Source organism: Gymnodraco acuticeps, unplaced genomic scaffold (assembly GCF_902827175.1).
Source record: "Gymnodraco acuticeps unplaced genomic scaffold, fGymAcu1.1, whole genome shotgun sequence".
Classification (NCBI taxonomy): Eukaryota; Metazoa; Chordata; class Actinopteri; order Perciformes; family Bathydraconidae; genus Gymnodraco; species Gymnodraco acuticeps.
In genome coordinates, this window is record NW_022989942.1 from 1,225,570 (window position 1) to 1,481,583 (window position 256,014).

A 256,014-nucleotide genomic window follows, 5' to 3' on the forward strand; every position below is an offset into this window, starting at 1 on the left:
GAATAATAACAGTGTTACCCACTATGACTTCCACAGCAGGACAAAACGTCCATACTTTTGCATTGGAAATAATGGCCTTGCTCTGCATAATACCAGGCTTGACTGTTGCGTGAAATAAATTCAAGGCAGCTTGCCAAAAAAGATGAAAACATAAATGGTTCTAACATTCAAAAACAACTGCTGCTTTTTATTTTTTTGGACAGAGCAGAGCAACAAATCACAGAAAACACATTGAGGCCATGTAATACAAAACGTAGGGTTAGGGTTATAATTTAAATTTGGTTTTGATATGCAAGTTGCCAATCCTCAATTTGCTTTTTAAAATGTAATACTTCCCATATTTGTTATATTTTTTCATTACCTTTAGATTTAAAAACGAGCCAGATCTCATATCTTATGGATGATACCGTGCGTTCCGCCCAAACCTCTGCTTTAGGGGTTAATGGCTTTGAGCAGTATCAGACACCAGGCGTGTTAGTGGAGGCACAGCACCGGGCGTGGTGGCATGAATTCATCAAGATGTGCCTGACAGAAAGAGGTTAAGAGAGAGAACAGGAGATGCTTTATGAAATGTGTATTTAATGTGCGTGTATGTCTCTTGAAAAGTGAGTCATCTTCACACGACCTCACCAACACAAATCTGTCTTCCCTCTCCTCCCCCAACAACCCCTCGGATGAATAATTGACTCTCTCTTTTTACCGACACTGGTCTGCTGGTGTGAGGCGTTTTGCTCTCCGGACTCCATCCTGGAGATGAGACAGCGAGATTCTTTCTCTTCCCTCTCCCGCCCTGTTCCGTTCTCTTGTTTTCATTCGCCCCTATCTTTTCCTCACAGAACTCTCAGCAGGAAAACGATGAATAGTGAGCATTTTTATTTTATTTTTTTTAAAGAAGTGAATGGTTATCTATTATTGAGCAGCAGCAGCAGCAGCAGCAGCTATCTCCATCTACTCGGCTGCTGAAATAAATATGACAGAGCTCTGGAGAGATTTGCACAGATCTGAACTGAGCCCACTTGTGCTCTCCAGTTACATATTTACCAGAAAAGCCAAGTAAAACCCAGAAAGACAGATGCTCAAAGCAACTAGTACAGTTATTTTTTTGTTGGTAACGCAACATTACAAAAGATGAAAATATAGACATCTTTGAACTCTCTCACGTCAGCTTTTAGGTTGCTTTGCTGCCCTTTTTAAGATGCTGTTACATTATTTAGCATGAACCTCCAGGCATTTTAACGCCTCTTTTTCACATGTCCAGCTAACACCCTCAATGTTTTTTATTTAATGCCTTAATTCACCTGATTAGCCTCCAGCATGCATGCCTGCCCCTTACTAGTCAATTACCGTAGTATATACACTCTCCAGTGAACACTTACTCCTTGTCTGATTAACTGTATATTTCCCTCCTTGCTATAGCCTTCTAGCCTATTTCCTTGTGTTGCCTGCTTTGGTTAATTTGTACCACTTTCTCAGTTCCCTTTTTACATTTGTTTTTTCTATTCTGTAAAATCGCTGTTGACTACCATGAGAGTCTCAATTAAGATGGTTTTATCCTCTTAGTACATGCTGTCCCTTTACTCTGCTTCTAAGCTCTGTTGCTTTAGTTTACACCTTTTTAAAGGACTACATTAAAATATGATTTTGCAGCTTTGGCTTTTCATAAAAACACCTCTGACTGGTTCATGAGACAACCTTGTTCAGGCACAGCCCGCCCAGAGTAGCAAGTTGTTGGGGTGCTACTATTGCAGGTGAAAAGCCAGTCAGGATCACTCCCTTGTGGAGTTGCCATCTGTAAAGTACACACACAGGATCAGGAATAGATTCAGGCATTGTGGGACTTGGCAGTGGAAATGCTAGATCAAGAAATGTTACTTCTCTTGGCATCCAAGGCTGGAACTGATGTTTGAGTTTGAGCCTCAGCAGTACAGGAGTTAGAATTGCTCAATCAGTGTTGGCCAAGAGTCAAATCACTGAAGATAGATCCAAATATACAGACTGTTCTGCACTCTGGCTTAGAGTAATGGTATTGTATTTGTATTGGCTGACATCATTTCCACTGTTCATAGCATCATGGATTTGATAATTGACAACATTTAAATATTGCTTACTGTACATATTTTATATTCTACACTGAACAAAAATATAAACGCAACACTTTTGTTTTTGCTCCCATTTTTCATGAGATGAACTCAAAGATCTAAAACATTTTCTATAAACACAAAATAACCATTTCTCTCAAATATTGTTCACAAATCTGAAAAGATCTGTGATAGTGAGCACTTCTCCTTTGCCGAGATAATCCATTGCACAGATTATTGCACAGGTATGCCTTAGGCTGGCCACAATAAAAGGCCACTCTGAAACGTGCAGTTTTGCTTTATTGGGGGGGTCCGAAAACCAGTCAGTATCTGGTGTGAGGGGTAGGGGTAGGTGCTCACTATCACAGATTTTTTCAGATTTGTGAACAATATTTGAGAGAAATGGTTATTTTGTGTATATAGAAAATGTTTTAGATCTTTGAGTTCATCTCATGAAAAATGGGAGCAAAAACAAAAGTGTTGCATTTATATTTTTGTTCAGTGTATAATTTATTGCATTCCATTTCGATGTAAATTACTGCTTCATTTTATTGCTATCTTACTATATTTGTATTACAGTGTTCTTAATATAGTTCGCTATCTGTGTACCCTTTTAGATTTTTGTTTTTTATTTGTATGTATGCACCACGACACCTAGTCAAATTCCTCGTACGTGTGAACCTACCTGGCAATAAACCCGTTTCTGATTCTGATGATGTCTAAATAAAAGGAATAATGATGATAACAAGAAGTTGGGTTTTATGTTGTATACATTTATGAATAGGGTTTATTACTTGGGATACAATTAGAACATCAACAGTGAAGTAAGCCACGGTCAGAGGAAGACTCTCCCATAAAAATACCCTTATCAGAACCACTAGGGACCTTTCCTTTTAAATAATTTGGGATGTTCAAGAACTTGCATCTGTATCCATGAAAGTAGTTAGTTTTAAAGTCCTATCTCATAGCCCTTGTATCCCCTCACAGCCCAGCACCCATGCTGTCTGACTTGACATGATGACAGTGAGCTGATGTCATACTGATGCCAAACAACAAAATAAGTTACCATAGCTATGCGGATGACACACAAATTTACATAACAATTTCACCAGGAGACTATGCTCCAATTCAAACACTGAGTAAGTGCATTGAACAAATTAATGACTGGATGTGTCAGAACTTTCTCCAATTAAACAAAGATAAAACTGAGGTAATGGTTTTTGGAGCCAAGTCAGAACGTATAAAAGTTAGCGCTGAGCTTCAGTCTGCAATGTTCAAAATAACAGATAGAGCCAGAAATCTAGGTGTAGTCATGGACTCTTACCTGCGTTTCAACAGTCACATTAAAACAGTTACTAAATCAGGCTACTATCACCTAAATAATATATCTAGGAAAAACTTGTCCATGCTTTTATCTTCAGTAGACTGAACTACTGTAATGGTGTCTTCACAGGTCTCACTAAAAAATATATTAGAAAGCTGCAGCTGATTCAGAACGCCGCTGCTCGAGTCCTCACTAACACTAAGAAAGTGGATCACATCACTCCTGTTCTGAAGTCTTTACACTGGCTTCCTGTGTGTCAAAGAATAGATTTCAAAATACTGCTGCTGGTTTATAAAGCACTGAATGGTTTAGGCCCAAAATACATTTCTGACCTCCTGCTAAATTATGAACCATCCAGATCTCTCAGGTCTTCAGGGACTGGTCAGCTTTCTGTCCACAGAGTCAGAACTAAACACGGTAAAGCAGCGTTCAGTTATTATGCTCCAAATATCTGGAACAAACTCCCAGAAACCTGCAGGTCCGCTGCAACTCTGACTACTTTTAAATCCAGGCTGAAGACTTTTCTTTTTGTCGCTGCTTTTAATTGAACTATTTACATCTTAAACTGCACTGTAACTTTTATCCATGTATTTTTTCTTTTAATGTTTCTTTTATTATCTTTTCTTTTTAATGACTGATTTTAAATGCCATTTTCTTAATGTCTTTCGTTTTTTGTAAAGCACTTTGAATTGCCTTGTGTTGAAAGGTGCTATATAAATAAACTTGCCTTGCCTTGCCATACGGGAAGCAGTGGCTCACCTTCAATGTTGGAATATTTTATTTGCCGAGTACATTTTAAAATTCTTAAACTCAGTGCCAGGATTCATCATCCCTGTGAGCTTTGTCAAAGTCTGACCTTCAGTGATACAAGTGATCATGACTGAGGTAAAGATTACGACCTTTAATTATTGCGCCCTCATTAGGCTAATCATTTAATGTGTAATGAATGGAGGATATGCATAGCAAGTGTAATGTCAACAGATTGCAAGTGTTGGGGTCTTATAAAGTTAGTAAAATCACTCTTTAAATACAACCTCAACCCAGGCTGTCATCTGTATTTTTAACCTGGAAAAGAGTGGTAAAAATGTGACTCTAGCTTTCATCTAAATCTCAACCAACGACAGCATAAAGCAACCCTTTCAAACGTATGTATGTACAATGCATTATGAGGCTCTGTGGAGCGTGTTAAACGATCAAGGAAATTCCAGGAACAACGAAAACAGTGCCATAAATGTCTGTTCAGAGTGGCACTCAACCCCAGCAGGGAGTAAACACCTTGTTAAAAACAACGGAGGTTTTATGGCATTCCTGCCTTTTGAACTGTGAACTGCGTCATGTGACATCAATCACTCCTGACCTCAACATGTCACAACTACAGTCCAGTGAGGCAGAGCAGGGTCAGATAACTTTACTGAGGGTACAGTAGATGGGAGAAGAGTTTGAACTGGTTTTAAATCAATTAAAATATCATCCTTTTCATGTTAAGTTATGCAGGTTTTCTCCAGAAGCACAGTGTATCCTTGTAAAGTCAAAAGATGCTCAGAAATGAATTATTTTACATAAGTGACACAATGTGTTCCACTGGAAGCAATTGTGGCCACAGATAACCAACCCGGTATCACGGCAAGACGTGAACATGTGACGATTTACCATGCTGGGAGACGTGAAGATGTCACAGTTTCATCCCTTCAAACGTGACAGTTACACGGTATTGTTAACATGACCCAACCAGTGGAGAAATACCCGGAAATGCCAGGCAAATGCTGCCCCGACGGTCGGTTGTTATTGTCAATATTAAGATAATAATGATTTATTTTTTAATAGTCACACTCGATTTTGCCGATTTTCTAATTGCCCCAGCTGGTCGACACCTCTTTTAGCAGAAACAAAGGCTACATTAATGTATGTTTGTGGAATTAACGGACGTGACGTTGTGCGATTGCGTTGCCAGGCAACAGCTTCGGTTCATGTTAATTTACAAACTCTTCAACTAGAACCGTAGTTATATTTAAAAACATTTTAGAAGGCCTCCCGAAATACTTTAATGTAAATTAAAATGTAAATGTGAAGGAATATGTGTATAACAAAATACACCGGTCATAAGCAATACCGGAAACAGACGTAGGCAAGATACTCAGCTCGGTGATTGGATGGTTTAGCCGCAATGCACGCTGGGAAATGGGGTTTATGCGATGTGAAATCCGAAAACATTTTTATGAAATATAAAATAATACTTTATTCCGAGTGTGCTTGCTTTTCTCTTTGAAAGTCATCACATAACGGCATTGTAATACACGGTTCGGCTGCATTAAATATTACATATCTGCCGTAGTTCTCTATTTATAGAGCCCTGATGAGAAGACTTCTAGACAAACAGGAAGAACTGCCGCCAACACTGAAAACGTGACGTGGATCTTAAATATATAAGCAATTAAACAAAATCTTACATTTATTTTCACACAATGCGACCTTGCAGTATCAACACTAATTCGGCTGACTTTTATATTTGATCCAATTGGTAGATAGGCTGTATTTACACCATAAAGGTGCACAGCTGATATAAAGGGACACCTAGTGGTTAAAGCATGTTATTGAATTTCATTATTTTATTATTAGATATTAATAGGATCCCTATAAAAGTATATTCATTACTCGTTATTCTCTACTAATAGTTAATTAAAGACTGTATATAATGACTATTTTGAACATCCCTTTCAAGATTTCAAGATTTTCTAAGGTTTATTGACATATCATATTATACAAAACTATGGTGTAGTTATGCAATGAATGAAAACCTTGGGTCGCATGTTCCTCAACAGTGCATTACAAGACATCTATCAATATGTGTGTATACCTCCACCATTAAACTGTCATATTCTGCACATTTCTTATACTATCTACATACATCTTATAAGAGTATAATACTGTATAATATCAGTTAAAATAAGTGCTTAAACATAGCAATGTTAACTATGTTTAAGCACTTATTTGAACTGATATTATAAATAGAAAATCTTGAAATCTTGAAAGGGATGTGCAAAATAGCATTTGCTTGGCATTTCCGGGTATTTCTCCACTGGTTGGGCCATGTTAACAATACCGTCTAATTGTCATGTTTGAAGGGACGAAATCGTGACATCTTCACGTCTCCCAGCATGGTAAATCGTCACATGTTTACGTCTTGTCGTGATACCGGGTTGCAGATAACATAGGCCTTCATTACAAAGCTTGACAAGGACATAGTGTTGACAGTGTTACAAAACCTGTACGTTTTTCTCGATTGTTTCTCGTTTAATTAATAGCTTTCAATTGACGTCACAGCCCTTTAGATGCAATAGGGCTATATCTCTACTGTCTTCCTTCTGTTCCAATTCATTTCCAACTCTTGTTTGGTTGAAATTCCTTTATTTCTTTCACTTAGCATTGTTTAACAAGATAGCTAATGCTCATCATTGCTTTGATGTTGAACAATTTCTGTTCTTGAACATACCAAACAAGATCAAGAAGTCCAGACAACTGTCTGTACAATAAATAGCTTTTCATCTTGGCAGCAATAGCCTATACGGGGATAGATTCACCATAAGATGTACTGTTAGTTAGTTAAATATTGTGGAACTACACCCCCAACAGGGTTTTAGATGTTTTTAATGATTGAAGTACTGCAGCAGGTGCTCTTAATGAGTGACAGGTGCCTCCAACCCGCAGTTTGTTTATATAAGCTTCCTTTGTTTTTCTCTATTTGTGTTGTGTTTTAAAAAGGTGAACATTTGACAGGCTTGTGGGGAAGCTGTATTAAGTTCCCAGCGTTAGCCTTCAACATTACTTTGTCTTCCAAGTCTCTGTGCAAATCACTTTCTATTTATTTATTTTATTTTTTTCTCTCTGGCCTTCTAGGCTTCTCTTATCAAAAATAACTTTTATCCAAGACCTTTTCCCTCTCTAACCTCTCAAGGTTTTATTAGAGGGAAACGGTTTGTAGAGTGGCTTAGACAGGCCGGGGAGTGTTACGATTCGTAGACACAGCGTACCTCACTATCTCTCATCAATTTCCAACTAAGGCTCCAGTGGCGACCTTGTTCCCTGAGTGTGCCTCGCACCTATGTTTCTTACTCTCTTACTTGCTACCCTTTGCCCTCAACCTATTATAAGGGAGTGCTTGTTCTTCCGTCTCTCTGTCTGTGTCTGTGTATTCTCTTGTTCCGATTAACCCAGCCACATTTTTTCTTGTTTTGTGTCTATATCTACGCCGGGATCCGGAGTCGAGGCTGATCTTCTTGCTGTGGTCCTGTGTCCTGGATCCTCTATCCTGAGTTCTGGATTAAGTCGTGGACTTCGGGTCGTGGCTGAACCTGTCTCTGCGGTCCTGCCTGTGTCTCGTCATGCTGCCTCCCTGATGGCTTCCACAGGATTGTAGTTGACATCTTCGTAGATTCATCTTCTTATTACAGACACATGCATTTCCTAACATTTGGACTACCTATGCTGTAAATAGGTCCGTCCTGGAAGAGGGATCCCTCCTCTGTTGCTCTCCCTGAGGTTTCTCCCATTTTTCCCCCTTAAACTGTGGGTTTTCTCTGGAAGTTTTTCCTTGTACGATGTGAGGGTCTAAGGACAGAGGGTGTCGTTTTTTCTCATACTGATATTCTGAACAATCTGTGCTGTTGTATTTGCTGTAAAGTGTCTCTACTGTAGGCTATTTTTATTATATGTACAGCACTTTGGCTCGTCCAAAAATCGTTTATAAATGTGTTATATAAATAAAACTCGATTTGATTTGATTTGATTCTAAACTGTTAATACAGCCTGCTGCGTGTTTGGTCTTGTGAGAGCAACAACACAAAGTTTGGAAACAGATTCTGAAAGCTGAAAATCCCATGTTAATAACGTGCATATCTTCTATAACTAAACCACCTTTCATCACAACTTCACTTTAACAACAGCACAGCAGTGAACCCAGTTCGGGGTCCTTCAGACTCAAAAGTTCACTATTAATGAATTCAGAAAGTATCGTCGTGCATTTTGACTAAACTCATTGTGCGACCAGATCCAGTTTAAATGAACACAAAAAATGTCATGGGACTTCGTCTGAGCATCTTCATTTGAGAATTGAAACATGACTTTGATGCTCAACTCGTTCAACTTTATCTGAACCTAATATCCCCTTAAGTCTTGCCTGAAGTTGATTCAGAGGTTAAATAGTGAATGTGTAAATTACCTGCCGGCTTTATTCTGTTTTGCATCTTTTGTTGAGAGATTTCACTGCACTAAGATTTCATTTAGTATTTAAATTGTAGATCTACTTTCCTTACAGATTGGTAAGATACTTTTGGTAGGCTATTTATTTTTAGTGAGCAAGATTACATAAGTGTCTAAGGTCAAAAATATCCCTATTCTATCCCTGCTCTGTCTGCATTTTTACACTTCCCTCTTCCTCTTCAGTCCTCTCCATCTTTTCCTTCCTCCCACCTCATCCCCCCTTTAACATCCTCTCTCCCCTCTGTTTCCTGCTTCCCATTGTTCTTTTCTTCCCTCAAACCTCTGAAGTTTAAATTTAGCCAGTGATTCTTCTAGAGGGATAAGTACGAGTGTTGCTTACTGAGGCCGCCCTCAGTGTTTGTAGGAAGTAGTTCAGTCTAATCTTGTTTTTCACGGTGTCTTCTGTTGACAATAAAGGAACAGGATGGAACTAAACACTGCTTTAAAACCAAGTCCTTACACTGATACAGTCCAAGTTCAAAGAGACTGTTTGACCACTCAAGGTTTGATAACAAGACAAAACAATTAATAAGAATGTGAAAGATACATTTCTTTGCTTTTGTGTATATTTCAATATTTCCTGTTGTATAATTGGCACATCAATACATTATTTAAATGTTACCAAAACCCAACCCTTTATTTCCTGCTAGCATGTAGGTTTGCAGTATCTATGCAAATGTTTTCAGTATGTGTGTTTAGAAATGTTCAATGATGTGATGTTTTCAAAGCTAAACAGCTAAACAATTAACTGCAATGTGGCTTGCCATAAACAAGGTCACAGTTGTATGTATTGTGCGATTTTCCTATTTAAAGAAAGTGTAAACGGTATACATTTCTGTTTTTGATGTGGAAATCACTATACTGATAAATCACCTGGGTACAAGTTCAATATTTGTGCCAAATTCCAAAAATGTGTGATTTCTTTTTTTGTATTAACAGAATATTTAAAGCTCTTAAATCATCTTTTCCATGTAGAAAAACAAACAATCATAAGCCATGGCTTTGGAGATGTTGTTGGTAATTCATTGTCATGATAACTTCCAAAAAAAGACTTCTGAGAGATACAAGGTTTCTGTACTGCAGCAGCAGCATGAAGAAGCCCCCGAACATGAGATCACACCGGGGTCTGAGTCAGTCAGCCTCCCTCATTGTCCCCACAGAACAGCAACAATAACAGCAGCAAGTGGGAGGCATTGTGAGCCAAGATAACAGGAGTGTGTCCAAATCACTCTCTCTCACACACACACACACACACACACACACACACACACACACACACACACACACACACACACACACACACACACACACAGCTTGCACTTAGCCAGCCTCAGTATCCAGGACTGCACCTACATGTTGATTTGATGAGTTGACCATAAGAAGGAGAGAGAGGGAGGGGGAGACACATTTGGTATTGCCATAGCAACGATGGACTGTAGAGAAATCTTGTTCTCGTTTTTAATCTCTTTTTAAATCGCGTGTGTGTCAGGGAAATTCTGAGTATGAGAATGCATCTTTAAAGCTATTGCTTTATAGCTCTTTCCACACCTTCTCTTCATCACACACTCTCTCTCTCTCACTCACACACACACCCTCTTTACTCCTACCTCTTTTGCCAGCCTCTGTGCGCTGGCCTCTGTGCGCTGGCCTTGTCTTCCTCTCAGCACAACAGCACATTTCAGAATAGCAATCAGCCAGCCTCATTTCGCCCTGTCTCCTTGTGTAGAATAAAAAACATGGGCTCTCAAGTCAAAGGCTTCTCCCTGAGGACTTCTGGCTCTCCCTTCAGAGAGTAAATCACATATGTAAGTAGTTGATCTGTTTTGTTGCAACTCGGCTGGTGAAAAGTCAAGATTAAAAACAAAACGGCACACACGGCAAAGTAAGTTCAACTTGAATAACGGCCTATTGAAATCCAATTTGCATCCTTTGTTGCTTTCATATCCTCTTCACTCCTACTCACTCTCGTATCTCCATATTTTCTCTCTGTTTCCCATTTTTCAGTAAATATTGTCAAGTAATCTCGTTATTGTACAAATCTGAATTCCGGTCTCTTCTTGCAGCGATTGAAAAAGCCTACAGTTTTGCTGTTATGAGCATCATTGTAACTTGTTGAGTAGTTTGTACTACATGAGAAAGGAGTCAGTGTTTGCCTCTGGTTGACAAAAGAATAAAACGACCAAAATATGATTTAGGAAAATTCAAAAATAGAAGTGATGCATATTTTAGCAGGCTTTTCTGCATATTTCTCCCTTTGTGTGTGTCTGAGTTGCAGGATTGTTGCATCATATTAGAGTTCATCCCAGCTCTTTGCTCAGACTGACTCACGCTCAGCGGGGCTCAGAAGGTTACGTTTAATTACGATCGGTTTTAGATGACTGATTAAGTAGCCTACCTGCTTAACTCTTCAGACAGCGCAGGATGACTGTGTTCAGCCGTCATCATCTTTCACTGAATCTCTGTCAGATTTGTGCCTTTTGGCAGCCTGGTTGATCTGTGGCTTTCCTTCTCTTATTTCTCTTCTTCCTTTTTGGAACAAAGTGTCTTTTCATGCCGTCTCTGTGTTGACGAGGCCAGAGCTGAGCTGCCTTGTTAATATTTCACGTGGTTATAAGCCAGAGCAGACGCCTGGTTTTTCTCCCAAAAGGGATGTCTTTTCTCCTCGTTTCACCTCCGGCATCAAATCTCCATACTAACCAGCCCAGACGAGGGCTTGACTAGAGACACACTGATTGTGGCAGCGTGGGCCCCCGTTGTTTTCTTCAGCCCTGTGCTACACTTCATTGCCATGCGACATGACAAAGACTTTGACAATTAGCTGCCAGAGAATCAAAGTTCTCCTTGGCAACAAAAATAAGGAACAAGGCTGTGGAGGAAACATAGCTGTCACTTCAAAAACAGAGGACGGAAATAAGACTGTTACTGTGGACAAGAGGTTGCCCGGCACGAGTTTCCAGATGTTATTCATGTAAAAAATGTATTCATTTTTTATGTTTATTTTATTATCTTAGTTAGCATCTAAAAAAGCATATGTACGTTTGCTGTACCTCTTTAAAAGCAAGAACATTATGGTTTTATCAGAAATGACTCATTTCTGCTGAGTGACTGAAGGGTTGTGTCTGTGTTTGATTGACAGCCAACGGGGCACACTCAATCCCAGCAGGGGAGCAGGAGACAAGTAAATACATTCTCAGAATACGATGTTTACAAGCCATTGACAGTGGTTTTTTAGCAGTGATATTTAGACTTAAAGACCACATACATAAAGAACAAGGTTTTAATTTACCTAGATTGAGAACCACTGCTTTTTTATTAATAGAAAAACAGGAAACAAAACCTTTTATTAATATTATTATTATGAATATTATTGTTGAATATATATATATATACATATTAATATGAACATTTTTGTTGAATATATATATATATATTGTTATGAATATTGATAAATACTGTATTTTAACAATACGGTATTCTGTTTTTCTTATTTGTTTTTTTGATTCCCTTTGAAATAAAGATTGAAATGAACCTTTGAAGTGTCTCTCTTTTTGTTTCTGATCTTTTCTCAGATAACAAACTTAGACATGTGATTTACAGGTCAGATCTGTATGTTACGGAAGAAAACCTAATATTAGTTGACTACTGTTGCACATGCAGCTTTTCACTGCATTATCACACAGTTGCCAAATCCCAACCCAACCCAACAGCAGCGTGAATCCTGCATGCCTGGTTGCCAGACTTGATTTATGCCAGAATCCTCACAGGTTTCCTTTGTCCTGGTCCAGGTGTTGACACCAGCCTGAGTGCTCCTCAGATGAAGTGTACTCTCCAACATCTTAGCCCAATCCGGCAGCCATATATGGGCAAGAGCTGGCAAACATTTGGGCTTCTAATGCCAGAACAAAGATGAGCCCAACATTCAGCTGATAACATTTTGAGAGAAGACTGGAAGCCTCTATCTGACGCTGCATTTGAGATTGTTTTTTCCATTTTACCAGAGATGTACTTATTGCTTTATGACACATCAGGAACAGACGGTGCTCCTCCACATCATAACTAATGCTTCAGAGATTCTCACAAAAGCAGATTGGAATGAAAGACAGATGAACAATCCCCCTTCTGGCTCTTTATCCTCTTCAGTAAAGCATTCGTCTGACGAGGCATCATCTTCTTTATTGTGAGGAAATGTTGTTTCACATTAAAAAGATTTAAGGTTTATTGGTTTTTAGGAAATATGGTCTTCGTTTAGAGAAACATTAGCAGTGACGGCGTTACGGTTGCCAGGCTCAGATTACCATTCATCTCGACGATGGTGTCATTTGTTCAAAAATAATTATACAGTTTAACAACGACTGATGTTTAAATTGCACCTCCATTTTTATAGTGGAGGCCTCCATCATGAAGCAATGTCATGATACTGTCATGAAGCTCTGGTAACCTCTCCTTAGAGTGTGTGGAATAAAGGATTCAACAAAGCAATGCGCTAGGAAAACTAGATCTCATATAATAAAGACAGTTATTCTTAATTCTGTTCTTCCAGCAGTATAATGAAGGCTCCAGGGATATAGTGTCCTCATGGGGTTGAATACAGGGTCAAAGGTTATAGGCTACAAAACAGCCAGCTTATCCCCATAATCATCTCACTTTGCTATTTATGATCTCTGGGATGGGTTTGATGGAGGGTTATGCTTCGAAGGTTTTGTATTGTCATGAGCCTACTATTTTTGTCTAAAATAACCAAATAATAACAGAAATGTGGTTCTAAAACCACCTCAGATAATGGAAGCATTCATTAAACAGTGTGATCATTTACTCCAAAGAAAGGTTAGCAATGTAAGCTAGCTGGCTTAATACCTACGAAACATTTAGAGACCCAGTTCGTCACACGCATCTCTGCTTGTCTAGCAGACATCTCTCAGTGGATGTCTGCTCATCACCTCAAGCTCAACCTTGACAAGACTGAACTGCTTTTCCTTCTGGGAAAAGATTGTCCCACTCTTGACCTGACAATCAACATTGGCACCTCTGTTGTTTCCCCGACTCAGACTGCAAGGAATCTGGGTGTGACCCTAGATAACAACCTGTCCTTCACTGCAAACATCGCTGCTACAACCCGTTGCTGCAGATACACGCTTTACAACATCAGGAAGATACGTCCCCAGCTGACCCAGAAAGCGACGGAGGTTCTGGTCCAGGCTCTCGTCATCTCACGCCTAGACTACTGCAACTCCCTCCTGGCTGGTCTACCTGCATGTGCCATCCGACCTCTGCAGCTCATCCAGAATGCAGCGGCTCGTCTGGTCTTCAACCTTTCTAAATTCTCCCACACCACGCCGCTCCTCCGCTCCCTTCACTAGCTTCCAGTAACTGCTCCACTTCAAGACACTGGTACTTGTGTACCATGCTGCGAATGGATCTGGCCCTTCCTACATCCAGGACATGGTTAAACTGTACACCCCAGCATCTGCACTCCGCTCTGCATCAACCAAACAGCTCGCTGCGCCCGCACTGCGAGGGGGACCCAAGTTCCCATCAGCAAAAACACGTGGGTTTGCTATCCTGGCTCCAAAATGGTGGAGTGAGCTCCCCATTGAAATCAGGACAGCAGATAGCTTACACACCTTCCGGCGCAGACTGAGAACTCATCTCTTTCGACTCCACTTCGAGCGATAGAATTACTAACAAATAATTACTAACAAAGCACTTATATGACTGGTGTAGCGGCCAAAATCATATAGAAATAAAACAGATAATTAACTTAAAATAATACAGCCGCTGAGGCACTAGTTAGCAGATCTTACGCAGGTCAATGATCATCCAAGTCCAGACAAGAACCTCCATTTGTGCATTTTATTCCAATAATAAACTACAATGAACAGGTTTCCTATCCCTTTTCCTTAAGCCTTTCCTATGGCTTTCCTATGGCTTTCCTTTTGCTGGCTTGTAACACCCTGGTAAAAAACCATTTGCCTACTAGTGCTCTGGCTCCCACCACACCTGTCTCCAATATATACAATTACACCAGGTGCTCTAATCACAGTGCCCAAAACATGCCTTCAAAATAAAAGCATAGAAACTACTTTAACTTATGAGACTAACTAAGAATACATTTACAATAAACACTATAAAACGGCAAGAAAATAAATGTTAAACTATTAAATAATATAAAGAGATATATAGCTCCAACAACTGGCTTATCTAAAGCCAGTTGAGTAGCACTTTAAATGTTTTGGCTCTATGAAACCTGATGTACTTATATGATTCTGTTTTCTTCAAGGTTGTATCTTCATGGTCGAATGCACTTATTGTAAGGATAAAAAACGTCAGTTAAATGTAATGTAATGTAATTTAAATTTGCCAAGCAGCCCATCAACCACATTAGTAGGCTTGGATTGTTCAAAATAATTAATTTTACACATTACTGTACCTTGAAGTTTTTAGACCAGAACTAACTACTAGCTGCAACTAACTACGATACAAAAACAATGCTGCTTCTTTATAAAGCGTTAAGCTACAAACATATACACATCTTAAATCTGCCACCCTTGATCACCCTGCATATTGTAGGTGGTGCAAGAACAGAAAAACATGGAACTATAATGAGATTAGAATGTACATTTGACTGTGTGTCGTGGTCATTTGACTAGTTTATGACACTATATGAGTAAAATGAGTTAGCTCATTACAATGGTCACACTTTTGTGCAATGGCAACGGTAAACATGAAAATGGCCGCCACACTGGTCATCCTGATTTGTTGATCTTCCTGCCACGATCGGTCAATTCCTTTAATACTGATTATATATTTGTTCTGTTCAGGAAACTTATTTTGATGTAAATGACCATCTTATCTTATTCTATTTCATGGACTCAACACACACCCACAAAGCAATAAATGCTCCAATGATTTGATAACGTTACTCTGATTAATACACTGTTAGTTGTGAACACACACATTAACCTCTGCTGAAATAATCAGCTGTCTCCAGAACATATGGCAGAGATATATGTAGATTTGTGTAGGATTTATGGCAGTCATTTAGGGAGTGGTTTACACTAGCAAGAGACGGGGAGGAAAAGCATGGCTGATGAAAAATGGTCTGTCAATCTGTCTGCCCCGGTAGAATCTCAAGCCCAGGAATCTGAGGGTAAAAATTAAATAGTATGTGACATGTGAAATATTTAAGTAGTGAAATATTCAGCTCTGTCTGTCCTCATTATCTGTCTCTCTCTGTCTGCTACTCTCTTTTGTCTCACTTTCTACCTTTCTTTCCACTGACTGCTCTCGTCATCTCTCTGCCCTCCCAGTCTCTCTTTGTCTCGCTCTATCTCTCTCGATGCTGCGGGGAGTTATTCAGCTTCAAATTAGTCACAGTTTTCACAATGAAAGAGGAAAGAGAAGGATCGAAAGGAGAGAGTAAAAGGGCAGTACATTACATTACATGTTAGTCGCTTTTATCCAAAGCGACTTACATACTCAATACTGTGGACAATCCCCACAGGAGCAATTTGGGGTGAAGTGTCTTGCCCAGGGACACAACGACATGCTGACTGCAGTGGGGTTTGAACCTGTGACCCCCTGATCCCAACACCTACACACAACCCACTGTGCCACACGCCTCCTCCGGATCCTGTACCCATCCGTACCTTTTCTTTCTGATGACTAAGAGTTATATTTTTCAGATTTATGAAGATAAGGAGTGAAGTAGACAAACAACATATACGTAATTGGGAAAAAGAGTTGTGAAAGTCACCACAACTCAGCAAACTGCACCTCTGGGAAATACTGTAAAGGTGGTGTGAAGCACCATATAAAAATCTTAACAGCTCATCGGCTCATGGAAGTGTTTTAATGGAACAAGCTTAGCTCAGCCGGCCCTCCTTGTAAACATGAAGAAGGCTGTGAATAGCAGGAAAACCTAGTTTATTTAACTGAAGGTGGAGAGTTTTATATCAGTTGTATCATAATTTGTCAGGCAGAGAGATGGAAAGATTGGTAGCACAAACTATGAAGTTATAATCCAGGATAAAGAAACGTCTTCAAATCAAAGTGAACAGAACCGGCAGTGTGGTGCACTTGGTCTGTTAGGAATTGGCAAGCCATGCACAGTTTGATAATCAGGACCGGAATTCTCTAAGGAAGTCTTCATAAAGGTTATCTGCAGAGGTGGGAAGTAGTGGAGTACAAATACTTCATTACTGTACTTAAGTACGTTTTTCTGGTATCATACTTTACTCCACTACGACTTTTTACTTTTACTTCTTACATTTTTAACACAAATACCTGTACTTTCTACTTCTTACATTTTCAAAACAGGCTGGTTCCTTTAGTTTTAATCTGTGTTCAGCTTTATTATTATTTAGAGTCCTTGCGTGCCTATTGATTTGAACACGATCCATGTATCCATCACTTCCCGGTCTTCTCTAAAGAAGAGGGACCAATGAAAACGTTATCATGTTGCCGTTGTTCAGCATGGAAACATTCATTAGCTAACAATTACATTATTGTTCTATTAATATAAAGGGAGGTCAGTTACTCTTTAAAACAGATGGTAGTTATGGGTCATTTTTACTGAAGTACATTTCGAAGCCCTCTTTACTTTTACTTGAGTAAAGAAGTTTGGTCAGTACTTCTACTTTTACCAGAGTATTTTTAAACACGAGTATCTGTACTTCTACTTGAGTAAAGGATGTGTGTACTTTTGCCATCTCTGGTTATCTGTCTGCAGTTCTTATAAAGTAATATAAAAAACTGAATTCCTCAATAACAGTACTACTAATAGACTACAAATATAACCACATTTTAAATATGCATTCATAATACTGCTGTGTTCGTTCAATGATTAATTGTTAGTTCAATTTAAATTACATTTTCAAAACTCCATTCCTTTTGACAATTCAGTGCCAACACATCTCAGCTGGACTCTGTGTCCATCAGGTTTGACTCACTGCGCTATTGTTACAGTCTTAATACTCAGGAACATGTATGGCATTAGAACTGACAACCCCCTGCTGCCTGCCCTTGTCAGCAGGGTGGGAATTTCACGACGGCCACGACGGCCATGGCCGTCGTTGCCCCGCACTTTGGCCGTGATGCCCTGTGAAAAAAAATCCAATTCACGGCCAAAGTGGCCTTGGTGCCCCTGTCAAAAGTTCCAGTGTAAACAACGCTCGTAAAGTCATACTAGTGCGCGCAGTAGGATAGTCCCGGGCGATGCCTGTGCCCTGTGGATCAGAGCGATTGCTCTGCTGTGATTGTTCCGTCAGAAATGCCTGTAGGGGCCCGACAGCCTGCTCCTCAGCCGCGGGAGCAAGACAAGCACAGGTAAGCAAGCGGACCAAGCTGTTTTGATATGATTTAACTGAAGTATGTGGTAGTATTTGAAAGGACTTAACATTTACGTGTTTATAGAAAGTACTATTGATAGGTAATTACCATTGTATTAGCCTATTTAAAGTCGACTCGTTACATTTTGTCATGAAAACTAGCGATAGCTAGCTAGTTTGGATAGCGCTAACGTCTTCCCTTCAAGGGGTCTACATCTAGTGTTGCTTCTACAAGCTAGCAGATAGCTGTCACCTTTGAATCTAGTATTTTTCTTGCTAAGCGGTTTTGATATAATACATGACTGACTTATGTGGTTTATGGCTGAACTTAACGTATACGTTAAAGAAACACTATTGCTATTCAGCCATTTGTAAAACGACTGGTGTTGACGTTAGTGCTACACTTTTCAGTCATGTTGATTGACCAGCGTAATTTAACCAAACGGCCTTTGTGCCCTTGAAAAAAATGTGAACGGGAAGGCCAAATGGCCTTGCCCCTAAAATGACGAAATTCCAAGCCTGCTTGTCAGACTTCATCATTTTAGTCACAGGCGCAGCAATTTTGCCAAAACCTGCTTCCAGTGTGAGGTTTTCAGATACATTCATGGGAACTTCTTTTTTTGATAATCTATCTGTACTAATTGGCATAAAGTGAGATGAATGTCAGTGATCAGATCTGAAGTCACGGTGCGGGGAGAAGGGTGCTGTCTGTGGTGCTGATCAGACCCTGCCGCCTGTGGTGTGACAGCAACGCTTGACTTCCTTTACCCAGGCAGTGCCCTCACAAAAAAGCCTGATTTCAACACCTTCTGCAAGCTTTTTAGCTGATGTAATTAAATGTGTCATCTCTTTCCTCTCAGGGTGAGCCCCATCCCACTCTCTAACACACAAAGGCTGTGCCTGCCAGCCTGACAGACAGTGACTCCACATCCGGAGTTAATTCAAAAGCTTGCTCCTGAACGAGATGAAAGATTGTATTTGTGCCAGTGACTCAAACCGATTCCCTCAACGCTGTGACAGTTGATGCACCGTAGATTCTTTGTTGCAGGATTTTCAGTAGGAAACAAGATTTGTTCCGCGAGTTTAAGCTAACCAGAAAGAAAAGGAAGGTGTCTGAAACTTTTCGGGGAGACAAACGTTTGAGTCTGTGTGAGGCACACACCCTCACACAGACTCTCAGAAAGAAATACCTCCCTTCCATCCTCTGCTTCACATGCCATGTGCCCACACACACAATCACTCCCACACACAAAATAACACAGACAGAATAATAAAAATACCTCTACACTCATGCTGAGATGAGGGCTTGCAAGTGGAAAATAATGACATCTATTGGGAGTCAAGCATCCTTCTGCATAGAAGTTGATAAATACTTGAATTGTGCATATTGGATTGCATCATTTCTACCAGTCTTTTTAAGTTCATTCAGTGTGTGTCTGGCTCTAAGAGTTGCTGCTGTGGAAATTAACAATTGATGTCTCTGTGTCACCTGTGGCACCTGATGAGCTGCCTGGTAGAGGCATTTCTTGGCTTAGGAATCCAGTGCTGCTTGTGTTATGCCAGTTTTCTGAGTCATGCTCTACAAAAGAAAAATGGTGTCTGCCGAATGTTAATGCAGCTATCTGAATATACTGAAAAGTAACTCTATAAAAAAGCAATCCAGGCGTCGGGCATATTTTTTTAATTTGATAAATTGTGCTTTTCATTACATCACTGAGTCTTCTCTCCTACTTGTGCCTCCACAACACCGAGCAAAAAATAATCCCTACTGCAACGTAAAGATAAGGATTCACCGCACGCCAGGGGATAATCTCCTGATTCTGTGTTGTGCAGCAGCGGGGTGTGCAGTACAGGTAGCAAGCCGTAGTCATTTAAAAGTCCCATTACCTGGCAAGTAGAGAGCCTTAGTACTGAAGAATTTTCCAAATGATTGCACCTAAGAGAGGCAGGGGTTACCAACAACAGTGCAACAGCAGATTGCTCTTTTCCCTACGTGAGTCATTACGACGTTTGGAGGCAGAAACAGATTAGAGGAGCGAGTTGGACAGGTTATATTTGAACGTGTGCTTATTCCAACTGGTTAGGCAGAGAAAAAACGAGCTGCTGTGTAGACATAGAAGTAAAATGCATCTCATGTTTGGAAAACATTGGCCTACTGTTCTGGTAATCAATTGCTTAAAGATACTACCATCAGACGAGTTCATTCATTTTTTGAATTTTCTTTTGTTTGTATTTTTGCCTTTGTTTGAAAGGGTAAAGACAGATCTTAGAAAAAACGGAGGAGATGAGTTGGTGACATGCAACAAGAGTCTTAGGGGGGAAATTGGAGCCATTCAATTGTGGCAATACCCTGTAACCAGTAGCAAAAGCACTCAATCCTTCTTGACCTTGGAAACGGCAGTTGAGCAAATGATTTACCAGCATGGTCCATTGATTAGCTGTTGTCTTTTCATCACGTTAAACGACCCTCATCATCAGATGCACTTTTCCTGTTGTCATGCAGTTGTAAGCCTTAAATGTTGTTTTTTTAGCACATTTCAGAACGAAACACGAATCTTTATATCTACATTTCAATGGCAAACATCACCTGAGAACAGCTATGGCATGGAGTTTGTTTTATCAACTATTACCAATGTGTTTATCGACAGGGATGCAATAGAATATCATTATTTTTTGCCAATGTCACAATACTGCAAGAGACAGGGTGAGACAATGTGTGAAGTTTTAAATCTTGCTTTTTGTTTGACCATTTTGTTTTTTTCTACACCATAATACAGTCACTATGGAATTGTCACGATCGATATGGCTCAATCTCCTAAAGTTCTTGTTCAAACATGTTCGTCGTGTACAGCATATCAGATAACTATTCCAGTCCTTTGACAAAGCAGCAATGCAGATGTTTAGGGCAAATACATTGTAGGCATAAAAGGTGAACCTGACTCAACTTTTGCCACATTGCATTTTCAACTTTGCAACTTCAACCAAGGAGAAGATGTAGTGTTCAATCATGTCCTTGCAAGAACTTCTTCCTGACTGATTACTTTGTGGCATAAACACTGTATTTCCACTTCACCTCATGATTGTCACACCACGAGATAAACTGATTAGGGCATTGGTAACTGTCCTGTGTATTATAAACTAGGGTTTTGTTGCCAGATGAGCGTTTAAACTGATCTGTTACTGTTAATGGGACTTCCTGGATTGTAAGTGGGTGCTTAACACAACACATCTCAAAATAGGATACAGAGTATGCACTAAAACATGATGCTAAGCTGGAGTTTAAATCACGGAACTTAGAAAATGTTCAATCAATGCTTTGACATCGAAGTCAATGAGAGATGCAGCCATTCACCAAGCATCCAATCAGTTCAGTCCTGTAGCCTTTCAAATCAAAGAAGTAGAGAACTGGGACACTTTGAATGGTTGTAATCAGCTTCTCGTCCATTTTTTACCCACATTGTTCATGAAGCAACACCACAGTGATGTTGGTACAAAAAGAGGTGAGGATTTGATTGGTTGTTGACATCCAATTGGTTCAGAGACATTCCTTTTTCGCCGATTTTTTGTCTCTTGACAAGTTTGTGTGTCATCCAAACAATGTCCAAGTTTGCTTTCTCGGCTCTGAAGGAAATGAATTGTTTTTTAGTGACTTCGTATGGGGAGGAATATAATGGATGTTTTTACAGCAGTAAAATGGCAGCAAGTGTGTGTGGGGTGAAAACTATAAAATGGAGAGCCATAAGACCCAGACAATGAATTAACTTAACAAATGAAGCAAAAAAAAAAGAACAAAACAAGCAAAAACATTTGTCACTTGGTCTTTATGCCTATGCTATGTGTACACTCATCACTCCTAATCAGGCTATTAGTCAGCCTTTACTATTCCATTAAGTGTTTTCAAACCTTGTTAATGTCCCAATGAGAGTATTTGGGTGTGTTTGGGAGTAGCAGGGTACAGACTGTGCTCTCAGCAGAGAAGAGTGGAACTGAATGTTAAAATGACTAAATGCTAAATGCCAGCTGAATAATGAGAAACTGTCTGAAGCTGTCAGAGGCAGCCGGGCCAAATGCTCCAGTTTGATTAAGACACCCATCATCTGTCTTCCACAAACAGAAAACAGACTGCGCTCTAAAAAGGTCAAGTTTTCAGAAAGTGTAAAATGTTTGTTCATTACGCTGGTGACATCTGCATTTCACAAAGTATTCTGATGTGTTTAGCATGTCGATGTTTGCTGAAGTAAGTATGTGTGTGAGTGCTGCTCTGAATATTAAACTGCCTCATTATACACATGACAATCAAAATGAGTTTCCTTTCATATACTCTAGTTCTCAGACAAACTGCAGGGGTTCTATGAAGGTTTTATCAAAGTCACCAGACTCTTTCTTATTTTTCCAAACTATGACCCCAACAGTCAGTGTCAGTGTGAAATACTGATGTTAAAAATGTTCCTTTTTCAGAATTAGGTCCCGGTTGATTTAGCTACAACTGTGATACCTGCATAATTCAGGACTCTTCTTCTTCTCTTGCTTTGTTGGCGGATTGCTGAATTGTCATTTTCACCCTACTATTGGTCCAAAATTCCTTGAACCACAGGGTTAACCTGTTCTAGAATTACTTTTCTGTCGTGATTTGTGATGGTTTTGGTAAGCACAGACAAATGATGTCGTCACTTCGGTATGAGTCGTTTAAGAGGAGATTGATAAACATTTGAAACTGCTTTTGCCTCCTCTTGTTGTGAAGTCTCTCTCGTCTACATACCAATGCTTTGCTCCACCAACTGATTTTGATTGTCGATAAGATAGATTTCTACATAAAGTCATCTTAGTTGTGATCAAGGGCTTTATAGATCAATGACACTGAACTTGAACGAGGGATGTTCTGCTTTGTTACAGTTCTGTTTATTCTGTATTTTCTCGATACCACTGCTTTGTTTATCCTCTGACTTTAACAGCAGTTCAGTCCAGTTCTGTAACATCCATGATGACGATAAAAAAACATTACCCAATGTTATTCTTTGATCTTTTTAGTTTGATTTCATTTTTAACAGAAAACATTTTGGTTTATAATCAGATGATTCTCATCTCAGTAACCCAGCGGCAGACCCCCGCCCTGGTAGGCAGCAGCCCCTCTTATCAAAGTTGTGGGAGGTTCTTTGATTTAGAAGAAAACACAGCGTCAGTAATGATGTTCTCGGTGGAGCACCCCCTCCGGAGTGATTGCGGGCCATGTTTGTTGATGTTGTTTAGATGAATCAATCTCACCGCTGAATAGTGTGGACTCCTGCTGCCACTGTTCAGCATTCAAATTATCTTCCAGTCAATTAGTCACAAAAGTTGGCAAGAAAAACTGATTCGGAGAAAGTTGTATTACTTTTGATAATGACCTAAATATGTTATTTCAAATAAGTCACATGTAATCTGTGACCAAAAAGTCCCCACAGCGGACAGATCAAGCTCCTCCACTGTTTTGCAGAGAATTAGAGTTTGCATTTAATTTTAGACTTGGTTATTTTGGGGGATTTGAACACACACACTTTCACACCCCCTTACATATCTCCCTCACATACTAAAGAGTGTAGAAAAACCTCATTAAGATCAAAGACATGGTTCTCTTAATTACTCTGTCGCTGCAGCCCCAACCTGCCCTATCACACACACACACACACACACACACACACACACACACACACACACACACACCACACACACACACACACACACACACACACACACACACACACACAGGAAAGTAATTCGACTCTGTTTATTTTTAACTGGGAGCACTGTTTCTGAGGGTGTTTACACTTTTAACCTTATATCAATATTATTCTAGATATAAAGCTGTTTTGTTAGATTGGCGTATAACCTAAACGTCAATCCTAGGTGGCAATGGAAGTAACTAAGTAAATCAAATACTGTACCCATTCATAATTTATAGCAACATGTGACTAACTTTATTTACTACATGCAACTTTACTACAGTTTAGTAATCTGTTGAAACGCTTCCAGAAAAAAGGTCTGGAAAAGTCCAACCAAGTCTAAAGGTGACAAAAAAACAGTAAAATATGGACCTGTAGCTCTCTAGGCCATGCTTTATTACTCAATAATTGACATAACAATATTGTATTAAGCAGCTAAAGAGGTTATCTCTGAAGACAGGCCTTCTTTGATTTATTTGTTAGTTTGCTGATGTTATTAGTACTTTCACTTCTGATACTTTACGTAAATGCAGTAAATAGAATTATTTAATTATATTAAAGAAGGTTTTTTTAATGAATTTGTAATGAGGTATTTTATAGTATTGACCTTTTGCTTTTACACATTTAATGTTAATTAAAAAGCCCTCATTCCTGCTGTGTTAATTTGCCTTACTATTTTCCTGCAATGCAAGATAAACGGGGGATTAAAAAACACACACACTAGAAAAAAAACAAATCTACATATTGGGTTCCAAAACTTGTTGGGGATCACATTAATGCATCCCCAGAGAAAGAAAAAGTAATTTGGTTGAGCTTAGTTGTTTAGTAAAAGTGTTTGGCTCAATGAAACCTCCAGAACAAGACGTGAATAGTGATGTGTGAAATAGTAACAACTGACTTTGACTTTTCTGTACTTCTTTGACTCAACTGCGAATTTGGCTCACCTGCAAATCATTTGTAAGGCACCTTTGCATGTGTGTGTGTGTTATGGTGAGTGAAGCAAGCAGGACCCAAATGCAGATAACGCTGAAAAATGCCTTTATTTCAAGGATAAATAAAAATAAGTTGGACAAAACAGAACTCTCACCGGTGAACTCATTCACAAATAAAAGACGAACCAACACTAAACACAGGACGAGACCAGACTAAATACAGGGAGGGGTAATCACAAGACGAGAAACAGCCGGGCAGGGGAGGAGAACACAAGGGCGACAGGTGAACACAATCAGACAATTAGACATACCAGGGAAACTAACGACAGGGGAAAAACACAGGAAGAAGGACCAGACAATACACAAGGAGGAAAATACCCATAACCAGACATACAAAACTACAAACGTGACAAATCATAAGAATCCTGACAGTGTGGGTGTGCGTGCATGTGTGTAAATCTTCTCTTTTCACATCAAAATATTTTGATATGAAATACAATTCTGCCGTGCTACTGGGAGGGGGAATCGTGTTAGATCAGGTCTTTTCACACATGAGAAGTGTGAATCGAGTCATGTCAACTGTCTTCCCAGATGACTTGTGCCTGACGACAATATGGGCTATAAGCCTGTTTTCACTTTTTCATAAAAGCCTCAGTAACCTAAAAGATGTAAATCTGATTATGGGGTATCAAAAAACAGTCCCTGAACACCAAAACGACAATGTGCTCTTTGTTCCTGCCAACAAAGGGCTATATCTCTTTTTCCTTCGCCAACCCTGTGTGTGTGTGTGTGTGTGTGTGTGTGTGTGTGTGTGTGTGTGTTGTGTGTGTGTTGTGTGGTGTGTGTGTGTGTGTGTGTGTGTGTGTGTGTGTGTGTGTGTGTGTGTGTGTACGTGTGCGTGCGTGCGTGCACGTGCGTGCGTGTGTGTTAGAGTGTGTTAGTGTGGCATGTAGATGGCACACCTGCCACTTCAAAGCTCTAGCCAGATGTGGAAGCACAGGGACCGGCTACACAGGGACCCACAGTGGGAGGTGACCACACAGTTCACTAGCATTATTCGCACATGATTATACATGCAGAAACACAATGGCTGGAGCTCATTAAAATGCTGGAAATCAGGCACCAGCCCTGTGTCTTTACATGGTGTCACACTTTGAAGGTACAACCCGCAGCAGCCATTTTGCCTCCATTTGTTTTAAAATGCTCGGGACATTTTAAAACAAAAACAAATGTTAAGTGGTTTGTAAATGTTTTTGAATCAGTTGGAGCAAGTGTTTTATTGCTTGTAAACACTTATCTTAGCTCAGGATGTGTCCCAGCTGCCTTCAAACATGCCGTGGTTAAGCCACTACTTAAAAAGAAAAATCTCGATCCCTCCATTCTCGCAAATTTCAGGCCCATCTCCCAGCTACCCTTTTTATCTAAAGCCTTGGAGCGAGTAGTCTACGCCCAGTTGCAGTCATTTTTAACCACGCATGGTATCCATGAAAAATTTCAGTCTGGTTTTAAACCTATGCATAGCACTGAAACAGCCCTTTTAAGAGTTTTTAATGATCTGCTCTTAGCCGCCGATTCAGGCAGCCCAGCTGTTTTGGTGCTGTTAGATTTAACTGCTGCCTTTGACACTGTGGATCATAGTATCCTGTTGTCACGGCTTGAACAGTCCGCAGGCATTACAGGCTCTGCTCTTGCATGGTTCAGGTCTTATTTGACGGACCGTAGCTTCTCAGTGCAGTTAGGTGTCTTCTCCTCTGCCAAAGCCCCTCTTACCTGTGGGGTTCCCCAAGGCTCGATTCTGGGCCCCATCCTTTTTCTATTGTACATACTGCCCCTAGGTTAAATTCTTACAAAACATAATATCCCCTTCCATTGTTACGCTGATGATGTACAGATCTATCTGCCTCTCAATCAAAATGCCAACTCATTACAGCAGTTGAAGGACTGCTTAACAGAGATTAAATCCTGGCTGAGCCAAAACTTCCTCACCCTTAATGAGAGTAAGACCGAGGTCCGAGGTCATCTTTTTTGGACCCCAATCAACAGTCTCCCCGGTTGATATTCTGGGCTCCCTCAATAACAATATCTTCCCCTCTGTTATGAACCTTGGAGTGACCTTCAACAGCTCCTTTAAATTTGATAAACAGATTAAGCACTGTAGTCAAGACCTGCTTTTTCAAAATACGACTATTGGCTAAGACCAAGTCGTTTTTATCTTTTAAAGACCTAGAAAGGGTTATTAATGCCTTTGTTACCTCGAGACTGGATTACTGCAACGCTCTGTATGTGGGTATGGACCAGGCCTCAATTAGACGCCTCCAGCTAGTTCAGAATGCAGCTGCACATCTTCTTACTGGCCATAAAAAGCGCGACCATATCACCCCCAATTCTGGCTTCATTGCACTGGCTTCCAGTTCAACACATCCTCACTCCCAGGTCGGCCTATGTTGACGTTATGTCAAGTCCCGTCGGCTTTTTCCAACGCAAGGGGGGGGGGCCTTAGCGTCCATTTTCAACACAAGGGGGGGGGGGGGGCCCTTAGCGTCCATTTTCAGCTTTCCGGGATGTCCATATGCTTCTATGAACGCTCATGGAAGCACGGCGTTCGTTTGTGTCGGCTGCCCTTAAAGGCAATGTGAGTGTCCATTCTCATTGGATAACGGAGAATTGTACAACCGGAAGTAAGTATTCCCCTTACTGTCGATTGATTTTACAGTGATATCTGCACTACTCATCGACTAAAAAACACCAGATTATCCTGGTTAATTACACAACATTGATTGGTTTAAATTGTGTGCAATGCTTTTGTATTTTTCCCCTTCGATTCGGAGAAACAAATATTTTTTCGGAGTAAAGGATGGCAGAAGACACTACACTACCCAGAATCCCCAGCTATCGTTTGGACCCGTTTGCGGTGGACCCGTTCAAATCCAGTTTTGGACAGTCTCCCATTTCAAGTGCTGTTCGAGGCTCGGCGTAACCCTCGGAGCACACTCTCCAATCACAGAGCTTGAGGACTATCACGGGGTTTGTCAAACAGAGCACATGGTGTAGTCCAAACGATAGCTGGGGATTCTGGGTAGTGTAGTGTCTTCTGCCATCCTTTACTCCGAAAAAATATTTGTTTCTCCGAATCGAAGGGGAAAAATACAAAAGCATTGCACACAATTTAAACCAATCAATGTTGTGTAATTAACAAGGATAATCTGGTGTTTTTAAGTCGATGAGTAGTGCAGATATCACTGTGAAATCAATCGACAGTAAGGGGAATACTTACTTCCGGGTGTACAATTCTCCGTTATCCAATGAGAATGGACGCTCACATTGCCTTTAAGGGCAGTCGACACAAACGAACGCCGTGCTTCCATGAGCGTCCATAGAAGCATATGGACATCCCGGAAAGCTGAAAATGGACGCTAAGGGCCCCCCCCCTTGCGTTAAAAATGGACGCTAAGGCCCCCCCCCTTGCGTTGGAAAAAGCCGACAGGGGACTTGACATAACGTCAACATAGGCCGACCTGGGAGTGAGGATGTGTTGTCCAGTTCGGTTCAGAATAGATTTTAAACTCCTTTTATTGTTTTTAAAGCCCTAAATGGGCTGGCTCCTGCCTATATAGCCGAACTCCTCCATCGCTACACCCCAGGCAGAGCCTTAAGGTCGGCTGATCAGCTGTTGTTGATAGTGCCTAAGACCAGGCTTAAAACCCGAGGGCATCGAGCTTTCGCAGCGGCTGGCCCTAGGCTCTGGAATACTTTGCACCTCCATGTGAGGTCGGCCCAGACCCTGGGGTTTTTTAAATCAACACTTAAAACTCACTTTTTCTGTTTGGCTTTTGTTTAATTATCTATTTATTCATTTATTTAGTTATTTATTTAGTTCTTTATTTTAATATTTATAACATAACATAGGATTTCATAAAGTATTTTTAAAATAGTTTATACATTATTCAAATATAGGAGTAGTAGATAGGATTACTTAAAATATGGTACCTTATATTTCATATTTTTTCCCTTTAGACCCTTGCGGTTTATTCTTAAAATCCTTACCCTTACACACCCCCCATTTTCCCTCTGCTGGTCTATGGCCTTGTAGAGGGTAACGGGGTACAGAGTCGCTTAGATAAGCGAGGGAGTGCATCTGACGAAGAGATAGGTTGTTGTGCTCCCTATCTCTGTTTCTTATCCTATATCTAATAGAACTGCTCGGGTCTTGATAGATTGAGTGGGGAAGTTCATGAGATCTTAGAGGGTTATCAAGAATAACTTTTATCCAATTACCTTTTCCCTCTCTGTCTGTGTCTGTGTATTCTCTTGTTCCGATTAACCCAGCCAAATCTTTTTTCTTGTTTTGTATCTATATCTACGCCGGGAACCGGAGTCGAGGCTGATCCTCTTGCTGTAGTCCTGTGTCTTGGATCCTCTATCCTGAGTTCTGGATTAAGTCGTGGACTTCGGGTCGTGGCTGAACCTGTCTCTGCGGTCCTGCCTTGGGTCTCGTCATGCTGCTTCCCTCATGGCTTCCACAGGATTGTAGCTGACATCCTCGTGGATTCATCTTCTTATTACAGACACATGCATTTCGTAACATTCCTAACATATCCTAACATATGCTGTAAAATGTATTATCTCTTCGATTTACACACGGCATCTATTGCACGTCTGTCCGTCCTGGGAGAGGGATCCCTCCTCTGTTGCTCTCCCTGAGGTTTCTCCCATTTTTTCCCCTTAAACTGTGGGTTTTCTCTGGAAGTTTTTCCTTGTACGATGTGAGGGTCTAAGGATAGAGGGTGTCGTTTTTCTCATACTGATATTCTGAACAATCTGTGCTGTTGTATTTGCTGTAAAGTGTCTCTACTGTAGGCTATTTTTATTTTATGTACAGCACTTTGGCTCGACCAAAAATCGTTTATAAATGTGCTAAAAAATAAAACTTGATTTGATTTAATTTGATTTCTGGCAGGGTCAAAGATACATATTGTGTAATGTGTGATTTTCTTTGTTTCTGCTTTTTGGAGAAAGTTTAAAGAAATTAAAGTGATATTTCACATAGTTTTCTATAGGTCAACCTCTGGCCTCTTGTAGTCAGAGGACATTTCTTGCATTCATTTTCAAAACCCAAACGAAACATTCTATTTCACATTTTTCGCGAATTGTCTTTATCCAGCTTAGCAAGGTTGTATTTATTTGTATCAGACTACTTTAAGTGACTTAATTTAACACCTTGAACGTGCATACAATTGTTGAATCAAGGTACAGACTCCTCAAATTAAAATGTAAATCAGCTGATGACCATAACCATAACCAATATGTTTCCTAAATAACTGAGACTTTTGTATTTATTGAAAGAGAAGTCAACTTCAGCCATGGATGCCAATATCTGGTGTGCATGTCCAACACACAAATGTCATCTCATAATTAAGGCTGCTATGTCGATAAAAAATACATTTTCAACACTTGGTAATTAGGTAATTATCACGCGATGAACTGAAATAGGTACATTGAAACAGTCTACTGCTTCTTTTGTGTGCCATTTTTTTATTGGCTTTATTTTTGTTTCCTCTTATAGTGATACATCCAGCTAGCTCCCTTTTCCATGCAGGCTTTAAGCAAAGGGAGGCTCATCCCTGAACCAGAATCATGTTACATGGCAGAGTTGATTAGGATTACCCTGCTCACCCTAAGGACCTGCTCACTTCTGCCTGCTTGCCACAGTCACGTATGCCTTTTTAATACCACAACACCGCTTCCCATTTCAGGGTTGATAAAGCTGTAGAACTATTCCTATCAGGAGCCACTGGTGTGTGTGTGTGTGTGTGTGTGTGTGTGTGTGTGTGTGTGTGTGTGTGTGTGTGTGTGTGTGTGTGTGTGTGTGTGTGTGTGTGTGTGTGTATAGTGCATGGAGTGTGTTTTCTTATCAATAAATGCTTAATATCATTGGCAAAGGGCACAACTCTCCATTTCCTCTCCTACAGTATTAAAATGTTGAAACACCTATGATTAAAATGTTGAAGTGACTACATCATTATGTCTCCTGCATGCCACTCGTGTGCACCCAGACTTGGGACAACCACTATCGTGATACCATGGCAGGTGTTCACACACACCTTAAAATGGATTTCATGTTTGGCTCTGAAATGCGATGTGCAAATGCTACTCAAAAATGTGAATGTGTCCTATATATGTGGAGATTGTGTGTATGAACTTGGGCATTTTAATGGATATGTATATCAGCCCCATTTAGTCTAAAACACGGTTTTAATATTACACACATGCCATGCTTTATAACCCTGTCAGGCTGAGGGTCTTATCCATTAAAGTGAAGAGAATCAGACAGGTAGAAAACTGGAGAGAGGAGAATGACATGTAACACACACACGCACAATTTCACTCCAATAACTTCATGCGCCCACAGTGCATCAAATTTGAATGGTACATTTTAATTTCAAAATATCAATTTGGCTGGCATTGCATTGTGTTCCAATTAACATAAAAATGACTTTTGCAAAGTTTTGAGGAATTCTACTATATAGACATGCACTTTTGTGACATTTCGAAAAATTTGCAATTTTTAGTCTAATTGCCAAAAGGTTGACCTGGAAATGTTGAGTACAGTGAACTTTTATACAGTAACATGTTCTATAGGGTTATCAAAGTAAAAGTTGTTTGTTTGCCCTTTGGGCAACTTGGGCATTTCTCAGAATTCAACTTTCAAGATTCTCCATTCATTTGTCCTATAGACAAAATTAATGGAGCTCAATGGGACATGTTCACGTTACCCTGAGTTTTGTGCAGCAGTGATGGATGTCGGACACACATATAAAGTTTAATTTACTTTATTGTTAAACACAAGGGGCGATACTGACACACTTAAAAGAACAAACCCTAACTAAACTTCAAACTTAATTGCTCAGTCTGTGCCAGAGTCCGCTCCACTGAGCAACATCACCAGGGAGAAAGAGAGAGGAAATGGAACCTGAACTCTGAACCTAGCCTGTGCGTCTCCCCCCAGATATGTCTCCCCACCCGCCACCCAAGAGTAACCGTCCTATCGCAAGCTTGCGATTAGCTTGCGTTTGCAGCGGCGAAGGTTTGGCTGTTGGCTGCGGTCATGTTCAACTGCCTGCAGCACATTCTGCAGGTGCTGCTCCTTCCTGGCCACTGCGACAAAGTCGGACGTGAGCTTGACGCCACGCTCGGCACAGTCATTGACTACTGGCTTCCGGTAACTGCTAGAATCCACTTCAAGACACTGGTACTTGCTTACCATGCTGCGAATGGATCTGGCCCTTCCTACATCCAGGACATGGTTAAACTGTATACCCCAGCACGTGCACTACGCTCTGCATCAGCCAAACGACTCGTTGCGCCCTCGCTGCGAGGGGGACCCAAATTCCCATCGGCGAAAACACGTGGGTTTGCTGTCCTGGCTCCAAGATGGTGGAATGAGCTCCCCATTGACATCAGGACGGCAGATAGCTTGCACATCTTCCGGCGCAAACTGAAAACTCATCTCTTTCGACTCCACTTCGAGCGTTAGAACTATTAACGAAGCACTTTTATACTAATAAAGGACTGGCTTACCTAAAGCCAGTTGAGTAGCACTTGAAATGTTTGGCTCTATGAAACCTGATGTACTTATATGATTCTGTTTTCTTCAAGGTTGTGTCTTCCTGGTCGAATGTACTTATTGTAAGTCGCTTTGGATAAAAGCGTCAGCTAAATGCAATGTAATGTAATGTAATTGACCACGTTCATTGCACATACATTGACCTCACTTTTTTTTAACGCAACATTGGTCGCCCATTCCTTCACATCGAGAGACATAAATTCTGGATCAATGTGCAGCTGGTGCATCCCAAACCAGCAATCCTTATTGGCGAGATCATCCAAGCTGGTGGTTGGCAAGAGGGTGGGGAACTTTGGCTTGCCAAAGCCAGTGCCAAAGCGCTGCTCAGGGATGTGCATGGGGAGATCAGCGGGCTTGTGCTCCAAGATCGCACTGGCAAGTGCACCTTGTAGCCAGTGACACAACACTTGGTCGGCTAAGGATGTCATGTGGAATGAAGACGTTTGTTCCAGTCTTCTTACGCTTGTGGGATGGTTCGCCCTCAGATGTTGGACAGACTGTGTTAGTATCCTCCTCTGACTCCTCATCACTCTCCGACACCAAGCTGGACATTGCCGTAATCTCCTCCAGCTCCTTTTCACAGAGGGACTGCCTGGCTGCTGCAGCAGCTTGACGCTCCTCTCGCCGCTTCACCTTGAGCTGCAGCTTTTTGTCCAATACACCAAATGTGGCCACTCTGTCGGTCTTCATGCTGGCCAAGAAAGCTAGGACTTCTGGGTTATCAATCAGCTTTTCAACATTTGGAGGCCACAGCGGAAATGTGGCATCAAGTCTGCACTCCATTTTCTCCAATTGTTTCGCTGTAGTCTCACTGGAGCGCTTGGCCTGGGAGATTTTCCGCAGCTTGTTGTTAGCATTGACTAAGTTTACCATCTTGTGGCAGGCACGCTTGTCGCTCACCATTGGGATGTTGGCTTTCTTGTAAAACCTAACCCTAACCTGCTCCAGGACACCCTTGGTTGCCTCGAACTGCGACAACGCTCCGTTTGCACCAGGTTTCTTGGCAAGCATGCAGCGTAAGATCTGACGACCAGTTGGCAGTTTGGCGCCGGTGATGATGCCATCCTCACTGGTGATGATGCCATCCTCACTGGTGATGCTTGGGCCCAGACCAAAGACCAGGCTGCGACTGCTAGTCTGGCAGGGACCAGTTGGTGAGGGCAGCATCTTAGGAGAGCTGGATCCTGGGGTGGGTTGTGTTGTGCAGTGCCTGAGAATGAAAAGGACACAAGCTCAAGGATAGTGTTTAAAATCACATCTCTTAGCATACTTAATATCACTCAATTATGATAAACCATGCAGTATTTTAGCTGTACATCGTCCAACTTCATCATTACAATGATAACTTACTCTTACATCACTACAAGAGTAGCTAGCTGTGCTTGCAAATATACCTATCTTTAAAATGTTAATTTAATACAAGGACAAGAATAGAGTTTAAAATAATATCTTGTCATACTTAATATCACTAAATTATGATAAACCATGCTTGCATAAGCCTCAAATTGTAGCTGTACATAGTCTAACTTCAACATAACTTACCGTTACTACCAGAGTAGCTAGCTGTGCTCGCAAATATACTTATATTTAAAATGTTAATTTACTGTAACAACTACAATGCTACTCTCAATAAACATGAGTCATCAATACTCTGAATATGACATTGTCCACTCTAGAATAGCTGCTACTGTTGATGTTAAGCTTAATAGCTTAGCTAACATAGATAGCTAACTGTGGTTAGCAAACTATTGCTAGCTAACGTTAGCTAGATGTAATGAGCACCAAATACCTATAAATATGACTTAAGTATACAAAGACACAACTACAGATATGACAGTAATATACCCAACACAAAAACAGAAAGATCACCTCAGTTTTCTTGAACTGCAGTCTTGTTTACCTCAGATCTCCCTGGCGCCCATTGAGCACTGTTTACCACTTTATCCAACAAAAACAGATGTGCGGTGGCACCCCTAAATCATCATGTATTGGAATAATATTTTGCATGTGTTGTTTCTACATATATTGGAACACTTTTAGCACCCAGCCATATCAAAATTCAAGAATTGTGTTTTTTGATGCACCCCACACACACACACACACACACACACACACACACACACACACACACACACAATCAGTCATGCACACATGTGCTGACACACTATCATGTTTCAGTCATTCTCTGGTTTGCATTTCCTGGGGTTGCTGTCTTTGCATGGGCTTTTCACACTTCCTCAAGAAAAATAGATCTGATGGACAGAGAGAGAGAGTGTGTGCAATCAGGCAGATAGTTATTCAGAGGCAGACAAGCAAAGTGGTAATCAGTCAGACTGTGTGGGTGTGGTGTCAGGCCCTGAATTTTTTATTGACCCTAACCAGCAGTCTTCATTCAAACATCTAACCAGGATCAGTGCAGCTGAAGTTAAGGGAAGCGGAAATTAAAATGAAGACAGTGAGTGGTCTTGAACACCAGTGACATGTTGGAAGTTATAACTTTAAAACAGGAAGTCATTTTCTCATCATGATATAACTTTTTAGTTTCTCTTTAGTATAAATACAATTGATGACATAATGATATAAAGAGCAACTTCACCATCTGACAAGTTTGATGTCCTAATGTGGTTTAACTTCTCATCCTGCTGTGGTGACGTCAATGGATACTCTAGTCTGGGGTGTCTTCATTTACTATTGGCTAGGTTACAGGGGCACACCCAGGCAGAGTGACACTTTTCTATTTCCACACCCTGTAAGAGAGGGAAATAGGTAAAGCGCATGTGTTTCAATCAATGTGCATCACGAAATATAAAGAATGTGTGAACCAAAAAGTGTGTTCCTTTGAGTTACTCTTAAAGTGAACATTTTCACTTTTTCATTTTTTTGTGTCATTACTGTCCAGTGACGTGCGGTGAGGTTCATGGCTGGTGAGGCACTGACCCTTTCAGAGTCAGATTTACAAATATTATATTTTGACCTTAATCAAAATATTCTGTTATTTTCAAAAGCTTTTTTAGTCTGATGCTTCGATTCATTTTAAACAGACCGTTCAACAAAAGGATACCCAAAATCTAAATATTGGATTGTCCCATTTTCATTACAATTGTGGTCTTACCTTGACTTGAAGATGAAGTCCATGCTATATCCTTCTGGACAACAATCTCTATTAATTTTTTGTAAAAGTCCTCCTTATCTTCCTGTAGTTTCAAAAGTCTAGTTTGTTGTTTGCGTCTACCGTCTCTGCGTAGAATAACAGTAGCAACAAGAACCGGTGGGCTCACGTGCGCCCCCTTCAGTGCGGCAGAGGTTATGGCTGCCTCCCCTGGTGCTTTTTTCATTGCCGTTGTATGATGAGACCAGCGAGCCTAAATATCATATATACGTGAAATAAGTTATTTAGAGACGAGGATGGCGAGGATAAATGTAATAAAGGGATCTACAAACATTACATTGGTGACATACAGTGAGATGGTAACACAGCATGCGCTTAGTGCCCGCTTTCCAGCCAGTTTCTGTGGGGTGACCATAGACTGTATAATATATATAAAGGGGGTGACGCATTCTGAGGTGAGGCAGAGCCATGGGCAGAGCTCATCTGTGCCTCATCACCTTACCACACAGTAACTGGCTTGAGTGCGCTCACAAAATAAGTGCCCGCGCTAAATTAGTGCCCGCGCTCCAGCCAGTTTCTGTGGGGTGACCATAGACTGTATATATAAAGGGGGTGACGCATTCTGAGGTGAGGCAGAGCCATGGGCAGAGCTCATCTGTGCCTCATCACCTTACCACACAGTAACTGGCTTGAGCGCGCTCACAAAATAAGTGCCCGCGCTAAATTAGTGCCTGCGCTCCAGCCAGTTACTGTGGGCTTACGTGAGGCAGAAGCATGGGCAGAACACGTCCCTGCCTCACTTCTCATCGCACCCCGTAGTTGTAGTGGAGCTCGGCAAATTTGCTGATTTTGACTATAAAAAGCGATTGGAATCATACAGAAATCACATTTACAACACAGATCAGTGGAGTTCATGTTATTATTATTACTATTTAGTTTTTCTTTAGTTTATTTTTCCATTACATTGGAGTCTCTGCCTCCCCTGACTGCACGTCGCTGTTACTGTCAAGTCTTACATTTGATTTAAAATGCCAAATATCTCAAATCACAGTTTTTGCCTCATGGGGCTCCGTACAATCACTGTTCATTGCTGATTAGTCCTCTGATTGTTTCAGACAATTTGAAATGTAAAATATATCACTTCTTTAACAGGTTTAGATTTTATTACAAGAGCCATCTTAGACATCAAATCTTGGAAAATAATATTTAAAGGCTTTTATGAACCTGGTTCAATTAAATCACTGTTGTGCAATTATAATCAGCGACGTGCAGTCAGGGCCTCACCTGTCATACTCCAATGTAACGGAAAAACAACTAAAGAAAAACGAAATAGTAATAATAATAATAACATGTCTCCACTGATCTGTGTTGTAAGTGTGATTTATGTATGATTCCAATCGCTTTTTATAGTCAAAATCAGCATATTGGCCGAGCTCCGCTACAACTCCTACATGGGAGCGATGAGGAGTGAGGCAGGGACGAGCTCTGCCTCACGTAAGCCCACAGTAACTGGCTGGAGCGCGGGCACTTATTTTGTGAGCGCGCTCAAGCCAGTTACTGTGAGGTAAAATGAGGCACAGATAAGCTCTGCCTCACCTCAGAATGCGTCACCCCACAGAAACTGGCTGGAAAGCGGGTGTCAGTACCAGATATGTTCGGGCTACCAGATATGTTCGGGTGTATTTCCGTCGCATCCGTCATCCGTCATATCCGTCATATACTCACCTCCCTCTGCTCCCAGCGCTCTGCTGCCACACACCGGCCGTCTGCGGAACTGCAGCCGGAGGAACTCGGGACAGCTTGTTATGTGTGGGGTGCTATGGTGGGGTCCCATGTACTTGTGCACATAAATAATGTTTCTAATTATTTACAATTAAAAAAAAAAATATTCTGCGTTACTTTAGCCAACACTTTTATAAGGCCACTAGATTAGATAATTACGAAATGTGTAGATAGAATACATATATTTCAGGTTGTTATTTTGTCATTATGTTTAATGTTTTATTTACCTTTTAGTATTTTTATATAGTAGGCTATCTGAACTTTGGAGAGGAGTTGGGAGACACACGACACATCAAATCACATCTACAGATCAAGGCGAAGCGAATGGAAGTACTCCCATACTCTATATACTAGCGTGAAAATGTTTGTGAAAACGTGTGCAAAGTCTTCGAAAATTCTAAAAATAAGCTCATATTTGAATTCCCCATAAAAAAACACATCATTCAGTAAAAACAACTGATCATCTACTCTCTGAGACGATTCCAGGGATGTCTGGCTTGAGTTTCGACCACCAGGGAAAGTGGACAAAAGTGCCCGAGATCAGCCTCTTAATTTACCCAGGGCCTAGTGCTCAGTTTTGGGCATGAAAATTCAGGAAACTCCCCTGAGTATTTTATTAAATATCTGAAATTTGGAGAGGAGTTGGGGGACACACGACACATCAAATCACATCTACAGATCAAGACGAAGCTATTGGAAGTACTCCTAGCGTGTGAAAATGTTTATGAAAAACGTGTGCAAAGTCTCCGAAAACGGAGCAGTGGCTGTGATGCTAGCTTTGCGGCTAGCGGTTAGTTGTTATTGTTTGAAGTTGTTGCTATGGAAACAACATGACTGAGAAAAAATTAATATCTTCTACATATAATAACGGACAAAGTAAAGAATGAAGTGTAGGCTATGCCTGTTTGAAGTTGTTGCTAAGGAAACAACATGACGGAGAAAAAGTATAATCTTCTACATATAATAACGGACAAAGTAAAGAATGAAGTGTCGGCTATGTTTAAATGTTCGGAATTTGACCGTGATGGCCCTCTTGAGTTGCCGTAAAATATGACGAATATGACGGATGACGGATGCGACGGAAATACACCCGAACATATCTGGTATCCCGAACATCTGGTACTGACACCGGCCCTCAGCGCATGCCTGCACCATCTCACTGTAGGTCACCAATGTAATGTTTGTAGATCCCTTTATTACATTTATCCTCGCCATCCATAGACTCTAAAGAACTTATTTCACGTATATATGATATTTAGGCCCGCTGGTCTCATCATACAACGGCAATGAAAAAAGCACCAGGGGAGGCAGCCATAACCTCTGGCGAACTGAAGGGGGCGCACGTGAGCCCACAGGTTCTTGTTGCTACTGTTATTCTACGCAGAGGCAAACAACAAGCTAGACTTTTGAAACTAGAGGAAGATAAGGAGGACTTTTACAAAAATGTAATGGAGATTGTTGTCCAGAAGGATAGCATGGACTTCATCTTCAAGTCAAGGTAAGACCACAATTGTAATGAAAATGGGATCTTACTAAGAAAGAACAATCCAATATTTAGATTTTGGGTATGCTTTTGTTGAACAGTCTGTTTAAAATGAATCGAAGCATCAGACTAAAAAAGCTTTTGAAAATAACCGAACATTTCGATTAAGGTCAAAATATAATATTTGTAAATCTGACTCTGAAAGAGTCAGTGCCTCACCAGCCATGAACCTCACCGCACGTCACTGAATTATATATAACATCAAAACTGGATTTCTTTAATGAATGTGTAACAGGATATTACACCAACAGTCTTCAGCACAGGAGAATGCTGCTGCAAGACGCACAAACATAATGAGAGCCGAATAAAATATTTAATATTTGGTGGACATTAAAAAGAGAGAAAAAAAGGCTAAGTGATTTTCTAAGACTGGGCTGAGACTAAGGTGGATAGCAGTGAGATTAAAAGATTACTCCAGAGTAAGTGAAAGCAAAAGATAATTGAAATGGCGTGCTGCCAAGTACATCCCAAGTCTGTGGTATCAGATCAGCGGTTTGTTGACAGAATAGACACAGGTCCTGTTTATACTCTACCCCCTCAAACGTAATGCCATACATATTTGGATTCAAACGGAAGACATATTTTTTATGAGATGCTTAAATGTCCTTTTAATGTGTGAAAGCTTTTTAAAACATCCCACCCCGAAACTAGTGTTAATTTCGTCAGCTATTTTTTTATTTAGTTTTAGTCTTAGTCCTGTGTTACATTTTCTTTTTAGTCACCTTCATCCTGTTTTTATTTAGTCAAGTTTTAGTCGACTAAAAGTCTGAGCATTTTAGCCTTATTTTAGTCGACTAAAACAGTAAACATTTTAGTCAAGATTTAGTCGACTAAAAGTCTGAGCATTTTAGTCTTATTTTAGTCAAAGAAAACTAATTATTTTAGTCTACTTTTTGTCAATGAAAACGGTTGAGTCTTTTTTAGTCATCAGATTATATAGAACATTTCAGTCAAACCATAGACTGTATATATAAATGGACGTAGGGTCCGTGACGTCACCCATAGGATTCTGCAGAGTTGCCGTGAAGCCCTTAGTAGGCGGAGTCGGCCACTAACGGCTCGACGGTGTCGTCAGAGTCTAACTCCCGCCTTCTCCCGCCTTCTCCAAATAAGGGCAAAGAGGCGGAGCTGAGGCGGGACAGGGCGGGACCTGCTGCCAACGAGCGTGACGTTCGAGTCGTAGCTCTAGCTAAGAAGCTAAGCTAACATGCTCTCAGTATCAATCGAATGTAAAACATGATTGATGAAAGTAGTAAATCGGTCAGATTTGACCCGAAGACAACAGGAGGGTTAATGCCATATTCACTTAGTAACGCATGAACAACTTTTACAAATATTTCTATATAGTCTGTGTTGGTAAATGTCATCTAGGTTGCACATTTCCTGCTGAAATACATGCATACCAAGTCACTGCGTGGCACTTTGGTTTTGATAAAACAGTGTAGTTCCACTATATAAACGTTACATTCATAATCAAACGAGACAATCTGCAAGATAATTAGCTATTTGGTATTATTCTTAATGCTTGTCATTCACACGTTAATAAAATAAAATAAGTACCGATACATAGCAGAATAATTGTGGCGGTGTTCAGCTTAATAAGTCTTGCTCAACATCATTTATTTAGCTAATACTACAGCGGGCTGCAGGCGAACCAAGTCCGCGTTACGATGCATTCCTTGATCTCCAGTTATAACGCCGGGACGCGCTAGCGAGCTAGCACCCTGCAGCCCCGTTAGCTTCGGCGGCGTGGACTCCGGCGGCCCACCCCTTTTAACATTTGCTCCCGTTTAGCATTATGGGCGTCATAGCCATATAGTATAAAAGTCTTACCCAAGGCTGAATCATAAACTAAACTGTATATATGTATAAAGGGTTACGTCCTTAGCTGGCTAATAAGCTACATAACAGGCTAAGCTAACAAGCACACAAACACCTGCTAACGGGGTTAACATGTATAATATTATAATTTTACTCACCGAAAAAAGCTGAAAGTAGACTTCTTGGAAGATCTGTTAGTACATTCAAGCGCACAGCACGACATTTTAATTATCTGGTATTTGTAACAATATTCCCTAACAGGCACGATCACCACGAACACAGCTAAAGGATCAAGTACAGTAACTACAACTAACTAACGTTGTAGCCTCTATGGTTGTAGCCTAGCAGATTGGACAAGTTGCTGTTAGCTGACAGTGAGGCACGTATCTGTCAATCAAAGTGACCACGCCCTAATGTATGCACAAACTTTAAGACCTAATATAAATATAAAGGGTCGCGTTAGAAAACAATTCACTCACAGATCCATAATCATGAAGGTGGAATCTAACTATATCGATAATAAAATGTATGGAGCCAGGGGTAGAAACATGTTTTTTTCTGCTGTAAAATCGGGCATTTTAACATGGGGGTCTATGGAAATTGCTCCTTTCTGCAGCCATCGCCTATCGGCCAATATATGAACTGTAGTGTGTGGCACTTCCGTATTGGCTTCCCGGCTCTACCCCACAGTTTGCCGCTTGAGTCAAACTAGTCTAGCCAAAACCAATAATTTGTCATTTTAGTATATATAAATAAATAAGATTATATCTTGTCCTTATTTGATGAAAAACACAGGTTGAATGATTAAGAATGCAGCTTTGCAGAGAGTATCTGGTCAGGTTTGTGGTGTTTTTACCTGTGTTATGGCCACATTGCTTCCCTTCTGATGAAACAATGCATTCGCTTTTTTTCTCCGCCTCATTGTAGCGAAAATGGGACCAAATATCACATCGTATCAATGTCAAAACTGAGGAAAACAAAAATAAACCCCGTGAACTTTGGAAATTACTCAATAACCAGCTTGGCTGCAGTAAAAAACTCAAAACGAGATTTTCTAACTTAAACATAAAGACAGATAACAGGCTCATCACAGACAAACTGGATGTGGCCAAGTACTTGAACATTGTTTTCACAAACATAGCCACAACACTTGTAAATAAATTACCCTCCCACTCAGGACTTTTTGGAGTAGAACACATCATGACCTACTACAAAAACCTAGGGGTACGCAAAGATGATTTCAGTCTAGCAAGGGTAACAACAGCAGAGGTACTCATTAAACTGAGCGCCCTCCAACCTAACAAGGCCACTGGCCACGACAATATCCCCTCCAAATTCCTCAGAGACACAGCAACCGCCATCTCACCAGTCATAGCTCACATAATTAACCTCTCCATAAAACAGGGAAAAGTACCCAAAGACTTCAAAATTGCAAGAGTAACCCCCCTGCACAAAAAGGGCAGCAAATTGGACCCAGGCAACTACCGCCCTGTTTCTATACTTACCTCCATCTCGAAAGTCATGGAAAAAATAGTATATGAACAGGTCGAAAAGTACCTTGCGGAAAAGAAACTAATCTATGAATTTCAATCTGGCTTTAGAACATCCCACTCCACTGACACATGCCTTCTTTATTTGAGCGACCACATCAAACAAGAGGTGGACGAGGGCAAGTACTGCGGCATGGTGATGCTGGACCTACAAAAGGCTTTCGACACTGTCAATCACCCCATTCTGATTGACAAGCTAAAAGCAATTGGTTTTGATAAACTATCGGTGAGCTGGATGCAATCCTACCTGGAGGGGAGAGAACAGATGGTGGAGGTAAACGGTACTCTGTCCCCCCCCCTCCCAGTGAGCTGTGGTGTTCCACAAGGAAGCATATTAGGTCCGTTACTGTTCCTAATTTATGTAAATGACATGTCATCAGCATGTGACTGCAACTTGTTCCTGTTCGCGGACGACTCAGCCCTGCTGGTCTCTGACAGGAACAGGTTACAGGTTGAAAAAACCCTCAGCTCCGAGCTCGGCAGAATCTGCACCTGGCTCGCCGATAATAAATTATCATTACACCTGGGTAAAACAGAGTCCATTCTCTTCGGTTCGAAACATAATCTCAGCAAATCCGACGACTTCTCAGTTGCAGTGGGCGACATTATTGTCACAAGTAAGAAGGAAATTACATACCTAGGATCTATTCTTGAGGCAAACCTCTCCTGTGACAAAATGGCATCCAATGTAATAAAAAAAGTCAATCAAAGAACTAGATTCCTATACCGGATCTCCTCTCTGGTAAACAAAAACACCCTGAAAACTCTGGCAGGAGCACTCATTCAAGGGTACTATGACTATGCTTGCACGTCATGGTACCATAGCACCTCCAAGGCGCTAAAAATAAAACTTCAAACATCGCAAAATAAACTGGTCAGACTACTGCTTGACCTTTCATCTAGAACCCACCTCACCTCTGCCCACTTTGACAACCTAGGATGGCTTAGAGTAGACGACAGAGTACAGCTACTTGCAATGGGCCTGGTCTACAAGATCCACTACACCTCTATGGTACCCATGTACATGTCAAAATTCTTCCCAAAGGTCAAGGAATACCATGATCATAACACCAGAGGGAGCTCCACAAATCATGTGAAACCCAGATTTGGCACAAAAAAGGGGGAATACACGTTTCGCAATTATGCCACATCAAGGTGGAACGCTCTTCTCACAACTGTAAAGGAAAGTAAAACTATACTTACCTTCAAAACCTCTCTTAAAGAGCACCTTCGGGGGAGAGCATTGCAAAACTGGCCCCGGTAATGGTACAAATCTCAACCTGTCGTTCAATGGACAGCTTCCCCCCCCCCATCTATGTATATACTCGCATTTTAGACTCTGTTACTAACTGTATATCTGTAGACTTGGTATGTCTTAAATGTCCGGTTAGGATGTATTAGAACGAAATCTAAAATGAAAATTGTAAACAAGCAATCTGTATGTAAAAAAACCACCTGTATGTAAATTGTAAATAAGCCATCTGTATGTCAAATATGTCTTATATGTCTTAAATGACATGATGAATTGGAAATGGGGGACCCTGATGTAAACAAGACGAAAGTCTTTCTCTGGTCTGCATCCCCTTAACAATTGTATGTTTTGAGCTGTACTGTACTGTACCCAATATACAAGCTGTTAATAAACTTTTCAATCAATCAATCAATCGTTTCTTTCTCCCAAGCAGTGGTGGCTTTAGACTTTTTCGTTGTCAGTCATTGTGACGGACAGGATCGTAACATTTCCGTCATAATCCATTATTATCCGTCGAGTGCACAATTTATCAATCACTCGCGCTGACGGGTTAACGCGAGTGCGACCACTGCTCCCAAGCCCTGTTGTTGCCATTATATTTTCTGTTAAATAAGGTTAGTTAGACCATGAGTTAGACCCGAGTCTTCCTGACAGTTTATATTGTGCCGCTGCCCGGTATAATTCAAATCTACCGCCGCGCGCAGCACAGACACACAGCTGCTGCCCTGCCGCAGCACCGGAAATTGAACTGCTGGGAGAAAAACTGACTATCAGAGATGTAACGTTATCTTTGATAATATTTCGTCTCCTCATTTTTCGTCAACGAAAGTAAAGAGAGATTTTGGCATAGTTTTTATTTAGTAAACTACATTTTCATCTCGTCACTTTTCGTCAACGATATTGCATGATGATTTCGTTACAGTTTGTTTACTGCCGTCGGTGCCGTCTCGTCATCGTCTCATTTTCGGCATGGAAAAAAAGGTCGTTGACGAACATATTTCGTCATAGTTTTAGTCAACGAAATTAACACTACCCGAAACAAAGACTACAGACGTTCAAGCGTAAGAACAGATGGACATAAAAGGGAAAAGAGGTGTAAAGTCTAGAAATACGAAAGTTAAAAAACGGTTACGCAGCGTCCACACGGCAGCGTGCGTTGAAGCTTGCCGGTGAGCTTGTCGCATATGATTTGATTGCAACGCTCCCGCAATGCAGTTCGGCAAAGCGTGACGTCACCCCATTCAAAGTGAATGGGCAGAACCAGAGCCCTAGAGATAAGAGTTACGACACTCTTTGATGTCGCCGCCAGCCGGTCACGTGGTTTATGTATGCCGGGATAGTTCAAAACGCACTTCCGTTGCAATGCTTCTCTGGCAAAAGCAGCACAAACATGGTCAAAATAGTCATAGATTAAACCAACGCTGTTATTTTTTAAAGATTGCTTTCATATTTACATGATGTGGTTACACTTTGTATGGATTGGCACTATTTATAAGTTTCGTTATTTAACGATATTTTGAGGGGAAAGTGTGGTAGCACAAGCAGGCTATGTTGCTGTCACTGCCAGGGCAGTCACGTCCGTAGTATAGTTGCGCTGCGCTGTCATGTTCTTCTATGGGACAGACAGACAGCAGCGATTGCGTTATTGAATGGTAAATATATATGAAAAAAAACACACACACCCAAGTACTTTTTCAGCTGTAATTGCATTATTGCATACTTTTTATTGACAGTTTTGCATTTGGAGAGGCAGGGTGACAACGGAAAGCTTGGTAGCCTATTACTTAGATACGTTTTACATTTTTGGAGGGAAACGTTTGTGTTCATGTTAGCATGGGTAGCATGATCATGTTAAGACTATGAATATCATTTTACCACAACAGTGGATGAACAATTGATGTGTTTGAACAAGAACAACAGGAAGAACAAAGTAAAAGGGACGAACAAATGTGTGAACAAGTATTAAGAACAGTGTATGGAAAAAGTGATGTGATGTGGGATGTGTGTTAGATCAAAACAAAGTAAAATGAATGAGAAGGAGAACAAAGAGGGTTAGGGTTCAACAGAAAAAGATTAATTCAGCCAAAAAACACAATTTTGATTAATCTAAAGTGTAAAACAATCTTCAACACAGACCAAATTAGTGCCCTTGGACAACAAAACATATGGTGGGGCAAAGAAACGATAAATTAAATTGAGAGAGTGGGAGACTAAAAATGATTACTATGATAAATATTCAAACTATTTACAAAACTATTTACAGAAGCTCCTGTTGAACCAGCAACAAAAACAGGTTTGTCAACAATAACGAGGCCACTTTGCCAGGGGGAGGTGATCCAGCGACGAGACAATAAAGCAATTCATATTAGGTTCTGTTGAGACACTACAGAATATAAAACCTTCCAAGCCATGACCTCTGCCTGAAATCAGGACCACTCAGAGGAGAATGCAGCACATCAAACTGGAGTCAGGAGTGTGAATAACACATTTTGGCCAAAACAAATAGTTGCTTACCAATACAGTGACTGAACATTGGACACAAAAAAGTGAAAAACAGAAGCATAATTGTGCGAACAACAATTGTGGGGGGGGGGGGTATAGTACAAATATTTACAAACAACTATTTACAAAAAAGCAACTATTTATAAAAAAGCAATACTATTTACAAAAAAGGGTTAGGGTAAGCAACTATTTACAAAAAAGCAATACTATTTACAAAAAAGCAATACAGAACTCTCGGGCATCCTAACCATTTTGAAAAAAACAAAAAGGTTCCTTTGTGAAAGGGACATCCTCTTCATCTGTTTCCTGGGCCCTAAAAAGCAGAGCAAGAATAGGAACAGTGGTGAATAAGGGGACAAAATACAGTTGGGAGCAGACTGAACAGAGGACATAGCAATATTTATGTTAAAATGTTTGCACAATAAATATTATGGCACTTTCGTTTATATTGCATTTTAATAGATCAGTTGTCATACCATGGTTGGATGTGCATTATTTGGATGCTCTAATCCAGGGCTATTCAATTACACATTCAGTTGGGCCAGATTTTATAACTACAAAATTCAGCTGGGCCAGACATTCAGCGGCCTGTAAAAAGCGGGTAATGACACATTTTAAACCAACACATATTACTGCGATGAAAAACATGCCATTTGTATTCATTGTTCATCTAACAAAGGTACGTCAAAAAGTGCATAAAAACACAACAAATTAGCATTAATTTAACAGAATCTGAGGCATCTCAAAGTGCATAAAAAAAAAAGTGCACAGTTGTAGCATTACATTTGTTTGCTTTAGAAGTCAAATATTCAGGTTATTTTTTTTTTAACCAGGCACATCACGAAGTGCATTTAACTGAATACAATAATAGCAGTCTTAATAAATGTTCTCACATACAAAATAAAATTGGATACATATGACACATGCACATCAAAAAGTGCATTAACAGACAGTTAAAGAGCTCCAATGTAACAAAAAGAGGTAGTAGGCCTCTAGCAATACTATTTTTTCACTTTTCAAGTAATAACAAAAAAATCATACGTTTGGTCACATTTGACCTGACACATTACTAAGTGCATTTAAACACAAAAACAACTGTCAAACCCTTCAGTGCACAAACAAGAACATAACAACATAACATATACCAAGGGATAAGGGTAACTAACATATGAATGAATACTCCACTACACGTCTACTATAGTAAACTAGGTGCTTACTATCACCTCATTTGTGATTTGTCATCGCTGACTTTCTCAATGGGAGAAGTGACATTTTTAGTTTTGAACAAGAGCAGTGATTTTTGGCTCATAGGATGCCAATGCAATCCTAGAGACATTGGTGAAGAGTGCTGTCAGTCAGGGAGCAGCGAGTGCTACTTTTTATTGAGTTAATGTGTGAAAAGCTTGATTCACATTTGTATGTTGATCCAAACATACTGAGCACACAGATCGCTACTTTCTGAATGAAGGGAACTGTTGTTTTTTGACATCACTCCAAAACTTCGCTGGCCCGTTAGTGCGCTGCTCTTGTGCCATGGTTACGGATGAATGCATGTCAATAAGTTCCAGTGTACATTTCCCCTCGTCGGTGGAGGGGACCACTTCCTTTGCTCTGGTTGATACGTCCCCCTCTATTGCAACAGTGAAGGGGTCTCTGGCAAAGCCCATCACCTCTGTGGGCAGAGCAAGTCCATCCAATCGACCGGCAAAGTTCTCTTTCAACCTCGCAATGAAATCTGTCATCACATCCGTGATTTGTGCTGGGGATGTGATGTGTTTGCGGAGCGTCGGAAAATGCAACATCCGACCCGTACTGAAGTCGGTCCAGCTTGACTTGGGCAATGACTCGCGCATCTGCTCCACAAGATCAATGACCGTTTTGTCTTTGTTTACGCTTCAGAGTTGAGAGAGACATGTTTTAGAGTTGCTATCATAGGACCAGCGTTACTAGCACCACTAGATGCACTTTCAAAAAACGTGCTGCGTTGTGGTTTCTATGCAACGCGGAGTGTTGCGTTCATGGTCTGTACTAGTGTAGGAATTTGGCCACGGGAGGCTGGGCCACTCGGGAGTTGGTTCTGGGCCGCATCTGGCCCACGGGCCGCCATTTGAATAGGCCTGCTCTAATCGATCCGAGAAGGGGTTCCGGATGTATGGCTTCCCTAAGGACATATATCAGGCTGAGGTTAAGGATTGCATCAAAGTGCATCAGGGCTGAGAGGAAGGATAAACATAAAGGGTATCTTGGCAGCAAGAGTCAGAGTAAGAAGGCAAAGAAGACCCAACAGACCTCTGCACCGAAGGTCATAACATCTAGGCCACTGCCAAACACCTTACTCGTTGCCATCGATGTACTTGGCATCTCCATTCCCGGTCCACCGTCAGCAGCCTCCAGCCTCATCTTCTTTCAGCAGTCATCACCTGCAGCCGTTGCCAGCACCAGCCTCCTCCAGCAGCAGCACCCTCCTCCAGCAGCAGCACCCTCCTTCAGCAGCAGCAGCCTCCTCCAGCAGCAGCAGCAACAGCCATATGAGGCTGACATAGGCTGAATAAAAAAAAGTGCTAATTTTTTTTTTTTAAGTGTTTATTTTGTTAAAAATAAACATTTTGGATGCATGACCATGTTTTAGGCTCATCCTTCATTCACTGCTGTAGAGTAGCCTATTCAGTAGGCTATTATTTGTTTAAGACTGAATAATACCTTTGAAGAACAATCATTAAACTAGTGTGTAGCCTATATTACAATACAAAGGAATCTATCCTAGCATGCCATGAAGCATTAAAAAGTAGCGCTAGGCTAGTTGTACAGTACAGATGAGTTAACACGGAACAGTACCAAAAAAAACAAAGTACAGTCAACATGTCACATAATGAAATGTTAGTATATCCCAAAATGCAATGAAATATTAAATGAAATATTTATCACAAACGCCACCTCATTTCTACTAGTGCTAGCAGTTAAGTCATATCATACAGAAAAAGCCGACTAAGGATGGCTGACACGGTCAGGTTTAGCGGATAAAAACCAAAATAACAATAAAAACACATAATCAATCTAAATCCTGCTTGTTAGTTACCCAGCATCATTGATATATAAGCTGCTAGCGATTCATTACTGAAATCTTACCTTCAAAGCTGACGAAGTCGCGCTAGCTAACTAGCAGGCAATGCTAGCTAAATTGGTTGTAACAACCAGGATAAAATATAGATAATTACGCTGTGCATATACAAATGAAGACCAGTATAAGCATCATAAAGGGCCTCTGATACAATATAGACAGTTGACAATTCAAAAGAGTTCGATATTTCAGCAACTTACCTCTGGAACTAATCGACGCGCCGTAATGTAAGTGAATGAGGTTCAACGCCCAAATGACAATATTTTTGAACTATTTTGATGTCCATACCCCGGAAGTAGGCGCCGCCATTTTTTACAACGGAGGTCTATGGGAGTGTCGTAACTCTTATCTCTCTAGGGCTCTGGGCAGAACCGTTGAAGCTTCAACGCACGCCGCCGTGCGGACGGGCCGTACGTCATCATGAAGCCAAACAGGGATGGTGAGCACACACACACACACACACACACACACACACACACACACACACACACACACACACACACACACACACACACACACACACACACACACACACACACACACACACACACACACACACACACACACACACACACACACACAGGCTGAGACATCCAGACTCTGTGTGCCAGGCTCTTCCTCCGGGGTGAGTTAGTGATGCTTTTAAGTGCCGACATCAAAGCGGCCTGTATGGGTGTATAAATAGGCTTTAGGGCTGAAAAAGTTTTAGTAGTCAAGAGTTTGATAACCAGCGGTTAGACAAGGTCATGCATTGACTCAGTGACTTCTCCCTAACCCCTCTCTTTCTTTTCTTACACACACACATGAAAACATATAACACACACACACAAACAGAGAAGAGTACATAGGCAGACAACAACATGCAGACAGGTTTTATATCACAAAAACCCAACACATTTGAGATAAATGAATACAGAAGCCTGCAATATAGCAAGTAGAGGTTAGGACATGCTCCAAATAGCCACAATAATACTGCCAAATAATTATCTTTCCGTGAGCAATACTGGCACTGATGTCCAGCCAAGTAGTGGGTAGCAGGTGACTGGTTGTGATACATCTTAGAGTTGACCGTGGAGGTAAAATGAGGAGTGGGCAATGCATCACGAAGGCCAGACTTTGGAGTACCACACATGGTACTTCAATCACATTCAGTGATTGAGCCAGTCTCTCTCACTGTGAGCATCATCATCCCAACTCTGGGTTTCTGTAACACACTCTGACATGACTATGCTCCCCTGTATTTCTCCCTCTCTGAGACTCAATATGATGGATCTATAATTTGATTGTCATTTACTGTGCAATGCATCTCAATTTGCACCTCGCAAAATGCTTTAAATGACAAGCAAAAAACATCAAAAGCTGCATTGCTACATTTTCTTTCTTTTTTTAACAGTGAATCAAATTACTACAGTGAAAAGTGGTCTCTGAGATTTACAAAGCCACAGAGAATATTCCTTACATTTTATATCCTCTTTAGATTATTGTTTACCATTTTATGCCGCTTTGCTTTGGAATGTAAATCAAAGAGGTCTCTGTATCCATCTGGAACGTTTCAGCAAGGACAAAGAAGCCAATTCCTAGCATATGCAGCCTTTGGATTTAAATAGAATACAGTGCAAGATAAGGACAAATTATTTAATATCATAACATGATTTAACATAATCCTCTATTATAGGTTAAACAAAAATATGTGGAAAATGTATGCATTTCCCTAACTGTGCTGCGTGTAGGGTATTTGACTCTTGAACCTAGATATGTTAAAATACATAGGTTTCAAAGATAATTACAAAACAAACCATTGCTTAAAGTTTAAATGTAAACGTTTTAGAGAGTATTGTTCTTTCTCCTCTCTTAATGAGAATACAGGCACTAACTACAGGCATACAAATCAAATAACTCCTCATACAACTAATGTTCAGTGTGGGTCCCGTGCTCATTAACTGTGGCTGCAGTGAGAGAATCTGAATACACAATGTGGAAATTAAGAGTCTAAACCTGACGACTTTAACCAAGTAAGATGACAGGGATTTGTGACCACTGCTGCAGAGAATGCCGATCAACTGTGAAAGCTTTGTTAGCTTGAGCTCCCAGCTTGACCAATTACAGTGAAATGTAATGGGTTTAGCATCAGTGTCCATGTTTTGGCCACAACACTGTAAGAAGCAGCTCCTCCAGGGGACAACAAGTTTTAAACCAATTAAATGAGGGAATTATCCCTCTTCCTACTCTCTCTCTCCATCCTTATATGTCTTTCTATTTCTATGCAGTGTGACCGATAAGATACACAAATAAATCCCGGCAGCATCTTACGAAAGAAAGAGACCGAAACAGTAAAAGGAGAAAGAGATATATACTGTAAAAGAGAAGACAAAGGCAAGGATAGTGTATGTGTGAATAAAAGAGGATGATTTCCAAAAGATAAAGGTTGGCTGCTATCCTGTAATTGTCTTCAATTCGTTCACACGTATGTGCGAGATGGACAAAGTAAAGTATGTGAACACTGATGCAGAAATACAAATCCCAGGTAGAATGTGATTAGAAAGGAAAACAGGAGAAATAGTATCGGGCTTTTCTTTTTTTCCTTAATATGCAGTGCGGCACAGAAACCATTTCATTCCCTCCCATGGCAGGGGATGATTCAGGAGAGTTCTGCCAGCCTTTCCCCCAGAAATGTGTTCTTGGCAAGGTGAGAATATCTGTGAAACAGCATTTAGACCGTGCCACATTGAAACTCTCCACTGAAAAACAATACCAATATTGAACTCCCCTGAAACACCATTAAGACCATGTCAGAGTGAAACTTTCCACTACAAGAAACTTCAATGACTCCTTTCAAAACGCTATTTAGAGCAAGTCAAACAGGAAATGTTATCTTCTCTTCTCACCCAGGGCCCATCATCAAACACGATCCTGAACAGCAGGAGCCCCAGTGGCAGCAGCCCCCATCCTATCTGGGCCTGGGCATCACTACAGCGTGGCATCTCTCCGCACTGAGAAGAAGGGGAGATTACTCTGTGCTCACATCAAAGGAGGTTTGTCTAACTTGGGTCTGGCGTTGTGCTGGTAGATGGAGTCCTTGGAGCAGCCTCGCCGTTCTTATCTCTCCCCCACAGACTCCTTCTGCTTTCTGCTGCAACACAAGTAGCTGCCGGTAACACTGACGCATGCAATCATGGCTCTGCACGGTCAAATGTGCACACAGACAAACACTGGTGCACATTATCATGTACCGAAGCACATCAACAAACTCACATACAAAAACACACACACACACAGGCAGCTCTTTTTCTTCCTCTGATATTAGCAGAATTTGTTCTGCTGAGTGAGTCTCAATCTCTCTCTCTCCCTCCTCCAGCTCCTGTTGAGCGCTGAACCTGGTTCAGTGAATATTTGAAGCGGGTAAAATGATTTATCCCTGGATCGTTGCTTTCAATACGAACCCACTACAAATTGTATGTAAAATGTTACCACTTAGTCACTTAAACCATAATTAATATGTTTAGTTATACATCACAACAAACTGTATTTACGCTAATTATTATGCCCCTCATACTACAGGATTGCTAGTTAGGGTTACACTAGTAAAACCTGAATAGTATTTTGGAGTAGAGTCTACAGATATTCTAACTGCCTCTGTGGCTGTACAGTGATTTGAGTATATTGTTGACATCAGTATGCTAAACTGTACTTGTGAGGTCAATGGGGAATTATTTTAGATTGCAGGTATTTGGTCCATGCATCTGCATTGACAACAATATCATTTAGGGTGCAACAAATACAGTACAAGTACAGGCTGTTTCTGCATCACATATGTTTAATTTTTATATCATTTCATATTATGGGTGACTGTGGGGTAGTGTGGTTGCTTCCAATCAGAAGGTTGTGGGTTTGATCCCGGCCCCTGCAGTCATCATGGTGATGTATCCTTGGGCAAGATACTCCAGATAGCATGTGTGAATGCCAGTGTGAATATTAGCTTCCTTGAGCAGATGGAACCTTGCATGGCAGCCCCCCACCTCTGTAAAAGTGCTTTAAGGAGTCATACAAATTGGATAAAGCACAATATAAATGCACTCATTTACCATGCCATTGGCGCCACTAGTAATAATCCATCATCTTTAGTTATAGAACATCTTTGCTCAAAGCATGACAAGGTGGATATTATGGGTGATCTTGTGATATGTCAAGTCAGGGGGTATGTCAAGACTCATCATCAGGGAGCTGAATGTGTTTACAAGATATTATGTTCTAATCTATACAATAGATGCTAAGGTATTTTACAAACTGATGGTAATGCCTGAGGGAAAAAGGGGGGATTACCAAAGTCATTAAATTGTATCCTGCAGGGATAATAAATAACTGAAGCAACAATCCATCTGGTTCTAGTCTGGAAAAATACCATACATGGAGTCACGCAGCTATATCTCTGGTAAAAATTATATTTTTGTATTGACTTCAAAGGTCCACAAACACGGTTTTTAAACATTCATCTACAGTAGTTTGAAAAAAAAGAAAATACTTAAGATGGAAAATGTTGAGACAAATGTATAGAGTGCTACTATGTACTCAACATTACAGACATTAATCGGTCTTGTTGTGAACAAAGGAAACAATCCGACTGCTCCAAAGGTGTGAACCCCACCCATAACACAGATTAGAGCATGGGAGCCCTGTTCAACTGTTTGCTGCTATGTATTAAGGAAATATAACAAAAACCATTGCATTCCATTGATTAGAAATTCATTCATATATTTTGTTGTGTGAATACATCATAATATTTGGAGCTAAGAGGTTAACCATTGCTTTTGAGCTAAATACAGTCAGATAAATCATCTGAATTATTTTTTGGAGGGGGCTTTTTGGGGGGAAATCAAGACAGAAAACACAAATATCGGAGGTAGAAGGTTATAATACAGCAGCAAGTCTAATGCTGAAAGTAATTAACTCGACATAAGAGAATCATTAACCCAGTTCTGTCTGGTGGACCACAAATTCTGCCAGATTTGTCTACCAGTACAGCAGACCAGACTCACAGTGACCCCTTGTGGTTATATCATTATAGTGCAGATACAACATATGACTAATTCCTTGGTCCAAGACATAGTGTAAATGGGGATTATAGCATTAACAATTTTGTTATATATTTACTACACTTAATTTTTAAGGGATAAAGCAGATCACCGTCCTCACCTAAAAATAAGAAATCCCATTTATGCATGCATTATTTTTTGTTGAAATGTGATGTTCATTGTATTTGTTTTACAGTGGTCCACAGGTTAAATAACTCACAGAGACATTCATTCACAAATAACAGTCCTCTGACATCAAATAAACTTTGTCCTTGGCATCATTTCAACATCTGTGTGCTGTTGACCAAATGCAAACAAAAGAGAACAAACTTGACTTTAAACCAGCTCAGTACTTCAGCTCCTGTCTGGAGCCACTGCCACCATGGACAAATCTATCTGCAGATTATTACTGCTATTATCCCTGCTATCTATTCAAACTCTGTGTGTGTACGGTGAGGGTTTGGATTTATCGCCCATCCAACTTGCTCCCATCCCCTGTAATGACAAAGCAGTGGAGAAGCTGTCTCGTCTGGCTGTCACTTACATCAATGAGGATCGCACTGACGGCTACAAGTTTGCCCTCAACCGCATTGCAAATGTCCACCTGCATGCTCAGGTCAGTAAAGAGGCAAATGCCCAGTGGGAGAAGCTGCCTGCTGTTGTTGTAATATTCTGTCAGCGGGTGATTTGTTCATGTTTAACAAAGGAAAGAGGGTGGAAAGGTTATTTCCCCTTCTGTTGCTGAAAATACTAAACATCCGTGTGAAGAAGGGAAGTCTCATGTTGATAGATTTAACCAACCAGCCAATTGTCATGTCAGTGGAATCCTATTTGAGAAAATGTGTGTTTTGTTGTCACAAATGACTGTGCACAGTCAAAATTCTAATCAGAAATCACCCTCTTACATTTAACAATGTGTCGACTCCCACTTTGGGGAGATGATAATTAAATTAAACTCTGCTTCCAATACCGATTGCGGTCCCCAGACCCTAGTTTGGGAACCACTGACAAACACTTGAAAAATAGCTAGTTAGTGCACCACCACGAAAGACTAAAAACAAAAATAAATATGTGGTGTTCGCTGTGAATGCATGCCATCAGAATTTGATGTACAGAATTGTATATTATGAAATCACAATCCAACTTCTTCATGCCTCATGAAAGAAGCCTTTAGGACTCAAGCAACAGTAGAAGTCCAGGTCTTTTCAGTCCAGGAGCTCTGGGACAGACTTAACACGACAGGCTTTATGAACTTCATGCTGTCAGCTGCTGAGGGCTATTGTAACCAGACTGTGGGATAAATCAGGATTCAAGAGGCTCACTTCAACTTCATGACCTGAAAAGGCTGCCATTACAAGTGCTCAAATTGTTGTAATTTGTTTTTAATACCACCACTAAAATCGTCCAAAGTGTTATAGGGAATCCCACACAGTGCCTCATAAATGGTTCCTTTAAAATATGAACACATGGAGGCACTTGACAGATTTATTAAACAATAGAACCTCTGATATAAACCCTCACGATGTGAGGGTCTAAGGACAGAGGGTGTCATATTGTCATACTGATATTCTGTACAAACTGTGAAGACCACTGAGACAAATGTAACATTTGTGATATTGGGCTATATAAATAAACATTGATTGATTGATTGATTGATTGATATATAATACAATATGTGCAAAGGTTCTATTTATTTCATAAACAGAAAGTCTGGGCCATATAACAGCATGATTGGAACATCTGAGCACACAGCAGTGTTTGTACATCCTCTCTTATTACCTGTGTTTGCATTGTGCCTGTCAGGGCCCAGCGGGCAATGTCTATTACCTGGACCTGGATGTCCTGGAGACCAAGTGTCACATAGGCAGCCCAAAACCATGGAAACGCTGTGACGTCCGACCATTCATGGACACAGTACGACACACACACACACACACACACACACTGTTGTAAGGACTGTCCCTGTAACCCACTCTGTAAATAGAGCAGTGTATATCTTGATTGTGAACAAATTCATTACCTTTCTTTTGAATTTATGGTTTAGATTTGGATTCAAGCTCATTTCAACCCGTATATTCTACATAACAATTGACTAATTTGCCTCAGGGGACTTTCTGCAGTGTAGCCCCTAATCCTTAATTTTAACACTTGAGCTGGACTAAATTTTGAACCTAATTCTAAGCTAAACCTTAACCGTAAAACCCAACTATTTTCCCACAAACAGTACATCTAAGAAGAAATACACAACATGTTCTCACTCAAGGTATACAACTTTGGTTCCTACACAAAAACAACAGAACACGCACACAAACTCAAAGTTTGACTTGGATTGTTACATGCTGTTAAATCTGTGTAAGCGGCATTAACCGGGGTCTATTGTACATGTTATATTCTATTTTCATCGTATTCCTCACAGCAAATCTCTGGAAACTGCAATACCACCATTCTGCACACACCAGAGGGATACTCCTATCTGTACAGCTACGACTGCACTCTGGTCCCAGGTATGTTAAAACTATTGTTTAGCATTATAAGGAAATTGCAAATAATATGAATTTCTCCACAGGTATTATTTGTGCAAATAATATAGCTCTGTTTGGCAGCTCATCAGAGAAGATATTTCTCTTTGAATAGACATTGTGATTAACAGGTGAAACTAATAACATTAATAATGGCTTACTGCCACAATTAGACGGAACTGTGCCTTAATTAATATAATTAGCCACACCTGTGCATTTCCCACTATGACAAATCAAATAGTTGGCCATGGAAATGTTGATTAGTTTCACCCTAGTGTCAATCGGAGATTCAATATTTATTTGTATATCACCTAAAGGCCTGGAACACCTTCCCATCTGTAGCGCTTTAATTCATTTTAATTTGTATAAGAAATCTTAACGCTGCAAGCAATTATTTCCTTAATTCCAGCTAAAATCATTTAAAACACCTGTGTGGGTGTACTTTTAAGGGCTTTATGAAATTATTAACGAGAGACTGTTTAAAAAGATAATTTATTTAATAGAGCCAGCTATTACTGAATACTGATAACCACTGCTTTTATTTAATACCTACAGTATGCATGTCTGCCTATTATATTCTACTGATAATACCTTGTTAGTTGTCATTTCAGAGCAGATATAACTATTCAATCTTTTATATGATCCCTTTCTGGTTCCTGTAGATGCCCCAGAGAAGCTCCAGCAGACCTGTCCCACCTGCCCCCTCCTGCTGCCTGCAGATAGCCCACAGGCTGTGGACGCTGCCCGGGCCACTCTGGACTCCTATAAGAGACAGTCCACAGTGGGAGCAGGGCTGGGAGTGAAGAAGATCACCCGAGCTTCAGCACAGGTACGCCTGCATCTACAGTTATTAACTCTGACTGGACACACAAAGCTGATTTCATTACACAACAATGTGTTGAATATTACGTTTATTGCGAAATGTAACCTGAGGTAAATCTCTGGGTGTACATGAGCAGATGGAAAAGTGCACCTTTGAGCTTATGTGTGCCTTTATTGCTCCACAAATAACATAATGATACAGGCTGAGGTTGCAGCGAATGACTTGGGGCACTTTAGACTTTACTGTCTTGGCGGCCTTTTGTTTGGGAAGAAAATATTAAACGTACTAGTTTACTTGGGGCGTTAGGGTCAGAAAATTGCTCAATAACTTCCCTTGGGTAAATGTTTTGGTGCTCTAAAACATAAATGATGACAATTTCTTAACATCAATCATAGTCCTTTCTGTATCTGCCTTTATATGTGTGTTTATTTGTGAAATGTGCCCTTTTCTGACCATATAACTTTTGTATTCAGGTTGTGCCAGTGAAAGCCAGCTTTGTGGAGTACATAGTCCAAGAGTGTTCAGAGGGAGTGACAGAAAGAGGCACCTGCCAGCGACTAACAGTGGAGTCTGACACAGAGGTACTCAACACAGAGGGAAAACAAGAGACTATGTCGGCACAACAAACACACTCTATTAGACAAGTCAAATGTTAAATTGGTTTAACACTGAAATAAATCACACAAAAGCTGTGGTTGCATAAGTGCAATCTTGATTGGGAGAGATGTGATTGAACAACATTGTCTGAAGAGGCTCCATTAATTAAAATAAATGGATCCCTATGCCTGACAACCTGACACTGTTATGACACAAATTAATGGTGTTCGGAAAACTTAATAATAATAGTAATAATAATAATAATAATAAACATCAATCAGCCAGTTGACTATCACTTATGCAGCTCCTGGAAGTGTTACTTGAAGACATGATTGATCCGTTTTTCTAGTTATAAAACTGACACCACTAAAAGGCTGCAGTGATTGATTATTTTATGAAAGAAGCCTGACAAGTCTTCAACTTCTTTTATTTATTTATTATTTTACAACCCCTGCTCTATCCTGTTGCTTTTGGTCTTGCTGTGACCCAGTATCATAATGAAATTGATGAAATGTCTCATCTCTTCTCTCAGACTGCAGGTTTCTGCGCAGGATCTGTGCACGGAGACATGGGCGTCCACCCTGATGTTCAGGTGTCCTGTGAGATGTTTAAAATAAAGGTACAGGAATTGTACAATCCCAATCAGAAACAAGGGTTTCACCTACAGTACAAGGATTATCCTTTGGTTTGTAGGTTAATTATCGTGAAAAATGTGTTACTCATCGTATCCCTGAAGGATTAACCCAAAGAGGTAGTGAGACCAAAATAAAAGTTACTGTTAAGATCTAAAAAACATTATATAATCATTCAAACTCCATTATTCTAAATACTGATGCCAACATATTTCTACAGTTTGTTAGAGCATTCAGTCAACATGTGGACCTATGTAAAACCTGGCTTAAAGACTACCAATATACCAAAAAAGCAGAAGTAAGGATTATTAATCACAGCTGAAAAATACATGTAGACCTAAAAAGATAATAACATATTGTTACGAAAATTCAGCAAAAATGTTACATGAAATGCCAATCACTTCACACTGTGGGGCTGCAGTTGGGTTGTAATAAGCCGCTGCCTCAATGAGATTGGATGAATGTTTTATTCTCTATTTTGTTTCAGATGTTACTAAAGCAACCTTTAAAATGATAATTCAACTCTTTCTGAACAAATGCCACTGGCCATATAATTATTCCGTCATATCTTGTGTGTTGTGTCTTCTAATATACATTTTTCTTGTGTGTGTTTAACTTACACATGAGATTCAAAATGGTATGGTTCTGAGCTATAATTACGCTGTCTTCTCACTCCTTTCTAGAGCTGTGGTTTGTAATGCAATATTGCGTGACTGGGAGTCTTTTTGCAGCCAGTGAGAGTGAGTTTGTCTAATATCAATTTGGTCTTGATCATGTCTTCTTGTTTGCAGAATGTCGATATCCTTAGACCAGTGCAGCCTCAAGGTCACGACATCCCCCAAGACCCTGAGATCCCGACCTTCCCTCCTCTGATCGAAGATCCAACATATGATCCACTGCCTATTCCCTCTGACCCCACACTGCCCCCTGCTGTTCAACCAGAACCCTTTGACCCCACACCCATTCTCCCTGTGCCCTTTGACCCTGTGCCCTTTGACCCTGTGCCCTATGACCCTCCTGTTGCCAACCCCTCTATCCTCCTTTCCTCCTCTTCAAGTGAGTCTGATGAAGATCTAGTAAACCAGCAACAGCAACCACCAGGGGCTGACCCTCTTGCCTCCTCCTCTGAAGAGATAGGAGGGCCCATAGCTATGCGACCACCCTTTAACTTCCGCTATCAGAGGCGTGACCGCAAGAAACGGCAGGCCCTAATGGAGAACACAACCTCTCACAACCCCACCTTCCTGTCTGATTTCCCCAGTGGGTCTTCTCCTTTCCGCTCCTGTCCGGGTCCTGCTCGATACACCACTGTTTGACTGGCACTGCCAGAGAAGGGGTGGAGCAGTAAACTGCTCCGATGGCTTGTAATGATTTGTGGAATGTTATCTCTTCTCCTTGGCCCCTTAAATTAACTTTCTGCTGCTAGTTTTATACATCTCAAGTGGCCAAAGCTTAAACTATATTTAAAAATAGCTTCAAATATTTGAACAATTTGAATAAATCTTTGTTTGAACCCCAGCTAACAGTCTGATAATGCTAACAAAAAAATAACATTCGTCTTGTTGTAATAGTTTCAATAATGCTCCAAGGTTGGTGTAAGATTTTACTCGACCACAACAAAGGAAAAGTCATGGTGTATTAGGATTCTTCACCACATGGCCAAAGCTTTGCCAAATAGCTTTCAGGCAACCGACAATGTGCAAAGCTCAGGGAAGCTTTAAAAGCTGCAGTTAATCAAAGTGGGCATTTGTCAACACAGAAACTGTTAGACAGAGCAAACTAACACAGAGAAGAGAAGTGAAGATGTAATAAGTCATCCTATATGTGGCTAGAGCATCCCACAGTCTAATCCTAAATAAACAAAAGAGCCCTGTGATTTTCAGAAACTGGCAATGGCAAATAGTCTACAGAGACGTATACATTCGGAGATGAAAAATGACCAAGATAGAGCAAAGCCCCCAGGTAAAAAAAGCTGCAGTCTGTCTTCATTTATAAGACAGTTGAAACTCTTTTGGAGACAGCAGAGTACACGTTTTTTTTTACAAAGGACAAGGGGTTTGAAAGATGAGTGAAAAAGTCTAAACCATCCCAAAGTGAGAGGCTGCAAGCAACGCTATGCTTGAGTTTTCATATAAACAAACACTGACGTATTAAATTGAGCGGTAACTTTTGTATTGATAAATGACCAACATTAATTACCTTGTTCCTCTCTAAATGTTGGGTTTTTCTTAGATTTCTGCACAAAATATCCAAAATGCTTTAAAAGCAGCAAAGTCAAGTAGTGAGTGACCCACTGACCGTTCCTGATTAACTGAAAGCACATATTTTGGTGTAGGACTTTGAATTTCCATTTTCCAAAGGAATAACATATTTTTAAATGTATTTAAAAAAGCAGGGCCACCTGTTTGAACAGAAGCTGTAGCTCTAATTTGACAAATCGAGTTACACAATAGGCAGCACAGAGACACTTGCTGCGACAGGGGGCGGGAGAGATCTTCAACATGTCACGTTAAAAATGGCTACTAAATTCATTCAGTCATTCCTGCATGTGGCTGTATAATTCCAGCAGTAAAGATATTAACATTTCCTATGCCCTTTAAACGCAACACTTAAAGCAAAGAGCTTATGCTTGAAGTTTACGTTTTACAGATCTGACTGGTTGATGGTTAACGCCTAAGCAGCAGATATTTGCATTTCCGACGGTACCTGAAGGCAGCATGCATGGAATCCTAATTGGAGGCAGATTTTCAGCGCGAGGAGTGGCTTCACAACTTCTGCTTCCCTGGACAGAGTTCCTCCCAGATGGACCAGTGAGTACTAGGTTAGCAAACAACTGGGCGAACAGATTAGTGAAAAGGATCTCAAGTTGGTGAAGATATTTCCACAATTTATGTTTTTGGTGTATTGGCGTTCGTCAGTTTGAGGTAGGTGACATTATTACCTGAAAAGTTTGTTGTCGTCAATCGTGTTGTCGTGCTCACTTCGCTGTTATTATCAGAAAGCAAAACGCGTTAAAACTTGCTCTTGTGTTACTGTTTTCTTGACATTTCCTGGGTTAAAACTTGTTTTTAACTTTATAATACAGTTAACGGACTGAGATACCCCTGTCAGACAGCAAGCATGTGATGGCATGCTCATAATAAACTGACTCATATCTAGCGTGTAATTTTCCAAACAGTCATCTTCACCGTGAAGAATGTGTCATCCTGAGGCTTAATTAAAAATAATAACTTGCAGGTTCCCACATTACCTTAAATAACCACACAACAACAGTTTCTCACACTTTGAGGACTCAAAAAAGGGTAGACATTTTAAATGATTACGTCTCCTTTTACAAACATTTGACTTATAATGCGTATTTCCAGAGGTGGAAGAAGTACATTATTTACGTAAAAGTACCAATACTACAGTGTAAAACTAGTAGTCAATTAAAAGTCCTGCATTCCAAAATTGTACTTTAGTAAAAGTACAAAAGTATTTGGCATTCAAATACCAGAAGTAAAAGTAGTCTTTAGCAGAAAGGCCCATTTAAGCATCATATATTTTTAATATTTTTTTTAGAATTATTGATGCATGAACTTGTTCAATTCCATTTTGCACTTGGTAAATATGGGGGTTTATTTGAATTAAATTATTTACTACTGGGTAGCTTAATCTATCAAAAATATCTTGTACTATTTTACTAGATTTATATTTTGTATTTATAATCTAAATCTGCCAAGTAAGTAGTAGCTTAATCTGTAAAATAAATGTAGTGGAGTAAAAACTACAATATTTGCCAACAGTAAAAGTAGAAAGAAGCATAATGGGAAGAGTACTCAAGTACAGCAATTTTTTACTTAAGTACAGTACTTGAGTAAATGTACTTTGTTACTTTCCAGCACTCCATATTAGAAATGCTCATTTCACTAGAAAGGCTATGATTACAGAGAAACATCACTGATGGTGTTGCAGCTCAGATTTCCATTTAACTGAGCTTGACCTCTTTTCCCACGCAGGGTTAGGGTTAGGTCTCTAATGATGGTTTCTTCAAATAAAGAGTTCTTCAAAAGAAAATATGGTTTTCACTTTAGAGAGCATCCTTTAATTGGGAAGGGATTTGTTGGGCGTATTCGTGTTGAAATGCTTATGGGTTTATTTTGAGCATATGTGACTAAATGTCTGTTTCTTAGAGCAAGGACTTCTGAAATAGCTTTTTGAAACTTACAATACGCTTAATCTGTAGTTTTCCACTCAAGTACAAAAGAAAGAATTTGGTTGTGGGGAAAAAACAGAACTTCCTTCAGGATTTAGAACGTTATGGCTCTCAAATAGACTTTACAAACCCGTGTGTTTTGGTTGTACATCTCTCATTCATGCAGGGCTGTTTTTGAATGCTAACTAATTGCTCCCATTACATTTGCAAAATGTTTACACATCATTCAATTCAGAGATTTGCAATAGATAAAGTAAGCGGATGATATTGACACTCAATTTAAATGATTTGAGATTGAATTAGAACAAATACAAATGTAAAGGGCAAGTATTTGCTACTTTTGGTCTGTACATATATTCTTCTCAGCTGCTGTTCTTTTATCCTTTAATGTTTCTTGATACCAATAAACCATCCTCCATAGCCTAATGGTTAAAAGCGCTGAAAATGAACAATTCAAATGGTTGTAAATGCAGAGGTTATCCAACTTTTGTTAACATTCCATACTGTATGTCTTTTCTTTTCAATGGAATGTTTCAGTTCAGTCCTTTTTTTCTTTACTTTGATAGCCACAGTCCATGTCTGAAACACTGTGTGAAAAAAGAATGTCAAACGTGCAGACAGGAAAACAGTGAAGCACGAGAGTGACTTTGAACAGATGTGACTGTTCCAGACATGTTGGTCGCTGTATCACAGTCGCCTGCACCCTTGGGCTTTTGATGCACAGTACGCTGTCTAAAGTTTACAGGATGGTGTAATCAACAAAAAGTCATGTGATTTATAGTGTGAAATCGCTTTAGTCAGTGGATGAGGTCGTAGGGTAATGAGCTCAGTGAAGCCAAGGGAGGCAAACATAATAATACATTTAATTTTTCGGCGCCTTTCATGACACCCAAGGACACCGTACAATTTGTTTAAAAAAAAGAAAATGCTATTAGGCAACAGAACATGATAAAAACACAAACAGGAAATCATGGAGGAGACAGTCAAGTGGATACAAATGAAACGTATAATGGGGAGCACTACAGTGAGTAGGCAGATTTGAACAGGTGGGTTTTTAATTGGGATTTGAATATGGTGATTGTGTCTGACTGTTGGATGCGCGGGGGGAGGGAGTTCCAGAGTCTGGGAGCAGTGCAGCTAAAAGCCCGAGCACCCATGGTGGCAGGTTATGTAGGGCTTTGTAAGTGAGCAGTAGGTTTTTGAAGTTGATACGGGATATAACAAGGAGCCAGTGGAGTTGGATGAGGATGGGGGAGATGTGTTCTGAGGCCTTGGTGCCGGTGATGATCCGGGCTGCAGAGTTCTGTATGATTTGTAGTTTGTTGATGAGCTTGGTGGGAATGCCCGAGAGGATGGCGTTACAGTAGTCGTTGCGGGACGTGACAAATGCATTGACCAGGACTTCAGTGTTTGATTGAGAAAGGGATGTTCAGCACAGCTCGATGCAATGGTGCGTGCAGAAAGAACCAAACAAAGCACAGCGAGTGAGCACATTATTACAAAATAAGAGATGTGAAGAGTAGATAAAAAGCGGTCTGATCAGTTGAATCTCAAGTTTCTGTTTGGACATGCTCCCGGGAGTTTGGCGTTAATAAGATGAATCCTTCCTACAGTGGTTTAAAGAGCCTGTGACACGAGTTTCCCCCATCATCCAAACCCTTCAATTTGAGTAAATATTGTCCCCTTGAAAACCGTTACTGAACTGATTTTAGATATTTGTACTTTGATAACCATTAATCTGCCCTTCAATGTTGACCATTTCCTGGATCTTCTCGGGGATTCTTCAAGTCCCGCCAAATGATGTGTGACGTCATTGCGGGCACAGCGCTCCAGCTGCACCGTTCAGGATCCCAGCATCTGCATGTAAACGCACGATGGCGCACACAGCAGCAAGCTCAGACAGCGATGACAGTTTAATGTTGAACGTGTCTGAGAGCTCATATGAGGCTGAAGGATCGGTTTATGTTGTATCTGTTAGAAGTTTAGGAATTAGGTGCGTCAATATGGGCGATCATACGGTCATGTAGCCAGTGGTGGAATGGGACTAAAAATCATCCCGGGACTCCAGCTGAGAGCGCGTTCATGTCTAATGTAGGGTTGTGCGACTATGGCAAAAATCATAATCACGATTATTTGGGTCAATAATTGATATCACGATTATTTTGACGATTATTCATTGACCATTTATTGAACTTTAAAACAAATAATATTTTACCAATAAACAAGATCAACAAATATGTTGGAGCGCACTTCCAAAACCATACTAAACATATATTAATATGATACATAAAAATAAATTAGACCAAAATAAATTAAATCAAACATGTTGCAGTGCACTGTCACAACCTACTGAAAACTCCTTAACATATAGCCAACATTTTTGGTAAAACATATTCAACATATTCCACTCAGTTAAACGTTGAAGGCTGGCCAACCGTCATGGTCCAGAAGTAACAGGAAATAAATGTTGAACTACAATTTAAGACCAAATAAAATATTTTGGCCACCATGGCAAATGCTGGTAGGGCTGCTCATGTCATCTCTTAAAGATTTTTTGCAAGAAACACCAGCCTGTTTACATGGTCTGGTTTCAGAGATGAGCGCAGGCAGGTGACGATATTGCCACCTGTACTGAAGACCCTCTCTGAAGAGGAACTTGTGGCAGTGCTGCCACATAGGACACGGGAAGAAAAAAAAAGACTCTGAACCCTTTCTTTGCCATTATATAAAAATAGTGTTGCTACAAAAGTATAAATTAGGCTTACTAATAAGACAACTCAGATCTGAAGCTACTCGGGAATCTGCTGCCAAAGTGCAATAAAAAAGACAACATTAATAGAATCAAACCCTTTTTTTGTTGCATTTTATTAGAGTATAAAAATAAATGCCTTTAAAATAGGATGCAAGCAACACTAGTTTCTTAACCTGAATTGATAATAGACTATAATCAATTTAAACAGAACAGATCTTAATGTTTGTGTGAGCCTCTCCGCTCACACAGAGTTCAAATATGGACGGAAAGAGCAGGTTCGTGTAACATAGAAATTACATGCATTATTAGCTCCAAACAAAAGTATCCACGGGTCTCCAACGTTGCCCGTGTGGCAACCTTGACAGGTCCTTTTGCCACCTTCCAGGATCCCGCCTACTGCAAAGCAGCCCAGAACCAGGTTACGACATGCTTTTATTCCGGCACTGATTACCTGATTCCGATCAGCTGTCTTGCCTCCGGCCGAGCACCTCCCTTCACTCCAGCAGCCGGCGCCCTAACCCCACCCCGCTGCCACAGTTTTCATTCTTATATTTTGTACAATAATTATCATGAATAAGTTCAAACAAACTAAAACTTACAGCTGATTAATAACGGTATCTAACTTGAGTTTTTATTATATCAAAAACCTGTTGAAATGCTACTGTTATTTTTACTGTCCCCCAAAACCGCGTCGCAGCCTCCAGGAATGCTTCTTTCACAACTTCGCCGTCTTTGAAAGACTTCATGTGTTTCTCAAGAACGTGACTGACACGATAAGATGCTCTGGTAGCAGCCTTGCTCTTGTTGTTGGGCCTGGTGAAAATGGACTGCTGTGCATTTAGCTGTCCTTTCAGGCCCCTCACCTTTTGGAGCGTAGGGCAGAATCAGGAGGGAATTCCGTCTCGTAGCGTTTGTGCACTGTTTTGGAAATGCCGCTCCTAAATTACCCTTCTTCGATAAAGCCACGCTCGCATTGCAGATGAGACAGACGGACTTTGAATTGGAATAGATACAAAAATAATCATCCTCCCACTCGGAGTGAAAATTACATATTTTTGGCTTTATTGCTTCTGCCATAATTGCGGTATTGTGTGTGTGCGGACTGTCACTCCTGTTGACACGGACAACGTCAGCGAAATAGTGCCCACTGCCCACCAGCCACGCCCCGACACATGGGGTCACGCCGGCCAATCACAAAGCTTTGATGCGTTCAAGTGCATTATTCTGGCACAGGAAGATTATGTTATAGGACATTAACGATAACACAGAATATTGTTGTTCTATTTTTAGACACATCTCGCGATCGACTGGGAATCTCCCCGCGACCCTTCTTTTTAATGAGTTGCTGCTCTTGTTCTGACATCTTCGCTTGCGCTGATCACTCACAACACATGTCACTCCGACGTGGCCGAGTGGGCTTTTAGGGAGGGGCGAAAGCGCACCCAGCAAAAATAATCGTATTTTGTCAATTATGCTGTTTTCATAATCGTCGCAAGCCATAATCGTAATCGCGATTAAAATACGATTAATTGCACAGCCCTAGTCTAATGGCGCATTTCCACTGCAGCGGGTAGCCCCGTTTAAGCGTCCTTAACCGTCCTCAAGCGGCCAGGCCAGTTTTTGGTGGCCTTTCCATATAGCCTAGTACCGGCTAGCGGGTACTTTTTCCCTCTTTTTCCGGCCCCATAAAATCGTGGTTCTATCAGACCAGGACCAGGGCTGAACTAGTGACGTCAACACTCTCGACTGCTGATTGGTCAGAGAGAATCGTCACAAGATCGCGCACAAGTTCATCCCTAGCGTCGCATATATATTTAGAAGCAAGCTTGCAGCTTTTTTTATAAACAGCATTTTTTAAACGGAGGAGCTACAAAAATGGCTACGTCTAATAAGAAAAGCACACCGTGGTCGACCGAGGAGGTGACGACGTTCCTTCATCTCATTGGGGATGATAAACATCCAGCGGGAGCTCGACGGAACAACTCGAAATATGAAGCCGATCGCCCCGCCTACACTGCGTTGCTACCCCAGGTCCTAAACTGTAATGGAAAAGCGCCACGGCCTCGGACGGCCAGCGAGGCAGCCCGAGGCCAGAGCGAGGACGCTTAGGGACGCTTAAACGGGGCTACCCCGTTGCAGTGGAAATGCGCCATAAGACACGAGTGGATCTGACTTTAATTAGGCTACATTTGACTCGAGTGTTTCGGCAACATAATGTGTTGCTTAAAATAATACTTCTGTATACAATATGTGACACTGTAAGTGTTGCACGGCCAGATACGGCTCGAGAAGCTGACTCAGATAAGGAAATATATGATATATTGTGATATTATATGATCGATGATCTGATTGATGATGTAATATGAATGATAAGTGCGACACGTCGGCGTCTTCTCTGCATACGGCAGTTTAAACTGTATTTCCTTTATCCTGTAATATGACTTGAGAGATTTAAACTCCGCACACTGAGTTGATCTCTTTTCTATAGACGCTGGAGGTGGGCAGCGTCAGGTAAAAAAAGCCCACGTAAACTGTCACCGGGGGGAGCCTCGCTGCGGGGAAACGGTGGACCTAGTGTCCCGATCGGAGTGGGAATAATAATAATAATAATCTGTGCATTTTATCCATTAAGTTCCCCAACATTGTGGTAAAAAGACACACGTTTAATCCATGTTGGTGTACTACAACTACAACAAGCATCGGTTTGTTTTCTCATCAGGAAATGCAGACCGGCACAAACAAACGATTTGTAATCATCATTCTCACGATCATTTAATCTATCATATGTTCGCCGAATTGACATGAAAGCACTAATACATGTAGTTTCATCCACTTGAGTTTACAACTACAAAAATAATCGATTTGTTTTTATATCACATCCTACGGGAGGAAATTCAGCAGCTCTCACTACCGATTTGTAATCCTAATTTAATCATCATCTTCACCACGATCATTTATGTTTATGTTCGCCGAATTGACATGAAAGCACTGACAAATATGAATATACTGTAGTCAACTTCATTAAAACGTTATTAACGTGCCTAAACTCAGTAATTCACCATTTATACGCATGACAACACACTTTGTCCGTGTTTGGCTCTCTCGCCGCACAGTGAAGCGTTCCCGCATTGACGTCACTTCCGGCTTCCCCCAAAACTTCAAAATGAGTCGAAGGAATTTCCCCGCGATGTTCGAAATTATTGATATTTAACGGAACGGTATCGCTTTTTCTTTTTTAAACTGACGGTTCGAGATGACTAGTAGCCCAATATTTCATTGCACAACAGTTGTTGGGATGCTGTCACAGGCTCTTTAAAGCCCTTGGTTAACTTTGCACTCAGTCTGCACCGTGAAAACAACCTCAATACCGCAGTGTAGCTACAAATAGTAGATGATGAACCTGTTTAAAATACTACCAGCAAAATGTCCACATGTGAAATCATTACTCTACAAATAGCTTGCTCGTATTACATCTTGAAGGAACATGAGAAAATGTTTGCCTTGAATTAATCATAATTTTTAAAATTATTGATTCGAATAAATAAGTGTGTGTGTGTGTGTGTGTGTGTGTGTGTGTGTGTGTGTGTGTGTGTGTGTGTGTGTGTGTGTGTGTGTGTGTGTGTGTGTGGTGTGTGTGTGTGTGTGTGTGTGTGTGTGTGTGTGTGTGTGTGTGTGTGTGTGTGTGTGTGTGTGTGTGTGTGTGTGTGTGTGTGTGTGTGTGTGGTGTGTGTGTGTGTGTGTGTGTGTGTGTGTGTGTGTGTGTGTGTGTGTGTGTGTGTGTGTGTGTGTGTGTGTGTTGTGTGTGTGTGTGTGTGTGTGTGTGTGGTGTGTGTGTGTGTGTGTGTGTGTGTGTGTGTGTGTGTGTGTGTGTGTGTGTGTGTGTGTGTGTGTGTGTATAAATAAATAAATCTGTTTACAGTTCTGTTTCAAATGGGTGTTGAGAGATGTATCCATAGATCTCTTCATTTTGCTGTCAAAGTGCACCAGATTGATGCATTTAACTTCAATATTTAAAAATAAATCTTCCCGGGGGAGCTTGCCCCCGGACCCACCTATAAAAATAGCACTTGACCCCTGCTTACACCTATATGCCGTGAGCTGATTATCTAGCCTTCATTGTGACAGTTGCGGGTACATTGTGTGTGTGCGTGGGGAGTGTTGCAGTAGAACATTCCACTGTAGCGACCGGTACATTAATGGGAAACCCTAAATGTTTGAGCACCCTCTATGAAACGTAAAGCTACCCCACAGCACCCCCAAAAGAAATCTCTGGCGCCGCCACTGAGCCTGACTTGTGTTGGGGGGGCCTGACTTTTTTTTTTCTCCAAAGGGGGGGCCTGACAGAAAAAGTTTGAGAACCACTGAATTAATTGAACTGGGAACTGACTTGGGATGCAGCTAATGATTGCTCTATCATTGAATATTCTATCAATGATTTTCTTGCTTTATCTTTAAATTGTTTTTAAAGATTTGTTCAAAGTCAATGAAATCTTGATCTATGAAGTTGAACCAGTTTAACAGCAAGGTTATAAGAAAAGTCCTCACTTCACTATCATTGGTTTCCTAAGATAACACACAAAGTACATTCCAGGAACTGAAACTAGGTCATCTAAGCCCTAAGGTACATTTTGCTAAGAAAATTAGCAATAAATGTTCCGTTGAACGGACAGCTTCTATTACATTCGTGGCACGTTAAACAGCTAATATTATATTCAAACTGTAAGTGTTTCCCATTCTGCGTCCGCACAAAAGCACTTGATTGATTGTGTTTGTTGAATGAATGAAATAAGATGCAACACATGGCCACGTGTGTCAGTGAGTGTTTACTCTCGCTCCCCATCTCCAGTTTCAAGATAAGAGGTGGGACAGAGATAGTATGACGGTTGAGTTCCTGCGTCGTTCAAAAGCAACCATGCATGGCAGTATTCAGCCTCTTCTAAGGACAACTCCTTCTCAGTTAGTCTCCAAATTCCTGTCAAATACCCCTTCAGCTTGGCAGTTGACAAACATCCATGATGTGGTTCAAGCTCTGGCTCTTGTTGGGACTTCCAGGATGACTGTCTTGTATGGCAGCGTTTCTCCGCACTGTGTACAGGACACGGAGCATTTACTGCATGTCCGCCAGAGGTAGGATGTGCATTTAGTGTCACATTAACCGTTGTATATCTTACTATACTTTCTGAATCTGAGATGACTGCAAACATATTTGCTTTTGTTGCTAAGTTTCTGAGTAGAATTGGACGTTTTTAGATTGTTGTGCTTCATATAGTATTATAAAATCCTAACATTGAATTGCCTATATATTTGTTTCATGATGTGTAATCACCAAAATACAGTTGTTTGAGCTACCTATATTTTTCCATTATATACAAATAAATTGCTAGTTGCAGCCTAATGGATAAAAAACGATATTATGCTATATACAGTAAATCACTATTTTTAAGACTTTGTTCTTTCTATTTTTTCTCTCTTATCATTGTTTTCAACATCCTTTACTTGATTTAATCAATATATTTACACATCTCTGTGCCAAGATGTTAGGATAGTCACAACAGTTCTAGTAATATGACACCTTGCTGGATAACTGATGAAGGATGCTGAGCAGACCACAGGAGGTCCTCTCTGACCACAATGTAAATATTTCATGACAAGATTGAAACAATTGTGAGAATATGCTTCTGAGTGCAGGCTATGTTGTCATTTTACGGTAGAGTTGACATCTATTGCATCACCCCGTTGTAATGTTTGGCACTACACACAAGCCTTGTCAAGTCTGTGTACTGTCGGCACATTTGTCTCTAAACGAATTCCACTCTGTTTCAATAACCTGCAGGCTAGTCCGTTACCTGTCTCTGGATGCTATCAGATAACTAGATACTTGCAGGTCACGCCTCAGGCACTACCGTCAATATATTTTTGGCAGTAAGAAATAACTGTTATATGTTGGGTGTGTTTCTAAAACGTTGGTGTCCAAAAAGAACTCTACTAGAGCAAGTCAACTCTGTGCTCAGAGTTACTGTTTGGGAAGCATCCTTACTGATTTATAGTAAAACAATTACACAAGCGCAGAGTTTGCGTTATTCAATATTTGCCTTTAATATACAATGGTTGCATGGCTTTTGGTCAACTGAGGTGCCGGACTTAATGTCTAATGCCTTATTGCCATTTCTACCTAGAGGACACATCAGTGGATCATTAGTTATTAAGATGTGTCCGGATTGAAAATAAATGAGTTGCTGGAAGCTTAGGAAATATCAGCTGGAATTTGCCCAAAGGAATGATGGAAATCCCAGAATGAGTAAATGATCATGCATGCAACATTTGTATGGGTTCAATAGATTCCTTCACATCCAGGCTGCCTGGGGGAGGATGACTATTTCTTTGAGTGTTGAGCAAATAGTCTTAGTGTTCTCTGAAGCCACTTAACATAATGACCAATGGCGTTTGGCCTAATTGGAAGTGACACTTACCATAAGGTGGCTTAGGGTTGCAGGTTACCGTGGCGATGGCTCGTCGTAGTGAAAAGCGACAAATGGATAAACTTAGCTAACTATTCTTTCTTTGGTCACTTCTGCTTGGTGACAACCTGTTGTTAATCTGCACTTGATTAAACAAAAGGTTTCTCGCTCAGGCACCTAATCTTTAAGGTCAATGTGAACGCTGAGCGGATTAAGTCCTTTGTTTAGCCGTTACAACCAGTCAGCAGAGCGCTACGAGGGACGGCAGCTGATTCAAGAGGGATGGATTTTCTTTTCTTTCACTGACCCTGGGACATTGTGTGCGTTATGTGTGTCCATGAAAAGGAAGAGAATGTAACGTGTGTCGTATTGAAAGAGCTGTGTGTCAGGAAACTTGAAATGTCCGCTGCGTCAAAATGTCTTCAGTGCATCAAAACGGGGAAATGCAACAGGTAGGTGGGCCTGGGCATTGGTCACATGTCACTTTGCTTTGTTGTGGTTAATGTGAGGCAACCAATTAGTATGCATTTTTAGATCGAAATAATACTAATGGCAAAAATATTCCCTAGATTTCACATTATGTTGGAATATAAAACCTGCCCATCTTAAAGGTCTAAGAGCAAACGGCACTTTTTTTTTTATTGTGTAGAGCTATAAATCATTTTTTAATATAAGTTTATGAAGTCTCTGCACCAACTCGTACTTTTGAGAGAAGGTCCCTGCTGTCAAGAAGAGATGAAACACTTCCGTCCATGCCACCAAGGTGTGTTTAAGTCATAACGCTGGTGAATGGAGATGATGAAGCTTTAAGCTAAGAAAAGCCATAGGTCAAAGCACAACGACATTGATTTGTAGTTATTTTTCTAGTTATTATTCAATCATTGAGACAGGATAATAAATACAACTCTTGCAGGCAATAAATCGCAGTTGGATTTTGCATTTTGTTGAACTTTGTTTGGGTAGTAAGTTCTCTTTAAGCACTAATACTGGGTCTCTCGGGGTGGTTTGAATGTCATCATGGGGGCAAAGTGTTCATGCAACCTGTGGAGCGCTAAATGTCTTACCCTTACTTTTTTTGACATTGGTAAATATCAGAAGACAAGCCTAAAGTCATAAACCTGTGGAGGTATTGTTTCAACACATATGCATGTCTTGCGTTTTCATGTGGTCTGCACGGAAATCCAGTTATAACTCAAAAGCCAGGTTAGAAATGCTTAGAAGAAAGTTGTGAACATCTGAATAAAGCAAAGGTTAGTTTTGTCCAAATGTACTAGCGGGATACGTTCTGCTTCGACAATTGTATCGTCAAACAGCATCAGACAAATGTAATAAAAGTAGATTCTGGATGTCCTGCGCAGCCACGCATGACTGGATTTGTTTTACAAGGGTATGATCTCATGGATTCACTCGTTTTTTTTCTTCTTTTCCTGCTGGCAGTTTGATGTTGACAAAAGCGGATGATCCTATTTCTTAGGAAGGGTGTGGAGGCTTTTAAATGTCCGTCCTTACCACAGACACGTATGACTTGACTTTGTGTTCATGGTTAAATGCAAGGCACACATTTTCATTCCAGGGTATTTTGGGTTTTTCAGGCTCACAAGAGACAGGAAGTGCTCTGTGCTAGTTTGGATTTATAGTTTGTCTGTGGCTTCACATGCCCTGGAATACTCTCTGCCTAACATTCGCTGCGTAAACGCTTCCAGAGTACACACGCTGGTACATTCACTGTGCTTCCTGAATTCAATGTATACCACTGTCTGCATGTTATCATTTTAAGACGAGACATTTCTGGGATCTAGTGTATGGTTATTTGCATTGGTGGCAATTTGAAGACAATTCATTGAGAAGTTGAGCAACAGAACATTATAAAAAATTGATAATCGTTATTTATTAGGCAAAGCTCCCAAACATTAAGCCTCTCAGATGTAAGGATTAACTGTCTTTCTTTTTCCTTTATTAATTTAAATAACTGGATTTTTGGATGGACAAAGTTATCTAAGGACATCACTTTGGTCTCAGGGAAAATAAAAAAATGTCAATGTCCTTTGTTTTGCCTCATTTAGTTTACTGATGTACCACCCAGCTGTTTGAATGTGTTGATCACATAACATTATTTGATTGCACTAAGCCCGTCTTTAAAGCCTTTGTTTACAAAATCCTTTGAGAGGTAACTTTTAGAATCCTCCTGATAAACAAAGTATTTCACCAATATCCTGACTTTGGACATAGAGTTCTCCTTCAGTTCTCATGTCCATCTCACTTCCTTACAGGATGGAGTCATCATGTCTGGACCTGGCTCTGGAAGGTGAGCGGCTGTGTAAGGCTGGGGACTATCGCGCCGGCGTGTCCTTCTTTGAGTCTGCCATCCAGGTTGGAACCGAGGACCTTCAAATACTTAGCGCCATCTACAGCCAGCTGGGAAATGCCTACTTTCACCTCCAAGAGTATAACAAAGCCCTGGAGTACCATCGGCATGACCTCACACTTACTCGGTAAACACTTTCACAACCTTAGCAAGTTTGTTTAAGACCATATCCTCCTTTAGAACTATGATCATATGGATTGGACCAGCTTGAGAAAGGCTTGTCCAGTTGCTAAGGTCGTGCTAGAGATTGTGCGTAAGGCGTGTTAGACATGGTTAAATCCACATTAGACTCTCACAATATTTCCTGAAAAAATGCTAACACTTTTTGAATCACCACTTCCTTCTCCATGATTACATATTAGACTCCGCTATATTGCTGCTTGCAGCTGTTTATTATTTTCTTGCCTCTTGTGTTTTCATACTCATACACGTCAGTAATGCACTAATATTCCAGTCTAATTATTTCCTGTTTTTCCCATTGAAATCCCAGAACAATTGGAGATGAACTCGGTGAGGCGAAAGCCAGTGGTAACCTTGGGAACACATTAAAGCTTTTAGGACGATATGATGAAGCCGTGGTTTGTTGCCAAAGACATTTGGATATCACCGGAGCCATTTATGACAAGGTGGGTTATGTTTAGGAAGCGCAACAAGAGTTATTTAGGTAAATGTGAAACATTCCTTCAGTCCCTCTTAGCAAACTGGCAATTGATGCCTATTCACTGTCTGTATTTAAAAGGTCAGTCAATGACTAAATGGCCCATTTACTTTGAATAGGATCAAGGGATTTCAAATGTGTTTTCTGTCATATCACGTAAGCCACAGAACGGTTTTGGTATGCACAATAACTGCAAATCATCGTCGTACCAACAGTTAGAATAGTTTGCCAGCACACATGCAAACAAGCGGGTCTAGTCAGTGTATTTTAAGTATATAATTACAGCACTGGTCACTATGGTTTCCGTCTCTGAAAATGTGCTGTGCGTGCTGTAGGTTGGGCAGGCTCGTGCGCTGTATAATTTCGGGAACGTCTACCACGCCAAGGGCAAGAGCATCTGCTGGACTGGAGCGGAGCCAGGAGAGTTCCCAGAGGAGGCCAGGGTAGCCCTGAGGAAAGCTGCACAGTACTACGAGTGAGTCCTTACCACTAATCAATAAATGTGTTTTGCATTTATTTTTGAAAGGTATGAGGAATGGTACAAGTGACATTATTGTTAAATTGACAATACATCTACTGCTGAGTCGCAGGTTTATTCCCCTAAAATAACAACTATTGTAGTTTGTTGTCTTATTTATGACATGGCAAACAACTGGCACAGTGCCTATAAAAAAAACAGGGCTGTTGAAAAAGTTGCATTACTAGTATTTGTATGTTCTTTAAATTACCTATATGGAGAAACAAATCTATTTGAACTGTACACTACATACAGTTTCACCTGATCATTGATGTTTTTTGAACATTCAACTTAGTGTTTGTGCATCCTACATATTTACAAAATCAATATCTGTTTTTATCTCACTAAACAAAGTAATACGCAGTTCCAAGTGAAGACAAATCTACTTTTCTTCTTCCAGACTAACATTGATATTGAATCAATCATATATCAGATCTCAGCTGGAAAAATACAAGTTATTTTAGTAAGTTTGTTGGACAGAATCCACAGTAGCATATTTATAATTTATCATCAGCCCACTGCTCTACCTTGTATCAACATATCCCCAAGTACCATGCTGAACTCCTACGTTGCTACTTTTGATACGATTGCCAGCCACATTCCTCAGATATCAAATGTAACGCATTATAAGCTGGTTGGATGCTATACCATGTAGGACAAAAATAGTTTTACTTTTTGCTTGTGCTTACAAGTTGTTTAAGTTATTCCTGTAATCAGCCTGTAGCTATACTGTAGATCTTTATAGGACTCAATGCTGCTGAGTGACATGAAGCCATGGTATTATTATAAAGTATTTATATTGTTGAGTGAGAAATTACAGTCTGGATCTTGGAAATATTATGTTGACAAAATAGTCCAGGTCAATTAACTTGGCAAATGTAATGCCATGTTTACCCCTTGTTTCATGCTCAGAAGTGCTGATACTTAAACTACGTACTAGCTCCTGAACTCACCTTAATGGGATAAGATTATATTGTCAAAGTGTATATTATAAAAAGCTTTTTCATGAAAATGTAGCGATTAGCTGCATTGCTTATACATTATGTGTCTTATAATGTTTTTTTTGCCTACCCTTGCTTTGTTTTCCATGAAGAGCAAACCTAAGTCTGGTGAAGGAGATGGGTGATCGGGCCGCTCAAGGTCGCACCCATGGTAACCTAGGTAACACTTACTATCTGCTGGGTGACTTTGAAACGGCAGCGGCTGCACATGAAAAGGTTGGTGGAACATTTGCACTTTCAATGTCTGCCACGCATCACCTGCTTCAAATTGTCTCTCTTCCCTGTGTTTAGTTTAAACCAGTTGTTTAAAAGTGTTTAAGTTAGGTCTATTTCAGTTTTTTTAAATCTACATTACATTTTTTCCGTCTTCAGTATTTCAAAGGCTTTGTTCTTCCCGATTACCTGAAAATGTTTTGTGTAAATCATGACCTCAGTAATGTGCACACTAAGGTTTGTCCTGTTTGGCAGAGGCTGCTCATCGCTAAAGAGTTTGGGGATAAGTCCGCTGAGAGGAGGGCCCACTGTAACCTTGGCAATGCTCACATTTTCCTCAGCCAGTTTGAAGTAGCCGCAGGCCATTACAAGTGAGTAAACAAATGACCTTGTGATGTCATCGTTGGACATGAAACAAGAATGATAAGGATGTGTTTCATTCACCTGATCCTGGAATGCTATTTCTTATTTGTACATAAAAGCTTAAGCTGCGGAGGAAAGGGGTTTATATTTATTTTTCTCAGAACCAGTGTTACAGTTTTGGTTATATGAAGAAAAAACAAAGTGCTTAATACAATACAGTCATTTATAAAAACCACAGATATGTTAACATGTATGTTCATTAGCAGAAGTTGATACAAGTTGTAATCTCTTACACCAGCATTTACATAAGAGAATCAGACAGGGACAGTAGCCCTTGGAAAATTGCAGCAATGAAAGAAAAGAAAGCAGCACATAACTATCATTCTCCCGCTCCCACCCAACACATTCTTTGACCGTCTCCCTCCTTTGTTTTCGCCCCCAGGAGGACTCTGCAGCTGGCCAGGCTCCTGAAGGACAAAGCAGTGGAGGCCCAGGCCTGTTACAGTTTGGGAAACACCTACACACTACTGCAGGACTATGAGAGAGCCATTGATTACCACCTCAAACATCTGGTCATTGCTCAGGACCTCAATGACAGGTAGTGGCCAAAAACAGCCATTTGTTGTCAGCTTTTTGCCAAACTGTCCTAGATCGAGGTATAATGAGCATGTATAGTTTCAATGTGGGTGGCCTCTGAACTAATTACCTACCAACATGTGTCGGTGTTACTGCCAACAGCCATGAAGCTAAAAGTGAACTGCAAAAACACTGGAAAGCAGACAAAGTCACACGGAAACAGCATTTGGGGTCCTGCAATGGGATTGATATCATAAACACATTATTCCAGCACACAGCCACATATCTTTATTAGGCAGGCCAATGGTTCACATTGTATTATAACATCAGTATATAAACATGATATTCTTCTATAGATTAAATTCAAAAGTAGCTCCTCTTTGAACAACTAGAACATTAAAAGGCCAATCACAAGATGTGTCAGCCTGAAAACTGTTTTGTTTTTTTATTTCTATTTACATATAAAACCAATAGCCTTTTCCTCTGCTCAACTCGAACAAGAAATGCCTTATTTATAATGTAGAAGTACCTCTCTATTTTTTTTGTCTTGGCAACAAATAACCATTATTTCTTGTGATATAAACCTGGTTTTGAAAATGTCTAATCAATTTCTAAATGTATTTTTAAATCATAAAGGTTTCTTTGTACTGTGGAACATAAACACAAAAGAGGACAAATATGATTCTTGAGTACCAGTTGCTGTTGTTGTGAAATGCTCATGTTATGATCCGCTTCATGTGATTGCCCTGCTCGATAGTGATGAATGCCCTTCCCCGTCTTGCGTAATGTCAGTTGAAGTTGCTCGTCCTGTTTCTCTGTTTCGCTGCAGAGTCGGTGAAGGGCGAGCGTACTGGAGTCTAGGAAATGCCCACACCGCCCTGGGGAACCACCAGCAAGCCATGTACTTTGCTGAGAAACATCTGGAAATTGCCCAAGAGGTGACTGGTGACTGTTTACTGTTTACCTTCCCCCTCTGAGTGCAATCAGGCCACAGCCCCCTCTACTGGTTGTATGGAGAGGAGCAGGGAATAATGCCTTCTTTGTATGCAGCATGTATATGTATTCATTCATTAACATGTTGTGCAAACTGAGAAGCCAGTGTGAAACTCATCCCACTCGGCAATAGTGTGTTTGTTCTGGATTGACATGCTCTCATTAAGCTTTTTATTACGTTAATCTTATTTTGCAGACTGGAGACAAAAGTGCTGAGGCGACAGCCAGGATGAACCTGTCGGACCTACGGCTGGTCGTCAGCCTGAAGTCCAACTCCAACAACCACTCCTATATCTTCCGTAACACCAACACTAACAGCTCTGCCCTGCCAGAAGGCCCTCTGAGCCTCCATACCCTACAAAGTAAATCAAAGCTTGTTGCTTTCAGGACATTTTGACAAATCGAATGTATAGCATGTAGCATACTTGTGAATCTGTGTCATTACATATTAGTAACATGAGTGCTAGAAAACAGTTAAATGATCTTAGTCACGCATTTCGAGATGATACATTTCTGATATGAACCCCCATATTTTCTGATCTTCAGAAAAAACTGCCTTCTGTTGTAATGTTTTCATTGATCAGGGCCAAGGATACACTCTTAAAAGCATGCAGGGAACCCAAATAAAACACAGAATTGTACCAACAAGGCAGGACACAATAACATTTTGAAAAATACATAAACGTAAATATAATATATGACGGATCTGAAACACTTAAAAATGTGGCTTTACTAATAGTTTATAAGGAAGGAAACACTGAATGTAAACATAACTTTTGTTGGTTTGCAAGAAATCTCCACAGGGCCCCTTTTAAAATCACTGCTTTCCTGTAGTTGCAAAAGTGCTGTATAAATATTAAAACATGGACTTATTGTTGAATTTCTTATTTTTTGTTCAGGGCTAAATTCTCTGTCAAGGATTGGAGACAGCGCAGAGAACCTGAGACTGAGTCCAACTCCTGAGAAAAATCAAACTGGGGATTCTTTTGAACATCTGGTATGTATGAAAAGGCAACAAATGCCAAGGATGTGAATAATGTAGTTTATTTTCTTAATTCAAATGAATGAATTATTTGATTTAGTCTTTTTCTGAAACCTGGCTCGTAACATTGCCCAACTGCAATCACCACTTGCTTAGCAACAGTCTTATTTTGATAATGCAAGATGAATTAAATCAGCCTCTTGCTACCACTCAGGTATGCCAAAGTAAACAGAAATGTGTGTTTCTGTCATGTAACAAAATAATGATTAATTTATATTTTCCTGTTCACCTTGCCTGCAGTGTAACATGAATCTGTCAGCAATGCTCTCTTTAACCAGTCTGTTCTTTGAATGTAAAGGATAGGGAAGAGGATGTATTCCCTGGGTCTTCCAAAAACAACTCAATCAAGGCGTATACTAAGCTCTTCCTCTTCAACCGGCTCAAAAGCAAGAAGCAGAAGAACAACAAATCCTCTCCCAAAGACCAGCATGAGAACCACACGGAGCCCTCGGCCCCTGAGCTGGACTCATCAGTGTCTCCTCAGGTATTTCTAAATGCATCAGATGGCCCTTCTCTCTTTTAAATTAATGAAATCAGTGTACAAGCTAAGCAATGATGGGTCTCCCTCAAGGAAAAGTGAAAAGTACAACCATGTGTCCTTTGAAACAGCTTCACATCCAAAGCTTTTTTGTTACACACAGTTGTGTCAAAAAACACTATGGCCTCTGTGTCCACACACAGGACTGCAACGGTTTCTGTAGAGCAGTTATATACCTTTCTCAAAACTCTTTTTGTTTTGTTTAACCTCTGAAACTATTAAACGCTGCTGTTACAGAAGCATCATTTTGTTTAGTCTTTTCCTGTATTATGTTGTTTTCATTCAAAGACTGTCAGCTATCCCGATTACCTCAATTATCGGAAGCCCCCTTTTTAAGGTTATTAACTTTCCTTTTTTTTTTTACACTGTAGCCGGGATCGCCGGACACTATTGGAGAGGATGGCTTTTTCGATCTCCTGTCTCGCTTCCAGGGCAGCAGAATGGACGACCAAAGGTGCTCGCTACTAGATGACCAGAGCGCTCTCCCTGCTCCTCCCTCTCCCTCCTCCACCCCACCTGTAGCTGAGAGGAAATGTGAGTCAGCCCCTTGTGTATATATAGGACCATTTTTCATACTCATGGAATGAATTGGAATGCATTGAATTGAATACAAAATGTTATAGTTGATAAAGGTCATTTTGTGTGTCTTTTATTCTTGACAAGTCAAATACTATATGGTGTGAATGCAGTCATCCACAAATGTGTCCCTTACATATGACATGCTGTGTAATCCTTAGTTTGGTTTGTGTCATAGAGGACCTAAAGTGATACGCCACCTACATTTGGGTAACAAACACTTTTGCTTTTAGTCTTGAAAGTTTAATGTAACCAACATGGTTTCATCTTTAACTGATCAAAGCAGCTTGGATGGTCCTTTTCTTTTTTACTTTTTGCCATCCTAAAGGTCTGTAATCGTCATGACTCCAAGATTACCACGGCCTTTATACTCCAAGTCTGTGGAGAGTCTCTCAAAAGATGTTGTTTGGAGTGTTGCTTTGAACTTCATAGAACTACTGTCTCGATCTCTTTTATTTTAAAACTTCAAATCCGAATGAAATGCTATGTAGGAGTAATTGACACCCTGTTAGTCCCTGTTACCAGCAAAGTGTAATACACTAACCTTGTTACAAATCACACTAATTGACTATCTCCGTCTTTAGCTATTTTGCAGGGCGAGACACCCTCGCAGGATCCTGGTCATTTCCTGGAGCTGCTGGCCAGCTCCCAGGCCCGTCGCCTGGACGACCAGAGAGTGAGCATGAGCCATTTTCCTGGCTTACGGCTCAGCACCTCCAACCAGCCTCTTACACCCTCCACCTTAAGCACAGATCAAGTCCCTCTACAAGGTGACCAATCACAGACCATTTGGATCTTCTCCCTCAGTAAGCCTTCTCACATCGTGACTAATACTAGTTTCTCCCCCAGCCCCCATCTCCAGTACAGATGCCCCTCACACACCCTCCCTGTACAGTCGCATCGAGGCCAGCTCTGAGCAGCCCGAGGAGGAGGATGTCTTCTTCGACATGCTGGTTAAGTGCCAGGTAAGATAAATAAATCCCGTGTATTGCTTGCTGCCCAAGCAATAGCAAATAGGCTAGGTTTTCCACATCACAGATATAGATTCCAAAAATATTCTGAATTCTTTTTTTTACATAAATGTACATATTTCTTTAGTAACCAAGGTTTATTATTATTAAGTCTGTTGTATAAACTTTAGTCTATGTTCAATTGTTTGTTTTTTTGAAAGATGTGTGTAAACAGACTTTGACAAGTCACTAGAGTTCATTAGCAATATTTAATTTTTGTATTCGAAGTGCACCACTTGAAATAGTATATTATGCATACAATTAGTTCCAGATTACATTGTTCTTTCCAGGAATCTTCTTAGAAATGATTGTAAAAATACAGACCTATACAAAATAAATGTTGACATACAGTACTATACGTCCCTTTTGGAAGTCATTAACAGTGCGAGTGTTCAATACACTTATAATAGTTATTTTTTAGTTACAGAGTGGGAAGATGTTGAAAAGGATCGTGTAGGGTTTGATTAAAGAAAGTTTACATTTTAAGAAGAACTGCAAGTACCTTTCTTGCTGCACTTTTCCACCAAATAACTACACGTTTTTACCTTCTAGATATCTCAAATACTCTATGTATTTGTACATTGTGATTACTCGGTGTGTATATCCAAGAGACTAAATTACGCTAACCAGCTGTTGTTAATTGGCTGAGGTGATACCTCTGTGGTTAATCATGCTAAACTAAAGTGCCATTGATAAGCATTAGCTAATTTAGCTGCACTGTCTCTCATGACTGTTAAGGGCTCACGACTGAACGACCAGCGGTGTTCTGCTCCCCCTCCCAAAACCAAAGGACCAACTGTTCCAGATGAAGATTTTTTCACTCTCATTCTGCGGTCCCAATCCAACAGGATGGAAGAGCAGCGGGTCCTGCCCCCCCCTGGGGTCACCCAATCCAAACCAGACTGACTCTGAGAGACATTTTTCATCTCAAATACAAGATGAAGTAGCCAAGCTTCCATTGTTTTTGTCAACAGTATTTTTTTTAACCCCAAATTTCCTGCCTTCCTGGATTGTCCTGACACAGTTGGGACTGCCTAGAGTAAAAGGGACGCTATAAGGAAGATCTCGAAACGACACAAGATAAGGTTTTCAAGCCTCATGGACTTGTTTTTAGATGAATGAAATCGTCTTTGGGTAATCTGCACCCTTTTTCTGTGGTCCGCCCTTCTGCCTGTTTTAACAAGACGTCTGCCTACTCTGGAGGCTTGCATCAAGCCACAACAGAGGGTCATGGTGGTTCCTGTTTTTTGAACTAAAAGTACTTTACCCAAGGATATAAGCCATACTGAAGAGATTTGTACTTTACGATGATAGACACAAGATGTTATATGAATCTGTCGCAGGGAAATTGGAACATTACATGTCCTGTTCTGTCCATCTGCAACTCTATTATCTACAAGTGGCACATCTCGGTTTGAATTGATCTCAGACCTCTGCAACAATCCCCCAGGATCAAATGACAGACCTTCTCTGGGGAAATAAATGCCCACATCTATTTCTCTGACTCGTGGAACCATTTATAGTATCTGCGTCTCAATATAGCTTGTCAGTCAGTCTGTCAGTTGTATATTAGAGGCTGAGAGGGTGGAGTTATTATTGCCATAAACTGAAATGGGATTTTTATTGTAATAACATTTTACTAGTGCGAGGGGAAAATAGAAGTTATATTAGCTTTTGTATTGAAACCATGGAGAAATAAAATCTCTAAAACAAATGTACGTAGCAGCTTATTTATTCAACCTTAATTCAGTGTACAACATCGGGATCATTACAAGACATGTTTAGGAAAAAACAATACCATTTTTAAGGTTTTACAATCCTCTCTTTTCAAATCTACATATCAACATGCAAAGTGTATTTACAAAGTACTCTGCATCATAAAACCAAATATAATTATTGTCTCATTCCTTTCTTTCTAACCTTCCTGTTGGGTCTTTTTAGCACTGAACATTTACTTCAAAGTTCCTTAACATTAAATAAATCACCCGAGCAAACCTGGAGAATAAAGTTTAAAAGGCATATTTAAGACTATACCATTGAACATAACAGTGTAAAGTGCCACAAGTGTTAGGTTATACTGTACAAAGCATAACCTTTTTAATAATAATTCCACATGAATCCCTACTATGCCTCTGAAGTCAGTCTTTCCTGATGCGTCTCCTGATGCTTCCTACACCTGAAAGAAAAGAGAAATCAACTTAGATCCTATTAGAGATGTTATGACCGGCAACTAGACAAAGTATTAAACAGCTTGGGCACACTGAGCTTGGATCCACAGTTTAATTATTGCTAAGGGGCGCCCTGAATGGTTTTGACCTACCTGGTGACGCAGCAGTTTAGGAAGCAGCTGTTCTCCTCCAGCCTGTACATCCCAGAGTTTGGCAGATCTTGACACACAGACATGAACTTTTGCAGCTCAGAGGTTGGGATTCCACTCAGCTGCTGTTGCTAAATGAGAAGGAACAAAGGGATAGCTAAGCAACAACTGCAGATACAACAATACTCTTCTTTGTGTAACCGGCACGCAAACAATCCTTCAAACTGTGTAGGGAGGGACATACTAAAAATGTGTTACAAATATCCAAAACGACAATAATCATTACCTTGATGGTGTCATAGGTGTCAGTGATGATTGTGATGAAAAGGCTGAGGATCATGTAGATGAAGAGCGAGACAAAGGAATAGAGGTAGACCCTGCTGAAGACCCACACCAGGCTGCTCTTCTGCTTCATGTTCTTGAAGGTGGGATACATGTCATCTCCGTTGATCAGGGAGAACAGACACTCCGACACCGTGTTTAAGGTCCGGAACTAAAACAAAACATCCAAGAGGCGTTAACATTTAACCAGTGGTAAAAGTGCTTATTATATTTTAAAGTGAAAGTATATATTCAAAACATACTAATAGTACTCGTTAAGCAGAAAGTCTCATTTTAGAAAATGTTTTATCATTGGATTATAACAATGAATGCATTATGTTGCAGCTGCTATTGGTGGAGAACATTTAAACGTATACAAATATATACTGTTGGGAAGGTTTTTAATTTAACTCCTCATTATAACATGTAATAATTATATATTGATTCATTATATTTTATATCATACATCCCAACACAGTCATTCATTAATAATACCAGCAATCAGAACCCAATTAGTTGAAAATATTTCCTAGTTTGGCATTTGCAAAAGTCCAACACACTCCTTACCTTCTCATGATACGGGCCAAGAACAACCCAGCCACAAAAACAGTAACTCAGGTAGATGATTCCAGCGCAGCAGATGAAACGGATAACATTTGGGAAAGCTGCCCTCAGTGTCAGGATGAGAATCTGAAAATATCCACAGACAATTGAAAAAGCTACACTGAAGACCAGTATATGGAAATTCACACACACAAATGTGATGTTCTGGTCCAACCGGATGTGTTGTTAGAGATACTGGTAGTTTTCTCCTCAACCATATGAAAAACAACGTGTACTGTAGCAGCATCCCCCAATTACAATTTGTTTGGAATGCTATGTTGTATTTTCCCATTATGGCATCTCTACCATAAAACAATGTTGAGTTATTGCACTACATGGGGCACTCAATACCTATATTTCATAAATACTTACATTATACTTCCTAAAGTAGCCCATGTAGCGGATGACCCCGGTCCAGACAAACATGGTGCCTATCCCAAGGAAGATGCTGCAGAGATCATAATTTGTGAGTACCTGAAGGAAAATTGCAGCTTTTAATGTCAGGATTCAATGTTCGTAGACTTTTCAATTTACTGTGACAGAAAATCCCCATTACCTTAGACTGGATCTCTAACTTAAGAATGGAGCCAACGATGGTCAGTGTGTCACTAGCAATGATCAGGATATACCAACCATTTACAAACTCCAACCTGTCTGACCACGGGACTTTTTGACCACAGCGGTTCTGGCTGTAGAGTGTGTACGCCTGGTTACAACGGAAGGAACAGAAGAAGTTATACTTTGAATTTCTGTTTCGACATTATTACTAGTTATTACTTTATTTAGGTACTGAAGTTCTTTTACTTAAGTATTTTCATGTCATGCCACTTCATACTTCTACTATAATATGGTACTTCTGTCTTCACTAAGTGTAGCAGTATATGAGATACGAGCGAACAATACTTTTATAAAGTGTTCCAATATTAGCTTAATCGAAACCCACAAAAACAGTTACATAAAATACACATTTAAGTATCAGCAGTAATATATAGTATGCCATAAAAGGTAAACAAAAGTTAGAGTACAGTATGCACTTAAAAATAAAAGCATAATATAGTATGTTTTTAAAAAAGTAACTTGTGTTTGTGAAAAAAGGCAGATAGCATGCTTTTAAAAATAATAAAAAACTAAAGAAAAGAATGTTGTATTAAGCCCTATGTGCATACATTGGCATAAGAAAGTGTGCACCAGAAATGTAGTTATAAAGTGTCCTAGTGTGCCATATGCAAAAAAGAAATAATAAGCAGATCACACTATAGACAGTATATCATTTTAGTTTTTACGTTTGAACAAAGCAAAAGATGCTATGCTTTACGATGAGTTTAATTGACTTACAAACTGCAGCTGAATCCCGTTGATGACTGAGCGCGTGCAGAGGGCGAGGGATGTGATGCACGTTATAATAATGAGGCAGTCAAACAGCACAGTCAGGTATATGTTCCTGGCAGCTGAGGGAATAGGGAACATTTTAAATGACTTTCACCTGAAAAGGACAATCTTCAAAAACAGATTTTACTAACATCAAAGTCTCAAGCTTAAAGAGCAGCCCTAATGAATCCGTCAAAACCCCGGACCTGAGCTTAAAGCAACTCAGATAATTAATTTGCACATACTAAACTCAGCTCAGCAAACTTACATGCCCCTGCCACTTTCCAGTCTCTGCATTCATTGATGTCGACATCGTTTTCCAGGTCAACCTTTATCCTGCCGCTGTGAACTTGGTTGTTGAAAGTGATCTGTTAACCAGAGACCGTGTTCAAGGGAGGTAAGACATTATTTAAATAGGTGTACATCGTTATAGTCAAACCCAGAAGCTAAACATTCACTTTCCAGGCCGACAAAGTTAACTATGTACATAGCAGGCACTGTGTGCAAACCGCTTAACTTGAGTAGTTTCATAAACTTGTTTTTAAAGACAATGCCTGACATGTGATCCATTGTGTTTACTGAGTCATGAAAACAAGTCAAGTGACTTACAATAACAGTAAAGTCGTAGCAGTCTGGAAGCTCTCGATGTCTCACCGTCTGCAGATTTATGGCCTTGAGAACAAATGTGACCTTAACAGAGAGCATCCTGAAAAAAACAGAGCAGCTATATAAACTAACGGTCTCTTTACAGCGACTATAAAATGATTTTGCCTTAAGAGAAAATACTTTCATTAAATGTTACGTGCAAACCTTTTGAAATGTAATTCAAAATGTGGAAGTGTTTCCTGCAATGATGGATTATACATCGGATAAACTTCAAAGCACTCTGTAGATACAAGCAGCAACACACAAAAAAGACAATGACAAATGAGCAACAAATAAATGTATTTAAGTATTCTGCTGGTCCAAGCATCTAATAACCATACATACTCACCAGTTTCCACATGAGCATCAATTTCAAAGGTGTCATTTCCAGGGTAGATGGTACCGTTCCTGTAGAAATCCTGACACACAGACAGGGGCGTGTAGAAATCACCTTTTTTCTCATATGCGTGATTGCCTACTGTGATGTTGGGCAGATGTCCATACTGGAAAGGAACAGTTGAAATCTCAGGTATAATAAAGTCAGGTTTGTTTACTATTGGACAGTCTTGATGTGGAAACAGAAAGGAAATGCTGCTGCGGTTTATGGTTAGATTTGTCAAGTCAAAATCTACAAAACAAAATAATATGAACAAAGTCCAAAGCAATGAAAAATGACACTTGTCATGGGAGCTTGGTAAGGTCATATAAGCAAGCAGAGTTATACAACAACGATTTACAGTAACACAAAAGGAAAATGTGTTGCATGATCAAAAATAAACTGACTGGTGTTCTAAATAAATAAGGAGAAAAAGAAAATACAGTATTTAATGACCTGTTTGATTATGTAATCAATGTGGTCATAAACGTCAACCTGTCTGTAAACAGCATATGAATCCATGCCTCCATCGGCATAATCTTTCAGGAAGAGGTGCTTGAATGCCATCAGATTTTCCTCCTTGAATGTGACAACCATCTGGTTGCTCAGCCCAAAGGACACTAACTGATGCAGGTAAAGAAGGAAATGTGTTAATCAAGCGGGTGAAACAACACAGTTAACATCTGTTCGAGTAATGAGTGAGAAAAGTTACCTGGATAGTGATGATGGCAATTTTGATGATCTGCAGTATGAGTTTCCATGGTTTTCGGCCCCGAGCGTGGTACTTCTCACAGGGGTTCATAAAGTAATATTTGATCTTCCTTCTGAGACACTCCACATTGTCCTGATCTTCCAGACACTGATGTTGGAGGTCTTCCCAGGGAGGGGGGGCATTAGTCGTGTGCACGTCATACAAGTCACTGCGGTCCTCCATATCTACAACCAATCGAATGTTGTCATTGTAATGTGAGGGGGGGATTAAAGCAAAGTTACGGATGACCTTATTCTTACACTCATGATGTTTGGAATAACAAAGTGTAGCAGTGGCACATAAACATTCAACTGTGAGTGTATAATTGTTTAGTTTTTGTGTAGAGCTGTAAAGTGTTTTATTCTGTTTTCTGTATGTATTTTTGCAGTTGATTTACATTCATAAACGAAACAACAGTGGATAGAATAGAAACAATTCCTACTAATATAACATCCAATACACTTGCCTTACACACAACGGTTGAAAACCTTTACACCATCAACAAAAACTGAACATGTAATGCTTTAAAAGTTGCATTACAGGTGTGACTGTCTTGTAACTCTGAAACTACTGCCGGGAACTGTATAGGATATTCTTCCTTTGGAGAAAATCAATAAACACGTTTACATTGGCATCACATCAATATTGCATTGTTGGCTAGTATTTCCAGTTGTTTTCTTCCGCATTCTAAATGGATTACTAACCAACAACTCTGTGAAAATTAAGGAAATTAAATGTGAGCATTGTTCAATAAGAAACAGCAGCTCACATGATACCTGTTCGACTTCCACCATTGAGGCAAGCTATTAAATATTCATTACGTTTCGTGTAATAACTCAAAGTATTCTGTCAGTGCACAAGAATGACAATTGGCCAATAGGATTCTTACCTTTAGGTCCCGCGGATTATTTAGCTGCGGTCACCTGTCGTCTGCGGCAGCGATACATATGTGTCCAAAATATCTTTGTCTAATTACAATTCATAACTTTCTTAAGTGTTTCTTCAATCAGAGAGTCATGACTAAAGTAATAACACTGGGAGGGCAAGATTTACGAAGTAAGTCTTGGGAGCAAAGTCCACTCGGACTGTTAGTTTGGCTCAGGTAACTTCTTGTGACGATGCAACGTCATTTTACTGCTGCAACCTGATTGGCTCTTTGACCTGTCAGTCGTGTACAGTTTGTTCACTCCTGTTACCCTTGGTTACCAAACAGTGCCACTGATGAGCGAGGACGATGAAAACGACTAAAGCTAACAACAGTTGATAAACAAGCGGTAAACTTTATTTATTCTTCTTTAAAACTGTGACTTAATGGAAGTTAGTCGGATTTACGTTATCGTTAACTGCTATTAGCACCGTCATTTAGTTTAAAATCTAGTTACAAACAAGCTGTGTTAACTACAGTGTATTGTAACCATTGTGAACAGTTAGCCATGCTTACATAGCTTAGCTTCCAAGTAAATGTTTCCAAATTAACATTAACTTGACTGTCCTTTTTCGTCGAAAACAGACCATGCAGACCTGTAATGTTTCACTCTGAACAGCTGAAAACATGTGTATTGTTTTATTTTGTGAAGTAGGCTGCCTACCTACCATTATATAAATTATAACACTGACACTGACGTTAAACACAACTCATTAAAGTTATATGTGCTAATTCAAACACACAACATTATGACACTGTAACGTTAAAACACAACAAATTAGTTATTGTGTACAATAAGTCAAAAACAAATTACAAATTGTGTTGTAAAACGTATTGCATTAATACATTAATTTATCCAAAAGATTCGTTTTCAAGCAGTGAATGACCAGCTGAATTTCACATAAACAATGCATTTTCAATAACTCCTTTCAGCTTGCTCATGAAAATGATGCTAAACAATTATAATAAATGTGTCTTATGTATCCCACGTTTAGTTTTTATTAAAATATATAATTTAAGATCCTTTTTTTCCAAAAGCTTTGTTTCATGTGACACAGCGACTTAATGGCATTTTCTATTTAATATGAATATTGTTATATAAAGATTCAGATGTTTTTATTTATATAAAACTATTGATTATTTTCAATAGCTTACCGCATTGTAGGACACATTCCCTTTTATATACATATTTGTATTAAAATTCAGAAGTTTTCCATTGGAAAGTTTTGTCCACCTTTGACTTAACATGAAGTGTGTATATTTTATGAAAAAAATGCCTTTGAAGATCAGTTTGGGTGATAACTGTTCACAGCAGTAGACCCTTACAAGTGCATAAACTACATTGATCAAAGATAGATGTTAGCTTCCTTCTCATATGGCTAATAAAAAAAAGAATAAATTCTCCTTTCAACCTCAAGATGTCGCCACCGCCATGAATAATGATTCTGGGCTACCCTTCATGGCAGTCTGCTCTATCTCTCTCTGTTACCTGTCTGTCAAATGACATTGTAACTCTCTGACAGATGGTCGATGAAATAGCATGTGTGTATTGATATGTTATATTTTGCAAGAAAAATACAACACTATTTTTACGAAAATGTTCTTCCTTTCATTAGCGAAGCAATACTAACAGCAAGGATGCCACCCAAGAGATCAAAAAGTGTGACAAGCAGTGCAGGCAGTAAGAAGAAAGGTGAGTGTCTGAACAATAGCAATGTTGTTAATGTGTCTAAATGCTTGCACGCTTGTCTCAGGAAGATCCAACAGAGACACAATCAATGACATGATGATCTAACGGTTTCTTCCAATTTAGGCAAGAATACTGAGTCACCTGCACAAGGGGAAAAGCTTGGTAAGACAACATTACTTTTTCACCCATCCTAAACTATATTGTAGATGACATAAAAAACAACATTTCTTATGGTTTTCTCAAAACTAAAAAAAAATGTCAGTAAAACTTGTGCCTAAACATACATTTGGCTATAGTCGGCATAGTCGACTGTCTAAAAACAAACAACATTTCGGTGAACCCTGAGGGAATCTTAACGATCTTAAATTAGGTTTTTTGAAGGTCTGGTAAATGTAACATGACCCTTATACAGGTTACTAAAGCGTTAGGCTCAATATTTAGTTTTATAAATTGCTTTTAACTTAGATTAAGTCATTTGTATTTTACTACCTTTAATTATTTAATTGGGAAGGCCCAAACAATCTGCCATTCATACCATTTATTTAGATTGGTGTTGGTTAGACTAACACTCAGAGATGTCTTTGAGGAGTGGGAAAAACTATATGCATTCTTCTGAAGTGATCTTGAGTGCATAGCCTTCGGACAAACTCTGGACTCAGCTGTGAGTCCCCATTGTAATGGTCTAGTTTACTCTCAGCATGCCTGCCTTGAAGACATGCTTTTGGTCAGATGAAGGTCACTAAGTATATATTTTTACTATAGATGAGATAATTCGCTTTTGAGGGAGTTACATGCAGGGCTATTTAGAGTCCTCAGATTCGGGTTGGCTATGTTTTGTTCATTTATTCATTGATTTCACAGATTTCCAGCATATACATCTGGCAATATAAGTGCAAGTCTGTAAGACTTCCTAAATGAACTCAACCTAAAACATTTTTCTCTAACTTTAACCTCAACCTGATCCAAACAGAAATCTCAAACCAGGTTTTAAACCTAGCCTTTATTCGTTGACCTCATGGCGACCGACTTTTGGTGGCCGACTCACACAAATGTGAATACTGAATGTGTTCACCTCTGAATAGGATACTCGAGAATATTGACAATACAACTGATATCTAATCTTATAAGCAAATAAATGCCTATATTGTTCAGGCTTTAACTCTTCTGTTTCAACAGATGTTGAAAACAATCATAAGTTCAATGTACAGTATAAATATCTTACGGTGTGAATTGAGAAAATGCTTGAGTGGATTATACAAGAGGAAAGAGGCCCGACAAATGTTACGTCTCTTCAGCGCAGCGTACAAACACGGTTTAATTGCATTCTTTAGGGTTATGGAACATTGCACATCACACTCTCTTAGTCTCACAAGCAAATATATCCCATGAATACAAATGTCATAGTTGACACATAAACTGTGTGAAATGACGGGTGTGAGTTTCCACTACAATGACTTGGCATTAGGCCTCAATGGTGTGAGTGGAAAACGTTGACACGCCCAGCTGGGAAGTGGTTACTTAAGCTGTACTTTAGCATTCCCACCGTCCCCTCAGCAACCTTGTGGAAAGACTTTGAAGAGAGAGACCGCAAGCAGGATGAAAACTATCATTATGTAGATCTCTGTTTACTTTAATGTGCCCTGGACTGAGCCTGGCCTCAGATATAAAGGAGTCGGCATACATTGTTTACTTCGAAAAACCTTTTGGGTGATAGTGCAGTGCTACGGTTTTATATAGCAACAATGAGCAGTTCATATCCTGAATCCATGCAATATTGAACTGCCTCTCACATACCAGTATACTAGATAAATACAACATAAGTCCTTCTACAAGTGTTTGGACGTTGCGTCTATTCACTAGGATTACATTTCATCCTGTGATATTGTAGGTGGGCCGCACTGCAGGGTGGGGCAGGTGAAGGATCAGAGACGTTGTGTGTTTGATCCGAAAAGTAGGGGCAAGAAACGGTGCCACAGTCCGTTGTATCACTTGATTCGTGAGATGTCTGATCTAAGTTGTGGCATCTCTACAGTTTTACTCATCCTGCTTACATCATCACAGTTTCACCAATTCTACAACCTTTATGTTTTTTTCAAGATATAACAGTAATGTACATTTGATATGCTGGACATAATCAGGAATAAACCTTTGATTTGTTTATGTTTAATCTTCTCCATTATGACACCTACAGCTGTAAACATTATTTGAACGTGATATTTGTGAGGCAGGTAAAGCCAGTGGAACAGACAGAACACCTACACTCGGCATACAACATCAAACACTACGATGCTTTTATTATTATTATTATAATTTTCAACACTTTCTAGAGCATCAAATATTCTTGCATCTAACAAAAACACTCTTTATGATTTTATATATTTTAATGAGACTTTATTCTCTTTACTGTATGTGGTAGTTATGCAGATAATTTGAATACAGATTATGTATCAATCAATTCAATCCCAAAACATGATGTGATTTAGAATATGATCTCCTGTAGTTAACCATTGTCTACCATCTCTCCTGCCGATATTGATTATGATCCCTCTCCCAAAGGTCACCCTGATGATATCCTCCCCATGGTCCTGACATCAGCCACCCAGGAGCTCTTTGGTTGCCGGGCGGATGAGGACGTCACGGGGGAGAGCCCTTACAAGCTGCTAGAAAAAGACGACATCATACAGGACCTTAAGACAAGAGCCGCAGTGTCCGATTTCAGCCCTGCGAAGCAGATTGTGCTGGTGAGACTAATCCATTGTCATACAGATTACTCAGACAATACCCAGCAGACACTGTGATGATACATAGACCCCGACGCAAGGGCTGTGGGAACAGAATACCCGAGGAACACGTTTTACCTCGTTTCCCCTGTGTTTTTGATCAAGATTAAATACATGGTGTCTACCACTCTTACTCTAAACGTTACTCAATTGAGAACAGAGAGAAAACCCAAGAGGACTCTACCATTTCATTTTTCCTTTTTTCATTTGTGCCGTTACTGTGATACAGTATGCACAAACGCAATGTATAACAATTATTTACAAAACTCTCTGTCTCTGTAAACACACCATGCCCGCAGGGAGAAGGACATCATCTTATATAACCTGCCCCTTTCTCACAATAAAATAAAAAATAGAAATAGATGGTCTGTCCTTCATATTTTCTTATTCACAGCCAATCATTACGGTATCGTAGGAAAATAAGAGAAACACAAAAACACACACAAATGACTTAGTTCCCACTAGACCGGTAAGGGGAAGAAACAAAACCAAAAAAACACCAAAACGTCACATGAACAAGGAAACGTGCAACACCCTCATCTGAGTCTTACTTGAGTAGAAGGGGAAAGCGGCGCATACTAATAATAATAATAATAATAATAAATACATAAACGTATTCACCAACCAAAGTAATGTCAGCTTTCTGATTTGGGACAGTTAATGCCTTACCTTTAGGGATGGAAGTGTTGTTCTCTCTCTCTGTATTACTGACCACAATCAATTCAAGACACCACATTGATTCATTCTAAAGAAACATTGTTGTGAAAATAGCTGCTTGTTGTGAATTCAAACTCTTCTACCTGACAGGACTACCCAGAGGATGAGCTCCTGCTGGTGTTTGACAGGGACTTCACCTATGACCAATTATTCTACCTGGTTCTGACTCCAGAAGCCAAAGACAGAATCCTCAATGTAAGCAAACTGTGGTTTAGTAACAAGGTTCACCTATTCCTTTTGTTCTTAGTAATACACTGTCTACTACTGTGTGTTTGAGAAGAGAGGTAAACTACTGACTACATGTGTTATCTTCCTTATAATGAGAATAAATGCCATAGCCATGAGTGGCGCCACTCGTTTATTTCAATCCAGTATTGTTCTGTGTCATTTACTCTCCTTTTATACTTTAGTTATGTACACTACTTTATCACTTATCGCAATGACTAATGGCTGCTATCAGCGGCGCATTTGGCCTTCCCAGCTGGCGTATTTTCAATGGTCGACTAAACTAAAAGGAATTCAATACCTACTTCCCTATCTTGCTCCAGCTCAAATATTGTTGTAGAAAGTGTGATCATGTGGGCAGATTTCACATTTAGCTATCGGCTTTTATTATAGTGTGTTACCTGTTCTTAATACTTTGTCAAATTGTCATTTTCTCTGCAGCCCCCACAGCCTGAGACACCAGAGGTTTGTGAGAATGAAGTTCATAAAACCGGAAGATCAGAACCGAAGCCATGGATATCCCTTGGTAGTGAGCAGGAAATAGATGAGGAATCTTTCAAAGAGAGCAGGGAAAAGGTACTGCACCTTTTAAAAACATTTGAAATCAGGTTTACTTTCTTACTTCCATGACACATCTCTATTGGGTTTATTTGTGTCTTCAGCTGTGGTACAAGTTCTCCAGAGTGAGGAGGAAGTTTGGCGCTCCAGTCTGTTTTTCTGAGAGTAACATTGATGCCTACATGGAGTGTGTTCCCTTCCAAGACAGCAGATTCAGAATCAAACAGATGCAGAGGGACTTCGGGATGCAGGCTGTTCCCAGAATGCAGAGCAGCAGTTCTCAGACTCAGTGGTATGCCAGAAAATCAGTACACATGAAATGGATTTGTTCTGCAGAAGGGGAAAGCACTAACAGTGTCTGCCAACACCTCAGTGTATTTAGAACATACGCTTTTAACACTGAATAAAAAGCCTTTGTGTGACATGTATTTCTCTGAAACTCATGCCTATAAGCTTTATACTCAGGTGGTTCAGATTATATAGCTGACACATTCATGAAATAGCATTAGCATTTCATGTTTTATTCTCTCTTTATTACCTTTAATAGTACCTCCACCTTCACATATTGTATCGTTATTTTTGCACACCTTACAGGAAGTTTAAGAGGAATATCTTTACTCAGTACGCGCCAAGAGAGTTAAGCGATGGAGATAAGGAGAACATCCACCAGTGTGAGAATCTGAAGCATTTCTGCAACTCCGTGACCCCCAGGTAAGATGAACTCTTCATCTTACTCTTCGAAAAATCATGGTGTCTTCTTTGTGTACAAAAATGGATAGTCACTCCAAACTCATACATTAGTGGGAGTCTAATTACCATTATGGGAGCATTACACTGTTCAAAGGAAACACCTTAACCTTCCCAGTGTAGTAGACTTTGAGTGTAGTTAACCAAACATGACCTTCCACCCTTCTCTGTGTCCTGGTAAAAGATAAGAGAACATCTGGCCCGTTAGAAACATTGTACTGTAGCTATGAAAAGATGAACGTATTTACACGTTTAGCCAATAGAAGTTTTACTTAAAATATTGTTTTGCAGAGTTTTGAAAGCCCTACAGCAGGAGGAAATCATGAATGTGTTCTTCGATGACTGGAAGGCCCTGGGGACAGCAGGTGATGATGCTGACTGGTTGGGGAAGATTTCTGAAGGTTTGATGCTCTATCAGGCCTTCACAGACCAGAAGTACACCAAGGACAAGAAGATCAGCAGCGTAAACTGGCACCCTACCATCTACGGTAAAGAGCAAACAGGGAGTGCAGTGGTCAAATGGCTTTGAATAGAAATCTTCTCACACATAAATATTGACAAAATGACTTTCCTGGCAGTTCTTACATAAAAAATAGTTTTAAATCATTGGTTTAAACAACTGATACTTTGATGGACACATTCTCCGTTTAATGTCACTGTCAATGACAAGTACAAGTATTTCAAATACCCATCCATTGTAAAAGCATTCATCTTTTTCACTCCCTGCTACTGTTGTCTGGCTGTCATCACTCAGAGAGTAAGCCTTCAGCAAGATCCACAATAATAATATCAGTGCCAAATCATGTGATCAAAACCCTGTCATCTGCCATCACAACCAATGTAGGTGCCCCTCCAGGGCTGCGTGAGTTCAGCTGTGCTCTTTACTCTCTACACTGATGATAGTCGTACCAACACACCAAATCAAGTCATCATTAAGTACTCTGATGATACTGCAATAATATCTCTGCTCAGCAACACAGACGACCCTGAGCTGCACCAACAGGCTGTAAATCAGGTGGTCGAGTGGACTGATAGCTCTTGAGATCAACACCAAGAAAACTGAGAAAATCATTTTTGGCTCACCATCTGACTCCCATAAAGTCCCCATTGTCATCCATACAGATGAGATCAAGCAGGGAGTTTCATACAAATACTTGGGTGTAATGATTGACCATCTGCTGTCATGAAGGATCACATTGGTTATCTGTGCAAAAGGACAAAACAAAGAATGTATTTTCTCCGCCGTCTTTTGGGGCGAGCAGAGAAATTCTTCTGTTGTTCTTTACATCTGTGATCATGTCTATTCTGCAGTACTGCAATACTACCTGGTACAAATGTCTGTCAGCAGCTTTAAAATCAAAACTGCTCCACCTGTTAAAGATCTGCTCAAAGATTGTTGGTCAACCCTGTCAGAGACTCTATGACTCAGCCTATCATAACAACCTAGTGAGGCTGTCCAACCACATCATCTCCGACCCAAACCATGTTCTGAACAGTGAATATGAACTGCTACCATCTGATCGGAGATACAGGGTCCCACGATTCAATAAAGTCAGACTGAAGCACTCCTTTGTGCATCAGTCAGTCCTCACAGTAAACACAGAGCTAAATCCTAGATCAAATGCACGCTGAAGACTCTTTGAGCATGTTTTCTCTCACTGATTGTGCTGTTATGTTAAATGTTTGTGTTTCATGTATTGTGTCTGGATACTTGTCTGTTGATGTTGGACATGGAGCTGCTGTGACGCAAGTCAAATTTCAGACTTGATCTAGCAAATAAAGTATTATCGTATCGTATCAGAGCAAAAACATGTTGTTCAAAAGAGAGATCAGAGTTGAGCCAATGATTTGTCAATCAGGAAGGTTAAAACATTACATTATTATGTGTTCCTCCTGCTGCTGTGTTGTTGATCTGTATGATTATTGTTTCATGTATTAGGTGTGCTAGCTGTGGCTTTGACAGAAAAAAAGAAGGAGGAGGAGGCAATGGATGAGTCCTCAGTGTTCGAAGTCAGAGCGTCTCACATTGTCTTCTATAGTTTCTCCGACCCCTCTAATCCCCAGGTATGGAAATTGTAAATGATTGTGGATAGTGAACAGGTGGAAGAATAGATTGAATAGAGCGTATTTCTATCTATCATTGATAGCTCACAAGCTAGTTCTCACCTCATGTCTGTTTGACACACTGTGATAATATATGGCAGGAAGGATCTGCTTTCTCCTGTCATTCAATCCTTTTATTTGCTTAAGCAAACATTTGAGATGCCCTATTGATTTGCCCCAGGCACTCAATCAATAAAACTGAGCTGCTTAATCACTCAAAAGTAATATGAGTTCTGCATGACGTAGCCCTTCACCTCTTCATGTGTCATGCTTTAGTTTCACCGTCTACTGGAGCAGTGATCAAAATGACAAAGGGTACTGTGTAGAATAAACTGGAGACTCCATAAGAATGATCTACATATATTAAGTTAGTGTACGGAGTGCTATTGTTAAAGGAGACCTATCATGCTATATTTGAATAATATATTGTAGGGCCATACCTATATAAGGTATATTTATACTTTTATTTTTTCAAAATACCAAACAGATCATGCATTTTAGCCTCATTTCGCTCTATTTCGCTCTCCTCCACCCTGTCTTTGCATGCGCTGCAGCTGACCACGCCCCCCTGCAAAAAAGGGGGGCGAGTTACGAGCGTCATGTTACCATGCTGTTACCATGCCACGGCAACCTCTCATTCCCCTGATTGGTGGACAGTTGGCCATATAGGCGGAGCTCCTCGTCACTGACGTCAGACTATTTTCAAATCTGTATCAGTCTGTATCAGATCCGTTGTAGCCCCGTTTTTAGAGATTTGGGTATAGAGGAAAAGAGAGAGGGTTGTGTTTTCTGACACTTGGTGAGTTCCCTGACACACCGGGGAGACATATTCGTGTATAAAAGACGTACAAAAGTGGATTTTGCATGATAGGTCCCCTTTAAGATATTTTTTAACTGCAGGAGATTCAAACCTACTGCTGGTAAATGACCTCTGTATTGCCATCCTAGCCCTCCTGGATCCTTTCCCTCTTATGCCTGATGAAATGGAATACTGTATGCACTCGGTTTTGTGGATTACAAGTTAAACTCTAAGTGGGGAGACTAGAATAAATAAATATTTGGGATGGAAAGCACCCAATACATGGAAATGTCTTCTCTGAAATATAATATTTCTGCCCTGTCCGTGGGTTTCTTTGTGTTTGCAGTTGCTGCTGGAGTGCCCAGATGACATTTATGCCTTTGAGTTCTGCCCCTCTGATCCAAATATTATCGTTGGCGGCTGCGTGAATGGCCAGGTGCTGACTCTGCTATCCATCTGTGGTTTGCTGCATCTGCTGCCTTGAAGTAGCTTTTGTAACTTGCCACTTTTCCATTTTTCATTACAAGTGCAAATTATTAAATAGACCCTCAGTCCTGACAAGCATATCCTGTACAGATCCAATGTACTGTTCCCTTGTTTTAATCAAAATATAAGCCAATGTATTGTGTTTATTTACACAAGGAATTGTATTCTGCACTTGGCTCGGATCTGCAGTTACTGATTTTGTGTTGCTGTCTCAGGTGGTGTTGTGGGACATTTCTGCTCACGTCATACACCTACAGGGAACACAGCCAGGCAAAAAGTATTCACTCAACGCTGACACATTCGTAAGTACCTATTTACTTTCTCTAATGTGCATAATGTTGATACAATAATACATGATGTTCTGTATCTGTTGGTGTACTACATGTGGTATCAGTTACTATAAGTCTATGGCTGGTGATGATGTTAGCTTTGTTTATTCAAGTGTGTGCCCTCAGTTTATCAAAGCATGCAGCAGATCTGCTGTAAAGACAGGCTGTGCTGTATGACAGAGTGAGATGATGATACGGTGACTCCTGAGTTCTCCCCTCATCCTCACTCTTTCATTAGAAGGGAATGCAGTGGCCTAATGGTCCTTTTCAAGCCAGTCCCAGCTGTCAAAACTAGTTCTGCATACGTACTAATGCCAGGAGTACATCAGAAAGCACGTTTATATCCTTACATGACCCTTCTGCTAAACGAAATCAGCTTATTAGGCCTCATAGAAGCACCACAGACAGATTGAAGTGATCAAACACCTTTTGACTAGGGACAACAACTTCCAAAACGTTTTTTCTTTTGACTAAACGTCATAATAAATGACTATTTCAAAGCTGCCCTGTTTAGATGTTTTTATGTAGAGTAATACAGATAGGTAGGGAAATAGAGAGATAATGGTACGTGACAAAAACAGGGCTCGGTTTTAACCAACAACATAGCATGGACATTAACGCTAGGCGTGTGGACACCAAATCGGAAGCCAGTTATGTCCCTTAATGACTGACCTTCACTGACATCTTCCACTCAGCTGCAGTACTTAAATAGACATATCGGCCCCTATCATCCAGCCATCATTTGCTTTGTGTTTGTTTATTGCCTCTACAGTGGAACAGCTGTCTCCATCCCTTTCCTCACTACGTCCCTCTCTGTTGCTTTACCCTCTCCCACCTCTCCCTCTATTCTCTTTGTCCTTGTTTGCTCTTCATTCCCTAAAGTCAACAGCATCAGCTCACACACTCCAGCTGTTACACAGGCCTTTCCATCTTCCACCATAGTCTGCCCACATAGAAGATAACACACAAGCAAATCAGATCACTGCGCTCCCTTGTGTTTGCAGTGTAAACAATGGCAGGTGTATCTGCTAAAATTGCTTTATGTCCATGTTGGGTGCTGTGAAAGCTGCGCTACACCAGCACCTGTTGCTAGCTTATCAGATAAACGAAGAATTACAATCCTCCTGTATAGATTTCTGTTCTGTTCACTCCATTCACATTTAACTGCATGAGCACTGCACAGTGTTACTGAAAAAAACAACCGTTGTTCCAAACTCTATGCATGTTTTAATATTATAGTGACAGTATTTAGTTTCATTTTTCCAGTTTAGACCATTTCACACTTGTAAATGTCAACATTATTAGTGTGTCCCATTTTATTTTGTGTTACAGTGAATGTGAATGATATCAGCTGACAAGAACTGAACTAGAAAGCTGTTCAATCCAGAAAATAACAATTCAGTTCAAATTGTCCAATCATAATTTGTGATGCTTACTTTCCTTTTGCACCATTTTGGTATGGCCTGACTGCTTGTCAAAGGCCTTTGCATGTACATTGAATTGTCCGAGCTCACTGTACATGCTGTGCCTTTTGTGTCTGATGTGCCACCAGGACCTCAATGACAACAAAGAGAATAAGACTCCTGTTGTGCGCTACTGTGCTGTGTCTGCATTAGAGAGCAGCCACAAAGCGCCAATTACTGATGTCCAGTGGCTGCCACCAACATTTGAGGTACGCAGAGTTGAAGCGCAGAAGGGTTGGAAGAAACAACAACTTAAAATCCAATATGCACAATACAAGATCACAAGTTATTTCTTGGGATTTTAAAACATGACTGCTGTGGGTAGGTGTTGGAACCTTCCACAGGGGTTCATTAGTATGTATTTTATGTTGATTATGAAAATATGTTTGGTGTGACTACACAGCTAAATATTCCTTTATGTTTTCCTAATCTCTAGCTTCTTTTATCATATCTTAAGCCAACATGGGGCATTGTTTCCAACACAGAAAAAGCAACTAGAGCACATTTTAATCCTTCCAACCTAAGTCTTAAATTGCTAAATAAATATTAAACACTTAGAGAACCAGGTTTGCCATTGCTCTAATGATTTCTGTATCTAGTTTTAAAATGTTGACAGAGTTTTATCTGACTAAGGCTAAAAGCCACTTGAATGCAAACAAGTGGAACAGGAGGTAAGAACATAGTGGACACAGAGGAGTATTAGGGCAGCGAAAAGACTGTGAGGCCAATCATTCAACATATGGAGGATATAATGATAGAAATGTAAAGGTTCAACAGAGGAGTATTTAAGGAGAACACTGTGGGAGAGAACTATCGTTGCTCCAATGCACCACTGCCACAACATTTAGCATATAATACAATATAATGTATTTTACTGTACAGCTAACAATGTATTGATTAACTTGCTGCAGTGACACGATGGGGTTTGGTCTGTAACCCAGCGCAAAGAAGTGCAGTAACAACACTGAAAGACAGGGCCGGCCCTGACCAATTTGCTGCCCTAGGGCGGCCGCTTACACAGTAAATTCCAATGTTAATAAAAGCACACAGAAGCTGTATATGTTTTTTGGGAGTTTGATTTATTTTAAATCAACACAAATACAAAATTAAAACCTATAATTGCACACTAAAACCATTATTTCAAAAAAATAAACCTCTTTTTACTGGGGCTGGGGCAGTTCAACTTGATTTTGGGGGGGGGGGGGGTGCGCCATAGTTTATGGGCGCTGTACACAATTATGGTGTAGTTCTGTTAGTATAAGATAATAAGATGTACTTTGTTGATCCAAAATCGGGAAATTGTGTTATCAAATTAACACATTAATTTCTAACTTTTTTTTTTTTTTTTTTTTTGGCGCCCCCTAGCATACGCCTATACTGCCTATGCCGAGGGCCGGCCCTGCTGAAAGATAATAGTTGCAGCCACATGCAACAACAATGACCTATGGTCTCACACAGATTCTCTACATTATCACAGTTCCCAGAACCTCAGCTTGAGTTTTCTTTATGAAACAATTCATGTTGGTTTCCCACTGGTGTCTGTCCCTCGTGTCTACATCATAAATCATGACAAGCACTGGCACTCGTGTGGATAAGTAAAATAAGGCAATCATCAAAGTGCCCCTGGGGTCACATTAAGCTCCCATATATCTTCTGCAACCTTTTTTCTTTCACTATAATCAGCTCTCACTAAGCCTGACAGACACTTTCTTGATTTTGCGACTCTCTTACTGATTAGGTGACCAAGTTGGGCTTACCAGTGGAGAACAAGAATAACGTATCTGTTCAGGTCGTCACCTGCTCCCCAGACTGGTAGGTAAAAGAAAATGTTCACTTTAAATGTAAGAAAATGAACACATCAAGCATATATGGAAGACCAGGTAATGTCCATAGATTTTTGTTAAAGTGGTTGAGTCCATATCAGTTAGTATTCACAGTGTGTATAAACAATAGGATTCAAGTATACTTAAATAAAGTTAATTTTTGATTTGTCTCCCTTTAAAGTGCTTTAATGTTCTGGGATGTGCGAGTGACAAAACTGTTGAGCCAGTCAGGGTCGGACAGGAAGCAGAATGCCGATCAGAAGACTTCCTACGGTGTCCCTGAGACTTTCAAACATCTGGACCGGACATGGAAGCCTCTGTTTAAGGTACTGCAGGGACGGAGGGTGCAATAAAAACATTTTTAAAATAAAGCTGAATAGACATTGAGATATGAAACCGATGAACATTGTGTCTACTAATTCTGGCAGAAATGGATTCTTCCGATATGAAATTCAATAAAGGTTAAGAATCTTGAAATCTACTGTCTTGAACATTTTATTTCAACAGTAATTCCTACTTATATATACGCTATATTTTTTAATCTATTTCCATCTGTGTTTATTTGTGTTGTTGCTAAAGCATAGTTCTTAACGTTGTTTAAAATAGTGTTTTGTCCTTGACAGTATTTTTAAAATGTCAAAAGTTGTATTGTCTCTGTCCTGTGTCAGGTTTCCCTGCCAAAGATCGATACCGGTGGAGAATACGCTCCTCTCAAGTTCAGCCTGGAACTCTACACCTGTAACGCTAATAATACAGGCAGGACCAAAGGTGAGAGACCTTTACCTTTAGGCTGTCTCTGTTACACCATCTCTCTCTACTCCTACAATCAGTCACTAATGCACATGATTCAATTACAATAATGTGTTCACCAGCTACTGTTTGGTGTCACTGTTGGATGTAACACACCCCATGACAGTGGGTTATAGCTCACTCACTCAATCACTTTCAAAAAGCATAATATTGTCCAAAAAGGACGGCTGTTTCGTCACTGTCCAAGAGTCACACTTAACTGGAACAATAATTATGATAGAATAAAATAACACATCAAAATAATATGAATATAAAAGGCTGTAATTATGACGACCTGCCTGCTATCAAACTTCAAAAGCTATTACTTTTCCTACCTCATGATGGCACACAGGTCTGCGTCTGGTTTTGTGTACTTTTATTTATTTTTTAAAACATCACATGAGAAAAAAAGTGAAGCAACAGAATTCTAAATCTCTTTGCGTTAAAAACAAGTGAGAAGACCAAACAATGACCATTACAATCCTAAATATCCTGTATCCCATACAAAACTGTGTTTTTCGCTACATATGTGAAAGGACATTTCTATTGCTTTGGTGATAGTGCTACACAGCTGCCATCAACTAAAAACAATAAGTGGCCAACAAAGCAGTACAGTGGTACACTAAAGAAAAGAAGTAATAAATAAATGTATTTTATCGAAAACAATATTTAAAATACACAAAACGATGATACATATTGCATATACTGTAAAACTAAATGCAGCAGTGCCTCCTTGACTGTGAAGCCAGTCTGCTCGGATGGCTGGGCGCAGTGATCAGCGGGGCAGGGTTCACCCAGCCCAGTGCTCTCCTTCTCTGTCTGTCTCCCCCTCCTCTCCTCCGGTTTCATAGCACTTTATTAAGTGATACTTCCAAAACAAGGCCCTCATAGTTGCGGAGCATTAGCCTCGCTGACTGTCAGCTCTTTGCAATATGCTGTTCCAGAAGATGATCGTGTGTGTCCTGGCTGGTCAAGAAGAGACCTGTCTTTGTCTGCTGAAGGTCTGCCTCCATAAACACAGCTTTGGTGGCTGCCGTTTATAGAATTCATATGTTCACTATCAGAGGCAGTACATCTGCTGCAGAGCCCTCAGGCAGTCTGTTATTACATTTTTTAATGAATGCCGGTGTGAATAATACTTAAGATGTTTGATTGATATTGATTGAGTCGACACTGTCTTCCTCTGAGCACCAAAACCAACTTTGTTCCTCACCTTTTGTCATCTCCGCTGCTCAGAGGTGGGAAGTAGATATATTCAAGTACTGTACTTAAATAAAGTTTTGAGGTACTTGTATTTCCATGTAATTCTACTTTATACTCCACTACATTTAAAAGCGAGAAAAATGTCATTTGACTCCACTACATTAATTAAACAGCTTAAGATACTTCTAAGAAATTATAGCTCTAAAAATAAGTCACAAGAATCTAATTATTTAAATATTTGACAAAAACAGTAAAATACTACTTGATGCAACAACATTATCTAGAAATGTCACATATATCAATATAATTATATACACACATAAAGGCAATTGTTCTGCACTATGATAACCTTAACTTTGTATACTTTAAGTACATTTAGCTGATAATACTTTTGTTCTTTTACTTGAGTAAGATTTTGGTTGCAGGACTGTTACTTGTATTTAAGTATTTTGACATAATGTATTGGTACTTTTACTCAAGTAAAGCATCTGAATACTTCTTCCACCTCTGCTGATGCTGTATTCACTTGCACTTACTTAAGTAGCCACTGTATAAAAGTTCCACTTGGCCCTTTAACGGGACCACAGGACTTTCCACTCTTTTCGGAGCAGCCCCTCATGGGGATTAAGCAACAGTTGAGCGGCAGTGCTCTGTGGCGAAAGTGAAACAATGTCTACATCTGTTGCTGTGCTGGATCATTTGTCTGATATCTTTACACACATCTTAACTGGGGCAAAGTGGATTTAGAAGATGTGTGATTGGGTAATCTGACCTGACCTTCAAGAGGCTGAGAGTTGATTGGGAGCGGCCTGCTGATAAGGGGGTGTGAATGGAGAGTCCTGTACTGTCCCTGAGAGACAGTTGGGCTTTTGTGGAGGAAAAAGCTTCTTCCATCCCGACCCATACTGCCTATCTCTGCCTTTCCTCCCTTCTCCCTTACTGTCCCCCTTCTCAACACAATCCTCACTTTTACCTCCACCTCCATATCCTCTCTTACCAACCCATTCACCTCAGCTGTAGCCCTCCCCATCTCTTTTGTCCTTCTGTTGTCTTGTTCATGATCAGATTACAGGGGAGGCTTCACCAATGCAGCTGCTTAATTCCTCGTTTCCTTCCTTACCCTATCAATTGTAGGTGTTTTTGTATATGTCTTGCCTTTATTGTACGAGTAAGACTCCATTTACACGGGAGCGCAAACTGACCGAATTCGTTATCAAAAAAGTCTTCCGTTCACACACGCCTTCGGCTCATTTAACGTGTCCGTTCACACGAGACCACTGGACAAGCGAGACGCTCGTAAGCGCTGGAGACGCTCGTAAGCGCTGGAGACGCTCGTAAGCGCTGGAGACGCTGTACTTTCGCCACAAAATACACCAAAAGCAACGAAGAAGACCCCCGAGCATGGTTGCCATGGTTTCCCTTCTGTTTATGCCCCGCGGCAGATTTAGCAACATGTAGTTCATGTAATTCTTCATGTCCACTTGTTGCTGATGGTTGTGGTAGAGGAGCTGTAGATGTTGCACTAACATCTGTAGCATGGTCGAGCTGTAGATTTTGCACTAACTTCTCTAAGATGTTGTAGAAATGTTGTATTCTGCAGTTTTCTACAGTGTATTGTCAACATGTTTTTCCTAATGGCTGAAGAAGGCCCATGAATGTGAAAAACATTTAAAATTATATTTTCTCTCTACCCTCCCTCGCTGACAGAGGAAGCTAATGAGAATGATGACGGCTCAAAGGTCGTCCCTGACTACAGCCAGCTCAGAGTGCCCTCGTCAAAAACACTCGCTACTCTGGAAGATTTCAATACCAGGCTCTATATTGGAACAGAGGTAAACATTCCTACCAATATAATCAGCAACAGCGAGCAGTATTTAACTTCGCTACAACAGTGAGCTGCTGGATGAGCTTTAAAACAAAGCTAAGGGAAAAAAAGGTATGCAGGTCGACCCCGTGTTGATAACATGTCACATAATGTGAATATCTTTCCTACCAGGATGGGGAGATTATTTACACCGACTGGAAACTGGTGAAGGACGACTCTGGGAGGCAGCAGAGTAAGTCAGTTTAAAGATGATTAATTATATTTATGTATGTTCATGTTGACTTATGTCTATTCTTCAAAGGAGACCAGGATGTGGTTTGTTGCACTAAAGTTGAGGTATCATCAAAGTCTTGAAAAACTATGGATTTAAAAACAATTCTGCCAAAGTTATAAAAAGAAAGATGTCGTCAGAGTAGTCATGACAGCCATGCTGAATCCGAATCAGAATCAGAATACCTTTATTAGTCCCACAGAGGGGACATTTACATTGTTACAGCGGAAAAGAGCCAAAGACAGCTTAAGGTTACCTAAGAAGCATGCATAAAAAAGTATTAAAGATAAAAACAATTATAAAAAAAGTTATACAATTTACAAAAATACACATCCTGTAACAGTTCTGAAGTCGATGAGCCAGGTATATATTGAACAGTTATTAACGGCATATATATATATATATATGGCACATAGTTGGTTGGTATTTAACAACAGGGGGTGTTACTGGTGAATGTACTCGCCCTGTACCAAGAGGACACAGATGGGTAAATGTTGCGTATTGCCCTGTTGCTCCTGTGGAAGCGTCACCCTGTCAGATATCACCCCCTACTCTTCCTCTCGCTCCTCTCTCAGGTGCTAAGCCCCTCCACTGCTTTAGAACCCATCACTGGCTGGTGAACACGGTACAGAGGTCGCCCTTCTTCAAAGACATTATTTTGACAATGGGAAGCTGGAACTTCGCCATCTGGAAGGAGGGAGTCATGGTAACAACACCTGTCGCCTCAACTACAGTAGCAGAACATTTTGCAACCAGTTAAAATCATAACCTCTTACTTGATTTAATTGGGAAAACAGGGAATCATCACTAAATATGAAAGTTATTCCAGTCTTTTAACCCATAGTATTCTTCAATCCATCACTTAAAAACATGGTTCACTGAGAACTACACCTGCACACACTAGTCTGTGTTGGATATGGTGTGTGTGTGTTACATGTTGTGATCGTGGATGTTGCCCCTCGTTTCTGCTATGTGATTGTGATGTGCTATATGTGACATGCATGTAGTAACGTGTGGATTGTATTGTTCTCTATTATCCTTTCGCCTCTATCTACTTGTCTATCATCCTTTCTTTATAACTAATGCTGTTGATGTATTGTGATTTTAAAAAGGTGTCTATTATCATCTGGCCGGGGACAACAGCTGATATTAGCAATGTTGGCTAAAGCTGCCCCATTTATCATTGTATCATTACCAGGACACTAAAAGCAAATCAACTAAATCATATCATGATGTAAAGAAAGTATACATTTTTTAAATGATAACACAACAGGTTAATTGCATTTTAAACCTACTAACTCTTGTTTTCTCCGACATCCAGGAAGGCCCCATCGTCACGTCCCCGAGCTCTGAGCAGGTGTGCACAGCTGGATGTTGGTCCCTGTCCCGGCCAGCTGTTTTCTTCATCGGGAAAGATGACGGCAGCATCGAGGTGTGGAACCTGCTGGAGAAGACCGGTGAACCTTTGCAGGTCCACGCTCACATCACTGATGCCAAGATCACCTGCATCAAACCCTGGATCGCCTCCTGTGAGTCCTCCGCCTCTTTCAACACAGGCGTTAGCATAAGTGTCAATGGGAAAATACTATTTAAACCTAAATGGCAAAGGGTGGTGAATTAAGTGCGCTGCTACAAATGCAAAACATATATAGATTTCTCCTTTTGTTGTTCCCCTGTTATTCAGAGTGCTTTACATATGACTGACAAGCTTATAAGACGGTGCAAATAAAAACAATAGAACAATTTGAGACTACTGCACATGAGAGAAAGAAATCAGAAAAAAACAATAGAAAATATTCAATTATCTTAAATACAATGACATATACAATTTGGAATATGAGGGAGTAAAACCTTTTAAACACAATCAAATAAATGAATAAATCTAATAAACAATGTGAAATCTCATAAACTCTGCTGTTCACCCCGCTATGTTGCTCAGATACAGACGGTCTCCTCCTCGATGCCGCTCTGTGTGTTACATTTATGTTTTCATAGCCTTGATAGTTTGAGCCATAGAGTTTATTGACTCTATTTCTTTTTCTTAGCCAAGCAGCACTTCCTGGCGGTGACTGACGACCTTGGGATGGTTCGTGTTTTGGAAATCCCAAAGACCCTCTACGCTCCGTTCAAGAGTGAGGTAAGACAGTCCAACCACCTCCTACTCACAGTGTGTACTCCTCGCTTTAAAAAACACTTTTAGGCGGTCTACTTCATTATTATGTTGGGATAAAAATGTACAATTGTTCAAGGCCAAAATGGAGATAACAAATCCAGCTCTGCAACATCCTGTATCAAAACAATGAATTATTATTGAGCCGACAATAGATTCAGTGAAGACATGCAGGTTCAATGGTCACCAAACTGCTGAGCTGTGCCTTTCCTTTTGTGCAGACTTTGAGTGTGAAGAAGTACTTCAAGCTGGAGGAGGACAGGTTAAAGGATTTAATGAAGAGGGATGAGCTGTGGGCGAAACAGAAGAAGGAAGCAGAGAAGCTCAAGAAGAAAATGGTGAGTTGTGATGTCTGGTTGTTTTAGTAGCCTTGAGTTCTACCTCGTGTCCCCAGCTACACCGTGACCTCACTGACAGCCGCTCTGAATGTACACTGAGCTTTCAGAGGCTTCCTCAATTCAAAGTGTATCCACAAATTCAAAGTTGATGTTGAGAGAGCTTGAGGCCATCTCTCTGTCACTCTCTTTCCCTCTCCCTCCCTCCCCTCATGTTTAATTCAGTCTGATCGTTATTTGATCCTGGGCCCCGGGGGTTAGAGACAAGTTACTGACAGTGACTGGCAGTCTGTCTGCTAACCATAGAAGATACTTGTTTTAGTGGCAAAAGGTTCTTATCTTTGACTGAGCAAAGGTGAAGATTGGTGATAATTCATCACTCACTGTTAAGGAAAGTAAAAAGAAAAACATCAAGGAAAATAAGCTGAAACATTTTGCATTATAAGACAGTATTTTGATTTTACCTCAGCTAAGGACACATTTAAAATAAATATATTATTACTCTTGTGATCAATCTAAATTGAAAGATCAATATTTTAAGTGTTTTGTGAAGCCTTTACTTTTTCACATTAAGGAAAAAGTCAATCTTTCAGGAAATGTCATTATTTGCATTCATTAATAACAAAAACAAGAATGCAAGTCAAAACCATTTAGCAAAACTCTGTTTCCAACAAGTTAGCTCGTTACTTTCTTTACATGTTCCAGCTTCAAAGACAATTACATGTCAGACCTTCTGTAGGAAGAAGTGTACTACCATTTGCTACATAGTGTTTATGACTGTAATTCTTTTCTCCAGGATCCTGTCAAGCCGGTCAAATCTCTGACAGAGAATGACGAGGAGAACATGAAGGAGTATAATGTTCACCTGGAGCAGGAGGAGAGCGTCCTGAAGGGCCTGGGCCTGTGGACCGCTCCTGCCGACATGGAAGATACATGATATCCCACGCATTTACACACATCTGCACGGACTGCATTTATACAGAAACATGGTTTATTGTTTTAATTTATATCTTCATCAAAATTGTTTACCTAAACAGATTCTTGTAATATTAAAAAGATTTGCAGTTTGTATCAGGAATGTCTTTGTCTGTATCTTTTATTCAGTTTTCAAAGTATTTGCAACCTCTACTGTACTATTTTTATTGAAATATGATCTATTTGAAAACTATGAGGGCAGTGAACATAACATCGATTCTTCCATTGACATTCAGAACCTTTTCTGGGTTGGTACTTCAGAGTCAAACATGGATTTGTTTTCCTCCACCCTTCTAAGATCTAGTTACTGGGTAATGCCATCCATTTGCCCGTTCTTCACCAACGCTCCCTGGGGAAACAGTCTGGAATATCTCAAGGATCTGACCTTGACAGGAAGTCGTTTTATGGCTCTTTAATTTCATGATTTTTATCTGTTGTTGTTGAAAACTCCTCTAGTGTAAAATTAATTTGGCACGGCTCATCTTGTGTTGTATTAAGAAGGAATTTAAAGTCACAGACCACAAACCCTTATTGCATACAGACTCATAACCTATAAATAACCCTCTACAGTTTGCGTCTTCACTCAGTCAACAGTTCACACAGCATCTATCTGAACGTGTTGCAGTGGGCCTGGCTGGATTGTAAAAGTAATAAGCAAGAAAATACCAAAAGATTCTGTAAATTATCCATTATTTTCTTAATCAGAAAACCCTGACTTGAACACATTGTTAAAGCTGCACTAGTCAGTATTTTTGACATAAACAATGGATGTAATCACTCTGTGTCAAATGGCTTATTTGGAACTACACACCCACAGAGGATTTGTATCTGACTCTGCAGCTGCCATTTAGTTTCTTTTAGCTAATATTTACATATTTTACAGGCCACTTTTTGTACAACTTCACTGTTTGGTTCAAGTCTGACCTGGCATGTTTTCCGTCACAGCAGATGGAGGTCTCTATTAACAGAATAGACAATAAGCTCTCGACACTACCGGCTCAGCAACCAGTTCCTGACGGACTCGTTTAGAAAGTGCAAATGAAAGCTGTTCTGTATCTGCTTAATATTTGCTGATATGTTCAGCATAACAACTTGAAAATATGATAGATTGTGTTGTTGCCCTTGTAACGTCATCATCTAAACACTGGTCACAGCCTTGTTAGGCTTGGCTGTTCTGACATTACAGGGTGCTGCATCTGAACGAGTGGCCATAACATTTGCAGTGGATTGCTGTTCAAATGACATTAGCTCAGCATCTGGAAACACGGTGGTGTCATTCGATTAAGTTCTCACCAAAACATTTAATTATTTTCTCTTTATTAATTCGTTTCCAACACTTCTGAGGACGCTGTTTCACTGCTGTGTGTCGCAACAACTACCTTTCCAGCCCTCTGTACTCTATTAGTTTCGCTCTGAGTCCAACTCAGGTCAAGAGCAGCTCACCAAACCTATAGGCGCTACTGACAGTCGGTGTCCTGCCAGAAAGGAGACTGGAGGGACACAGAGAGGGGGTCCATGCATAATATTGGGCAGCTGTCTATTGCCTGGTTTTCACACTGTCCGAGATGCCTCCGAAGGAAAGAGAGAGGATTGCGATAAACAACAGCAATTTAAATCGTTGAATGATGGGCGAGAGAGAAGACCAAGAAGAAGAAAAAAACAGAGCTGATTCCCCTCAAGAGAAGTGAGCTGGGGTCGACTTCAATCTGGCCATGACCCATCCACGAGGATGGTCCTGTCACGGAGCAGAGGGGTTGGAGGATGGGGAAGAATGGGCTGATGTTAGGGTGCACAGTGGCAGGCATCTATATGGCCTCTGAGGCACCAATATAAGGCCCGGGTGACAAAAGGGGCCTCTGCTCTCCAGTCGTCCCCTCCTCAACCCACTCTGGGAATTCTGTTTTGCAGTCGCTCTCTCCTCTCCGGAGCCTCTCACTTTCTCCCAGGCTGACTCAGGAATGTGCCTTCTGCAAACCAACACACACGCAGGGAGTGTCCTCACCCTCGCTGGTTAGTCATTATTGTACTGGTTGATGCAAAGAATGTTGTGCAATTGAGTAAGCTTGCATGAAACATAAACACCCGTGGCATTTGGGACTCCACAGATAAATGCAGAGAGCTTTGCAGGGTTAAGCTCCACTCACACTTCTTTAATGTTTTGGACAATGGGAAACACTACAGCAATAAACCCAGTGAACCCCCACCCCCTGGCATTAAGGGTATTCATGATGTCAGATTTTCCTCGGTTGATTTCTTTATAAGTCTAAGAGATTTCCCAAACATAATAAGATGAAAATAAATCCTTAACTAAGGGGGGTGTCTATAGCCTGCAGTCCAATTTGTATCACCAATTCTTTAAAGTGTTCAAGCCAGATCCTGGGAAACAATGTGAGCAGGTGTTGGGCAGGAAGGGCTGTACATCTGGCCTGGCGAATGAAGCCATTGCCTTGGCATTGTTCTGGTTGGCCTCTTAGCCGCTCCTGCTGGGGTGGGGTGGAGTGAGGGTCTGCTGCCTAAATCCCCCAACATGGGAGCACCCTGCACATTTCACACACAGTCAACCAAGTTGGATCACAGATTTAGACAGAAACACGCAATGTCATGCTGGAGAAGGAACAGGTGGTTGCCTCTGAGAAAAATATTGTTTAGATATGTTTCTAATTGTTGTCGTCTCCGTCAGAACAACACATGTGCATCTAGTTAGCCTCAAAAAGCATTTCCTCAGCATCTCTTTAAACTCAAAGCAGCCGCTGAGTTGCTAAAATTATTAACTTGTCAGGATATGTTTTGATCGCTGTAAACGCCGTTTTTTTTTAAAGGCTGTGGGTAGGTTTCATTAGTTGACCCTTGACCTCATAAGCGATCAGGTGACCAGGGCACTGCTGTGGAATGTTCCCTCTTGACTCCTTTTCATTTTCTAATTTCAAAGCTCTCAACAGTTTGGATTCTTGTCATTTCTACCAGCCCCGAACCAATTTACACAACTGTGTGTGTGTGTGTGTGTGTGTGTGTGTGTGTGTGTGTGTGTGTGTGTGTGTGTGTGTGTGTGTGTGTTGTGTGTTGTGTGTGTGTGTGTGTGTGTGTGTGTGTGTGTGTGTGTGTGTGTGTGTGTGTGTGTGTGTGTGTGTGTGTGTGTGTGTGTGTGTGTGTGTGTGTGTGTGTGTGTGTGTGTGTGTGTGTGTGTGTGTGTGTGTGTGTGAAAGAGAGTGTTGACATGAGTATGTCCAGTGTGCAGTCAAGAATAGAACATGTAAAAATACAGTTTCAGAAAAAAAGACTTGACTCAAAGTCGACTTACTATTTTTTTCTTTTGAGTAATGAACATTATCTCAGTGACTATTTGTTTTCTGAGAAATGATATAACATTGCGATGTGGTAAGGAGCTCAGGAAAAAAATCCAGCAAGCAGACATTTTATGAAGGTAGATATGGTGCAAAATGTGAGAGCGTGTAAAACCTGATGTGAGCACTTGCAGAAAAAAATCTGAGCTTGTGTGCATACAATATCCACGTAATAGTGAACCAAATGTACACTTGTATAAAATATCCACGTAACTGTGAACCAAATTTGAAGTCACAGAAGAAAACAAATGTTTTACAACTTGACGAATCTGCTCTGTGGCAGTATAAATCGACGAATCTGCGGTCTTGACTTTTGCTACACTTCTTGCGATAAATGTGTCGCAAAAGTAATTTTCACCTGTAGATGTGGGGGAGGGAGGGGGGTTGGAGCGAAGGGGCGAAGCTATCAGAACAACGAGGCTTGCTTGGGTCAGTCACACAGTCACAGCCACAGTCAGGTCGAACCGGATGACTGCGGGGCTAACGGTTCGTGTCGCTACCGCTGACATGGCGCGTCAATCAACGGTAAATGTTGCCCTATACTTTGAATATTATTATTGTGATTGAGGATTAAATCCGCTTTGAAGACTACCGTTTTATATCGTGCAGTTTAGCGGCAAAATCACGTCAGTTACCCAGCTAACGCTAGCTTTGTTGAGTTTATGCTAGCTAAACAAGTAGTGGTTGTAGTCTACAGCAGTAATTAATATAGTATAGCCTACTGCTTTGGCACTAACGGTTGATAACCGTTTATGAAAAAATAAAATCAATTGAACTGTACTGAAATAATGACAAGTTTTATAATTGTCTTGGGCTCCTGCTGTGTTTTTAAAGTCTTTGTAAATTATCCATGCTATTTTCTATTTAGAACGAAGACTTCAGAATCTTAAAATCCCTTCACGTTTGTTTGCAATTGTGCTAAATTCAACTCTGGAATCAAGCAAATATTAATATGTTTGCATGACATTAGTTATTTATATTTTGATATCACTTAATTATACGTTTAATACATTTAAGTCAAGCTATGGTACATGTGATGGTAGCTAGTTAGTACTCTTACCTGTGAGGCCTCCTCCAAACAGCATAATAACCAGACTGTATCATTCAATCTAAGTACCAGTTCTAGATCCTTGACTTTAGACAAACAATTCAAAAGACAAAATGTATTTAAAGACCAATCTTTATTTGAATGTGCCTCTTAACCTGAGATATTTGTTATACAGTAATAGTATTGATAATCTAAAAAAACGGAGTAACTCAACAGTTAACTTTATATTTATTATTGTCTAAAGCATTTATTATTTTCATTTTCCCAATCTCATATTCAGTGTGGACGGATTGAGACAGCGTGGTGTCCAGAGGGCTGCAGAGACTTCAGGGAGAAACCTCCGTGTGATGGACGTCCTGTCTGTTGGTTTGGAGAGGACTGAGGGTCTTTCCTCAGCGAGGAGGACCAGGCCTGATGGAGGAGCCCATGCTGGGCATAGCTGATACCAACTGCACAGGCCTAGTCTGTCACGTTATTTGACTAAATGTGTTTACTTATACATTTAATAGGTTTACACCATAGACTGTATATATAAATGGACGTAGGGTCCGTGACGTCACCCATAGGATTCTGCAGAGTTGCCGTGAAGCCCTTAGTAGGCGGAGTCGGCCACTAACGGCTCGACGGTGTCGTCAGAGTCTAACTCCCGCCTTCTCGAAATAAGGGCAAAGAGGCGGGACAGGGCGGGACCTGCTGCCAACGAGCGTGACGTTCGAGTCCTAGCTCAGGCTAAGAAGCTAAGCTAACATGCTCTCAGTATCAATCGAATGTAATACATGATTGATGAAAGTAGTAAATCGGTCAGATTTGACCCGAAGACAACAGGAGGGTTAATGCCATATTCACTTAGTAACGCATGAACAACTTTTACAAATATTTCTATATAGTCTGTGTTGGTAAATGTCATCTAGGTTGCACATTTCCTGCTGAAATACATGCATACCAAGTCACTGCGTGGCACTTTGGTTTTGATAAAACAGTGTAGTTCCACTATATAAACGTTACATTCATAATCAAACGAGACAATCTGCAAGATAATTAGCTATTTGGTATTATTCTTAATGCTTGTCATTCACACGTTAATAAAATAAAAATAAGTACCGATACATAGCAGAATAATTGTGGCGGTGTTCAGCTTAATAAGCCTTGCTCAACATCATTTATTTAGCTAATACTACAGCGGGCTGCAGGCGAACCAAGTCCGCGTTACGATGCATTCCTTGATCTCCAGTTATAACGCCGGACTCCGCCGCTGGCCGAAGCTAACGGAGCCCCAGGGTGCTAGCTACGGCCGCCGGGACGCGCTAGCGAGCTAGCACCCTGCAGCCCCGTTAGCTTCGGCGGCCCACCCCTTTTAACATTTGCTCCCGTTTAGCATTATGGGCGTCATAGCCATATAGTATAAAAGTCTTACCCAAGGCTGAATCATAAACTAAACTGTATATATGTATAAAGGGTTACGTCCTTAGCTGGCTAATAAGCTACATAACAGGCTAAGCTAACAAGCACACAAACACCTGCTAACGGGGTTAACATGTATAATATTATCATTTTACTCACCGAAAAAAGCTTAAAGTAGACTTCTTGGAAGATCTGTTAGTACATTCAAGCGCACAGCACGACATTTTAATTATCTGGTATTTGTAACAATATTCCCTAACAGGCACGATCACCACGAACACAGCTAAAGGATCAAGTACAGTAACTACAACTAACTAACGTTGTAGCCTCTATGGTTGTAGCCTAGCAGATTGGACAAGTTGCTGTTAGCTGACAGTGAGGCACGTATCTGTCAATCAAAGTGACCACGCCCTAATGTAGCACAAACTTTAAGACCTAATATAAATATAAAGGGTCGCGTTAGAAAACAATTCACTCACAGATCCATAATCATGAAGGTGGAATCTAACTATATCGATAATAAAATGTATGGAGCCAGGGGTAGAAACATGTTTTTTTCTGCTGTAAAATCAGGCATTTTAACATGGGGGTCTATGGAAATTGCTCCTTTCTGCAGCCATCGCCTATCGGCCAATATATGAACTGCAGTGTGTGGCACTTCCGTATTGGCTTCCCGGCTCTACCCCACAGTTTGCCGCTTGGTTTACACCTTCTGTCCATATGTGCTTTTTATTTAAAACATGTTTGATTAACTTTTGGTTCACATTTCAATAAATTGTATTTGCATTCCTTTTGTCCATTATTCTTACTGAAAATGTTAGATTACACATTCACATCTGACTGAAGATTGGCCCCATTTATTTGTGACGTTGCAAACTCTGCGGTACAAGGCACAAGTGATGTGAAGCTCATAAAGTGAGGCAAATAGAAATAATCAGCTGATGGAGTGTAGATGTGGAAATAGATGCATCCCATCAGCTGACTGTGTTTTTCGCCACACTTTATAAGCCTGACTATAACCACCCCTTCTCTGAGGTGCAGGCAGCGTCAGAAACAAATGATGGTCCTGATAGACTACAAAAATATTCGGTGTGCAGATCTTTGTTTTCACAATATAAGTAGTTTCTTAGTGAATGTCCTGTACTGGTCTTAAAATCTCATAACATCAGCCTTTAATGTTCCTCTTGGATGTTCTTCTTGACCCTCAGAGAAAGAGGAGATGCTGAGTCGTGTCTTTCGGGCATGTCCTTTCCTAACAAAAATGACAGGAAACATAAAACATTATTGCAGAACAAGTGTGTTATTTATGAAAGAGGTGTGTTTAGGGGCTGTTGATATAATTATTTTTTAATTGTAATCAGATTATGAATGAACAGTATGAAATTCATCAACATTGACATATATGTTATTATCAAAATAATATTTAACTGTTATCAAAACGTAGTGGAACTGTAGAAGCTTGCTCTGTTGTCTCACTGAAAGAATCACTTTTACCACGTTTTTTACAGACAATATTGAGAGATAAATAGTAGCAGTTCTCACTATGTGTTAAATAGCTTTGCCTTCAATACATTAAATTAGAAAGCTGACAAAGTCATATTGCTTGTTAACATCTAAATGTAACCTTTTGCATGGAAAAAACCCTCAACTTCACTGATGTGTAGGTGATCTAGTATTTAGTATTGTTTAATGGAATGTATATCAGTGTATTAAAGTCAATACTTCATTTATTTAAGCCAATATTTTTCTTGATTCTTTGTACAGTATGAAAAATAGAGTCTTTGTACCTGTGCTGAAGTTCACTGCTGTGAGGAGTCCAGTTCTGTCTCTCACTCTCTGGTCCAGCCTGTCTGCATCACCTGGACACCTTAAACAAACAGATATATATGTAAAGTACCATGTGTACAAACAATATAACTGATTCTCTTCTGTTGAACATGTTGGATTGTTTATTGTAACTTTGGAAGTTGGGCTACCAATGCTTACTGTTTATTTGATACCCATTTGGTAATACAATTAATAAAAACAACAAGGTTTGGGTTTGTTCTTCAGATGACTGTGACGTTAACGTGTAAGCTCAATAATGAACTCCAGCTCAACGAACCATATTGTAATATCTAAGTAATCATCTTGAAATATGACATTAATAATTGTAATATACACACATCTTATTGTGAGGTTGATTTCACATACACTACTTCGACGTTAGCTAAATAGCATGGATAATTTACAAAGGCTTTAAAAACAGCAGGAGCCCAAGACAATTATAAAACTTGTCATTATTTCAGTACAGTTCAATTGGTTTTATTTTCATAAACGGTTATCAACCGTTAGTGCCAAAGCAGTAGGCTATAATATATGAATTACTGCTGTAGACTACAACCACTACTTGTTTAGCTAGCATAAACTCAACAAAGCTAGCGTTAGCTGGCTAACTGACGTTATTTTTGCCGCTAAACTGCACGATATAAAACGGTAGTCTTCAAAACGGATTTAATCCTCAATCACAATAATAATATTCAAAGTAATACTGGGCAAGTAATGGGCAAAACTTACCGTTGATTGACGCGCCATGTCAGCGGTAGCGACACGAACCGTTAGCCCCGCAGTCATCCGGTTCGACCTGACTGTCGCTGTGACTGTGTGACTGACCCAAGCAAGCCTCGTTGTTCTGATAGCTCCGCTCCTTCGCTCCAACCCCCCTCCCTCCCCCACATCTACAGGTGAAAATTACTTTTGCGACACATTTATCGCAAGAAGTGTAGCAAAAGTCAAGACCGCAGATTCGTCGATGTATACTGCCACAGAGCAGATTCGTCAAGTTGTAAAAAAATTGTTTTCTTCTGTGACTTCAAATTTGGTTCACAGTGACGTGGATATTTTATACAAGTGTACATTTGGTTCACAGTTACGTGGATATTTTATACAAGTGTAAATGTATGCACACAAGCTCAGATTTTTTTCTGCAAGTGCTCACATCAGGTTTTACACGCTCTCGCATTTTGCACCATATCTACCTTCATAACATTTGCTTAACATTATTTCGTCAGACTGTAAAATAAGGACTCTCTAAAGAGCTTGGTGCTTTACAAATGCTGCATCTACAGTTGACTGCCACATAATAAGATAATAAGTAAACCTTGAGTCAAGATTATTTTGTCTTGTAGTATTTCCAAGGTAAGGAAATTGACTCTCATGCTTACTATAGCAACGTCTCTTCCTGTCTTTGACTACAATTTAGAAAGGCATTCTTTTGAAGTGCTGTTCTTTTGTAAAGTACTTCTTAAGCCCTAGTACAAACATATAGTCTGTTATTATTGAGGAAGGACTTCCTCACAGGCAGGGGATTCTCACTCAAGCTGTGCCAGCCAGCATAACTGACTGATGCTCCGCCACCTGATCCACATCAAAAGAAAGCCCTTCAGTGAGGAATTATTAATAACATTTTTACCAGAGGATTTCAGATTAAGGTGCACATTGGAAAGTGTATCATTTAGTATCTGGGCATAAACCCAGACCAGGATGCAGAATCTTCAGAGTAGCCTATGATCTGTCATCTGAACTATCAGTCTTTATGTCAACATACAAAAAACCCTTTAGGCTTCTATGGAAACTTTAAAATGTATTTTTTAAAATATTTTCATCTGTGAAGAGAACAGAAAAACAGACACAAAATGAAAGGTACAGTACTGTTAATCAAAGCAAAAAAATGTACTTAACATTGCTTTCATGAAGTACATTTGTCTGTAGGAGGTTCACACATAAATGCTCAGTATGAATTGCTATAACTTTTCAATTTCTTGTTGGATTTCTTTCTAGAACAAATAGTTCCACATTTGTGGACCTATTTGCTATTTAATTAGAAAATCATCAACACACTGTAGGCTATCTGTTTGTCGGCAATGAGGCCACCACCAGTTAGCTTAGCTTAGCTCAGCTCAAAGACTGGAAATAGGGAAACCGAATCAGAAATAGTCGGGCACATAATCCCTGTGTCGTTTGGACACTTCAGATTATGTATAGTTTACATAACAAGTTGTAAATGAGGTTTAGAAGTGTGAATAAGTGAATGTTGCCAGCTTTGGGTATGCTAGCTGTTAACCCTTTTCCAGTCTTTATGATTAGTTAACCATCTGCCAGTTATATTAAACATGATAGTGGTATCAATCTTTTTATTTAAATGTAGGTCTTATACGAATTAATTTAACTACAAACTATGAAAATAACCATATTTACTTGAAAGATGGAACTATTTCTTCATAAAACGTGGATATCGTCGCTAGTACTCAGCATCAAGGAGACTTCTCGAGCAGCAGGCAAACTAAGTTTTACTGCTGACAGCTGGAGAGTGCTCTGCTGACAGAAGGCAGGCGATAGCATACACTAAAATACCCACTGTGTCACTCCACTTCCTCTGCGGGGAACAAAGTTATCACCGTGCCTCATTTCAGCATGATGTTATTGGCTGGTTGGAGGGTGAATCGCTACAAAAGGTACGCCACCTGCAAGTTTATCAAACCACGGAGGCCCAAATCTTCTCATTGAGACCGACCACAGCTGCTGTCAAGGCCTCTTTTCAGTCTCACCTTTCACATTTTTCTCTCCTATCAAGCGGAGCAAACCCTCACCCTCATCCTGTCCTTGCGGTGAAAGGAGGAGGAGGGGGAGAGGTGATGAGCAGCTTACTTCTAGGAGGGATTAGCCTTATTAAAATGAAATAGTCTAGTCCTGAGTGACAGAGCAATGGAGGTGGAGGAGGGATGAGGCAGGGAGGGCGGAGGAGAGGGTCTACGGTGTGTGAGGCCCGGCCCTGCAGGATCTGAAGCACCGCTCCTCTGTGTTCTCCTTCCCTCCATTCTTCACTTCCACCTCTCACTCTCTCCTCATCTCCCCCCCCCCCCCCCCCCCCCTTTCCTCTGGTCTGCTCTCTCATCATCACCGCGGTCCAGAACAGGCGGATCTGTCAGCGGTGCGTCAAGATATCTACCCCGAGGCCCTCAGATGAGCTGCCAAGTACAGGGGCTGGACTGTAGTGGAACAAAAGACCCCCAAAAAAACACATCAGGAAAGCTGGGACCTTGGTAAAATGTGTTTAATAGCCCTCCCATTGAAGGACACTGCATCTATGGAATGTGTGCCCAGCCCAGGGTCACAGCGTAAAGTTTCCCAGCAATTACCCAGGCTTAGCTCACCATGCATGTTTATAAGGAGTGAATGGGGAGTATGCACTGCAGAACATTTACCGAGCTGAGCCTCTTAGAACACGTCCAATGAAAGACATGCAAAAGACTTGAATGTGGTTGTAATTGGTACCTAATGACATGTATACCGTGGTAATCCTTGTTATGTGCGTGAAGCCAGTATTGAATCAGAAGAGGAGAGTGCACAACATGTGCGTGTCAGGAGGAAGCTGATGAGTGGAAGCAGATGTTTTCAATTGCCAAGTTAACTAATGGAGGTCAAAAGGTCTTCAAGTGTATCAGAATTAACACAATGACAATACAGGTTTATGCTTATACACACACATGCATTTTAAATTGATATGTATTATTTTGAGACACTACACATACCTGATACTATTTCTAGGTGAAAGCTGGAGCTAAGACAGAAAACATATCTTGTTATTGAAAGTTCATTGGAAACAGTAAGGCTTATACACAGCTCAACATAAGTACTGTATGCACAGGTGACCCTTGTTTCCTTAGGATGTGATTCCTGCCGCACACTCTGTGTTGTTTGCCTTAATAGTTTTAACAAAATGAATCTTTATACATCGTTTTAGTTTGTTGTCACCAACTGCTTCACGATTTTAAATGTCTGCTTTGATGTCTCATCACTCCTTGGGTAAGGTACTCGAAGGTGTAATTGCTCCAACCTTTCGTTTTTAGGGTCACAGGTAACATGGTACCGAAAAAGAAGTCGGAAACATAGGCGGTGTGTTTTTGTGGTTGACTCGTTGACTCGCCACCATGATGCTGACTCAAAGGTCAATAGAGATTTAGGAATTATAGCAGTGTACTATGAAGCCAGATTAATTGGTTAGGAAGTTATGTTGAGACCAAAGCCAGTGTTTAAGGTGGCTCTCTTTTAAACTTTTAAAACACCAAAAGCCTCCTTTTATGAAAACAAAAGACAGGTGAAAACCACTTTTGTAGTATGTGGTATCTCGACTACAGGTTTGGGTTTTGTCAGCTAAATCAAAGAAACCCTGGCTCCTTTAAGCTTGCCTCGTAGTGAACCCCACAGGCGATGAAGGGGAGAAAAGGTCTTGTTTCACATGCAGATGGCTGTCAAGGATGTTTACCAGAAGAAACCCATATCTCCCGACACTCCCAAATTAGAAATGAACCAAAGTTTAGTTCAGTTCACTGAGTTCAGTATACTCCAGATAGACGGCTTAATATCAAGTGGCGACCCTGACTATCTAAACAGGCCCTGTTGATATTATGTCTGCCTCTGTCTTCATATGGGATTTCACTCTTGCTTTATTAGGACTGAGATAACTCCTTTGAAAGTCAAACATGGAGGAAGAACCTTTAAAATGGACACCTGACACTGAGTGGAGATATTAAAAGATTAAAATGTTGAAAAAATATATTGCAGGTTGATTGAATCCTCTTTCATCATGAAAAAAGAGCAAAAACAACTTTTCACTGACAGAGACATAATTACCTGTGTTTATAATTACATACATTGTTTAACTGTCACTTAAATATTTGGCTCCATCTCCCAACATTCCAGTCTGAGTGTTTATCAGGCAGTTTTTTCTTTACTTCAGTTGGGATATAAAACAGGGCTTGAGGGTGCAGGAAGGTAGGCGTACATTCTGTACCCTAGAGCTTCTCATACCTGTTGAAAGGAGCCATAAAAACATGATATGAACCTACAGTAGCTACATCAAACAAGACTTAAAACCATTAAGTGATGAAAGGCCCGCGGCTGCTTAAGACTTCTTAATGCTAGCTGCCAGAGATATGAATCACTTGAAGTGGAGTCTCCTGGGCGCAGTGTTCATGGTCCTGATTTTAGATCTAATTTTGGAAACATACTTAAAATAATATTTAACTGTTTCAGCACAGTGCTTTGGAGTGTACCGGTGGAACACTAGTTCTAAGTTAATTGCATATATCTCACAAGAGCTCCTGGTAATGTTTATATTTTATTTTTGGAGCCACAGTGAAAGTGCAGCCTTGGATTTTTACTGGACAGCTAAATGCAGCTGCATCCTGGGAATGTCCCTGAAGCTGGAAGTCGTTCTGGGAGATTCCCATAAGCCAACAAGGGCAATTCCCCGACTTATTTATCTGTTCTCCACTGAGGCTGGGTTACAATGCTCCCACAGCAAGGAGATGAAAAAAACACAAAATAACACAGAGTCCGGTTTCCTGAAGTTAAGGTCAGATTTTCCAAGACAATGTTTAAAATAGTTTGGGTAAATGCGGCTGCAGTGTCAAGTCATTTCAACTAAAGTGTTATGATTTCTAGGCCACATGCAGAATACCAGGTGTTTTTTTTTTTTAAAAATACTGTCATAATAGTTTTTTAAAGAATGAATTCCAGGCTTGTCAGTTGTGTGTAGGGGTGAGAAAATATCTATGGGCTCAGAACAGTCTCATAATACACACATGCACACAGAAGGATTCAAACTTGTATTTCCGGATCCATACTTGTGTTTTTCAATGCACACACAAATATATTCCGTTTCATATACATGTAAATAAAATCCAAATACAGAAAAAAGTTTTACATATGTATTTTTGATCCTCACTTATTAGTTTCCCGTTTAAATCCCCTGAACCTGCAAACACAAACCGCTTTCTGTGCACGGATCGCTTTGCATTCGTGTGTGGGTTTTTTGAGACTCCCCTGACGGTCAGCCGATTCGTACTTGTAATTGTTTCTATCTATAGCCAATCAGATGTCTCCTTCATTCTAAGCCAATCACATGAGCGCGCCCCCACGAGGGTAAGATTACTTCATATACGCATTTTGCACAGTCCGGTCAGCTCGCTAAACAGAGGGCGGAGCATCAGGTGATCATGCAGAGCAGCGTGTCTCCATCAGACTCAGCAGCTGATCTGATCTCTCTCTTTCGTCCGGTTATACTTCACTCGCGTTAATGTCCATATCGATCAGATCCAGCTCTCCTGATCGGCCTTTATAGAGAGCACCGATCAAACTATTAAGAGTGAATATCGGCCGATAATGACCGGCGGGGCTCCCCCCCGTTAACAGGTCACTGTCTAGCACTGGCTTCGTAGTGCACTGATCGATTAGGCTAAACTAACCTGTAGCTGCTCCCTCCACACTCACAACAACTTCATACAGACATAAATAAAGCAGCTGTATTCGCCATACAGGAAACACACATTTAAAACGGTTTTGCCTGCCGTTTTTGTGTACACAAGCATTCATCAATGGTTTGGAAAGTGGCGCTGTACCTTAATAATATAAAGGCTTGTATTTGCGTGCATTTCCTGTTCGGAAAGTGGCGCTGTATTGAGAGTGGAGGGTGTCCTGAGATTAGCCGGACTGCGCAAAATGCGTACATGAAGCGCTACGTCATGAACGCAAGAAATCTACCCTCGTGGGGGCGCGCTCATGTGATTGGCTTAGAATTGAGGAGACATCTGATTGGCTATAGATAGAAATAATTACAAGTACGAATCGGCTGACCGTCAGGGGAGTCTCAAAAAATCCACACACGAATGCAAAGCGATCCGTGCACAGAAAGCTGTTTGTGTTTGCAGGTCCAGGAGATTTAAACGGAAAACAAATATGTGAGGATCAAAAATACACATGTAAAACTTTTTTCTGTATTTGGATTTTATTTACATGTATATGAAACGGAATACATTTGTGTGTGCATTGAAAAACACAAGTGTGGATCCGGAAATACAAGTGTGAATCCTTTTGCGGATCATGAAATACAATTGTGAATCCTTCTGTGCGCATGTGTGTATTATGAGACTGTTCTGACCCCATAAATATCAACTGTTCTATAAAAATATACATTTCTGACTGCAAATCATGATATTTTAGTACATTTTTGCACATAAAGTATTTTCTTTGTTTAGACAGCAGAACAATCAGATCGGTGAAAGATTAGTTTGAATGGCCTTAAAATCTGTTCATTCAAGGTGATATTGTGACATAAATCTTGCGATTTTGTGGAAAATGTACTATTAATGAATTAAATAAAATGGAAATGTCTTTGAGATTAATGCTTTATTTCTTTTTTGGAAAATAACATCTTAATCAAATGATGGAATTTGTATCCGTGACAAAAAAGACCAACATTTCACATGTGAATGTAAAATAATATACTTTATTATGACCATACATTTCTCAGGATCAATACAAAGTACTTTTTTGTTTTGTTTAGTGATGCTTTTTATGTGAAATCTTCTCTCCAAAGGACAAAGATGACAAGACAGAAAGCCTCTAAAGTGTAACACAAAATTGAAATGATGCAGGTGCTTGCTGAAATATTCTCTAAAAGAGGGGTAAGACATTTGGAAGATGCGAAGACAGACAGGAAGAGTACCTAATGTGAAGCCACAGCTAAGGAGAAACTGTGTGAGTGTATGTCTTTGAGCATCATTGAGAATGATTATTCATAAAAACATAATGGATCTTTAAAGTGTCAGCAATACTAAATCATCGTCAGCATCTGAATAATTGTAAGTCTAGGTGATGTTCTCCATGTTGTATTCTATAATATAAATCAGGCCCTGTTTTTTTGTGTTGCCTAGACAGACAGATGGTTGGAAAGGAACCCTGCTGAAACTCACTTTCACCGACCGCTCACTGACAGCAGCATCCACAGCTTCACTATCAGCAGCTGGACTGTTAGCAGAGTGGAACAGTGAAAATAAAAAGGGAAACCTTGCATGAATTGTCCTTCTCTAAGCCCCATCTAATGTTTCTTTCCTTTAAACAAGTGTTAAAGGAAACACTCAGAGATATACATACATGGAAATACATGGCCTTTCATAATTGTAAATCATACAATTTGGAAGTGTTTGAAACCAAATCAGTCTGTCTTTAAGTCCTCTGGAGAAAAGCTTGACCAGTGCAGTCATCTGTCTATTGGAGGACCTGGGTGATGAACAAATGAGCGTACATTACAAAATAAGTATTTTTTTACACATAAATATCAAATACAAAGGCAGATGAGAAAGAGCCTTGTCAGTAAAGCTTTTGACCATGCAACGTTCAGTACCTTACAAAAAAAACACCAATAATCAGGAACACAGCTTAGTCCACCAGACACACAAAACAATGTCAAATATATACACAATACAATAAAAATATCACTTTTTCTGCAAGAGCACAAGTTACCATATTTTTTACAGCTAAAGTTGTACCATTAGTCCAGCACATTAAGATGTGTACAGGTAGCTTGAAGGGAGGAAAAGCAACTATTGCTACAACACTATGAGGTCATCAGAAGTATTTAAATACACCATTGAAATAGAAGCTGTAAAAATAATATACTCCGAATACATTTATATAATTATATACATATAGGTTAAATACTGATCATTCTGAATCCCTGGATTGCTGAAAACGTCCTTTGTCGATTGAGGCAGCTAGCTTAGTCGTCTGAACCTCCGCTAACAGTTTCCACTGCAGTTCTGGAAATTGTGCTTCACATTTCAGCTGTGTCTATTTCACGGTTTTGCCAATAAAAGCTGGGAGAAGCAGAAAGAAGACTGGTATGTTGAATTAAAGGAAAAGTTTAACATCTTGAGAAAATTTGCCTATTTGCTGTAGATTGATTAGCTAATCTTAGCATAGCATAAAGACTATGTGCAACACACAAATCAAATAAATATGTTCTGTTTAAATTACATTGAAGGGGTTCTGGTCACTTGTTGTTTGCTCTTTTAACTTTAGATAAAGCCTGACTAGCCATTTCCCCCTGCCTCCAGTCTTTACGCTAATCTAAAATAAGCTAAGCTTAGCTAAGGAACTTCTAGCTCCAGTTCAATACTTGGCATACACATGGGTGGTATTAAAATGATCATCCAACTCACGCAAATTGTCGAAATTGTTAAACTATTCTCTTGAGTCTGAAATGAATTTGATGCCACATGAAACACCTTTTCCGTTTTTAGTTACAGGCTTTAGTTCCAATATCTATGGTCTGTACAGCTTCCTGTGAACAGTGATTAGAGAGCTATTGACAATGTCTTGTTTTCAATTCTGACTGATGTATGTATGTGTGATGTTGTCTGAACATCTCACATAATGCAGAACGTAAATACATTTCAAGCCACATTCTTTCAAATGTATCTTTAAGAGGTGTCAATGGCGGCTGTTTCTCTGTCAACTCAGTCCACAGTCCATATATTATTTACTGCTTGAAGTTTAATGACAATTCACACTACTGCCTGCCTCATAAGTGCATTATTGTTGAACAACATTTAGGGTTTCATATCTCAATAAAAAAGCTCTCTGCTGCCTTAAAAAGTAAAATCCACCCTTAAACAGAATGATCACACCTTCCTTGTATGATCTTGGTAGACTTTACTAAACACTGTGTTTACATGCTGGAAAACAGACGGTATGAGCTAGACATTCAAGAGTTTTCCCATTCTGCACTAGAGACCATTAATGGTCAGTAAAACATCAGAATGTATTTTTGCCACGGCCAAAAGTGTAAGACGGCATGGTTTTGTTTTCTTGGCACAATATCTAATATAAGTACCTAATTAAATAACTTAGTTGGAAACACATTCTTAATAGGAATGCCTAATTCATCCCATTAGTTTCTCCAACAACTGCATAAATATTGAATTATCCAGTGTCCAAATACTGCGTCAGAACCCCGTTTTTTTGGAGGGAATCACTGGCATGTTATCGTACAAGTGAATACATTTGTCTACCAGTAACTTCATTTGAACAAATGTTGGCATTGGCTTCTAAGCGAGCATGAGTAGAGCCCCATAGTACCTAGGATAAATATGTACCAGCTTAAAACAGAATATACCGCAGCCTGTTTCAATCTAAAAAACAACTTTTCATAACATCATAGAGGTTATCCTGTTGGTTGTCAACAACTGTATTACGATCACAAGAGGGGATGCATTTTATTTCAGGGTGGATTCTCCTCTAGATGTACCACCTTCACACAATTAAGGCACCTTTTAAACCCCTGAGGGGTCAATGGGTTCTTCTAATAAGAAGAGAAGCAACAATAATAACATGGAACACAAAACCGGACTGAAACAAAACAACAACATAAAGCAAGACAGTCGACAAAAAAGTAAAATAAAAACATTACGGAATGTCTATGGGTAAGGTACAAACGCCAGAAGTGCCCCGTTGCAACTCTTCTCCTCTCATCCTTGATTGTTTTTACAGCAGCACCATGCCATCCTCTCATAGAAACCCTGTGTCTGTATCCTGAAGCAACTTGATCGGTAGAGAAGGTCTTCTCCAAACCCTGTCAGGCTTTATGAGTGTGTGTCTGTAGTAGGAGTCAGTACCCGACATTGAGCTTGTTCTTGTTGAGCTCTCTCTCCAGGTTTCCTATCAGAGTGTCGATGCTCTCCTGCAGGTCCTTCAGGTTTACTCTGTTGCTCAGCACAGGGCTGATGTCCTGGATCTTCATGTAGGCCTGATAGGTGTGCTCTTTGGGCAGGAGAGGGGGAAGGATGTGGTTGCACACCCTCTCCTCCTCATTGTCCTCTAAAGTTTGCACATTGCCTGAACTGTCACTCTCTTCTTGCGTCTCCTCCTCTTCTTTCTCATTTTCCCTGTCCTCCTTCACCTCTTGTTCTCTCTGAGGTTGCTCCTGCTCTGCAGAATCAGACTCAGGGCAGGTAACCATCTGCTCTTTATCTTCCTCTGGGTCTTCTTCAGGATTCTCCTGCTCCTCCTCAGCTGCCTCTGTATCCTCTGAGGGCACGTCATCATAGTCCGACTCTTCTCTGTTGGGAGGCAGCAGAGTTTCACAGGGGAAGTAGCTCTCGCCGCAGCGGCTCCAGTCGCCGGCGTAGCGGTTGCTAGGGCTGTCCAGGCGCCCCGGTTTGGGCCGCAGAACGCCCGCCATCTCCGCTTCAGAGAGATTCAGGACCTGGGGACGCTCTTTTCTCCGCCTGATGGGAGGCGCTGACAGCAGGTCGGATGAGGTCAGAACCACAGAGGCTGCAGGGGGCTGAGAGGAAGATCGGCCAGTTGGGTCCACAACTGGAGGGGCAGACAGGAAGAGAGACCACAGACAGTTAATCAGAGACCATTTTAACTAATATCATTAATAAAAATGGTTTGACATTAACTTTGGTTAAATTGGAGTATTCCATTCCGAAATGGACAAACAAATATGTTGCTACAGTAAGCAGCTTGTTAGCTTAACTAAGACAGGAAATTAAGACAGCTAAAGGTGATTTTGGGTGGATTTTACAAGCCTTAGAATATTTCCTAAAATGACACAATAATTTAAAAAAGGGATTTTCTTTATAAACCCCCCCTCGTGATATGTAGCCATGCAGACATTTTTACTTGCCAACTTACTTCTGACCTTTGTGTGACTTTTCATTTGGTAAAAAGTAGTTTCAGTGAAAACTTTTCAAAGTGTTGAATATCATGAATGTTGTTTATGGAGGGTTAGACTGCATCATTTTAGTTTAGAGTCATATTTTTAATCTATGCTTTGAGTTCCACAAACAAAACAAAATCTCAAAACACTGGCACCAATTATCTGCATGGCAATGTATCACAAGGGAGTAAATAAAAAAACATATTATTGCTTTCTAATTTGTGTGAACCGATTCATTAAGCGTTACAAGTCGCCCTTTGGAAACTTCATGGTGAAACTGACATTTAAAAACATGCTGTGAAACACAAGCCTTTCTGTAGCACAACCCCAGATTCGTCTGAATAAACCTGTTTTGGGTAAACAAAGACATCTGCATAATCCAGCAATAAATTCATCTTGAGTTATGGAAGCCCTGACACACACCCGGCCAACATAATCAACGCATGCCATGCTGTGCTGAAATTCAGACAAACACATGCTGAAGTCACACCACCACACTCTGTGTCTCTGATGCCATCCTTCTGTACTAGTGGTTATCAACTGTTGACTAAATCAAACTTAAAAAGTTAACTAAACTGAAACCCTGTTTGGACATCATCTGACTGTGCCATGAAAGGGAAGAGCGAGCACTCAACACAACCAGCACAGCCCGGTTACCTGTCTGTTTATCTCTGTGTACCTACACTTGTTGAAACCGCTAGCTCTCTCTTACTGGATTGGAAAGGAACAAAAAGCAAAATAGTGTTAAAAGTTATGGCTATAAGTCAGGTACAAGAGGTCCAATTTAAACAAAACGGAATGTTTTTTTGTCTGGATGGGTGTGAAAGAGTTTTGAAATATTATCTTTACAAAAACTGATGACTTCTTATGAACCATGGTGACTCTTTCATTCATCAGGAGTGGCAGATGCTGATACAGTATTTAAGTGCATCGGTTGCATGCCTTGCAACTCTCTTGAGGCTAAAGCAATTATCACCTAAAACAAACAGAAATTATCCTCCTTTAGGAGACAAGGTGTTATTTAATTTCAGACATGATTCACTGATGACAGGATTAAAGCTATTAGCTGTCAGCAGAGAAAATCAAGGCAGGAAGCAGACGGAAAATGCTACTGTTCAAATAGGCAGAAGGTGCTTTGTGTGCTGAATTTCTCTCACATACAAACCGACATTCTCCTCTTTTTTTTTCAAGATTCAAGGCTTTTATTGTCATATGTACATAGCTACAGTGTAGTTATGACAATGACATTCTTAGGTCACAGGCTTTTGTCTGTAAAACCATGTGCTCACATCTACTAACACATACAACTGGAATTCACAATGATCACACAACACCCCCTCAGCCTCTTCAGCTCATGCTCTCTCACACTACCTGTAAATAGTGTCACTAGTGTCAGTTGCCTTCGCCTAAAGACATACACACTTGAGTCCTGAGCAACAATGCCTAGGAGGCTCTGGTTTATGTGTGAGAGGCGTGAAGAGGCGGCTGGAAATATCCCATAATGATTGTGAAATGTTAGGGTGAAGTCTTAGGGGCTTAGGGCTAAGGTTAAGCCTGGAATGTAATTATAGTCCAGGCGTCCTACGCTCTGAGCCGGCGAGGCGGGCAGAGTTGGAAATGTACACTTAGGGCCTAAACAAAGGCTTGAACCTGGACTGAAGGGTTTTCAAGGTTGTTAGAGGTCATTATAGACACTCGTTGGGTGACATCAGCTGCAGACAGGAGGGCAGGACAAGTGCAGGCTTTTACTGAAGATTAAGACTATTATCTTGAGACAACTTGACCCCATTTTCCTTCCCTTATTGTCTGCGTATTTGTTCTATCCTCTAAAGAAGATGGTCCGTGTTTATTTTTTGAAGTTCAGCTTGGCTTTTGCAGTTCACACAGAGAATTGGTTCAACGTGGGAGTCTGACGATGTATTTAAATGTAGAGGCCAGACCAGACACAGAGTCAGTCCTTTTTCAGACATCAATCAGCAGATCTGTTGAAAGCTGCAGGTTACTGGAGAGAGCTCTGAGGATTTTAATTAATTTGTGTCTGTCCAACATGATGTAACAAACACTTTGAAACTATTTCTTTTGAAACATAACATGCATGTGAATCTCGGAAAAATTTCCTCGAGAAACGCTGACACAATGAGACTGACTTTACCACTTTATTCTGTAAAAAAAACTCTTACTTCCAGTTAGGATTCAGTAAGAGGGATTAGTTTTGGACTGATGACCCTGCGTATTTAAAATTGGATTCAATGGATTTTCAAACAGTCTCATCCCTAAATGTTTAAAAAATGTTTAATGACCAACAGAGTAGCACTCCGGCTCCGCCAAATACTACAGTAATAAGATGATGTCCTAATAGCAGTATGGGGAAGTCAGTAATTTCACACGGTTTTTATTTATCTTTCCAACCTATTTTATAGTATATGCTTATCAATGTTGTAATGTTTTGTTTAATCATTTCACAGTAGCTGCGACTTCAACTCCGCCACAGCATCCACTTAATGTCTCACACAGTGATGAGAGAACACAAGATTTAAAAAATGCCTAAGCCTAATGTTAAGGAATATCTTATGTGTTGCTTTCACCAATATGCGGCTCTGTTTCATCATTCTCTCTCCTGAATAACACTGCAGCCCTTTAATATCTCACAGAGAGAAGACAGCTGCAGCTGTGCAGGCAGACGGATGACCTGTGTGTGACTGAAGCTGCTGCTGGCTCCTGTCCTTGGTTGGGGATTGATCTTAAATGGGGTGCCACGCCTCAAAAGTTTGGTTTACACTGGGGCTTAGAGGCCCGGCTGTGATTGGCTCAGTAAGACGTGATGAAACGCTCTGTGGAGCCGACAGCTGGTGGCCAGTGGCTATCAGCTGTGGGGGTGCCACTGGTGGATAACCACAAGGATCAAAGCAGCCCTGTAACAGACCTCTGTAGAGCTGAACCGAAGAGCTGGAACTGATTTTATAAGACCCTTCAGCAGGGCTGGTATATAAATAGAGACTGACTGACAATATGATTTTAAGAATGTATTTCACCCCCAAAATACCTGATGCATCTGGACTTATATTGGCAAAATCACAGCATGTATTCACTGATAATGAAAAGAGAACATAAAACATCTCTCACCAGGCCAGAGCTGCAGCAGGTAATGCAGGACTTCGATGTGTTTTTTGAAGTGAAGCGCGCTGGCGAGCTCCTCGGAGTCGATGAACACTCGGTTGGTGTGGCAGGACGCCTCCTGGCGCTGGCTGAGTAGCACCGGGCCGAAACACACCGCCAGGTTCTGACATGTCATCTTGTTCACTTCCTGGCAGGACGCTACCAACTTAAGATGGTCAAGAAGCTTCTGCAGTGTTACCTGGTGCACACAAACAACAAACACAAACGGTTTTTAATAAGATTAGTTGTTTCAGAACCATAACTGTCATCAGTAGATAGACTTTTTCAAGCTAGTAAAAAGCATAATTCTGGCAAGAAATTCCAAAAGATCCATATCAAGATTAAGAATATTGAGATTTCTAAATCCCACATTTTCACAGATGGAGTTTTCTGATGTCAAGTGGATATGGCAGCATACTGCATACTGTAAACCTCACACACAAATACAGTTGCAAGAAAAAGTATGTGAACCCTTTGGATTCTCCACACATAGCGTTGTGTGTTCCTTCCAAACAACTCAACTTTGGTTTCATCTGTCCACAGAATATGTTGCCAGTAGTGCTGTGGAACATCCAGGTGCTCTTTTGCAAACTTCAAACGTGCAGCAATGTTTTTTCTGGACAGCAGTGGCTTCCTCCGTGGTGTCCTCCCATGAACTCCATTCTTGTTCAGTGTTTTACGTATCGTAGATTCGTCAACAGAGATGTTAGCATGTGCCAGAGATTTCTTTAAAGGCCCTGTCACACTGTCCCGAAATTGACACCCGATGGACACACGAATATGGAATTGTGAATTTCGCACGAAGATGGCCCCGAACCACACACGAAGGCAACATTTACATTACATTTAAGACATACAACTGCAATGAAAGTACCAAAAACAATTGTGTTACAGTACTATGATACTGTACTGATATCTTCAGACTTTGTTCTTTACTTTATCCGTCGTTATATGTAGAAAATATTACGTTTTCTCCGTAATGTTGTTTCCATAACAACAACAACTTCCTGTCAACTGTCCTTCAAAATAATATATTATATCCTTTTTAGTTTCACAGAACACAAATTGGGTTATTTACATAATATATTTATATGATTTTGTTGTGCAATAAAACAACCCGATGGACACACGATAAAGGAAATGTTCAAATTCGGCTGTGATCGTAGCAACATCGGGCCATTCGTGAGGGCATCTTAAGCCATCGTATGACCGCCGGTGGAGTTTCTCAGGCTCCGGCAGCAACTTCGTGAGCGGTGGCAAAATCTTTGGCATGCCAAAAAATTGCCGAAGGACCTTACGAAGGTTCATTTTCGTGTTGAATTCGTGTGTCAATTGTGCCCTTCGTAAGGCCATCGTTAGGGCATCTTGTTATCATCGGTGCCATCGGGCATTCGCCCCGATCAGAGTGAGGGTGAATGCACCGATGATAACACGAAGATGACACGATTTGACAAGATGCCCTCACGAGTGCCTTACGAAGTTGCTGCTCACTAAGTTGCTGCCGGAGCCTGAGAAACTCCACCGGCGGTCATACGATGGCTTAAGATGCCCTCACGAATGGCCCGATGTTGCTACGATCACAGCCGAATTTGAACATTTCCTTTATCGTGTGTCCATCGGGTGTCAATTTCGGGACAGTGTGACAGGGGCTTAAGTCTCTTGCTGACACTCTAGGTTTCTTCTTCACCTCATTGAGCATTCTGCGCTGTGCTCTTGCAGTCATCTTTACAGGACGGCCACTCCTAGGGAGAGTAGCAACAGTGCTGAACTTTCTCCATTTATAGACCATTTGTCTTACCGTGGACTGATGAACATCAAGGCTTTCAGAGATACTTTTGTAACCCTTTCCAGCTTTATGCAAGTCAACAATTCTTAATCGTAGGTCTTCTGAGAGCTCTTTTGTGCGAGGCATGGTTCACATCTGGCAATGCTTCTTAAGAATAGCAAATTCAAAACTGGTGTGTATTTTTTATAGGGCAGGGCAGCTTTAACCAACACCTCCAATCTCGTCTCATTGATTGGACTCCAGGTTGGCTGACTCCTGACTCCAATTAGCTCTTGAAGAAGTCTTTAGCTTATGGTTCACATACTTTTTCCACCCTGCACTGTGAATGTTTACATGGTGTGTTCAATAAAAACATGAAAACATAGAATTGTTTGTGTGGTATTAGTTTAAGCAGACTGTGTTTGTCTATTGTTGTGACTTAGATGAAGATCAGAACACATTTTATGACCAACTTATGCAGAAATCCAGGTAATTCCAAAGGGTTCACGTACTTTTTCTTGCAACTGTACATTTATCATTGTTTTAACTGAGAAAAGAGTTGTAGCAGTAACTTAGTTTATCCTTGGTCATCCTTAAAAAAAACTAGTTTATGGTACTGTTGTGTGTTCGCCAATGTACAATAATTGGATAGTTAGCTAAAACATTGACTTTAATGTCTGCCTAAAAAACCTTTAGTTTTCATTTTGGGTCATTCATGATTTATCTTAAAAAAGTTAAAGAACAGTGAAAAAGTGGTGAAAAAACCCCCGGTGCTGACTGGTGGACTGCATGCCACCACTATTATCCCCTGATGTAAAAGCCTACGTAATAGAAGTTAGACAGCAATGATATGTAGCATTAGGCCCATCATTATCTATGCCACAATTATCCCTTTCAAAACCACCTCAGTGACACGAGCACTCTGATGACTGTGAGAGGCAGCAGGATGTTACGGTTCCTCACCCTCTCCACGTCTGGCAGGTTTTCCAACAGGCTGACGGTGTGTTCTGTGTCGCCCGCGTCATTCTCGCAGCCCGATGGTCCTATCCGCAGAGGCCTCATTGCCATGGCTTCCATCACTGCCTCATACAGGTGCTTGGTGATCAGAGGGTATGGCAGCTCTCGCAGGTAATCCTTCAGTACTCCTGGAGAGAGGGAGGAGAAGAGTAGAGCATGAGAAAAACTGTAAGAAAGTGAAGGGTGTTAAAGGAATCAGTGGAAAGCTTTTTGCAGCACAGCAGTTTTCCCACACTTTAACTGAGAACAGCTTCACTACCTGACGAATCCCTAACAATATATCTTTAAGAAGTGCTGTCATTGAGAAATAAAAAGCTTTTATTTCCCTGTGTCTTTTAAACAGCTGAGACTGGAGCACTCTGTTGGCTGCAGAATGAGGTCCCTTTGTTTTCGCAGGTGATCCTGTGGCGTCTGCTGAGATGCCTGATTGGAGTCGGGACTGACTCGGCAGCCAAAAAGTGTCGAAGGGGGGGCCTGGGGTCTGTGATGGCCCATTCACACCTGTGACTTCAGCCTCCCGTAGTTCTGACAAAAGCTACGGGAAAACATGAAACCCATGCTGTCTGTCTGCACTAAGCCCCCGAAATATCACTGGCATGTCTTTTGATCAAAGGCAAAAAAAGGGAGGGGGGCTCTTGGCAGTATGACAGCTCTTTGTGGTGAGTGCTCTCCTTTCTCTCTGCATGGAGCGGGATCACTTTTAAGACACGGCTGGGGGCTGTGTAATCAGCAATATTGGTTGTGCTCCAAAAAGACACACAAATGCCTATAAAAAGCACCTCTGTATAATATCATCTTTTAAGACCAGAAGTGAGGTTACTATAATGATAACATTACCTGCAAGTAACCACTTTTGATGAAACAAAGGACGCACTTTATTGCTACTTGTCTGTTGTTGTCCAAATGCAACGATAAAAGAGTACAGAATTTGTTCACAAAAAAGGTGGACAGACTTTAAGTTGGCCAATTTACAATAGAGTAACGACTGTAAGCTAGTTTAAGTAAATAACCTGTGTTGTGCTGCTCCAACAAATGTGAAATACTTGTTTGAAATATATATCAATACACCCACACTGCATTCCCACAAAGTGTTTTTGTTCTGCAATGCTGCATACGCTGCTGATGCTTGAACACCTGCCAGCAGCCCAATCATGTCGTATTGGGATTCGTGAGGAACATATTGCTGCTATGCCTGCTGGTGCTGCAAAGCTTTGTGTTTCTGTCACTTAACTTATCGGCTGTTAGGTTCAACCATGCACTTTAAGCCGCCGGAATAACAGATTTCCTGTCCTTGCAGTCCGCACCTTTGGACCGTGGCGACTCTTCCCAAAGGGGTTTACGCTCCACTGAGATACCAGAGATTGCTGCTTTTGTACACCGAGCACTTGTACTAACATGTTTTGTCGTAAAATTCCATGGCTCTACTCATGTTTTGTGTATTTGACACTTTCACTCATGGCTTTTTCATTCTATTTGCATGCAATATTTGCATTGCTGAATAGCGGATTACAGTATGTTCTTCATGCAGCTTTGCTTATTTTGGTGAAATAGAATATTCAGATTCAAGAGTCATGCATATTATGAGATTACAGTTTTATGCTGTGGGTTGTTACAGTTTTTCAGCCATTCTTACTGGCTCTCTGCAAACGTGGATCTCTGGTAGAGGGAATGATTGTACATCAGCTTGAGGGATGTGAAGTTGACCTGGTTGATGATGATGTTCTTCTGCTATCAGCACCACAACATGTTTTATAGGATATTGTGTGCCCCAAAGCCATGAGCGCATTGTTAGCATACTATTTATATGCTGCATAGCCGACATGTCTTATCATCTATCATGAGAAACGTTGACTTACAACACAATGTCAGAAAGCTGTAGGAACATTTTTATGATGTAACAATTTAAAGAATAACACTATATCTGTTAAAGAAGTTAAAAAGATAACTTTATCCACATCAAGCACTATTCCGTTTGTAGAAATCAACACAGTAGTGACACAACCCCCTGAGCTTGTGAAAGGGATTAGGATGCTGTAAATAGGAGCTACTACTTTATCACTTCTACATCGCTGGATTCCTTCCCATACCCTCGAGATGGTTACCTCTTGCCTTCTATTTACAGCAAACTACAATAAGAGTCATCGTAAATCCGCTGACATCCCTTTAGGCCCAGTAAAGAAAACGCAGGGCACAATTTAACACGCTCACTTTTTTAATCCCAGTAAGTCCCTGCTTGGCTCTTTAAGGAAGTCTGAGGATTAAAGCTTTGCAGTCTATTCCTAACTGGCATTGTATGTACATCATATATTAATCTAATAAAGTGGATGGACAAGTATTTTAAAAACAAACCTTCAATTTCTGTGTTGTTGTGTATTACACCTAATTTAAATGATATCGCTACAGTTCAGTCTCAGATCAGCATTAGGTTCAGTATCTGCACAGGGGCATTCAGTGTCAACTCAACAATCTGGACAATAATCTAATTTTACATGAACTGATCCCACCTTTCATCGATTCACAATAGCACAACATATCAATAGAAGTATAAACTATTGAAATGATAGGACCTGACGTGACTTATGTCTGTCAAAAAGTGTTCCCACTACTTCTACCTTTTTATTCTCAGTCAGAATAGATCATAACTCTCATCTTGAAACAGATTTTGAAGATTACACGATCAGTCCCAGGTTATCAGGAGTCTCTTTAGATGCTTTCTATAGAAATTCTACTGGATGGATTGCCATGATGTTTGATACTCTTATGATATCTAGAATATGAATCCTATTAACTTTAATTAACCCATTACTTTTAATCAGAACCACAATCTGGTCGAAAATGTACTTGTAGTGCTTATTATCAATAGTTAGCATGCTAGTATGCTAATCTATGCTGGTGAACAATTAAATACCATGCTGTCGAGTGTTGTGACTCCTTCCCTCATGATTTCTTTGTGATTTTTATAATGAATTTAATTTGTTTTATAAATGTGCACTTTAGTATTGGGCGGTTTATGTAATTCATACAAAAATGTGTCAATAGAGATAAGCAAAAATGCAACTTTGTTACGCATCTAAAGAACTTCTTCCTCTGAACAAGAAGATCAAAACGTCCTGACACGCGCACACATGCATATATATTGTGCATTCCTGAGGCAGGCATTTGTGGCTCTAAAGAAAAACAACAACTCAAAAGCCCACCATGTTAGCCCCCCCTTCTCAGGTAAACCAACACAATGACAGCTATAAGTCAGCAGGGTCAGACTTTATCACGGCTTCAGGCAAACATGCACTTAAATCTTCATAAAGTGTCCTGCTATTCAACATGTCCCCGGTGTCCTCTGAGCCAGCTTAGCTGATCTGTGGCGACATGTTTCCATGTTTGTTTTCAGTTCTGATTCACTTCTGTTATCATATATCTTCATCGGGATTGGTATGAAATCTGGTATGAACTGGATGCGATAAGAAGGCATAAACACAAGATAAAGTTCCTCTCCTTAACTTCCTCAATCCGATAACACAGTAATGTTTTGTGAATATTCCCAGTTTCCCGTTGTCAATCTTTACTGAGATAATAATAATCTGCTTGTTTCATCGCTGGAAAACAGACTGCCTGGAAGCAAATATGGGCCATGTGTCTTCACCCTTATCTCTGCAAAGCAAGGCTTTTGTTGTTTAGTGAGTGTGCAAATAAAAAGCACAGACATACCACTGATTTGTTATTTTTTGCCTGAAATGGAAACTAAGCACAGAAGACTGACTGACCTTTGCTGTTCTGCGAGGCAGATCCTCCAGAACAACAACATCAGGATTGTTTTACAAAAGCAGAAAACATGCAATATATGACAACATGTTTACACTCTTTCCAGTGCAATCATTTAAAATGTGCTCATGTGCTTGTGTAGTCTGAATTGAGGAGAATACAGCCATTCAGGTCAATCATTAGCCTGCTATGAGTCAGTGCTAGTGTTTACTTTTGTGTCTATGCCAATGTTGTTGCCTGAGACACACACACACACACACACACACACACACACACACACACACACACACACACACACACACAACACAACACACACACACACACACACACACAACACACACACACACACACAAACACACACACACACACACAACACACACACACACACACACAACACAACACACACACACACACACACACACACACACACCACACACACACACACACACACACACACACACACACACACACACACACACACACACACACACAAGGTCATGGGCTTAGGGGTGAACAGGTGTGCTTACCCTGCAGGTGCTTCTCTTTCCTTCACACCCGAGCTGACAACAAGCACACGCTGAGCGTCTGTTCTCTCACATTTAAACTGTCGGGGCATTGGCTTTATTCCAGGTCAGATATGAACTACACATGCGAATTTCTCTGTTGTGAATATAACCGAACAGTAGCATGAGTTCTGCGATCTAAGGCAGCTCAGCAAAGAAAGAAATACAACCCCCTGATGAATTGCTTCTAAACATGAGATAAAAGCTACAGATTACAGCATCTAAAAATGTTTTGATGTAAATGCTTTTTTTCTAATCAATTCAGTCTTTCAATGTTTCAAATGTGCCACCAAACACTACAAAGCACACAATGCACTGGGGCACAGCTCTACCTTTGACCCCTTGTTCAAACAAAGTGAAAGGTCACTCCTCTTGTCAGTGCGGCAGTCAACGCCTTGCCCGGAGAACAAATGGGGGTTTGTTCTCTGTCCTGCCCCCTCCCTGCTGTCCTGCACGCCCCCACAGCACTAGGGGGGGCCAGAGGAGATGTGTGTGTGGCGGCCTTGTCCGGTGGCACGGTTACACTCTACACTGTGGTTTCTGAACTTTTCCGTGGACCCCAAAACCTCCCGGATATGAGGGAACGCCATTCCTGACTCTGGAAGCAGTGCTTATGCTACATGCTGGATCACAAATATCTATCATGACTCCCGACCTGCAGTTAAAGAAGCGTTCTGTCACCCACACAGGCCTGCAGCTCTTCGTAAAGTGGGTTCGCCTGCAGGCCCAGGGTTCAGCTAATCCCCCATGCGTGAGCCAAATACCATCTGTGTTTGTTCGGCAACAAAGGGGGCACTTGTTAATGACTTTCCATGTCTTCACTGGTGTACTGCTGAGGGGGTGGGGGGCAAAGTAGCGAAGTAGGCTATGGAAAAGACGAGTCAGGCAAGGCAAATTAAAAAGACCACAAACAAGGATCAATAACCGAGCTGTGCTGGTTTCATTTTCTGAGGATCGAGACAGTTTCCCATCATTGGATCACTTTAGAAGCTTTGTTTCCACACAAAGACCACAACAGGTTAGGCTGAGGGCTTAATTATCACTACCATGCCCTCGAAACCTTTTCCACAGTGATTCATCATGTATTTGTTTTATCCGGTTTTACTCTGCTTAAAAATGTCAACGGCACTGTTTATGTCAGAAACTAAGCTGCCTCGTAGCCCTATAGGATTTTACTGACAAACCAAAATTACCACCAAAAACTGCTAAGTGAAGCCTCTCTTACCACAACTTCCTCATGTGATATTTTGAGTAACTCAACTGTTAAAGCACAGTGTTACTAAGAATGTGTCTGTAGAGTGTACTGGACCTGGTCCAATGCAAGTTTCCACCTAAGGGAGACATGGGTAGATTGAGTGTAAATTAAAGTGATGAAGCACTTTAAATAACTCTTTATTTTAAAAGTTTTGCGAAATACAGGTTATGGTAAGAGTAGTTGAGTTACAGTAAAGATGAGGTTACCGCCAACAGCCGGTTAGCTTAGCTTAGCATAAAGACTCAAATGAAGGGAAAACAGTTTGTCACCAAAAAATATATCCAGCCGAGTATAGCTCTTTAATATGTAAAACACTTTTTGTTTAATCTTTCAAGTTGTGGTTTTAAAAGGGGTTATGTTATAGACTCACAATGATGATCTAGGATGCTTCCTTCAGTGTATCTACCTCCCATCAAGTTTACATTTTAAAGTGTCCAATATTTGGTACATCACACTACATACGGCAGCCGCTCTACAACAACACAGACTCTTTCTATGACCGCCCTCCGAAGGGTCCCATATAAACAGATTACCTAAAGAGCAGAAAGTGTATTTACTGAACACACAACACTGAAGATAATAATGGTTTTTCCACAGAATGTAGCTTGTGTTGATAGCCCCTTTCTGGTTCTTTTGAATAGATTGGGATCTGAAACAATGGAGGGCAGCGCACTGAGCATGTTTTGCAAGCTTTGGATTGAACTTTGATCTCTGGATAATCCCTTTCACTACCTCTACTTTTAAATTAGCCGTGTGACACGCCAGCCCTCTTCGCTCATCCGTTTGCTGCTCGCTCATTAGCCTCGAGTCTGACTCCGCACTGAAGAGACTCCAATTTAATCAGCTTTTACATTTTAAAGATCTAGATAATTTAATATGAGGGGACACTTCACTTCAGTTATGGATTCATATGAGAAGGCTTATTAGATTTCTTGATAACATTTGAAAATACTGGCAAGAAAAAACTGAAATCAGTTCAACCCACTGGCAAAGGTTGACCAAAAGTTTAAGGAAAGTATGTTTTAAGATTAAACCCATGATTAAATCCCAGATGGACATTTTTTGCACAAACCATAAACCCCTCAACTGCATCCCTTCCCCCTCTCCCTGTCCTCCTCCACTCACTCAGGCCCATGTGCAACTCGCTTGGTGGAGCAAATTTAGGCCGTGAGCAAAAACCAACAAGCCACGCTGGTGCTGGACCTTTTTTTCTAACCCGCTCAACTGTTAACTTTGTTTTTTGCCCTGCCATGCAAATGCACGTGGATCAAAGCAGGCATGATAGGACGACGCCTATACGGGGCCTCTTCCCAAAACCAACAGCAGCTCCTACAATGCCCAGGGGTTTCCATGGTCTTCCTCTTTTTGTGGGAGAGAGAAAAATCATGACCAAGTCCTTTTCTACAACTCGGCCCTCCCCCCTCATCTGTGGCACTGCTGGAATCATTACTCAAGCCAATGACATGGCTGTTTTTGTAAGCTGGGGCTCTGGGAGATGTAACTGCAATGTTTCCATTTTAATTTCACAGCGACAGAGCGGAAATAAGCTGCAACTCACAGGAATCTGAGTGGCATTTAAATTACTCGTTGTAAATAATACATCGAGGGACATCAAAATTGAAGCATTGCTTGTGCAGTAAAAAAAACGTTCACACTTACTCTGCCCACATAATAACTACACTGAGTACTTTCCTAAAACATACCATAGAAGGGGGGGCATGTCTCAACCACAGACCTGAAGGAGAAAGAATGACCTGAATGTACAACATGGTCTTTGTCTCTGTGTGTGTGTGTGTGTGTGTGTGTGTGTGTGTGTGTGTGTGTGTGTGTGTGTGTGTGTGTGTGTGTGTGTGTGTGTGTGTGTGTGTGTGTGGTCCCTCCCCTCAGGCACTGGCCTACACTGTTGGCTGACTGCTGGAATGCTTTTGCTACAAACAGCAGACTCACACACGCACACATGTGCTGACCTATCTGCAGTAGACACACCAGTTCAGACACATTCATTAGGACAAGGACTGGATCAATACCAAAATTCAGACTCCATTTTTTACCTGTGACGGACTATGGTGATTTGTTGTATATGAATGCACCTGCCTATTGCCTGAACAAGTTAGATGCCGCCTATCACAGCGCACTGAGATTTGTCACAAATTGTAAAGCACTTACTCATCACTGTACCCTGTATGCCAAGGCAGGTTTGCCATCACTTACTGTAAAGAGGCTCAGTCATTGGTACACGTTTATTTATAAAGCTTTGTTGGGTAAACTCCCGTATTATATCTGCTCTCTGATAACACAGAGAGTTGCAAGCAGCTATTGTCTGAGATCGCATGATGTAATATTGTTAGATGTGCCAAGAGCAAGGACTGTCTTAGGTAAGACAGCTTTTATGTGCGCAGCTCCACTTGCTTGGAAGAAGCAAGAATTGAAACTGAGCTCATTCCTCTGCATATCATTAAAGCTAGGCTAAATGAAATGCTTGTTGATACTATGGGCACTTGTAAATGTCTATAACTATGTAAATGTATCCTGTAAATATAATGTATAATGTCCTTTATTGTTTTATGTTTCATGTGGAGGTCTCCCTTGAAAAAGAGATCTATGATCTCAATGGGACCAATCTCGTTAAATAAAGGTTTGAAATGAAATGAAATGAATGTCCTCTTTCTTTTTTCATGATTTAATAAAGCCTTGATTTAAAGAAAATGCGAAATATTCACGTTTTCCAGCTTCCAAAATATGAGAATTTGCCTTTTAACATTGATGGTTGTAATAAAAAAGTTGACATGTTTTGATTTTGAGTAGTTCTTCAGGAAAAAACAACCATTTGAAAATGTAAATTTGGGCTCTGTGAAACCGTAATGGGCCAAATGATTATTCTGGGAAATAATCAGTGGTTAACCTTAAATGGAAATAGATGTTTATGTTAGGTCACCAGTTTGCTTTCATGGGAAACCTTAGAAAGAGGGACACCAGAGGGGCACCAGAGCTTTTTGGTGAGCCACCTATTTAAATGACTCATTCTTAATCATACTGAGTGTATGCGCTTATGTTCTCTGTTACCAGCGGTTCATTTACCTGTAATGACGTTAACGTCAGGATATGTGTTTTCACACAGCTCCACAGCGTAGCTGTCTCTCTCAAATGCCTCACGCAGCTCCTTCTTCACGGCTGCAGATCCACAAAGACGGTAGAGGCCCACTACCTGGAAACACACATAGACACACAAGTAGGTCAAGTAAACATTTGACAGAGAGGCAGACATGTTTTACAACCCTATTGATCAAGTCTGCACTTAGACAATGTGCTGGACAGAAGCCAAAACTACTTGCACAGAAACCACACAAGTCTCAAAACTTAAGTCCGTTAATAAGCGTTCTTGAATAACTGACAACATTGTATATATTGTATATTTAACTCTATTAGGGCTGACTTTGATGGGACATCGAAGGCCCAGCATCTTCTCTGCTTATACTGGACATTGAATGAATTTTTTGGATCTAAGTGTTTGACTTGGTTTTCCTATACAACTTAAGGTTTTTATAAATAGATTATGTCATGTGCTTTATAGGTTATACAGCCCCAAACAACCTTAGTAAAAAACAAATACAACTGACTTGAATTGACAACCAGCTGCAATCTTCTCAAAAGAGACAGAAAGGACATGTGTGTATGTTAAACATAAAGTCAGGGGTGTCGGGTACTGTAGGCTGGGGAAGGCTAAGCCTTCCCAAATATTTGTGTCACTGCATCCTGGTAAAATAAAAATATAATGTATAATGTTTGTGTCTTTGACATTAGCGCTGCTATGCAGCCACCTGTGCCCTGTACTACGAAGCCAGTTCAACAGACCCTGGATATGTTTGAGTTATCTTAACTAACCCTAACAAACGAGATCTCGCTAAGCAGTCCACGAAGCTGGTTATCAACTCGGTAAATCAAGCCAGGGTTTCTCTCTCCAGCTGAGAACGCGTTCACATGAAAGGGGCGGGGTTAGCTACATTTGACCAATCACAAACAGGGACAAGTGTACTGACAGCGCAGCGTCATACTTCATTAATGAAAAATAAACTAATATTAGACAAATATGAACTTTAATCATCCATGACTGAAACATATAATCCAGGATACAAGCCACATACACTGAACAAAAATATAAATGCAACACTTTTGGTTTTGCTCCCATTTTTCATGGGATGAACTCCCATCCCACCTCACAGGTGTGGCATATCAAGATGCTGATTAGACAGCATGATTATTGCACAGGTGTGCCTTAGACTGGCCACAATAAAAGGCCACTCTAAAATGTTCAGTTTTGCTTTATTGGGGGGGTCTGGGGGGGTCCGAAAACCAGTCAGTATCTGGTGTGACCACCATTTGCCTCACGCAGTGCAACACATCTCCTTGGCATAGAGTTGATCAGGTTGTGGATTGTGGCCTGTGGAATGTTGGTCCACTGCTCTTCAATGGCTGTGCGAAGTTGCTGGATATTGGCAGGAACTGGAACACGCTGTCGTATACGCCGATCCAGAGCATCCCAAACATGCTCAATGGGTGACATGTCCGGTGAGTATGCTGGCCATGCAAGAACTGGGATGTTTCCAGCCTCCAGGAATTGTGTACAGATCCTTGCAACATGGGGCCGTGCATTATCATGCTGCAACATGAGGTGATGGTCGTGGATGAATGGCACAACAATGGGCCTCAGGATCTCGTCACGGTATCTCTGTGCATTCACAATGCCATCAATAAAATGCACCTGTGTTCGTCGTCCATAACATACGCCTGCCCATACCATAACCCCACCACCACCATGGGCCACTCGATTCACAACATTGACATCAGAAAACCGCTCACCCACACGACGCCACACGTCTGCCATCTGCCCTGAACAGTGAAAACCGGGATTCATCCGTGAAGAGAACACCTCTCCAACGTGCCAGACGCCATCGAATGTGAGCATTTGCCCACTCAAGTCGGTTACGACCACGAACCGGAGTCAGGTCGAGACCCCGATGAGGACGACGAGCATGCAGATGAGCTTCCCTGAGACGGTTTCTGACAGTTTGTGCAGAAATTATTTGGTTATGCAAACCGATTGTTGCAGCAGCTGTCCGAGTGGCTGGTCTCAGACGATCTTGGAGGTGAACATGCTGGATGTGGAGGTCCTGTGGTTACATGTGGTCTGCGGTTGTGAGGCCGGTTGGATGTACTGCCAAATTCTCTGAAACGCCTTTGGAGACGGCTTATGGTAGAGAAATGAACATTCAATTCACGGACAACAGCTCTGGTGGACATTCCTGCTGTCAGCATGCCAATTGCACGCTCCCTCAAAACTTGCGACATCTGTGGCATTGTGCTGTGTGATAAAACTGAACATTTTAGAGTGGCCTTTTATTGTGGCCAGCCTAAGGCACACCTGTGCAATAATCATGCTGTCTAATCAGCATCTTGATATGCCACACCTGTGAGGTGGGATGGATTATCTCGGCAAAGGAGAAGTGCTCACTATCACAGATTTTTTCAGGTTTGTGAACAATATTTGAGAGAAATGGTTATTTTGTGTATATAGAAAATGTTTTAGATCTTTGAGTTCATCTCATGAAAAATGGGAGCAAAAACAAAAGTGTTTATATTTTTGTTCAGTGTAGTTGCACCTGCAAGGAGAATACAGAACAACTGGTTAAAAAATAACTACAGAGTGTTTGAAAGCGTACAACAGTTTTACGATATCACTGCCCCATCTAAGACACGAGTGGATCTGACTTTAATTACTTAATGTGTTGCTTAAAATAATAGGTCTGCATACAGTATATGTGACAATGTAAGTGTTGCACGGCCAGATACGGCTCGAGAAGCTGACTCAGATAAGGAAATAGTGTGATATTATATGATCGACGATCTGATTGATGATGTGATATCAGTGTGATATGAATGATAAGTGTGACACGTCGGCATCTTCTCTGCATACGGCAGTTTAAACTGTATTTCCTTTATCTTGTAATATGACTTGATAGATTTAAACTCCGCACACTGAGCTTTGATTGGTCAGCAGGCGGTGCTTTCGTTGAGTTGATCTCAGACGCCGGAGGCGGGCAGTGTCAGGTAAACATTTTTTATTTAGCCTTCCCAAACCTGAGCCTCACGCCGCCTATGCATAAAGTAATACTATATAGCTATGGATGAAGAAAAGTCATTAAGCGGCTGAAATATTTAGATGACATGCTTGAATGTAGAGTAACAAAGACAAAGGAGAGGAGTCAATTTTCAGCATCATGTGTCAGTTAAGCCAAAATAAGATAGATAAAACCAGATCATAATGTTGCTGCAAAAGCTTAAGTGTACTCAATACAGCAATAAAGTACATGTTATGTATACAGTTGTACAACAACTATAGCTAACGTTAGCCACCATAGCTAGTTAAGTAATGGTGTAGAGGTAACATTCCTGAGTAGATTCAAATGAGTAACTACATTTAAATCAAAATTATCATTGGGTTGTTTCTACTTTTTAAAGATGTATAGTCAGGCTTTAGCTTAACTTATTGAAAGTGAATAAAAGAAAGAATGTGGGCTGTGTTTTGCCAAAGTTCCCTCAGAGGTGTGATAAAAATGTCACATCTTTAAACTGACTGGATAAACACTGAGCGCTACTAAAAGCCCAACTGACAGCTCAGCATAAAAAAAAAGCAGTAAACCATTAACGTTTCTTTACCTACGCCTCCACAGCGTGACCTAAGGAACTCTTAACAATTTCCTCCAGACGTTGACATTTGATAGTTGAAACTTGGCACCATTGGTCTCCTTGTTATGTTGGGATTAGGCCTGACTACAGACATACCATAATTTCTCCTACATGTGTCTGTCTGGTATGTGGCATAGCAGACCAACTGGTGTGGTTGCCCCGGTAACTTGTTAAGTCAGTGGGCTGTGAATGGTGTGCAGGGTCTGCTTCCACACAAACACACACACACACACACATATACACACTGCTGGCCTTTCCGGGCTCCAGCGTAGGAGCACTATAATGTCTCCCCACCAGACCAACTGTTTGGAGCGCTCCTCGTCGTCGAGGGTGATCAGGGCTTTCTAAACCTCACACGAGAGGCAGAGAGGAGCACAGATTAGGCAGGGATTTGCCTTTGTGTGAGAGTAAACAGAAGTCACTGGGAACAATGAACAACAAGTCCATTCAGAGTCTCTCTTTGGAGGAGAGCCGAGCACAGGCGTGTACCAGCTGTTAGCAGAAAGTGAGATCGCACTTATGCACCGCGGCTCCCGGGCAACACAACAGGCAGCACCAGCCAAGACATATATGCAGAATAAGGCCGAAACAAAGACCAAACCAAACGAGTTCCCCCGATAGGAATGTGATGATCAGTGACTCTAGAAGTAGTGATGGGATCAGCTTTCTTTTGGTCTGGGATAAGCTTAAAGAGTTTATAGAGACATTAAAGGAAAGTAAGAAAAGTACATTTGACAGCATGAATGCTCTCAAGTTTTATTATTCAGTCTACTGATTGGTTGACTTACTCTAAACATGAGTGGCCTTTCTAGTCAACACTAGCAGGGTAACAATAATCAGTTCTCATATTCATGACAGAAAGTCATCCCAGCATGATTCAAGGATTGTCCACACATGTAAGTAAGCCCTCACAGGAGAGCAGACCCACAGACGTTCAGTGCACTACACAAACAGTCATTGTTACTAGTTGTAGGTCTGTACCTTATGATTGTTTTCATTATTGATTAGTCTGCCAATTAAATGTTTGATTTTGTCTGATCAGCTGTAGGAACCCACACATATTCAGTTTACTAACCCACAACACAACAATTCATAAATGTAAAACCCTTAAAAATTTATTTTCTTTACATGTTAAAACTCTTATTAGGGTTGGGGTTAAGGTACATGTACTTAACACCCCAGCCATTAGCCATTACTTTCAAATACTGTCAAAATAACTGAAAGTCTATACGTCATAAGCAGTGATGTACTACATAAGAATATTTATACATTAATACATGTGCCTCTTTGTTTTGCAGAAATAAAGTGCAATCAGGAATTATCATTTTTGAGATGGTCCAGAAGTCTGCGCTACTCTAAAATGGTGCATCTGTGTAGGCATTCACAACATGTCACAACATCGGTGTGCATCTTTAACCATCATGTATGTGAGTTAGTGATGTACCCTTTTTTATGAATGTCTCTTTTGAATGGGTACAGCGTGCTGCTGTACATACCTCCAGTCTCCGACACAGACATCATGTGCAGTCTTATCAAAACACCCACAATCATCCAGTGTCTTAAAAGCTTGGATGAGCCCTTAGGACACTCATTTCTAAGAGACTCTTAAAAGAGAGTCTCCATCTTACATCCACATAATCATTTGTAAAGGCACACCGCTGCACGTCTGGCTGTGCGTGCTTAAGTGACACAACCTGCCACTGGGATCTGGTGTCAGCCCTGTCCTAACCGCTGTCTGCCTGCAACCTGGGTGAGCCCTTACACTTGATCTCAGACTGATACTCTGTCCAAAGTCTACTCTACATCTCTCTGTTATGAGAGAAAGCAGCAAAACAGGGGGGGAGGGAGTGATTAGAAGAAAAACACTAAGAGGGACAGGAGATAAATAGTGTCAGAGACAGAGCCAGAGGGGGTAAGTGATAGTAATCGCTACACGGCAAGACAAAGCAGTGAAGGACATAAACAGAATAAATCTGAGCCTAAAAAGTATTGGTTAAGTGGGAGCTATAGCTGGCAAGCCAGGTGAGTTTGTAATACAATAACAGGGATCTTTACTTATTTTTTATTGGAATTTGAAAGGTTTTTCCTTATATTTAGGCAATTACATGATAAAATGTTTACAAAAAATCCTCAAGGGGAATTGTGAGTAAACCACAGGTGCCTTAAAGTTAGGTTACTCATGGGGCCAAGACACAACAATGCACTTAGTAGTCTCATATAGTGTTGTAATGATTAGTCGATATATAACTCTATTGATAAATAAAAGACATAATAAATTATGACAATACATCATTTATGACTTAAAACCTTCTCTGGTTCCAGCTTCTCAAATTTGCTACTTTTCTCCAGCTTTTTAACATTATTTTTAGAGATAGAGGTAATATATTTGGGTTTTGTCGCATTGGGTTCTTGGAACATGTGAGGGACAGATGTTTTAAAGATGAGCATAAGAATTGAAACAATTATGAAATCTTCCTACTTTTGGCTGGACAAAACAAGAACATTAAAGATTTCTAGAAAAACTGGATTTTCACTGTTTCCTGACATTTTATAGAACAAACCATGTTGAAGTTTGATCATCTGAATAAATGATTTAAACCAGAAGAGCACTGGAAGTGGGCCGACTTTTTCCAAGGCCAAATGCCATACCATAAACCAGATATGTTAGCAAAATTGAAAACTGCCTACTCAGTGCTTCAGATCATCAATAAAATGTTATATTAAATAAATGTTCTTCCTTTCTTCAACAAGTGTTTTGACAATCAGGAGAGTTGTTTTTATATAATTCTACTGACAAAAAACTAACGAAGTTAACCGAAAAACATAACAGGCTTTGCAGAGGTAATAAATAATCTACAGATTAGTGGAGGATGAAAACAAGCATTAGCTGGAATGCAAGTCATTCACTTCAAAAATTATAAGCAGGATAATTTTCTACTAACACCAAGGCAATGCAATGAAACCTGAACTTATTTGAATTCAGAAACAAATTATGTTCTACTTTTGAAATCAAACAAATGACTATAAGTGTGTTGCTGTGACTACTTCTGCTAGAAGCCCGGCATGCTGCACAAGTGGCCATGGGCGGGGTCTGATTTGACAGACAGGCTCCTTGTAGAGGCCTAATGTTTGTCTGTTGGCCCCAGGCACCCGCTGCCCCTGGCATGCCCCCCTACAGTGATCAGTCAGGAACAGTGGCCAGACACTTTTACTGCCGCTGTCTCAGCTCTAATTAAGAGAAACGCCGCCGCCTCTCTCTGGGCTTCAAAGAGCATGAAATGTGGAGGGGGGCGGACAAAACAAGAGATGATCACATGATCCACTCCACCAGCACGTCAGTCTCTTAACTCCGAGTCTTTCTCCTCTCTGAATAAAGGAGCCAGGCGCCCCAGGATGGCTCTGAGACATCATGAAGTGCAATACATCTTCTCTCTCCATTTTGCTCATGCCAGGAACAGGCTGCAGGGCGAGCGCCCGTCTCACAGCAGAGTGGGCTAAAAGCTATGTGTGTGCGGTAACCTCCCCCCTTTTCTCCCACACATCTTATACAAAAATGCATTATATAATTGTATATTTTCAAATCAATCCCCATCTGTATATTGCTCCGTATTGTTCCTTTCTCTGGTTTCTTTTTTTTAAGTTTTCTTTTTAATGCTGCTCAAATTGAAAATAACAAAATTGGAAGTCAGTTTGAAGGTGATTTTAATTAATTATTCCGCCATTCTCTGTGATTTTAATCAAGAAGACCACTAGCAGATTAAATGATAAATAACCGTTACTTGCTATCATTAGTGCTGAAATCAACCCTAAGGGACTGGAACCCTAACAAAACAAATGTCACAGGTATTCGATTTGTTATGAAGGAAAAACATTTAAATGTTCCCTGTTTGCACTGCAGCCTCTCAAATGTGAAGGTTTGTTGCTTTGTGTTTTATATATACATTTTGTAAACTAAATAGGATTGGGTTTGTGATGCATGCTCTGGAAATAGTAATGGGAATTTGTCACTACTTAAAGGTGGGGTAGGTAAGTTTCAGAAACCGGCTCGAGTGCACTAACATTTGAAAGTACACAGCCGAAAAGAATCCGCCCCTTCCTTCAGACTTCCTTACAGAGCACCTCCTCCAACACACATGAACGCGCGCGCACATGACGTCAGCAGACTGGTGAAAGTGGCCGCCTGTTGCTGGCGAGTCATTGAAGTACTGCTGCAATGCACGCCCAATGAGGGCACGCCCAATGAGGGCACGAGACACATTTGTGCGTGCACGAGATGGAAGGCTGACAGAGAGGGCGGCAATCCGTTTAGCCGGGCCGGCTAAACGGATTGGTCGTACTTTTTACAGTATTACGGCTTCCACAGATGCCATTTTTTTATGGATTTTTTGTCAAAGCACTTAAGATATTCATTGCTATCGGGATGTTAAGAGCATTCCATGGAATATAACAAAAAGTGTATCTCGAGCCGGTTTCTGAAACTTACTTACCCCACCTTTAATTACTTATTTTGTAGTCTAAACTATATTTTTAATATTTCAAAAATAAGTCAGACTGATATATCAAGTGAATTAAAAGCTGCAGGGTTAATCATCATCGGGAGAAACATACATTGCCAAAGTAACACCCAGTTGACTTGAAATCTTGGAAAACTAAACTCTTTTCTCAGACTCACCTGGCAGCCTCTCTTCTCGATCTCATTGATGCACATGCTTATGAGCAGCGGCACCATCAGTCCTGTGTTCTCCCTCTCCACCACCCGCCACGCCTCCACACCGAACATCTGGGGCTCTCTGTCTCCGTGTGGCCCGCCATCCAGCGAGTTCTTCCACTGGTCCATCAGGTTCAGCTTGACGTAGATCAGCCCCCGCGGCTCCAGCTTCACCGCCAGCTGGTGGCTCCGCGTTACCCGGAAAAGTGCCGGCAGAACCACCGTGCCGTGGCAACAGACGCGGTTTCGCCTCGGCATCGGCTCCCAGCTGAACACCACCAACTTCAGGTGCTGGGCGTTCTCCAGCTCGATGTTGAAGGTGTGGTCCATATCTAGGAAGGTAGTTCGGCATGTGAGAAGAGCGGTGCGTGCTTTGTTAACTGAGTCCACTTGGATGGCGCAATACACATCTCTAGAGTCAATGCGCGGAGGTTTGAGGTCCTCAGCACCGTAGAAGTGCAGGCTCATCAGTCCGGAGATGTACTGGCTGCACTTGGGTTGCTCTGTGAAGCTGTAATGGCGGAAAGCATCAATGTCCAATTCTGTGCCATTAAGTTTGGAGCTTCCACCTCCTACCTCCGTCTCCTTGCCTTTCCCGCCCTTCCCCTCCGCCGAGCTGTGCTTCCCAGATTTTGCCACCAGCTCAGGTGAGTCGCCATCACTGAGGTAACCACCTTTACTGGCGGACTTTGAGCTGCCGTTACTTTTCTTCTTGCTGAAGCTGTGCTGCGTGGACACACTGCTGTCCAGGTGGTAGCGGGAGATAACGTTACGACTGGCCTGCCCTCCCCCAGATGCAGCTAACCTGGGAGGGCCCGAGGAATGGGGGACGGCCTCCGACCCGCTCACATTGTTCCGGGGTGAATGGGCTCTGGGCTCTAAATGACTGCTTCCATTGCCGTTGTTGATGTTACTGCTGCTCGAGGTCCCCTTGATGCTGAGTTTTCGACTAAGCTCTGGAAGCTTCTTCATCTTCATGGAGATCTTCCTCACGGTGCGCGGAGACTTAATCTTGTCTGGGAAGGACCAGTTGATGGAGCTGCTCTTCTTGGCCGGGTTCGGGCTGGAGGGAGGGGAGCTGACTGCATTGGGCAGGTCAGGACCATCTACAGAGGAAAGAGAAAGACATGGATTAAAAGGAGAGCCTGGCACATTTGGATTTTCTTTGGTTGAGATGTGGTGAAAACATTTTTCAGGCTAATTCTTAGAAAGGAGAAATATTTAGAAAAAAATGTCTGCATTACTCGCAGCAACAAATGGGAACCACCAGTTCTTAAAGTTACTTTAATCCCTGGTTTGACTACACAAGCGCCCTCACTCCCATGATTACAAGAAACTGTTTAGATGTCCAGTGAAGACAGACAGGATCAGAAGATTAAAACCAAAGGCAAAGTGAGCAGGAGCCATAATTTACAGTCTTTCAGAAGAGCACTACACCTTCATGATACATCATCTAGTGATTAGGTTCACATGCAACCCAGCAATCCACTGACAGAGACAGATTCAGTAGGCGACGCTTCATAAACACTTGAGAACTATATAATACAGCTGCAGTTCATATATGTAAACCTAGACAGTGATTTAGATCATTAACAGTCTAAAAATCTAAAATTCAATTGTTCCCAAAGAGTTTCCATGAGCCCCCTTTGCTTTGAGTGGACCTCATTCAATCAAACAACAGAGACATTGAAGTGGAATGTCTTTAGCTGCAGCTCCAGGAAAAACAGCATTCAGGCTATAAGATGGAAATGTCTGTCGGGAGACACCAACTGCTTCAGGGCTGAGCTAGAGTTACTCAGTCATTATTCAAGTTGAAAAATATCCATTTGGATTGGACCTTGTAGGCAGTTCTTGCCTAACTAGATGTCTACAACAGGAAATGTCAGGGTCTAGAGTTCTACTCAGGAGTGGCAGCCATGTTTAGTCTACAGCACTGAGCTGAGTCGCCTACCCAAAGCTTTCTGGGGCGTGACAATTTATCGTATGATGTTTAAAGCTGCCATAATTCATATTTTGTATATTAACAATAAATCAAATCACCATGCGTATTGTCAAAGTTGTCACTTATATTCACAGAGAATTATCATTCTGCAGTTTCCATTGGCTCCAAAGATCTTGAGTGTCTTTCAGCTCTTTGTTTTGGTTTAAGAGACATCAAATGTATTATATTATTGTCACATATGCTGCTCTCAGTGTCATTTCTATCCTTTATAAACCAGCTTCCTACCTATGTCTACCACTGTGCCTTCCACCATTAGTATGCTCTGACTAACTGCCATAATAAAAACAAATATGGATGTACCAATGTAGCTTGTTTTTATTGCTTCAGTGCTCTGTGAAACTACCCTTTCAGTCATTTTTCACATTAAAAGAAAACATTTGGCACAGAGCCGTTTGAGTGATTAAAGTGGAATTTGTCAAATTATGGTCATCCCGCTATTTGCCCAACGGGAGGCTTGGGCCGGCCTTTAACAGAAAAGCCGCTATTTTCCACTTTCAGCGCTCTTTTAATAAGATTTCCTCAGAGGCTAACCTGCCTTTTCTTAAACTGTAGAGGGAATACCTCGCTGCATGGATCCATGGGAGATTAAGGCTGGACCACATGACTGTGCAGGGACAGTTTACCCTCCGTAAGCCTAGTGAGGAGTGCCTTTAACCCTTAGATGCACGAGTGACTGGACCCTACACTCTTCCATAAGTGGGTCTAAAAGGACCCGTATTCGAGTAATATGTGTTTTTATGCCATTGTTGTCATTTTGGTAAAGATCACTTGTATAATATTTAGTATTATATTTTGGTTCACATTAGAAATATTTTATATTTAATTTTTCACAATTTATAATTTTAGAAATTTCTTTTACATTTTGAACATATTGATGCAAAGATCTCCGCTATTATGAGACCCTCACAGTATTCCAGTCCCTTTTCAAAACTCATCTCTTCTCCTCTTGTCTACTCATAGCCCCCCCCCCCATCAACCCATGATGGTTGATCAAGTTTGATAGTCCTATACCCCTCACCCTAACCTTCCCTTATATTGTAAAGCGATTTTGAGTCCTTGAAAAGCCCTATACAAATATAATGTATTATTATTATTATTATTATTATACTGACAGGAATCAGATCTTGCTGTGTAAAATAATCTTCCTGAGAGGTGTCACTTGTGATGTAGTCTGTGTGGTCTACAGTGAATGTATTCCTGACAGCAACAGGTGATAAGAATCAAAGGTTCCCATAGGATTCCATAGAAAATGCTTGCGGGTCATTTTTGACCCACTTATGGAAGCACATTTAAAATGTGAATGGCATGATATCCAAAACATGTTTTTTGAGGAATAGCTGGAATATGAAATGAAAAAAAAATGTAATTACAAAGATACTTCAAGAAAACCACCTCACCAGGTCCAAAAAGACCCACTTATGCATCTAAGGGTTAAATATGTCCTAGATAGTAAACCCCATGCTATAACTTCTTTAAACATTTCATTTAAAGATCCTTTAATCTATGATGTTGGATTTCTCATTGCAAACACAAATGCTCATGTTGTTTTTATCAGCTAATTACTTTCTCTGAATGAACCTCAGAAACAAAAGAGTGATTCTGTAAGAGAGATAGAGAGACACACACAATGAGAGATTCAAAGTTGAAAGGAGAGAGAGTCTGACCCTGCCAACATCACCAGCTCTATGTTCAGAGGGGACCTGCTGTGCTATTCTGGGGCGAGGGCCCGCGAGTGAAAAGAGGGAGGCAGAGGAGGTGCGACAGGATGGAGAGAAGGGTAAGATGGGGGGCAGGAGCAGGGCAGGGTGTAGCCGGCAGATGGGGGACAAAGGCGCCCCTTGTCCAGGCACTCAGAGGTCTGGATGGTCGACTGGAAGGCTGGCAAGCCGGCTGGTGAATGTACAAATGAACACGGCTGTTCTCTCACATTCCTCACCAAAACATGTTTAGCCTCCTTTTCCCCCTGGCTGAGTAGCCTTCCCTGTCACAGCTTCCTGCCAATAATAGACACAGAGGCGCTCTGAGAAGGGAGAACATGGGTGGAGGTGCAAACGCCAAACAACATCTGGGTGGGGTCGTGTACACAGAGAGCCCGGTCAGGTCTGAAACAAGGTTTACAGGAGTGAAATTCCTTTTGGATGAGAAGAGTTTGACTGTTGGGTTCTTAAGCTTTCTTTACACATACTGCCTATAGATACTTAATCGCAACAAATATATGGTAAAGAAGATATTTGCTCAATAAGCTGGATTGAGTGTTTGCTATTATAGTAACACCTTGACATTCTGTACAGGACAGATACCAGTGATCATCATCACATTAACAGTATGACATTTTAAGATTCTGTAAGTAGCCACAGTTTAAACGTGTACAAATGTGTTGCTGTGAAAAAAGTTTATATATCAGGGTAATGTTATCATTAATCAACTTTCAGTGGGATTGTATTATGTTAATAGATGTTATAGCCATCATTTCACAAAGACGGTGTGGCAAAATGAATAACTCAAAGTTCATTGCATTAAACATAACTTGTATTATCTTATTGTTCAAATATTTGTATTGAGAAGAAGCATACAAGTGTAAGCAGTAGTATATATTCTTTGGGGTGGAAATCATGCTTCCCTTTTTCCAACATAGAAGACTAACATAACAGCCAGCAAGAAATAATAAGGAAGAAAAAACATAGCATGACAGGAATAGCATGATTAATGCCATACCTATTCATAGTGGGAAAGAACATACAAAAAGTATATATCTAATGAAAACATTTAAAAAGTAAATTGTGAAAAACAAAAAACAGAGTGGTGCAGATGAGCCCAGACTACCCCCCCACCCCTCCCTCCCGAGCAGTGCTGCCAAGCCATTAAAAACGATTGTTTGTGCAGTGCATTTCAGCCGACCGTCTCTCTTATAAATGAAACCATTGGACCCCACATCCTTTCGAATTCCCCCAGTCTATCTTTTAGGATATATCGAATTCTTTCTAAATGCAGAGTATCAGTCAATGCCGTAATCCAAGTTTTAAAACTGGGCACATCCTTTGATTTCCATAACAGGAGAATACGTTTCTTTGCACACAGGAGGCCATAGGACAGGAGATAAAGTTGTGCATTTTGAAGTGTGTTACATTTAACTTGTATTATCTTTAAATGATTTGTACCTTTTAGCCATACTTATTTATTAGATTGTTTATGTTCCTTGTATGTGTAAATGTACCTAGCAATAAACATGATTCTGATTCTGATACAGTGATTATCAAACGATACTGTTCCATATTAGTGCCAAGTTCACCGACCTCGTAGATCAGCATGGCTGTTGCATGCTTAATGCCTGTTGCTTCACACACATGCAGCTGTGTCCTCTGTAGCCTTTGGCCTTGTGGCAGCAGCCAGGAGAGTAACTAGACACCTCACTAGCTGAGGTTCAGGGCCAATGGTTTGACACCCAACCCTCCAGGGCCAGGTTCCTGGGTCAAAGGGCAAAAGGTCTGCATTTCTCTGGGTGACACCTGAGCTGGGGAACTGTGTCCACCCCCAACGCTTTAACGCGCAAATGCACTCACCATATTACTGTAACACAAAGAGAGAGTGGATGTAAATATGTCTGCATGCCCTCGATGACCCTGCAGCCCTCCTCAGGCATTCTGCCACCTCCTAACAAAGCACAAGAATTTATGACACTGTCGTTTAACATCGTTGACACCAGGCAGGTGCAGGAGGAGAGTTTGTGTGCGTGTGAGGGACAACCTGATCATTATCAAATATGGCTGATATTTGCACCCTACATCATGAGCCAAATGATCCCTCAATCCAATGTCAACGTTGTCAATATTAGTCAGACATTGTAGAAAGATATTAGGCGTCTTGTCTGTAACAATGTGTTTGACACACATTGACATTCTCTGATAAGCCTTGCAGGGACACAATAATCTGGTGTCCCTGATAACCCCATAAAAAACACTTACTTTACTGTGTGTGTGTGTGTCTGTACAAGCATGTCGTCCAAATGTGTGTGTTAAATGTAAAGACAGAAAGGTCCAGGGTGTGCTGACAAACAAGGGGAGTGTAAATAAACCGGTGAATGGCATACTTGTCTTGCAATTTCTTCCCTCGGTGACCGAGACCAGGCTCTGCGCTGCTTCCTCTCCTTTTGGCTCTAAATCATTCAGTGCTGGAAGGCCTTTCAGGGGCCGCGGGAGCCCGGCCGTTTCATTACAATGGGTACAAAACCCCTGCTAATATATCCAAGCATGCAGGCCTTCTCACTAGCACAACATGGCCCCCTGCCAAAGCAGCCCTCATGTAGCCTAGCTCGCCTACCACTGCAGGCATTCCTGCTCTGCTGTAACTCAGCCCACAGACTGGCAGCTAATTCTAGACGGCCTGCGGCCACAGCAGCCTCCTGCACTGCCAGGATCCAAACAACAAGGCACTAACAGCTACCTGACGAGTGTTGACGAATGACTTGTTTTATCTGAAAAAAAACAACAACAAAAAACTTTTAGGACTAAGCAGTTAATAGAGGGTTCGGAAAATACAGTTTTTTACTGTGAAATGCAATAGTAAACAAAAGTGTTTGTCAAAAGTGTTGGTTTCCATATTCAGTATAATCATGCATATCCTTACATAAGTGACTTAAAAAAGCAATTCTAGCCCACTATCCTGGGAGAAGAGTGAAAAAGAGTCTGATTTAAGCAGAAAAATGTAAGAAATTATCATGTAAGAAAACATTTATTTCCCTGGGAAAATGTACTGTATGATTATGATTTAAGGATGTTCACAAAAACATTATGGAAAGTAATTCCAGTATATTTGTGCCCCATTATTAAGAACATTTTAAGAAAATTGGGATATTATCCGGAGTCATTCTTATTGTTACCAGTATCATAGCAACATTTAATATCTTCCTATGCCTAAAAGAGATACATTGTTGGTTCAAGTCCATCACTTCTGCCTCAGGGAAAATGTTGTGGTCATTTCTTTAAACCAAATGATACATGACCAATTGAGATAGGATCATGCATTACTGAGACAAAATCCCTTACTTTTCAGTTGCCAGTTTTCTACAGCTGGTGATGAAATGAAGAACAGACCAGGAAGAAATAGCCTTTGAGAAACTATGTGACTCGAAGTTCACATCTAGTGCCAGGCTAAGGAATCTGCTCTGGTTTTGAAGTGCTTCTCTCACAATGTTGCTCCTCTGAGTTGTTGACTTCCTCCAGGCCCAACCGTGCAATCGTCAGCCGAGATTAGGTTCCAGGTTTGTGCTCAGAGGCATGAACTCTCATGTAACTTTAGCAGCCTGGGCCAATTCTCAAACGCAGCAGCCAGCGTGACCAAAACACCCCCCAGAAATAGCTCTTGATCCCATTCTGAGCACTGGCCAAGTCAGATTCCCCAAAGAGATGCTAAAGAACAAGAGATTGGGAACACACCATGCTCACAACCCCCAAAGTCCATCAATCATTATTCTCCATACAAATAGAGCATTCAGATGGACACAAAGTCAGTCAATAGGCAGCACACGAGGAGTCTGGAGTGTATCCGGTGAGGGAAAAAGAACCAGCCAGCCGAACAGAGGAGAGCTATAGTCCCAGAGAGTCATCTACATCTGCACCGCTTCATTAATTCACCAGGCGCTCTGATTCGGGCTCAATCAACGAGAGGCCTGTCAAATTTCTAGGACTGCAGATAAAGTGCTGTCTGCATGGCCTCATATTTATGTAGAGAAGATGGGACTAAAATAGTAGAGTTCAACACTGTGGGTGCACTCCCTGTATTTTGTACTGAAAGACTCTGTTAAAGCTATCATCAAAGGAAATTATTCCCAAAGAGGCGTAGGGTACATTGACAAAAATGTAGCGAGGCAACCAATGATGTGGTATCCAATAACACAGATGCTGTAAAGATATGGCTCGCTGTGATGCTAATAATAATGCTACTACCAACAAACGTATGTTTAGTGAGGCAGGTACAGCATTTCCTCTTCTGTCCTTTTGGCATTTGTCCATGAAGCATTGAAAGACTATAGCTGAGTTGTTGTAATAGGCTAAAAACAACTGGGATGCCCTTTCAGTAATAAATGGAGGTGCAATATAATTTGAATACTCATTCAGCCAAAACAATTTTAAAGCATCATTCTCATACATAACCCTTAAACCAGTGGTTCCCAAAGTGGGGGGCGCAGAGGCATGACGGGGGGGGAGCGAGAGACCAGGAGGAAAAATTGTTATTAAAAAAAAAATAAAAAAAGATTTAAAAAAAAAATAAAAGAGTCGAAAATAATATGATACAGTACTATTATGTCTGGGTCTCTGTGTTTCATTAAAGCTCGGCTCTGTGTGTGCGCACCGGTACCGGAGATCGTAGTTGTTAGCTTCTGGTGCTAGCGAGCTACGCTAACGGATATAAAGAGTTTTTTCAACAACAAAGCAGAGGAGAGTCCTCTCCTGTCAGTCTGAGAGACTCAGTGAACTAAAGGACTCTCTCAGTGTTTAGATAGTTAACTTTAGTCTAAGTTATCTCAGTGGGTCTCAAACGTTTTGGTCACCATTAATGTAAACAATTATTTCCGAGGCACACGTTTATATGATCATTATAGTTATAAAATAATAAGAGAATAAATGAAATACAGGTATGAAATACTATGACAGTAAAGAAATAATAAAGTTTATAAGGGTGATTTGTAAAATATCCATAAAGAAAAAGTAAATCTATTCACAGTTCTGTTTCATATAGGTGTTGAGAGAGGTATCCATAGATCTCTTCATTTTGCTCTCAAAGTGCACCAGATTGATGCATTTAACTTCAATATTTAAAAATCTTCCCGGGGGACCTTTCCCCCGGACCCCCCTATGTGAGGTCCACACACCACCTATAAAAATAGCACTTTACCCCTGCTTACACCTATATGCCTCGAGCCTTCATTGTAACTGTCACACTGTGTATTTGTGTGGGGAATGTTGCAGTATAAAATTCCACTGTAGCACCCGGTACATTAATGGGAAACCCTAAATGTTTGAGCACCCTCTATGAAACGTCAAGCTACCCCACAGCACCCCAAAATAAATATCTGGCGCCGCCACTGAGCCTGACTATTTGTGTTGGGGGGGCCCGACTTGTTTTTTTCTCCAAAGGGGGGGCCTGACAGAAAAAGTTTGAGAACCACTGCCTTAAATCAAGGCAGATATTTTTATTGTAATATATTTTAACAGAAGATAATAATTAATAATTAATTATGCACTCATTTTCCCTTATAGGCAGATATATAATTACAGTTTGTGAGTGGACATCAACTGTCTGGTATTTGAGTGTATATTAACTGTAACAAAGTTGTAAAGGTACATTTTATCTGACATATCAGTGGATATATAGAAAAGCTTAAATACAAATTGGTTGGTTATCACCCGTGTGTCTTTACAGCCCCATTTAACTCCTTAGCGCAGGGATGGGATACTGAATGCAGGGTGGAGGGAGCGCCCACAACACGTCTACCAAGAGAAGGAGTGCAGTGTTATTCTGCAGCCAATACAAGCTGAGTTTAAAGAAAACACGATGCACACACAGACCATTTCTGTAGGTATAGGAGGTTTCTGTCTTTAACCTTGCTACCATTCCCTTTGATTTTGCCCACTGCACCCACAACTAACACACACACAGACATCCAGCAATGAGCGTTCCCTCTTTGATGACACGTAGCCGGGCTTGTTGCTCTTTTTTGTTGCAGTGAAGTGTGGGATGGCGTCGCCAAACCCACAGGAATCAATTGCAAAGTCAACAGGCAGCAGCGAGGGAGGCAGTTCCGGAGCGGGGAGGGAGGAGAGAAAAAAACAACACCTCTGCTCCCATTTCTCATTTCACAGCTACCAGTCAGGGTACCAGTAAACCCCCACTATCACAGACCTGCTGCTCTCATTAAACAGAATCGTATAACAGCATGTTAAGGAGGCACAGGTCTTTGAATGGTAGCAAGATAGCAACATTAATTATTTCTTTTGAAAAGGTAGACAGCTCAGGGAAAATAAAAAACCCTCCTGGTAACAGAAACTCTGAACAAGATGTCTTCAATGTTAAAACTGCTGAACAATCAACTCAAGCCTCTCATCTGCTTACCAAGCATGGAAGGCTCTTATGTTACCAGTGCATTTCATATGGAGTGCAAAATAGGACTGAAACGTATCAAAAGGTGCAGGCTGAAATAGGCTTCATTTAATTAGCCTTGTGTGCTATGATTAGTGCCTTTCCTGTACCCGTACACTGAGAGCCATTCGGTACTGGTTTAATCCTAATCCTACAAGCAGAGTCTCTCAGGACGGAGAGTTTTACTGAGCCACACGTGATGTCAGAGAGAGTCAGGGGTGTGTTGGAGTCAATGAGGATCAGGCAGTTTAATCAAAAGCCTATCAAACCTGTGTTCTTGTCAGAGGCAGATTTGTTTTCGGAAGTAATAGAACACCATAAAAGATTTCAAACGTTCCACTTGGCCACATAATAAGTATTTCCTTAAATATATAGGAACAAGTCTAAACTACTTCGGATTTCAACGGTTATATTTCATGAGGAAAGGATATTTGAAAGCTTATTTCATGCCTTCATTCCCGCACTAAAACTGTGACTGTGAACACTAGAGCTAAAGTATTATATTTCGTTCAGCATACCCAAACGATTCAGCCTCGCTTTGTGCTCCTACAACTACAAATGGCTGTTGCGTGCCACAGAAAAGTGTTGTCAAAAGTTGTAATTATAGGCTCAGCTCAAGATGTGGCAATTGGTTCAAACTACCATGTTGCCACATCAGAGAGAACAAAAAGTCGGAAGTTAGAAAAAAACAGACTGAGCTTATTAAGAGACAGGGAGCCGTGTGCTGGCTGTCATCATTATGCCGTCGGTGTAGACCAGAGTTGTCAACAATTTCCAAACACAGAAGTAAATCAAAAAGTGCAGAGAGAGCACTCCAATTAATTTGAGTTAATTCTGCTTAAACATTGCTGGTTATGAATCTGTTTATTTGTATCTGCAGACACCAGAAGAGCAGCTTTAATTAGCATGCCTTCAAGGCGAGAGTTTATCAAAATAACTTTTGAAAAACCCACCAATTTACGTTTAAGTTCACAGCTCTGTCTGAGCTGCAGTCACAAGTCAATGGATATTCTTTCTTCTCAGGAATTCCTGTTGAATTCCTCCTGGCTCATGTCTCTCTGAGTTTAACTAATTAGGGACACTTATATGGAGAGATATGATTAGACAGCCCAAGCTCTTGTCTGCTCCTATCGAACAGAACAGACTGGAAGAAACTCAGCTAGGATTGCTATTTCACTCCCTTTTACCATCTTAGTACTTTTATAGGTTTAGCTGTAGTAAGCAAAAGCATAACTCGCTGTCAAATAAGTCTGTTGATCCTTTGATTGGCAAACATTTCAACTGCTGTAATTGGCGCTTAAGGTGTGCGCAACCGCAAAAATCTGCCTAAAGTGACTGGCTGAAAGACAAAACGACAGACAATGATTGGCCCTCGAGCATCGTCCAATAGAAATGTAAAGGAGAGACTGAATGGAGCTGTTGACAAAAATCAGGAAGGGAACGGAAGTTAGAACGAGCGGAGGTGTGAATGAGTCCTGTTTGTTTTTTTTGCCTTACCTGTGGTTCTGCTGGTGGAAGGCCCCCCCTCCTCCTGAGGTTTGCACGCGAGCATCTGTCTGTGCAGATGTAGTGCCTCTGTGGAATGTACAGCATTCCCCTGAACACCGTCTCCTGAAGCGCCACCAAGGCTTTCCCCGAGCGCCTCCGGCCCGGCGCCACTGCCGCCCCCAAGGTTCCTGCCGCCCTGACCCACGTCCCCCGCCCTGCTGGGCCTCCTCTGGGGCTCAGCTCTGGGGGGAACCAGCAGACGGACGGCGGATCGCTGAGACGTCTCAACTTCATCGTCCTCAGGGATTGGGTTGTACCAGATCTCGCCTTCATCGTCTGCGTCATTCTCCTCAGCCGGGTCAATGCTTCGAGGATGAGGGGACACCTTGGCCTCACCAACACTTGTCTGAATAAAAACAGAAGTTTACAGATAAACTTTGTGGAAAACAGAAAAGAAAGCATGGTACCACCTAAACTGAAACACACAACATAACTTTGTTGAAACCTAAGTCCTATTCGTAAAGAATGTTGGAAATTACATCTACTTGCTTAATGAATGGTAGTATGATGAGAATATTTCTTCAATTTTCATGTCTTTATTCTTAATAAAAATCTACTGGCAGCACCTGGTTAGCTTAGCTTAGCATAAAGACTTGAAACAATAGCAAGCAGCAAGCATGGCTCTATCCAAAGGTAACATAATCCACCTACGAGCATCTTTAAAACTCACCGATTTTAATTTTTTTGTTTGCTAAATATAAAGGGCAATTTGTTGTGTTACAAGGGTAATCATCCAACAAGTAAAACCCCCTAAAATCAGGAAAACAAATCCACATTCTTCGAAAATCCACATTCTTCTTTGGGTCTAACCTGAGGAAGGTGTAGGCGGGCCGGCCGTGATGGAGCTGCCCCTGAGGGTCTCAGGTGGTCAGGAGAGGGACTGGGGGGAGGTGGCAGCTGATTGGGGCCCTCCTCTTCAGCCCCCAGCATTCCTTGCAGCTCGTCCTTGGTGCACTGATTCTTCCCAAGGGAGCTTTGCTGCAGCCAGTTGCGTTTCTTGGAGACGGTAATTGTGGTGAGCGGTGGCCGCCATGATGATGACTCATTGGCCCTTCCCACCTCCCGGCCATTAGCACAGGGGGTTTGGACATTCTCAATGAAAGCTAAGGGTACGATGGAAAAATTAAAAAGTGTGAGAATAACAGCTTCTTGGCATAAAAAACAACTTATCATTGAGCCGAAGTCAACCAGTGGTTCTGATATATAATCTCAGACAGTTCATGTCCTATCAAGTTTAAGAACACATCTGTATCAAGAAACCACATGTGTGAAAACACAGTGGGAAGTAATTAGGTTTTATTGAGTTATCCGGAGTTATCCATGTCTCGGCCTTATTGAGTCAGTCATAAAAAATAGCCACGTCTTTGTTTTGTCTCATCGATTGTGTTAGCTTTTGTTTTATATCTTTTGGATAGACTTTCAATCCCACCACCACAGACACCCTAAGGCTCCTCCCCCCTTTTCTCCTCAGTGACTTCCCATTTCGGGATCGGAATATGTTGGCTTTCACAGAGATCACAGGGAGTAGGAGGGATTGAGCACACACATATCTTCCACCAGAGCAAAAAAAAGAACAAGAAACCACCAGCATTACAGCTGTGAAATAAAAAAGAGATGGGAGCGAGTATATGTGAGGGGTCGACGGTAAGTATAGCCCATGGCGCTATGTGCAGTGAAAAAGGGACAAATAATAGTGACGATGACGTGGTCCCTTGATACATCAAAAAAAGAGCTGACTATCTTGAAGTCTGTCAATGTATGTGAAGTATGAAGTATGTAAAGTATGTGGGTATTTTTTTTCAGATTGTAAGAATTTTTTGTTTACATCTTTACTCAAAAAGCACCTTTGCAAATAATCTGACATGCTTTTATTTTCACAAGGGATGATGAGTAGATTTGGCTAGAGAAAAACAACCTTTCAGCGTGTGTGGTGTGTGTGTGTGTGTGAGTGTGAGTGTGAGTGTGAGTGTGTGTGTGTGTGTGTGTATGTGTGTGTGTGTATGTGTGTGTGTGTGTGTGTGTGTGTGTGTGTGTGTGTGTGACGGGCAGAGTGAGGTGCTGAGTGCAGGGTCTTGCTCTAACATGTAAGCTTATGTAAAAGACTGTTTTGATCCTCTGCGGCTCCCAGACGAGCCCCTTCGCATGCTATAATGACAACTTCTCCTTTCCTCAAGGAAATGCTTTTTCAAGCACGCCAGGGTACATCCACTAAATTATAGACTTGGGAATATTTTCACTTTACAACATCGAAATCTAACAGAGGGCATCTAGTAAGGGCATGTGTTACTGTGCAATTAAAAAGTGTGAATGAGTCAGAATAAACCACAAGCTATTTTTATCGATTAATCCAGAGGGAAGGGAAGAGAGCTGAAGTTCATAAAATATCACATGGTTTCAAATTGCATAAATTGTACTCAGTCGATTGAGACTACGTTTTTTTTCAGTTTTTGTTTAGCTTGGTTGCTTTTATTGACAAAGCCCTGAACGCGGCACAGAGAGAGCAGAGGGCTCTACTGGGATTTATTTTTCCCTGGAAGTCAACCAGTCCTTCTCTCATTGCTCTCCTGTGATCTACAAGGCGACTTTATGAAGAAACTCACTGCCATCTCATATGATGTAAAATCTTACAAACACCAACTTTAGAGTTCTTCTCACCACAACAAAACACGTCTTGAACTTTTTTTTCTCTACTTGTTTTCCCCCACTTGAGAAATATGAAAGTTTGACATAAAGTGGGATGAAATGGCTTTTGTTAGGATGCCATTCCTCTGCGCTCCGATATGAGACACTGAGTTCATAGAACAGCCTTCAGTGCTAAGAACAGAAGTCACTTTTGAAGCATTCTGAATTTAAAAAAAGACAATACCAGCTTGAACTACAAGACAAAAACCATCAGTTTCCTTTTAATTTAAACAGACCGCCTGTCTGGATATAAAGCACATCTTCGCCTGCTTTACCCTTTCTGCTCTGTTTAATTTAAGAAAGGTTTCCAGCCAGAAACGTGAGCCAGCTGTGTGTTTGCATTAGCCTGGATTATGTTGTGTTTGAGGACCTGGAGCTCAGTAGCTTTAACATGTGCTGACTATTGAGTGAAACATGAAGAATGTTTCTGCTGCTATACTGAGCCGCCACATGAGTGTGTAGGAATGAACTGGAAGTTGTAATCTGCTGTGGTGGTTTGTTTTCAGCTCTTCTGGCCTTGAGTTCCTTGTTACCCTTTAAACACTGTCAAAAACTGTGTTTTACTTAAATATGTGAGAAAACCTTCAAAAAAGTACATTTTATTGTAATTGGATTTGGAATGGATTGTTTTGTTATATAAAGTAGCTTTGTAGAAGAGTTGACAAAAGAATGACTTCAAACAAATGTAGTGTAATATAATATAACTAGCATATTTTTAGCCCATAATCCTTAGTTTCTTCCCAACTCAAATCCAATCCAATCAAATAAGGGTTAACCCTAAAAACACTTAGTCACTTAGAGGCATACACACAGAGACAAACTGATGCTAAAAAATGTTAAACACTAGCTGGGGGGAAGAATGAACTACATTGTGGGAAAAAGGTAGAACAAATCTTTTTAAGACCAAGACGGATCCAAAAATTGCAGTCTCTGGATCTGGCAACGTGAGATTAAAGAGGTGAGAAGGTTGTGCATGGAGTTGTTGTCAGCATGCCATCTTCTTTAAGGGGTCTTTCATAACTGGAAGAAGAAGCGTGTCCTGACACGAGCAGCATTCCAGACCTCAGATCTAAATTCACAGCCTCACCATCGTCTCTTTACACCATCACACTCCTCCAAGGGAGAAAGCAACAGCAGGACAATGGATTGGATAATTAGTTAGTTTTGACCTTTTCACTGGTATCAAATATCAAACCATAACAAACCCAGATCATTTTCAATTCAGCATGACACAATTTCAGCCTCTGCTTTTGTCAACAACTATTATAGTGCTATATAGTAAAGTATAGGGGACTGTTTTTATAAGATGCCATGTTAGAAAGTGTTGAAATACTAAATCAAAAAGGTGTTTTTGTAGACACTTGGAGGCAAACCCACCAACGTTGTTATCACAAATGACAAGATTCCTTTTAAGGAAGTAAAAGAGGCATCTCTGGTTTTATTATTTTGTGAAAGACCGATGACGCACCTATTAAACTCATATAAACACAATGTGAAGCAAAGGAGGGGAGATATCTTCGATGCTGAGCAAAAACAGCCTGGCTCAATGTGCGCCGATGGCATGAAGATGATGTGTTCAGGGCACACACACCTCTGACCTGAAGGTAACAGATGGCTAGAGCACATAATACAAGGGTGCATGTCAGTGTGTGAATATAAAGAGAACAAGAGGGAGAGGTGTACAGGGAGGAGCGATATGGGTTTGTCTGAGGTGCTGAAAGGAATGCAAACATAAAGAGAAAAAAGTGTTTTTCCTGGTTGTACTGGTGTGAACATGTGCCACGTGAACCTGACAGTAAACCCAATTATATTCATGTCTTAATCTCCTGGATCTTCCTCTACTCTAAGACAAAACACTAGATCCACTTTCCCATAGGCTTTTCTTTCATTTCCTGAATTCCTTTTGCTCATGGAGGCTCCTCTTTTGATAAGTGTAAAACACACACCATCTAGTTTTCTCCTTCACACAGACAACACTTTGTTTTGTATACAGAGATTCAGGCTCCCCCCTTCAGAGGGAATCTTCAGCTCTGTGCCATACATTCCTGTTGACACTCATTCATATGGTAATAAGGATTCTCAGTGTAGATTTTCTTTTCAAACCAATGCAGGGGCGAGATCATCCAGGGTTGCATCACATGTCAACACTTGCATCCCGTTGAAGCGTCCTGGCAGCCTGCTAACGCTAATGCCACTTCCTCTTAAAAACGTTGGCTTGAAACCCATTATTTTATGTTGCAGCTCTTTCAGTGAATCTTCTGTCTTGTCTCATTGTTTCTGTTTGAAAAAACTGAAAGAAAATCTACATCTACAATCTTAAAAAGGCTCAAGGACACACAGTGGGACCAAATTATGTCCTGAACCGTGGCAAAGTAAGGCAAGTCATTGAAATCTCCTTCATTAAATATTTGTGCAGTAGCACCAGATATGATGATGCATCCTAAATAATGATTACAATCCAGTTTGTTGTACTGGTAATTCATCTTGAAATTCTTCGAAATTGCAGAGCAAGTAACTAGTGTTTTTCCCAAACTCTTTGCTGAACTGTCATGTGAATCATTCATCTCATAAACCATTCTCGAATGAACCCAGATGCCTCTAGTTTCTCATCCATCACCTGATCTGTCTTTACAGCCATCATCGTCCATAAATCTGTCCCAATACAGACGCACCAGACAAGAAAAAAAAAAGAAAACTCTGAGGCTCACTAATAAAGTTGCTGGCACGACAAAGATAACCAAACGCCATATCGTTCTAACATGACTTGACGGCAGGTTTATCTTACACCTGCACAGTTAATGTCTGAATACCCTGAGTAAGCAAGAATGAATGTAATCAAAATGTTGAGCAATACTACAGTGTGTGCCTGTACAAAGGCAGCTCATTGTGGAATAGCCTCCCTACTGAGATACGGGATTGTCCCACTCTCAATAGTTTTAAAGGACAACTTAAAGAATGGTTGAGCAACTAACAGACGTGTAATCACCGCTAAATGCACTTTTACACAGGGGTATCTCTTCTTGCACTTTATGTAGCACTTTTAGCTTATCTTGCACTTTATATACCATAGCTGCTACATTGTACTGCCATGTGGTAAATGCTTGTATGCTGCTCATGCTCTTTCTGTATGTCATGTATTTATTTTTGCTATGTATATAAATGTCATGTTCTTGTATGTTGTATGTGACGAGACTGCGGATGGAAATTAGCTTAAAGCTCAAATTACATTACATTGCATTTAGCTGACGCTTTTATCCAAAGCGACTTACAATAAGTGCGTTCGACCAACAAAATACAAACTTGAAGAAAACAGAATCATATAAGTACATCAGGTTTCATAGAGCAAAAACATTTCAAGTGCTACTCAACTGGCTTTAGGTAAGCCAGTCCTTTATTAGTATATAAGTGCTTTGTTAATAGTTCTATCGCTCGAAGTGGAGTCGAAAGAGATGAGTTTTCAGTCAAATCCGGCTCATTTACGCTTGTAAGTATTGTTATGTTTTAATGTGTTCATCGATGTGCACTGTCCCGGTTCAAATAAACGATTAAATGAAATGAAATGTTCCAGACAAGTTCTTTGCTTCATATTTGGTGGGTTGTTTTGTTCAACCTTTTTGGGAAATAAACATGAAGACAACCAGCAGCCAGTTAGCCTAGCACAAAGACAGGAAACTAAAGAACAACCTAGCTAGCAAGGGGTCTGTCCAAATGTAACATAATGTATCTCTGAAGCTTTCTGATTAACAAGTAATTTCTCATTTGTTTAATGTATATAAAAAATGTATTTTTGAATGGTATTGCTTAACTAAGCTAACCAGCTGCTGGCAACATCTGTGATACTGGTATCGATCTTCTTATAACAAAACAAGCTTATTTTATTTATTGTGAATGATGCCATAAAAACCTGTTTCTTAGGAGAAACAAACACCTTTTGTTTCTCCTCCTTCAAAGTAGAGGGTGTTTCTAGACATGCAAACAGGATCTTCTATCTTTCACCATAGTTTAAAAATATATATTTATAAAAGACAAGAATATCTGCCTCCCAGGAGTGAATCTCCTTCTGCTCTGTTTGTGGTGTCTATGGTTCAGTGTCAACATCAGCTTTGACTGACACACCACTCTGAGTTCAGGCTTGGCCAAGACATGATGCCTGGATACTGCCTACCTGACGGCAAGCCAATGCTCTGTGCACATCACAACAAAACTATAAATCCTCCAACAGCAACTACAAACATCCATGTGCACAATATTCCTCACCCACACACAGACATAATGGAGTGACACGCTCGACTGTGGGTGATAATCAACATGATTTGTTTTACACAGTGATGAAAGGACAAGTCAAAACAGAAATAAATTAGCTGCTGTCTAATTAAGCCAATATTTTTTGTCTTTTGACTTCATTGTGAAATTTGTTTTCCAAGAAGCTCTCAGGGGAAGGGATTATTTTTAGAAAGTCAGAAGTATATCAATATTTGCATACATTTAGAATCGAGTCATAAACTCAATGAAGAGCTTGCAGGCAAGACAAGCAATTCACTGGAGCTTTTGAGAGCTCTGGCATTTCTTTTTTTTCTTTAAATGGCTCTTTGTGAGGCGCTGAGAGGCCCACAGGGGCAAGATAAGCCCAGGGCCGACCTTAATAAATGCTTAATCGCCCTTAATTTTGTTCATTCATGGCGAGGAACTAAGTGACACAACGCAAACAAGTTAAACAACGGGAATGGCATCCTAAATATTCAATCCAGCCTCTTTAAAATGCAAGTTACCAGGGAACTGTCCAGAGCAAACGACTGGGGAGTAAGGCAACATAACAACACAACCCCCCCTACACACACACACACACACACACACACACACACACACACACACATCACACACACACACACACACACACACACACACACACACACACACACACACACACACACACACCACACACACACACACACCACACACACACACACACACACCACACACACACACACACACACACACACACACACACACACACACACACACACACACACACACACACACCACACACACACACACACACACACACACACACAGACACAGAGAATAACTGCAGTGGCTTTTCTCCTGCTTCGGATTCCTCTGGCCACAGCTGTGGAAAGGTTCAGTGACAGAGAGGGAAAAGCTTAGCAAAAGGGGGAAAATGAGAATCAAGGGAGAAAGGGACCCTGGAAACTAATATAAAGAAGAGCCACGTCTTTGTTTGAACAAAAACACATCACAGGAAAGAGTTTGAGTAGTAAAAGATGGAGCTATCATGAGCCAACAGCGGCTGGAAGTCAAACACCGAGGCCTAGGCTGAGATCACACTCTATTTCTAGCAGCACAGAACACTGACAGTCAACAACAGCCTGCGCACATGGCAGGTCATCTATTAACTCTGGAAAACACTGTCAGAACAACACTCACACTGCCATTTAAAACTACACAGATACAAAACGGTGGTAAAATAAAAACATGGTAATATGTTTTGCATCCATACAAAGCAGGTCTATTTTCATCTTCGTGCACAACAAATGTCAATACAAAGTTTTCCACACAGGCAGTTTCCGAATCCTGATTGAACTGGCAACCTGCCTTGTTTGCAGGCAACTCAGGTCAGCATGGACGAAAGGAGCAACTCGTTATAAAAGCATGCACTGCTCATAGTGACATTTTAACTAAATGTAAAATGTGACCCAATGTAGTGTAGGTTACTAAAAGGTGGTGCCTATAATCAGTTAATGAGCAATATGTGGGATAACAGAGCTTGTGGTAAGATTATTTTGTCAAGAGTGAACTTTCAGTCTCAAATTTCTAGCCGACATGGAAGAGAAGTGCTGGGTAAAATACAAGTGCTGTGGCAGAATGGTGATTGAAAGCACCAGATGAGCTTCTAAATGGACATTGTGGTAGAATAATTTCTGGGTAAGGTTTTGACCAATGCAGTCGCACACATAATCTATAACTATTTCACATTTCATTTGCGTTTTGAACCCCTAAAAAGCTGATTTGGTGTAACATGTCGCTGTAAATGGTTTCATGATACAGATGTTTTCCTATTTTTGCACTACATCACAAACACAACATCATTTGGCATTTTGTACACATCAATAGTCAAACACACAAACATAAACCAACCCACCACCAACACCACAGAAAACACCACATGAGCTACCGGAGGAGAGAGGGAGTTAGTTGTTACTGAACTACACTGTGAGTGATCCGACCAACAAACCTGATGTGCTAATAATTTAGTGTTAAAAATGCACCTAAATTAGTTTGAAGGACAGAACCCGCCACCGGTTAGAACATCTTAAAAAGGAAAGCAAAGAGGTCTGAGGTGTCTCGTCCCTTTGCTTTGCATCCAGAAGAGGAGGAGTGCAGGGTGAACCGCCACCAGACTGAGTTTACTATGAGTGGAGGAGGATGACAATAATCAGACGGGAGGAAGGAGGGTGAGAGGTCTCTGATTTAGAGGATCCACGGGGGTTGAGGCCACTCCGTGTAGCCTTCCTACCTGGCTGATGCTGTCGTGGAGACTTGACCTTGACAGATTTAACCCCTCGGTTACCAAGAGAGCAGGGTCGGTCCTGGCTTTGTCCTCCGCTGCACGGCAAAGATGAGCCCTCAATGCGTTGCTTCATCTCAGAGGACAGCAAACGGCCCTTGTGCATCCACTCCTGCATCTTGTTGACAGTGACACCGTGGCCCTTGTTGACAGAGTTGGCTCTCTGTACTCGGGCATCAGTCGGCTCCTGCTTGTTGTTGTCACCCTGATTTGTTGATACTTCGGCGTTGCTGTCTGAAGAACCCGTGAGGCTGTTGACTGAGCCGCTGCTCTCGTCATCACCGCCAGCTTCTTGTAACTCATCAATGCTGACGGCGTTGTGAAGCACCTGAGGTTCGGAGAGCTCACCTACTCCAGTTGCTCCAACCCCTTCAGCCTCTTTTGTCTCTGTGGCCCCTTTATCCCCACTGGATGTCTGGGCTTTAACACAGAGTGATGGTTGACCACATGTATACCTGATCCCTCCATCACTAACAGAGCGCAGTAACATGGGTCTTATCTTAGTCAGGGACAGGTTTACCATACTCTTACTGTTCAGCCTGGCTTTGAGGCCTGACTCAAAGTTCCCACTGAGGCAAAGCAGGAGTGAGTCAGTGTCAGACACCTGCTGTGGGCTGTGGTCGCCTCCCGATGACCAGGAGTCGCTGTCCATGTTTTTGGCGGACAACCTCGAGCACAGGCTATCCCTGGAGTGGCTACTACATGAAGAGGTGGCCTGCTGCTCAATTAAACCAACATTAATCTGCTGGACATCCAGGTTGATATCGTTCATAGCATTTATTAGAAGGTAATACGCTTCTTTCAGCTGGTTTCTAAGCCTGTCAGTTTCCTGTGCACTGTTACTGTCATCCAGCTGTCCTTTAACCTGACCAGGCCGTGGCAGCTCTGTAACCTCTGCTTTCTCACCATCACTTTTTGCTCTGATCGTTGCATAAAAGGCAGAATTTCATTATCATAATAATCATCATCTTCACTATCTAAAGGGTATCTTAGTGACGTCTCTGTGGCGCACAGGGATGCCATGTTAATGTCGCATATGTCTAACTCTGTGGGGAAAAACGTCGGGCTCTGCAGACTGCCTGCAGTCCCTCGCATGTCCCCTGCATACTCCGGCCCATAACTCTCTATATTTCTGATTACAATGTTTTCTTCTGTGCTCCTTGACATACAGTGTGTATAGTCAAGTGCTGCGCAAACTGGCAAGTCTGTCCCCAAAGTTTGGCTGTTGTCATAACTCCAGTTTGCGTTGTGTTCATTAACAGCCACTTCAGTGTCTGCCATGTGCCGGGAATATCCTCCGTCTCTATCAGCAGCAATAACCTGGGTCTCTGGCGGTTTACTGACCCCGGTATGCGGCTCTCGGCACAAAACGTAATTTGAATTGTCCCCAAACCCAATTGAGTCCCCTACGCTGCACTGCCGCGGCACCGAGACGAAGTGTTTTCTGTGGACATGCGGTCCACCAAGCGGGACCCCCGCAGATAACACGGTTTTGCCAGTGGATCTGGGTCCCTGGTGGCTCCTATCTACCTCATGTGCCCCAAACTGCGCGTTTCTTTGAAGTGAGACCCCAGGAGCTCCTCGTTAACCCGAACCCTGCCCCCGCTGCTCGGCTCCTGGGGAAGTGCGCCGGGCAACTCTGCTGCGAGACCCTCACGGACTACTACCACCCCCCCTGTTTGCACCATCGCACCGTCAACACAATTCTCGTACGTACTCATTCTCTCTGTCGTGCAATCCAGCTCTGTGAGCAAGACTACCGGGCGAGCCTCGTCGGAGTATCGCTGCGTTTGCAAAACTTTTTCTTTACCTTCTCGGCCCCCATTCGCCGCAGCAGCAGAGCCGTATCCACCGCCGACTGTCGCTCCTTTCTTGGATTTCTTCCCCCGGAGTTTCGCTAGTAAAGTCCTCCGCAGAGGATCAGCCATTCCTTTCCTTTGCCCCCAGTTTATTCCTCCAGGTTTCTTTCAGCACGCTGGCTCCAGAAGGAAAGGGCCGAGTGGGTTCTCCTCGCTCGCCGCGGTCAAAGCTCGCCGGGCGGACGGGCTCCTCTCCATTCTCCGCTGTCACCTCCGCTCTGTCGCCTCACTCAGTCCTGGCTCTCTCTGCTAAACTGCACCACCGCTCTCCCTCCCTCCCTATCTCTGCTCTACTCACACACACTTTTCCCTCATCCCCTCCCTTCCCTATTTCTCTCTCTTTCTTTCTCTCTAGCGCCTCACCTCACCTTCTCCTCATGTTTGCAGCTGAGCTCAGATAGCCTGTTTGGAATGTTTTCCTGAGCTTTGTCCAGCGACATATATTTAGAGATAATAGGCCTAATTGACAATCAAGAAAACAGTAATATAACTGAGGAGCTGAAACGATAAGGTGTTGGCTATTTAGCTTGAAACATTATTTTCTTATAATAAATGAAAAAGCTTTAGGATTACAGTTTCGCCTGTTTATTCTCCTCATTAATAAAGTTAAGGGAATTTATCATTTAAGAACTAAATGCAAGACAGTGAATACTACAGTATGATTGGTTAACTGGAGTGAGTATTTTATTAAGAGCCAACACAATGAATCAATAATCAATGAATTGATCATTCGATTAACAGATAGGCCTAATTAATCATCAGCTATTCACTTTACAAAATTAAACCTGCTGGTAAAATGAAAGTCATGTCACTCAAGTTCACACATCTGCAATTAATTAAAGAAAATGATCCCAAAAATGTACCTGCAGTCCTAACTACAACAATGGTGCAATAACTATTGAGGTATCTTACTTAATTAAAGTAAAACATAGTAGTATTTGGTAATACATGTTTTGTAATCAGGTTTATAAAGTAGAAATTAGCTAAATGTTCTTTAAGTATCAAGGTGGAACAATTTACATAATGGCCCCTTTGTCCGTTTTGTATTTAGCATTTTAACTACATTGCCAATGCATCCTATTTTAGAAACTGACTGTTAACATGAAACTTTTAATCTGAAATCTAACCGTATTTAAAATACATACAGTAGAGTCAATGGTAAAATATTTTGCTTGGATATGCAATGGAGAAGAAGTATACAGTAGCACTAAATACAAATACATTTAAGGCCAGCTGCCTTGACATTATACTGTATTTAAGTGTATATTTACATTCTGCATTTGAGGATGTTTTCCTTTTTAGTAACATAGGTAAGAAAGTGTAATCTCATTGGAACAGTATGTGATGTGTAAGGGAAAGGCGGCTCCAGCCTCTCTATTGAAATTCAACACATATTTGTCCCCGAAATGTGAATTAAATTCAGCTGTAGAGCAGTGACGCAGGACTTCAAATTACCACCTTCACTGGTAGCTGTGAGGAAGGCATTCCAGCAAACAGCAGGGAAAACGACTCGTCTCAGGGGAGAATGTGGCTCGACCCTCTGCAGAGAAACACAATGAGGAGGCTGGTGATGGCTCTGAATCTTCTCCTACCCTTTACAAATCAGTCGGATTGTGTGTGTCATAATACATTTATCTTTTCATAGTTTTATCTTCATTACTACACACCACAAAGGCAATTTTTCATATTCCAATGGCAGCCCGAACCTAAAAGCACGGCGTGCGATGTGATGGATCACTGCCGATTATCGGACTGACACTTTTATCTGAAGTGTATCTTGAGTAATCCTCTCCTCTTTGACCTTGTATCTAACCCCTGTCCCTACTCGCAGGCCCAACCCGAGACTTTAAGAGCGTCCGAGACAGCAGAGAAAGGAATGAAACATACTTCACTTGAACCTTAAGCCATTTGTTTGCGGTTGCCTCTACTTGGAATGTGCCAGGGGATGAGCTGCTGAAAAGCTGCAGTGGGTGTAAAAGTGCACATGCGCTCTCTCCCTCTCTTTAAGGCACACGTACTTACATTGAAATCTACACACACATTCCCCCCTCTCTCTTTGTGGATATGACTCCATTGTATTGCTCCAGGCAAAACTATTTCAGGTTTTTTCCAAGGTACTATATGTCTACCCATGATTGAGGGCATTTTGTTGTCAGAGCCATTCATCGACGGGGGCCCACATTCACCCTCCTTCTCCTCCACCACCACTACCCTCAGTAAAACATGATAAGCATCTGTTATTGCTCTGCAGGAGCCGTGTAGGCCCTGACGCCTCGGCCTGCCGCCCCATCTGACTGACTAGACCCTGTCTGGGCAGTTATTTACAGGTCAAAACCTGCAGGCTGCATAGTGTGTGTTTGTGTGAGAAAGAGAGAAAAGGGGAGAGCAAGGGGGAGAGGAGAGGGCGTTAGGGAAAACAGGCTATGTTCCTAAGGAAGGACACAAACCATTTTTCAACACATTCACTGCGGGGCATGAGCGATATCTTTTAGAAAAATAACATAGTGCAGTATTCATGCTGGAAATGTCTTGCATTCCTGAAAATGTGATCTTGTTGTGTGATATATCTTAGTACCTAAGGTTATACAAGCAGCCAAGGCTTGTTGATGTATGGCAAAAGGGAAAACTGTTTCGTAAGAGGGGGTGGTTTATACACCTAATTGCTGTTTTGGAGTGAAATGTTGAGATATTTTTGCTTTATTTAGTATTCGTTTGACCCATTCGGAAATAGTAGGTGAAATGACAATTTCCCAGTTTAACCTTTTGAAATTGCTCGTTTGGTTTAACCAGCAGTTTAGAACACATACATCTTTAATGTAATAACGTAGAGACTAATACAACAGCAAATATCCACTTTTGAGAAGCGATAACCAGTGTATTAACTTTAACTTTAATACATTGTTGGGAATCTAAAAAGTTGAAGATTATTTTCCAAATAATGATTCAATGATTTTAGTTAAAAACACAACAAAAAGCCACAGTTAAGTCAATGCCCAGTACACAATAATGGTGCCGGAAAAAAAACATCCACGGATGAAAATGGTCCACAACTGATGCACAATTTTTACCTATTTCAATAAAGTATACTTAAAACTGCAGTGCCAGATGTTTTAGGTCATTTTTTGCCCGCTTAAAACATTCAACTATATATTTGTGAAAGTTAAATATTTACATGCCATGCTTCGGTAGGGACCAAGATGTCTCGGATACAGGTCTTGCGGCAGTGACAGCTCACTACTTTAACATAAAACATGTAGTGAGTTAAACAGGGCAAAATAAGCACTTGTCAAGAGACTTTGCATGTTGACTCAACAGCGCAGGATATAATGAGGAAGTCTGTCCCCCTTATTTTCCCTCTAATAGTAACTTGTGCCCTTTGTGAAGGCAGTGGCAGAACATCTGCTTAGCTGGCCCCTTTTCAGATGGCTGTGACAAGTGTATGAAGAAGAAAACTGTCTGTCTGTCTGTCTGTCTGTCTGTCTGTCTGTCTGTGTGTGTGTGTGTGTGTGTGTGACACAGAGAGACAGAAAGGAAAGTAATATGTGTGTGCTCATGAGTGTGTGTTGGTATACAGGGTTCTGCAGCTGTTGGGGCTCTCCTCCTGATGGCAGCTCATTGTTCCCCCTCTCTCTGTTTCTCTCTCCCTCTGTCCCAACCGGTTTATGGGCCTTCCCTTTTCTCAATGCACACCGCAACTCAATTTATGTCCTAAGACACAAGCCTTTCTCAGGGTATAAATCAGTCTGAATGATCTCTGTGATGGTATAGTGTTGCCAAGGGCCTGCTGCTTTACGCTCCAGTCACATTATTGCCATAGCTATTCACTCATATTTGACTATTTAGAAAAAAATCTAAAGGAAAAATGCATCTTTGTCCACACCAGTGTCTTATCAAAGAAGCAGATTTGAATATGTTTTTATCAATACACATTGATGTTTAAGGGAAAAACAAGAAATCCTATTCCCCAAAAGACAGTCCTTGTCATATTCGAAAAGTTATCAAGCTATTTTGTGACAAAGTACAAACAAGTGTTATTAAGTGAATAATATGACAAAGTATTGCATTACAGTGTTTCACTGCATCTGTGTGATCATGCTAGGGACACAGATTGTAATCCATGTTCAACATTTTAATAAAAGGCCAAAGACCTGATTGGTGTCGACATCAGCAAACAGTGTTTCAGTTGGCACGAGCAAACATATGTTCTTGTCTGGAACCCAGATAAGCTCTTATCTGGGTAATATTCTATTTTGTGTTGCCAGGAACATCTGTGAGTGTTGTATAAAGGGACATGGCGAGAATAAATACCAAATATGGCATACTTAGCTGGAAGTGCTCCTCTGAAGAACTGGCAGTGATGGCTGAACTGGAAAATGATACTTCATCTATCCTTGGCATTTGTGTGATGCTGAAACTCCATTATGCCGTCCCTTTAATACTTTATTTGTTTTTGCCAGTGGGACTCATAAACTAATAAAGACACATAGTGAACGGCATTTGACTTTAACTGCAAATAGAGAAAACGAAAGCAAATCCTTCGCTTATCAAAGATGCCAGGAAGTGCTGTGAATCTTTTTCAATGCTTAACATTAAGAATGCAAATTGATAATAAATAAATAAAGAATAACAGAAATTAGATTAGATTACAGCACGTTTATATGTCTAAGGGGGTACTTTTCAAACCTTCACAGGGAAAAATGATCAACATTAGCTTAAAAATAAATGTCTATTTCCTACAGTTAGAATTATCCTATTTATTTGGTATCAATTTCATGATTAGTTGTTATCATGAATTGGACATTTGTATCAAAAAGGGTGCAATTTCTGTTTAAAGATATTAATTTTACTGCGATATACCATTGAGCAAAGCATCACATTGGAGAAGCTGTTAACAACAAATGTTTGGCATGTTTGTTTTAAAAGATAACTTAAAACGATAAATTGAGTTTTAAGACATTATTTAATCAGACGACTCATTGCTGTAACCTGGACAATTATGAATGGATTTTGATTGGTCAGGAACACATTCAGACACACAGTCATGTTATAATCGTATAGTTTTTATCTCTCATTCTTTGTGTACGTACACAACTCGCTGCACCCACTTCAACCTGATTAGGTAAACCAGAGGGAGGGATGAGATACCAGAACTCACAGATAGTATCTCCTCCATTACTGACCAGCAGCCACACCCACCCACCCACACACCCACCCACACACACACACACACACACACAACACACACACACACACACACACACACACACACACACACACACACACCACACACACACACACACACACACACACACACACACACACACACACACACACACACACACACACCACACACACACACACACACACACACACACACACACACACACACACACACACACACACACACACACACACACACACACACACACACACACACACACACACACACACAGCTTGTCTCTTGCTACTGTACTTTATCATCTCTGAGCTGCCAAAGAACGTTCTTTTCTCTGAGTGCCTTCATCATGTGAAAATATCCAAGCATGAGGGAAGGTTTTGGGCAAGTCAACAAGCCAGTCAGTGTGTAGAAACCAGCATCAGGCATGGGGTAGTGTATGCAACAAGAACAAATCCTTCAACTTTTGGCCACACACTAGAACCGTGGCTTTATCCATTGCAATTCCTGTATGTCGCTCAGCCCACCTCTTTCATCCAGAATTCTCCATGAAATCTTTTACTGACATTTTCTCTGTGGCAACCATTGGTCATACATATTGTTGGTTTTGAAGGGTCACTAAAGGGAAAGTTCTACTGACTTTGGTGGTTGAGATATTACATCAACATTCCAATTTGCCCAATAATGACATGCTAAGATGCTGCCAACATAATTTAAGGTGATGAACTTGGTAAATATGACTTGCTACTAGCATTATAGCATTTACTGTTGGAGTATTAGTATTTAGACTCAAAGTCTTGTTGTCTTTTACGATGTAAGACAAAGACTTGAGAAAGGTATTCTTCCTGCAGCACCAGACAACAGGCATAATTGAATTAACATACAAGCTGTGAAATTGTGCTGACTGTGTGAATATGTCATAAGTCAGATAGCAGCAGCTGTAGGCAGCCTGCTCAGTAAAGGTCCCTGAATGCTCAATAGCTATAATGAGGTCTTGACCTTCCAGTAAATGTGTCACTGTGATGAACGGTTAGTGTGACTGACAATATAGCTCTGACCGGACCAGGAAACACTCCTAGCCATTGAACATCTTTCCCAATTTAGTTAAGTCTCAATAGTTAAAAACCTCCAGTGGTGAACGGAATGTAAAGCCTTTATTTTTACTTAGACTTTTAGTGTTTTGCTGGCTTTTTTATACTTCAGTGATTGATGCTCTGATTGCTCAGTGTAACATAAGACCAAGATTTTCTCTATTATTAAATGAAGATAAGGTCAGCCATGTGTGACATTCAGTAGAACCCAAAACAGGCTCTGCTCTGGTAACACAATCTCTATTATACAAAGCGGCTACAGTCCAGGAATGCTGTAGATATCATATCAAAGAGAAACAATTCGAAGCCAAAAAAAAAGCCTGAATTTATGTTTTCCACATGATTCTAAGAATAGACAACTGCAAAACATGTATTTCCTGGGAAATGTCCAGCCACAAGACTGACAGCAAGGCTCTAAAAAACTGATGGGTGTGAACTCGCTGGCCATTGCTCATACAGTGAGTACGTGGAGAGGAGTTATTTTGTTGTAAATATGCCTGATAAAATCAGCCTGCTTCTGTTGTGCAGGACCATGTACGCATTTCAGGCAAGGCCAGACACATGCCTGGAGGCTGGAATCTTATCAGAGGCATATTTACCATCATATCATGACAACCCACAATGACAGATAGGTCTGGAATTCCTCTGAACTGTTGCAAAGTGGAAACTTTTGTTTTTCTCAATACTTGGAAACCATTATCTTTGCTTCAATGGTTGCAGAAATGTAAGGAATGAATTTGGGAATGTATTGACTAATAGCTGAATTCTAACATTATGGATTTAGATACTTTTCAAGACTTTGTTCTCCAGTGATTGTGATCAAAAGTTAATTTTATATAGCATTTTCTGTCCTTGTATCTAATTAGTTTAATACAAATGACTGACAGAAAAGCGCTCTTCAGTAAAATACTTTTTATTGCCTAAGTGATTTATGATGAGCAGTACAAACTATAAAAGTATCCATATACAACCTTTTACACAGAATAAGACATCTGTTGGCAGAAACAAAAGGTCCATAAAACAGTACAATGTTTCAAACATCTTCTGATACTAAACATGCGAGAGGATAAATGTCACCGGACGTCAAATGTTGTGTAATACAAGGTACATACTGGATTAAACTGTCTGTATGCATCAAGTATCTCAAGAGAACTGAGATGAGACTAACTTCCATATCGAAGATCAGAAATCCACTCCTGATGAACAGTAAAAACCGACCCTGGTGGTGCTGAATGCTCCCACAGTGTGCAGCGGACTTCAGATCAAACAGGAAGGACGCTTTCTAAATTAGCTCAAGGGCGACATCTAGTGCCCATAAGCAGGAAGAACAAGCAACATTTTAAAATGCAGTAACAGATTTACAGCCATTTGAATCACATTTTGTAAGGAAAGTCAACATATTAACACAAACAGATATTTCATATGTCAGCTGTGATTAGATATTTAACATGATACAAGAATAACACAGACCGAGTAAACAACCACAGCCGGACATCACTGCTATTTTACCTCATTAAATAAAAGCTACCAGGAGGCAAACAGCCAACAAGGCAGATTTATGTTCCTTTATGTTCAATGTGTCAGCACAGACTCAACCTTTTATTACATTTGTTGTAGTTTTGGCCTTCTTTATGATTGGTTATGATAATATGGTATGCACCAGCTTCTTTGAAAAGAGCCAGGGACACCCAACCAAGCGCAATCGATAAATCAAGTATCATTCACCCTGTTGTCTATTGGAAGTAAAGCAAAGGTGATGTCAGACTGAGATCACACCTGTCTTATCACTTGTTAGATAATGCCCTGTGCACATTGTAAAGGGTCTTGAAATACCCTTCATCCCAGTGTCTTGGAAAAGCACGGGTGGGTTAAAACCATGAGGTATGATGACCAAAACTATGAAAATAACCTCACTGTCAAACACCTGCATTTTTAAGGGAAAACCAGAAGTTCTTGATTCAAAAATATTAACCAGTGGGACTGTCATGAATTCTACTTTTTGGTGTGCTTTGAAAAGAAAACAAATATGATAATATTGCAAATGATCAACATAAAAGGTAGAATTACTTTTTATGTTAGCAGCATACCACCTACTTGAGCAACGAGCACTGTGCTAATATCTGTGAGCAGTCTCGGCTGACATAAAATATTTAAATTAGAAACAGATTCCTTGTTGCAGGAGGGTTTAGGTCTCAATCATCATTTTGCCTGAGGATCCTTTTCTCCTCCTCTACGAAATTCTTGTCAGAAGTCGCTTGTCCCTGGTCCCTCTTCCTCTTCTCCTTCTGCTTAAAGGTCTCCACTCGACGTTTCTTGGAAGACAGGCCTTGCTTGTCTGATTCATCATCTGAAGAGCGGTGATGGAGGGTTTGGGGATTTATGGAGGGGATGGATGAAGAGTGGAAAATAAGGATGTTTGAGTTACTCAACAGCACTCTATTTAAACATATCAATAGGCTCCATTTCACTGTGGGTGCAAAGTGAAGCCAATGCAAGTGTACATTTATTTTAAATTGTTCTTGTTTTGTCTGAGGATGTGTTGTGCACCTCCAGTTACCAATACAATGACATTGCCCTGGGTTTATGCCAACTCAGTCAACTTGCTTATCGCAAATGCAGTTTTATTGTAGGCTTTAATTGACAAAGGGCACTTGATACATTTACAGTTTATGCTGGATATTGCTTCATCTAAATATTCCATGTGGTATACATTAAAATGCAAAGAAACATGTTCTTATGACTGGGATGATGGTGTATCGATTTATTGATCCTCTACCCAATATCATCTCTGCAAAGTAAAAAACATCTGAACGCAACTCCTTCCAAAAGATGTAAAAGTGCTAAAACATGAGAAATGTGGCACTTTATAATGAACAGGTCTACTTTTAGTAAAAACAAGTTTCATTTAGTCCATTTAAATGCCTGAAAGAGCCCAATAATTAAATGGTTGCATCATATTGTAGTTGCTTTTTGTGAGTTTATATAAATGTGGCTGATTGTGTTAAAAGGGCACAGGATGTGCTCTCATATATTTCGCAGGCACTTGCATTGTATCATGGCAGACATTGTGTCATCAACAAATATTGCATTGCTGTCCAAATAATCAATAGGATATCATGTTATGGTGGTAGTGATTTACATCTCTACTGAGCAGGCATGCTTTAAACATGGTACTGGCCAGTTGACATTACTAAACTATCTGGCACAGTACATCTACAACTAGGATAGTAGGCTACTGTAAACCAGCTCAATTCGCTTGTTCATACTTATAAGAAAGTAAAAATGCCCTGTTGTCATTTCATACGGGACTAACCTGATTCAGAGAGTTCCTCATCGGGGGGTAAGAATCGGGCGGTGCCACCAAAAGGCTGCGGTGCATCTTCCCCATTGTCCTCGTACACATTGGACCACTTTATAGCCATGTCCATGCCTGGGGGAGGTCCCTTCTTCCTCTCTGGCTCTGAAGAGTAGCTCTCAGGAGGGGGCACAGCATTTGTCTTCCATGGCTTGAACTCTCTGGCAGGCTTCAGGTTACAATAAAAAAAGATGTACAAAACTGACTAAGGGAAAGACTCAGAACAATTCCTGAACTAGACGCCACATTTCCGATAGGTTTAAACGTTACGTAGTTACAAGCGTAAAGCCACTTAAAATATCATCAGCTCTGCCTTAGCAATGGAGTATCGACTATAGTAGTAAGACAGCTAACTAAATGATCGCTAACTAACTAGTGTTTTTACCTCTTCAGGAGCTTTGACCGTCAGACTCTCCCAGTCTATCTCCTTGTTTAGCGGGTTGTAGAGGAAGGCAGGCTTGGACACGGAGCCGAACAGCTCTTCAGGTTTGGGTAACGGAGCTCCACCGGCGGCTCGTTTAGTCCCGTGTTGTGAGGACTGTGCTCCCCCGCCATGAGCGTCTGTCCCCGGCTTCTTCTTCCGACTTTCCCCCTCCTCGTCGGAGTCGCTGCCATCGCTGCTGTCGCTCAGATCATCGTAGCTCGAAAAGAAACCCAAAGAGCCCGTCTTCTTTTCTTCTGTCATTGTGCAGGAGCTACTTGTTTTCTAATAAGTAACAACCTGTTTGTGTTATAATAAATAAAAGAGTAGTAAAAAGCTGTATGTTTATATTTGTGTCAGTAAGCTTTACTCCATTTTGAATGAGCCTCCAAAAGAGTCGTAATGTGTTTTCGCTAGTGTCGTAACGACTGTCGCAAAGCTGTTTCATTAAAGGAGCAGCCCGAGTTATTAACCAAAACCAGAGCATTAGACCACTAATGACATTGAGTCCGTACAAATATATATTTGTTAAGATGCAAATTGTTCTTTTTTTTGCAGAATTTGTAACTTCACTTGTTGCATGGCCTCCTACCGTGCTTTTATTTTTTACAAACAGCCACTTTGTATGTTTTGTCTTATTTGATTGTGTTTCTTAAACCATAGAAGAAGGCAGTGATATTACTGCACTGTACTGTACTTTGCTTTTTACCTTACTAAACCATAGATATATATAAACACTCCATTGGCCAGCAGCGCGGGTGAGTCATCTAGTGTTTATATATATCTATGTACTAAACGGCCAAAATATCTTCGAGCGAGGGGAGGGGCGAAACTGTCGGAAGTTAATTCATAACAAAAGCCCTCGTTTGCTGAAAGACACTTGATGATAGATAGCATTTCTGAGATATCTTTGGAATGACAACAGAGAGGCCTTTATGAGACAGGCTTTAATGCACTCTCAGAGCCTATTTGATAAGACTAGCTTTATAGCCTTTCCAGCAAGGTAAAGTTAGAAAGATATTCACAAACTTAAAAACAAACAAAATAAATATTACAGTTCTTGCACAACATACAAAAAAAAATCTGATTTATTTCAATATTATATTTGTTGGTAAATTGTATAGCCTACCTACAACCATGTTCATCTAAAGGCCAGCATGATCAGGTCGGGAAGTGTAACAACATTTTTGGACCACTAGAGTGCAATATAGTCACACTAATGTGCTATACCAAAAAGAAGTAAGGCACTGACAGGAACTTAAACACAATTCTGCATTGGCCTAAACATTGTCCACTCTGGTTTGCAACTATGCTTTTTTATAAAAGCAATTCCTTTAAGTAATGGCTGTAATTATTATTATTATTAATATTAAACCTTTATTTAACCAGGTGGTCCCATTGAGATCATCGATCTCTTTTTCAAGGGAGACCTGTCATTCTCTTACCTCATTAGACTGCCTTTAAATCACTAAAGGATTCAGAGTGTCTATAACTTTTTTCAGGTTACATGACCTCTTCTGTTTATTAAGAGCAGTTCAGAAAACCAAAAATATCTATCTGCTAGACTTGGAGAGGCCAGTTTTTGCCTTCCTGAACAGATCAAACACAGACTAAAAAACACAGGATAGACAGGTAAACATAAATCTAGTGTGAAAACTGCTTGTAATTTTTCTTTCCATTCTTCATTCTCTTTCTTTTTCGCTTAAAAATGATCAATGATTACCAAGGGCGCCGCTTGCCGACAGGCAAGACAGGCAACTGCTTGGGTCCCCGGACCAGAAGGGGGCCCCCAAATAAATTGGATTAAGAGTGTTGGCTGTGCGTGGTGATGAAAAGCTGGTTCGAGGGGCCCCCAGTGAATGTTTGCCTAGGGCCCCCACATTCTCTAGAATCGCCACTGATGATTACGATACAGTTGCTGCAATTAAGATGTTTTGGGAGTTTTAGGTGAATTTGAGGTCAGATCTTCACAGAGATTTACTGGAACTCCAGTCCTGACAGATCCTGGAGGTAAAAGTTAATGTGCGGGAAAAGTGTTTTACAACCTCTTGCTTGCTCTTCAGGGTGATAGCAGGACACCCCAACTAGTCACTCACAGAATATCAGTACAATCTGATGTAGAATTTCAAAATAAAAGACCTTTGAAATCTCATATACGGGCTATCATCCCTCTGTTTTTAGATAAGAATACAACAAAAACTCTCCAGTATCAAAGACTTATTTCACTCCAGGGTGATAGCAGGACACCCCAACTAGTCACTCACAGAATATCAGTACAATCTGATGTAGAATTTCAAAATAAAAGACCTTTGAAATCTCATATACGGGCTATCATCCCTCTGTTTTTAGATAAGAATACAACAAAAACTCTCCAGTATCAAAGACTTATTTCACTCCAGGGTGATAGCAGGACACCCCAACTAGTCACTCACAGAATATCAGTACAATCTGATGTAGAATGTAAAAATAAAAGACCTTTGAAATCTCATATATGGGCTATCGTCCTTCTGTTTCTAGATAAGAATAAATAAATAAATGTCGATTGTCAAAGATATATTTCACTCCAGGGTGATAGCAGCACACCCCAACTAGTCACTCAGAGAATATCAGGATAATCTGATTTAGAGTTTCAAAATAAAAGACCTTTGAAGTCTCATATGAGCTATCGTCCCGCTGTTTCTAGATAAGAATAAAACAAAAACTCTCCTGTATCAAAGACTTATTTAACTTCAGGGTGAAACTCTACATCAGATTGTCCTGATATTCTCTGAGTGACTAGACTGTTTGTCCTGCTATCACCCTGAAGTGAAATAAGTATTTGATACTGGAGAGTTTTTGTTGTATTCTTATCTAAAAACAGAGGGATGATAGCTCATATATGAGACTTCAAAGGTATTTTATTTTGAAACTCTACTTCAGATTGTCCTGATTCTCTCTGAGTGACTTGATGGGGTTTCCTGCTATCACCCTGAAGTGAAATACGTCTTTGATACTGGAGAGTTTTTGTTTTATTCTTATCTAAAAACTTTGAAAGAATGTTGAACACGGATTTGACTACACATTCTTGGAACCATCTTCCAGAGATTGTACCATGACTCCCATATCCGGTTCAGCCAAGCTGCTATTAAACATTTGAAATATTACATTTATTCACAGCTTTAGGTTTTAAGATAAATGTGTCTTAAAACAATTGAGGTTGTTAGATAATTCCACTTGTCTCACAACCGTTTCCCTTTATTTTCCTAAATTGAAACAAGACCAGATGTGTACAGTTTGGTGCACACAAATCAAGTGAAATCAACTTAATTCTGAATTATTCTTGTAACATGTCATTAGTTATACCCTTCTTTGTGTTTTCCCTCCTACTACTCCAATACATTGGCTTCTCTTGGGACACTTTGAGAAATTTTCTGAAGAATTAATGTTATCTTGTCAAGCATATTCTTTAGTGCAATGTTCTGGAAAAATAGTGTAATCCAGCAGGGAGAATGTGTTCTTTAGTTGGTACAATCAACCCTTCCTTCCTTCAGCTTTTTTCTTCTATCTCCACAGAGCTTGACCATGGTGTGAGAAATTCCCCATAGGGATGAAAAGCCACACCTCTCCAAGTCTCTGTTTAATCTAGCCATTCATAATATCTTAAATGTCTTTATTTTATCCAACAGCTTAGCAACAGGTCAGGACACATCTAAGGTAAGAATTTGAGTGGGTGGTTTACTCAGTGTTAGCCCATACACCAGTAGTACGATTTATTTTGTTTTACTTATCTACAATTACCACGAAATATTTCTATACTCATTTGAGACAAGGACATTTTTCTCAATAATCACAATGAATTGGCAGAATGCATCAGATGTTATCCTCCTGTATGCTAAATGTGCTTTTTTTGGACTGCACATTGGGTGACTGAGTATTTTGGATCTTGATTGTGGAAATCCTGTTGACGTCTAAGATAATTAAACCCACAGTTCATCTTGAGGTCGGTGAGCAACACCTGGAGAATTAAATAAGGGGTGCTGTTGTGTTGTTAAACCCAGATGGATTTTATCATTCTCTTTTCATCAGACAACAATGTAAGCTGCTATTTATCTGCATATAATTGTTTGTGATTGTAGACATTTATTACGAAATTGGTAAGGAATTCACCTTTCAATCTTTTTAGTCACAGTCTTATTCACAGATAATTTGTACTTATTAATGCAAACTAGAAGAGTTTTAAGTAGATGCAACCACTGGCTGATGCTGCTGAGGTGAACTTTGACCTGAAGCTCTATTGATGTAGCGGGATGACACAGGAGGTAGAACATTGCACTTAAAATGGTTAATGAGGAGCAAGCTGATGTCAAGATCATTGCCTGTATTCATTGGAAGTGCACATTTGTATATTTGGGGGGTTGTTTTTGTTCTTTTGAGAAGTCATGTATGGCCCACAAAAGCAATTTTGTTATATTCCACTTGATTCATGTCTGTTACACACTGGAACAGCCTGATAAAACTAATAGACTTAACAATGGCTTTTAATATTCATCATATTACATTTATAGTCTCATTTTACATGCAGCAATGCAACACACAACTATGCTACGGAAAAAAACTGTCAAAGCAACACCTGTGTAAAATAAATATTCATGCTCACATTCTCTTCCAGCATTACTTTATATATATCTGTCATCAATCCTTTTATCATTTTTTCCATCTCTTTTCCATTTGAATCCAACAGCGATATGATAAACTGGAAAATGGCAGAGGTGGAAACAACATGTGGTGTCACGAATGGTCTTTTTTTCACCCTTTTTTTTCCTCCTGAGACTCAGCTGAAGTCAAGAGGCAACATTCATGTTTAAACATGTATTTTTATATTTATACATGGTGCATGTGCATTAGCAAAATGTGCTAATGCATGTTTGCTTCACTTCAACTTCATTCTTTAATGCATGTGTTCTCTATGCATCATGTTCATCTCTCTCCCTACTTTTCCTTTGATTCCCCTTTCTTTACTCCTGTTCTCAATGTATCAAGAATGCTTCCACTGCCTCTTCATAACACACAGACACACATGCGCCATACACCACTGTGTTTTCTCTGGTCACCGAACACTTTTCAAACTTGATAGGTGGCATTCTTTGGCTCATTACATTAACTCTCGGCTCTGTTTGCACCGCGGCCTGTCTGGGCTCGTGGTTGGAGGCCGGATCTGACTGAAGTGGCAAAATGACTGAAAGTGAGAGAAAAAAAGAGAGATAAAAAAGAGACAAGTGGGTTACTGCTGGGAGAAGGTGTGGGATATCTGGGTCAAAAGGACAGTTTGGGGGTGTGAGGGGTGGGATGTTGTGTGGGCAGAGGTGGGTGTTGGGGGTGATCATCCCCATCACATGTTCCACGGTGTCCTGCGGTGTGGATGGCTGTGGACTAAGCACAAACAGCTTACTCAACCCTATGCCCTTCCTGATGCTCTCATTTGCACCGCAACCTCCCCAACATGCCCATACACCCACACTTACACACACAACTTAAGATCTCGTCTGATCTCAGAGCAGTTCATTCATACAAAAGTGAGTGGCAGGTATTTCTTTTGCCGCTCTTCAGTTTATGATGGAATGTCAGAATGATAAATGATTACTGTATGAGGTAACCACAGTGTCAGTTTTTGATTATGGGTCTTCTTTGTGTGCATGTTCAACTAAGTTAAAACATGCAGGGAAATATAGCAAACCGCAACTAACCCTCTAGGTTTAAATATGTAACATTTTAGCTGCATTCACATGTTGTCTTTTGAAAGTCGAAGTTGTGGTTCTTTGGAGGATTTTATGTTATGATGGTGGCATATGTTCCAATATGAAATAATTAATTTCAGATGATCTGTCTGCAGCCTGCGGCAGTCCATTTGACGGTAACATCTTTTTGCTATCCATTTACATTGAAAAGCTCTTATGTTCGCCTTAAAACATGTTTCTTTATTATTCTCCAGATGCTCTATAAAAGTAATGCTTAGATGTTTTCTTAAAAGCTACACTAAAAAAACAACACTTAACCATGCCTTCTTGGATTTTTGATAGTCCCTACTCAAAAGCTAACATTTGCTTTGATACTTTGTTAAATAGTTGTAAAATCCTATCTTGTCTATTCTTAACAGAGAGACACTTACACAGGACCCGAAGGGGTACACAAATAAACAGAGACAGGCCAGAGTGCTTGTATGATCTTTCGGATGAGTTTCAAGGCTGTCTGCAAAACAGATTGGTCACTGCGTGGAAAAGCCTCACTGTTCTGCACATGTCACAGAAGAATGCTTTGAGCCGAGGCCAGCAACATCCACTTTTCAAATGCATCATTCAAAGGACCCCTGTCAGTTATGTCCGCCTATCATCTACAAACAGAGTTGAAAGCCAGGTAGTATATTGCCACGCTCTATAAAATAGGATCCAAAGCAAAGAAAATGTAGCATTTCCATAACTGTGGCTAATACAGTAGCATTTATATTCTTATATCGCACATTATCTCACATTTTCAATGTGAATAAGACGATGCTTGATGCTTTTTACGACAAAACAACACTTGAAGCTAATATTTCGGAGCGAATCTTTTTTCCTGAATCTTTCAGAATCTCTTTACACAGAGGGGACACGTGTTTATGTAAAAAATACATGAACAAGTGGATTTTGCATAATAGGTGACCTTTAAGAAGTGATTGTACATATATGAATAACATGTGATATGGGATTTTCCTCTTGACAAGAGCGGACAGCTATGTTTCAGAAATCATGGGATTTCATGTGGGTTATTATATGTTTCGGGATTTGTAACTAGACAACACATTTAATAAATTACTGCTAGAGAAAAAAACAATGTAGGCTACATGCTTCAATTCACAAAAGGAATGCAAAGTCAAGTGTCCTGCAATTCAAAGGATAAGTCAAAAGAAAAAAGAAAATAGCTTTGGTGACAGTCTAACTTCTTCCCAGTTTTTCCAGTCTTTATGCTAAGCTAAGCTAATCAACAAATGTCCCTAAAAAGTAAGTGGTTGGCTATTGTTTCTTATTTATCGCACTGAAATGGATCTTCATATTTATTTTGAAATAAAAATATGTACATTTTCCAAAATGTCTAACTACTCCTCTAACAACCCAGTCTCACGGCATTTCGTGTTCACCAACACGATTTTTAATCTATTGATTCGTGTTCACCAACACGATTTGCCCCTTTTTTTTCGTGTTGCACAGCACGATTTTAAAAGCAATGTATTTCTACTGCCTGCAGCACGTCTTTTTCTCCGGTCGGGTCGAGGAAGACCGGAAGCTGTGTGGTTCATAAAAACATGTTCTTACTCAATATCAAGCCACAGTTATTGCTTTTATTTGAAATCGTATAATTTCGGACTTTTGTTGCCGTCTGTGAGGAAAATAAATGGAGCTCAGAGCCTCAGAATACGGAAATCTGTATTTTTAAATATTTGTTTCCTTCTAATTTGATATTCTTTTCAAAATAACACAATGTTATTTACTCACCAATAACACACAATTATCCTTGCTTTTATTTATTGGTTTAATTCCATAATCTCGGGCTTTTTTGGCGTCTGTCAGGAACTGAATTTCAAAATAAAAATAACCGGAAACAGACGTAGGCCTATAAGGGACATTTCGAGCATCATTGCGATTGTCAACATTTCTGAGTTTAGGATGGCCGAAGACACTACACTACCCATAATCCCCAGCTATCGTTTAGGACTACAGTCCCCGTAAGGTTACGCAGAGCGTCAAACAGCTGTGTGAAATGGAACGAAACCACGCCAGACTATCCAAAACTGGAATTGAACGCCCCCCCAGAACTACACATGCTGGCTATTGTGTTGCGCAAAATGTTCTATGGGACGTCTCTACTGAACGTTTTCGTGTTTCCCACAATTAGAAGTTGCCAGTATTAAACACATTGGTGTTATCAAATGTAAAACATATAATTAATAAATGGGTGAAAATCGCTTGTGTCCATAATGCGCAGCATTAATACCCAGACAGCTCATTGTTACTTTGTAATTCTACTACAGAGGTTAACCTGGTATTTTTACTCCATTGCATTTATTTGAGTTACTTTGCAGATTCTGATAAATTATGTGAAATATAAACAACCCTTAAATCAGACTTTAGTTACACCTGAGTAAAATTCAGGTAAGGTGATTGTCAAGTGCCAACAATCAGGAGAGATATTTGATAGTTGGTGCTTGAGAAGACTAAACATGTATCTGCAATTGACATGAATGGAAACGAGTAATAAAGTATATTCATTACTCGTTATTCTCTACTAATAGTTAATTAAAGACTGTATATTATGGCTATTTTGCACATCCCTTTCAAGATTTTCAAAGGTGTATTGACATATCATATACGGTGTAGTTATGCAATGAATGAAACACTTGGGTCACAGGTTCCTCAACAGTGCATTACAAGACATCTATCAATATGTACCTCCACCATTAAACTGTCATATTCTGCACATTTCTTTTTCTATCTACATACATAAGAGTATAATTCATATGTATAATATCAGTTAAAATAAGTGCTTTAACATAGTTAACATTGCAGGAAAGCAATATATTAGACGTTAAGTACTTTGTCAGGCTTAATATTTATCTGTAGATAGATACCCCAACGTTTTTTTCTTATTTAAAAGAAGACCTTAATCTGTTATTTAATGTTTAAATAAAGGTTAATTCGTTTTTCTGTTTTGCACCTCCTCCTATTAATATCTTTGTACATTCTGCACTAAACTGTTTTATTGTAGAGATCACTTATAGTATCTTCTTGATTTTTTATATTCTATATTTATACTTTCCCCCTATGAAAGTATGTACTCTAAATATTTTTTTAATCAAATAAAACACAATAATTCAATTCATTTTCATTTCAAACCTTTATTTAACCAGATTGGTCCCATTGAGATCATAGATCTCTTTTTCAAGGGAGACCTGCAGTAATAATAACGTGCTTTAACCAGGCGGTGCACACAAGGTACACACAGCCATAATAACTTTGTATTATTAGTGTAGGACACTTTTGTTTTCGTACAACATCTGAAAATGTGTAGTTTTATGCATGCTTTCACATAATTTTACAGCATATTGCTATACTATTTCAGACTCAGTATTTACATTCTTACATTCAAAGAAAATCAGTAATATCTTTAAAAACTACAGTCCTTTTATATCAGCTGTGCACCGTTATGGTGTAAATATAACCTATCTGTGAATTAGATCAAATGTAAAAGTCAGCAGAATTAGTGTTGACACTGCAAGGAGACGTATTGTGTGAAGAGAAATTGAAGATGTTGTTTAATTGTTGAATATATTTATGATCCACGTCAAGTATTCAGTTTCAGCGGCATTTTCTCAGTTTTTCCAAAGGTCTTCTCATCAGGGCTCTATAAATAAAGAACTACGGCAGATCTGTAATATACAATGCTGCCGAACCGTGTATTACAATGCCGTTATGTGATGACTTTCAAAGAGATAAGCAAGAGCGCTCGGAATTAAGTATTATTTTATTATTTTAAAAATGTTTCCCGGATTTCATATCATATAAACACCAAATCCCAGCATGCATTGCGGCTAAAACATCCAATAAACGAGCTTAAAACCATAGCTGAGGATCTTGGGTAATCGCTCGAAATGCCTACGTCTGTTTCCGGTTATTTTTATTTTGAGATTCAGTTCCTGACGGACGCCAAAAAAGCCCGAGATTATAGAATTAAACCAATAAATAAAAGCAAGGATAATTGTGTGTTATTGGTGAGTAAATAACAGTATGCTATTTTGAAAAGAATAACAAATTAGAAGGAAAAAAAGATTTTAAAAATACAGATTTCAGTATCCTGAGGCTCTGAGCCCCATTTATTTTCCTCACAGATGGCAACAAAAGTCCGAAATTATATGATTTCAAATAAAAGCAATAACTGTGGCTTGATATTGAGTAAGAACATGTTTTTATGAACCACACAGCTTCCGGTCTTCCTCGACCCGACCGGAGAAAAAGACGTGCTGCAGGCAGTAGAAATACATTGCTTTTAAAATCGTGCTGTGCAACACGAAAAAAAGGGGCAAATTGTGTTGGTGAACACGAATCAATAGATTAAAAATCTTGTTGGTGAACACGAAATGCCGTGAGACTGGGTTGCCTCTAAACATGACCCAATGCAACAGCCAGATATCAGCAGCATGATAGCAGCTAACAGGGTTAGCCCATACTGTTTCTTCCTGTGCCAGTCCCTGTCCTGCTGTAGGTCTGATGTGTGATGGGCCGTGTAAGAAAGGGATTGGGGGCACATTTCACACCTTGGGGGCAGCTTGGTGGGGGGCTGGCAGCAGCTTGATGAACAGAGTGCACCTGGCTGAGAGCTGAGTTCCCCCAGCTTCCCTGGTACGGACACGGTTTACAGATCAAAGCGAGGTAATCCCTGCTTCATCCAGTCACACACTCCTCCACATATGCCTTCTCCTCCTTGAAGTCCTTGTGGACCTTCACCAGACCTTGTTTCATCTTCAGGCCCCTCGCCATCTGTAGCCTGCTCTGCTGCCTTGACATCCTGCAAAGTGCTCTCTATATGAAACACACCTCAATCGGCCTCTCTCCCATGTTTGAACTGTCTGTTTCCCCTGATGCCCATGGTGAACCCTGGAGCTCTGGCTGTGGGATTTTCCGACTCATTAGCTCTGCTCAGTCAAGTGAAGAAGCCTGCAGATTCCTTCCAGCCAAGTTCATCAACCCGGCCAGTGGCTCCGACTGTGAGGTGATAGTAGAGAGGGGGTTCAAGCCATCGGACCCCGCAGCGACTTTGTTTAGTGTGAAATGAGATGAGGAGGAGGGGCACGAGGATGAGCAGAGGGCAGAAGATGGGAGTGCTAATCAAAGGCCTGTGCATGGGTTTTGATGAATTGGGATGTGGGCAGCGGGGCAGCACCACACCCTAACGCAGTGCAGCGTATTTAACGCAGCTTAGCAGTGTAGTTACGGGGGTGTTAACGCCTGTCAGTTATACGACTGCTCCTCCTGGCAGCAGGTGTCTGTTTGACCCTGGTTCTAATGTGCAGACGGTGTCCTGTTGACCTGGACTGTTTGAAGCAATACTCACAGCAAAGAAGAAGAGGGAAAGAAGGGGAACAACTTTTCACACCAGCATTCTCCAAAGGTTTACTGATGACCTTAACTCTTAAAATAATGATGGTTGCTCTCATGACATGTTCTCTGACATTTGGATTTTGTTTTTCTTCTTTTGGATGTATCTGAAAAAGCCTGCAAGGTTAGTTGGTCTGACAAATCAAGGATTTGTTTTGAGTTCATCATCATTACCTGTAATCTCCTTCCAAGCAAACTGCATACAGTATGTATATAAGTAAGTCCAATTTTGATCATTTTCATTGTTTTATTCCTTGTTCTTGTTTTGTTATTGCTGTTCTTGTGATGTTTTGTTTGTGTTCCCATGTTTCTTTTTGAAAATATATCTTAATATCAATGAGAATGCACAATTGAATATAAAATTAAATAAATACATTTTTAAAAATCCCTTAGTTTTTGCTCTCTACCAAATCCCGATGAAAATATTCGGCTCTTAAGCTGCTAAATAGTCCATTATTTTGTACATACGGAATGCTTACAGCAGCTGGAAACATGCATTGATGGGTGGTGGGAGTAACTAAAACATCACATTTGAATCCAAAACAAAGAGCTTAAAGACACCAAAACACTTTTATTTTCATTTTGGATTGTCACTAAACAAGTGAGCCCTTTCACATCACTAGTAATTTTCCAAACAAACATATTTATGAGTATAGCTTTAAGTTTTTGTTTTGTGAGTAAAAGAGTAACAATTTCTCAATACTTTTTCGACTAGAGACAACCATCAAAAATCACATGACCACAAGGAGGCCTTGTCAACTTTCCTTAAATACAGGTTGTCTTATCGTCATGGATCCTGCAAGAACGGTTTGAGTTGTTTCCGTTTTTGCTGTGAAAACTGGTAAACCTTATAAATCCAAGATAATTTATATATTTGGTGCAAGCTTTAAATATTTTAGGATCACCTTTCAAGACAACAGGGAATAACGATTTGTTATTCCAATAAAAACCCTAGGAGTTCTGATCTAAAAGTCTCATTATATTCTGAACGATTTAAAATGCTGAGTTGTATGCTTTTTATGGGGATAAGGTACTTTAGGACTGCAAGAGGACAGAGGTCAATCACACACACTTATGTTTGGTCAGGAGATTCACTCTGTTGGACATTTACAGGAAGAACTCAGAGCAGCCTGTCAGACACTCCCTGTTACGAGAAGACATGGCCCAGCTCCATGTTACTGCACAGTACAAACCTCACATGTCAGTAAACCTACTGTACTGCTGGTATGTGATGGGCTGGATGTAGGTATTTGAGCTGCTGTATTAGATTTCACACAGATTTCATGATTAAAAAACAAAGCAATGCCTTTTTCTATTCGACCAGGCAGTCCTGGAGCCTTGCTCGCTGCACTCAGATCAGACCTGAATACTAAGCTAAAAAGATTAAATCTCTTCCTCCTGATGGGAATACTTACCAGTTTCCTGCTTTGTTTTACCCATTTCTTAACTTCTGCCTCCAATGCTGTTCACAAATGTCTCCCTTATTTGTCTTGGCACCGGAGCCATTTCTGTTTGAGAAACAAGCAGGCAAACAACAGGGCTTATACAGATATAGCCCTGTGTAGGGAAGATCAAGTGTCCTTGTCTCTATGCTGTAAATACATGCAAAGGAATTAGAGTTGACAAGCAGCCGGAGTCTCTGGGATGACAGCATGGTAATTTAGCTCTGAAACACCACACAGGAAATGAAAACCTTAAGAAAAGTGTCAATGATTGTAAAAAGTGTGCCAGATTTGTTTTCAATTTGCATTTCTTAACAACTTTACAGAGACCCACCTTGTCTCATCCAAATAAAATGTAGCATTAATTTCCCTTTTTGTGGTCTGAGGTTAATAAGGTAATTGAATCCATGAATCCACCAGCAGGCACTTCACAGAACAGACACAGATAATGGCCTGATGCCTTCATCTGGTGATTCCTTTTTTTCTTTTTCTCAGGCCACAGGCTACTCATTTAGAGGAAATTGTTCACAGATCTTCTCTTGATCACTGTCTCCATTTAACAAAGAAGTTTCCATGTATTTTACTTTTGGACTTTGTTGCTGACTTCATATTGTTCTACTTTTAACTTGGACATGTTTGTATTTCTTTTCTGTGAAGAGATAAGATGTCTGAGCCCAATCATTTTGTTGACTGTAAGTGAGTGTTACTGATTTGCCAGTAATATGATTAAAGACCTCATAACTCTTAATGCTGAAAATTATCTTCCTTTTTTGTTCGTGCATTTATTTTGTTTTTCATAATTCTGCTAACCTCAGACTAAAAGGAATAGTTTTAAATAAAGTAAAACAAATATGGTTTCTCTTACACTTTCTTGCTAATAACAAGGTTTATACTCTTGAGTTGTAGATCTATACACCTGACTCGATAAAGTGTGTATCCCAAAACAATTCAATCATAGAGGACCTTTTTAAAACCAGTTTGATAAGCCGCAAAATGATTTAACTCCACCAGTCTTTTATTTTCACTTACAACACCACTAGATTTAAGTGATATAGGATAACAATTATTATTAAATACTATAAGTGTTCAGTTACTATGCAGTTTTAAAGAAGTGAGTTATCTTGGGGGACATTTATTCAGTCTCTTTGTAGACCGTGTTACATAACATATCCCCAGCTGACATAACTACAGCCTTGGCCAATTTAGTGTTTGGGTTTCCACCGAGTCCTGAGTCCAGCAGAGCCAGTCAACTCAAAACAGTCTGGAAGTCATGATGGTGATGACCTCAGGGGTATCTTTGTCTAGACTGCTTGGATAAATGTCTTGATTTCCAGGTTTGCAACAGGATATATTCCAAGATATTCATGGTGTTTTAATCAAGCACATGCACAAATATCTCTTCATAGTTCCATGTAATGGATAACATCATGATGTGAAGTGGACTACTGAACCACAAGCACTCCGCAAATGGATTTCCAATTTTGTATATTAGCAGTCTTATTGGCAAACATATTGGGGTTAGTAAAAATGTCTGGCTAGGTAGAATGTTCCAAGTCGCATTTCTAACAAATACAAGAACAATGTGCTTCTTTTAAGACTTACATTTCAACCCCAAACACATAATAAATGTCATATTAATGATGTTCTTCAGACACATGCTGTGTGGTATCCAAATCCAAGCCGATTAGTTTTTACTGCAAAAGCTGCGGATGATCATAAATATTTGGTGCTATAGTGAGTATTATTAGCAGCAACATGCCCATGTACAATTAAATAAACAGTCAGACTAACTGTTGTGTTTTTATTGGTTTTGCTTAAAACAACAGAGGTGATTATTATGCCGAATAGTCGATGCATGTTTGCAGGATATTGTTGTGGTTGATCTTTAACAGATTTGTTGACAGGAAAAATATATAGTGTTAAACTCTAATTTAAATCTCCCTTATTTTTACATTTGATAATTAATGTACATGGATAACACTTCAGAAGCTATGTATGCTTGAGAAGTACATTAATAACTGAAATGCAGTAGGACAATTTCAAAAAATGTCCTACTGGTACCGGTAACTTACATGTCTCACCTCAAAACACTGACTATCTCATTCATAATGGAACCCGAGCCAAACCTGATTCTGGTTCGGGATTCCCCGCTGGAAGTCTCTGGCTAAAGGTTATTAATAAAACATATGAATGTAGTTCTTTCAGCCAGTTAACTCACACTTCAGGAAATTCTCAATCTAATGTCCTTTTTAAATCCAAGAAGTGACCTAATACTTTTGCTCTTTTATGTCTCTGTAACACTTCTGGCAGGCTGGACACCATACACATGAGGTCATGATGAGGAAGTATTTTGCTGCAGGCCAGCCACACCAAACCTGGCTGTAGCGCTGATAGCAAACACATGAGGTAGTGGCAATCGCCCATCTGTGTCTGGAGCCTGGCTCCTTAACCTGTGGCCTGGCTGACAGGTGGCTCTGCCCCAGTGGACAGAGAGGCCCGGGCTATTTTCTGCCTCGGCAACAGTGGATGGTGACACGGGGCAGCTGACGGATAGAGACGTTTCCGCAGTTTAAACTAGTCCTGAAATGCAGGGGACAAAAGGTCCTTGCCACCCATGGAGTTCTGTTGGTTCACATGGTTGACATTTCCTGGGAAATACAAATCCCATTGGTATATTTATAACAATTGAATAAATTACTATCTTGAATGTTAAAAGTGAAGCAGCCAAAATCCTATAGAACTAAAACAGCCGCTGAGGCACTAGTTAGCGGATCTTACGCAGGGCAATGATCATCCAAGTCCAGACAAGAATCTCCATTTGTGCATTTTATTATGATCCAATACCAGGACAATGAACAGGTTTCCTATATCTCTTTTCCTGAAGCCTTTCCTATGGCTTTCCTTTGTGTGGCTTGAAACACCCTGGTAAAAAACCGTTTGCCTAATAGTGCTCTGGCTCCCACCACCCACCTGTCTCCAATATATACAATTACACCAGGTGCTCTAATCACAGTGCCCAAACATGCCTTCAAAATAAAAGCATATAAACTACTTTAACTTATGATGCTAACTAAGAATACATTTACAATAAACACTATAAACAGCAAGAAAATAAATGTTAAACCATTAAATAATATAAAGAGATATATTGCTCCAACAAAAAGTGAAGTACAAATCGCTATTGCCATGAGAAGTTAGTAGAGACAAAACTGGAGGATATCACATTTGTCAGATAAAGAAACCACAACATCCAATTAAAGCAAATGCTGCCCCTAATCTGCTGAATGTGCAACTGTTGCCATATAAACTTAAAAGGTGATATTATTTCAATGTTGTGTAAAGAGCTTGTTTCTGCTGCCTCCGTGAGGCAAAGAAGTCTGGGACACTTTGCATATGATGGTGATCTATTGATGTGGTATTTCTGCCAGATGAGAGTATATTTCAATATTCACCACATGACTGGGACGGGATAGAAAAAAGAAGTCATCAGGAACAGGAGGGAAGCGGAATCATGCATCTAAAATTATTCTCTAGCTCAGATGTTAAATACTGTCGGGTTCCTCGTGTCTTCTTCTCCTCCTTTAGGGTGTTATTTAGAAAGCCCTTAATCAGAGCAAGTCCTCTTATTTTCCTGCAGTAAATGAATGTATCCCCCCTGCTGAAACTGGGAACAATTTTCTGTGCAGTTATTTCTAATTATCAGCTGAACACATTGTTTTGTGTGTTTTCTCTCCAAAGAAACAAATAGTACATCTGTTTTACATTGTTTGTGTTTGAAGTTTGGAGTGGATGCACTTGGGGCTTTTTAAGCGCCTGCACTGCTTCAGTTTCATGCACAGGTAAGCAGAAGAATAAATGACGCTTTGAAACAGGAAGAGGAGGCCTCACATGGGATGTTCACAACTATTGAAATATAGATATTAATGATCAAAACATTCACACATGTAAAAGCCATAAAATCTGGATGTTTCCCAATGTCCTCTTTCTCCGGTTTCTCTGAGTTCTCCACTATAAAATCCTGTGCCAGAAATGGTTTTAAACATTCAGAGCACTAGTTTAATCCAAGTTGGAGTAGCAGATGTTGAGTGCATAGTAAAGGGTATTGGTTTAATAATAGCTTTCTTTTCTGACATTATCTGAACTTGTTGGCAGTTGGCACACACACTGAGCTTATGGCTAAATTGAAAATCAAAGAGACTTATGTAAAGCCAAAGAAGAAAAGCTCCATTGGCCAGTGTTTGCCTCTGTTTTCCAAACTTTGAAGAAATATAACAAAAGAGAAACATGACCCTCCATTATCATAGAGCCCCCATGCTCGAGTCTCGTGTTGTCACAGGTGTCTGCGGTAGAGCTCTTTAAGCACCTTTGCAAACATCCTAATCTCTACCTTAGAATCTGAGGGCTGATATGTGGGCAGAAAAGAGGCAATTTGTAAACTCCAGGTATGTCCTGGACTTTCAGGTATGTCCTGGAATTTCAGTTAAAAGGGGAGAGGAAATGACAATAAACCTACCCCCAAACAACCCTAAGCTAAAAGCCATAATTAAATGACGAATGGTCTACAGAGAAGGCTGGACAGGGGCTGACCTGCAGGTAAAGCGTGCCTGTGGTCGAAGCAGTGAAATATTTATGTCCCTCCTAAAAAAACTGGAAGGGCGGCAGCGAGATGGTGTGAAGTCTCCTCTGGGTTGTCACACCCATGAAAGAGGGACATGTATTGTTGAATCCTGCTGCCTCACCTGTCAATACCAAGGTTGCTGTTGTGCAGCATTTCACCTGTGTGATCATATCTGACAGTTACTCTGTGCGACAATGGACTGCAAACTGCTCTCCAAATATCTCCCCACAGTCGGTTTTTGTTTAGTGTTTGTCAATTCAAATACTTCCAAATGCTACAAAACATGTGTTTTCCACACACTGTCACAAAACCGTTTCACTGAGAACGTTTTCCTAAAGTAATAAAACCTATTTCTGTCCGTGCTGAGTAAGACTTTCCTTGTCAGCTAAGGTATGTGCATGTGTCATTCCCTGACAACAAAAGTTAACTTAAAAGGAATAGTTTGACAGTTTGGGGAATGTGCTTATTTTCTCTCTTGCCTGGAATAAATGAGTAGATTGATACCACTCTCATAGCTGTAGGCCTTCTGCAAGCCGAAATTACTTTTCCTAGGATGGTAAAGTCCTGATGCGCCCTACTCTGCCTCTGATTGGCTTGTTCTCGCTGTCTATGTTGGATAGGTTTAAAACAGATATCAAACGTTTTTTTCACAACGTGTTTGCGTCCTGTTTAACACGTAGTTAAAATATCTCCAACTTTAGGCATTAGAAGTCAGTTTGGTACAAAAAACGATCAATTAATTCTGTGCTAATTTTGCCAGATGCTGCTATGAGAGTGCAATCGATATTATAATCTAAGGAATAACTTTTCCTTAAGTGGATTACTCAAATGATCTAATCAAGAATAAGTAGCCTATTATGATTGCCTTTTTTTTTTTAATGGTAACAGTAAATGGAGGAATTATCAGGAGAGATGAAAGGATATCTGCGCCAAACACAGGATTTGGAAACATGATTTATGCTCAAGAATGAATAGGGTTCAAGATACAACGATTTTCTTTGTGGCTTTCTCTATCATGATTTTCCAACACTTCTTCCCTGCATAAAGATGATATCATCATTACTGCTGGCTTCACTTTAGGTGGAAAATGTTTGGGATCAGGCCTAAATTACCCGCAGCCTAATGGTATCACTGGAGATAAGAAAGAACATGCCTTTCAAGCCATTCTCTCAACCCTCTCGAGAAATGAAAAGGGATTTTGTATGAGGAACATTGTAGTAAGCAAGCATAAAGCCAGTCTCTGTTCCACAGCCAGCTCCTCAGAGAATTCACGCCAGACAGAGGATCAGCTCCAGAGATGAAAGTAAGGTCAAGGTGGCTTTTTTCTACTCCTCCCTAAATCAGGCTAGTCCTCTCCTCTCCTCTTCTCTATTCTCCTCTCCTCTCCTAATCCCTCTGAGACAAACAGACAGAGTTATGTTCTCCAATTCTACTCCAAGTTGGCCAGGTTTTCTGAATTAGGACACCCAGTTTAAATGCAAGCTGGATCGTGTTACCTGTGGTATGATCAGTAGTTTTGTGCCTATAAAACAGAACTTTAAATCTACCTTTTTTCACTACATCGTGCAAAACATATAAACAATGAAAGCATGCAATATTGTGTGAAAAGGTTGTCTACTTATGTAGAGAACACATTTGCAATACATAATGCTAACTCTCAATAAGAAAGCAAGTAACCAGGTTGCCCAGAATGTCTTGCTAGTACTTTAACCATGTTGTTTTAAAGTGAACTGGGTGAATTGATTCCCAATGTAATGGAGTACGGTAAGATGTAAAACTGTTTCAACAGATGAGGTGGATCGGCATGTAATGAGGATAACAATGTAATGAAGAAAAGTGTGAGCAAATCCGACTAGTGAGTTGAACACAGGAAAGTTTCCGCAAAGTACAGTCTATGTGGGAAATCTATGCATAGTAGTAATATTATTCTAAGTTTTCTTTACGAAACATTGTCACACATTTGTATTTGTCATTTGACGAAGCCTCACAGTCATCGCTCCACATTAGCTTTTCAAGTTCACACAGGACACAATCAGAGAAGCACTGACTGGTATACTTACTCTGGGTGTCAGTACCAATTTACCTTATAATGCTGCCTTGCCATCGCTCTTTAGTCATTCATCATGTTTGCAGGGCCACCGTGCTAGATGCTTACTTTTCTGTGTCTGAAAACACATGTTTTATGTATGTCTCTTAGCAAACGCTGTAGGATTTTATCTGAATTGTGTATCATCATATCCTAAAGTACCTACCAAAGAGTTAAATACTCTCTACAGTAGTGTGCATCCTCCCCTAAATTAAAGCTTGACAGCTTGCATGCCCATACAGTGGAGCCACTTCCCTTCAAATTTCCACTGAAGTTGTATCATTTGGAAGTTGCACAATCTTCCTTTTTCCCCCTCAGTGAGAAAGATGGGGAAAACCATCAGAATACTTTACTATGTAGGCCTGATTTAAAAACAGGTAATTCCAGAGCCACCAGGGAAATAAAGCAGCAAGGATGCAGGGGTTGGACATTAATTATATCCAATGTATGATGAAGAACATGTTTTCATCTGACTCAGCACATCTACTTTTCCTGTTTAAAAGTTCTTTCCAGGCAGTTTTTCTTTTCTTGAGAATATTCACTACAAGTACAGACACTGCACTGGTTCCCCAAGCAATGTTATTTAACGATGTTTCTGAAAACCATAAACAATTTTACATGAATATTAAATGTGAGTAATTCAGGATGAACAAGTGTTGTTTTGGCAGCATTTAGAAGTCCGGGGTTTTTAAAAGCTGACTAATGCGCTTGTTATTTTGGGTTTCGTAAACTCCTGCCTGACATGTCAAAACTAATCACATTTAAAAAAAAACTCTGTTAATGCTGCTAAACAATCACAAATATAAGAAAGAGTAAGAGAAAAATCTTTCTGCTGATTTTACTATAATAAATACAAATAAATACCTTATTAGTATTCTTTAATTTAAATTATGTTTTGGGATATTATTGCAATGATTCATCAACTAACCAGGCATTGTTTCAAGAGCGATACATCAAATCCATCAGGTCTGCTTACAAGGCTGCACAACGAAAATGAAAAGCCAGGCATGAGGCAACACCCCTCCCTGCAGCGTGTGTGTTCCTCCTCTGTGCCCTCTCTCCACCCCATATGGCCCGCAAAGGGACTTTCACTTTCCCTGCACGCTCCCAAACTTCCTATCAGCCCAAACTCCCCCTTTACCCTGGACTCCCCTGGCCCCTCTCTCCCTGCTTTCCCATGGTCCCTTAAGCTCTGCAAACCACTTCACTTCACTGCATGCACACACACACACACACACACACACACACACACACACACACACACACACACACACACACACACACACACACACACACACACACACACACACACACACACACACACACACACACACACACACACACACACACACACACACACACACACACACACACACACACACACACACACACACACTCTTACATGAAGCATTGTTTCAGCTATTGACTGTGCTGTATTCCACCATCTGCTAAGCACTCTCCCAGCTGTTGCCCACTCTCTCCCCACATGAAAATAACAGCCCTACGTGCTGATGACACGCACACAGGACAGAAATTACAGTGTACTTATTAGAGACAGAGGCAGGTTTAGTGTCTTTTCAGTCTGCAGGTAGAGTCAACCTCCTCGCATACACGCCAACTTTTGCTCTCGCTGAGGCTCGTTCATGGCATACACTGAGCTGTTTACCTAATGAGGCCACGCTTAACCAACTGCTGCTGTATTTTTATGGGAATAATTCACTAACAGTAGGCTCTCAAAAGCACGTTTTTATTATGTCTCCTGGCTGATTCAATTCAACATGTAATGTTATGATCTATCAATCGTAGAGCCTTCCCTTTTCCTCATCCACTTTTATTTTGTCTTTATCCAGTTCGATTGACTTTGGCTTCACTCTGGTCCTGCGAGGATTAAAGTTTCCACACACCCCACATTTACAAGCTTTTACTGCACTATTATATGTTAACCTGAAAGACAATATGCTCTCCAACCAGCACATGGTGTTTGAATTCAGGATGTCCAGTGGGAAACTCTGGAGATGAAAATCACGAGTGTGCCGGTACATGGACCTGGGAGTGGGGCCAGAGGCATCTCAAGTCCAAATCTACTACTCACAACATGCTGCCAGCAAGAGCAAAGAATAGTATTGAAGAAGAAGACTCAACTGATTGTCATTACGTAGTACAGGTACTATGTAACGAAACGGTTTCTCTGCATTTGACCCATCCTAGTGTTAGGAGCAGTGGGCTGCCATTATGTACAGCGCCCGGGGAGCCGTGTATAGGGAACGGTGCCTTGCTCAGGGACACCTCGGTAGCACATGGTCTTTCCGGGACTTGAACTGGTGACCTTCCAGTTGCCAAGCCAAATCCCTATGGACTTCGCCACCACCGCCCTCTAATAGAATAGTATGTTAAGAAGTCAAACTAGAATAGACATGTTCTCTTCATGCATTATGTAATTGTTGATCATATGGAAGGATTTTGTCTGTGCCCATATGCTGCACTGATCAGAATCTTGCCTAGCCGTTATGTACTTCTAAATCTCTGCAGTTATTGTCTGAAAACACTGATCCATTCACTATCATTCTGGCTCCAATTATTTGTAATCTAATCGGATAAATTATGAAACTTTCAGAGGAGAACACACATGTTTCAGGAGAGGGTCAGTGTGCAATCATCTGCGTCTGCCTATTCCTCAAGAGAGAAAAAGAGAGCTGATCTGATTCTGATTATTGGACAACAGTCACTCTTTGGGCTTACGGTGCACAATGGACTGATTAGTACACATCTGGACATGAGAAAAAAGAGAACATTCATCTTGAAAAGTTTCCTGTAAATCTGCGTGCATACTTGGCTGAAGTAATTTTATGGTAACAACCTTCATAGAACCTTTTTGCAGCATGATAGGCCCTACATCAATGATTACATCAAAGTTCTATCAATATGACACATGTCCGGACTCAAACTTTGTTTACAAGTTACCAAATAGCAAATGCTCTTTTACTCTACAAAAATATGGCCGATGATGGCAATATCTGTGATCTGCTACAAACTGTCTGATCATGTTATTCCTTTAATGATGTTGATTCACAGTCGGGTCGTGTCAGAGAACCAGCATTTCAACATTTTTGTTTCTGTAAGTGGAAGAAAACATCTGGCTGAAGAATTGCTATCCCAAGATGCTGGCTGATGGCAAAGCCAGCTAAAGAAAGGGAGAGACAGAGAGAGAGAGAAAGATTGTGCATCAACTGCAAAGTGCTTCCTCCTCCGTGACAACTGTCTTTGATGAAGAGGGATAGGAGAGTTTCAGCCACTGCGACAGACACACAAAGGCCTCTATAGCTTGTTTGCAGCCACAAATCAAAGAATTAACACTTTTTATTAACCTCGCTGTTTTTAGTAGCTGGCAGCCTGGCTTGAAGTTTCCATGTCACTTTGACCTCTCTTATAATACTCCTTGTTTGGGCATTGTGACAAGGAGTATTATAAGACTGTATAATAAAGACTGTTCACTGTAACTGTCCTTTCACTGTGCCAGGTTAAGAAACCCTGTTTGCTCCACCTGGGATTAGAGGCAGGAACTGCTCTGTCTCCTCTAAGTCTCCTGTTGAGCGTCCCCGTGTTCCCTAAACTGCAAACCATATGGACTTTCTCGCCGTCCAGGTTTAGCTGAGGGAGGCGACAGACATCCAGAGGAGGATGCTGGAGTATGTGGGGGAGGGCTGGGGGTCCACAGAGCTCTGTTTGTTCTAGGTTAATGGGTTAACCTTGATCGGGAAAAGTGGAAGTAGGTTAGAGCCAGTTTGTTTGGAAATATCGATGGGAAAGATAAAGAAAAAGAAACGGTGTCATTTTCAAGGAGGAAACACAGTGGTTCTTTGGTTATAGAGGAACAAAGAAGGGTTATTTCTGACGATAATCAGTGCCAGAGCAAAAAGGTTTTATGGTAAACACTGCAAGAGTTTATACATCTATTAAATCTTTGTTTGTGTAAATCTCAAAACAATGCAGCAGCTGGATTTAACGTTATATAAAAAAGTCAATCCACATGACATGCTACCTAACCTGTTAGACCTTTACATGTCATATTAAACATGCTCAGGGTTGTGCATGATTGTCTGTAGGAAATATATAATTACTTGTGTGAGTATAAGTGTAATTATTAAGAAACATAACTTTTTAACATAAGTGTTTTTTATGCTGAAGGGAGAGAGAAAAAACAGACCGGGATGCAATCGATCATTTTACACATGCTCCATGCCTCTGGCTGCAGATACTGTACTGTTGCATATTTTCACACCAAACTTGACATTCTTATTTGATTATTTTTGCATCATTTTTACAGTTTGAACCCCCTGTGATCATTAACCAATAGAGCATTGCCCAAAATACTTTCTCACTTACCTGTTGTGGCTTGTCTTCATGCCAAGTGCTTATGCGATTCAAATGAACCTGTACTGTGTCATACTACAACTCTCTCTCCTGCTGGACTGCAGAGACTGTTCACTGTATGTTTTTATGCCAAAATAAAGTGTTAAGTGTAATCTACGACTGATGGCTGGACAACAGGAACTCTTGCCATTATGCCAGAACATCAGTGCCTTGAGCTGCATCACCTGGCAGATTTGCTTGTCAGCAAACCACAAGAGGCTGCACCAGCTGATCTCTTTCATTTTTTATCTGCCATTATTTCAGTGTGTGTGTAAGTAGGACCATGTATGCACAAGCAAGTTTATTCTCCTTTGTTAAAAACTAAAAAATGTTCTCCAACCTGCTGAGTTTACAGTTTAGATGCATAGGCCTATTGTATATGAGTTAGGCTAGCCTAGCACAGTAGTCAATCTAGACAAAAGGCATCGATTAACACAAGCCATAGTCGATCTGTGATGTCACGAGCCTGTAAGAGGTGAAATCTAACACCACCAGCTGGTAGGAGTTGTGTGAATACGGGTCCCCTTGCATCGGTGCAAGTCAAGGCACATAGCAGAAACCGCCGCCTCGGGGTAAAGACGCACAGGGCTGGATCTGCTGTTGTGTTGGAGATCACTCTGAGAGAAGCAGTCGAGCTCTGACTCTGTATCGCACAGTCATTGCTGCTGTCTGACCAGCCGCTCTCCTAGCCAACTTTTTCTATGCAACTGTTGCGCGTCTCCACTTTGGATAGAAATAGCCTGATAACTGCGCGCCGGAGAGCGCAAAGGATCTGAGAAGCTCTGGTTTGAACGAGTGAGAGAGATCTCTCCTCCGGACTGCAATGCAATGAGGAAATTCTGAGTTGGCAGAACTCATCCGTCCACTCTACGCTTCCTTTGGCTGTTACCAAATGGTTAGCCGATGAGCAGGTATCCTCTTGAGTGTGATTCTGTTTTCACCCAGATCTCTGCTGCCTGGACAAATGCATACAAATGCATTTAGGAGCTCAACGGACAAGGAGTGGACACGTTTCCGCGGCAGCAACGTAAGTGAGCATTTGGTTTAATAGTATGCAGATGTTATGCTACATGTGCATATTTGCGCCTCTGAAACTGCCTCTAGAACTGCTTTTCATATAAAATGGCAACTACAGGACTTATTGCAGTTGTCGGGCATGTTTCCTGAACAGGGGCGCCAATTTACTAAACAAAGTCTCTGCAGCCAGCAATAAGGTTTTGCAACCAAAACGTGACGAGCAATACAATACATGCATGTATTTAATATTACAATCTTTATTGTCTATTATTGTTGTTTTTTATTTTAGGAATTTTCAATAAGATATCTTCGTTTTCTGTTGACTTTTCTGCAAATTCTGCACAATAATCATTCATGCCACAGTAGCCTACAGCTGCACATGTGGAAAGGTTTACTGTGTGAGCCTCTTTTTTACTCTAAGTTGATCTTGATAAATGTCTTCTTAGTCTTGGCTTTGAACTCGCCACATGAACATGCAGCCTGCGATCTCTTACATTATAATATGAATACCATGTGCTCTATTGCTGTACACCCTTCTAATTATTTGTATTTCATTCACATAGCTATGATACGCTGGAAAACAAGCACAGAAATGGGCTTGTAAGTAATAATGTCAGTGATCAATCTTTGTTATCCTGTATAATGATAAATAGGGATTAGAGAAACTGTCAGAGACTGAATATCTTACAAATTAATCAAACTATGCACTAGTGTTTAAATAGGGGAAACATCTATTTAGTGCCTTTAAACCTAAACATTCCTCATGGAAGTGTTTATTATTGACATCCTGCATGCAGGTTTTGTTGTCCTGTTACATTCAGCTGGCTCTGTGGGGCTAGAGAAATGTGCACGCCTCCACAGGTTACTCAACAGGAAATGTATTTTCTTCCATCAGAAGTGGGTCCAAGTTGTCTGTACTCAATTATGAATCCCTTCCAGATAAGAACTTAAAAAAGAGCTGTGCTAACAATGCATTATGTTGTTGCATTCGATGGAAAAGAAAGTGAACCTGAAATCCTGAGATACATTTTTTTGTGTCCTTGAGAGTGAAAATGAGAGCCTGGGTTGACAGAGAACAAGTGTGGCCTCCCTTGAATTCACTGGGAGAGTTAGTATGTATGCATCAGGGGTTGACTGGCTCCTGAGCCCCAGACAATCACCCACTGTTGCAAGAATTGCTGCCGGGGGTGGTTGGATTGTATAGCTGCAGAGACTCATAGCTACACTTGACTGAGAACATTCAGTCGGCTCAACGCTACCTGCTACTTCGCATAATGCGTTGAGGGTGCACGTTTTTCAGGAAGTGGAGAAGGGCTATACTTTAGGGTCTACACTTATGGCTTATAAAAATGCTGAGTATAGAGAATGAATTCTTAACGAAGGACTTGGTTTTTGGGGTAAATTCTTTGTTAGGAATAACTCCTTGAGACCATCTTGTTTTCAAGGGGGGCAGTAACACAATAAAAGCACAATTGGACCACACATTCAACACAAACAACAAGATAATTAGATGTTGGGAAGTGGGACAACACATTAGAATAAACACACACACACAAAATTGACCATATATATATATATATAATATATATATTTTATATGGGGATGTTATTGTTGAATTTTTGCAGGTAGAGTCCAATCCGAAGGAGCTTTTAACTTAAAAGGCCCGGTTTACATACCCACATCAGTTAGTTTTATAAGAAACCTTTTCAAACAAGTAAGTCTTATTGTCTTTGGCTGCCTTTACCACTTCCATTTTTTTATACATGATTACACACAATGACATGATGATGCATCTGTGCTCCTGTGCTATAATGACAGGTGTGTTGCTAAGGCGTTGGATACATGGTTTCTCTCTTAATAGTGAACTAAAATATAAACTTTGGAGGGTACTTTATTGAAAATAAAGCAAAATGCAAAGTAAGCTGCAGATTTGTAGATACAAATATCCATATACACACTCTTATTCCATCATGAAGATAAGAGGAACAATGTTCAAAGTTATACATTACAACTTTCCAACTTATTTTTGGCCAATACAGTCATTAGCTAAGTTGTATCCATTTCTATGGAGGGACGTGAACATTTTCTTTACTTTAAAGACATTATTTGAAAAACTCACAGGAAAGCCCATTTCAATTTACAGTTTAACCTTACAGTAAAGATTTATTTTAAGAGCTACTCTCTGTCCATTGTGAGGCCTGCTGATAGAAAAAGCACTGCAGAGGAGGAAAAATATGTCATTTTGTCAAGACTATTGTAAACTAACCATTTTATTATCATAGCTTAACATAGCTCAGTAAAACTTAGACTTTAAAACAAATTGAGAATTGTGTGGATGCTTCAGCAGTATTTTGTATCTGTAAACAAAAATAATGCATTGTGGAATCCAGGCCTGCCCACCTTCTTGCTGTTGTGTGCTCACCTTCTTCACCGGTGCCTGTGGGAATTTTGGCCTGTCTGTGTGAGTGAGTGTATTTAACCCTCCTAACATCTGCAGGTCCCCCCACAACAGGAAAGGGGCCAACTATTAAAGGCCAGTGGAAGTTTACTCAGTCCTTTATCTGCTCGCTGTCTTGTGGACTAAGTCAATATTTACTCTGGACTGCAGTGACCTCTTGACTCTAGTCACCCATCTGATTGTGCACAAACATGCACCACGCTCAACTCTTTGTCAATTAAGAAGTATCCTGACATCACATACCTATCAAAACTATATTTAGATTTATTGGATTGGATTGGATTTATGTATTTTTGTATGGGTTGCTTCAGGTAGTTTGGATATCAGATCGTAAAAGTATTTGAAGCCTTGGCCAGAGATAGGACATTAAGTGGGCAACTGAAACCTGGAAACTTGTTGAGCTATTATTTTTTTGCTCAGGGCTGTTCTTTAGACATGTGAAGAAGGCGAGTCCACTCATTGCTTCCATTATGAAGTAAGTATAAACAGAACACAGGTGTTATAGCTGTAACCCAGCCAGTAGGCTGTGGATCAGTTACTTGTTCATGTCCGGGAATGTTTTGGTCGAGATTGAGAAGCGAAGCATGCAAGAACACAACTCCTGATCAGATATTTAATTGAGAGAAATATCCCCAAGCTCTTAGCATGTGAATAATTTGTGTGTGTGCAATACTGGGTTTTTTAGGAGATATCTACTGTGTATATATTATACGTATACACTTCAGATGTCACATTTATTTACTTTCCAGTTCAATGTCTTTCCTAAGGATATTCTATAATGAGCCTCATTACAGCTCCTGAAAGCACTGCGTCAGTTCATATCTCCGAGTTATTGCCTTCCCTCTGTTTTGAATTCACTTCATTTAAAACTGTTTTTAAACTGGGCCACATGTTTGGCATGAAACTGTGGATGTAAGGAAAATGCTCCAAGGTCAATTTTCTGAATAATGACTCTATTTGTAGTACCTCCAAAGGGTTCTACACTTACTTTGGTTAAGAAGAAACAATCTTTTCAAAGTAAACAGAAGGGATTTCATGTGGCGGGTCAGTCAAGGTGAATGCCATCAGGTTTGTTTTGGTGGCCTAATATGTCCTTAATAATCTGAGAGTGTTTCCACGAAAGGCAAAGTAAAAAATATTTTTAGTTGTACATTACTTTTACCACCAAAACCAATCAACAACGTAATTTACTGGACCCGTTTCGTTTCTATTTATTCCCTCAAGAATGTAATCATTATAGAATTATTTGAGTAGATTACCAGCTTTGCATGCTTTGTTGATACTAATGGACTCCGTAAATGCCAAATTACAGAACAAAGTACTGCGGGTATCACTGCTTACAAAGACACCCCAGGACAGACATCAGTGATGAAAGTAAGAAAGTTATATCCCTTTGTTATGAGGACTGTAAACATTACTTAAGTGACATTTCTCCACTTGCCAATCCAGCTTAAGCACTTTACCTCTCCATTTGCCTCTCAGTGGTTTTCCTCAGTTGAAAGAGCCATTGTTAGGGATCCCGGCAAATTTTGAGGGGAGAAAGAAGAGATCTGTTACTGTTGGAATAATTCATTGCAGCAGGGAGTTTAAAGTTGTGATTATTTATAGTCTTGACATGACACCCACTCCCCCACATAGTGGTATTTCCCTTAGTCAACAGAGCAGTGTTTGGGGAGCTTTGTCTTGCTTTCAGCAGTCTTTCCATTAACTGCACAGGCTGGAAAGCATGTCAAAGTGTGCTGTCACTTAGACATGGATTTACCACAGGATTTCAGAAAGAGATTATGCAATTGGTGTCTCTGCATGTAAGCTATGTCTATCACAGGCTTCTTAATTCAATACAGCTAACAATCACATAAAGTTCTACTTTAGCTGAGACAGAGGGATGGTTGAATCCTTGGGTTAGTGTTGTTACGTCACTGTGGATGTGCAGAAGCGATAACCTGAGCCTGTTTGGTGGCACAGTCTCAGGGATGCCTTAAATAGCCCTGAACAGAGAGACTGTGTGACAGACAGGCAAAACAAAGGTTGTCTGAATCAGCATCAGATCACTCCAAAAGGGAATGTTAAGTGTTATATTCGTTTTTTCTTTTCTTTTTTGGGCTACTTTTAAACCATGCCAACTTTTAAGCGGAAACCAGCTACTCATTGACTTCATACATGTCAGTTTTATCGCCTTTAACAGATGAATGATTGTAATCATATATTCCCCTCGATTGCCTTTTCCGACTTGGGCAATATGTCTGTGTTCACAACAGTGGAATGTCACACCACTTTCTCGATGGGGAACAGGTGATGGGCACAGCTCATAGTGTTTGTACTTACACTCAATCATTTTCTTTTTGGTTTTCTCTTGTTGTCTTTTTATCCATCTCTTTCGTTTTCTTTCTTTGACTCTTTTCTTTGTTTGCTTGTGTCTCTTCATTTTGCTCAAGTCTGCAAGGCTGCATTTCTCTGGGAAAACAAACATGGCTGCCGTTTGTAATTTTCGTTCACATAGGGCCACACAAACACTCGTAGCCTTTTGCTGGTTTAATCTGGTCCTCAAAGGAAATGAAGGAACTATTTTTGTGAGACAGCTACCATCCATTGTAGCTATCACAGTCACATAATAATCCCTGGAGGTTAAAGGTGTGAAAGAAGCCTGTGATTGATCGCACTCTTACATAACGGCATATTAAAATAGCTGGACTACTGTCTCCTCCTGTCTTTTGTGTTATTACCACACTGTGTTGAAAGTCATCATGCTTGTTGCCAGAAGCCACAGTGTCAGCAGCTGTTACTATGTACATGCCTGCCAATGTGATTGATTTGGTTTGAATGTACACAGTATGCTTTGAAGCTGTACGCTCTTTAAAGTTATAATTATGTTTTAGGTTATAGTTGTTGGAAAAATACATGACATTGGAGTGTCTATGTTTGTATGCAAGTTTTCCCATGTTAACAAAATAGTTGTCATTGTTATTGTTGAAATTATATTTTAGTTAAGGTTTGGTTGATTGATTGATTTAGTTAATTGAGATTTGACTGATCATCAGAAGAAAACATGAGTTCATTCTCACCTGTGGTATGAACAATCTACTTTTCTAAGCCAACCATATTATTAGTATGATGGTCAAATCAAGTATAACTATTTTTAAAACACATAAGATAAAAAGTTGTGGTACAGTATGGTTTAACACTCAAAATTGCAATTGTTTTAAGGTTAGAAAGACTGCTCCATACTCTGCTTTTTAAGCATTTTAGGGCTCTGTATATTTGGAAGTGTCTGGAGGTATGATATGCATCATGAAACAAGCGCTATGATTTAGTATATTTTGATATAGTATATTATTATAGTATTTATATACTATAAGCAGATGATATTTTGTAATTTGAAAATAAACATCTGATTCAAACATCCAACATCACAGCTCTCCTTTTTTTTTGCAATTTCAGCCACTGTCTGCTACTTATCTTTGCATGAACACTATTCTAGCCCTCCGAGCTATATGGTGGGCAGTGCCCCCTAGAGGTGGGGTCAGTGAGGGTCACAGGGCTGAAGTTCCAGGAATCTATTCTGGTGAGATCAAAATATACAATGAGGGAATTATATGCTAATAATTCATTGTGTGCTTTGTACCGTTTGTTTTCCTCTTACATTTGTGTAATATAATTATAAAAGTCTAGGTGTCAATTGTAAGTGTTTGTTTTCACAACTGAGCTTATCCTATTTGTTTTGTGCATGAATGCATTTTATAAAGCTTATAATGATGCATCTTTAAAGGGTTTAAGGAATATAGACCGATGAGACAACATGCTCTTCATACGGGATTGTCCCACTCTCAATACCTTCAAAGGCCAACTCAAAGAATGATTGAGAAACAAACATCCGTGCAATCACCGCTAACTGCACTTTAATACAGGGGTATCTCCTCTCGCACTTTATGTATCTCTTGTATCTTCTCTTGCACTTTATATGTCGTTGCTGCTATATTATATTACCATGTGATAAATACTTGTGTGCTGCTCTTGCTCTTTTGCACTTTTTGCATATCATGTATTTGTTTTTGCTATGTTTGTAAAATGTCATTTTCTTAAATGTTTTATCTGAGAGACTGCGGATGGAAATTAGCTCAAAGCTAAATCTGGCATATTTACGCTTGACACATTTTGTTTTAAGTGTTCATTGATGTGCATTATCCCTGCTAAATAAACGATTAAATAAATAAGTTAGAAAAAAATCTGTTTAAAAAAACAGGCCCACTCTTTCTCTCTCTCATACTAGCTGGGGATTTTCCCTCTTTATGGTCATGCTTCCATTTACAGCATTCAGTTAGTCAATAACCAAATGTGCCTTAAGACAAAATCCATCATTGTCTGGAATCAATAAAACATGACACAAAAATTTCACCTGCATGACTTTTCACTATATTTCCAGACATAAAAATGTCAACGGTGAAAGCCTTTGTAAATAGCGAGGAGTCTGGTTGCCTTTGAGGGGCTTGCAGGATAATTTTGTTTATTTTACATGTTTAACAACAATGGATTTCAACCCAATATTGATTTGAGATGAAATCATGATTTCTTTCATTATCAGTTAATCTAAAATCAATTTGTCTGACTCATGTATTCTACAGTATAGTCTACAAAATGTATAGAAAGTCGCCTAAAAAGGCACACCAAGTGTTCCTAAAGCTTAGTAGTTTGTTTCTCCAATCAATACTCTAAAACCCAAAGGTATTCAATTTTAAATGATTTACTTAATTATGAATTATCAAAACGTTTTTATTTATAGTCATTAGAGGCATTCATTCTTCAAATTGCACGTAAGGTTATGCATTTATGGTACATTGTTTTTTTTATATCAATGAACTTTCACATTCACATTATTCCACCTACCCCTTTCCACACATTGTGCTTTTATAGTTTTTACATTTGGACCCAACATGGACAATGTGATGACATTTCTAGACTTGTTCATTAGGCCACTGCAATACTGTAACTTCACTGAACCAGACACTCCAAACAGTTCTAAATCACTGCGCAAACTAACAACGATAACACGCGAACTAGCAACGATAAAACGTAGTACCCATTAACGTAAACATGATTGAAACTAGCTGAACACATTTATCATATAATAATTCAGACTGATAAAAAACTAAATAAATTCTGAAATGTGGTGATAAATAGTTAAAAGCGCACGTGGCGGAGGAAACACCGGAAAGGGGCGTTCTTCGACTCTACACTGATTTGTCAGGTCACCCCGGAAAGATAATGTACCACATCGTCAGTAAACGTGGATGCAGTAAACCGAATGAGACCGTTCTCTTTATAAATATACGAATAAGAGCAACAATGGTTAACCAGGGTTGCCAACTTTGGGTACCTGGCTGGAGTGAGATTTTGATATCATGGGTTTAATTACACATATGCGCACTAAATGACTGCTATCGTGTCAGCAGCGGGACCTTAGCCTATATATATGATATATATATATATACAGTGTTTCCCCTACCATTGTCTTGGAGGGGCGCTGCGCCCCGCCAACGGAGCCCCGCCAGCGGAGCCCCACGCCCCGCCAGCGGAGCCCCACGCCCCCCCTGAAATTCAAGGTGTTAAAAAAAAAAGAATTTATAAAAAAAGATTATAATTTTTATAATATATATATAGAACCAAATTGCAACTAATCTATATAGTCACTTTTCACATTGAACATGTGCTCTTTTATTAAATAAACTAAACGTTTTCATTTTAAGTTGTGAGTTTAGTGTTTTTGACCCTAAGAAACACTGATGCATTAATCAATGACAATAATCCACAGCTCCTCTCTCTATTAATTAACGCACTCTCATACTCTTTGACGCTATTTTGGCCTAGTAGAACAATAAGCAGCAGACTTTTACTTTTTATAATTTCTACTGGATCTTAGACCGGCTCCCACTGCTCTGCTGTCTGCTAACGTTGTTAAGAGTGGTGGCGGCGGTGAGGGAGCGGATCGACAGCTCCCTCACCGCCCCACAACGTCCCGCCAACACGGCACCCAGACCCCACGCAGCATTCTCATCAGTTTGTCATTACTGGTGTCATTTTCTGGTTGCTAACGCCATTGTAACACATAATCACTGATGTTCCGCTGTAACGTTGGTGGACTCATCAGAACAGAGTGGGCGAGCTGACCAATCAGAGCACAGTGGGCTCATAGGGAGGGGGGGCAGGAGCTCCCACAAGCAGTTTAGGACAGAGAGTGAATACACATGAGCAGTGGCAGAGCCAGGACATTTTCAGTAGGGTGGCCAGGATGGAACCAGTGATCATTTTGGGCTGGCATTGAAATCACTATTATATGAACATAAAAATACATCTCACTAGAAAATAAGGGGTTATTTAAGGCACCTACAACACACCTCTACATTATTTGGGATTAAGTGGTGGAATAGATCAAATAATATTCAGTATATCTAACAATTTTTTCCGTATTCCCGCAGGCAAAGTATCAACGAAGCTTACATTATACAAATGTAATGCAATATACAGACTGTTTAGCTTATGGTGATCAGCAGCCCTATGAGCTCATTCTCTCAGTGTATCATCAGGAATACAGAGACACACACACATCATTTAAATAAGAGTTTTTAAATTAAATGATAAGTTAAGAATAAACATCATAAATTAAATAACAATAAACAATAGCCCTTAATCCTGTAAGACCCCCGGTTGTAATTTTACAACATTACTTGAAGCTATCCTAAAAAAGTCAGTAAATTTAATTTAATTTTTTTAAAAGACTACATTTACATAGTCAAAAGGTCCTTTTGTTCAGCCTCACAATGCTATTGGGTAGTAAATGTGTTCATAGGTCCTGCCCTCTGGCCATACACGCCAGGGATTCTGGGCCCCATGGAAAGATATCACATTGGGCCCTACCACCAGGTCCAGGCCACGCCAACCAAGCACAATTGCTGTAACCACACCTCCAGAACCCAACTGACTCATTTATGCTTTAAATAACTCTACCTGTACAGGCTTGCATCTATCTTGTAGTCCAATACTAACTGCACAATATTTACTGACACTGAGCTGTGAAAATATAACACTTACAGTATGCGGGGACAGGGCTGCTAAGTCTAGAGATGGATCTGTTGGTCCTGGCACCAGGGGGAGGGACAACTGATTTAGTATGAATAGCTGCTCAAAATGTACCTGCATTTACTAAATGTCAGCTAAAATAGGAGTGAAATTAAAACCCTGTATAGATATTAACAGTACTTAATGTCAGCTTAGTAAAAAAAAAATATAACAATTATTATTTACAATGGACTACGCGTAGCTAACAGACACATTTCCACCACTCATAGACCACACCCACCTTTTCTTTGAAAAACTGGGTGACATACTGTCGCCCTTTAGTCCCTCTCTCTTGTCTTTCTCTCCTTGCTTTTCTCTTTTGAAAGCCTGACTTTGTGAGTCGTTGAGACTAGGTAAATACTAGCATCCCTGCTCCTAACATGCTCTCACTCTCTGCTAGAAAGTGCCAGCGGTGCTGCACTGCGTTTGGAGGCAGGACCAAACCATTACATGTAAATAGAAGGGGGTGTACAGAGGCTTTGGATAATTAACTTTTGGAAGAAAATAAGTTAAATGAATTGTAAGTTTAGTGAGTACATTATCAATATAACGTCCTATTAATGTTAATTCTTGATGAATGATGAAAGGTTACTTAAACATTTTTTTCTTAATGTTCTAAAATTGTTTGGGCCCCCGTGGTGAGGGTGTTTGGGGTGGCCAATAGGGTGGCCAGGATTCAGCTGGGGTGGCAGTGGCCACTCCCAGTCACCCCCCAGCTCCGCCACTACTACAGAGATGCTGTATTGCCCCTTTCACACCAACGTGGTTCCCGTTCTAGCTCCGTGCTAGAGATTTTCTGGTTCGGAACCAGCTTTTATTTTCAGCCCCCGTTTTGTTCACACCGCCCAGAGCCCGACTGGTGCTGCTGCGTAATGACGTCACCGTTTACATCGCTGTTTTCTCCCCAACGGCGTCGGGTCGATGATCGTGTTGCTTGTAATCATACGAAGCCAGATTAAATTAAATAACTACTTCTCAACCCTTGTACTTTTCTCCAGAGTGCCGTGGTTCATTGTTTCAGCTGCATTTACCGACCGCTGCAGTGCTGCCCGCTGTTTGGCATCACAACGCTGTTGTGAAAGTTTCTCTGGTAATAAATGGGTGCTGTTATTATAGCAACCGAAGCTAAACTGACTATCTTGACTACTTGTTGCTATCCTATTGTGGCATGCCGGCACATTTTACCGGCGTATTTTTCATTATGATTCTACTTGTTGATAGTCGGACATGAGTCATGACAACCTGTGCAGCCCATGTATTGATTCCATCCAATAGCTGCTATAATACAAAACAAAACGTTTGCCTGCTCTCCACAATGATCAATGACAGCGAACGGATGGTCAAAGTAAGGTACAAATAAACAGAATCACACTAAGCCTGGTTAGTGTTGCCTGACTTTATAAAGTGTGTTTTTTTTAATAAGTGTGTGGTTGCGTTCTAGTCACTTTGCTCAGCGCTACTGTTTGTTACAACTTTCATTTGCCGTACTCGCCATAAACTGTTATTGCTCAGGTTAATCCCGCCCCTGCCCCCACCTCCGACGTAAGCGTGACGTATGCGGTTCTTGCTAGACCGACTATTTTGTGGTTTTGTATTGCAATGTGAGGGGTTTTCGGAGCTTAGAGGTGGCTCAGCTGCGGTGTGAACAGGAAAAACCGGTGCTTTTCAGGCTCTAGCTCCGAACTGGCCCTGGAACCGCGTTGGTGTGAAAGGGGCATAAAAGAAACCAATGTGATTTTGGAACATTGAACAATGTAAATATATTCTAGTAGACCTCAACAATGGAATTATGATCAGTAGAAATGGCCATGTCATGGGACCTTTTAAAATGTTTCTCTCTTCTTATCAGGCTTAGTCATACATGTAACTGTTGTGTTTATATGTGTATTTCCCAGGGTCTTTTGGAGGAAAATGTACTTATTTGTGTAGCAGAATTGTTATCAGAATTGTTTTCAATTGGCTCAACACAATATGTTTATGTGTCCCTGTAGGTGGAACTTTATCCTGCTCCTGTCAGTATGCTCAGCAGTACTCTCTGCAGAAGAAGACTACCTAGCTCAAGGTAAACAACACCCTGATGTTTTTAAACACTTCAAATTATCTCTCTGACATTTCATCCACCCATATCTACAGCCAGTTTTTTGTTACCTCATCCATGTAAGCACATTTTCAAATCTTGGGGAAATAGAACATTGGTATCAGGTTCATACTTTGCATTGGCAGATAAATGATTTAAGAATGGTGAACCCCTCACATTGCAATACAAATGTTACAGTGCATGATTCACAGTACTTGTAGACAACAACTCAAAGGTGAATTGTGAAGCCGACAATTGAGCGGCCCGACCCAGCAAGGAGGCAGAGGCAGAACGTCCAAAATACAACCCGGTGTGGGCATTTATTAAATGATCAACACAATGACACACTGCCTCAATCCTGCTGTTGTTTCCCTGAGCACAGCCTGCAGCCACCAGGATCTCACACACACTTCCAGCCAACACAGACAGGGAAACAGAGCCTAAATACCCACACACTAATCAGCACAACAAGACACAGGTGAGGGGGGAGGAGACAACACAGGGCACCAGGTGCACACAATCAGCAGTAACATGGGGAAAGGGGAACACTTTTCAAAACAAAACCGAGACAGACAACCTAAAACACAGACAGATGCACACACTACATACACTTCGCCACCAACAAAGCTACACAATCCGTAACAGAGGCCGAGATCTATGGCCCCAGAGATCACCTCCGTTACATGAATATTTACCATTTTTGTTCCATATTGAAGCAAGTTTAAAGGGACAGTTGTTCAAGCAGTTATAATCTTTCCTTACTCCCTTTCCCGTGTTAACTTTTGCCTCAACATGTCGGCTCTTGCTCTCCAGGCCACAGCGTGAATGTACTGTAGAAGCAGTCTTAAAGGGGACCTATCATGCAAAATGCACTTTTTTATGTCTTTTATACATAAATGTGTCTCGGTGTGTCGGGGAACTCACGCAGCGTCAGAAAATAAAACCCTTTCTCTTTTCCTCCGTACCCACATCTTTTAAAAACGGGGGTACAACGAGCGGATACAGATTTGCTGCCGATATTACGTATTTTCGGATGGTGGACCCACAGAGAGTTGCTATCAGAAACAATGCCTGACGTGTTTTGGACGTAATATGGTATTTGTTTACATTAGCAAGCATCGCTAACACTCAGAGCTAACTTGTACTGGAGAGAGCATGTGTTTTTAAAAAGCAGGAAATAAAAAAACTCACCTTGTGGTAAATCCGTAAAAATTATTTTATTATTATTTTATATTTATATATATATTATTTGAGTTCCATACTGTTTCAGAAATAATCCTTGATGTGGTTTAGAACAGGATGGCGTTTTATCACAGCAGAATTTAACTTTATCTCCGGTATAATTCTGATCAGGCATTAGCTCCGCCTCCTCTTTGTATTTGTTCAAGCTAAGGACCCAAGATCCGCTTTTCTCAGGGCTGGAATAGAGGGATATCATATGAGCAGTGGCGAGCCGTGACTTTTATACCTAGGCCCTGACCACCCCCCCTTCTCTCGAAAATAAATAAATAAAAGAAGAGTTATTACCAGGGGTGCACATAACTGGTACGCATGCGCGGCACAAATCTAAATTGCGTAACGTCCCTTGTGTCACTACCACAGGGTCACTACGCGCCTTTGCGTACCTCAAAACAAAACACATTTCGTCTACACGTGTTTCTTGTCAACACTCAATGGAGTAAACTACTAGACATGTCAAAAATAAACAAAGACATTAAGCAGCTACGTTGCCGTTTCGCTCCCTGCAAAGAATCTTCGGACTTTCTATGACTGATTGAACTGGAGCTGGGCGAGCCGCGCAGGACATAACCGACGGACCTGTGAGGCTTAGATCACTTGACGACAGAGTTGTTCACCGTGTGCACAGACATGGTTAACGTCGGTATGAACAACATAATTGTGCCAAGTGGAGACAGCTGATCGACAGCTGGAACACAAACCACCAAATACAAAAACATAATTCAGATCCAGTCGTCATGCCTCCACACCGGGGGGATTCCCCGTTCACTTCTTACAGTTTCTCATCAAGGGGGTGTCTCCTGTCCCCTGGTACAAACACACTGCCTGAGGAAGGCTATGTGTATTGTTTTTGTCATTAACCTTTTTCGGGCCATTTATTTATTTATTTTGGTGACGATCCGACCTCCATGCTGCTCCCCTGTTCAAACTGCATCCACCAAACAATATGATTCTCGACCTCCCCAAAATAACCAAAATCTGACACGGTGTGAGATGTCTTTTTTAGCTGTTCTGTCGTCATTTGCTGCGATCTTCTTCATAAAGTCAGCCAGAATGAATGAATGGACGTTTCTTTGACTATTTATAGGCAAATATGGGCGTTACGTGAACCCCGCAAAAGCTGCACCGCATTTCGAGTCGGTTGTGATTTATAAAGGGAAACCGGCGTAGGAAGTGCTGTACGCACTTTCCTCGCCGGTGCGCAATGTTTGGTGAATCGGAAAATTTCGGAAAATGTCTGTACCTATTTTTTGGATTTCTACTACGTAAGCAACCTTCCCACGTGAATCCTACGCACGGCGTTATAAATGAGGCCCCTGATCACAACGTTCATGCTCTGTGGTCAAGCTGCTGCAGTTTTATTTACAACAAAATTGAGTAAACACACAGTTGCAAACTTACTCAGGGTGTTAATGGAAGAGTTTGAAATCAGACAGAGGTGGAATAAGTACTCAGATCTTGTGTAGGAATAATACTCTGTTACAGTACAAGTCCTGCATTAAAAATATTACTCAAGTAAAATGAGAAAAGTATTATCGAAATGTAAGTACCAAAAGTAAAAGTAGTCATTGTGCAGAATGGTCCAATTCAGAATAATATATATGATGTGTTTTATAATGATTGATCATTAAAGTGTTTTCAAAGCTGGTAAAGGTGCAGCTAGTTTGAATGACTTTGTATACTGCAGGGTAGCTTGTGAATTTACTCCAGGTGGAACTAAAGTCTGATTTAACACTTGATTATATTTCACATCATTAATCCAGATCTGTAAAGTAACTAAAGATATTAAATACATGTAATTAAGTAATAGTACACCATATACCTCTGAACTGTAGTGGAGTAGAAGTATGTAGCATCAAAGCCAAGTAAAGTACAAATATCTCAAAATTGTACTTAAGTACAGTACTTGAATAAGTGTACTTAGTAACTTCCCACATCTGAAATCAGATATGACTTCAAGTCATGTGATAATTTCTTAGTATTTGATCCTTCCACTTGGCCTCAGGAAATGCAAGGACTTCACAGTTTTCGCAACAAGTTTTGGAGAAAGCAAATCGGAGGCTTAAAAAGAGACAGGGAGGTGCATCTTCATCATCTTCATAATCTAGCATGCAAGAAGTGTAAATAGAGGACAGTGAAGGAGACACTGAGGAGGACCACGCTTTGTGTGGGGTGAGTACCAAACGCTGTCTCCTGGGGCTTCATTTATAAAGCGATATACGCTCAAAAAATGGCGTACGCCAGTTTCTACGCAATGTTTGCGATTTATAAAATACTAACTTGACGGGAAAACGTGCGGTCCTCCGCAAACTCTAACCCATGCGTACGCACTAAGCACAAAAACGGGAGAGACGAGAAACTGCGACACCGCGTTGGCAGAAGGAAGAATGGAGAGAAATATGTGGAAATAATACCATAAATAAAATGTTACCTCTCATTTATCATATATGAAGAATTCATTTTCAAACATTGATTAAAGCCAATCTTAAAATGATAAAACAAACGCCTGTTTGCGACTCCTCAGTGCACACAAAAACATAACTTGGAGAAATAAATAAATACGGATATGTTATTTAAAACCACCTGGAATATGTTGTGTTAATGTTATGAAATGTTTTCTCATAAATGATGCGGTAAGCAGGAGGACAGAATTACGTCTAAACTGACGCCGTGTTGCATTTCTATAGGTTGTAGATACGAGCATGGTTTTATATACTATCACGTTTAATCATGTGTTATGCCGTTTGCTAAGACTTGATAAGTCGCTCGTAAAACACAGGAGGTATTCTTTCACACACAGTGACGTCACAGCTACCCACAATGCAACGCGCGCCATATATTTTTTTATAAAGACGCCATTTTTCTGGAGGTGCAAAAATCCTGGCAAGCTAATATAAACAGCTAGCTAACGTAGCCAGGCAGAGCGCACTAGGTTTTTTTTCTGAATTAACGACCGAAGAAATCGCTGCATGTCTTCGGATGACATCTCTGGACTTGAGGGGTGTGCTCTAGGTCGTTACCAGCGTGAACTAGAGCTGTGTGGGTTGTTGGATGTACAATGTATGGAATTACGACCCTCAAAAGTGGCCTTCGGTCGATTTTGGCAGCATCTACGTCTATCTTCTGGAAACACCAGGTGAATACCCCACTTGTCACAATAATATTATCATGCCAATGCATATATGTGGTATTTTAGAGTTGACTATATTGATTAAGGCAATAGACTATGATATTCTGCTTGCACCTCGTGTGAAATGGCGGATACCGGAAGTACGGTGTCGCCCTCGGCCCAAAACCCGTATGTGTGTGTGAAAGAATGGAAGCTAAGAACACCATATGTGGTAAATTGTACAGCTAATATAACACATTAGTTGTATTTCCTTTAACTGGTGGATATAGGGTTGCTGCGGGGGGGTTGAGACTCACAGGCTGCAGTGGAGAGGCTGCGCACAGCTGATCGACAGCTGGGACACAAACCACCAAATACAAACAAATAATTCAGATCCAGTCGTCATGACTCCACACCGGGGGGATTCCCCGTTCACTTCTTACAGTTTCTCATCAAGGGGGTGTCTCCTGTCCCCGGTACAAACACACTGCCTGAGGAGGGATGTGTATTGTTTTTGTCATTAACCTTTTTCGGGCCATTTATTTATTTATTTTGGTGACGATCCGACCTCCATGCTGCTCCCCTGTTCAAACTGCATCCACCAAACAATATGATTTATCTCGACCTCCCCAAAATAGCCAGAATCTGACACGGTGTGAGATGTCTTTTTTAGCTGTTCTGTCGTCATTTCCTGCGATCTTCTTCATAAAGTCAGTCAGAATGAATGAATGGGCGTTTCTTTGACTATTTATAGGCAAATATGGGCGTTACGTGAACCCCGCAAAAGCTGCACCGCATTTCGAGTCGGTTGTGATTTATAAAGGGAAACCGGCGTAGGAAGTGCTGTACGCACTTTCCTCGCCGGTGCGTAATGTTTGGTGAATCGGGAAGTGGCGGAAAATGTATGGACCTATTTTTCGGATTTCTACTACGTAAGCAACCTTCCCACGTGAATACTACACACGGCGTTATACATGAGGCCCCTGGTACTCATCTGAGTAACTCACTAAAAAAGTGATGTGCACCCCTGGTTATTACGTCACAACGTAGACTTCAGCGGAATATCAAAACAACGGCCCGGGGTGCAAAATGCATCAATGACAGCGACCCTCTACCACACAAAACAACACCATTTATATAAACACCTATCATGACATGGTACCCACAGCCAAGTAACAATTAAAAATGAATTAAGTCGGCACGGCGGCCCACATTGAAAATGACTTAGGCCTACCTTTGATGATCAAATCACTTAAACACAAAGTCCATCCTCCTGTCCTTTTGGATGAAGCACTTGATGGCGGGGTCATGCAACTGATCCTTTGCTACTCCAATGTATCATTGTAACTCAATCTTGAAAATTACTCGGTTAATAATTTCGCAACGATGTCATCACTATCACTGACATGAGCCATCATGAACGAATCTATCGAATCATGAACAAATCTATCGATTAGATTTATGATTCGAAAATTATAAAAGTAGGGTAGACATGTGGATATCATCCGGCTGAACAAAACGTGCATTTATCTAACAGGTTCGTTTTCCACAGACCTTATTTCGAGCTATTTTCCAAAATCCTATGGAGAAATCCCATTGCTTTTTTGTTGAGGGAACCCGAGCGCAGCTTTCGGGTTTTAGGATGCGTCACTGCACCACATGTATAACACACATGCATAAACTTCACAGTGTGCGGAACTTGTCATAAAGTTGGCGAAAATAAAGCCCACCCATTTAGAGGGAAGATATGATTGGTCAATTGCAGTGGCGGCTGGTGTAAAATATTTTTGGTGGGGCTATGGAAATAGGGACCAAACCATACTAGGGCGGTCCGGGGGAGACATTTTTGAGAAATGACCCCTTAAATTATGACTTCTGGTGATGTTAGAGGGGGGGGGGGGGAGGACAAATTGAGGCTTACAAATATGAGATAATCCATAATCTTCAGTGTGGTTAGTTATGAATCTTCCAAAACTGTGCAACAGTACAGTAGGCCCACACAAACTGCAGAACACTGTTGCTTTGTGAACACTCAAATGATGTAATTCCCATGTAAAATCAGGAGACTAAATACGAACTGTGTGTGTGTGTGTGTGTGTGTGTGTGTGTGTGTGTGTGTGTGTGTGTGTGTGTGTGTGTGTGTGTGTGTGTGTGTGTGTGTGTGTGTGTGTGTGTGTGTGTGTGTGTGTGTGTGTGTGTGTGTGTGTGTGTGTGTGTGTGTGTGTGTGTGTGTGTGTGTGTGTGTGTGTGTGTGTGTGTGTGTGTGTGTGATACTTGCCAACCCTCCCGATTTTCGCGGGAGACTCCCGATTTCATTGCCCTCTCCCAGTTTTCTCCTGGGGTCATATTTCTCCCGATTTCTGACAAAATCAGATTTACTCACGACTGTTCCACTCTGACTTTAATACAGCTACACCATTGTTTGGTTTTCATGGTAGCGCTTCTCTTTAGCAGTGCGCGCAACTCAAAGTTTGAGAGGGTGAGGAAGATGAAACCTGAACAAGAATCGACAACTCCACCCTCTGCTCACTCCTTTCCTGTAAAATACAGGTCCAGCCCACACATATGCTCCATGGTGCTACAGGCATTGCCCTTACAACTACAATAAGCATGTAAATGTTAATCTACAGCTCCGGCGATCCACTAGCACCGGAGTCTCCACCTGCAGACGCAGCCATCCTCGACAACTACTGTAGCCTCACCTTGGATACGAGTCCAAACAACTCACAGACACACAGGCCAGGGCGCTGACATAGCGCCCTTTGAGCATCAGGTCTGACGACGCTGATTGGCTGAAATTATGTTTCGGCGGCATAGTATACAGATAGCAACAGTCAGCTTGTTGGCTGCTGCTGCTCTGGCTGAGAGCTCCTTTCTACCGCCCGGACGAGAGAGGGTAATGATGCACGCTGCGGCCAGGCATGAAACATGTGACTTATCAGTAACTTTAGACATCGTAAAACAATTTTAAACGAGATTTTATTGTAGATTATACATTTTACTGATACCAACTATATAATATTTACCCTGTTCACTAAAAATAAAAATAAAATATATATTTATTTATTTATTTTTAATTTTTAATGACAATCAAACATGTGGGAAGAGGGGGGGCGGCGCCCCTAGCGCCCCTATGGGCCGGCCGCCACTGGTCAATTGTACTGTCATTTTACATTACTCTCTCGTTGAGTTACCCTAGCTGGCCCTCTGTGAATGGACAGCAGGACCACCAATCAGCTCCTGTCTTCACAGTAACTCGCAGAGAGGGCCAAAGGAGCTTCTTTAATTTAACCCTTCACATTCCAATAGAAACTGAACAGGCAGATTCGAAGGATTTATTTCTTTGGAAATGTTATTTTAAATACAATTAAATCAAGTTATTTTGGTAAAACTAATGAAAAATACAACTAAAAAAATATTTAAGAATAAATGACAACACATCATAGACATGTTTTTAATATATCTTTATATATCTGAGACCCATAATATATGCCTAAAAATAGCATGATAGGTGCACTTTAATAGCCTCTCAACTCTTGTTGATTCTCCAGATGCCCATCTTTTTCCTCCCAGTGCTCTCATCTGTGGTCCATCAGAGAAGGCTTGAAATATGTCACGTGCAAACATAATTTGAAGTACATGCTAAGGAGAACTCTCTGGGAAAGTACACTAATCAGTCAGACAAAGAGAGAGAGGAAATGCATCACTGTCAGGAAAACTTCACAGTGAACGCACACTGAACTTAAGGTTGACCTCACAATGAATCTTGACATATAAGATCACATCTGTACATGTATGTGCACTGTCTTGTCTACTGCCTCTTTATCAAATTGCCTCATGTGTCCCTCCCCTTATTCCGTCTTGTATCGTCTTCCCCCCCCACACATCTATAGTCTATAATCTAAAGCCCACTCCAAGCAGGATCAATCCATCAGAACGAAAAGAGGAGGAATGCACACAGAGTGCTAGAGCAGCTTGTCTTCACATATGAGACAGGTTAATTGGAATCTGGGCTGACTTTACCTGGGGCTAAGAATGTCAAGGACATCTCAGTGCACGCTTGGATCAGCGGCAGATAGATAGTCTCTCTGCGTGAGCTGCAGGACTATAAATGCTGCAAAATAACATCAAAGACGATGAACCACATGTCTTATTTCTGTTTATCAGACATTCTCCCCTTGTTTATCTGTTCCCGCCAAAGCCCTGACACAGAAGAAAGAATGCTTCTGTTTCTGTTTTCAGTGTTATATCAACCCATATATGAGAGAAAAGCTACTACGGGCCTCCACTTTTATCCAATAAGTACTCCTTCCCCTAGTAGCTTTATGAATTAGTAGCCAAATACTAACTTTTTAATCGCGTATAAAATGATGTGTCCTTAGAGATCATTCACCTGCTTCAACCCCCCCAAAATCATACTACTAAATGCCACAACTACTTTTTCTCAGTTCTAGAAATGTACAGACAGACAGACAGACAGACAGAGCCATATACCACTATTTTGTTTCTTTTGTGAGAGAACCTGATATTTAGCTTAAAGTACATTTTATTTGAATGGTGACAAACTTACGCTATTAAATGTTGATCATTCTTGTCTGGACAGTTCTTAAAATAAGGTAAATATCTGCATCAAGCATGATCCAATTGTTTGAAGTCTAAACTTGTACAACTTCAGGTTTGATTTATGCCACTGATAAAATACTTTAATTCCTGCTGCTTTCTTCTTATACAGATCTTCCTTATACGAAGTGAGCATCTGGTAGCTTGTTCAAACAATTCTCCTGTCAACATTTCAGAATTTCAGAAGTTATAGGCAATTTGATTTGATCCCCTGACCAAGGTAAAGGTCAAGTGTGTACAGACGTGCAACTTTTCTGAAATAGGCAAGTTACGGCTTTGATGCCTTTTTTATTCTTTTAGTGTTTGCAGTACAGCTGTTAAAAGTGTGAACCTTGGCTAAACAAATACTTTAAGACGATGATGCAGTTGAAAATGTTGCTCTAGAAATGCATATCAGTGATCAAGTTAGTGCATTCCGTTTCCCCTCAGCAATGAAAATCAACGAACCCCTCTTACCTCTTCGTACTCACATGATATTCATCTCAATATTCCCCTTCTCTTTTGAGAAGATGTACAGGTCAGCTTCTAAAATGACAGACACAATCCGTTATTGATTTGATGTGATTTACATTTACGATATGTATCAGCTATACTTCCCATTTTTCCCTAAAGCTATAACCGCTCATTACTTACATTCTGTATGTGATACATGTAACATGTCCTCCAACCTAGTTATAAGTCTATTGCTTTTACTCAAGCCAAAACTGCACAGACTATTCTATGTCTCCAAATCATTTTAAGTGTTTTGGCCTGGCCGACAGGGCCACACTGGCAGCCAACTTAACATAAAGTACCTGTGGGCATTAGGAAATAATGACAGGACCATTTGGAGGAAATCTGCTCTTCTCTGGTGGCAGATTGATTAAAAAAGGCTGTGTGGACTGGTTTCCTGTATCCTTGTCAGGCCCCATCCTTCTATAGTCCCTCTCCACTCATCTGGATCACAGCTGCCTTCTGGTACTTCCTACCAGAGAAAAACAGGGAGAGCTAACCAGCATCCTGGGAGACTGACCAGTTACTTATTTTCTTAGAATTTGATTAAACAAATAATTTAATGTTATGTAATGTCCCACATGTGTTTGCCTTTGTTGTATTGTATTTGTTCTCGAGCTAACAGAAGTGCCACAATATCTATAGATATTTTATAGTAATTTCAGACCACCTTATGGTTGAACTCATTTGTATGAATGCCACTTTTTAGTACCGAAACCGTTTATTCTTGTTTTGGTCAAGACGTTAAAAGTGCTGTGTCATTTTTTTGTTTGAGTTGAAATTCTTTGTGATCCAATCCTGGCCTGTTAACTTACCACTGCCTCCTCTGTCCTTTTAGGAGTGGATATCCTCTATCAACTGGGGCTTACAGCTCAAAGCAGCAGAGGCGAGAGGACAAGCCCACCATCAACTACTTACACCACTGTTCCCTCGTCTTTGAATTTTCCAGTTTCTGGATATGGGGTATTACTCGACTCAAACTCCCTCTATGAGGCTCCAGCAGGCAGTCTGTTCTCGCCTGAGATTGGCGAGGAGTTCTCTGTCGTTGTTAGCCTAAGCTCATGGCGAGCAAACAATGCTTTTCTTTTTAGTGTCAGAGATGACAGGGACAGGCTGCGATTTGGCATCCAGCTGCTGCCACGCAGAGTGGTGGTTTACACTGCTGAGAAAGCCTCCATCTACTTCAACTACAACTGGCAGGATGGGCACCAGCACCATTTTGCTGTTGGTGTACGTGCGCGCTCAGTATCCTTCTATGCAGATTGTGGGGCGGTGCAACAGCGAGAGCAGACCCTGGGGAGATCTCAGACACTGGGAGATTTTGGGGGTCTCTTCACACTTGGGAGGATGAACTCAAAAGCGGCACCATTTAATGGTCGAGTCTGCCAACTAGATATCTATCCTTCAGCCCAAGCTGCCGCGCACTACTGCAAATACCTTAAAACACAGTGCCGGCTGGCCGACACTTACAGATTGCCTTTGCCCCATCCTGGTTCAGATATTGAGGCAAATGACCGGCCTTCTGACCCCTTGAGTGTGTCTATTGTTGGAGTAGCAGCTTCCCATCATACCCCCTTAAAAGCCACGTCAACTTTAAACGTGCCACCAGGTAGTATGGTCACACAGCATCCTCAAATGGGGGATCAGAGCCACATTTCCAAATTGGATTCCCATGCCCTCTCAACCATATCCTTACCCCAGGCTGACAGCCCCACCATTGCTACTCTGAGTCGACGAGCAGTTCTGGATCTATCTGGAACTATCACCACTACCAACAATGTTTTGGAAAAAGAGAGTAGCCCTCAGGAGGACACTGTTGTCTCTGAAAACATTACAGAGGAAGAGAGCAGCTCTGGGAGCCTGCAGACTCCAGAAGCCAAACCTGGCCTGATTTCCCTAGTCAGGCAAAGTCGAGTGACGGAAGGACTCAGGAACAACTCCATCACCAGCTCCAAGGACTCTCGCTCTGGGCCCCATCAGACTCATCACCTCCTGGAGACTCATCTTAGAGCCAATGGCACCACGTTGTACCGGGAGAATCACGTTGACACATCAGAACAGCACGACCTGGACGGCAACTACGATGATGTAGACGTGGGAGAATATGATTATGGATATGAGGATCCAGAATATTTTTATGACTACGAAGATGGTTTCCGTGGCCCCAAAGGAGAGCCAGGTCTTGCGGTAAGTGACTGAATTTCTGAATGACAAGTAAAGCTATGAGTGTCTGTGGAACATAATTCGAAGACTAGAGGCACAAGTCGGTGCATTGCAGCACATGTTTAAATGGAAAATATTCATACGAGGCACTTAAAGGTAATTTATGACCATCACATTTGAAATGCTATGTAAAATTTGGCTTTGTTACATACATACAGGATATATAACAAGATATTTGGCAGGGCGGTGTAGTGATTTAGTGGTGATGGCATCCAAGCACTGTTCTTTTTTCATGTATCTACAAGTTGTTAAAATAACACATCATTCCCTTGCTGAAATACTGCCAGCAACTTTGAATCGTATTATGTTAGAGAGAATATTTCATCTGACGGTTGAAGGTATACCCTTGCAAAGAAATCAAGCCATAATGATGTAATCTGCCTGTCAGCATGGCTTTGCATCTGAACATGCTTTTATAGTTTAGATTTAAAGGTTGTGCTAATGTTTCCATGAATGAAATGTGTCAGGTATGTTTAATTTAGGAGTGTGTAAGATGTCTGGACTCATCTACCAGTTTCCATAGCTCATTTTCAAAGTGCTTACAGGTATTTAGGTGGAAAAAGGCTTTGCCAGCACTGAGTCGTTGCACTTATTTCCACTTCTCGCACTGAACTGCAGTATTGTGAGCATGATATCGTCCAAGCCTCAACTACTCCGACCACTTTGATACATGCATGCTTTAAAACATTGATCAACCGAGTCAGTGGCCAATCTGTGTCATTGCATCTATGTTTAAACTTGGAAAAAAACCCTGGTTTACTTCCTCAGGGGAAATATTTCATAGTTGTGCAGCCAAATTACTAGAAAGACACATGGCTTGTGCAGGGTGAAAACGTGCGCCTGGTTAAACCCAGCAATCCTGCCAGTTTTTTTTCTTCACCTAAACCCTCTGTGTCGTAATCCCAGGTGTTTTGAGAGGGACCCATTCTGGCTTTTGAAATCATTATAATTAATGGGACCTGTTTAGATCAAGTTTTTTTTATTCTGAATTATAAAAATGCTTCAGAATAAATATAAAGGCTTGAAAAAGAGAGTAAGGTTTTGACTTCAGTTAGTCATCATTGCTTCCTTAATGCATTCTGGTTATCTCTCAGTTACCTGCTCTGTTAAAGCAACCCACTGTACGTCAGACGGCTTGCTTATTGACTGCATGTTGGGTAATATTTGAAGTGGCATGATAGTGTCACACGATGCTATAAGTTCTGATGACTAATTCTACACTTTAACTACAAAGAAATGTGCCTTTTTGAATTGCCTATAGGAAAATATTTAACATTTCTTGTCAGCACAGATGAAGCATTTATCTTTTTACATCTGTTTGTTGTGGTGAAGGCGGTGGTGTGCTCACTGTTTCCATGTTTCTTTGTGTGGGAGTCTAGAGGAACAAACAGCTGTTTCTTTATTCATATCTCCCTCTGTGCCAATCTACTGCTCTTTCCAGGGATGAGGATGCTCAAAGGCATTCTATCCAAATGTTTTGCTGTAGCAAAAAATCTACAATATCAAATATCAATTTCATAAATACAGTATAACAACAACATATTTTCAGGTGTGAATATGTTTTGTAAGTGTTTTATGACTATGGCTGGCCTTACAGAGCAGTAGAAAACCCTAAAGGATAAATAGCTTCCTTGAAGGAATTTCCTACTGACTCCTTAATGTTGTCCATTAATTACAATTGCTGTTCAGCTCTGTAATCTTGAATAAACCTCTACTTTCAGGGGAATGACATTACTTCTAACACATTTTTCAGAATAAAAGGATTTGTCCTGCTATATCTGATATACTTTGTATCTTTATTTAAAATCCCCTTTATCAATTAAGATATTTCAGAACTCGGCTGCCTGATATTTGTCTAATCTGATCATGATGCTTTGTTTGTCCTAATGTCTTTTTGAATCTTCATAGTCTCCCTGAAAGGCATTTTCTTGTCAAAACGTTTAGAGGAAGTCCATTTCCACTGCAGGTCAGAACTGACACATCTGTGCCTGTACAAAGCAGTTGGAAAGATCAAATATGCTGGCAGCAATTATAGCAATATAATGAACAAGCAGCATGAGTTAGGAATGACATACTCAGACGAAAAAACCCTTTACTCCACAAGGTACTATACACATGTAACAGTGAAGGTGGATCCAATGGTTTTCAAAATGTAGCTCTGCCTAGTTAGAATTTAAAGACATTTGTTAAATAATGTTAGATGTGTCCTTGACTAATTTACAAGGTCAAAGCCCATTGTTGAAGCCTTGGTCATTTATTGATCCTCCAATCTGTTTAACAAATACATGGCTCTTTGATGGACACACCACTTTTTACTAAATGTAACTTTTAATAAATTATATATATATATAATATATATATATATATATATTTGGAAATTATAAAAAACCTTCTACCAAAACACAGAAAGAAACATCAGATTCCATTCAGCATGAGTCTTTATACCGGGACATGTCATGCTTTCGTCACATATGTTTCATACTATGTCTTTCAATGACGAAGGATTAAGTTAATCCCACGAGCTGACCAAAGGATGATGTTGTCAGTCTCATCTCAAGAATGTAATTTGAGCCTTCTGCTCAGAATTCCTAATAGAGCTTTTTGTTGAAAACAGTTGGCTTCTGTCTTTGAACTTCATAGCTCTTACATAAATATAGCACATATTCTTCATTGCAGAGGCCTGGACAGTGAACTGCATGTTATTGCTTGTCATTAACATACTCTATCTCTCTTTCCCCCCCCTCACTCTCTCTCTGTCTCACCCACTCCCTAAAACATACCCTTCTTTTTCTCCCTGTCCCTCCGTCTCTAATTTAGGGTCCTCCTGGTCCCCCCGGTTTACCTGGTTCTTCCGGAAAAAGAGGTCCTCGGGTGAGTAAATTGCGCTAAGGTCACGGTACAATGGCAGATTTAAAAATAACAAAACAACCAAGTCTTATCTATGGATTAAGAATAGTATTATGACCGTTTCACTAAATGTGACAGTGGCAAAATATAAAAAAGGGGATGCTTTTATAACTAGCAGACGTGTTTCTTTTATAAAGTAGAAAACTGCTGTTAAACTTTTATTTAGGATGGTTAGTAAACATGTGCCAAGAAAGACTAATCCAAGATAATATAAACACAAATACGTTTTTGCTGGTCATAAAAGGAAAATACAAATGAAGAGAAAAGTCAAGGACAAAAAGTGCTGTTTTGTTTAGATTTAGATTTGCATAATCTTTTGAGATACCGGCCACTCAGGGGCCATCACAGGAGATACAGTATTGTTGTTTGATCACTGAGTCACTAACAATGGGTTCAGATCAGGCTTCTTGGCTGCACTAACACAACCACAAAATACCTTTTTTCCTTTTCATCTTTTGTGTTTGAACCATATTGTATCTACCGTCGTCACAGTCCTGCTGTCGGGAAAGAGGGACATTTTTGTGGTTAGCATTATTAAACTCAAGAACAAGCTCAGCTTTGTGAAGGATCATGACAATTAGATAGTTTGCTTTGAGGATACAGGCAGCATTGTTTATTTGTCAGCACCTTTGGAGCACCAAAGATGAGTGACCAAACAGTTCCGGATGAAACAAGCTGCAACCAGCAGAGGCTTTGGCGGCACAGGCTGCATTTCCCATCTGAACTTGAGACTACACTCTAAGCAACTGTCGAGTCTTTCATGATGCAATGCTGCGTTCATGCCGCAGGCCCTGAAGGCATCTTTAAACAGAACAAGACATATCTACATAATGGATGTGGTATGTGCTAGAGAAAAGGTGTATACAAAGTTCTCTCATGGTTGTTGTAGCAGTCTTCGCTGCACAGCAATATCTTCTGGCGAATATAACTCAGAGATTGTAATTATAGACAATGTCAGTGTCTCTTGGAGACGATAAACATAACGTTTGATTACCTTTTAGACTGTTTTGAAAAGCAGCCACATCAAACAATGACTCTCAATCAACTGAATAATGAGTAGTAACAAATCATTGCACATTAACACAGAAAAATGTTGTTAGTACATATTTATGTACAATTTACACTATATATCTGTCTGTTTTTAGACAATAGTTAACTGTTTGCATGAATTTAAAGTTACAAACAGTTGTAGCATATATTGGCTTATTTTTCAATTTCTATTAACAGTAAAACATCTCTTCATTAAAACCGTTTAAGATGTTGCATTGTTTTCATCATAGCAGCAATATATTATTATTTAATTATTTGTAATATTTACAATTGCATCTTTTGCTAATTGGACTAAATGCAGCCTTATGTTCTGCTGTATTCTTCTTAACAGAGAATGACAGGCAGACTGAAAGGCTGGTAGACAAAGAGGTGGTAGACAGTAAAACGTGTTTCGAGTAAAAAAGGCTTGGAAAGCACGTAGCTGATACAGAACATACTCTCAGCCCATAGGCTAAGTCATAAAGTGGAGACAGAGGGAGGCCTTGCAATCATTATGTGGTGGGAAGCTGGGGGCAGTATGGATACTGAGGTGGTGTCTGCTGCCTCAGCACAGAGCAGCAGACTTATTTTGCTGCCTCTAATTGTTAACGTTATCAGACTATAAACCAGGGCACCCCATTTGGTGGTGGCATTTGTCATGGAAACAAAGTCATTTATCAGAGGTGCTTTTACTGTAAACAATCTCTGAAAAGGAAGACAGTTTAAGAATGTAGTTGGGGATTGATACCCTAATTTATTATTTTACGCAGGAAGAGGTTGTCATACATTTTCATATTGCTGTTTTCAACACTCTTAAAGAAATGTTGAGACTGTGATAAGGCCAAATACATGTCACAATACACAACTGGCAATAGAAATAGGTCGATTTTGTCTTCAAGGAGTCAACAAAACATTTTGTTGGTTAAATTCTAAGACTCAGATTACCCACATTAAAAATAACAGTGAGAGAATTCCAAAGATTGAGATGTGTACTGTAGTGCAAAGAAAGCATAGTGGGTGAGTAGTTGGGTTGCAGATGTGCAGGTATGTAGCATATTTATGATGTGTTTGTGAGTGTAATTGTGTGTGTGCATATGAATGTGCACATCCAGTTGTGGGCATATATGTGCATGTATGGTTATAAGTCCTTAGTTCAACACAAATGTGCTAATTTTCTAATGTTATGTTTTGATAGTTAGTTTATTGACTTGGGTCTGGGGGGCAGACATCAGGGAATGAGTTTGAAACTTCTAGACATGTAAACCACAATGCACCTGTTTGAGATACTGAGTAGTTATTAATGATTTGTTATTAAATTATTTGCTCTAACACTGTCTTCATCTTTTCCAGGGTCCCGTTGGTCCAAATGGAAACCCAGGACAGCCTGGACCACTTGGGCCCAAGGTGAGAGGCCTTCTTTAATTATACACGTAAACAGCTAAAAAAACATTTATAGAAAATGGTGATACAATGAGATTTGTTAGTAATTATGTATGTTTGACTTTTCTTATGTGATTATAATTGATGTTTGATAACATGAACCCAAATGTAATGTTATGCCAGATTCATAAGAAAATAGATGTGCAAAGTCAATGGTGATGTATTATTTTAGGTCAGGGCTTTACACCTTAATGGAATTCTAGTTGAACCGCTGATAACGTTTCGTGCTTTTTTAAATTCAAGTAAATCAGAATGATGCCGTTCACATAGAACATTTCGGGCAGTCTGCACGCAAAGTAAAAGTCTTCAAAGTCATGTACTTTCTAAATCTGTAAATTCCTAAGAGGTGCTGATAAATGTGAAAGCACAATTGTTCATAAGGGTCTAGTCGGTTGGATTTCTGAGTCATTTTAGTGAAATTAAGATTTCAAAGATGGGGATGACAAGTCTGATATTTTTTCACTGCCTGAGGAAGTGTACTGTCACTATACATACTAGCCTGCCAATCACCAGCCAGAAACAACCAACAACGGGAATAGCAATGTCATTACCGCAATAAATCAGAGGACATTATATCTAGCTTGATGCTTAATGCTAAGTAGTTGACCCATTTTGTAGAGTTTTTTGTAAATGTTTCAACTGATAGCCATCTCCTCTCCCAGTCTTGCAGAACATCAGGTTCTTTTTATAGTCATATTGTTGACTGTTATTGTGCCTGACTCTTTGAACATTTGTCTTTCCTCTCAGCTAGGGTTGTTTTGTAGACTTTATTAGGAGCCCTTTGCAGCCTATTTTGCTTTCTTTACGAAACACTTGTAGTGATGCACTTTATTGTCCTTAAATCCTTTTCACTCTGTAACTGTAAGTCTACTCTACTGTAGTCAACGTTTTTTGTTATCAAATGGCATCAATTATATCCGAGAATTACGTACAGTTCCCTAAAGAGCCAACTCTGCTGTTTAGAGCGTGCACAATTTGGATTCAACCAGACAGCCAGATGTAGGCTAGAGTGATAATAACGAGCCATTGCCGGATCACAGTAAAACAGGAAAGGCTTGAGGAGACAGGGGTGGTGTTTGGCCGAAATGACATACCCCATATCCTAGATCCTTTTTGCCACATGGCATAATTTAACTAGTCCCGACTCATTGGTCATGACTCATGACACTGACATCCAAGAAAGAAAGAAAGAAAGAAAGAAAGAAAGAAATAAATAAAAGACACTTTTTTCTTAAATGAACATGGTGCCATATGTAAAGGATACATTGCTAGAGTGGAGCACGGATGTGGTCAACTCCATGCAGATGGATGTGGTGACTGGTACTGTATGTCTACCACAGAGTGACTGCTTACAGCATGCAGTCAGCAGGGGAACACTGATGCTTCACCTTACCCTCACCCTTTAGTCTGGATAGCTCCTCACTGGGTATTGTAGTTATTACATATACTGGATAGCTAAAGATGAGACAAATATTTTAAAGTAATTTCATCCTGAATGTTGTTCTCTTTGTCTTCCTCATCCCACACGCATACAAAGAAGAATGCTCTTGTTTCCTCCTTGATTAGTCAAACCGCACAGGCAGATGGATGCATTTTTTTCTGAGTAACCTTTGACTTCGCTGGGACACTGTGCACATTTGGCTCAGTGTGTTCCATTGGTCATTATGAAATATGAGGCCACCTGCTTGCTCGCTGTTCCTCAAGCCTATACACCCACATATGTGTGTACAAATACAAAAGCAAAACCACCGTATCTAATACCGTTGTGACCTGTCAGTGAGTCATTCTTACTCCCCCAACCCCTGCACGGAACAGAGTTTGAGAGACTCTTTGTCTTAGTTTGGGAAAATATTGCTTGTTGAAATGTTATTGGTCACTAGGACTGATGCAGAGGAGAATAGTCCCTGATGCTGAGCTGAGTTGAAATGTGAGTCAAGCACACTCTGAAATGTTATGACGATGTCCCTGCAGGGCTTAAAGAGCCTTTCAATCTGCTTTATGCACTGCTGACTGCTTTTTTTTAGGTTCTATGCTCTTATGTAATTTTCCCTCTCCCACCCACAAGCTTTTCTATGCCTCACTGGCTGTCAGTCAAAACAATAGAAACCTGATGCTAAAAACGTTTCCAACAATGCCTTAGCACTTCACACCAGAACCATGCTATTTCGATAGTACATTTATTATTCAGAACGTGGACAATAAACTGTGTGCAATACCCTTTTCATGGCCTGTATGTATTTCTTGGCATTTCAATGTCACTTTAAAATGCCTTCATGTGAATTATCATCAGGTTGATAGAGAAATGTTCGTGTACTGCAACAGCTCTGAGTTAAACCACAGATTGGTTTTCAGAAAGCAGCTTTAAGGGCAAAAATGACAACATTCAAATAACCATTTTTAATCAGTTGTGATGTCAGTAGGTGATTGATTGCTTAAGACTCTTCTCACTCTGTGACCCTGTTTCTATTGTAGGGTTCAAAGGGAGATCCCGGGCTGTCTCCAGGCCAGGCTCCAAAAGGAGAGAAGGTAAGCATTCCTAAGGCTCCCTGGTCCTCTGTGCTCCTTGCTCTGTTTCTCTTAGCCTCTTCTGAGTGTTTACTTCATTGAGGGTAATCTTGAGACATTTTACCACAGTCCTCACTTACACTACCATTAGTATCTGCTCACAACTGCTTTTTCCTCTGCCCTTGATTTCTCAAAAATATCCTAAAATGATCCTACATCAAAATCCAACCACCAAGATAAATCTGTCTCTGTATGTATGTATTCTCGCACATTTTGAAAAACCCTTTGATCTAAATCATACCGTCTAATCCATCTATTGATTTGACGTCATTTAGAATGTCCAAATTCCGAAACTTCCTCTTAATTCCTTTACTTCTTTTCAGACTTATTCTCTCAGACTTATTTGTCTGCTGTCACACAGCTGGTCTCTCTTACTCTCTACTTAACAATCTCCATCTTGTTTCTTTTTCTATAAAAAAACATCACCACAGTAAAGATTTTTCCTGATCAGATAAAGCTCTTGAACTAATTCATCTTCAAAAGTATTTTTCTCCTTTCAGTTTTAATGGTCTGCGCACTCATAGAAATCCCCCTAAGAAAAACTGTCATCTCCTCTCAGAGCCTTTCCGGGATTGTCAAAATAATGTCAAATTTTAACTTGAAATATAAAAAATATAGCATATGTCCGCACAATATTTATCCAACCTCTCCCTGATGTCTTCCACATAAGTTATTGCAAACCTCTCATAACTCTTTGTAACAAGTATTTTTACCTTTTGTAATGTTTAAGCCATTCCATATTTCTACCTCTCTGAGCTCTATTGACCCTCTCACCTCACGTCCAATCCGATTTTTCAGAATAGCCCAATACTGCTCATCATATGGTTTCAATTAGAAGCATCTTGAATAAATCATTTTTAATATAGACAAAGGCTAGACATTGACTGAAGTACAAAAGCACTTTTAAATTGTCCCTCTCACTCACCTGTGGAAAATCCACAGCATCAACATTGCCCTGTTGTTCATTAATCACTGATACACCCTTTTGGAAAGATTCAGTGTTAAATTATCAATTCTAATTAGGTTACTTTTGCCTGGGTTATGTGCCAGAGACCTTAAGGCTTAAGCAATGAGATTAATTTCCTTTAATACAACTGTGTTCTACGGTGTACAACTATTCCTTGTTAAAATGCCTTAATAAAGCTTTTCCAATTGGATCAACACTTTTCTTTTTACATACATCTTCATCTCTGTACTTATACATGCTTATACATTTGTTATCTATTTCAACAGGGCGACAGAGGTCCGCCAGGTTTGCTTGGGCCGAAAGGATTTCCAGGTCCACTGGTAAGATTTAAGTTATTAAACTATTCGTGTTCAAAACAGAAGAAGAAAACTCAGAAGTTTTATTGCCAGAAAATAAAAATGTGTAAGGGTTGTCCATATATCTCAGCGTATATTTTACTTTTGAAACAACGCTTTACTTCTGTCTTTACATTTGTGGAATAATGAGGCAAAAGGAGTCACACATGAACCTAGTTCATAGGTAGTTTAAGTTATGTGTGTTTAAAAATACAGGTTTAGGTTTAAGAGCGCACACACACACACACAGATGTTAGCTGAGGCGTCTTAACTTGGTTAGTTTTAGGTTACCGTGCTACCTCACTTAAACTTGATAGGCTTTCAGGTCAAGGCTAAAGGTCTTCCAAAAGAGGAAAGGCACCCTGTCCAGAGTCAGGGGGTCACTGACACACAACATCCTTTGTAGACATTGCCTCCTTAGGTCAGCAATTGTCAGGCCTAAAGAGGGAGAATTTAATTGACAGTACAATCAGAAAAATGAAGGACACTGACATTCTCTCTACGTCCATCATGCCTTCTATTTGTTGACTCAGATTTGTTGTTTTGCTCTCGTGCTTTCTATGTCTTGCTCAGAAAGGTACAAACACAAAGGTGCTGTTGCTACAATTGAGCTTTTGGCCTTCATAGAACAGATGTAATCTGCTATAGTAGGTCACCCTGCTGCCCACATAGCTTTATCTGCACAGTTGTCCAAGAATCCCCTTATTGAAGTCTAGTCTCCACATAACTGGCCTTCACCTTACCTCCCAGGAGGCAATATCAGTGTTTGCAGTAGCTGAACCTAATACACCCAGCACATGAACTCTGCCCTGTCAAGTATTTCCAGAGGAAATTACTGGCTCCGGTCTTGTGCTCTCTACCCCCAAGTGCGCATTTTATTGAGTGTGAAGGTTCATGTGTCACAACCTCGGATGCACACGGTGGAGCCAAGACATTGACCTGGCCCTGACCTTTTGTTTTTGAGCTGTAAACATCTGTTGTTGATATCCAAATCAAAGGGAAAGACACTAAAGATAGTCAAAGGGAAGGAAAAGATTGAACAATAAATCCTGTTGAAGTTTATAAAGAACGAGTGCTTGTTTAACTTAATGCATAATTTGACTGTTGCACAAAGCTAACTGTGGACTAGAATGAGCCATCTGTTAATCCTATCCTATGTTCCAATTGTGTTAGTTTTCTTTTAAACATTTCTCACACTGTACTCTGCAATCCATTCAGTCCGAACTCAAAAGGTGTCATGGACTGGCCAATTTCCCAGCTCATTATCTCCATCCCAGTCTAGAATAATCATAAAACATATTTTAAAACATTTTAACATTCTATTGACTGTTCCTCAGTAGTTCCAATGAGCTGGTTTCCTTCAGGGGAATGCCTTGTTATGTATTGATTCAAATATCCTTGGTTCTCAAATGGTTTCAACTTCTCTGACATTTACTCTTGTGCCACCATAAGGTTTTGTCTGAAAGTCTTGACAACTATGACATTAACTGAACCTACCTTCTCTTGTGTATTGCCACTATCAGGTCTTCATTTTAATTTGACCAATACCTTATAGATTATAAAATAGATTTTACCTGCAAAACTAATGTCATCTGTGCTTTGTGTTTAGTTCCAATTAACAAATGTTAGCATGCTAACTTGGTAAACACTAGCATCAGTATGTTAGCATTGTCAATGTTATTATGATAATCTAAGCACGATGACATAAGCATTTAACTTAAAGCACAGCTGTTCCTGCCTCATTGAGTCGCTAGCATGGCCGTAGACTCTTAGCCATGTTAATGTCGATATACAAAATGTATTAAAAATACATTTGTTTGTTCTATTTTCAAGGGTCCTAAAGGTTATCTTGGGCTTGCCGGACTGCAAGGAGTACAGGTAGGTGAACATCTGTGTGTGTGTTGCACTGATGATTGTATATGTGCCAAACAACAAAGCCTTAAATGTGATGACACCATCTGAGATACAGACCCAGCATTCGTACATACAAAAAACTTTATACACAAAAACAGAAAGATGAGTCCATATACATATGGCATGTATGAAATATGCATATATACATTTTGTATGTGTATGTGGTTCTCTGTTTGCATACAGATTTAGGAATAACCACAAAAATGTGGCACAGTTTAGATTATACCTCATTGAAGACTTGAGGTTCCAAATTATGTTTTGGTTTGAGAATTCTGAATCTAAATCCAAGCAACTGGTCATAAGTCATATCAAGCAATCATCAAACATATTATAAAAAAACCTGCACACATTATGATCCTGTCAGACAGTAATGGTGAATGTCTGCAAAATATAAAGATTGTTTCTACAGTAAGTGCTGATTCCACTTTTTCAATGTCTGCGATTCATGCAGTCACAGATAACAATAGTTATTACAGCAAGTCATGAATGTTGAAATTGAGCATCAGGTGAATGTTTGAATGCAAAGTGTCACATTAACAGTGGACTAAAAAAGTGAGCAAGTGGGGGAGGGGTGGGTTTGAGGGGTGCAGAACGGTACAGTTAATAGACATCGTTGTCTTCATGGAGGCCGTCCGGAATGAACAGTGCTTGTTTTATTCCTCACTTGGCAATGCTTGTAGCGGTCTGTGAGTCTCCTCTTTCACTTTATCCATCCATCTAATCTCCCTATTCACCGTTCATTCTCTCTCTCTCTCTCTCTCTCTCTCTCTCTCTCTCTCTCTCTCTCTCTCTCTCTCTCTCTCTCTCTCTCTCTCTCTCTCTCTCTCTCTCTCTCTCTTCTCTCTCTCTCATCTCTCTCTCTCTCTTCTCTCTCTCTCTCTCTCTCTCTGCTGCAGGGCATACCGGGACCTCCTGGGGAAGCCGGGGCTGCAGGTTACCCTGGCAGGCAGGTGCAGTGAAAAATACAAAAATATGCTTCCAGTTCCTCCATTGACACTCTTAGATTCTTGTTACTCTACAAATAACTCTACAGGAAAAACACAGAAAGGATAATAATAACTACACAATGTACAGTTCTATCTGCTTTCCTGTTCACATTTCTTCCCCATTTTGGATTCTGAACTAAGCAGTAAACACCTGCTATTTTTCTCACTAAAGTACATGGAACACATAGTTAACATTGAAATGCATACATTAATGCTATATGCAATATATGCTGATGTATTTGTATGTGTTTAAACTGTTGGCCTAAACCTTGTGAAACTGCCAGCAGTGTGCTAGAGGAAATACAAGTGCAACTTAAAGTATAACACATTTGTTTTCTTTTAGATCTCAATCAGCTGAGCTCGTTCTATTTTTCTTATCAGGCCATTCAAAGTCTCATGTGAAATGACTCTTTTTTTGTTGTTGTGCATACTGTGACAAAAGATCCACCTTACCTGAGTCTTTCCATTTTGCAGGGTGCAGCTGGGCCACAAGGTGACCCAGGGCCTAAAGGTGTCCGTGTAAGTACAAGTGGTTCTCTGCTGTCCTTCTACTTTCTTTTCTTCAGCAACGCTGAATTAGACACCTAATTTCCTGAAAGGATTAGGAAACTGTCAGACCCACAGCCTTGCTCCAGAGAGAGCGCTAAGTTGTATTCCTGACATGCTGTCTAATGTGAGACGGCTCTAGATTGTCTCTGTTAAGGCTGACTTGTCTTCATTTGGTTCATGCAAGAAGGCCTCAAAAACAGGAGAACAGAAGGAAGAGAATCTGAAAAGAACATACAGTATAGGAAAATATGAAAGCAGACAGAATGAGGTGGTGAGTGATGGGACTGGGAGCATTGCAGCCCAGAGAAAGAGGATAGCTCAGATTAGTATGACAGTGTGAGGCAGGCAGCGTGAAAAATAGCCACAACGACAGCCAATGCTCTGATAAGATGTGAGTTATGGTGTGTGTGTGTGACAAAATGAATACTTCTTATGCCATCTGACATACATATCTGGAATGCAGCCAAGATATTGCCTTTAAGAAAATACATCTCAGTCATCATGTCCAGAATGACAGAGCAGATAGTGTATATCAGGGTTTTCATAAATAAATTGATGATGGGTTGTCATGCACATGCACAAGACAAGGATTTGCGCCTGCCAGTGATGTGATACACATTCCCGCCACGCCACATATCAACGGGTGGCGGTGAGCAAAAGCAGGGAGAAGAGACTGCTAGCAAGCAAACCCAAATCTAAACAATGCTCATCTTTAAGATCGCCAGACAACCAGAGTATTGTACGAGCGCTTGGGTTTCAGAGCGGCGACAAGACAGGATCAGATGAGTGTCATCAGTGTAGCCGAGGAGAAGCCATGAGAGCAAATGAGAGAGCTTATGGATGATGGTGTTGGTCTTCCATTGGTCCTGTATGACAAGCCATATACACTGTTTATGCTAAACTGAATAGAAGTATTGTGGTGAGATTAATTTATTGAGATACTGTAACACTGCAGACATATTTTCAGACTATCCTGTGATTTAACATATTGCTGATTTCCCAGGGTTTCATTGGGCCTCCTGGCGTTGCTGGGCCACTCGGACCAGAGGGGGAGAAAGTGAGTAATGTTTGTTGAAGTCACAATTGCTGTGTATGTACTGTAGAGGAAACTTCTGTGTAGCTATGCAGTGGGAGTCACCGACTCAGGAGGGAGACACGGGAAGAGCAGTAGCTTTGATGTCAAACACATGATGGTTTATTTGGAGTTAACGGCCGGAGGATTCACATCACAAGTCCAAGAGTCAGAGGTTCTGACTTCACGGTAGAGTTGCCACGTCAATTCTGGAGAGCCTCTCTCTTGCCAGCCCATCTAACTGGTTTCGCAGAGAGTAAACAACATATTTGAGGAGATAGCCTAAACAGTGTGGGAACACAGAGCTACTTGCCTCGGACACTTATGACCTCGAAGATTTTACCTTGGAGTCCACAAATACAGAGAAGGAAGTGTCCCAGTGTACCCACAACACAGACCATCTGTATCCCAGTATTGACCGGTCACAGAATGGGAACAATAACATTATTGGCTAAGCCGCCTGTGTCCTTAAAGAAGGTAAACAGACATCGAGGTTTGTCCTGTATGTTACTAATTGGCGTCTTATGATAATTATTTCCACAACATGTACTATGTAGTCCTGTATGTGTGAACATTTATATTTATAAGCTCTAGTTTCCTCTTATTAATTTCTTCCCACTGCTTTGGACATGCCGTTATTTTAATTTTTTTGTCGCATACTTAGTACTTTCTTACTGAGGTTTGATTAAGTAGATTATATATATTTTTTCTTTTAGCACTTTAGCCTTATCAACTTTTAGCAGTCAGCTATGTTCTAATATCTTTATTCATGTTGAACTACTTATAAATAAATGCCAGAACATTGTTTTACAAAGTAATGTTTCAGTCCAAGAAACCCAAATACACACTACGTGTAAAAAATGTTTTCTTGGTGACTGTTATGTAAAGCTGTTTCATTTACGGCTTTAAAATTATTGGGTTTCAGGAAAGAATTTGAGGTAAATGTATATTATCTGTCCAGGTTAAATGCCTGAATGAAGTCACTCATTCCTTTATTCTTTTGAGATTCTACTCTTAAGGGAATCCTGGTCTTTATCGCTCTGTTGTGGCTTTCTGCACATCAGCTTCTGTGCCAAGAGAAATATTATTTCAATGTGATGTAACCATTTTTTAAACCTGGCTCACAATAGGCCATATTACTCAAAAAATGTCTCTGTAACATTGGAAAGGGGGTGGGGGGGAGTTCTCCATAAATTGACTAAAAGGTGTTAGGGTTTAATGATCCCAGATTTAAGTCACTAACCCAGCTGTTTTTTCTTTTCTAGGGCATTCCTGGTCCTGTTGGAAAACCTGGCTTGAAAGGAAGACACGTAATGATTAATTTAATTAAGATTCTTACCATAGTTTATGGTTGCTTCCAGACACAAAAATGTATCTTTCATGCTGCAGGCATGCTTTTCTGTGTTATCTCATATTGTAAAAACCCATTTAATATACAGTATCTTTGAAATCAACGATCACATCGACAGGGACTTTTTAAATCATTTGTATGCTGTATCTGTTGTGAATGTGCCTTAGCAGCAGGACTCTGAATGCCAGTTTAACCCTCCTATTGTCTTCGTGTTCCCTCCCTTACTTTGGTGTTCACGGTCAAATTTGACTGGTCCTGTTTAAACTGCTATTACATTAACACAAAAAAAATTAATCATCACCAAATTTCATTTAACACCCTTTCAAACTGTAAATATTGTATCAGACTACTGGTATACATGAAAAACTGCAGTAAATATACAAAGAATATACACTGAACATGTATTGCGTGTGCCAGGTGTGATTCACATGGGGGGATGGGCACATAACCCCCTTATGTGAACACATCTAGAGTATGTGTGTGGGTGTTTGTGTGTGTGTTTTATCTGATCCGGATGGTTACTAATTCCTTTTCTTTATGGCGGTCATTTTTTACCGGGAACACCATGGGTGTTACAAAGTTGACTAAATCATCCAAAATGCAATGAAAGTGGTGATCAGCAATTGTCTACTGTGAAGGATATCCTAAAGCCTTAATGCAATCGAATGTAAAACAAAAAAGTTATGATTGATGAAAGTAGTAAATCGGTCAGATTTTACCTGAAGACAACAGGAGGGTTAAACTGTACAAAGAGAAAGAAAATATGAGAAGAATAATTACTTTAGCGGATTTAACAAGTTGTGGCAAATCACATTATAGTTGTTTTATGAAATCACATTTGGCATAGTCCATGTAATGCCAAGTTTGTAGCTGGGCTGCATTGAGTAAAACTACGGATCAAGATATAAAGGAACGGAATGTCAAGGTTGAGCCCTCACACTGTGAAAACCTAATGTTTTAAAAACAAGCCTTAGCGTCTCTGTTGAAGTTGCCAAGCCGGCATTCAGCCCAATGTTTGTTTCATCCGGCTAAATGGATCAAAGCCACAGGCACACCAAACAAACTGCCATGTCTTTCATTATCTGAGCATTATCTTTATACCATGCTAATGTATTTCTGATCAACCATTTGGGGAAATAGCATGTTAAGTGCTATGTATAATTCAAAAATTGGATGTCATGCATAACAGAAAACATAGATTTTAAGTGACAGAAGGGAAGTAGGAAAAGCTTATGAACTCCTGTACCTTCACCTGCTGATATACTGAGTGATAAGTGATTATTGGCCGTGGTTGCCCTGACCCTCTTAAATTGAGTGTGGATATACTTCTTCCACAGGGTGTGGTTGGCAATGCGGGGGAGAGGGGGCCTCCTGGTCCTGATGGCAATGAGGTGAGAACTCTTGTCCACATCTCTTTTTCTACCTTACCCTTTTCATCTTCCTCTGCCTGTGATTTGCCTTTCTGTCCTCCATTGATATAGTCACAGAAGATAGTCTATTAATGACTAACCTTATCACTAGGTCTCATTACTGTACGTTTTGGAGCCTGGTGGAGGAAATCACAGGTTAATTATACAAATACAGATTTGTGGGTTCAGACATAGAAATGTTAAGATGCTTTCTCATTTCAGGTGTTTTCACATGAAAACATTAAATTATACCTATAGCATTTCCAATGTAGCCTTGGAAATGAGGAATGTGCAATACTGTAAGTGTCCTGTCCTGTGTACTTAGGATGTTGCTGTGATGTTTCACAGGGGCCTGTTGGTGGGATTGGCATTAGCGGCTTTCCTGGTCTGAGGGTGAGTATCAGTTTTGCAATCTTATATTTTGTATTTATGTGTTACATTTCCCACAGCTAATAGGCAATATGTCATTTCCCTGCCTCACAGTTCCATCTGTTTCTACTGCTTGAGTGTCCATCTTTGTTCCTACTTGTCTGTCTGTAGAGTTTCAATTTGAGTTTGGATGATGGATGTATGGCAGGATGTGCTGTGTTTCTCCATAAGTAATGAATGTGAATTGTCATGCTGCCCTCTGACCTGCTGTACAGTAGTGATCGTTTGTCCTGCATGTCAAGTAATGGAGACGTCCTTGACTTTGACCAACATTTTTCATGGTTGGGTCCAGTGAAGGTACCCTAAACATATACACATTTGAGGGTCCATATCAAATGACAATAACAACATTTGTCTTGGGAGGCATTGTGTTATTATGGCAGTCGGACAACATCTAACCAGGACTAATAGAGAACATGCTCTCTTTCACTGCAGAATGTGCAGTTGCTGAATAGTCTGAGATCACAGACCCCTCTTAATCGTCCCCCTGTTCATGTCATGAAAATAGATTCAACTGTATACAGTACCTTTCCTGCGCCTTCATTTCAAGCTTCATTTACACTGGCTTGCTGTCCCCATAGCATGGGGATTTATTGGTGTGCTGGAAGGGTACTTCTGTGTGTGCTAGACACATCTGGATGGATGGGGTTTCCTAAACCTTCCCTTAAGCTACTGGCTGTACCTCATCAATTAGTGAAGACACAGTCAGACATGCAACAGGCACACTCCATCTTTATTTTGTTTTTACAAAAACATGGATATCATCACAATAAACCTTTAACTTGTAGAGCAATCAAAATATATAGAAGTCTGAAGTAAATGTACACAGTTTTCACTATTCACATCATAGATCACTTATGGTGTGTGATGTGTTCATATTTGCATACATGCATGTACACACACTTATGTAATGATAACAAAAGAAAATACTGTGCAGAAATTCTTCCTGTATTTTGCAAAAAGAAAATCTGAGATTGTAGGCTGGCTGATTTAAAGCCTGCCTTGGAATGTCAATGTTTTTTACCAAAATAATTGTCATATGATTAGAGCCCATGTTGAGAGAGTGGACATTTGTGGTAGAATTATTTGCTAATAGCATTAGTATATTCGTGCTCACACTTTCTTGTACAACACATGTTCTTTCCATTTCTTTATTTTAAATGGATATGAATAGATTTTGTGGAAGAAATCTAAACACAATCAAGCATTGATACAAATATACAGTTAATGATGGCCTCATGATTTTTATGCAGTGCAATAATATGTATTATGGAAATAGCCAATCTTGTGAAAAGCAAAAACAGCCCCCAAAACAAATCTATTAGTATCAGTAAAATGCATTAATATATCATATTATGTTAAATATAATATCATCATTGCCTCTAAGTCCTTTTAAGTAATCAAACAAGTGAGCCAACATACTTACACCTCCTTAATCCTGTCCTTTGTGTAATTCATATTTACTCTACGGCTGAGTGATTTTGACACAGGATAGATTATAGAGCTTTTATTTGATATTTAATACTCATTTTCACTTTCACTGTCAATCAAACCCTTGTTGTGGCTCCAGATTTATGGAAAGGCAATTACACAAAGTTGTAGCTTTCTTCACGTAATCAGAGAGCAGCGCAGAGAGTTAGTTCTGGTTTGCAATTGATGTGTTTCCCAGTGTGTGACTCAAGAACATTTGATGCAGCCATACACTCATTAACAGTCTGAGTGTAAATCAAAAGTGTTGTTGTTACGAGTGTGTACTGTTAATACACAACCACTCTAACCTCAACCAGTTTCATCATATTTACGATAAACTAAGGCCTGTGTGTATAGTTATATAATCACATGTTGTTGAGTTAATGATACATTTTATGCTTAAGAGTTTTATTTGATTAGCTTTTCTGAGGTTACAGTGGTTGTGCTGAAACACGTGTTATAGGAATGCTACAATCTGTTTTTTGTCAGGACTTTAATCACTTGTCTCCAGTGTGGCTTGTTGAGATAATGGTTTGAATGATGATCCCTAACTGCCCGCCTGTCAGGCAGCATCCTGACAGCAGAGTGGGATGTACATGTACCAGATCCCTACTACTTTTTTAAAGGAAGTCATTTTTCTTGGTGCATTTTCACCTTACAGCACGTCATGGTTCATGTGCTCTCTGTAGAAAGCCTCTCTTGTGACTGGCACATGTGATTTGTGTATGTCCTGCACATGTCCTGGATGACATTAAGCCATGTGCTTTCACTCACACACCTCTAGCTACAACATGTTTGCATATTGCCAAGCTGAATGATTGTGAGTTTGGAAAGAGAATAGTGCAGTAGTAAAATGAATAGTCTAAGAGTTTTATGCTATTCCCCAGTGTATTGGTTAGGGCAGACAATATCTTCTCCTGACTGTCTTGGAGTAAATTGCAACGTCTCTCTAGCTTTACTCCCTTCTCCATTACGTGGTATAACAAAGGAATCCATGCCTATATACTAATGTGCAAAAGTTGTATTTACTTAATTGTGTGTCTGACAACACAATATAATAGCTGCTGGAATGGTATAAACATTCACCAACTGCATGCTTGCTTGAAAAGGGTGTATTCTTGCTGTCCAGACACACATTCTGGCGATTCCAATCCAATATTGGGGGCTGGCGGTGTTGAGCACGGCTAAGCCCCATACAAATCAACTGGATGCATTGTCAACACAGCTTAGTTTTGTTGTTGGGATGTAACAGGAAGGCTCTGGGTTGGATTGTGTTAGTGTCAAAATAACATCACTGCCAAGAAGAAATTGTAAACATTGAGTCTGAAAAAATCCATTGAGTGTCGGGCAACAACCAGGCCAGTATCAGAAAATTGTGTGGGTGTCTGTGTGTTATTGATACATGAATTCCATTGTGTACCTCCTTCCCTCTACAGGGGGACACAGGGCCTGAGGGACTGCAAGGCCTGCCTGGTCTGATGGGACCTCAGGTAAGTTAGACATTTGCGCCTGCAAATGCTCTAAATTATAGAAAAATACTTTACAGTACAGTTAAACAATTTTAATCTGTCCAAAATGTACTGTAAGTCTCTTCACCTCATATATGTAGTAACATCATATGCATTTTCTGGTCTAGTCTGATTAGGATTCCTTACAAAAATGTTCCCCTCTCCTCTCTGTCTCTCTAATTCTTCTACCCTCCTCTCACTGTGGCAGGGCCCACCAGGACGACAGGGCCTGCCCGGATTGAAAGGTGATAAGGTGATTTAAATATTTATATTATTGCAGTGTTTCTGTGTCTATAGACAAGCTCACATAATGATACATATTACAAGTGTTTTGCATAATGTTATTGGCATTATACACTACGATTAATACATGTATTTATATATATCTTATCTACAGTCGTATTGTGATCACTGTGGCAGGGCAGTGTTATATCTCTGTATGATACTGTGAAATTTAGGCTGGAGTGGGACATATGGGCGAACCAGGAGAGATGGGAATCCAAGGTGACAAGGTACTTCTCTCCTCACACAAGCAAGATTTTAAGTAAAACACAGATGAACACCATCTGAAACGTATTGCAATTCATAGACAGATCATCAGACATTTGTTATATGTACACACACACACACACAAACACACACACACACACACACACACACATACACACACACACACACACACGTACACGTCTTAGCATCTAAGCATGCACTCAGTTATATGAAAATGGATAGGTAACACATCAAATGACACACACACAGATGTTGTGTAAGACCAGTTTGAGTTTATAGTGTTATGTCTGATTCTTTCAGGGGGATGCTGGTGTACCTGGTCCTGCTGGGCCGAAGGGGAAAACAGGACCACCGGTATGTTCGTGTGAGTGTGATATGTGTCTGTACACCCAAGGGCACATGTGTAGACATTACTGAAAGTGTGTTTATTTGTGCATTTAATGCATGTTTGTATATTTGTGTGTGCATGCATGCCAAGCTTTACAGAACAACTTTTATAGGTAAACCTAAGTAAACAGTAGGCTTCTGTGGCTATGAGGTTAAATCCCACCGTGAACAACATGTTGATGTGTCCTTGGGCAAGATAATCCATACATTGCTTCTGATGGCATGGCAAACGGCGTGTGAATGTTTGTCAACGGTCAGACTCCTTGAGCCGGGGGGCACCTTGCATGGCAGCCCCTGCATCTGGATGAATGTGTGTATGGGTGAATGAATGCTGTATATATGAAAGTGCTTTGAAGAGTTGTAAAGTCTGAAAAAGCGCTTTATAAATTAACTCCGATTAACAATGTACTACAAAGACATTCAGAATTTGTTAGCTTGTCAGTTCAGTCATCTTGGCTCAACACTTTAGCTTTATTGTACACTTGCTGGTTGTTTGCTTCCATGAGAAAGGAACAAAACTGAAGAATATATTCCTCCTTACATCTGAATTTGGGTGCATCAAACTCAAATGTAAGGAGCCTTTGTATGTCTGTTCTTTGATTTTTCCCGAAGAAAGTGCAGTGTCAAGTGCTAGCACTTGAGATGTATCGGAGAAAATTATTAGTTGGGTTATTATGCTGTGTAAGGCATTGAGAGGGGACCCGTGTTAACTATTATAACAGCGAACAGCATGCTGGATACAGCTTACTCTCTATCAGTGTTTCTGGAGCTTGAGCATTTCTACTATATCAGAGCAGGTGTATTGCTCTGGAGCCAGGCACTGTCCAGTGTTGAGTGGTTAGGATGAGCGAGACATCTGCATGAAGCCATCAAGCAGGTAGAAACCGTACTAGTTCTAAACAAGTCCATATGCTCTCCTGTTCCAGAGCACCTGATTTAGTTTATATGCAGCATCAGATGCAGTCTACTCATAAATCAGAATAAGAACAATGTTAAAAGGGTGTAATTTTATAAGAAAAATGTGTGTTCCTCCATGAAGTGTAAAAGTGTATCCAAACTCAGTTTTCAGTATTGTTTTGTCGAACTAATTTGTTTGCTTTTGAATTGAAGTAATCCCCCCCCCAAATAAATAAAGAAAACGTTGTTTACTGTGTCTTTTAAAACGTAGCTGCACAACCTGCTCATACAAAGTAGAAAAAGCAAGCATTACTCACTATGAAGTGAGAGAGGGAGAGCACCGTTTAGCGGTAGGGGTTAAGGGTTAAGTGTTTAATGACTGGACAGAGTGACCGTAGTTTAGCCTTGATTCCTGATAATAAGTATCCATGCTGTGACTGATCACTACTAAGTGTGTTCTTTGCTTTCACATTCAGATCACGATAAATAAATATAACCAACGTATGTTACCTAAATTGTGACAGAGTGAACACAATATAATAATGGTGTGTTTTCTGTACTTCAAAAGGGTAAAATTGGTGAGATGGGGACACAAGGACAAGCTGGGCCCCCAGGACCAGAGGTAGGACACACTTATCAAAACTAATTATTCAATTT

General features: G+C 40.5%; 7 protein-coding genes across 11 annotated transcripts in view; 4 read left to right on the plus strand and 3 right to left on the minus strand.

Moving 5' to 3' along the window:
- Positions 1-54,313: 54,313 nt before the first annotated feature.
- On the plus strand, positions 54,314-60,074 carry si:ch211-262h13.5 (uncharacterized protein LOC571127 homolog). Its single transcript, XM_034210101.1, has 7 exons — positions 54,314-54,601; positions 55,789-55,899; positions 56,402-56,489; positions 57,167-57,333; positions 57,801-57,908; positions 58,457-58,543; positions 59,348-60,074. The coding sequence occupies exons 1-7, from the start codon at positions 54,368-54,370 to the stop codon at positions 59,870-59,872; spliced, it is 1,320 nt and encodes a 439-aa protein (XP_034065992.1). The 5' UTR covers positions 54,314-54,367; the 3' UTR covers positions 59,873-60,074.
- A 1,216-nt stretch (positions 60,075-61,290) lies between these two features.
- LOC117542479 (G-protein-signaling modulator 2-like) lies at positions 61,291-83,706 on the plus strand. Of its 3 annotated transcripts, none has more exons than XM_034210179.1 (15): positions 61,291-61,366; positions 74,232-74,453; positions 74,817-74,952; positions 75,320-75,459; positions 76,595-76,718; positions 76,971-77,086; positions 77,521-77,676; positions 78,484-78,592; positions 78,844-79,009; positions 79,547-79,644; positions 79,988-80,173; positions 80,599-80,761; positions 81,388-81,573; positions 81,653-81,768; positions 82,552-83,706. In XM_034210179.1, exons 1-15 carry the CDS (start codon positions 61,359-61,361, stop codon positions 82,717-82,719), a joined length of 2,094 nt encoding a protein of 697 aa, XP_034066070.1. In that variant the 5' UTR covers positions 61,291-61,358; the 3' UTR covers positions 82,720-83,706. The 3 variants fall into 3 exon arrangements, with proteins under 3 accessions (XP_034066070.1, XP_034066071.1, XP_034066072.1); XM_034210180.1 differs by having other exon boundaries at positions 61,312-61,480; XM_034210181.1 differs by lacking the exon at positions 61,291-61,366 and adding an exon at positions 72,289-72,413.
- A 76-nt stretch (positions 83,707-83,782) lies between these two features.
- mcoln3b (mucolipin 3b) lies at positions 83,783-89,219 on the minus strand. Its single transcript, XM_034210182.1, has 14 exons — positions 89,084-89,219; positions 88,156-88,379; positions 87,900-88,067; positions 87,417-87,570; positions 87,233-87,308; positions 87,032-87,128; positions 86,691-86,790; positions 86,390-86,502; positions 85,611-85,760; positions 85,427-85,528; positions 85,019-85,141; positions 84,417-84,623; positions 84,134-84,261; positions 83,783-83,989 (listed from the first exon to the last, which is right to left on the minus strand). The coding sequence occupies exons 2-14, from the start codon at positions 88,375-88,377 to the stop codon at positions 83,938-83,940; spliced, it is 1,692 nt and encodes a 563-aa protein (XP_034066073.1). The 5' UTR covers positions 88,378-88,379; positions 89,084-89,219; the 3' UTR covers positions 83,783-83,937.
- Positions 89,220-89,399: 180 nt separating this feature from the next.
- On the plus strand, positions 89,400-110,510 carry wdr63 (WD repeat domain 63). Of its 2 annotated transcripts, XM_034210166.1 has the most exons (23): positions 89,400-89,468; positions 90,736-90,812; positions 90,933-90,971; positions 93,366-93,550; positions 94,397-94,501; positions 94,973-95,107; positions 95,194-95,381; positions 95,684-95,800; positions 96,128-96,324; positions 97,776-97,900; positions 99,085-99,174; positions 99,440-99,526; positions 101,106-101,225; positions 102,755-102,828; positions 103,021-103,165; positions 103,508-103,607; positions 106,539-106,663; positions 106,828-106,888; positions 107,503-107,633; positions 108,249-108,456; positions 108,973-109,064; positions 109,319-109,435; positions 110,229-110,510. In XM_034210166.1, exons 2-23 carry the CDS (start codon positions 90,758-90,760, stop codon positions 110,367-110,369), a joined length of 2,637 nt encoding a protein of 878 aa, XP_034066057.1. In that variant the 5' UTR covers positions 89,400-89,468; positions 90,736-90,757; the 3' UTR covers positions 110,370-110,510. The 2 variants fall into 2 exon arrangements, with proteins under 2 accessions (XP_034066057.1, XP_034066058.1); XM_034210167.1 differs by lacking the exon at positions 101,106-101,225.
- Positions 110,511-125,505: 14,995 nt separating this feature from the next.
- On the minus strand, positions 125,506-175,802 carry syde2 (synapse defective 1, Rho GTPase, homolog 2 (C. elegans)). Of its 2 annotated transcripts, none has more exons than XM_034210136.1 (8): positions 175,478-175,802; positions 165,210-165,502; positions 164,349-164,745; positions 152,678-153,819; positions 144,340-144,466; positions 135,631-135,812; positions 132,870-133,101; positions 125,506-129,397 (listed from the first exon to the last, which is right to left on the minus strand). In XM_034210136.1, the coding sequence occupies exons 1-8, from the start codon at positions 175,593-175,595 to the stop codon at positions 128,688-128,690; spliced, it is 3,201 nt and encodes a 1,066-aa protein (XP_034066027.1). In that variant the 5' UTR covers positions 175,596-175,802; the 3' UTR covers positions 125,506-128,687. The 2 variants fall into 2 exon arrangements, with proteins under 2 accessions (XP_034066027.1, XP_034066026.1); XM_034210135.1 differs by having other exon boundaries at positions 173,617-175,761.
- Positions 175,803-182,690: 6,888 nt separating this feature from the next.
- Positions 182,691-185,993, minus strand: cunh1orf52 (chromosome unknown C1orf52 homolog). The gene is made up of 3 exons (XM_034210090.1): positions 185,534-185,993; positions 185,107-185,317; positions 182,691-184,140 (listed from the first exon to the last, which is right to left on the minus strand). The coding sequence occupies exons 1-3, from the start codon at positions 185,831-185,833 to the stop codon at positions 183,986-183,988; spliced, it is 666 nt and encodes a 221-aa protein (XP_034065981.1). The 5' UTR covers positions 185,834-185,993; the 3' UTR covers positions 182,691-183,985.
- Positions 185,994-209,775: 23,782 nt separating this feature from the next.
- The window catches only part of LOC117542448 (collagen alpha-1(XXIV) chain), a 90,499-nt gene continuing 44,260 nt past the window's right edge, over positions 209,776-256,014 (plus strand). Inside the window, exons 1-19 of the mRNA XM_034210139.1 lie at positions 209,776-210,314; positions 221,864-221,934; positions 232,248-233,596; positions 236,450-236,503; positions 238,919-238,972; positions 241,481-241,534; positions 242,807-242,860; positions 244,709-244,753; positions 245,686-245,739; positions 246,250-246,294; positions 247,328-247,381; positions 248,662-248,706; positions 250,085-250,138; positions 250,505-250,549; positions 253,492-253,545; positions 253,772-253,816; positions 254,022-254,075; positions 254,374-254,427; positions 255,926-255,979. Coding sequence (XP_034066030.1) covers positions 210,262-210,314; positions 221,864-221,934; positions 232,248-233,596; positions 236,450-236,503; positions 238,919-238,972; positions 241,481-241,534; positions 242,807-242,860; positions 244,709-244,753; positions 245,686-245,739; positions 246,250-246,294; positions 247,328-247,381; positions 248,662-248,706; positions 250,085-250,138; positions 250,505-250,549; positions 253,492-253,545; positions 253,772-253,816; positions 254,022-254,075; positions 254,374-254,427; positions 255,926-255,979 — 2,292 coding nt within the window. The 5' untranslated portion in view covers positions 209,776-210,261. The remainder of the gene's footprint in view (positions 210,315-221,863; positions 221,935-232,247; positions 233,597-236,449; positions 236,504-238,918; positions 238,973-241,480; positions 241,535-242,806; positions 242,861-244,708; positions 244,754-245,685; positions 245,740-246,249; positions 246,295-247,327; positions 247,382-248,661; positions 248,707-250,084; positions 250,139-250,504; positions 250,550-253,491; positions 253,546-253,771; positions 253,817-254,021; positions 254,076-254,373; positions 254,428-255,925; positions 255,980-256,014) is intronic.

Excerpts from the sequence above, each read along its gene's own strand:
- wdr63 (XM_034210166.1), top strand. The coding sequence starts at position 90,758 with ATGCCACCCAAGAGATCAAAAAGTGTGACAAGCAGTGCAGGCAGTAAG. Across the intron at positions 94,502-94,972 it reads CCAAAGACAGAATCCTCAAT|CCCCCACAGCCTGAGACACC; the intron begins GTAAGCAAACTG and ends TTTTCTCTGCAG. Across the intron at positions 107,634-108,248 it reads TCTGGAAGGAGGGAGTCATG|GAAGGCCCCATCGTCACGTC; the intron begins GTAACAACACCT and ends TCCGACATCCAG.
- mcoln3b (XM_034210182.1), bottom strand. The coding sequence starts at position 88,377 with ATGGAGGACCGCAGTGACTTGTATGACGTGCACACGACTAATGCCCCC. Across the intron at positions 88,068-88,155 it reads TTGCCATCATCACTATCCAG|TTAGTGTCCTTTGGGCTGAG; the intron begins GTAACTTTTCTC and ends TACCTGCATCAG. Across the intron at positions 84,624-85,018 it reads TTGGCCCGTATCATGAGAAG|TTCCGGACCTTAAACACGGT; the intron begins GTAAGGAGTGTG and ends GTTTTGTTTTAG.
- syde2 (XM_034210135.1), bottom strand. The coding sequence starts at position 174,439 with ATGAACGATATCAACCTGGATGTCCAGCAGATTAATGTTGGTTTAATT. Across the intron at positions 165,503-173,616 it reads TCCACGACAGCATCAGCCAG|CTTTCATTGAGAATGTCCAA; the intron begins GTAGGAAGGCTA and ends TCGTACCCTTAG. Across the intron at positions 129,398-132,869 it reads CCTGCTGCAGCTCTGGCCTG|TTGTGGACCCAACTGGCCGA; the intron begins GTGAGAGATGTT and ends CTGCCCCTCCAG.
- cunh1orf52 (XM_034210090.1), bottom strand. The coding sequence starts at position 185,833 with ATGACAGAAGAAAAGAAGACGGGCTCTTTGGGTTTCTTTTCGAGCTAC. Across the intron at positions 185,318-185,533 it reads CGGTCAAAGCTCCTGAAGAG|CCTGCCAGAGAGTTCAAGCC; the intron begins GTAAAAACACTA and ends TGTAACCTGAAG. Across the intron at positions 184,141-185,106 it reads TGAGGAACTCTCTGAATCAG|ATGATGAATCAGACAAGCAA; the intron begins GTTAGTCCCGTA and ends ACCGCTCTTCAG.
- LOC117542479 (XM_034210181.1), top strand. The coding sequence starts at position 72,289 with ATGTGTGTCCATGAAAAGGAAGAGAATGTAACGTGTGTCGTATTGAAA. Across the intron at positions 77,087-77,520 it reads GTAGCCGCAGGCCATTACAA|GAGGACTCTGCAGCTGGCCA; the intron begins GTGAGTAAACAA and ends TTTCGCCCCCAG. Across the intron at positions 81,769-82,551 it reads ACATGCTGGTTAAGTGCCAG|GGCTCACGACTGAACGACCA; the intron begins GTAAGATAAATA and ends ATGACTGTTAAG.
- si:ch211-262h13.5 (XM_034210101.1), top strand. The coding sequence starts at position 54,368 with ATGGACAAATCTATCTGCAGATTATTACTGCTATTATCCCTGCTATCT. Across the intron at positions 54,602-55,788 it reads ATGTCCACCTGCATGCTCAG|GGCCCAGCGGGCAATGTCTA; the intron begins GTCAGTAAAGAG and ends TGTGCCTGTCAG. Across the intron at positions 57,334-57,800 it reads TCACCCGAGCTTCAGCACAG|GTTGTGCCAGTGAAAGCCAG; the intron begins GTACGCCTGCAT and ends TTTTGTATTCAG.